The following is a 288,358-nucleotide window of genomic DNA, read 5'->3' on the forward strand; positions in this document are numbered from 1 at the left end:
CAAACCTTGTAAACCGGCATGCGTTAAACAGAGCTAAGAACGAATGACCTTGGTCTAGAATGTGAGACGTTCGTGCCCTGGTGTAAAGGAGGAGATACTACTATTAATTTATTAAACACTTACTGCGCAATTACTGTGTACCCTGACGCTTGTGCCTCCAAATGTTTTTCTTTTTCTGTGTGTGTGAGGATTCCTTTACACTCCTAAAATTATTGAAGACCCCAAAGATTTTCTGTGTATGTAGGTTATTTTCATCGGTATTCACCATATTTGAAATTAAAACAGAATTTTAAAACATTTATTAATTCACTTAATAAAGAAACCCATTCTATATTAATGTAAGTAACATTTTAAGTTATACAAAATCACTGGAAACTGGCATGGGCCTCTGAAAACAAGTGAGAGAAAAAAGGATGTAAGCATGCTTGGTCAGCAGCCGATAGTGTTTTGTACCTGGGGCTCTGAGTGGTGGGGTGTTCCCCAAGCCAGAGAGAGTCTCATGGCCTGGGAGGGTGTCATTTGATCTGGGCAACTGCTTGGACAGTGGCTGACCCCTGGCAACCATGGTACTGGCTCTGTCCGGCTCAGAAGCCCTCCGCCTCACTCTGCATTTCACGGTCTCCATTCCCCTTCTCTCGCAGCCCTGGCATCCTTCAAGCAGATCTCTTTCCCAGCAGGAGAACCAGTTCTGTAAATATAAATGGGGACTTTCAAGTCTTCTGCTAAGCCTCCTCTCCTTTCCTTAAATTTGAGCATTTCCAACCTCTGCTTCTGGTTCTTTCTCTAGCAGGGGACTGTCCCCACTTGTTTGGACCGGCAAAAGAAAGAAGCTTGTGATGCCAATGGAAACAATTGCAGGTCAGGAAGGAAAATCACCAGTCACCACTTGAAAATACTATCCCCACTAAGGGTGACTGAACATATTCCCTTACACTAAGATGAAGACTGTCATCCACTGACAGGATCCATGTTTTTGTTTTTTGGTTTGGGTTTTTTTGACCCACGCAGTATTCTTATTTAATTGAACCGACATATGAAACTTACGAAATTGCACTCAACAGTATCAGATTTTTTATTTTGCTTGAGCTTGTAAAATCAGTGTCCCTGTGACCTTGAATCTACATTCCTGCATAGCAGCCAGCTGCTGCTGGTGATAATCAGGTAAGGCCTGTTTAGCTAACAGGCCCTCTCCAGGGCCCTGGCAGATCCCCACCTGCCCCATCCTTGTGCCTAACTGTCAGACCCTCCAGGTATATGTACTTGTCACTGGTCAGGCTTCTGTTCTAGCAGATCTAAATGAGAATGTTTGTGTGTGCATCTGTTTGTTCGAAATCTGTATCATTGCAGATGCTATTGCAAAAAGGAAGATGAATTACACAAGGTGCTTCACATCAAGAAGCTTACAGTTGGCACACATATATCCCCACAAATTATAGCATGGGAGCTGCAGCCCTGGGACCAGTGCCTGAGGGGTCCTGGGGAGGAAGAGCTTAGCTGGAGTAGCCAGTGAAAACCCTGGAATTGGTGGCAGGCTGAAGGGATCAAGAAGGGCAGGTGCTGAAAAACATAGACAAAATTCCTTATCCTCATACAGCTTACATTCTAGTGATCAGAGACAGACCATATTCAAAATACAGAAATGAATTCTATAGTATGTCAGAGATGAATGTCATTACTATGTGTTATTAATAGCTATAAGAAAGGACACTTGGGGCACCTGGGTGGCTCAGTCCATTAAGCATCTGACTCCAGCTCGGGTCATGATCTCATTGTTTGTGGGTTCGAGCCCCGCATTGGGCTCTGTGCTGACAGCTCTGAGCCTGGAGACTGCTTTGCGTTCTGTGTCTTCCTCGCTCTCTGCCTCCACCCCCCCTCCCCCACCCGCTCAAGCTCTCTCTCTCAAAAATAAATAAACATTAAAAAAAAAAAAGACAGAACACTTAAAATAATAATAAAAGACTGTATAACTACCAGGATGAAAACTTCAGGAGAAAGATACAAGAAATGGTAAGTATGTTGGCTTGAAAATTGAAGGGGAAAAACCCCCACCTACCCATCTATTTGAGTTGACATGTAACCTACAATACTGTCCAGACATGTCCCAGTTTAAGATTCTGTCACAAAGCAATAATGGACTCATGTCATAGCAGAACGTGCATGAATGCCCTCCAGAACCCGCTCCATCCGCGCCAAGCTCCTGGTTCTGAGACTTAAAAAGGAAATCTTGGTGGGATTACCTGTTCACGGGGGCCTTGAGGAGTAAGGGGCAACAAGGAGCCAACCTTATTATCACGTGGTAATTTGTTCCAGGCCTGAAGGGGGCGCCCGAGGGTCGTGGTAGTGCAGCCATTCAAGGCAACCTTTGTAATGTTTTGCCAAAATACAGAACTCTTATTTTCCTAATTTTTAAGATACAGTCTATTTTTTAAATTTAGAAAAAATATATTTTAAAAGGGCATTTAAAAATCTCTGACTTGGGGCGCCTGGGTGGTTCAGTCAGTTAACTCTCCGACTTAGGCTCAGGTCATGATCTCACAGTTTGTGAGGTTGAGCCCCAACAGCTCAGCTCAGAAACTGCTTCAGATTCTGTGTCTCCCTCTCTCTGCCCCTCCTCTGCTTGTGTTCTCTCTCTCTCTCTCTGTCTCTCAAAAATAAATAAATAAACATTTTTAAAAAATAATAAATGGGAAGTCTCACATTGTCAAAACCTTCACTCAAAATCTTCACGTATGTATACCAGGCAGATGGAAGGCATAAGCCACCCACTCGCTTGTGACCATCAGCAAACCTCCCCATATGCACATATTATGGAATGTTCTTAAGCCCAAATTTTCCTCCTAAATGAAATTTTTAATAAAGTCCCTAAGTTTACTGAAGTCAAAATGCAAATTAGGAACTCTGGCTCTTACTGAAAATTTCATCGCCAAGCTGTCTGGTTAGTATTTTCCCTTCTCGCCTCCTTCCTATGCTTGTCCATGATCATCAGAACTTCTTCAGGACTCTTGACCTCGGGTGGTGCCTTTAAACCTAACTCAACATTTAATCCATTGTCTAAAGACTTCCTTGTTTCTCATCAACCTGGTCCATCTTTAAATTCTCCACTTGCTACACAATTTGGTGCTTAAAAAAAAAATGTTTATTTATTGTTGAGAGAGAGAGCAACAGAGCACATGCAGGTGAGGGGCAGAGAGAGGAGACACAGAATCCAAAGCAGGCTCCAGGCTCCGAGCTGTCAGCACAGAGCCTGACGCGGGGCTCAAACTCACGAACCGTGAGATCATGACCTGAGCCGAAGTCGGGTGCTTTCACAGCTGAGCCACCCAGGCGCCTCAATTTGGTGCTTTTCTAAGCTACCACTGCACATGCCTTACCCTTTCTCTCTCTCTGCTACTTCTTCTGAATATTCTTACTATGATGGGTAACATAAAGTAGTGTGAATTTGTATACGGCTCAACAATTTCGTAAATGATTTCCCACGACCCCCGATGAAATTCTTCTCTGTCTTCCCATTGCACTTAGGGTGTAATTTAGATTTATTACCAAGGCCTAGCCTCTATCTCAGACATTATTTTTTATACCATCTTTCCCCTCAATATCCTCCATCTTCTTGGGTCTCCTTTTGGGAATGATACCTGCTCCCTTCTACCTCAGGGCCTTTTCACCTGCTTATCTTGCTACTCAAGAGGCCCTTCTGTTTTTCACTTGGCTGAATTCTGCCCATCCTCAACACTCAGCCTCTGTGTTGCTCCATCAAGAAATCTTTCTCAAACATATCCACCACCCAGAAAGAGCAACATCCCCCTTGCAAACACTGTTACAAGCCTCTCTCGCACGTTTTCTTTTGAAATACGTCTCCCCTGGTTTACTCGCAGCACCCAGTAGTACGTAATTCAGTAGTATGTAATTAATTAGGGTTAGGGTTAAGGCCCAAAGTAATGGGATTAATACAGTAGTATGCAAAACAATATAGCCGTTGATAAATTCATTCAGCAATACGGTACAAGAGTCCATGGCTTATCTCCACTCGCTTTTTGTGTGTGTGCGCGCGCTGGATATGGTACCAGGTGCCTCGCCCAAATAGCGATCACGTGATCATGTGGCTCCATTGCCTGCGCAATCCTTCCCTTCTTCACCAGGTGGCGCTGTGACTCCAGGACATTTTATTTCTGACATTTTTATTTCTTCAACTCCTTAGGAACTGTCCGCGTTCTCGGCTACACTGTGCCAAGCAGGAATACACAAAATCAAGGAAACCTCTCTTTGAGACAAAATGTACTCATCTCTCACTGGTTTGAATTCTTACCTTAATTTTTACCTGGCAAAAAGCAAAGCATTTTCCAGAACCCTCAAATGTATGCATTGGGTTTAGGCCTTTATGAGATAGACCATTAACTAGCCTGTTTATTTCAAGGGTACATGCCTGTAGCAATTTTCATATTAAGCAAGGAGTCAGTCATCGGGGCACCTGGGTGGCTCAGTCGGTTGAGCGTCCGACTTCCGCTGGGGTCATGATCTCACAGTTCGTGAGTTCAAGCCCCGCGTCGGGCTCTGTGCTGACAGCTCAGATCCTGGAGCCTGCTTTGGATTCTGTGTCTCCCTCTCTCTCTGCCCCTCCCCCGCTCATGCTCTGTCTCTCTCTATCAAAAATAAATAAACATTAAAAAAATTAAAAAAAAAAAGAAATGAGTCAGAACTTGTTATAAGTACCAGTCACTACATATCTTCAAATTAAAATATAAATTTGATTCATTCAACAAGAACCTCGTATTGAGCCAGGTAGCCTCTTCGCATAGATGCTATTCATAAAAAGAATCTGTTTTGTGCTGGAGTGGGCATCTGTTGTCTTTTGAATACTTTTCTCCATATTTAACATTTCCAGGTGATGAATGTCGCCCCTCCATTCTGGAAGTCGGGACTCAATTTCCTAGCATCCTTGAAGCTCGGTTGCAGCCCTGTGATCAGAGTCCAGCCAATCAGATTCACCAGTGACAGGCCAGTGACCAATGAGGGGAGAGCAATGGAGGCAGGTGCCAGGTGCCCAGGAGATTCCACTCCAGACAGCCAGAGCAGCCTGGCAAGGTCATCTCAATGGCATCCCTGGCTCTTTTGTGTCCACTGTGGATCCCTGGCCACCTCACAAAGGGTCTGTCCACATTTCAACGTCCTTTTTGAAGTTCTTGTGCTATATCTATCTATAGGGAGTTCTGGTGTTTGACACAAAGAACCCCGAAGAGATGTGACTTTTAAAAGAAAGTTACTCTTTAGCCATGGTGAATTCAGCTGAGATGATCAGCAGATGGAAAGAAAAATGTTGCAGGATCCCTGTGCTCAGCACAGACAGCTGTGCGGGTGAAACTACCTGAAGAAAAAAAAATCCACTTGCTACATGGCCACAGCACACGCAACGCCAACATAAGGACGCTGAGCTGATTTTCAATGCTTTTTATTTTGTAAAGCACATTTAATGAAGAGCCATCAGCTGAAGCCAGCACCAGAACCATCACAAACCACAGCCACAGAATGCTAGTCACCTGGGAGGGCCCCACATGGAAACAGAAACTGATGGAGGAAGAGAGAAGGGACACTGGTGAGAAGTGGCCACTGCCTGGGACTGGGAGAGCCTCAGAGGCATCAGGCTGAGTCTTGGCAAGAAACCTGACTCCGTTTTGCTGACGAGCAAAGGACAAGATTGAAGACGTCATGGGAATCAGTGTTGTCAACTCCTAAGCTTCTGGGGTCTCTCCTTGAGCAAAATACTTGGCGGGCACTGAGGCCAAAGAGGGGGAATAAAAAGCAGCCTCTGCCCCACGCTCACTCACTGCCACTAGGAGAGAAGTGAATGCTGAGACATGTGTAGAGAGCAGTTAAATAAAATGAAACGCCATTTTTATTGTTTAGGAATAATTCTACTTCTGGCCACCTATTCTGAGAACATAGGTCTAAAAGCAGAAATAGACTATTCCAAGAGTGCGTAGGAAAGCGGTGCTTATAAAAATGAAGCATTTCAACTGCTCTGAAGGGTTTGGCAAAAGAGACCAGTTTAAGTGGCCCATAGGATACTCACCGCAATATGCACGTGTCACAACGCCCATCCTAAAAAGTAACAGCAGAGGGAAACGTGGAAAAACAGGTCAGATGCAAAATTACAATTCCAATTTTGTTTTTAAAAATCATTTCTATGAGACAGACACTTAGAAACGTATAGGAATGAAATATGTAAAAATGTCAATATGTAACAGTGATTTTATATAGGAGGTATCAGGAATTAAATAGAACTTTTTACTTCCATCTTTATACTTTTCTGTATTTTCTAAATTTTAGAAAGTGAATATGGATTCATGTTTAGTCAGGTAGAAATTAGTATTAAGCTAACCAATATGTAGAAATGCAAGATGTAGTGAAACCTGATGCAAGCTATAAGGTGAACACATTGTGATTCCAACTAGAACCACAGACAGAATATATAGAAAGAAATACACAACTATTCTGAGCAGTTGTCACTGGGTGGTGACATGAAATCCAATGTTTTCTTTTTTGTACTTTCTTAAATTTCTTTTAATGATTATATGTTACTTTAATAATATTTGGGATGTAGCAGGATTCTTGCACAGAGTCGTGACCCCCAAGGCTTTCCTTTCCAGGAAGCAACTTTATTCGTGTCGGCACAGCTCAGTTGGGTTCATACGTGACGAACTGAGCCCCAAACGCCACATGCATTGTTTTTCATGCATTTTTTACTTCTTTGTCTCCCATATATGATAACACACAAACATGTAGCCTGGTTAAGTGGTCTCATGTTACAGGGTCGTGAGAGATGTCATGTACGCGTATAGCCAGGTTACCTTGAGGTTTTTTATTGTGGTTTGGTTGGTTGGTTTTTTTTTTTTTCTTTTCCTTAGAGAGGGGACCCTATCACAGGGAAACTTCTTTTCCTTTTTTTAAAAAAAATTTTAATGTTTATTTATTTTTGAGAGAGAGAGAGAGAGAGAGAGAGACAAAGCACAAATGGGGAGGGATGGAGAGAGAGGGAGAGACAGAATTTGAAGCAGGCTTCAGGCTCTGAGCTGTCAGCACAGAGCCCGACGCGGGGCTCAAACTCATGAGATCATGACCCAAGCCAAAGTCAGACACTCGACTGACTGAGCCACCCAGGTGCTCTGGGAAACTTCTTTTTCAAGACAGGACTACACTATTACCTTCTCAGTAAAGAAGGCTAGATAATTCTCACATTCTCCTAATCGCAGGATCTCAATCGTCAGAAGCAAAGGATTTATATTGAAATAAGTTCTTGACATTATTGTCCTAAGTCTCTGAGGAGGAATAAGAAGCTCCCTGAAGTATTAAATAGTTAACTACAATTTTTAAAAATTTCTATAAATTCAATCTTTAACATGATGAGCACAAATCTTATAAAACATGGTTGCTATGAGAAGTAGCATTCATTTAATCTGTAAATGTTTGTTGTAAGAAATTATTTTGCTAATTTAAACTATACCTAAATATAATTTTTTATCATTAACTCGGTATTAAACAGAGATATATAGATATATGGAGACATATACTTATATGTTTTATATATATATAGGTAGATAATTATCAAATATATATTATATTTTTATATATTATCAAATATATTTTATATTTATATATTTTATATTATCAAATATATTATATATTATATTATCAAATACACACACACACACACACACACACACACACACACACACCATTTGATTATCTGTCCAAGAGAACTACTCTTCCTAAATACATGGCATTTGCTGCCCCCACATGCATTTCCCCTTCTGGCAATGGCGCTGATTTTGGTTTAGAGATCTTCCTCTAACTCCCTCCAGTGGTCACTTTAACATGCAACTTGCAGAGACATTTGGCCAAACATTACCTTGTGTGTGTCTGTAAATGTTTTTGACTGAAATTAATATGTGAACCCTAGACAGAGTAAAGCCCTTCCTAACATGGGTTGGCCTCATCCAATCAATAGAAGATCTGAATAGAACAAAAAGATGGCATAAGAGTGAACTCCTCCTGCCTGCCTACTGAGCTGGGACACTGGTCCTTTCCAGTTTTCAGCCTTGAACTGACACATCAGCTCTCCTGGGTTTCCAGCATGCCAACTGTGGATCTTGGGATTTATCTCCATAATCACATAAACCACTTTTGGATAATTTTTTTTCTTTCTTTCTTTCTTTCTTTCTTTCTTTCTTTCTTTCTTTCTTCCTTTCTTTTAAAAAAATTTTTTTAACCTTTATTTATTTTTGAGACAGAGAGACACAGAGCATGAATGGGGGAGGGTCAGAGAGAGAGAGGGAGACACAGACTCTGAAACAGGCTCCAGGCTCTGAGCTGTCAGCACAGAGCCTGACGCGGGGCTTGAACTCACAGACTGCGAGATCACGACCTGAGCCAAAGTCGGACGCTTAACTGACTGAGCCACCCAGGTGCCCCATCTTTCTAACTTTCTATCTATCTTTCCATCCATCTTTCTATCTATCCTCTATCTATCTATTTATCTATCTATCCATCCACATTCTACTGGTTCTGTTTCTCTGGAGAACCCAGACTAATATACTCCCAATCAGTCCATGTGATCTGGATGGGCTCTAACACTGTCCTAGGAGTAGAGCATAAGAACAGGCTTCAGCCAATCAGCAAATTGTGGCCGCGTGATTGTTCAGCAATCAGCATATGACCAAATTTAGGCCAATCAGAGCCAGGGCTTCTGATGAGCATGGGCGCCGGAAGACATCTCTCCCTGCTGGCTGTGAAACTATAGGAATGTAAATTCTAGAACAGTGGCCAGCATCTTGCCTTACAAAGAGTGAGCTCCTCTGAAAAATGGAGCCAATACACAAGTGCGGCCGAGGAATGGAGAGAGATAAAATAAGGCTTGATTTCTCAAGTGTTGCCCTGGTCCCACTAAGCTCGGCTAGCTCTCCTCCTGAACTTCTCAGTGACATGAGTCAATTCTTTATGTGCCTAATGGGACTTGCCTTAATTTTCTGTGATTTATAACCAAAAGAGTATTAGCTGACATGTTCTAGCAACAGCAATGTCTGAACAGAGCCTGAGACAAAGGCTTGCCACAGGGAGTCAATATTGGGAAGTGACTCTGCAGAACTGGAACAGGGGGCAGGGAGGGGGCTGGGAAAAGTGAAAAAGGCTGGGCCAGGAAGCTGTTCCAAGGGCTGTTTACTGAGCTAGTTACCCCGTGGCCAACTGGACTTACCCTTCCTGGGAACCCTTCAGGGCACCTTGCACCACATATCATAGAATTGTTCTCACCCCAGAAATAGCACTTACCTACCCTTTCTGGTTTGGTCGAGGGTTGCCCTGGGGTGTTAACTTTCTTGCACTTTGTTCTGGTACCAGAAGGGTTGCGGAAGCTACCTGCAGCCAGCAGAAAATCCTCTAGAGGTAAGGCAGAGATGAGTAAGGGGCTCTTTGCACAGCTGTTGGTGAGGCCAATGGCCAGTGTGGAAAGATAGGTCAAGGCGGGGATATAAGACGAGGCCTTAAAGATACACAACACCATTATAGATCAGTTATCAGTAGAACAGATTTCCCCTCTAAGATTGAACTCCACCATTTTTTAATGTTTTATATATTTTTGAGAGAGAGAGAGCGCAAGCAAGGGGGAGCAGAGAGAGAGGAAGCAAGGAAAGGAAGCGGGCTCTGCACTGACAGCAGCTAGCCTGATGTGGGACTCGAACTCACGAACTGCAAGATCATGACCTGAGCCCAAGTTGGATGCTCAACTGACTGAGCCACTCAGGTGCCCCTCCACTATTTTTTTTTTTTTTAATGAACTCGGAAAAGAGCAGGGCTGATTCCTATGGAGCCCAACCAGGACTCAAATATTGATGTCTCCCATCACTCTTACTTAAGACTAAGTAATCCCCTTTGGGAGTTTCCTGAATCCAATTCTTAGGAAATCGTTCGGTTGCAGAACAGGGTCAGACCAGTTGTGTGTAGGTAGAGGAGGGCTTTCCCATGAAATGAATGAATGGCCCCCATTGTCATTTATCTATGGAAGAGATCAGTCTCGATCTGACAAATTAAAATGAGGGAGGTGAATTTTAGATCGAGTGAAGAAAAAACTTATTTTTTTTCCACCTCCATCCAGAATTTAAACAGGCGAGGAAAGAGGGACCTGCCCTTATTCACTCACTCATTCATTCATTCATTCATTCAGCATGTTATTTATCGAAGTTACCAGGAGCAGGCACATAATTTGCAGGTCGTAGCGCAAAATGAAAATGGTGGGGAGGAGGAATTGTTCGAGTATCATTAAGAATTTCTGTAGGGCAACAGCAGAGCATTAGACCAAGTGTGCGGACCTTCTGAGCAAGGGGCCCCGAATGTCATCTGTGTATCAGTCATTGTGCTAAGTTTCAGGAGTACGTTAGCAAACAAGACACATCCAGCATTTGTCCTCATGAAGAGTCTAGGCTGGGATTCCTGCTCTTCCCTCCCTCAGTCTGCCTCACAGCCTGAGCACCTGCTAGAGTGAGTTTCATTCTATACTAAAGAATTTTTCATGCGACCTCCTCCCTAAACCCCGGGAGCTCACCTGAAGAACCAGTGATATATTCCGGGGCAGAGGGGGTGGTCTGGCTACGTTGAGGGATGTCAGGTGTGTCTCCAGGAAAGACATTTGTCCCGAGGGCCAGCTTCCTGGGGATTGTCAAAAATCAGTTCAATTATTAGTCACAGTTGATTTATAATCTCGTTTAGACCCTAACTGCTAAGTGATCTACGACCCCGGTGGCCTTCCCACACTCCCTATGGCTTTCATACCTGACTGCTTAACACAGCTACCCTATCTGCACAGTCTGTGAAGCGTTTTGAGTCCGGGACTGCTGAAATCCATAGTACTCACTTGCTAATCTTTAAGGTATTCCTTGCAAATGTTTTCAGAGAACACCTCTGCAGCCTCTAAAGCTTGCCAAACACCAACATCTGCATAGGGAAAGAAAGCTGCCAGATCCAGCATAAGCCACGCGAGTTCTCCTAAGTTGGGGAATGAGGGCAGGTGCCACCATGGGAAGCATGAAGGGGGCTCAGGTGCAGTTAGGACACACTCAGGAGTTCGTGACTCAGGTGTTCTTAGTGCTCCTGGTAGGGGACTTCCAGGACGCGCCTTGCCATGGGTAATGCGGTTTACATTACAGGAATTTGTATTTCTTTTCACTGGGTTATATGAATTACTCTTATATTCTCAGCTGCAGGCACTTTCACCGTGGCTTATGTTGTGATGGGTTCAGTAAACTAAGGACTAAAAATTTTAGGAATCCTGCGAAGATCTTAATCCTGAAGGAGGCATCTCCATCTGCTGAAAATGCTATGGGGCAGTTCTATTTCAAGTGTAAGAAAAGGAAAAAAAAATGAATCTGAAGGTACATTTCATTTTAAAGATCTCTAATTCATACGCAAAAGTAGGATGCTTCATGTTCAAGTGTTCCACATTGGATACAGTCCCTGATTAAGTAATAGATACTTTTGGGGTGCCTGGGGGGCTCAGTCAGTTAAGCGTCCGACTTCAGCTCAGGTCATGATCACCGTTCGTGGGTTCGAGCCCCACGTCGGGCTCTGTGCTGACAGCTCAGAGCCTGGAGCCTAGCTTCAGATTCTGTCTCTCATGCTCTCGCTCTGTCTCTCAAAAATAAATAAACATTAAAAAAAAAAGAATCTATAAAAAAAGTAACAGATACTTTTTTTAATTTCAAAAGTGACTCCTTTTTTGTATGTATATTACAGTTCAATAAAATTTTTTAAAACATTTATTTATTATTGAGAGACAGAGACAGAGCATGAGCAAGGGTAGGGGCAGAGAGAAGAGGAGACACAGAATCTGAAGCAGGCTCCAGGCTCCGAGCTGCCAGCACAGAGCCCAAAGTGGGGCTCAAACCCAGAAACTGTGAGATCATGACCTGAGCCAAAGTCGGACACTCAACCGACTTGTCCACCTAGGGGCCCCTAAAAGTTTTCTTTCTAAAACAATTCTACTGTTTGTTTTTTCCTGGGTCATATGATTGTAGATGGTTTTTGTTGGCTTATTTTAAATTTGTTGCATTTCCTAACTGCCTGGGATGAGCTACTAACGCTTTAATTCTTTCCCTATCAATTCTGTCCTTGTCCAAAATCGATGATCACGTAATGAGCATTTGCTGATACAAACGTTATCCACCTGGTGCCCCAAGCCCAGTACTTCTCAGATCAGAAAGGAGATACACGCACACTGAGATAACGTTGTTCTCCTGAGCAAAACAATTCAGTCTCAAAAGTTTCGAGTTACCTAGAACAAAACAAGGAAGTGTTGCTGAGATCGTTTGAAAGTGAAATGCTTACTCATTTGAAACCCGCCCCATTTAATGATTTCCTCTTGCCTTGGCTCCCTAAGAAGTTCGGAGTATATTCAGAGGACGTGAAATTTGCAGCATACACCGGTACCCATCTGCAGAACACGGTTTATTCTGAATGGGAGCCAAGGTGACTTTTGTGAACAATCCTGAGTCTCAAATCCAGATGCCCGAGAGGGTCACCGGAACGTGTGATTCACCCAGCTATTTGAGCAATAAAAATGTCCAAGCACTTTGAGTCTTAAGAACCTGCAAGCGAGAATGCTGATCAAATATCCTGCTGGTGTTCCAATGATACCTGCTGAATGCCACTCCCGGTCTCCTTGTCCTGCAGCCTCGGTGCTGACAATCCTCTAGCGGTGGGCTTCTTTTGGAAACCTTTCACATCCTCACCTTGCAACACTTTGGCAAGCCTCTGTCATATGCCAGATAAATTCTCTTACTGGTTAGGATAGTCGGCACCAGTTTCTGTTGCTTATAACTGAAAGAATCTAAATTAAATTTCCACCCGCAACTCCAAAAGGTCCATCCACACCGGGCCTCAAGAAGGGCCTGCAAATGGGAACTAGTAAACCATCAGGACCCTCCCTCCTTTTCTCCGCTCGGCTCAGCTGCTACAACCTTCTTTATCTCTGAAAATTTTCTTCCTCTACTGATTCAGTGACAGAGGGGTGGGGAATAATGGGTGGTCTCTCCATAACTTCTGATCAAGAGACCAGTTCGCACTAACGAGCGTGCTGTTTCTCAAATCCCAAATCGATGAAATGCTTCAGAGTAAGATCCAAGTGGCCCATTTGAATCCATTGTCACTCTGGAAGGTATGGCCAGAATCCATTGTCATATACGATCATGGCTGCCAAGGGGCCAGGCCTGTGCGGTAAGGGAGAGAAACCATTTTTCACTCTCTCGCTTTTTTATCTTTCACATGGGCTTCCCTGAGTCATGATTCTGGGAAGGTTTGCATTGGGATCTGTGATCACTGCCTGGCACGAACCTCTCGGTGTCTTTCATGAGATTATTAGTCAGTAGAGACCATGATTTTATAAGGGTTAGTGGAAGATAGTTCCTTGAAAGTTCACGGGTGACAAAATAGTAGGAGATAGTCGCTTTAGAAACTGGGTTTGATCTTCTGTGCCTTCATTCATTGTCCTCATTAAAATATCCTGGTTGATTTTTCCTGATCAAAAAAAAAAAAAAAATTGTTCTATTTGTATCTCCTGGGCCGAAGGTATTAAGATAGCAGAGGGACACAGAAGCATACTATACTTGGGATAACAGGGAGAGTTGCTTGATCATGATATGAATAGTTCTCAATCCTTTGAATTTCACATCCCAATACATTTTTTTAAAATACAGACTGGGGAGCAGTATCATCAGAGAGGTACCACCTGTTTATTTTGCCAAGGAAGGATGTGAAACCAAGGAGGCTTACATCTAAGATCAACAACAGAAAAACAAAGACTTTACCATGGGGGGAAAAAGAAGGTGCCGGAACAGAATAAAGAACTACCTTTCCCCACAAAAAGTTGTTCTGCTAAACTTGTTCCAATTCGATAAATCCCCAGGCCACTGAAGCAACAGACTACCCGACAACCCTTGCTAGTGAACTCGCATTTGAAATCCACTCCAAGGCACAACCTACCTTTCCAGAGAGTAAGGGTAAAATGGGGCAGAGACAATACCACTTCCGTTAGAATTCTTCCCTCCTGCAACCACGGTTTTTGACAGAAGTGAGGACCTGCTCCCCCATCTGAGTGTGATGTCCTTTTGTGCCATGAAGTTCTAGCTGGAAGCAAAACAGACCCTTATACTATCTACTTGGCATGTGCTGGGCACTCCGCTAAGTGGTATCCATACAACTACCCATGAATTTGGTAACATTCTCCTTTTCACTGATGAGGAAGCAGAGGCTGGGAGAGACACTATCGCTTTCCAAAGGCTGATCAGTTCCGGGGCTGGGATTTGAGCCCAACTGCCTCTGAGGCCAAGTCCGCTCTTCCAACCACGACTCTCCTCCTTTGAGATTCAAACCAGGATTTTGACAACCAGAAGACACACACACATTTTTATTTTAGAGAAAAGTCGTTTAGGAAAGAACTCATTTTCTTTTGGGCTCCAGACTTGAGACCTCAGAAAATGTTCCTAGCTCTGTTGCCTGAGTCATGGCGGAGTCATCTTGTTGAATAACAAAATATCTGAGTCACTTGGACTTCATGTAGGAAAAAAACAAAACAAAACACACGAGCGGCTTTATTTGAGATTGCATGGTTTTGAAATCAAGTCACAGGCCGGGGCATGAGGCTAACAGACTTATTTATGTTGGTGAGATGAACTGATTGTAAGTGTTATGTAAGTAAAAGTGACACTCCCCAGGATGAAACAATGTTTCATCAATGTCACCATTGTTAACAGTGAAACTCTATGGACTCACTGATCATTAGTCTTCAGAACAGGCAGGGAGCCTTTTTGTTTCACTCTGTCAATTGCTTATTTATCTCAAGGATAAAAAACAATTCCCCTCCTTACATATGTCTTCTGATATATTTCAAAGTCTGAATTTAATTCCTGTACGTTCACTTGCAGCCTTGACCGTGTATAGGTGGAATTGTCATTGAGTTCTATGAGTGCAGACTCTTATGTCCCTGAAAATATCCCCTGAACTTCTAGAAACACCTCCAGTTCTCTTACCAGGAAATTCACAGTTAGAGAATGGGCTTCACTTGAGGATATCCCACTGAGAGAAACAAATTCAGACTGAGATCCATACACAATACCAGATTCTTTTCTGAAAGCTGGTCTTGACAGGAGAAAGGGGACAACAACAAGTGTGTATTAGATATGATGATGGGGCACCTGGGTGGCTCAGTCTGTTAAGTGTCCGACTTTGACTCAGGTCACGGTCTCACGGTTTGTGAGTTCGGGCCCCGCGTCGGGCTCTGTGCTGACACCTCGGAGCCTGGAGCCTGCTTCCGATTCTGTGTCTCCCCCTCTCTCTCATGCTCGGTCTCTCTCTGTCTCTTAAAAAATGAATAAACGTTAAAAAAAGGGGAAAAAATAGATATGATGAAAATACGTCAAGAGCTAACATTTGCCTGGATTTACAAGGGGCAAGACATTATTCCAGGTGTTTGACATGAATTAACTCCTTGAATCGTTTTAACAGCGTTAGGAGATAGGTAGTCTCATAATCCATATTTTGTAGATTAAGAAACTGAGACACAGAGATGCTGAGTGATTTGCCCAAGGTTGCACAGCCAGGAAGTAGGGGAGCTGGATTGAAACTCCATTGGTCTGACTTAAATTAGTCCCTTTTACCCACTGCACTAACTAGGCCATTGAGCTGGGGCAGGAAGGGGCCGGGTGACCGCAAGAGCATGGCAGACAGTGAGCTGGACCCCAGGAACGACTCCCGGCTTCCAACCTTACTGAGGACGTCCCGCCAGCCCTGTCTGTATTCATTAAGCCTGGGAAAGAAAATGGACAATTCTCTTATTGATTCAAAAAGAAAGATGCCGATATTCCAAGAGTCTTTACGAAAAGTCTGTTTACCGCCAGGGCTTGGCAAGTCTCAGAAACGGGCAGCTGCTCAGGACCCTTGCAAGGTTGAAGGGAGGACACCCCTGCCACATTTGCAAAGCACACGGCCTCTTTTCTTCACCGTGTGGCCACAGTCGGTCAGATTTCTTGTGTTTGAGTAACAGACGTCCATGACGGCTAACCAAAGCAGAAAAGGAAGTTGTCGATGGGATATTGCGGAGCCCACGGAATGGATGGCAAAGCTGCTCAAGCAGATCCGGACAAGCGGGCAGACCTCGAGGGAGATTAAGCAGCCACGCTGTGGCCCGAATTGCAGCAAAAGGAAAGTCTGGTTGGATTCGGAGTCAGGGAGACCGCCACAGCACAGCCGGCAGAGCACATTTGATTCCCTGGGGGCCGCTCACTACCCGACCAGCAATCAGGACCGCAGGCTCTTCGTCGGAGCCCTCAGCCGGAGCATCCGATTGGCTGGGGTTAGTCACACGATCTCTACTTGTTGAGCTGGGAGGCGGGCTTTCTGTTTTTCATTCCCCCCTAATTAACATGCAGTGTCATATTAATTTCAGGTGCATGATATAGCGATTGAGCGATTCTTGTTCAACAATTCCGCGCTCATCGTGATAACTGTGTTCTTATTCCCCACCACCTGTCTCACCCATCCCCCCACCCCCTGCCCTCTGGTAACCATCAGTTTGTTCTCTATGCTTAAGAGTCTGCTTGTTGGGGGCGCCTGGGTGGCTCAGTGGGTTAAGCCTCCAACTCCTGGTTGCAGCTCAGGTCGTGATCTCACGGTGTGTGAGGTCAAGCCACACATCGGGCTCGGTGCTGACGGTGCAGAGCCTGCTTGGGATTCTCGCTCTCCCTCTCCCTCTGTCTGCCCCTCCCCCGCTTGCTCTTTCTGTCAAAAATAAATAAATAAGCTTAAAAAAAAACAAAGAGAAGACTCTGGCCTTTGTTTGATTTTTTTTTTTATTCTTTCTTCCTTTGTTTTGTTTCTTAAATTCCACACGTGAGTGAAATCGTATGGTATTTGTCTTTCTGTCACTAACTTATTTCACTTACCATTACACCCTCTAGATCTACCCCTGTTGTTGCAAATGGCAAGATCTCATTCCTTTTTATGGCTGAATAATATTCCACTGAATATATACCTACCACCTCTGTTACCTTCATTAATCTATTTATGGACACTTGAGTGGTTTCCATATTTGGCTACTATAAATAATGCTGCAATAAACGTAGGGGTGCATATATCTTTTCCAATTCATGTTTCCTTTGGGTAAATACCCAGTGGAATTACTGAATCGTATGGTAATCCTATTTTTTTTGAGGAACCCCCATACTGTTTTCCATAGTTGCTACACCAGTTTGCATTCAAGGGGGACTTTCGGGAGCCCCTTCGGCTTCTGTAGCTGGTGCAAATGTCCCCATTTTAGGATTTCTCAAAATATTCTAGGCTCCCGTGCTGGGCAGAATGGCATCTTTGCCATCCAGATTTAAAGAAAATGCAATAATCATCAAAAGTAGGGCAAGAGATTATTCTCAAGATAGAACGTGGAAGAGTACGGATGAAGACAGGCTTTGATTTTCAGCTCTCCTACAAGCTTACCCCATGACCTTGGGAAGGTCGCTCACAATTTCTGACCTTGCATTTCCTCATTTGTAAAATGATAGTCAACGTGGTATTTACCTTCAGGATTTGTGGTGATTCCCGGAGATGGTGAGAGCAGGGAAATTCACATTTACAAGGTACACCCGGACATCTTACATATGCATCTATATTTATTTTCCACTTCCCCTGGATGCAGAAGTGGCAGAAATAGGGTTCTATAGTGGGAAAGGGGCCTTAAGTTAGGGTGGACCACGAGAGATACAGGGTTGAATTATGGAGAAAACCCGGAAAATGGCCATCACTGTTAAGGTTCACAGAAAAATCCGCTCACACCTTCTTGCAGCATCCTTGAGAATGTAACACCTCAGGGACTTTTTCTCCTACAACTAACTGGATGACCATGATCCCTGGACGTTCCTTCTGGGTGTGTGTTTTTCAAGGTATCTGGCAAAAGTTTCCCTTTAGGAACCTTCTGTTTGTTCCCACATGATAGAGGCTTCGGAAGATAGGATTACACATATAAAAAATGCTCCCTGGCCCCAATATTCCACCACAGATAAACCTGCCCAAAACATCCACCAAAAGCACTACTTCTGGAACTAAGACATTCCCCTGTCTGTGGCTTCGATTAACAGTAATCTAGCTGACATTTCCTTGCCAATATTTATTGACTACTTGTCACATGCCTCATCCGCATTGTCTTATTTAATCCGCACAGCAATTCTATGAAGTAAGCCTCAAACCCAAGTTGCTCTTACTGTAACCTGAACTACCACCCTGTGGACAATGTATTTGGCGGGATGGGTGAGCAGGTGGAGTTTTTGCAGAAAATTAAGGGCTGCTGTGTTCTTTGAGGGCCCTCGTGCAGTAATTGGTTCCCTCACCCCTCTGTGGCTCAAATGGCAAGGATCGCTCATAGCTACCCTCACCTTTTCCCCACAAACATAGGTGTGTGCCAAAAATGAAAAAATTCTGAATGCTCCCTCTGGGGCTTATCAAGAAATTCCATCTCACGCATTCTTTTGACATCCCTTATGGGGTATCTACCTTCCATCAGGCCGTGTGAGGAAGTACCCTTTGGAGATAAGCCAAAGGTTGTTACGGTGATTCCCCCTAGTTGAAGCCTTCGTGGTTCAGGGAAGCTGTGCCTCTCCACACCACACTGGGAACAAGGACTTCGGGTAGAGGGCTCAGTGCCAGACCACAGGATATGCCAGGCCTTCTTCCTCTGAGTTGGGGCAGGGACTGAGGGTAGGTGTTAGGAGAATTCAAAATTCCTGTTTTGTGTTTTTCTGGAAATACAGACCCATTATCTTTTGGACTGAAGATCATACGTGATTACAAAAAGGGGCTGGGGGGGGGCACCTGGGTGGCTCAGTCGGTTAAGTGTCCGACTTCGGTTCAGGTCATGATCTCGTGGTCCATGAGTTCTAGCCCTGCATCGGGCTCTGCGCTGACAGCTCGGAGCCTGGAGCCTGCTTCGGATTCTGTGTCTCCCTCTCTCTCTGCTCCTCCCCCACTCATACTCTGTCTCTCTCTGTCTCAAAAATAAATACACATTGAAACAAATTTTAATGGGTTGGAAAATGACATCATAGACCTTCAAAACAGCAAGTGCTATTAAATCTGCAGGTGTGTGTGTGTGTATGTATGAGTGTGTGTGTGTGTGTGTGTGTGTGTGTGTGTGTGTGTAGGCAGAGGTGTGCCAGGGATAAGCACATATGCATGGGTGTAAGCCTGGGGGTTGTGTGGTTGTGCGGGGGTGGATATGGGTGTGTGTTGTGGGTGCTTGTTCACATGCTGGAAGGCGTGCTTGTGAAGAGGTTGTGCCCCCGCAGTGTGTGTGTGTAGGAGGGTGTGACTGCGGGGGCATGTACAGATCCACAGCTATAAGTGTGTGGGCAGGTGTATGTGCTGGGGGGCCGTAGCTCCACAGTGGAGACAGATTTCCGACATAAAGGGAGAAGACGGGGTTTCTAACATCATGGTAGGTCTGTGAGGTCCTGAGATTTTGAGATACAAGTTGCCACTTAAACTTGCCATATGAGACTTTTAGAGGTCCTCATGATTTTACCCGTCCGCCGAGAAGGCCACTGTATGTCTCTTCGCACAATCCTTGTGAGATGATCTCTGTTGAAATACCCACTTTCAGGGGCGCCTGGGTGGCGCAGTCGGTTGAGCGTCCGACTTCAGCCCGGGTCATGATCTCGCGGTCCATGAGTTCGAGCCCCACGTCGGGCTCTGGGCTGATGGCTCGGAGCCTGGAGCCTGCTTCCGATTCTGTGTCTCCCTCTCTCTCTGCCCCTCCCCCCTTCATGCTCTGTCTCTCTCTGTCTCCCAAAAAATAAATAAACGTTGAAAAAAAATTATTAAGAAATACCCACTTTCTCTGAAGTCTCTAGCTGGTAGGGAAGAGCTTTTCTGATGATCACTTCTTTTGTAGTAGGTTACGAAAATCAGATCCCAAAGAACTCTCGAGCGGTGTGCTGGAGTAGCCACCTAAGTGGCCTTAGATGAAGGCTGTCTGGCAGATGGTTTTCACCTTGGACTCCACTTCTGAGGGAGTGTCTGACTCGAGCTCCCCAGTGTGGATGCGGCCACCCAGCTTTCCTGCTGGCGGAGCAGAAACATAACTTCTGGAATAAGAAGCATGGGCTTTTTGTCTTTTCCTTTAATACCTTTTATTTTTTAATGTTTTTATTTATTTTTGAGAGAGAGAGAGAGAGGCACAGAAGGCGAGTGGGGGAGGGGCAGAGAGAGAGGGAGAGAAGAAATCTGAAGCAGGCTCCAGGTCTGAGCTGTCAGCACAGACCCCGATGTGGGGCTTGAACACATGAATGGTGAGATCATGACCTGAGCCGAAGTCAGATGCCCAGTTGACTGAGCCACCCAGACAACCCTCCTTTAATACTTTAAGGTAAGAAGTTGTCACACATCTAACACTGACGTTGAAAAGAACAGAAAGAGTCATTCATTAACAATGATGGAAGAATGGGGCCTGGGTGGCTCAGTTGGTTAAGCGTCCGACTTCTGCTCAGGTCATGATGTGGCTCATGGGTTTGAGCCCCACGTCGGGCTCTGTGCCGACAGCTCAGAGCCTGGAGCCTGTTTCAGATTCTGTGTCTCCCTCTCTCTGCCCCCTCCCTGCTCAGGCTCTGTCTCTCTCTGTCTCTCAAAAATGAACAAACATTAAAAAAAACTTTAAGAAAAAGCAATAATGGAAGAATAGAAAGAAAGGGAAAACGAAAAGAGAAAGAAAAGGAAAAGTGCCTGCATGGAAGCACTCACACCCATGGGGAAACACTTCTTTTTTTTAGGGACAACACACTTATTCTTGGTAAATAAAGCAGAGTAACTTTGGAGTTAGACAGGCTTTCTAACTTGGACAAAATACTTACCCTGAGTTTCATCTGTTTTCCTGTAAAATGGATAATAATATGCACGCTTCTCAAATGTAATACTCATACAAATCACCTAGAGGTCTTGGAAAAATATGGATTCTGGGGGAACCTGTGAGTGTTCATGTAAACATACAAGATCTCAAATTATTCTGTCCAAGTTGCAGTAGGATCAGACTCTGATTGACTTCCCCCTCGTTGCCGGAAGCACCACCATTTGACCTTGCACAAGAACCAGCCTGCAGGAGGTTTGCGTATGGTTCTCCGGCAGCAGAAGATCAGGTCACGGGATCCGGACCGTGAGAGCTATTTGGCATCTGCTCCTATACGAAGGCTGCTTAAGTCCTCTGCTAGCTGAATTTTATTTTCCCAATGGACAAAAGAACTCTCCCGGAGTTTTCTTGCTTCAGAATAGTTTCACTTGGCCCACTTCACGAATACTGAACAACGACCAGCTATCCATTTGCATTCGTCCTGGAGTTGACTCACCCAGACCACAGAGGTACTTTCCACCGGTTCCCCGTAGGTGCCTGTCCCCTGTGGAGGTTTGCACTGCTGGTTCCTATTAAAGCTCTGGCAAAACACAATCAGAGCTCGACGATGCTTCATGCAAGTCAACAGCCACAACAAGAAACGTCAAGGCAGGTTCTCGACTTACGGGAGCAAAAAACGAAATGGACTTTGCTTCCAAAGTAATGAGCAGTAATAATTCTATCATGGGATTTCTCCAATTTTCACCCCGATGGAATTAGCCAAGTTATATTATGAAAAAAAACCCACAAAGAAAATTAAAAAAAAAAAACATAGAATAGGTTATCAGAGTGATAATGCAATGATGATGTACTTGTATTTTGATTTGATTTTAAGTAGGCTTCACACCCAGTGTGGAGCCCAACACGGGGCTTGAACACATAGCTCTGAGATCAAGACATGTGCTGACATCAAGAGTCACACACGTGGGGCGCCTGGGTGGCTCAGTCGGTTAAGCATCCGACTTCAGCTCAGGTCACGATCTCGCGGTCCGTGAGTTCGAGCCCCGCGTCGGGCTCTGGGCTGACGGCTCAGAGCCTGGAGCCTGCTTCGGATTCTGTGTCTCCCTCTCTCTCTGCCCCTCCCCTGATCACACTCTGTCTCTCTCGCTCTCTCTCAAAAATAAAATAAAACATTAAAATTTTTTTAAAATCAAGTATAATCTTAACCTTGTTGACCTATAGGCATAGCAACCCCCAATTTTTGAATGAGGAAACTAGGTCCAGAGAGATTAAGTAACTTGCCCAAGGCCATGGCTTGTGAGTAATGGAGCCATGGTTTCAATCCAAACTGTGGAGACTGAAATTACTATTTTTGTCATACAGAATTGCTTCCTATATGACACACAAATAAAGCCCTCCAGGATTTACCAGCAAGTTCTCAGAAAACAAAAAATGCGTTGATACTGATCTTTTGCTTTCCCTAAAGAATGAGGAAAAAATCAATAATCAATTGCCTATTATTTGCTTATTGGGTGCTGGCCATGGTAAACACCACTAGATCATATACTCCAGGAGAGACAAAACCAAAGAGACAATGTCTGTAATGGCAGGGAGATTTTTTCTCTAATTAGGCAGAGGACTCTGAGACGAATATACTAGAGATTACTTATGAGCCCAATTCGTGTACTTCATCACTTTAATGATAAACATTTCAGAGCTTTAGTAGATGCCAGGAACTTCCAATGCTTTGTCAGCCTCAGAAAAACCCCACTAGGTGGGTAAGACCATTATCACCACCGTGAGAGGAGGTACTTAAGCTTACAAAGATAAGTACATTACCCCTGGTTTATCTGCCTACCGGGCTAACTGGGATTTGAACTCACCAGCATTTCTTTGCTAATATTCCTTTGGCTTAATCAATTATACAGTTACCCAAGTTGAAATTGCAATGTTAAGTTGGACACAAGGTACAATCATTGAGAGGTTATACGTTGCCCCTCTTGTATGTAGTTTGCAAAAACCAAGGCATGCAATACAGGAATGCTATGAGGTAATATCCACTAAATGCTCTCCCGTGCTGAGAACTGTGTACTCACTACTCTCACAGCGAACCCCAGATTGGCTAATATTATTATTATTGCTGTTCCCATGAAGCTTAGGCTTTACTCAGGTTGTGAGGTTGATTCTAACCCCATCTATTCTACAGATGTGGAAGGCAAGTCCTCTACAGATTTAGGGCCTACACCAAGTTTAGTAAAGACTCTGAAGCATGAAACTATATAACCACTTAATATATTTGAAAGAGTTTTGTGTTTTTCAGTAGTGAAAGCAGCTATTGTCCTTCCAAAGATTCTTCCACCGCACCCTCGCCACACAAGCTCACACACATGCACGTGCGCGCGCGCGCGCACACACACACACACACACACACACTTTGTCATCTGTGGTGGTGGCTTGGTGTGTGAGGGCTGGAGTATAATTATCCATTCAGGACTTGGTAAGATTTCCCAGAACAAAACAGAGGGCCTGGACCTGTCTCCGTAATGAGGGTGGGCATTTATGAGATGCTACAACATCTCTCATTAGTAATTCCCAGCAGGATCCCGGGCAGGATGACTCAGAGAGGCTTCGTAATAAGCTAGGGATGAGGCCCAGTCAGGAAGAGTGTTTCTGGGACTGGTCATTTTGAATTTAGCTGTGCCTTGTCAAGGAGGGATGTGTGTTTATGTCAAGCAAGTTTCCAAGAACCAATCTTCTTCTCTCTGCAATCCGGTGTACAAATTACTGGGGACTCTCTCCACTGGACACGAGAAGCCAGTTTTCCTGAAATAAGAATTCTCTTGCTCACCATCGTTGGCACTAAGGACTGCCTGCACTGCCCAAGTGTCTACTTGGAGTTTATAAAGCAACATAGTGCTAGATTCATATGAAAACCTAGAAAATATGAAATTATTTCCCTTTCTTCTTGAGTGCATCTGCAGGGAGGGGAAGCAAAGAAAATATAAGGAGGGGGGATAACTTAATATCTGACTTAACAATAAGAGTTAAGCGGTCAATAAATACATTGACCATTCTCCATGTGCCGAGCACTTGCCAGACACAAGATACACACAGTAGACTAAATTCATCTTCTATTTGGGATTCTTCTTCCTCTTCCCCTTCCCCTCCTCCTCCTTCTCCTCCTCCCTCTCCTCCACCTCCTCCCCCTCCTCCTCCTCCTTCTTCAGTTTTTCAACTACCATTAGCACATAAAGCCACATTGCATCACGTAGCCCCCCACAAACCGATCCCACCTACCCCCTTTTGGTGGTATTTCCACTTAGAGAATATTTCCAATATTCTGAGATTTTCTTGGTTTAAGAAAAGGTGATATAAGATGTAGATAGGTGTATATCGTAAGAGCCAGAATCAGAAAATTGGGGGGCTGAATCCCACACGAGCCACATGGACATCGGGCTTAACTCTGGTTTTACTTCTTCATTTATTTTTGTCATTGGACTGAACTAAATGGGGAAACTTATGTAAAATGTCTAGCTTAAGTGCCTGGTTTATCATAAGCCCTAGAAAGCTTTCATTTGTATGCTATGTAACATAAGATGTATATATTACATATAGGATATAATCTATATAGTATGTGATATATAAAATGTACTATCTAATATGTATATATAAATGGATATCTGTCAAGCAGATATGATATGTTATATTAACATCCTATAATGGTAGATATAATACATTATATTAATACAATTAAAATAATAATTAACATAACACCTTACGTTAATATAGGTATTGTTAACATTAGCAATCATTAACATCTCAGGACAAATTTGAAATGGCAGTGTTCCAGCTCAAGGTGGACCGCAAAAGTTTTCGAGAAACCTGAAAGTTTACAATAAACTCACCAGGGAAGGGGTTGCGGAACAGTCGGGTCAGAAAAGAGCCAGTCACGTGACTGGAAAGCCTGGCGAGGAAACTTCTGGCCGGCGGTAGTTGTTGGTGCCGGGTCATAATGACAGCACACGAATTACTTTAAAACACTCAACAAAAATCTTCACCTTGTCTTCCTGAATGAGTAGAACAAGTTCTACCCCTGGCAGCTAGGACGACTCCTGAAAGTGTGTGTGTGTGTGTCTTGCTTGCTTGGGGTGCACTTCGCAAGGGAGGGAAGGTGGGGCAACGCGACTTAACGCTGCCTGGGCGCATCTCTGCACAGGGCAGTCGGTGTCCAAAAAGAGACGGGGCCGATGGACTTGGGAGAGGTAACCCAGCCTGGAGGGCAAGCCACGTTTTCACCGCGTATTTCAGAACTGCCCCAAGAGGAGGTAACAAGGACTACACTGAGTACTGACTGCGGACAAGGCTCTGTTGTGTGCGCTTTACCTACTGTAATTCATTAAATCTTCAGAAGAACCGAGCAAATGGAGCAGCCAGGGAGGAGCCTGCAAACCCAGCTGGCTCTCCTCGCCCCGGCGAAGACCCGAAGGTTGAAATGCCCTCTCTGGATGCCTTTCACTAAGCCTCAAACACCCCACGCTGGGAGGCGCAGAAAGCCAACCTTCCTCCAGAGAGAGCTGGGTCCAGGCTGGCAAGCCCCGGCTCCCGGGAGGCGCGCGGACCCCGGGGCCCCCCTGAAGGCGCCGGCAGCCTCCCCGGGGCCGCCCTCGGAGACCTCGCCCGCCCGGCAGCGCGATTGTGCAAGCGCGGGGCTGCAGCCTCGGCCGCCACTGCCGGCTCCTGCCCGCCGGGTCAGGGCGGGGAGGCGCGCCGGGCGCACACCCGGTGAACTCCGGGCGGAGTCGGCCGCGCTCCCGCCCGGGGAGCAGCGTACCCGCCACCCGAGGCCCGGGCGCCCTCGCTCACCTCGCTGACTCCATCCTATTTCCACCCCCAGCCCTGCCCTCCGCCCCCTCCCCACCCCCCCGGGTCCCGCGTCCCTCCGGGCCAGGCCAGCCGGGGCCCACTGCGCCCTACCCAGCCTGCTGATTGGCCACCCGGGGCCTGCCCCGTGTCCATAAATACGTGGTCCCTGAGCATGGAGCGTGGAGAGGGACAGGAGGACAGCGCGGCGCCGCGCAGCATCCCTCTGCCCTCATTGACACCTCCACTCCGCGGCTCCGGACCTGGAAGTCAGCCTCGCAGCCCACAGGCGGACCCACATCCCTTCCTTTCCCCTTCCAAGAGACACCCGGCCCCCGGAGGCACTCCTCCAGCGGGTCCCCGCGCCCTGAGGCTGCCGCACGCGGCAGCGCCGAGCATCCTTGCCGCGGTCCTTTCTGCTCCCCTTTCCTCCGCCGCCCCCTGCGTCACACCTGCTGGCCCTCTTCGCCCTTCTCCCCCAGAATCGTCAGCCCCCCCACCAGATCCCGCTCGCGCCTCTTTAACAAAGTCGTGCTTTCCGGTCCCCGCGCGTTCCCACGCCCCAGGTGTCCCCCGCTGCCATGAGCTCCCCCATCGGCAAGAGCCGCTCCCTTGCCGCCTTCCTCCAACAGCTGCGCCACCCGGGGCAGCCCCCCAGAGCCGTGACGTCTGCGGCGTGCACGCCCCCTCGGCCGCGGGAGGTGCCCCTATGCCCGGTGATGGAACGCGGCGAGGCGCAGGACGCGGCCGCCCTGCCGGGTCCCACCAACTGGCCGCTGCTGGGCAGCCTGCCGGAGATTCTCTGGAAAGGGGGGCTCAAGAAACAGCACGACACGCTGGTAAATGCCTCGTCGGGCCCCAATTCCCTCTCCCCTCTCTGCCCCGCGCCCCAAACCCTCCGCGAGACGCGCGGCCGGGGCGCACAGGGCGCTCCGGCGTCGCGGCAGCGGCGGGGGCCCCGGGAGGAAGGAGGCGGGAGGAGGGAGACGCGCTCCCGGGACTGCTCTGGGGGGGACGCGCGCTGACCCGGCCCTGACCTCCGCTGCAGGCCGAGTACCACCGGAAATACGGCAAGATTTTCCGCATGAAGTTGGGTTCCTTCGACTCGGTGCACCTGGGCTCGCCGTGCCTGCTGGAAGCGCTGTACCGCACGGAGAGCGCGTACCCCCAGCGGCTGGAGATCAAGCCCTGGAAAGCCTATCGGGACTACCGCCGGGAGGGCTACGGGCTGCTGATCCTGTGAGTCCGGGCGGCGGCTGGAAGCTGGGAGGGGGTTCTCCGCAGGGTCCCCTTCCTACGCAGCGGGACACGAAAGCCCCCACCAGGCGCAGTCTCCAACTCCTGCCTGGATCAGAACGGGTTGCACGCAACTGTACTGCGCGCCCACCGCCTGCGTCGTCTCTGGCCACTGGGCAGGGCCATGCCTTTCCGTCCAAGAAAGCCCAAAAGGGTTCTACAAATAGCGGGGTTCAGACTTTGGGGCCGGACAAGGTCGTGAAGTCGCCGTGCCAGGCCAACCTATTCTATACAAAATTATCCCTTACAGTTCTCTGTATTCCCCTTCTCTGAGCTCAAACGCCAGAAATTGACTTCTTTGGCTTTTGACAGTTACCTTTTTTTTTTTCTGGAGGGGAATGGGGGGTTATAACCCAGGTCTAGTCAGAAAGGTGAGGTTCAGGGGCGTCAGGGTTGCACTGTAGGTAAGTAAAGGCCATAATGTGGTGAGATTCCTCAGCTTTTAATGGTTAGCACTTAACAGGTTAGCACGTTTGGGTTTGTTTTTTTTTTTTTAATCCCTAATAGTTGTATTTTGGAGGATAATATATTTACTGGAATTAAAAGCCATAGTTATGCGTGGTGCATCAGAGGCTGTGCCGTCTGCTCTGGGATGAAGGAAGAAGGTGGATGATAAGAATGATAGAGAGGGAGAGAGCATCCCAAGCAGACTCCACACCGCCAGCATGGAGCCTGATGCCGGGCTCAAACTCACAAACCATGAGATCATGACCTGAGCTGAAGTCGAGAGTGGGTCACTTAAGCGACTGAGCCACCCAGGAATGTGACTTTCAACCCGAGTCAGTGACTAGGAGAAGACAACGTTGTTCTCAAACAGATCTGGGTTGCTGGCGAAGGGAATGTTCAGGTACCTACTCTTACTGCTGAGAATTGAGGTACCTGGCCTCCCAAATCAACCCCGCAAGGGCACCTCAAAAGGCCCAAGCCCATATTATCTGGGCTTCACCTTTCTGGTGTAATCTTAGGCGGAGAGGAGAGGTGCTTTTTCACCCCGTTGTGAAACCAGCCCCCAGTGTTCCAATGTGCATATTCTTTGGATAGTTCTTAGCAGGAGTCTCAGTGCTCATTTGATTATTTAGTTCACACAATTCCAGCGCTGGAGGTGCCTTTGCTGCTCCCTTCTTTTCTTTGCAATTTGCTCTACGTATAATTTTGCTTCTCTCCCAGGGAAGGAGAAGACTGGCAGAGAGTTCGGAGTGCCTTCCAGAAGAAACTAATGAAACCAGTGGAAATTATGAAGCTGGACAACAAAATCAATGAGGTTTGCAGGCTGGGGACAGCTTCCCTGGGCCTCCTGGGGAGGGAGAGATGTCTATGGAACTTTAAGTCATAGCTACAAAGTACAGGCGGTTTGGATGGTTCAGGGGTCTCCCTTTACTCCTTGCTGTCTACTTCCTTCTCCCCCAAAACCTTACTCCTCCTTCCTTCCCTCTTGTGCAAAGTAACATCTCAGTGAGAGAACGATGACAAGCAGAGACTCTGGTATTCCGGTCTTGGATTTGAACCTCAGCCCTCCACCCTCTGGCCCTGTAAACTGACTATACCCTTAACTTCCCTAAGCTTCACTCTCCTACTCTATAAACTGGGCCTCACAGGATTAAATGAGATAATGCTTATAAAATTCCTAGGTCATGCCATTTAAGCTGGGTTTTGCAGGATGAGTAGGAGTCTTCAAGCCAGAGCAAGTGTAGAAAGGCGTTCAGGCAGAAAGAATAGCCTGCTGAAAATAGTCAGATGACATGATGTGTTCAGGAAATAGTACGTTCAGTGCAGCAGAGGTGAGGCTGTCTGTGCAATGATGCTGGACAGAGGGCAGCTCTTAACAATGTTTTTGTACCATGATAAGGCATTTAGACATTGTCCTTTAGTTAACAAGGGCCAAAGAGGGAGGGATTTAAGCATACAGTAATCTCTTTACTCCTGTTCACTTTGGGTGTTTATTTGGAACTGAACTTGGACCCAGAAAGGATCATATAGGTGCAAGAGTGCCAACCCAGGAGGTTTCAGGGACCAGGTAATGAATCTAAATGTATAAGGAAGGCCCAGCAGGGATTTTTGCAAACAGGATAGGGCATGCCCTTTCTAGGAGCGACAGCTGCCCCATTCCAGCAAATGACTGTCACGTGGGGATGCGGACCTAGTGGCTCCAGATTTTATCATTATTATTATTTTTTGGCTAAGTGGTGAAAATTCCATATGTTGATGAGAAATTTCTGGATTTTGGGGGGGAAACAAATGCAAAGTACTTTTTAATGCACTAAGTGGACAAATTCACAATGCCCGTGGGTGGGCTTTGTACTCACACATACCTTGTTCCAGGCCCCAGCATGGCCGCTTTGCAGCCACGTGTCCAAGGGCGAGTGCCTTAGCCTCACTTAAAGCCCATTCTCTTGTCTGTTCTGCGGGAAATGGAAGGAAAATCGTATTTCTTACCTCACAGAGTTGTGGGGATCCACTAACGTAGCACGCTTCAGGCACTGCTTGGTACTATACAAGCCTTGTAAAATGTGAGGCTTTAGCCATCAAAAACCCTGATTTGGGGGTGCCTGGGTGGCTCAGTCTGTTAAGTGTCCAGCTTGGGCTCAGGTCATGATCTCACGGTTCGGGAGTGCAAGCCCCACATGGAGCTCTCTGCTGTCAGTGCAGAGCCTGCTTTGGATCCTCTGTTCCCCTCTCTCTCTCTCTCTCTCTGCCCGTCTCCTTCGTGTTCTCTCTCTCTCTCTCTCTCAGAAATGAATAAATAAACACTTAAAAAAAAATCCTGATTTTGGCCACTGGCATCTAGAGCTCTTACATAACATGTCCCAGGTCACAGAGCTATTTAGCAAAGGAGCTGTGTCTAGAATTTGCAGTTTTTTCTGGTCCCAAGTTCAAAACGCTTAACATGACGCCAGCTAGTAAGGAGATATTTGCTAGCCCAGGTATGGAGGCAGCAAACCTCATAGGGCTTGGGGTGTTGTGACAACTTGGTTGATTCTGATTAGAAGAAATGTTTTCCTTTTCTTAAATTTAGATCAAGAGCTGAAACCTAAGATTTTGGGTGGTTGCGGGAAAAGCTGAGAAAATAACCCAGGACGAGGTTGTTAGGGCAGGAGGTGAGCCCCCGCAGGAGAATATGCAGTTAGTGTTGCTTCATAATGAATAACGTTATAAGCAGTGAACATACAAGGTAGCAAACCCCGAAGTCAGCGTACTGAGCTTTTAACCTTTTGTTTTCCTTTAATGACTGAAATGTGTCTTTTGTGGTTTCTTTCCTTTAAGGTCTTGGCTGATTTTATGGGTAGAATAGATGAGCTCTGTGATGAGAGAGGCCGCATTGAAGGCTTATACAGCGAACTGAACAAATGGTCATTTGAAAGTAAGTTTGTCAGGGTACCTGGGTGGCCCAGGCGGTTAGGCGGCTGACTCTTAATCTCCACTTAGTTCTTGATCTCAGGGTTGTGAGTTCAAGCCCCGCGTTGGGCTCTGCACTGGGTGCCAAGCCTACTTAAAAAACGAAAGTAAGTTGCCTTCGCCGTCTTGTTCGTTTGATTTTCCAAGGGATTTTGAGGCTAAAACGTGGCTCTGAGGATAGTTCCTCTATAGCCACGTACTGTTGCTGACAAAGAAGGGCCACCTGCACAGTCTTTTGTGCTTTCGGGCACTTAAGTTATGCTTTGCACTATAGGTTGTTCGTACAGTCATTCAACAAATATTTATTGAACACCTGCTATGTGCCCGGCACCGTGTTCGGTCCTAGAGATAGAGCAGCGAACAAAACAGGCGATGACTGGGCTCCCATGGAGCTTAGGGTCTGGTAGGGGTGACAACCAACCAGTAAACACACTTTATTATATACTTTGCCAAGAGGTAAGGTAAGGTATGCGATAAAGAACGGTAGTGCCCAGAGGAGGCAAGTCTGCTTTGGTTTAGGAGACAGTCGAGGTGACACCTAAAAGAACAAGTCACAGGGCATCTGTGGGAAGATTTTTCCAGACTGTGGAGACAGGCAGGGCACATCCCCCTGAGGAGGAAGCATGGGCGATTCGTCCGAGGCTCTGAGTGGGTGGGTGGGTGGGGGAAGGGAAGGAGGAGCCTTCCCAGAAGGGAAGGAGAACCGAGCCAGGGGCCGGAGGAGGTCTCAGCCAGCACTCGGGCTTTTAGTTCAAGTCTGATGGTGAGCCATGGAGGGTCCCAAATAGAAGCTGGGGATGATCCCTTTCTTCAGGGAACCCTCAGGGAATAGCAAGCAGGGCTCTGCCTGGCCCAGGACGCTGCCCAGGGGCGAGAGGCAAGGAAACGCTTTTTGTAGAGTGGGCAGGCACCTGACCGAGGAAGTTCAAGGCTGTGGGAGAATCCGAAGGGCTGCATCAGCTGAGGTCGGTCATGGCCCTGGTGCCGTATCAGCTAAGTCCTGGAAGATGAGTAGGAATTCACCAGGTGAAGGTGAATGAAGGAGCAAAGAAAGAACAGGAAGGCGTTCAGAATGACGGGAGCGTGTCCTGCAAGGGAGGGGCACCGCGAGGGCAGAGGATGGGAGGAAGGCAGCAGCCGACCCCTGTGAACCAGGGATGGGAATTCGGTTTTGAGCACGGGGGCACCTGGAAGTGATGTTCTACGAAGCGTTTTTAGCAGAGGGGGGCTTGGGCTGATGTGCTGGAAGGATCGCTCTGGATGCTACTGTGAGGGATCGGAGAGGGCACCCCGGGAGGCAGGCTTTTGTCCGGACCTGTCTCCCCCATCAGCCCAGCCTCACTTTAAATTTTTTTGTTTACATTTATTTATTTTTGAGAAACAGAGTGAGACAAAGCGTGAGTGGGGGAGGGGCAGAGAGAGAAGGAGACACAGAGTCCGAAACAGGCTCCAGGCTCTGAGCCGTCCGCACAGAGCCCGACGCGGGGCTCGAACCCACGAACCGTGAGATCATGACCTGAGCCGAAGTAGGATGCTCAACCGACGGAGCCACCCAGGCACCTCTGAGCCTTACTTTAAAGCTACAGCCCACCCGACTATGTTAGCACATTAGAAAACGCCATGCAAAGAAGAAACCCGCAGAAGGTGTTAAGGGGACGAGGACAGGAAAAAGTGAAGGGATGATTACAGAGGAGGAAAGGGAGTGTATATTTTGGAAACTGTCCACTGGAAATACCCAAATGAAGGAGTATCAAATGCATGTCTTTGCAAGTCAAATAAGATGTGACCATGGTGGTTTAAGAATTATTGTCTAGCGTTATGAGAAGTCTCGAGGAAGGCAGTCCACGGCCGGCACACAACTGATGTCACTGGGGACCCTTTCTATCTTTTTGTTCATCCATCCTTTTTCTTTTTTAATGTTTTTTTAATTTATTTTTGAGACAGAGAGAGACAGAGGGTGAGCAGGGGAGGGGCAGAGAGAGAGGGAGACACAGAATCGGAAGCAGGCTCCAGGCTCCGAGCTGTCAGCCCAGAGCCTGACGCAGGGCTCGAACCCACGAACCGTGAGATCATGACCTGAGACGAAGTCGGACGCTCAACCGACAGAGCCCCCCAGGCGCCCCTTGTTCATCCATCCTTATTGGCCTGTTGCAAAATGGCTACTGCCTCTCCTGGTCTCCCCTCTGCCTTCTAGGCAAAAAGAGGAAGGAAAGAGGGAAGAGTTAAGCCAAACGCACTTGCTCCTTTTATCAAGAAAGTGAAAGTATTTCCTTTAAGCCTCCTTGGCCACGCCTGTTGGCTTCTCAGGCTGCTACCGGAAGCCCAAGCCCGGGAAGTCAGGGAACGTGATTGACACCAGGGTCTAAGATCAATCCAGATTGTTTCCCGAGGACTGATATGTTGACACCCTAAATAAAATCGGGGTTCTCTTAGGAAAGAAATGGGGGAGAATGAGTACAGGTAGGCCGTGAACAATGACTACTATGCATGGTATCCGGGACAAACTCTGACAAAAGCCAGACATTGAAGGACAGATTCATTCGTGTATAAAAATGGTTACATTTTCACCGCGGCATTTCTGACCAGGAGGTTCTGCAGGGGTTGGGTCATGGGGCGTGGAGACAGCTTCTGGAAAGTGGGAAAAGTATCGTCATGCCCCTTTCTCCCAGACTTTCTACCTTTCCTCTGTTCTTTGAAAAGCCCTCACTTTTACAAAAGACGGAATCATGCCTTCAGTAGCCAGCTACTTGGAGACCCCAGTATTGTTGCAATTGTGTGACCGTTGGTTGTTTTTAAATAACAGGCATCTGCCTTGTGCTCTATGAGAAGAGATTTGGACTCCTTCAGAAGAATGCAGGAGATGAAGCTTTGAACTTCATCACGGCCATCAAAACAGTAAGCATCGCCTTGAGGAGCACAATTTTCCTGATTTGCAGAATTTCACAAACACGTCGTGTTTCCCCAGGAGTAGCACACACACGTTATTTTGTCACAGTAGTCAAGTGTTAATTTCAAGGTGTTATGTGTTTTCATGGATGGATGGGCATGGATGGTCATGAACCCGGAAGCATGCTACATCATGGTTTAGGCAAGTTTAAGTAGGTGTTTCAGTTGAAGGTCAGTTGGTGGGAGTCCTATTTCAAAAAGAGTCTGACGTTTTTCAGATGTAAAATTTTTGAATCCTTAGGTCAGAGGGGGTTATAGAGATACTGTGAAGCTGGTATAGAAATGGCTGAAGTTTGGAAATCATTGGAAATTGAAGTCAATAAGAAAGTGATGGTTTTCCTTTTTCCTTCTTGTGTAAAATATTTAGGTCATAGAATCAATTTTTTTTTAATGTTTATTTATTTTCGAGAGAGGGGCACATCCAATGGCAAATCGTCCCAAAGATTGTTTTCAATGTGCTATGGGGCCCGGGGGAGGGTTCCACCCCCAGAGTTGGTGGGAGAGGCCTGGGGGGTGGGGGGGAGTGGGGTCTTTGAGTTCCTGCCTTTTTGGAAGCAGGGGGTGCGGGGTGTGGAGAACGCTCCTCTTCCGGTGAGGCGGTTGTCTTCGAGACCAGGGGAATCCAGAATGAAAAGGCGTTGCGTTCCCCACAGATGATGAGCATGTTTGGGAGGATGATGGTGACCCCGGTTGAGCTGCACAAGAGCCTCAATACCAAGGTCTGGCAGGCCCACACGCGGGCCTGGGACACCATCTTCCGATCAGGTAATGGGGCCACACACACCCGGCATCCCTGTCTCTGGAAGGTCTGGAATGATCCCGATGGAATTTGCTCCTCCTGATTCTTAATGGGCTTTGCAGTCACGAGTTTAGAATCTTCCCGGTGTAGACAAATTCTAAGGAAAAGGCACATGGCAGCTTTCTGCAGTTTCTGGGAACTCGAAGCAGTTAAAAACAGGAGCTTTGGAGTCAGATAGGTGGATGCAAACCCGGGTCTGTCACTGGTGTAGTGGGTTGACCACATGTGCTCTCTCTCTTTCCTCCTCAGTAGTCTTGTCTCAAACGGGCTAATAGTAACAATGCCTACCTCACTGCAACTGTTTCTAGGTCTAGTGTAGATACAGTCAAGACCTGGCTTCTCATAATACCCTGTGGGTCCGAGCTGTTTCTGCTACATTATGAGGGGAATATTGATGCCGAATATTGTTCAATGAGTATCTCTGTGCTTACCAATATGTACCAGTAGGAGGTCCCGTATCCTATCATACCATGCTGTATATTTTATACACACACATAAACATACCCTCATTGAATCGTCACCAAAACCCCTATAAGGTAAGTCCTCCTATTAGCCCTGAGTGACAGAACTGAGACATAAAGGACTAACTTTCTGGCCAGGGTGTGAAGCCAGAGAGAAGGGCTCCCACAGCTCAGACTCTAACTGCTGCACCGCTTACGGCCCTTGTTACTGTTGCCAACCTCACCATTATTATTATCCTGGCTTGGCTGGCACGGTAGACTGAAGGAAGAGAGACGCGTGCCTAGAATGTTCTTTACAAATGTTAGAAGTTTCTACTACTATCGTCAGCATGCACGGGCACTGCAGTGTGTGTGTGTGTGTGTGTGTGTGTGTGTGTGTGTTTGATTACACTGGGGACGGTTCTCTCCTCCTCTATGGCCCAGATTTGGGAGCTCAAGTCCCACTACCTGCACTCGTGACCAAAGTGGCTAGGCACCTGGATCTGGGTACGAGTTCTGATTCCGAGAGTGGACCCGAGTCCCACCTCTGTCTCATGATGGTCTCTTCCACACTCTAAGCTTTTAAACTCAAACTGTGACCTGTAGGCTAACGGTTGTAGCAGCACCTGGGAGCTTGTTAGAAATGCAGATTTCCAGGCCCGCCCCAGACCCCTGATCCCCAATCTGCATTGTAAGAAGATGCCCAGGTGATTCTTGGGCATCTTAAGGTTTGACCAGCCCTGCTCACGCGGTCATCGATCAATAAGGAGGACTTACCTTATAGGGGTTTTGGTGACGATTCAATGAGGATATGTTTATGTGTGTGTATAAAATATATAGCATGGTATGATAGGATACGGGACCTCCTACTGGTACATATTGGTAAGCACAGAGATACTCATTGAACAATATTCGGCATCAATATTCCCCTCATAATGTAGCAGAAACAGCTCGGACCCACAGGGTATTATGACTTAACGATGAGTCAACATTAGCTCATTGGACACATTGTCAGTGTCCCTGCAAAGGCCCTGTAAGGTGTCATGGGGGGATTTCGGCTGGGGTTCCCTCACGCTCGATCCTAATCTTCACCTCACTTCCCTTCCCTCTTCTCTTCTCCAATAGTCAAATCTTGCATCGACAGCCGGTTGGAGCACTATTCTGAGCAGCCCAGCAAGGATTTCCTTTGTGATATTTATCTCCACAATCAGCTTTCCAGGAAAGAACTGTATGCGGCTGTCACAGAGCTCCAACTGGCTGCAGTAGAAACGGTAAGGGCTTGATTTTCCTTTGCTGAATGGTCCAGAAAATCTTCTCGTGATGCATTTTAAAGAGGCATTCAACTCTCTCATTCCACAAGGATTAACTGAGCACTAGTCTAGCAAAAGGGTGCGCGAGACCCAGTGCACAGCCTTGGTCCTTAAACTTGTGACGGGAGGTGAATTCATGTGCTCTATAGCGGAGAAAATCCGTGCGCTCTGTGACAAATACATACGCTCTCTGGGAAGTCAGAAGCAGTAAAATTCCACACCATAGAAAGATAGGTCATCTAGGTTTTTCTTTTTCTTATTCTTTGATAATCTAGATTTTTTAAAAAACTGAACGTATTCTTGAAGGTTGCGAATGTTACCCCAAAGTGCCTGATTGTGGTTGTTACTCTAAAAATATTGCAATGCTCTCTACCAGTCCAATATTTTTTCTTTTTATAAAGTTCATGTATTTATTTGGAGGGAGGGGGGCAGAAACAGTGGGACAGAAGATCCCAAGCGCCCTCCAGGCTATCAGCGCAGAGCCCGGCATGAGGGTCGAACTCATGAACCTGAGCTGAGATCATGTCCCGAGCCGAAATCAAGGGCGAGACACTTAACCGACTGAGCCACCCAGACACCCCTACTTTTTCTGATTTAAAGCTTAAAAAGAGTGAGTCAGGGGAAACTTGGTTTCACCTTGCATGAAACAGCTAATTTTAAATGCCCAAATTCTGTCCCCATGTGCTTGATAGCCGTGGGAGTACCAAATCCAGCCAGACTCCAAATGCACATACTGACAGATGTCCGGATGGGTTTGATTGTCCTTGATCCATTTTTTTGAGCTCTCACTGGCGGGATGCATATTAATATTCCTCGTGATCCAACGTTTCATGCACCTGTAATCTCTAAGAAGAATGGGTCCTGCTTCATTTCTTTTCCGTATTTCCCGTTTCTTTAGTGTCTCTTGTCCACAGAAAACGTAGGGGTTTCTACCTCAGGAGGAACAGCAAAGTTGTAATTTCTCCTCATGCCCCAGAAGGCTTTGAAAGGGGGAAATTCATTTCAGCTCACTTTCATACTGAGTCACTTACCCTAAGAGGATCCTTGGAGGGGTAGAAGTAAAGCCTCACCCTTTATCTTTTGTGTTCAACTGGAATGTGAGCTCCAAGGGCAATGACTTGGTTTTGGACCTGCTGTATTCCCAGGATGTAGAACAGCACTTAGCATATAGTAGGTGCTCAACAAATACTTGGTGAATCAATGAAAGGCCACAGAAACCAAGTGCCCGCTCTGGGCCAGGCGCTGTTCTAGGTGCTTGAAGGAACACCGTGAACCAGAGACAAAGGTCTTGGCCTTCATGGAACTTAACCACTAGCAGGGAAGACCAACCAGACACATGTAAACAAACAAATAAATATGATCATATCAGATAGTGGTAGGAGATATGGAGGAAACCATCAGAGTAAGGGGATAGAAGGGGAGGGCAGGGTACACTCTCTGGGGGAGTGATACGGAAATGGTGACAGGGAGCCGACCATGGGAGGATCTGGGGGAAGAGTCCTCCCGGTAGAGGAAATAGCATGTGCAAAGGGTCTGGAGCAGCAAAAACATTGGAGCTGGAGACCTGGCAAATGTGGTCAAGTTGACATTGCAGAAGTCCGGGGGCCGTGTTAGCCAGCAGCCTTAGTAAACCATTCAGATTTTATGACACCTGTGATGGAAACGTTGCAGGGCATTATAAGCAGGGGAGTAGCCTGATGGAATTTATGTCTTGAAAAGAGGGCTCGGGTGGGGTGGAAGGTGCACTCCGCGTAGGAAGAGTGGAAGCAGGGAAATGAGCTACGTGATGCATCTCCTCCACGGAGGTCAGGCCGGGATACTTAGGGCCTGTGAGGTCTCCCAGGGCCCTCCCCCCTCGATTCAGCCCCTGCAGTTACCCAAAAAGGCCCCGGCTGTCTTACAAGGCTTTGGCGAAAGCTACAATCATTTGTCTTCTGGAAACTCTATTTGGTACTTGCGGTAAGGGACCCGCTGATATGGTTAAATGTTTCCTTTTTAGTCCTGGCAATTCTGGAAGTCACTTTTGGAAAATCAGAGAAATTTGAAAGTGTATCTAATTTGGTGGCTACGCCCTCTTCCTGTTTTGTAAATTGGACTCTTGTAATAATGCCCGCCAGGGTTTGTTTGCATCTGAGGCCACCGGTCTTCCCATGAAGAAGGTTTGCCTTGGAGGCATCTTCTTCCCAAAATAGTAAATACCATTGGCTCCAAATCTTCTCGCACTTTGCTCATTTATGTGAGTGGCACATGCAATTGGCAGAAGATCTTCGTGTCTGCAATGACCGTTTTTACAGGAATATTTGGCTTATGTTAAGTAAGAAAATAAAAATAAAATAAAGACCTAAAAACAAATACATATGACTACCAGTGGTGAATATCATGAAGCTGAAAGCTATGCTGGCTATTTCTGCCCATATTTTTTCTCTTCTTGTTGCCTTTGGAAAGGAAGTAAAACACTCCACTTAAGGGACCATGAGCCTGTGTCAGAAACTGTGGCTGGTTCCTTGAAATACTCAACGTGATGCTGGAATTTCTTATTTTGCTATTGGCCCCCTCCTGCAAGGGTTCTGTGCATGTGGCGGAAACTCTGGGTTTCACAGATTCAATTCCAGAAATGCATTTTTTCGTGTGCATTTGCACTGTAAAGTTAAAAAGAAAAAAAGACTCATTAGCAAAGCTGCTAGGATCCCCATCCCTCTCTCGCCACTGAAGTTTTCTCTCCATTGTCTATTTTAAAAATGTTTAATTAAATGTTTTCCTTATTTTGACATAATCATAGATTCACATACAGTTCTTTTTTTAAAGTAATATTTGTTTTATTTGGGGGGGCAGAATGCAAGTGGGGGAGGGGCAGAGAGAGGGGGACAGAGGATTTGAGGTAGGCTGTGTGCTGACAGGCTCACAGCAGTGAGCCCTATGCGGGACTCAAACTCATGAACCCGCGAGATCATGACCTGAGCTGAAGTCGGATGCTCAACCAACTGAGCCACCCAGGCACCCCTCACATGCAGTTCTAAGAAAAAGTAGAGAGGAGTCCCTTGGACCCTTCACTGACTTTCCACCAGTGGTAACATCTTACAGCAATAAAACCTTATCGCAACCTGGAAATTGATGTGGATACAGAACAGTTTTTGAATCAAACTATATTTTAAGTGTCCCAATGCAGCTGATTATTTAAGGAGTCTACCTTGATTCCCCCAGCTATCCTTAATTGGCATTGTTTATAAAGCAAATCTGAATTTTCACATCCTGTATTGTTTACTGCACAGCGAATAGGGACACGTGAAAAGGCGTCATGAATGCATTTGCAAAGCAAGGTGCTAGGCATCAGCTTGTATTCAGCTCATAACGGTTTTAAGGCAGTTTATTTGCAGAAACTCAAGTTTACAAGTTTATGTCCCTTTGGCTTTCAGACGGCAAACAGCTTAATGTGGATTCTCTACAATTTATCCCGTAATCCCCGGGTGCAACAAAAGCTTCTTAAAGAAATTCAGAGTGTATTGCCTGAGAATCAGATGCCACGGGCAGAGGATTTGAGGAATATGCCATATTTAAAAGCCTGCCTGAAAGAATCCATGAGGTGAGAATACATGGGAAAGCCAAGAAGAATATTCTAGGAAGCCGTTCTCTTAAATACACAGTCAGGGTCTCCGCACCCACAGACAGCACCCACAGTTGATTCAGAAACATTTGTCAAACTGCAAAAAAAAAAGAGCCTTCAGATCATATGACCATATTCTTTTTCTATTACTCATTTCCTAAATCATTTGGGCAAATTCTACTAAAATTTGGGAAAGTCAGTGTCCTCTCCTTTAAATCAGTAATAATAATAATAATAATAATAATAATAATAATAATCTCATGAATGCTATAAGCACTAATTAAGATCAGGGAATAATTGAAGGATATGAAAAGAGGTTGAGCGAGGGAACCATATTATTATTTGATAAGACAAAGAGACATCTTTGTTTTTGAGCCTCTGGTATAAAATGTTCTGTGAAAATTATGGTTCCACCCTTTCTGGAAAACAAAACTCACAACGTGTCAGCATTAGAAACAAACAACTTTCGCTTCAGGAAGGGCAGATGGGAGAACACTAGGACAAATCAAGCTGAAGCGTGACACGTAAAAAACACACATTTGAAGTCTAGAATGAAACAGAAAACCACTTTTGACAGCTACTAAGCAGGGACTGGGGAGTTAACCAACACGATAAAAACAAGGGGTTCAAACAGGAGGTATAAATATCAGGAAGAAAGAGACTGAACTTTACGAGAGTTGTGATCACGCTCCCTTTTTGAGTACAAACTTATGCAGGAATTATTGATTTAACCAGAATCTGCATTTTCTTTGACACTTGATCTAGAAATGGGTCTGTGCTTACCTTTACACCTTTAATTTTGTTTTTTCAGGCTGACCCCAAGTGTACCATTTACAACCCGGACTCTTGACAAAGCTACGGTTCTGGGTGAATATGCTTTACCCAAAGGAGTAAGTAGCATTTGCTCTTGAAGAGCTTTGAAAGACACACTTCATCAGATCTCCATAAACACCTGTCCTGGGAGAGCATTCATTTTGGAAATATGTATATTTTAGGATGTAGTTGACCTGTTGCATCGTACGGTGTTAGATGAATGTTTCGGGGACTCAGAGACCTAGATTCAAGTATCGCCTTGAGTGAGTTACATAACCTCTGAGCCTCAGCTTTCTCATCTGTAAAATGGGGATAATAATGGAACGTACCCCCTGGGGTTGGTGAGAGTGTGATGCAACATTTTAAAGTTCTTCACCGGTTTATCGCCTGGTACATTTCTAGTACTAAACACGGCCTGCCAGTCACCATATTATAAACTTGGGGGTTGCTTTTACATTTGTAAGGTGATCACTTCTGTAAATTTTGCTCTTCAAATGTTTTCTTCTAGTGATTTTTAAGTGCTTTTGTGTTTCTGTGTGTTTTTAGACGGTGTTGATGCTCAATACCCAGGTGTTGGGATCCAATGAAGAAAATTTTAAAGATTCCAGTCAGTTTAGGCCCGAACGGTGGCTTCAGGAGAAGAAAAAGATTAATCCTTTTGCGCATCTTCCGTTTGGTGTTGGGAAGAGAATGTGCATCGGTCGCCGACTGGCTGAGCTCCAGCTCCACTTGGCTCTGTGCTGGGTAAAACTCTGGTTTCTTTCTTTCTTTCTTTCTTTCTTTCTTTCTTTCTTTCTTTCTTTCCTTCTTTCTTTTTTCTTTCCTTCCTTCCTTCTTTCTTTTTTTTCTTTCTTTCTTCCTTTGTTTCTTTCTTTCCTTCCTTCCTCCTTTCTTTTCTCTTTCTTTCTTTCTTTCTTTCTTTCTTTCTCCTTCCTTCCTTCCTTCCTTCCTTTCCTTCCTTCCTTCCTTCCTTCTTTCTTTTTTCTTTCTTTCCTCCCTTCTTTCTTTTTTCTTTCTTTCTTTTCTTTTCTTTCTTTCTTTCTTTCCTTCTTTCTTTTTTCTTTCCTTCCTTCCTTCCTTCTTTTTTTTCTTTCTTTCTTCCTTTGTTTCTTTCTTTCCTTCCTTCCTCCTTTCTTTTCTCTTTCTTTCTTTCTTTCTTTCTTTCTCCTTCCTTCCTTCCTTCCTTCCTTCCTTCCTTCCTTCTTTCTTTTTTCTTTCTTTCTTTCTTTCTTTCTTTCTTTCTTTCTTTCTTTCTTTCTTTCTTTCTTGTGTTTATTTATCTTTGAGAGGAGAGGGGCAGAGAGAGAGGGAGACACAGAACCGAAAGGAGGCTCCAGGCTCGGAGCTGTCAGTGCAGGGCCTGACGCAGGGCTCGAACTCACGAGCTGTGAGCCAAAGTCGGATGGTTAACCGACTGAAGCCCCTGCACTCTGATTTCTGCATTTGTGCTCTGTGCTACTCCACCACCCAGGAGAAGAGGGGTAGCGCTACCTTTTCTGTGCATGTGTGTTCCAGATCGTCCGCAAATACGACATCGTGGCCACGGACGACAAGCCCGTAGAGATGCTGCACCTGGGTATTCTGGTACCCAGCCGGGAGCTCCCCATAGCTTTCCGCCAGCGGTAAGAGCCTCAGGTGAGCATCCGGGGTGCTGTGGACGACCAACGAGTGAGCTGAGCTCAGAGGTCAACCACACTTGGCTTTGAATCCCTGCTCACCTCTGATTTGCTGGGTGACCTTGAGTAGTTTTCGAACCTTTCCGTGTCCATTTTCTTTTCATTTGTAAAGTGGGGACCGAAATTGTATCTCACTAGAAAGTTGATATGATACTAAATACTCAACTGAGCCGAAATCCTAGCATCAACTATGTGCTCAGTAAAGACAAGCTGCCGTTATGGGTTTCGTGTGTGAATAGCAGGGGTGGACAACCTGTTTCTGTAAAGGGCCGGGTGGCAGATATTTTAGGCTTTGCAGGCCCGAGGCCTCCCCCACGTCCCCTTAACCCTCTGCCTCGTAGCTCGGAAGCAGCCTTGCAGGACTCATCAACAAACAGGTGTGGCTGCTGTGTTCGTTTTCTATTGCTGCCGTTACAGATTACTAAAACAAATGAAATACAAATTGCTAACGCTTGTGTTAAATAATAAATGTATTCGCTGAACGGATTTGTGGGTCAGAAATCCGACCCAGCTCTTACCAGGCTAAAGTCAAGGTACTAACAGGGCTATCTAGATTCCTTTCTAGAGGTTCCAGGGGAGAGTCCATGCTCTTGCTAATTGGGGTTCTTGGCAGGTTAGTGCTGCTGGTGGAGGGCAGCTGGTCCCAGCTCCCGAGGCACCTGCGTTCCTTGGCTCATGGCCTCTTCCTCCATTTTCAGAGCTAGTCAGAGCGGCCAAGTCCCTCTCCAGGCTTCCAGTCTCTCCTCCTTCTGTCATTCAGAATAATCTCCACCCCCCCCCCCACAACCCCTCCCAGGGGCGCCTGGGTGGCTCAGTCGGTTAAGCGTAGTCGGTTAAGCGTGTCTGACTTCGGCTCAGTTCAGGATCTTGCGGTTGGTGAGTTCGAGCCCCGCGTCGGGCTCTGTGCTGACAGCTCAGAGCCTGGGGCCCGCTCCAGATTCTGTCTCCTTCTCTCTCTGCCCCTCCCCCGCCCACACTCTGTATCTCTCTGTTTCTCAAAAATGAGTAAACATCAAAAAATTAATAAAACAAAATAATCTTCCCATCTCAAGGTCCATACACATAATCTCATCTGCAAAGTTCCTTTCGCCATGCATTCACAGGTTCTGGACATGAGAGCATAGCCATTGTCCCAGGGCTATTATTCTGCCTACCGAGACTGTTCCAGTAAAACTTTATTTATAAATGCAGGTGGTATGCTTATTTGACCCCAGGGCTTTGATTTCCAGACCCTGGAATGTAAGTGTATATATTTACTACCCTGTATTAAATACAGTGTAACACTTTTTCTGCATTGTACCATTCACTGCCTTTTCCAACTGTATACGTGTTCTCTTACCACCTTCACAGCTGTGGCCATATGCACGTACCAGCTACTATTTATTTAATCAGTACTTGATTGTTTCCTTGAAATTAACACAGACCTAATAGTATACTTTAGCCTTATTTCCCAGGCAATAATTTCCTTGATGAAATGATAAGTGTTTCAGTTCAGTTATTTTTCCCGAATGCACAATAAAATGAATTTTTAACTATTAAGGGTGATACACACTGAGCTTGAAAAATCTCTACTCTCATCTTCCGGGGAAAGATGACACTTCCAGAATCAGGCTTTCTAGCATCATATGCCACTATTCAGTCTCATTCTGCCCTCTCAAAAGCCTCAACTGGGATTTACCTAGAACTGGCTGCAATTTGCTAACTGAGAGTGAAGGGGAGTTTGCTGACAGGTGGATTATTGCGGGAAATATGCATTTGCAGATGAAATTTCCCCCCATGTGTCTGGCATTAGACAATTGTCACATTCTGAGCATCCCAACAGAATGGAATCAAGTAGGATAACGAAGGAATTTTCGATTAATTTTGAAACGCCCAAGTCTTCAGCAAGGACAGCACGCACACTTATCATAAGAGAACCACACCTTCGACACGAGCCCCTGGCATTTTTGGTGTGAACACTTATTTTTTCGCTAATAATTCCTCTCGTTTAATTATAATCCTTTATTTATTTTTTTTTAATTTTTTTTTCAACGTTTATTTATTTTTGGGACAGAGAGAGACAGAGCATGAACGGGGGAGGGGCAGAGAGAGAGGGAGACACAGAATCGGAAACAGGCTCCAGGCTCCAAGCCATCAGCCCAGAGCCTGACGCGGGGCTCGAACTCCCGGACCGCGAGATCGTGACCTGGCTGAAGTCGGACGCTTAACCGACTGCGCCACCAGGCGCCCCTAATTATAATCCTAATTATAATCCTTTAATGTATAATTGGGGTTTACTTTACTTTCCAGAATTTTTTTTTTTTTTTGTACCATGACCGAGAGCAGCGATTTTTACCCTCTTGCAAGAATGGTCCTTATGGCTTCTACGTTACTGGAAAGCAAACTGCAAAAGCTAGAGCCTGCAACAGTGCACAAAGGACAGTTGGATCTAGACGCTTCTACTCATTCTTCGATACAATTGTTCCGGAAGCTGCACTATGTAGACGATGGCATTTAATAAGATTGTATCTGGCTCCGGAGAGCAGACTGAGTGTTGGGAGACAAGACACTACAGGGTATGCTGCTGGCTTACCCCGAACCTGTGTCTGCACCGGCTTGGCTTAGAGAATTGTTCAGGATCCTGTTTTCTTTTGCATCTCACCGTGACGTGACAGGGAGGCTGGGCCTTTATTTGTCAGTTAGTCTGCAGACGTCACGACATGTTTCTGTCCCCACCCTTCCAAATTCACACCGCTTGGATCTTTACTTCTCGAGAGTGAGTTTACGTTTCATGATGTTAAGCTAAATTGTCTGGGGCTTGGGGTTAATAATGACAGTCCGTCTATTGTAACTCTGCTTAACGTGATATTGGGGAAAATACTTGTTTATCACGTCAGCAAAACTAAATGTTAAGGTTACCGGGTCTCCGTGAAACTGCATTTTTCCTGTTTTGAAATTGCAGCATTCTTGGGAAATTAGAGAAGAACTCTATTTTAAGAAGTACTTTGATGAAGTCAGAACCTTATTTAAGAATGCCTTACTGACATACTGTGGCATCATTTCGTGAGAGGATTCTGAAATTCTTTATTCAGGTAATGGATTTCCTCTATGGCATTAAGAAGTGAATCAGCGGTTTTTTAAAGTGTGTATGTGTGTGTACTGTAATGGAAATTTGCTTACGTCATTTTTAAAAATATATACGGTATTTGATTTAGGATCTGTGGTTTAGAGCAGTGTTCCCCAAAGTCCAGCCACAGTTTAAAAATATTCAGTGACTTATCATGCCTTAATTTTCCCCTCCATAGAATGGAACAGTAGTAAAGTGTGTATATGTTATAGATTTGCTGTATCGACCATGTTATGCGATTTCAACTCCCTGAGACAATACAGTTTCGTAATGGAAAATGCACAGAGATTTATACAATACTTACGAAACTTTGTGAAAAAACATGTGTACGTATGGTTTATTTTTATATATATTTACTACTACGTTTCCTAAAAACATACTGTATGTTTCTGTATATTTGATAGGTTTCTCTTTTTAGGTTATATTTTTAGGATATTTCAGAAGTGTACTTTTATATCATTCCATTTGAATGATTATGTACATATCACTAAAATAGATGTATGCTTTCTCCCTACTGTGAAATTATTTTGTAGGATTCTAAACCCACATGTCATCAGATCTCATCTGTAGATCTTCATTGAACTCCCTGAAAATCAGAATAAAAGTTTCCAAATATTCCAAAAAGGTTTCCTCTTCATTGCATCTGTTGTCTTACTAGGAAATTTTCTCAGTGTGGCCATTTTACAAGCCCCGGATCACAAAATCTACTCTTACACACAGCTGGACTCGTCCAGGACAGTTTTACAGAAAGATAATCATTTGAATGGCAACATAGTTTTCCATTTTTTGCTGCTTAAATATTTTTCAAGTCCATCTAGTTCTCTTTTTTTAATGTTTATTTATTTTTGAAAGAGAGAGAGAGCACACACATGGCGAGAAGAGGGAGACACGGAATCTGAAGCAGGCTCCGGGCTCTGAGCTGTCAGCACAGAGATCGACACGAGGCTCTAACTCACAAACCGTGAGATCATGACCTGAGCTGAAATCGGACCCTCAAGCCGCTGAGCCACCCAGGCGCCCTGAGTCCATTTAGTTCTATCTGAACCACCACCTCCCTCCGGATGATTGCAGACCCTCCCAGCTGCTCTCCAGTCTTTCTTCGCCCACTGGCTGTATTAGCCTCCTCAAACCCCAAACCTGATTTTGTCTTATCCCTGCTTCTGTGGTGTTCCACTGCTTCTATGAAAGGATCCAATTTCTTAAGCCAGACGTCAGTGTCCTGGCATATTCGGCCTCTCTGAACCACAGGCCCCAGCCCACATCGCCCACACCCAGATGCCTCTGGACCCCTCCACACTGGCTTCTGCCAGTTTCTTTGATTCCTTCAACACTATCGGCCCACAGGCTTTGCACCTGCGGTCCCTCCTCTTACCATCTTCCCTCCTGGCACATTCTTTACCTGCTCTTCTCCTATGCACCAGTCAGAGATCAGCTCAAGCTTCCTAGAGGAAGTCTTCCTTGATGACTAAGATGCCCCAGAGGCTGACCCTGGCATCGGGATTCATTAAGGAAGTGATTCCAGAAGATACTGTGAGAGGCTGAGGGCAGCAGGGTAGGAAAAGGAGCCGAAGGCAGTGCAGCTTGGGGAACGTTCCAGCTTCCTGATCCTCTGGGGAGCTCTGGGCTTGTAGCTTACAGCATGGCTGGTTTGATCTGTGGGAACAACTCCCAGGCCGCACCGTGGGGCTGTCCTCTCTAGCTCTTAGTGGTGTCCACACAGAGCAGCCTCAGAAGCCCAGATTCATCCTGTTGATGGGATTCATGCCAAGTCATAAGACCTCTTCCCTGAGGCCCGGTGGTCAGTGTGGAGTATGGTGCTGGTCACAGGGCAAATGTAACTCAGATGTATTAAGATTGTCACCAGTCATGCATGCCATTCAGTGCCTGTTCTGTCTCCCTTAAGACCGGCTCAATTCTTTAGCTTGAGCAAAAGCCTAGTGGATGTTTCTAAGAAACCAGCTCATGTCACCATGGAGAAGACAGTCCACTCACTTCGTGGTGTCCAGATAATTTTCTGAGAGAGCAAGAGGGAAGAAAAGAGAGAAGGAGAAGACAGGGAGGAAGGAAGGAGAGAACTGAGAGATGGAGGGACTCCCTCGACGTTTGTGGTGGAGATTCCACACACTGGCACTGACCGCCTGACGGGCAGATCATTGATGGAGTAACTACTCATACGCAGGTGGTCGAGTGGAGTTGCATCACACGCACGCATTCGGCCCATGCAAACTCGACCACCCATGCCCAGGGTGGAGGACCGACTGAGAGCAGGTGACACAAGTGATTCCAAGAACCTCCCTCCACGAGGAGCTGGTTGGACCTGGAGACCCAGCTTCCGTCCCATTTCTCATACACATCTCAAAGTGTGAGTGTCTTCCGGGCCTGTATGCGGCCTGAGGAGTCAAGGATGTGCATTTTCACATGACCTAGACCGTAGACATGAGCGAACCACTTCACGGTGTTTCCAGCCAAGAGAGCAGAAATGTCTTCCAGCCCTGGAGGGAATGAGAGCTGTGTGGACGGATAAGAGACGATACTTTGTCTTTACAATATAACTTGGGGATGGTTTTAGGGAGGTGAAGGTACCTCCAGGCAATTTTGGCCTTGGTGCCATCTTCTACCTCTGTGACTTGGGTTATCTGCTTAACCTCCGTGGGTCTCAGCTGTTCAATGGAGGCTAACACACCTCATACAGAAGTGTTCCTCTAAGGGAAAATTTGACGTGTGCCTAGCCCAGTGCATGGCACAGAGCAGTAATGGTGTCCAAAGTCATATTTCTGGATCAAAGGAACAAAAATGAAACAGCTCCCCTTATAAGCTCTCCTTATAGAGCACGTCAAATAAAATGTTCTGGACCCAGATGGAAAAAATGGGATACAACCACAGCGTCTACAAATTCGGTCAGTTTTATCTCCTTATGGAGCAGGGCTTAGGACACTGGGAGTGCAAGGAATTAGTACTACGGGGTGTTTATTTCTGTTGAGTATTTTCACGAAACTGATGGAGAATTCTCAGAGCAATTAAAAAAAAAATACCGTTTATTCCATCAGACCAATAGTCTCTAATCATGGGAGCTTTTGTGCTAAATATTGGAAACCACATTCCATTTGGTCCAGACAGAGCTGCCAAATACTGATTATTCTAATTCCATCGATCTTGGAATAATCTACTTTTATTCATTGGTATTTTGTTAGGAAGAATTTTTCTTTTTTTTTTTTTTGTTTTAAATTTTTATTTAAATTCCAGTTAGTTAACATATAGAAGAATTTTTCTTCTTCATTTATTTATTTACATGTGTGAGCTTATGACTTTTTAAATAAAGTATAATTTTTCACTATCATTATTTATTTTGATGTTCAAATTGTCCCAGATCTGGCTGGTGGGAGCCTTTTCAGATAGGTTCCTCTGTGTGCGCAAGTGTGTGTGTGTGTGTGTGTGTGTGTGTGTGTGTGTGTGTGTAAAGAGAGAGAGAGAGAGTGGGACAAAAAAACAGAAGTAGTAAAATGCTAATACTTGAGGGATCTGGGTGAAAAGTATATGAAAATTTTTTGTATTGCTCTTTACCTTTAAAAAAATTTTTTTAATGCTTATTCATTTTTGAGAGAGAGAGAGGAAGAGACAGAGCACGAGCAGGGGAGGGGCAGAGAGAGAGAGGGAGACACAGAATCTGAAACAGGCTCCAGGCTCTGAGCTGTCAGCACAGAGCCCCATATGGGGCTTGAAGTCACAACCATGAGATCATGACCTGAGCTGAAATCAAGAGTCAGACGCTCAACCGACTGAGCCCCCCAGGCGCCTCATAGTAGGAGGTATTTTAAGATCTACTTATGTCGGACCCTTGTGAGATTTGACATATGATTTTGGATTTCTAGCTTCCATGGATCCACGGGAGGCCTGATCTTGGGCTCCTGCAATCTCACAAGGGCCATCAGCAGACAGGCTCCTCCCCCAGAGGCAGGGGTGTGCTTCAGGCCCCAGCGTACCTGCCAGCCCTCCTCTGTGTTACCTGCCACACCTCATTTCCTAACTCCATTTTGCACATCCTAGGAATCGCCTACATTTTCCCCTTGGTCTTTCAGGAATCTCCTTGGACTTCCCTGACGTATTAAAGAGCCCAAATATCCTATTAGAACAACTCACATTTACAGAGCGCGTCTGGGTCCTTTCCTGTGCCTTATTCTTCACCGGTCTTGCTGGGGAGCCGGAAATCTTCCCATTTTTTAAATAGGCTTGGAGAAGTCAAACATCTTGCTCAAGAAAAACCCAGTAGGCAGGAAACAGACTCAGCCTGATCTCCCTGACTCCATGGGCCTTACTCATTCCCTCATACTTCGTGGAGCTCAAAGAACCTGCAAATGGGTCAATCCATTAATCTATCAGCAAGTATTTCATATAAACCTGTTGAACAACTCTGGCTGAAAGCCAAGGCTCCATTTATGGTTCAACCTAATATGTTGGACTTCCCCTAATCTCCTGTATTGAACGTTGATCCAAATGACATAATCACTTATTGCTGTCCATGATTGTTCTGTCCTGCAGAACCTCCCTTTATCAGCAAAAAAAATATTTGTGGAACTCTTAATCATCAGGATGCCTTGCACCTGAGGCCATCCGAGTAGCATCAACTCCCAAACACGATGCCTTAGAATTAATGAGAAGATTTGCACCGTGGACACTTTTCCTCCAGATTTGTTTTGCTTTAATGAAAAGGAGCATGAGATACTTTCCGCACATGCTGAGCAGGAAGGTGAACCGAGGAGGAGCAAAAAAAGATCCGGAAGTCAAAAGCCAAGAGTTGGTGGCACAGCCTTGAAGGACGATGAGTGCCTCGTAATTGTTTTTCATTTACATTTGCTCTTTTTTTTTTTTAAATCAGGAGATTTCCTTCCTCAACTCATTTATTGTTAATGCTCCTTGTTTCATTCGCCCAGACTTTGTGACACCGGGCGACATCTCTCGGAGGCCAAAACCAGTAGGTCGGTGGTGGCTGCCCGAAATACAAAATTGAGAAGAATTGGAAAGTTGAGTCCAGATACAGCAGGAAGAGAATCACGATTAGCTCGCAGAATTTCACACCCTGTGTTAGAGATTTATCCATCCTATACACAATAATATTCTGGATACCAAGCCTACAGATATTTAATAAGAACACCTAACCTTTAATAAGCACTGTCTGTCTGGTTGGCACTGTATTAAGTCTATTAAATTGATTTTTCCCCCCAGTGCTTTTATTAAGGGTGCAGGTATACTCCTCACAAGTTATGTGATGAATTTTGAAGGTGGGCAGACAAATCATTTTCATTACCGATAATCTGTGTGTTTATAATTATCTTCTGGTAATACTAGTTCTCTTTTAATTTCCAGTAGTATTATTAAATTTGCTTTTTCAATGAGTCGATTTAAATTTTAAAGACAGGATGATAGTAAATGAATGACATTTCATGAGGCCTACAAATGAGGCAACAATCATGAAAATGGCACAAGGGTAGGTGGGAATTAGGGATTGCTGGAAATTAATAACCCGACGATGAAGAGATGAGTAGATTTTCCATCTTACAGTTGAGGAAGCCGAGGCCTGGAGAGTACTGATGCTCGATGGAACTGATGTGCTACAGGGCCAGGATATGACCCAGGAGATCTGACTGTGGTGGTCAGAAACTCAGGTGGCCTGTGGGTCCCCACCTCGTGGTGATCACCTATTTTTGACTTGGGCATGGGTAGCCCTGTAACTTGCTTCTAACCAATGGTTTTGATGAGTAAGCAGCTATGTTGGAAAGCCTGGCAAGGAACCAAGGGTGCTCTCCTATTAAAAAGGGACGTCCAAAAAGGAACTTAATAAGTCCTAACAGAACCAGCATCATGCACTCATTTATCCAACGAATACCTATTAAACCCTTATCTATTAAACTGCATACCTGTTAAGGGTAAAGGAATTCTGTTCTATGACAAGAGTCGTTCCTTATGGCCACCTTGAAATTCTGTTCTCCACACTGTAATTCACTAGGGGACAAGCTCATCCCGCCTTTCAAGCCTGACTTCATTGGTTCTTTTTTACATACCTGCATTGCAGGAAATTGTCAGAGATCATTGCTCTCAAATAATTTCCAGGTAGGAAAGCCCCACATGGGAGCTATCTCACCTCTCCTTGGAAACGAATCCATGAACACAAGAAAGAAAACATGAGCAAGAAGAGACATCACTGAAGTGGACTCTGGTTTTCATTAAATAACAGAAGCAGATTATTCATTAAAACAAGCAATTAACATCACAAGGCCACAAAGACTCCTTCAGGGCTGCCTTCTGGAGTTATGGTGGTAGTTACATCAGAGCTGTAGAAAAAAACAAATATGTTGCCGTTTTGTTTTTAATGAGATTCCTGAAACTAAGTCCATTTTTTTTTTCTCTTTAGAGTTTCCGGAGTAAGGTGCTGAGTCAGACTTTGGACGACCATTAAGTAAACTTGCCAAATCCTTCCAAGGTTCACTAGCAAGTGACCTGGAAAAAAATTCATATTAAGGCTTTAAAAGTCTGCAAGTGCCGGAAGAGCTTAAAATAGTTAACTCATCAACTGGCCCAGCATGAACTTGGGATAAGCTTGTCTTGCATGTTCCTTGTTGGGACGAGAAAACAAAAAATCAGAAAACAACTTCATCGGAGGAAAGGACGATTCCATTGTATAGGTCAAAATCAAACGCTTTAGGTAATGAATGACTGACTACGTAGTTATTCATGTTCTGGCAGAGCTGATGAAATCACATTTTCTCCCTTAATTTCTAAGTGACTGATCAGGAGATCTTGGAAGTTCATGAAATTACACTACTCTTCTAAAATGAACTGCGTAAGTTGCCTTCTTTCCCCTTTTTTCAGAAAAGTTTTGTATTGTCAGTACCTTAAAAGTTACCTGTAAAACTCACCTATGAAACCATATAGACGTGGACAGGATAGGCTACATACATTGTAGGGTCCAATATGCAAGGAAAATGAGGAGTTCCTTGTTAAAAAAACAAACAATTAATAATTTCAAGATAGTGGCTTGCAAAGCATTAAACCAAGAACAGGGCCCTTGTAAGCATGAGACCCCATGCACCTGCCCAACAAAGGTCCCATACGCATAGACTTGATGGAGACCTTTGACTATGACATTAATTCCTTTAATGGTTACTGCTTTATTCAGTTTTTTTTTCTTCGTGGGTCAGCTTAAGCAATTCAAACATTTTTTTTTGAGAAAAATATCAATGTCATTTTAATTTATAGACAACTTGGCCTATAATTGCTCAGTATATTCCCTTCCAGTTTAAAAAATATCTACCATAGGGGTGTGCCTAGCAGGCTCAGTTGGAGAGCATGTGACTCTTGATCTTGGGGTTATGAGTTTGAGCCCCACGTTGGGTGTATAGATTACTCAGAAATAAAATCTTTAAAAATGTTTTAATTAAAAAAATAAAAAATATTGACCATAATTGTAGGATCTTTGAAACTCTTACCATTATTTATTTGTATCCTCTCTGTACCTCAATAAAAACCTATGTCCAGTCTTTACAAAGAACAAAACTTTTTTTTCCCATTTCATTAACTGATGTTTTCATTCCTATTATTTATTAACTTCTCGTTTCTTCCTCTTCATTCTGATTTTCCCTCTGACTTTTATAGCCACAGATATGGAAAAAAAATAGGGCTTGGACTCTTTCCCTTCAATAATCACTAGTTTTAAAAATCTATTTTTAGTTCCAAAAGTTTTGGATCAAACTTTGTGAATTAGGAAGAAGCAAGAGAGGGGTGCCTGGGTGGCTCAGTCAGTTCAGCATCCGACTTCAGCTCAGGTCATGACCTCACGGTCCGTGGGTTCGAGCCCCGCGTTGGGCTCTGTGCTGACGGCTCAGAGCCTGGAGCCTGCTTCGGATTCTATGTCTCCCTCTCTCTCTGCCCCTCTCCCACTTGCACTCTGTCTCTCTCTCTCAAAAATAAATATTGAAAAAAAGTGGGGGGAAGAAGCAAGAGACTAGTGAATGAGAGAACCCATGTTGGAAACCACAATGTCCATCCGGGCCACAGTTGCTTTTATTCAACTGTCCTCACCAAAGGGAACCCAGGTGCCAAACTGGTGCTGACCCCTTTCAGAGAATATATACCCGTAGTTTATAATTGCTCACACTTGCAAATGTCACGTTGGTGCAACACTTCCCCTGTAAATAAGGACAAAAAATAAATTTTAAAGAATAACCCTTTAAAAACGCTTGATGGAAGTTACGGAGTGGCGAACTTCCAATAAAACTTGATTTACAAAAACAGGTGGCCATTCTCTGGGATGTGATTTGCCAGTTTAATTTTTTTTTAATATTGCGTTGAAATATTTATCTAAACTAAGTTTTTTGGAAGCACCTTTATATTTGCAGCCAGAGGGGCGGCTAGGTGGCACAGTATTGAGCATCCAACTCTTGATCTCAGCTCGGGTCATGATCTCGAGGTTCGTGAGTTTGAGCCCTGAATCGGGCTCTGCACTAACGATGCGGAGCCTGCTTGGGATTCTGTCTCTCCTTTTCTCTGCCCCTCCCCTACTTGTGCGTGCTCTCTCTCTCTCTCTCTCTCTCTCTCTCAAAATAAGTAATAAACCTAAAAAATTAAAAAAAAATACTTGCATCCAGAATGAGAGCCTCACTTGCTTTACCCTAGCCCTGGTTCCGGTGAGTAACAAAAGTTGCACAGAAAGCATGAGGAGAAGGAAGCTAGGAAATCACCACGTGCCTTCCATCCAGCCTGCCTTGTAAATCACGACTCTAATTCCATCTTAGACTGCTACCACCGTCATCTATGTAGAGAAGCTAATAGCAATAACTATCTTTTACTAAAGGGCTTACTATGTGCCACGAATGTACTCAGCACTCTGCCTTCGTAATTTCACTTTAAACACACAGTGATAAGTCATTACCATTACCAAAGCCAGGATACAAGTGAATAAACAGGGTTGGATCAATAAACAGGTTGGAAACTTGTCTGAGGTCATCTGCCTAGAAAGGGAGAGCCCAGACGTGGACCTTGGATTTGATTAGAAAGCTCAAAGCCTTAAAAACTGTATTTTATCACTTCATTTTATATGATTTTTTTTAAAGCAGAATTATCCAGACCAACCCAAGTGGATCAGGGTTTCTCAGCCTCATCATTAGTGACATTTAGAGCTCAATAACTTCATTGTGGGGGTGCTTGCTGCCCTGTTCATTGCAGAATATTTAGTAACATGCTTGGTCTCACCTTCTGGATGCCAATACCACCTTCTCTTAGGTCAAAATGATGTCACCAGACATTGTCAAATATGGTGAAATCACTCTGGTTGAGAATTAGGGCTCTAGATCTCTCTTTCACTAGATTTTTTCTCAAGATACTATTTAAAATACACACACACACACATATATGTACACACACACATATGTGTGTGTACATATATATACATGTATATATATACTATTTTAGTGCAAAATTTCAAGAATTCAATGCAAATTCCATTCATTAAAATGACCATGCATTCATTCCACAGACATTTATTGTTTCCCTAGAGACCTGTATACACACAACTTTAAAAATACCTACATCGGCAGCTGTGAACTTTCCAAGATATGTAGGAATGAGGTATTAATTGTTGGAGATCACAATCTGCCCTATGGATTAGCAATGAAACAAAAAATTGGCTTGTCAGGCCAGATTAGGCTGACCAGTTTATGAACCCCAGGAGCAACTGAGTTCATTATAACAAAAGGTGCAATTGACAGAACGCGTTCCATTTACCCTATTCGGAAGGAATTTCACTTGCCTTTGAAACAAAGTTTAGGGAATGTATAAATTTCCATACGGTGTTGAAATTGCTTTGGGAATCTGTTCACTACTAACATATTTACCTTGCAGTACAAACAGTTCCCATGGATCCTGTATCATCATCCTTCTGAAAGTCAGTTGAGAAAAATGACTTGCATCATGATATTGCTCAAGCCACGTTGTTACAATTCGATTCTAGGCAGTGGCTTTGGGAGACACGTTTGTCTCAACAAGTTAATGCATTTCTATTATTGAATAATTAGGCTGCTAATTAGCTGGGTACCAGTGCTGTATGGGGAAAATATTAGGATTTTTTTCCTCCTGCCCACCACTAATTCTACTCGTTTGAATAGATAGCTGGTAATACTTCCAATTTCCAGTAAGTTGTAAGAACTTAAGCCATCAAACCAAATATTAAGGGCTATGCACTCAACTGGCTGTTGACTTCACCTTTGAACACTATGTGAGTTGGGGGTTTCGGACAGTCTAGTCTTGATCTGATCTGCTTTGTCAGAGCCCTGTATCTGGTATACGGTAAAGTGCTCACAACCTTAGCTGGAAAAAAAAAAAAAAAAATGGATGATCTTTAAAAGTTCCTTAGCTTCATTCCCTAGAAGACTCACCAAAAACTGTAATTCTGGAATGACTATGAAATTCTGCTTCTCATCCTCTGCCACATTCCAAATAATCTTTTAACACCTTTTGATATAAATACCTGAATTGTTAGCTCATTCTTCGACCTTGAGAGTTGATTAGATTGTTGCACTGGGGTTGAACTTAGATGCCTCCTATTGTGCTGACCCAGTACTTGACTCACAGTGGAGGATGGCAAGAGGTATCGCCAAGTTCTACCGTATCGAGGGGGAATTTTTTTTATTACAGGTCTGAGCCGCTGGCATCCTGAATATGCATTACCAGGGCACATTAAGGGCATCAAATTCACTATCCCTGCAATCTAAACGGATTGCAGGCTTGGCTTCCCAGAAGTGTTACCAAACTTTATGAAAGACTTCAAAAAGTAGCTGCATTCTGCAGTAATAAAAAAGGGAATCCGAGCCAGCGCAGTGGTAGGTAACATACACAGAGATTGTCTGTGCCGGTCATAATGGCTGTTTGCTATAAGCACTCTCTCACTTTTGTCTTCCTATTGATCGGAAGGACCTGGGATCATCTCCATGGATAAGGGGACAGAAGCTTAGAGGGGTCAAGAAATGTGCCACAGGTCACAGAGCTAATAAGTGGTAGACTTGGTTTCTAAATCGAATACTTATTTATTGTATCTTTTTTATTTTATTTCATTTCATTTCATTTCATTTCATTAGCTCTTCCATACTCCTTCACTTTTTAAAATTTAAATCCAAGTCAGTTAACATAAAGTGTAATGATTCCAGGAGTAGAATTTAGTGATTCATCACTTACATCACCAGCGTTCATCCCAACAAGTGCCTCCTTAACATCCGTCACCCATTTAGCCCAACCCCCCACCCAACATCTCTTCAACAGCCCTCAGTTTGTTCTCTGTATTTAAGAGTCTCTTGTGCTTTGTCTCCCTCTCTGTTTTTATATTATTTTCGCTTCCCTTCCCTTATGTTCATCTCTTTTTGTTTCTGAAATTCTACATATGAGTGAAATCATGTAGTGGTCTTTCTCTGACCCCCTTATTTCGCTTAGCATAATACAGTTTAGTTCCATCCGTGTGGTTGCAAACGGCAAGATTTGATTCTTTTTGATCACCTAGTAGTATTCCATAATACAATCTTCCACATCTTGTTTATCCAGTTGTCTGTCGATGGACATCTGGGCACTTTCCATACTTTGGTTGTTGTCGATAGAGCAACTACGAACATTGGGGTGCATGTGTCCCTTCGAATCAAGTGTTGGCTGACACCCTGACTGCAGTCTCATGACAAGACTCTCAGACAGAACTGACCAAGTGAGCCACCCTGGATCCTTGATCTACAAACACAACATGAGAATAAGATTTAAAAAAAAAAAATTCTTCCCGTTTTAATCCACTAATTTTTTTGTGTGAAATCGGTTATGTGGCAATAGGTAACTAATACAAAAGGGGAGAATGTTTTCAAGGGAATGATCATAATGACAAGCCATGGGACCTGGGATGGATAAGCAGGAAAGTGAAGAAATGTGGGGTGTGCAAAACCAGCTGGATGGGTACAAGTGCAACAAAACCCCAGCTCCTCCGGGCACCTGGGGACTCAGTCGGTTGAATGTCCAACTCTTGATTTTGGCTCAGGTCACGGGATCAAGCCCTGCGTCAGGCTCTGCACTGAGAGTGGAGTCTGCTTAAGATTCCCTGTGCCCCTCCCCCCACCTCTAAAAACTGAAAATTAAAAAAAAATTTTTTTAAAGTCCCAGCTCCTCCCTATGGTCAACATAACCCAGCCCCTGACGTCCTCTGATGTAATCTCTCCCCGTCACCCTCCAGCTCGCTGGCTGGTATTGCCACACACTGATTCTGCTGGTGCTATTGTTATAGCTTCTTCAGTGAACCAAGTTCATTCGTGCCTGACAACGTTCTGCAGTGACAATCCCTTTACCCAGGACACTCTTCTTCCAGATCATTACATTGCTGGCTCCTTCGTTACATCTCCACATAAAAATCGCTTATTCAGAGAGAAACACCTCATCCAATGCTGCCATTCCCTACCCCCTACTAAGCTGCTCAATAACATCACCCTGTTTTAGTTCCTTCATAATTCATAGCACTATCTAAACTTTTTACTAGTTTGCTTCTTTGTTTACTTATTTATTCCTTCAGCCAAGAATAGAAGGGAACAGGCATTTTAGCTACCTGGCTCACTGCTGTGTTCCCCGGCATCTTAAATAGTACTTTGGCCACAGTGGGATCCTAATAAACAGCTGCTGAATGGATGGATGGATAAAAAGAAACAAATGGAGAGAACATCTTAAATCCCGACTCACGCACACGGTACAAAGTGTGGACAACCAGAAAGTGTAGTTAGATGGTAACTGAAAGGAGCAATGGAGAAGCTGAACAAAGACACCTTCAGCCTCAAAGGATCCTAAACCACTATTCATGACTCACCTCTGGGAAGGAAGCCAAGCACAGTGAAACCAGATCCTGATTTCTGAGTGGACGTGGCACTTTAGCCACATGAACAAGGGTTCTGATGCGTCAGGAAGAGATGGGAAGGAATCTCCCATGTGGGGCTGGCCCCCCATCCCTACACCGTATCTAATCCTATCTTTGGAAGCTTCTGGAACACCACGAGGTCATCATGACTCTTTTGGCACTCTGACTACGGCCACATGGTGACGTAAATGTTATTTGCAAAGTCATTCCTCTAATTTCATAGAACACATTGCAGCTTCAAAGAAAATTCCACCAAAACATGAGTGATCTTGTATTCGTTCGCTACCACACATCATCTTACGTTCCATCCTAATTGGACACTCTGAACCTGATATTAACACACTATTGGCAACTAAAGCCACGGTAGCCTCACCCCAATTATGAAATTACAAGCTATTGACACATCACATGTGGGCATTTTTTAATCATTAAAGACAACCCCGGGAATAGTTTAGATTTTATGCCCATCTGCATGTTGCTCAATGTCTATAATTGGGCAACTTGAGACTTCAAAGTGTGTGAAGTCCGATTCCTTGTCTTCATGAATCACTACCCCCTGTGAGTAGATCTCAGCACATTGTAGGACTGTTGAACACATGCTTAACGTCTTAACCCAGAAAATAAATTCCTGGTTTGAAAGGGAAGTGGTTTTCTTTCATTCTGATGAAAGGCATAAGTGTGTGTTTTGAAAACTGTTACCAGAGCAATAATGAAATCATCTTTAGAGTTGGGAACTGGGGTGATTAAGAACCAATATTTCTTAATAGGAGGCTGATTTGTGTGGCACCTTTCCAGCCCACAGGCATTGTGTGGACCAACCAAAGTGGCTTCATTTCATTTAACCTGAAACACAGCTTTGGGATGCGTCCCAAGAAGCACTTGAGTGGCATAGCCAATGCTCAGCATAGAAACTGAAAACAACAAACACAAAAGTGATGGGTAAAGCAATGAGGAAATATCAATGATCTTCTGAGGAACAGATTTCCGGCGTTCATGATGTTTTTCTTTCCTTTCTTTTGGGGATTTTCTATTCTCTTGCTACACGACTCAAGTAGTACTCATTTATCTGAAATCACTCTACAGTCATCACCTGAAGGAGAATTCCTGAGCAATTTTTCTGGGGTCAAAATTAGAACCATCTTACGGAATCCTCCTGCTTCACTGGAAAAAAAAAAGATATTATAAAAGAGACTCTTGGTGGTTTTCAGTGGAAGTTTATGATCTCTGTTAGGCTGAGGGAAGCTCGAAGAATAGGAGAGATGCTGAGCAGGAGAACAGAGAGAACAGGAGACAAGGAGAAGACTAGAAAAAACAAATGGAGGAGAAAAGGAAGGGTAGGAGACGCTAAGCAGGAGAGGAGACTTGCTGGGTGAAGGCAAAACAAAGCCAAAGAAGCTCGTGTGCCAACAGGCATGAGTCCTTTGTTGGTGAGAAGCCATGTAGCTATGGCTGGGGTAAAGGCTCTTGAGTAAGAATGCCCTAAGTGGAGGGGTTTCTCTAGGGTTACATCACCCCATCCATGTGTTTGTCTCCCCACCCAGATCCATTTTTGCCCCCCTCCATTCCTGAGAGTCTGACCTCCATGGTAAGCACCACTTGGACTCTAGATCCTTTGCCGGTGGCTGCGTTTGGATTTAGCCAACGGGAGAGCGCCAAGAGCAGGATATCAGAGGATGGGAAGTGAGAGAGGTCAGAGTATCGCTTCTGTCACCGCTCTGGCCTCACGTCCAGCACTGGCTTCATCCCACTAGACGACAGCTCCTTCCAGAAGGACTCTCCTCTCCTGATCCAACTCTCGCTGGGCACCTGCAGGAAATATTTCCTCTACTTGCCCCTTCAGGCTATAGGCCTAGACCTCAGCATAAGGTTGTGCTTCAAAACGATCTCTCAAATGAATGGAAGGAATGAAAGAAACAAATGTTTGTTTCTGATAACCAGGGGAAGTACATTCTATCAAGAACTCTTCATGTAAACTCATTCCCCCGAGGGGGAAAAAAAAAAAAGAATTAATGCCCTTTTCCTACAGTGGCAGATCAATGGCATCATCATTACAGATTTGTGCTAAGCAAGCAAGCTAATTCCTTTGTTTTTAAAATAAAGACAAAGTGTTCTACTGGACAAAAGAACTTCAATCCCTAATATCATTTCTAGAAATGACCTCTAAGAAGAAAGAACTGATTTTTGATGAGGAAAATAAAAAAACACTTTGAAGAAGCTTAAGTGGAACTGTAGGTCCCTTCCCTGAACCACACAGATAGACCAAGGTGTCAATCCACTGCTCAAGCCAAGAAAAGAAGCAATCTAGAAAGAGAAACCAAAAGACTATTGAATTCCCTACTTCCTTGCCAAAGTACATAAACCAAGGGTCTTTAGGCATCCCCATGAGATATTTCCTCCTACACATTTTGGCCCATAGCCAGTCACAAATCCCCTGAGTTCAATTACGGCTCAAGAATCATCATCCCCACCAGGGATGTGATAAAATTCTTCAGTGAACTCATCAGGAACTCTGTGTACAGGGGGGAAGAAAAGGCAAAATCAGGAAAAACAATGCCCTATGGGGATGGGCCAAAATTCTTTCTTCTGAGCACTTAATCACAAAATAGATATCTTATCTACTTTCCCATCAACCACACCCTCAACTAATACTGGATTTGAACGCTGGGGTCCACGGCATCCAGATTTAGGAATAGTTTATTATCCCATGCTGGTAATTTTGAGGCAGATACATAAAAACAACCAATTAAAAAATGGTCAACTGGCCAAAAATAAGTGGTAGAGAAGACGGAGGAGAAATGTGAAGGGAATGTGTACTTTGGGAAACAATTTTGTAAAGACCAAACATGCCTCTCTGGATTGAAGACTTTTATGTGTCAGACGGAATGAACATCCAAAAGCTTGCAAAGATTCTGATTTGACAGTAATAATATTTCTCTTGAAGAAAAGACTAATGATATACTGCTACACACAGGAATCTTCCAGGCCTACTTGCCAAAACCGGTTATTATCTGCAGTAAACTGAGATTGTGGGGGTAATGTCATGGTGTCTTGTTCTATTTTTTAAACACATTGGGATAATTACAGAATATTATGTGAGTGCCCCAAAACACCTCAAGGAAGGGAGGCACTGCCCATAAAACCGGCTCCCGCAAGGAAATCCATATAAACTTATCGTGTCTGGTGCCCAGAACATCGAGATTCCTTTGCCCCTTTCTGTCTCTCTCTCCTTCAGGACACCTGGACCAGGTCTGTAATATTCGTGTGGGGAGAGGAATTCAGTCTCGACCCAGACATGACCAGTCCATAAGACAAGAACTATGATATGAACACCTCTGACTTGCTTCATTCCTCTTAGTTACTGGCTTTGTAAACAACCACAGATGAGGTAGCCCTTCCCCAAACGCGCCCAGAGCACTTACCTCCATGACCTTCTGCTAAAGGCCTTTTGGTTGGGTGCCATTTTGAAGCACTGAGTATTCTTTGACTTTCTCCTTTCTCCTCTGAGTATTCTTTGACTTTCAGACAGATACTGGCAATAATTGAAACCCATAGGTTGGTTTTCTGTGCCATAGAACCCAGAAGGTGCTGGCCTGAATTCTTGCTTCTCTTTCTTCTCCCTTCTCCATGTGTTGGAACCCTTCCAAAATCCCATGCTGCTAAAGACATTACCAAGATACATTTTTCACATTGCAAAAAGAAACTGTGAACCTGTTTCCACACATGAAGATGTGCAAGCCACAAATAGTTACAGCTTAACTTGACACAGCAGCAAAATTTTAAAAATTGTGTACACATATTCTCTTTTTCCATGGTCCAAATCACTGGACTACTTATATATGAAGAGGAAAATTACCAAAATCACCAGTAAGTACATTTTGACACTAAAAATATTGAATCTAGTGTGTTAAAACATAATTAAAAGAATTAAGTCAACAAGAAACTGGCATATAGGAAAAAGGAAGTATAAACCCTCCTGAAGTGGTTCTGTTCTTTATTCTCCATTTTACAGGTGAGGAAACCAAGGCACAGGCAGAAGTAACCTACCCAAAGATAAGGGACAGAGCTGGCCTCAAACCCCGGCAGGTCGTCAACATAAACCCTGGCCACACACATATTGACTTTGCCATAATGCCTTACTCCGGAAAAGCAGTAAATAAGAGAATGTCTTGAGAACTTACTATGTGCCCGCCATTGTACTCTGTGCAGTGGGCGTAACACAGGAAGCAAAAACAGACACATTTCCTGCCGCCATGAAGCTCCCAGTCTGGTGGGAGAGAAGGATGTTTAATCAAACATCGCCTGGGGTGCGTGGCTGGCTCTGTCAGTGGTGCCTACGACACTTGATCTCAGGGTGGTGAGTTCGAGCCTCCTGTTGGGTGTAGAGATCACTTTAATCAGACATTACTGAATCGGGGGCGGTTCATGGAGCCATAAGTGCCTTGAATGGTACCATGGTTCCAATTATGGGTGAGGGTGTTTGGTCATTGAGAACTCCTCCTATAGACGCCCTCTGATATGTTGGTCTTCCTTTGAGGATGACATTTATAAGAGCATTTGATTTGCTCAAATTCATATATTATTTAGGGCATAGACCCCTCTCAGTTCAAAATGTCCCTTTAGGGACCTCGGTGCACACACTGGACCTCCTTTTCATTTCTCCTGCCTTGTTGGGAGCAGGGGGCAGATTATTCCCTCCCTTTGCAGGTCAACAACAGCGTCGTGTCCAATCAGCCAGTCCCAGGATGGCACCACCTAGATTTATCAAGTCAGTAAAATCAAGTCTATAAACTGAAAACCTTGGGAATTGTCTTGGGAATTGCCGTAGAGGAGCCTCCGGAATATAATTATTTATTGATGAGGCCATAAAACCTATGCCCCCCTAAAGGTCATTCATCTCAGCTACGTCAGAACTGTTTGAAAGAGGATTGGGTTTCCACGGGGGCTGGGTTGGGACTTGAAATGAAAAGAAAAGAATGGTATGAACAAGAAGCATCAAAACCTCACGCAATCGACATTTAACTAAACATGCACAAAACATAAAACTATAGCGACAATCAGGTCTACTCAGATTCGTGTGTATGTGGCCACACATACATGAGGATCCAGGTATATATACAAATACGACTTAGTGTGGGTGTGGTTGACGTTAAATCTGACACGGGGTGTGGTAGAACTATCCAGATATAGGAGAAAAAGGAGTTTGGGAAAAATAGTGGGGTGGAGGCTTTCCCTGCGTTTGGGATTAGGCTTCCGAAGAACAACCCAAAGCGATCATCTTCTGTTTGCTGTTGGTCAGATTTTGAAAATATTTCTTCTAATTGTCTGAATCGAGTGGACTTCTGTCACCACACTGGCACTCTTGAATTCGCACCCCAGGAATTTACGGGGCGCCCACACTGCTGAATGACCCTCACGTTCCTCTTCAAGACTTCACCCCATCTGCACCTTCAGAAGCCCCTTTGGGTTCTGCCCTGGCACCGAGAGACGGAGACAAAATCAACAGCGTCTTCTCGCCTGACTCTGGCAAGAGACAACATGACTGCCCTTCCCAGTGAGGGTGAGGAATGTTGCCCGATGAACCTGTTCACCTCAGCTCCCTCCATCTGGTGAGTGATTCAGAGGGAGGCCGGCCCTGCTATGTCTCCTCACTGGATCTGGTGAGCCCGATAAACAGGCAGTTTGCCTTTTGATGTGTCTAGACACAGAACTGACTCAGAAAGTCCCCGTCAGGAGCTCCTACAAAAAGTGCAGAGAAACTCAGGAGACAAAAGGCTGGCTTCCTAAGCGCTGCACTGAGCAGGCCCCTGAAGGGCTAAATGCTCTGGGTTACTCCCTCTCTTCCCATGAAGGAACCAGATGATGAGTCAGCGGCTTGAAAGACCCTGTTCTTTCCTTTCCTTCTTGAAAAACAAAAATAAAACTTCCAAGTGCCAGTAAAAAGCTTCCCTCTAACAATACCTCTTTACCTATTTATGTTGCCACGATTCAGAAAAGACTGAGCTATCCTGACGAAGACTAAAGGGGTTTGCATATGTAAACACGCTTTTCCAGGCCTCTTTCAGGTGTTTTCTAGACAGGGGCTCTGAACCCGGGGGTGAGGAGGTGGGCGTCGAGATCTGTGAACCCTTGAAGAGCCATCCAAATTGGGGGTGAGGGATGCATGAGCATTTTCAGGATGGGGTCCACAGCTGGGGGCTCGAAGGTGCAGGATCTATCTGTTAGCTCTCCAAACCGACTGAACCAGTATGGCTCCTATTTCCTGAACCTGTACTCGAGGCCGGGCATGTTCTAAGTATTCATTTCCTCGTCCCAACCAAGTTATGAGTCGGCAGCCGCATCTTCCTCATCCCCATCTTACAAACCCCAATAAAAGTGGGCACAACCAGAACTCCGACCCAAGCCCTCTGGGTCGAGGCCTTGTGTCCCTAACCTCTGGCCTGGACTGCCTCTCCGAAACGAGAGGAGGCAAAGTGACTCATTCGTTCCCACTTGGGCTGCACCCGGTCGGAGCGGGAAACTGAAAATCAGGTGGCTCCAACAGAGAAACGCTGCAGCATCCGGGCGGTATTTTGATTGAAATCCCACGATATTTGGCAAGCTCTCCTCTGTGCTGCCGGCGTGGCTGGCGTAAAAGCTCGTGAGTGACAGCTACCTGCCAAGCACCTCGGACCCGTCCAGGAACTCCGTTTCCCTCCCTTCGGTCTTCAGACTCCCTGGCAGGCCATCTCACAGAGAAGACATATAGGCTTCATGGGGAGATCTACAATGAGCGCTATGGATGCTTCTAGGCACAAACACACTCGCAGCTGGTGAGATAAACATTGCCCAGCATGCTCCGCTTTTCTCTCCTGACGTGATGCGCTAAGTGAGCTCAAGTGGTGAATGCTGTCACGTCTGTCCTGCTCGAGGGCCTCGACAGGAGCATGAGTAACAGAAGCAAATAGAAGGTGAGCACGGGGACGAGAACCACACAGAGAGTGGAGCTCAGAGCCACAAAATGAGCTGATGTGACTGGTCACGCTACATAGTTGCTCACTACCTTGTGTCTTGAAAATGTGTGCGTGTGTGTGTGTGCATGTGTGTAATTTGTAACCCAAAGTTTAATAGGCAAAAACTCAGATTCCTATCCTCGATCATTTTATGATAGTTTTCTATTCTCAAGTGTTAGAAGCACAGTAACCTTTCCATCCTTCTTTGAAAGATGACGTCTGTCTAATGACTTGATTGATAAGCCAGTAAACACCTTTGCTCACTGAGTAGGAAAAATTATTTTCCTGGGGAAGCTGCCTTGCCTTAAATGAAACCAAAGTGCTCGGGTTTACGACTCGCCTCTGACTCATTTTCTGGGTTTGCACGGAAATCCAGGAGAAAGGCTTATAATTAAGCCAGGTGTTTGTGCTGCTGTTTTTTCTTATCGTTGCCCTATAGATGCTCGAGAGGCATCAAGAAATAGAATCCAGAGTTTGTGAAAAATGAGATGAACCTTCCGGTCGGTGTCTTGTTCTGAGTCAGAGCCGGAAGCCGTTCCAATGGCTGCATTAGTTCAGGGAAGGAAAAGCACTTGAGCATTAACGATTTACCAAGTTGTATTTCTGCGGTTCTATTTTTGGGCTCTGCTGATCAAAAAGCCCTGTACCTTATGAACCCGGACTCTGAACATCCTCTCCCTAGTTTACTATAAAAAGGAGATTCTTTAATAAAAAATAGAGCTAAGGTGAGAATCCAAAAGGTTCCTGAGTCCTTAGTTTTCCTTGCGGGTCCTGAACTTCTGGCTGAACAAGCACAACCTGGCAAGTGGTAGCTGTGAAGTCTTTGCTCAGAATGAAGAGTTAAGGAAATGGTCAAAACGAGGGTTCCTGACTTAAGTTAACAATGCTTCCTTGGGAGGGGGAAAAAAAAAACAACAACAAAAAACACTTGACGGGAAGTGTGGCGGGTCGTATGTTGTGAGGAAAACCAGTGGGGCTCTGGAAGATTCTCTAACCTGTGTCACAAACTAGCAGGTTTTGAGCCAAATGTGGACCTCAGCAATGCTTTGTGTGGCCTCAGTGGTGTGTTTTAAACTTTGAATTAGTTGACAACTTTTAAAAGTCAGATTTCCTCCTCAAAGTTGGGATTTGCACTTGTCTTCAAAAGTGGGAACTGTCTGCTGTGGACCAGCTGGGCACGGTCGGTAACACAGACCCCTGTGGGGAGGCCAGGCCCTCCCTGGTGCACCCCAGTTTCCATTGCCTATTGCCTCCCTCTGGGTCTATGTGACTCATTGAAATCTCTTGCCTTCCCCTCTATGCATTTGGGGTTTTAGGATGTGCTATGGGCCACGGGCAAGTCCATTATCCACTCCAGTCTCCATTTTATTTACCTCCAAAATGAAAAAAAAATAATTTTTTTTAAGTATTTAGTTCTGTTCAGCTGTAAAATTCTGCAAGAGAAGTACCTTCCTCCACTCATGAAAACTCTCATGGAAGAAGGTGGGAAGAGAGAGTCAACATTATGTTCCTGGTGATTTCTGGGCTGAGAAATTTTTCTAGAGAGCTCTGATTTGCATGTCTGTTTTATTTTTCTCTTATTTCATTCTCTTTGATTCTTTCCCCTAAAAAAAAAAAAAAAAAAAATCAGTCTGTTCTCCGGCTGCCGCTTGGCCCTTCACACAGCTCTGCCTTTTCTTCCTGGCGACAGTTTCAGGTTCCCAGATTGACACTTTCGGCAGTCATGTCAGACTCATATGACTGAAAACTCGTCTTTTGGCTGACGTGAGCCGTGTCCCCAAATTAATCTTCCAACCTAGCCCCTAAAAGCACAGGGGTTCTTGAACACATGCTACAGGGGCACCTTTACAAGCTAGGCAGGTGCCGACTGGACATTGACTTTCTATACAAAGCTGATCAGAAACTAGTCACATACATGTGCACATGTGTATGCTTGAGCATGTACACACACACACACACACACACACACACACACACACTGAGCCCTGGGCAGCTTTGCAGATGTGTTTTACTTACCCCATTTTGTATTAAAAAAAAATTGTAATCCATTGTTTACAAACAAACAAACAAACAAAGACATTTCACATGAGAAATCCAGTTATCTGGCCACTTAAAAAAATTTTTTTTAATGTTTATTTATTTTTGAGGGAGAGAAAGACACTGTGCAAGCAGGGGAGGGGCAGAGAGGGGGAGACACAGAATCCGAGGCAGGCTCCAGGCTCCGAGCTGTCAGCACAGAGCCCGACGCGGGGCTGGAACTCACAAACTGCGAGATCATGACCTGAGCCGAAGTCGGACGCTCAACTGACTGAGCCACCCAGGTACCCTCCCCGTTTTAAAAATTTTTTTAATGGCTCCTCTTTAAATAGAAGGCATGTCGAATGTGGGCCGACGTCCCCAGACGACAAGAATCGGCCAGGCTGAACAGCAGCTGCCTTGCCAGAGATGGGTCTGTGCTCTCCAGGCTGCCAAAGGCCTGTCTAGCACTTTTGTCACCACCCCCAATTTTCCAGCTCCAGACAGCATGGGAATCCGATCTACAAGTTCCTGTTTGGATCTGAAATGCCTTTGTCCTTTAAGAACAGGATGCGAATCTAGATCAGATCAAACACCCGCACCCCTGAGGCAGAAGCGTATGCTTGCATTGTTCCCATTTTACAGATGGTAAAGAGGGGCACGGAGAAATCAAGTCCACTGTCCAAGGTACGTGCCCCGTGAGTGGGCCAGCCAAGGTCTCTGATGCAAGAGTCCACTTAACCAAATTATGATAGTTTCTTTCTTTTTTCTTCCTTTTCCTTTTTTCTTTCTTTCTTCTTGTTTTTTTCTGTTTTGTTTTTGTTTTAGAGGAACTCGCTGTAGGAACAGTGAGTGTTTAGAGGAATTCACTGTAGGAACAGTGAGTTGACTTAAAAAAAAAAAATCTGGAGTTAGAGGGGCACCTGGGTGGCTCAGTCTGTTAAGCATCAGACTCTTCATTTTGAGTCAGGTCATGGTCTCGTGGTTCGTGAGTTCAAGCCCCCCCCCCCCCCCCCCCCCCCCCCCGTCAGGCTCTGTGCTGATAGCGTGGAGCCTTCTTGGGATCGTCTCTCTCTCCCTCTCTCTTTCTTCCCCTCTGTCTCTGCTCCTCCCCCACTCATGCTCCATCCCTCTCTCAAAAAATAAATAAACTTTAAAAAAAAAAAGAAAGAAACAGAGCAACAGATGTCCCCCGAGAAGGCACGTGCTTCTGCAGGCTGCTCTACCTTCCACCATGTCCTTTTTATAAGCAATTGCTCCAAAATCCCTCATGACACTGCCAGACCCCTCTGCCACCAGAGCTGACTTCTCCAATAGGCACAACGCCTGGGGATCATGATACCCTGGGTCCACAAAACTGTTTTAACTTTTTTTTTATTAGAAGAGAGGTAAATATACTAACAAACGTATGATAATGAATCCAACCTGGATTGTGTTTGTCTTCATGGCAATGCAGTCATTAGATACAATGATATTTTTTTTTAATTGGAAGAAGTGGCCATGAGAGCAAAATTGCCTGCTGCTGGCAAGAATCAGGATTGCTGAAAGACGTCAGTTTGCGACTCCTGGTTCAGCAGAGCCACAGCTGTTTTTCTGAATTTCTGTGGATGCTATAGGGTGACTACTTTTCATATGGAGATCAAGAACCCAGAGTCTGGGAGCGCCTGGGTGGCTCAGTCTGTTAAGGTTGAGCGTCCAACTTCAGCTCAGGTCATGATCTCGCGGTTCGTGGCTTTGAGCCCCGCATCAGGCTCTGAGCTGACAGCTCAGAGCCTGGAGCCTGCTTCGGATTCTGTGTCTCCCCCTCTCTCTGCCCCTCCCCTGCTTGTGCTCTGTCTCTCTCTCTCTCAAATATAAAAGAAAACATTTAAAAAAGAGAAGAAGAAGAAAAAGAACACAGAGTCTGGAGCCAAACTGTCTGGGTCTGAAGCCAGGTTCTGCAACCTACAAGTCATGCGACCCCGGACAGTTGACTTGCCCTCCTCATCTGTGAAGTGGAGATAAAATCATTGCCTCACTTTAGACTCGCTTGGGGAATGAATGAGCGCATATATATGTAAAGCACTTAGAACAGGAAATGCTGACTCTTATTCCTTGCACTGTGGATTGAATGATTGTGTCCACCCTGCTGCCCCCACGAAATTCCTAAGTTGAAGCCTAGCCCTCCAGTTGGAGGGTGTTTGGAGATGAGGCCTCCCTCGGAAGTGATTAGGTTTTAGATGAGATCACGAAGGTGAGGCCCCCATGGTGGGATGACTGGCCGTATAAGAGACAAGAGAGAAAGCTTCCCTCTCTCTCTTTCTCTCTTTCTCTCTCTCTGCTGTTAGCATTTGGTGGCGACTGTCTGACACTTCGCTCACTTGGGGCTTCTCATCCTCGACACTATTGACATCTTGGATCAGGATATTATTACAGCTGTTCTGGAGTCTCCCTGGCCTCTACCTTTCGGACGCCAGAGGCATCGAAGCATCCTCGCATCTCTGGCTGCGACAAACAAAAGCGTCTGCCGACTTCGACCCATATCTTCTGGAGGGGATCCGTTCATCTAAAAATGGTCCCAGGGGGCGTGGGTGGCTCAGCTCACTCACTCCTCCAGATACGTTCTGAAAAACCTAACTGGAGGCAGTATGGGACAGTGGTCGGGGGCTCCGCTTCCCAGGGGAAAGGGAGAACAGGCACAGAGCCTTGACCCCTGCTCTCCACCTTCTAACGGCTTCTTGAATGGGAACAGTCATAAGAGCCAAAACCAATTCAGCACGAAACGCCCTTAGCTCAGACCTTTGAACGTGGCTAATCGTGCCATCAGGGGAGCGATAATAACAGCTTATATTTACTGAGCACCGACTATGTGCTAGGCTGCTACGCTACACGCATGATGACATTTGAACCCTTACCACAGGTCGCTGCAGTGGGTGCTTTTATTCCCGTGCTTCGTTTATGAGAACCAGAAACAGATTCGCAGACGTTCAGCAATTTTCCCAGAGTCCCATAGTAATCAAGCGTTGGAACCAGAATTTGAATCTGATGTTTGCCATCCCGACCACACTGCTCCTTGCTCATTGAATGTTCGTGAAACCTTTATCAAGCGGACACTGTAAACGGCCCCATGTGACAGACGAGGAAACTGAGGCACAAGAAACTTCACTAGCTGGTCCCAAGCCACCTAAGTCAGACATGCTCATATTGGCTGCCCCGGGGGCCAGGAACCATCCAGAGTACTCCCATGTACGGTCCCATTTGATCTTTGCAAACACTACTGGAAAGAGACTGTCACCCCACCTTATAGAACAGAATACAGAGCCCCCAAAATACACTGTAAATTGGTTTTGGTTACACAGCAATTATGCAGGGTCATTGGGATTCAAATCTGGTTCTGACTGACCACAGAGGTTAAGCCCTTAATTGTCACAAGATCCAGTGGCCTCCTCCCCCTGGCCCAGTGGCCCAGATCTCATGTGGACATTTCTCTCTCCTTTCTATGTCCCTTCCCCTCATAAATCCCCAAAATTAGGATCCTGTAGATGCGGCCTGAAATTGGGACTAAACTTTAACCTCAGGAACTCACTTAAAGGTCACAGCTCCCAAACAGAGAAACTAGGGACCTGCCAATGATTGCCAGCTGAACTTGATCACCTCCACGACTCACCGCGGAGTCATTCGGTTCACATACTGCAAAACTGAGTCAGAGACACATTCTTCTATTCCTCTTAGGCAAACAAACAATTAAAAAACAGCTCTCGGGGCGCCTGGGTGGCTCAGTCGGTTGGGCGTCTGACTTCAGCCCAGGTCATGATCTCACGGTTCGTGAGTTCAAGCCCCACATTGGGCTCTGTGCTGACAGCTCGGAGCCTGGAACCTACTTCCGATTCTGTGTCTCCCTCTCTCTCTCCCCCTCCTTAGCTCACACTTGCTCTCTCTCTCTCTCTGTCAAAAATAAATAAACTTTAAAAAAAAATTTAAAAAAAAACCAGCTCTCTTGAAAGCCCAAAAAGCACCATGTTCATCGATTGGAAAGCTTTTGCTGTATATTTGGATAAGCACTGTTGTTTCCAGAATAAATGAGATTGATCAGTTATATTTATAAACTTACCTTAAAAAATTAAGAATGTTTCTCTAAACCTCATGCAAGTTCAAGAAGCCCCAAGGTTGGTAAATACTCAAAAGCAGTCTGTATCATGTTAGGGTTGATTCAGGGAAGCAGAGCCACGAGGAGTGGGACAGAAAAGGGATTTATTATGTGATTAAACCTTAAGCAATTGTGGGCGCTGAGTAAGGATTCTCAAGGGCCCTTGATTCTGGTTCTGGCACGAGGCCTGACGTCAGCAGAACTGGTGGTTGGGAAGATAGGCAGGAATTGGGGAGACCAAAGACAGTCTAGAACCTCCAAGGTACACGAGAACTTTGTCTCTTCTCTTTGCCTCTGATCCCCATGATATACGTGAGCCACAGGAGCAGCTGAACTCTTTTCACCATGGCCTTACACGCCTGCCCGGCCCAGGACGCGAAGGCCAGAAGGGGCTGACCATTGGGGCTGGTGGAGACACCACCCCAGGCCCACAGCTTGAACGGATAGATGAACGACAGCTTTGGAGGGCTGCAGAAGAGTCCTTCAGAGAGCTGAAGAAAGGGCTTCTCCTTCATTTCCCTCTTCTGAATCCCATGCAGATTTCTCTATGGACAGCTCCTTCTGGAAATATACAGGAAAGCCAATTTGGAGAAATGTCCCACCTTGGCTAAACCGACATGGCTCAAATCTGCCAGCCATCTGATGAGTTTCTTACTTGGAAATTAATAATAGAAGCAAATGTATTGTTTCTTCCACCCACCCACCCACTTATCCACCCACCCACTTATCCATTCCTCCGTCCATCCATCCGATCGTCCATCCGTCTGTCCATTCATCTGTCCATGCATCCATCCATCCATCCATCCATCGAACACTAGCATCCCTCATTAGGCACGGGAGACACAGGCCAACAAAATGAGCTCATAGTTCTCCGGGAGCACACTTCTTTCATCTGGGTACTGGTCTCCCTGCTTCCCTTGGGCACAGCCCCTCCCACCTCATTGGGTTCTCTACAAAATCGCCAAAGTGATACTTTTAAAACATGGATCACGTCGCTCCTTGCTCTCAGCCTCCCAATGGCTTTCCACTGCACTAACGATAAAATCCGAATCCTTACCATGGCCTAGAAACCCTCCCCATTCTGACGCTGGCCACCCCTCTGTTCCCATTTCCTGAGGTTGCCACCCGCACCCCCCCACTGCACCCACACGGCCTCCTGCTTTTCCTTCATCTCACCCAGCAGGGTCCCCAACCTCCCGGTCTGCGCATGCGCCGTCTGGTTGCCTGGCCCACACTCCTAGGGCCTCCGGGCACCGGCCTCGCTTCTTTTCAGCCTCCATCGGATGTCACCGCCCGAACAAGGTCATCTCTGTCCCCCATATAGATCCCTCCAGGACGTTCTCCTCTTACCAGCTCCGTATCTCCTCATGACACTCATCACCACCTGACTCACTATGAATTTGTTCATTTGCTTATCCCTGGTCTTCCTCACTGCCAACGGCACTCCGGGAAGGTAGGGACTCTTATCTGCAGTCACTTTGTCCCTGCCTCACTCTCTGTCCCATTTCCTAGTTTTATTTCCTTCACGGCACTTAGCACAATTTAAACGGACTTATTATTCACAGCATTTGTTTGCTGCCTGTCCCTTTAACACAAGACTCTGGGGACCCCGGGAGGGGGGTGGGGGGCAGGAGGTGGCCTTTTAAGTTCTAGGCAGAGGCTCGCAGACACTCAGCTCCCTTCTGTAGGATTAACAAAGGGCCCTCCTGAGGACAGCCATGCGCTACAGCAACCTTGATGTTGGGGCGGGGGCGGGGGGGGGCATCGTGGCAATAAACTTTTTCCAGTGAATTGCATCTTAAAAATGTCAGAGCCCCGCCTAACCCAACGATCACAATCCATATCAAGGGGCAGACTGATACCACACGCTTCCTGATCTGGTGCCACGATATGCACACGGCACCACTCATGGAGTGTTCCTGTCAAAACGCTCCACCGGCATCTAATCAGGAAGAAGCAATCAGAAAAACAGACCGGAACTGACACGGGTTCTGCAGAACAGCTGGCTGGCTCTCTCCCAAACTGACAGCTAAGCGTCCGACTTCGGCTCAGGTCACGATCTGGCGGTTTGTGAGTTCGAGCCCTGCATCGGGATCTGTGCTGATGGCTGGGAGCCTGGAGCCCGCTTCCGATCCTGTGTCTCCCTCTCTCTCTGCCCCTCCCCCGCTCATGCTCTGTGTCTCCCTCAAAAATAAATAAACATTAAAAAATAATAAATAAATAAATAAATGGCATTTGGGGGTGGGACACAACTGAGAGATTTGAATGTGGACCAGACTGATAATGGCATTGTATCAACACCAAATTTTCAGAATTTGCTAATTGCATATGCCTGTGTGGAGAATGCCTTTGCTCTTAGGTGATACTTGCCAAGGTTTTTAGGAGTAAAAGGGCATGATGACCGCAACAATTTGCTCTCAAATGACTTAGCAGAAAAATAATGTATGTATATACTACATTATTATGTATTGTACGTGTTACACGATACATATTATGTATCAAAAGAGAAGGAAGAAGCAAAAGGGAAGAAGCAAGGAAGAAGGAAGGGGCAAAATGCGAACAATGTCAAGAATCTGGGTGAAAGGTAAAAAAGGCATTAATGGTGCTAATTCTTCCAATGTTTCTGTGGCTTGAGATTTTCAGTCAAAAGCTGAAACATTTTTGGAAAGCACCAAATGGATGAATGGATAAAGAACCCGTGATCTATGTGAAAGATGGCATACAATGTCATGCCTGTAGATAACAATATTGCGGAATACACTTCAAGACTTGTTAATAAGGGGTAGATCTCAGTTTTCCGTGTTCTTCCCGCCCTAAAAATTTTTTTTTCTTTCTTAATCCAAACTACCGCAAACCAACCCACAGAGAATTCTTTCGTATTTCCACCTGGCTTCCTTGGAATATCAGCTCTCCAAAGGATCCAAAAGCCCTCCTGTCTTTGATGAGTCATTTCACCATGTGTCAGTTCATGGTTAGACATTTCACATTTCACGGTGGGTTGAGTTGGGAATTTATAAGCTCTTATACAGCAAGTTATTTATGTTAGACTTAATACATTTATTTTAATGGAATGCTTCACTTATTCACACACACACACACACACACACACACACACACACACACACCGAGTCACCAGGTTGGATTTGTCCCCATTGACACTGATCTCATCCAAGAACTCGATGCCTCATCTGCCTCCGTTGTCCACCTCACTTTCCCCGGGTGAAGTCACACTTTGACCGGAAAGTCAGGCCTCCTTGGCCTCTTTGAACCCTCCCTCAGGAGGTCAGTAATAACTCCACAAACAGCCAACTCCCTCAGTTGGTCTGAGCCACGCTGCTGACTGGTTGAGGCATGCAGCAGAGACGCTGAGAGAGAGAGATGCTGTGGGGACAACCTTTTGTTCCCCCCCCTCCAGCCTCGGTGGGTGCAGGGGGCGGCTCTCAGAGCAGCTCACCGGAGCTCACACACACCAAGTGGGAGCTGTACTAAATCATTAACTCAACCCCGACCCCGGCTTGCACTTACATCTTGGCATCAGAACACGGCAGGAAACAAGTCCTCACGCTTGGCCCTGAACCCCATAAACCCGAAGCCTTTTTACAGAAGGTTTGTAGCGGTAAGAAAACGCCGTTCTGAAAAATGCACATCAAACCAGAAGGCGTTAAAGATATTGGAACTATAAAACAAGGAGAAAAGGGTCCAGTTGAATTGCCCTGATTCCTTCTCAGCAAATCTAGTCTTTCTCTTCTTTGCCAGAAATAATCACTACCCGGAATTCCTGAATGTGGTGTTATTTCCAACTTGTTTTACACGATGGCTATATAGGAACATATTCATAAGAAATATGTCACGTTTGCAGGTTTCATGAAGCACATCTCTTTCTGCAGTTGGCTTTTTATCCATTAAGCTTTTGAGATCTTACCTTGCTGATACCTAGAGATCCAATTCATTGATTTAAAAAAATTTTTTTTTTACATTTATTTTTGAGAGACAGAGAGACAGAGCACAAGCAGGGGAGGGGCAGAGAGAGAGGGGGAGACGCAGAATCCGAAGAAGCCCTCAGGCTCCGAGCTGTCAGCACAAAGCCTGACACGGGGCTCGAACTCACGAACCGTGAGATCATGACCAGAGCTGAAGGAGGACACTCAACAGACTGAGCCACCCAGGCGCCCCTGGCCCGTGTGAAACTCTTAATGAACAATTTTAACACATGGGGGGGGGGGGAGGGGGAACGCCGTATACACTTACAACTTAACATAGCGTAACTTTTATCCTTTGTCCCATGTCCACACAATTGTCTTTGCATCTTATATAAAAAGCACCTGCCTCCCAGAATAACAGCCTCGTAACATGTATGTCGATCTAGTAATAATAATAATGATTTAAAAATAATAGCTAACATATACAGTGTTGGCTGTGTGTCAGGAGCTTCTTGCATTCAGTAAATGTACTTCCAAGCCATCCTCACAATCACCCTATTGTTTAGATACTATTATTATTCTAATGTTGCTGAGGAACTAATAGAGCTTAAAGCAGATACGCCACTTGAGGGGGGCCGCAGGGCTAGGAATTGGTGAACTCAGAATTTGCACTGTCCCCTTAAGAAGATGTGCGACGTTGGCAGATTGCCTTAGTTATTCTGCCTCTATTCCGCCTCACCTGTAAAAAGGCAGAAAGTACTAGGAGTTGTTATTAGAAGGACAGAACTGTTGCCTAATGCAAGTAGGCGGTACGGTGCTGAGCACGTGGTAGGCACTTAGTAATTAGTAGCGATCATGATTTTTGTGCTTAGTAGTTCTGTCATTTAAGAATATGATAAATAGGGGCGCCTGGGTGGCTCAGTCCATCGAGCGTCCAACTTTGTCTCAGGTTCGTGAGTTCAAGCCCCACGTCGGGCTGGCTGCCGTCCGCACAGAGCCTGCTTCGGATGCTCTGTCTCCCCCTCGCTCTGCCCCTCCCTCGCTTGTGCTCTCTCTCTCTCTCTCTCTCAAAGATAAATAAATGTTAAAAAATTTTATGAATAAAGGCACTATTAAAAGGAAAAGCTAGGGGTGCCAGGGTGGCTCGGTCGGTTAAACGTTGACTTTGGCTCAGGTCATGATCTCTTGGTCTGTGAGTTTGAGCCCCATGTGGAGCTCTGTGGAACCTGCTTCGGATTCTGCGTCTCCCTCGTTCTCTGCCCCTCCCCACTCGCACTCCGTCTCTCAAAAATAAACGAACGTTAAAAACATGTTAAAGGAAAAGCTAAAATGAGAGATGCTTGTTGTCACACTGTCCTGTTCTGAGGGTGAATTATTCTGACCCCTTGACATCTAGATATTTCTTAATCTGTGTGACCATTGGGGATGGCTCGTAATCATCTTCACGGCTACTCGGAATACTCTCCCCTTCTTTTTAAAAAGGTTTTTAAAAGTTTATTTTGAGAGAAAGTGTGCAAGCAGAGGAGGGGTGGAGAGAGGATCCCAAGCAGGCTCTGCACTGTCAGCTCAAAGCCCGATGCGGAGCTTGAACTCACGAACTGCAAGATCATGACCTGAGCTGAAATCGAGAGTTGACACTTAACTGACTGAGCCACCCAGACACCTCGAATTTGCCCTTGATTCTAAAGTCAGGTTCAACCCTTCACAATCCACGGGAGCAAGTGATACAACTCAAGTGTCTATCCAGCTTAAAAGAGGGGATATAACTGAATAATCGCATATGCCTCGAGAGAGAAAACGTAAAAAAGTTTTGCCTTAACAGCCTGAGTCATAACCAGAAAACTTTTGTTGCTGAACCAGCCATTGTCCATGGCCCAGGTATTAAAATCATAGAATTTCAGGCCTCAAGGAGCTTCACAGATGATAGAGTAAAACACTTCCAAAGTCTTTCAAATAAATTTGGGAAATGCTGTCTCCCACGCACCATCTTGAAGGTCACGCCGCATGTACGAGCACTTTAAAGGCACCAAGGAGTCCCATAATGATAATTTAAAAGTCTTTGTAATCTGCTTAGCACCTTGCTTCCCTAAATAATTGGGTCACAGAATGCTGTAATTATTAAGGCCACAATGCCCACGTCTGGGAATCAATACCCCGCACTCATTCAGCTCAGGGGTCATTGATCTAAGGAAACCTACTTTACACAGAGAGAATGGGGAGGCCCAGAGGCAAGCGGGCAGATGGCAGACGGGGTTCTCTGATACCCAGTTTAGTCCCTTCTCCATCATCCCACACATTCCCCTTTCTGGAAAATAAGAGCTACCTTCCTAAACTTCCCTCATCCCACTGCTCAGAGAGGACACATCACGTTTCGTGCAGAACTCAGCGTCCATGATTAGAGACAATTGCTTTCTGTCTCCTCTTCCCCTCCAATTATGACAGTATCATCAGCATCTTTTGAGAACCTACTAAGCACTGAGCTAAATGACTTAAGCCATTGAATTCTTACAACCTAGACATTATTATCCCCGTTTTATAGATGTGCTAATTGAGGTTTACTGAGAAAACTAGCAGAAAAGACATCTGCCTTTTTGAAAGCCCTGCTCCTTCTGTGTATGGCAGCAAACTAATTTAGCCTGGTCACAAGTGATGGATCGGCAGGCTTGCAACGGACTCTAGAAAAGGCGAAGGATTTTACAGCTGTTTATTAGTCATTCTGCCAAGCAAAGAGAATATCGTCTAAATTTATAAGGGAGCTCAAGGCTCAGGGAGAGTAAGTCACTTCCAAGGCTTCAGAAAAGTTCAAAAGCTTTTCACAGCTCTGATCTTGCTCAAAAGTTCTCCTCTTCCAGTTTGACGGGGAGGATCTAAGCCGTATCATTGCCATCTTCTCGGCCAGTCCTCAGCCTCACCTAGCGGAAGCAACTTGAGTTGAGAGTTAGGTCTAGACCTGCATCCTGGTATGTGTGCCTTGGGTAAGTTATGGCCCCTCTTTGAGACTCAGTTTCCTCATCTGTGAAAGGGGCGCCTCGCACAATGCTTGCACGCACTTGGCCTTCCATACATGGCAGCTGCTTCTCCTTTTACATACCTGGTGACTTTTGCCTATTTGTATCATCCGCATGTTGTGGCTTACGGTGTCCCCCGTAGGTGCCACGGTACCACCACTGCATGCGTGTGCTGACGATGGGGATGTTTTCCCATCACTGTCAACAGAGACCAGCGACAGGCTGGGGCAGTCCATCACCTATGCCCTCCGTGACTACAGTGACCTGGGGAAAAAAAAATTGCTCAAAAACTGCCAGTGACCCTGCTTGGGGATCTGCCACACGCCAGCTGGATGGCTGCCCTTATCGGGAGGTCCTAGTCACTTTCTCAGCTCTGCACCTGCGGAAGGAAGACAGGCTGTCAGCCACCATCCAAAGGTCGAAGGAGAGCTCAGCAGTTGTCAGCTGCTGATCCTGTTTCTTTGTGAGTCGCCCGCCCAGAATGTTCAAAAAATCTGCTCACTCCCATCTTTTACACTTATCCAAGGGATTAATGCCTCAATGTGTGACGAGTCCCATTTGCTGTCACTTCCCTCAGCCCGAAAGTTGGTACGAATACAACCACTTTGATTACTTCTGCATCTTTGGGTAAGGCTTCCCTCAACTTTGGGTCTTGTAATTTCCCTCGTTGTATATTCCCCAAAGTTTGCCTTGGGGCTTTGTTGTGTCTTTTGTGAGAAGGAAAATGGGATAGAGGAAAAGCGAAATATTTATTGGGAGACATCAATGGGTTTTTGTGCGAGGCTGTATTACAGCTCATTGGGGTGGGCATGATTGTCCTAATTTGCTCAGAAAAGCCAAGTAAGTACCTAAGTGCAAGTTCTTTCTCCACGTGGCACAATCAATATCAAAGAAGGTCAATTATGGATTGAGTTCCTACAATCTATGATGACGATGGTGATAATGATGAAGGAAACAATACAGTATAACCCCATGGAATCATGACCCATGGGGTTCAGTCCCAGGTAGGAGTCACCATGAAAGAAACACAATCTGCCACCAAAAAATAATTATAACTCAAGGTTTTTACATAGATTTCTCTACAACAATGAGGGAATCTACAACCAAGAGAGGAAGACAGATGTGATTTAGATTTAGTGTCGTCAATGCTACAAAGTGGGGCAGACAGGTAGAGGCAAACAGAGAGTTTGGTGAGATTGATCCCTTGTGGATGAAAGCAGGAGACACTCCGGCCAGAGCCCGCCTCATCTACCCCATCCATCCGTTCTCTACCTTGCTGACCTCACCCCTTTCTCTTGGTACTGCAGTCTTGCTCTCGGTACTCCTCATAGTCACAAGGTGGCTGCAGAAGGTCCAAGAAGTATAGCATCCCAGGCAGGCAGGAAGGGGAGGAGCTTTCTTCCTAGAGCAGTCAGGGAAGAACATCTTCCCCAGAAGCAGCCTGCAGATTTTCCCATACATCTCATGGGCCACACTGGGTTATCTGCCCATCGTTAGACCAGTGAGCTGGATGGATGTCTTCCATTTGGCCCCCAGATTATCATTCTGCTCTTCGACATCCTATATAGACCAGTAAGGACTACCTGTAAGGACATCAAGGCTCCCATCTTCCCTGACAGGTTTCAGCCAATGGGGAATCCTAGCAGATGGCTGGAGGGAGAGAATACAATGATGGGGTAAGGGGGGGAGGCAATCCCCCTGACATCTTCCTCGAGTGTGGCCTCAGGCTGTCTATGGACTTTGCTCCTCTCAAGAGAGTTCCCCCTACCTGACCCTCTCCTAAATTCTGTGATGACTTTCCTGATCCCTTTGGCCAAGGGAAGGTAAGAGCTCTGTTGCTGCTAACCTGTGGTTATTTCACTCCCCCTCGAATTGCCGTGCATGCCATGAACTGCACGCCCCGAGGACAGAAGGACCCTTTGGGCAGAAGTGTCCCTGTCCGGAAGCTTCAGAGAGAGGGTGGGAATTGAGCAACATCTAGAAACCCATAGAGACGCCATCCCCCCCCCCCCACTCTTCTTCTCTCCATCTTCTCCCTCTTTTCCTCCATCGGTTTTCACTTGTGGGCAGTGTATTCTCATGACTCCAAGTCACCAGAATGATTTAGAATCTGAGGTATGTATCAGTGGTTCTCAAAGCGGAGCCCCTGGGCCAGCAGCCTCCAGCATCTGGGAACTTGTTAGAAATATAAATGCATAGTCCCGCTCCGGATCTATTGAAGCAAAAACCGTGTTTAGCAAACTCCCTGGAAGATTCTGGTGTGCATTGTGGCTAGAGAAGCATAAGTTTGGATGGTGGCCCACACTGTCGGTCACCTGCTCGCTGCCGGACTCAGGTAGTGCTAAGCCTCGGGCAAGGAACAACGTTCTCAAGCCAGTTCTTTCAGGACAGGAGGTGGAGAGGTCTCCCCCACCCCCCCCCCCATCCTTCGGTCCTTTTCCTCCTTAGCAACCAACCCTACTGAGGTTTGCAGTCAGAACTGTTGCTGAAGAAGTGAGCACTGGGGATAGCAAGAGGGAGAGGAGGGGGGAGAAAAGAGAAAGAAAGAGATTGTACAGAATCCCTGGGACCTGGTTAAAATGCAACTTCTCCAGTACATCCGGGTGGGTCCTGAGACTGAATTTCTAACAAGCCCCGCGTGGCGGTCAAAATTTCTGGTCCCTGGACTCGCCAAATGCCCCTTCTTTACCTATTTACTTTGGAGTCAAAACTGAGAGCTGGCTGCCCTTAAGCACTGCTCCAGCGTGGGCGTTCTCGACCCCAAGCGCACGGGCGTCACCCAGGGCTCCAGAAAACACCGAGGGCTGGGCCCACCCCTAGAGGCTCTCATTCAGCCCCGAGGAGGCGGGTCTGGAGAATTTGCCATTTCCAACAGGCCCCCCAGGTGATGTCAACGATGCTGACAGTGTGAGAACCAGCGCTCTAGCGGAACTTATTCTTTGAGATTTCTTGCCTTAAGGGACATTGATAGCCTTGATTCCAGCAGCTGCTGATCCCAGGTATTGAAAATGAAAAAGACGATTTACCGTTTCACAAAGCTCCCAGCGGAGGGAGCGCCAGGCCCCGGCGGCCTAAAATGTAATCCAACCCCACCACCTGCTGGTTATCTCAGGAAGTGCATAGGTGTCTGGGGTGAAAATCGCGCTCGGGGAAATTAATCTCCGCCGATGCTATAGGACACGGGACCCTGACCACCGCCTTCCTCGCCTTTATTTCTTTAGGAAATAAATAGGATGTGTGCATTTAAAGAAAAGACAGTTCCCCCATTCCGACCTAAGTGGTGCCTGGCCCATCGTAGTAAAAGTGAGGGGTAGCATTTACTAACATTTGCAACGTGCCCAGCCAGGGTCTGCACTTCGGCAGACCCGCCCTCCTGCTTGCTGTGAAAAACTGAGGCGGAAGGCACTTAAGGACCTCACTCAAAGCCACACAGCAAAAATGGATGGAGACGGAATTCAAACCACCTGCCCCCAGAGCTCCCTGCTCCGAATCCCCATGCTGTGCTACCTCGCAAAATATTAGCTGGGAGAAGGGCCCCGTAAATATGTTCTGGACTAGTTAACGCACATCTCCCAGTTTAGCACTAGAATATGCTTGAGATGCAAACTTTCCCCTCCCCTAAGTTCTATAAAGGAAAAAAATATATAGGGCACAGGGAGGTGAAGTGATTTGCCTAAGGTCACACAGCAACTTGGTGACAGAGCAGCAAGTTCATTTGGGCTCCTTCAGCCACACCACACGTTCAGCAGCATTTACTGAGGGCAAATTGCCAGGCGTCCAGCCCCGGGCTATGCCCCATGGGAAAAAGCGGAGTTGTGACTATACCCCTGCCCTGGACAGGTAGGGGCTCTGATTATATCATCTTATGATTCTAGAAATGATAATGACGTCACTCTTTAAAGATATATAGTCAAGGGCCCACTACATTCTCTATTCCACCACTTAAAAAATTATTCTCGGGGCACCTGGGTGGCTCAGTCGGTTAAGCGGCCGACTTCGGCTCAGGTCATGATCTCGCGGTCCGTGAGTTCGAGCCCCCCGTCGGGCTCTGTGCTGACAGCTCGGAGACTGGAGCCTGTTTCAGATTCTGTGTCTCCCCCTCTCTCTGACCCTCCCCCGTTCATGCTCTGTCTCTCTCTTTCTCAAAAATAAATAAACGTTAAAAAAATTTTTTTTAAAAATTGTCTAGTTATTCCAATAAGCTATTAACATTTAAAATTTTTTTAACATTTATTCACTTTTGAGAGACAGAGCACAAGTGAAGAGGGGGAGTGAGAGGGAGACACAGAATCTGAAACAGGCTCTAGGCTCTGAGCTGGCAGCACAGAGCCCGACGCGGGGCTCGAACTCACGGACCGCGAGATCATGACCTGAGCCGGAGTTGAACGCTTAACCGACTGAGCCACCCAGGCACCCCAACTATTGACATTTTTGGCATGTAATACCTACATTACTATTTGCTCAATATTTTTCCTGTAATCCATTCATTTTGCTTTTACGTGTCCTTGTCCTAAGGAGTAATCTTGCTCAATCCTGTGAACATCACTTGACGATAAGTTTGCTGTTTTATTGATTCATTTAAAACACACAGAATCCACTTGTGTAATGCCTAAAAGCATCTTGCTATCCACCACTGACAACCCACCATGTTTTGGGGAGAAGTGACTGGGTCCTCAGTAGTCTTGGGACATGCATTCCTGCCTTGGGAATGACACCTGTAGGTCATGTAATACGGGCGTCATACTCATATGGGGCATTAACCTCACTGAACCCAGGTTTGATCACCTGAAAATCGGAGTTAATGCCATTTCCTAGCTGATATGGTTGTTATTGAAATCAGGTGTGATCATCCAAGCCAGAATTTGACGAGATGCCCACACATAGCAATTATCCAATCAATGCCAGCTATTAGAATGAACTAGTTACTCTCATGAAGCATTACGTTGTATTTTTTAAAATGAAGATCCATGGATCTCAAGGCCAGTTATACATTTGGCTCTTCCTCATTTTCTTTAAGAATGTAGGTCTCTCCAAAACAGAAGAGACTCATAAATATGGAGAACAAACTGAGGGTTACTGGAGGGGGTGTGGGAGGGCGGATGGGCTCAATGGGCCAGGGGCACTAAGGTATCTACTCCTGAAATCATTGTTGCACTATATGCTAACTAATTTGGATATAAATTTTAACAAATAAAAAATAAAATACAAAAAAAACAATAAAAAAAAGAACGTAGGTCTCTCTTTGGGAGAAGGAACTGTGTTACCCATTTAACACTTGGAAAAGGTATGAAAAAGTCGTTATTGTGAATTCCCTAAAGTTTTTGCACAACTCAGTGGGAATATGGGCTTTCTCAAGTCTTAAAATAAGTATGAGATTTTCACTCTTATTTATTTTCTAAATCTGTGGGTTGGGAGTTTATGCTGTTAAAAAGTACTTGGGGTGCCTGTGTGGCTCAGTTGGTGGGGCGTCCGAGCCTTGATTTCAACTCAGGTCATGGTCCCAGGGTCGTGGGATCGAGCCCCACGTCAGGCTCTGTGCTGAGTGTGGAGCCTGCTTAAGATGCTCTCTCTCTCTCTCTCTCTCCCTCTCTCTCTCTCTCTCCCTCTGCCCCTCTCCCTGACTCATGCTTTCTCTCTCTTTCTCTAAAATTAGAAAAAAAGTGCATGCTTTTTCAACATCAGGAAACAGACCGCAAATTCTTAATGCTTAAGGAAACGGACTCTCACTGAGGATGGGCTCCTCCGTGATTCACAAAGGACAGTTCTTCAGCTCCAAGAATAAATTGTTCACATGGAGGAACCAATTAGAATTCACAAAATCTTCGATCTGTTCAGGAGGAGAAAATTCCATTTGACTGTATTTTGGGGGCTTTTGATGCCGTAGATATGAAAATAAGGCAGGCTTCCAACTTACAGGAGGACCTTATGACCCAGGGTGTTTAAATAATTATACACGGAACAGAAAAGGCCGGCATTATTAAAGCAGACTCAGATTCAAGCTCCGAGTCCCGTTCAATGGGAGGTATTGTTCTCTTCTTGAGGGAAAGTTGAATGAAAGTGGATGGTTGCAGACAAAATCAGAGACGCATTTTTTTTCCTCCCCACGGCTGGTTCTGCGGTGGCATTACGTCCTCGCGCGCCAGCTGGGGGAAGAGAGAAACAATACTGCAGTTGAAAGAACACTGTGTTTTGCACACATGCTTGCTTTAATAACATGCGTGGTGTTTCTGCTTTGCACATATTGTTTGATCTCTGGTTATAAATGCCGCAGCCAATTAGCAAAGCTGTAATCTCTGCCCGCACCAAAACAGGAAGAGTGGAGGGCCTGACACGGCTCCCTCCTACAGGGATTGTCACCCTGGATGAATACTGACATGACCCGAGTCACCTGGAAAGAATATAAAGTACCTCCGTGCATGCCCACTCAGGACCTAGGGAAACTTAAGCCCCGGGGAGGGCGGCTCAGGTGACTCCCGTGTGCAGCCAGGAGGGAGGACCCCGGAGCCAGCCGGCAGGTGGGAGAGCCCGGACAGCTCTCCATCATGAGCACACTGGGCTCTCCTCCCCAGAAAGAGGTAGTGTGGGCGACTGCGGGGCCTCGTGGCGAATGCTCAGCCATCAGAGGAGAACTTGGTCCAATGTCAGCCTGACTCTGATTGGCCGAGTTTCTTCAGACCTGTTCTGTAACCTGCCTGAACCTCTCTGAACTTCCGTCTTGTGAACCGGGGATAAGAACTCAATCTCCTAATGTTTCACAAAATCAATATCGTGGCTCACAAGGAATATATACATATTTTTTAAAGACCAGCGTAGGATACAGTAGACTATAACTGAAATAAAATGTATCACATAGAGTAAGTATGAGCATTTTTTTTCAGGTGTGTGTGTGTGTGTGTGTACGTGCACACACACGCACAAATTTCTATGCATGCATAAATTTGTGTGTCTTAATCGTCAGTGACCATCAATAGAGTTTGAAAGCCTCTGTTCTCGCCTGTGGGGTTTGGTGAGGATTAAATGAGATAATGCTGTGGCGGATGTCAGATATGAAGTTCTATATAGATTAGGTAGGTCGATAGGTGGACAGATGGATAGACGGACAGACAGGCAATCTAAAGCACACATGCCTACTAATTCAGTGTAGAGACGGCAGAAACAGCAGGATGAAAGTGTGACCACTCCAGCTGTGGTACGGTGAGCAGAAGTGGAAGGTCAGTGTTCTTCAGGGAGCGTCATTTTCAAAGGCACTTAATTCCCTAATGTGATGAATGGGAATGTCCTCCCCCCCCATTTAGATGCAGGAAATATCACATCCCTTCTTCTTCTTCTTCTTTTTCTTTTTTCCAAATGAATCCATCTGCAAATCTTCAATCTCAGCCCTGGTTATAGTGTCTCTGCTTTTTAAAAAATAATCATACAGGGGAGCCTGGGTGGCTCAGTCAGGCAAGCTTCCGCCTCTCGATTTCAGCTCAGGTCATGATCTCGAGGTTCGTGGGATCGAGCCCCGCATGGGGCCCCATGCTGATGGTGTGGAGCCTGCTTGGGGTTCTCTCTCTCCCTGTCTCTCTCTGTCCCTCCCCCCCCAAAATAAATAAACAATAAAAAAATCACACAATATTAGAAAGTAACAATAATAATATGATAGCTACTATTTATGAACAATGCCAGGCCCTGTGCTGAGTACTTAAACATACGGTATTGTTTAACCCTACCTACTATCATCCCTAATTTTCTAGGTGGGAAACTGGGGTTCCAGTGCCCCAAGGGTTCACTATGAGGTTACTGTCTCTGTTTCTGCTGAACTACCTCCGTCCCTGACCTGCCCTTCTTCCATCTGCAGAACCCAGCTGCTTCACACGGTCTCAGAGATGCTCCTGTTGACACGTCTTTGCCCTGACCACAGGCTCAGACCTCACTGCCGTCTTTAAACCTTTCGTGATGACACAAAAGCCACATTACGGGGAAGTGTGAACGCTGAACACAGTTTGGCTCGTTTCTCGAGGGACCTCTCGTGATTTCAAAACTCCTACGTTAAAAGTAAATATGTCGATATTTGAGATACGCCGCGGTAACGAAAACCCTGCACCAGGCTCTGTTGATCCCCCCACATCTTTGCAAGCAGAACCCGGTTCATCGTTCCAGACGGCGAGGCATCCAGCCCTGGGGCGGTGGGGGGAGCCACACTTGCTTCAAGCCAACAGCAGCTCTTGGCAACCCGTTACAGTTTTCCAGTGATTTGTCTGCAGGTGGACAAGTGGCCCAATTGGCTCAGGGATGGCCAGTGAGGGAAGGGAAACTCTGTCAGAGGTTCTTGGAGACATTTTCCTCCCATCAGAGAAAACCACATAAAGAAGACGAGACTCCCCTTCCTGCTTTGGATGCTGTCATGTCAGGATATAACATTCAGATCAGTACAACCATGATATCATCACCCCAAGGACAAAAGTCAAGGTTTCGAGGACATTTCAGTGGAAAGACGGTAGGTTTTACTTTCCTTGATGACATTATGAAGTCACGGTATCACCCCGGGGCTGCAGTTCTGTGGATTTCTTAAGCTATAAGTAAACGTACTTATGGTTTAAACCACTGCTTTGGGGGCATTCTGCTTCTTGTGGCCAAGAGTATTCCCTACCGATACATGAGTCTTTCAGGCAAAGAGAGGAAATAGGTCATTAGAAAAAACCTGAACAAACTTAGGGTACCCACTTCCTTGGCCTAATAGTGTCTTGACCATTTCTGCCCTTGCTTATTTACTCATTCAGACTTGATCGTCAGCAAGCTTAGCCCCCAAAGCTCCTTTGAGTTTAAGGAGCTTGGATAAAATGTTACTACCTATAAATACAAAGTCTTTGGGTCCCTTTGTGTTTCGGACAATATTCTTCAGAAACCTTTTCAGATAATTCCATAAGCGTTTATTGGTCTCTGAGAATGTTCCAGAGCATGCTGGGCAGTGAGGGGACCAAGACGCCTGAGGCACGTTCCCAGTCCTCGTGGGCTCGCCATCTAGTGGAGAGACAGGGAAGAAGATGCCACGTGAGCAGAGAGGAGGGACGCTCTCACTCAAAACGTTCTCAGCTCCCTCAAAGAATTTTGCTACAAAGCAGAAATAGTGTGAAATGAAGGGCCTGTCCCATCCTTGGTAATGTTAAGAGGCCGGTGAAGAAATGTTTCGAGGTATCTCTGAAGCACAAGAGAGGAAGAGGCATGAGAAAAGTTTGCGGATGAATAAAAGGATGTCAGAGATTCCAGGAAACTCCCAAGGCTTCAACTGAAGTGATTTCCGCAGAAGCTTCTGCCCTTCTTGAAAAATCCCTCAAGGCAGGAATCTTTAAAGCCTGGATGTTAGTTAGAACTGGAGACAAGGGGAAAATATGTCCCTAACAAGCACAAAGTATAAATACACCTTTCTAGATTCTTATGTTGCCCCACCATCATCATCCACTGTTGCCTTGTTCATAACTGATTTGACAACTGTTTTTTTTTTTTTAAGTTGGCCTTTGCTGAGTTTTTCCCCCTCAAGGAACTTGACTGATCTTTCACTGCAGCAACAATTCCTTTTATTTTGATCCTTACAGTTTACTGAATCATTTATTATGCATTTTAAGTGTCACTAACCGGTAAGACCAGCATGAGCAGATAGGAGTGCAAACGAAACGGGGTCCCGGTGAGCATAAAACCCAACAGGGAGGAACAAAGCGGGCCCAGACCACAGCCAAAGCAACCCTCCACGCTATCGGCTGCTAGAGGCATCCTCAGAGCATTTTACAGGCTCTGTGTGTGCAAACAAAAGAATCACCTGTTGGCAGAGGAAATGGAGGAAAAGCTAATCCAGAGGTGAATCATAAGATCTATTTTACCTCAGTCAAACATTCTGTTATCTGGGCTTTACAATTTGCTTCCCTGAGAAAAATGTGGTAGTTCTTGGGTTGGAATGCAACATGATAGTCTTGTTTTCGAAGATTTGCCCAACTTTAATTGACACCTTGAGTTGCAATCTCAACGGTCCATCAAAAATGCGACTGGTCTTACAGGATCAATATCTCCAATGCCTTCACACCCGGGTGGCCCATTAGCCCCACCTCTCCGGGGACATTCCGTCTGTTTGCCCCTCCCTGCCCACCTCGGACCCCTCTCCACCTGGGCTCTGCCTCCCAAGGCCAGGCTGGCGGACTATGTCAACACACAATGGACGTAGTGTCGTGCCCTTGTACTTCGGTTGGGTTTGGCCGGTGAGGACACCAGGCAGGGAGAAAGAGAAAGAAAGGAGAGTGAGGTGATCCCAGGCTGGCTGTGTCCTTCCACGAAAAGTCACTGCTCCTAAAGCAACCGGCTTTATCCCACTCTCTTTCAGGCTACCTTGGGGTTTCTGTGCTTTGTCCTTTGCTAAGCCATGCCCACACCTCAGTAATCAGTCTCTCAGGAGATAAATCATCCTTGGATTGTTCTCATCGGAGTGTGCTGTCTGTTTCCTTTTGACCCTTACTGAGGTTCTAGTGGCTGGCTCCTTTGGATTCTAGCCACTGACTTAGGATTCCATAGTCGTAGGAGAAAACCAATAGGGGAAGACCCAGTTACTGAAATTCTTTCCTTTATCACCAAGAATACAAAGCTGCTCTTCAGAAAAGGAACTTGGTGGCAAGGGTGTGGGATTATTTGAGAAGCTCCCTTCTACCACATGTTCTGTGCACAGCTGTTCTTGGCTTTCAAACAAGGCAGTGTCCCCTTGTGGAAGTTTACACACTGTAACCGAGACGAGAAAAAATATGATTCACAGGAAATCGGTAGCCATAAATGTGTCATCATGGAATGTCATGATACGGAGAGAAAGCTGTAGTGCCCGGTTTTCAAAATGCTCTTCCGTCTCTTTGGAGTTTAGGGCAGGACTGAGAGTGGGCTAAGTCAATAGAGCACTAAAAATCGCAGTAATTGAATCATTGCACACATCGAGCAAGCGCTGACTGTGTGCAAGGCACAACGTTGCAGGCTTTCTATGTCCTGTCTCACTTGGTATTCACCCATGCTTTAGGACTAGCTACTATTTTTTAAGTTTATGTATTTATTTTGAGGTAGAGAGAGAGAGAGCACAAGCAGGGGAGAAACAGACAACAGAGAGAGAGAGAGAGAGAGAGAGAGAGGGAGAATCCCAAGCAGGCTCCGCAGTGTCAGTGCTGAGACTGGTGCAGGGCTCGAACTCACGAACCGTGAGATCATGACCTGAGCTGAAATCAAGAGGCAGACGCTTAACCAACTGAGCTGCCCAGGGGCCCGAGGAGTAGGTACTATTATTCCTATTCTACAGATGAAGAATTTGAAGTGGAAGGAAGTGAAATGACGCATGCTTGGTCACCAAGACTCTGAACCACATTTGTAAAAGAAGGCTGATACTGCCTGCGTCCCAGGACCCTTGTCAAGATGAATCAAGGTCCCCTCTGCCTCCCGCAGAGGTCCTTGTCACATAGAGGACACTCGGGGACATGCAGAAGGGCAGGAGGTTGAAATTGCAAGGTCATGGAGCTTCTTTGCTCCTGCACATCTGATTGGATAACTCTTTGTTTGGCCAACTCTGCTGGCACTTAAATTGAAGCTAATAATAACACCGCACAAAACAACCTCCGTTTATTTTATGCTGACTTGACACCAAGAGCTTTATGGGCACAAGCTCACACCAACCCCACACAGTCCCAAGAAAGAAAATATTATGCTCATTTTGGTAGTGAATAAACTGAGTACTCGCCCAGCCAAGAGGTGACAGAGCTCACAGTAGAACCCAAATCTGCCTAGCTCCTCCACCTTTGCTCTTAACCACTGCCCTATGCCCTGTGCCTACTTTTTATTGTATTTAACACACATCGATAACACATCGATAACACACATTGATCTTGTGCGCCCACGATCACACAGCCGTTTCAATGCCAAACCCCCTTTTTATTAGTTTTCAGGTGAAGTCAATGTCAGGCACCATAGTATTTTGGGAGTGATAGGTTTGAGTTGTCCAGTCAAACTCACTGTGCTATAAAATTGTCCTTTGCAAAAGAGTGAAGGAAACCTATTGGTTTTCAACTCTCAGCCTTACTTAAAATGGGTTAAACCTCCATGGGGATTCCAAGAAGATGCAAAAATCAGACCCTGTACTGGTTTAACCTCAGCTGCCTGGGAGAGGCTCCACAATATTTGTCCACAGCCAAATTAATTCTACACCAAATGTCTACCACCAGGCAGCCCTAGGCCAGGAGAAACGAGCTGGGGAGAAGCCCAGTCTCTTTTTTGACAGAGTTACAGTGGGTGTGCTGGGCTGAACACTAAAGGTTAATTGCTCTGAGTAATACTGTGGCATTTAATCCTGGTGCCAAACGACCTGAGACAATATTGACCAAGATTCAGCCAACATCAGAATGCAAACACAAATGAAAAATCCAGGTCCTTCGGCAGAGGGAGCCCAGGCAGGAATCTGAATATCCAGGAAGATCAACCCAGGGGAAGGCAGTCTCCTCAAAACCTCAAGGGCCTTATATGCCCCTGATACGCCAGCATTCTACCACTAGAAGTGCTGTGTGTGCAGGGCCTTTGCATAGGCAACTCTGTGCTAGAAACAACTTTCTCCACCCTACCAGGCTGCTGGTTCTCACCTGACCAATGCCACATTTTATTCAACTCTCATGTATAAGATGTTTCCTTCAGGAAGGCTTTCTTCCCCACCCTAGGCTGAGATAGGGTGTCTCATCCTCAGCAATAGTCCCCCTTTGCTGACCGCTATTTGAACTTTTTTTTTTTTTTCAGATTACAAGCATGTGTTTCTCCCTGTTATTCTGTGGCCCAGACAGTGATTATATTCTTTTTATCTTTGTGTCCTTTTATAGTCTCAACACTCAGAGCAGGCCCTGGCACATAAGTACTTAATAAATGTTGAAAGAAATAAGGATGGATGGATGGATGGATGGATGAATGGATGGACAGATGGAAGGGGAGATGAATGGTTGCCTAGCTAGCTGGCTGGATAGATGATGACTGGAGGGGTGGGTGGATGGATGGATGGATAAATAGATAGTTGGATGCTCGGAGGGATGGGCGGATAGGTGGGTGAATGGATGACTGAGTGGACGGTTGAATGGAAGGATGAATGAATGAGCAGATAGATGCCTCTTTGAGGCAGCTGATGAAGGAGTGACAGGAGCCCCCAACTTCTGGGATTCAAAGAACACAAGTCTTTTCAACTATGATTGGTCCATAAAGTTCTGTAAATCCATCCCTACAGAAGAAGGCACAGGCCATGCTTTCCCTTTCTCAGAATGTAAGTTGTGCCATTTTTGGACTCCTACTCTCCTTCAAGATGGTCTAGTGGCTTATTTTACCAAATTTCACCTAGATAAAAGTACAGTTCAATGTGGATCACATCTGTGATTGGTCCCAAGAGTCCAAAACCACACCTGCACTCGTTCCTAAGGAAACATAACACTTGGAGAGAGTTTCCTATCCTAGCTCTCTGGCAGGGAAGCTATCAGAACACCATTGGTTTCTCAAGTTGCGGGGATGTGGGGGTTGGAGGGGCAAAACTGTAGTGAAGTTGGTAGCTGGTCTATAGGGTAGATAACATCAACCTGCTACACGAAATATCAGATCTGCCTTTGAACTTCAACTCTATCACTTAAGAGTTGTGAAAACTTCAAGCTAAGTGTCTTAACATCTCCAAGCCTGACTTGGGTCATTCACAAAATAGGAAGTCGTAATGGTGGAAAAGTAGTATGAGAGAATATCTCAAGGCGTTGTGTCAGGATTTTCAAAAATAGCACAGTGGAGTAATCGTTCAACCCACAATAGTTGACATAGTAGCTAGGAGGTGAAGTAACTGAAGTAGTAATACAAATATTTTCAATTCAATTAATACATGATTAATAGTTGACTAGGAGAGCATTTCGCAAATTACAGAGTACGTGCCAGTGATGATAGAGAAGAGAATTTTACATGGTATATAAAGTGAGCTTTAAATAACAACAAATCACCAACGAAGAAAATGAGAACGTTATTCCTTCTGTGATTTTGTTTTTCAGTTATCAATGAGGGCTTCTAATTGTGTCAAAGAGAAAGTCTTCGTTTGATGCCAGAATTTCTTTAACATCTTTTAACCGCGTGAACGGGACTCCGCTGTGGGTCTTGGGCAGGCGGGAGAATCTAGCTAAAATGTAAGACCTTTCTTTACGGTTGTTGCGTTATTTTTAATGTTACCTTTCATTCGTGGGAAATAATACTGGCTTTCGTTTCCTTGGTGACCCGGGTAAACTAGGCAACACGTGTCCCTTTAGAAAGCACAGCCAACATTTCAGTTCTGATCAGTTATGGTAAGAGAATAATGCCAAGTGGCCTCATCCACTTTCCTTTTTAAATGCATTAAGTAAGATTTAAGTCAATTTGAAGAAAATACGTACATAACTGTTTAAGTGGCGTGGGGTTATGGTAAAAGCCATCAGTGAATAACTCACGTTTGGAAAACCCTGCACCAGGAAGAAGAAAATGCAAACCTAGCTATACTGAGAATGTTCAAATCCACCTGTGGAAAACTTACCATCTTTTTTCTAGGTTTCTGGGTTTTTTTCTTAATACTTTCTAATGTTTATTCTTGAGAGAGAGAGAGAGAGAGAGGGTGTGAATGGGGGAGGGCAGAGAGAGAGAGAGACACAGAATCAGAAGCAGGCTCCACGCTGTCAGCACAGAGCCCAACTCGGGACTTGAACTCATGAACCATAAGATCACGACCTGAGCTGAAACCAAGAGGCGATGCTTAACCGACTGAGCCACCCAGGCGTCCCCAAACTGTGAACTTTCATATGCAGTTCTCTGCTTATTGAATGTTGGCAATTAATTCTTGCTTTTAAAAAAACCATTCTTTCGGGGCACCTGGGTGGCTCAGTCAGTTGAGCGTCCGGCTTTGGCTCAGGTCATGATCTCACGGTTCGTGAGTTCGAGCCCCGCGTCGGCCTCTGGGCGGACGGCTCAGAGCCTGGATGGAGCCCGCTTCGGATTCTGTGTCTCCCTCTCTCCCCGCCCCTCCTCCGCTCATGCTCTGTCTCTTTGTCTCCTTCAAAAATAAATAAAAACATTAAAAAAAAAAAAAAAACCACTCTTTCCTCTCCAACATCGTGAGGAATTAGTCACTAAGATCATGGCCCTCATGCCCTTTATTTGTACTCTCCTTGGAAGACTAATGAAACCCAACCAGCGAGGAGCTCCAGCGCTGGCCTGAGAGAGAAGTTAGGTGTCAGGACCCCATAGTTTTTGGCAGCTGACAAAGAATAAAGACCAATGCCCAGAAGCACATGATGACATTTTCAACCTCATGTCACCAAGGGAAAAATTGATGAGACAGAATACTGGTAAAAGACCATTTTCTTTTACTAAGCAAATACAAAATAATTTAACTGCTAAGGCCCGATTTTAACCTGGACACAAAGAAACAGTCCCTCTCATACTTTGATGTATTCATTCATCCATCCCACTGTGGAAATACCAATTTGAGTGATAGAGACCCAGCTCCTGGCTCACAGAAGGTCATTTAGTTGGAGAGGAATTTGGCTGGCTGGCGATCGATTGATCGATCGATCGATCGATCTATCATCGATCTCATGCTTTTAAAACATGACTACCCTTTGATCCAACACTTTACCATCTGGGAAGTGCTTCTAAGAGAAATATCCAGAAAATGGCTGCAATCCTATGGCTGCAAGAATGTTCATCTCTGCCATGTTTATAACAGAAGAACGTGTCAAACACTTAAATGTCCAACATGGCCAGATGGTTAATTCATCTGGAACACAGCTGCTCAAAGGGATACCCGACCTTATTTAAATGACATATTTGGCATTGTATAGAATGGTAAACCAACCAACAAACAAATAAGGTGTTGGCTCTAAAACAGTAGTTCAACATTTTATTTATTTATTTATTTATTTAGACGAAGAGAGAGTGGGGGGAGGGGCAGAGGGAAAGGGAGAGAAAATCCCGAGTAGGCTGCACGCCCGGCACAATGTGGGGCTCAGTCTCAGGGCCGTAAGATCATGACCTGAGCCAAAATCAAGAGTCAGACGCTTAGCTGACTGAGCCGCCCAGGCGCCCTCTAAGTTTTGATCTTTAGAACTCTTTCACACGATTAAAAGTTCTTGAAGACCCCAACATGTTTTTATTTATTTTCGTTAGAGCTATCAATGTTAACCGTATTAGAAATTAAAACTAAAAATTTTTAAATATTATTTCATTAAAAAATAATAATAAATCCATTCCATGTTAACAAAAATAACATCTTGATGAAAAATAACTGTTTTCCAACAGTTTCAAACAAAACTATTTTGTTTGTTCCAAAACGGGGGGGGGGGGGAGAAAAGCAAAAATACGGTATGTCCTTACATTTTTTGCAAATCTCTTTAATTTCCGCTTTAATGGAAGACAGCTGGAGTCTCATACTTGTTTCTGCATTCAGTATGTTCCCATAAGCTGTTTGGGTTCAAGTACATGAAGAAAACCCAGCCCCGCCCAGTTTTGTAGATGGAAAAGAAAGAAGTTGTTTTAATAGCCTTTTCAAATCTAACGTGTGCTAGGATACTACACTTGACAAGGAATAGTTTCTTAAAGTTAGCTGCCGTGCGAAATCTGAAACCATTTCAATGAACATTTTATTCTCTCTCCACCTGTGAGGAGAGGGGAGTGGAAAAGACAAGATCGGTATTATAATGAAGATTGTATGACTTCACAGATGCGCTGAGAGGGTGGAGGACGTCCATGGGTCCCTGGACCACACTTTGAGAATCACCGTGTAAATGATACACAAACAAATGTGTTGCTCTGGGGAGGTAGCCTAGGACGGCTATGGCTCCAGCTTGTGGTTGCTGTTTGTTTGCATTTGTTAAGATGACCTTTTGAATTATTCTACTTTTCCCATGTGCATTTTAATGTCAAATATCAACTTTTCCAAAGGCCATCGTCACAGACTGGTCCTACGGGCAGCGGATTCTGAGGTGGAGATTTGCCTGTAGGGAGTCCATCCCAACATGCTGTTGGGAAGCACCAGGAGAGGGAGGGAAGGAAGCGTGTTGGGCGGCAGGAGGAGGCAGACACCGTGGTGTGGTCTCACCATGCCCTCAGTCAGATGGGGAGCTCCAGGCTGAGTCACCCCTTGAGAGATGCCCCCAGTGAAGCAAGGTGACCAGGTCTTCATATCTCTATACCAACGGGTCATTGGGGGCCGACTGCCAATGGTGTGGGGAGAGGGCAAATTCCAGAGAGAGAAAGAGCCATGCCGAGCCAACCCTTCCAGAAGCTGGGGAATGAGCAGTCGGTCCCGGAGTGGTGGTCCGGGCAGGGTACCGCAGCCACATGGCTGTCAATGCCAGAGTTGGGATTAGTTGGCCGTCTGGTTGCCTCCTGAGACTCTGTAAAGAGACCCTCTGGACACTTGCTTCATCTAGTGTAGGCTCGATGACCATCACACCGGACTGATCTCAAGTTAACAACGAGAAGAAGAAAGGATGGCGTCCACACACCCTCCAGTCCCGCGTGAATACAGCTGGCCCTCAACTCTCTGCCCCCCTCGCTAGGAGAATATGGTCCACCTGTCACGTGCAAATATGAAAATCAGGCTCATGTGCAATTCTCTCTGGGTCCCCCCGGGGTGTATTCTGGGAAAGTGGAGGACTTTTCCTGAAGGTGCCCTCCTGTCAACATGGCGGTGAAGAATGAGCTAATTGATCAGGAAGGAGAAAGGCAAAGGTAGAAACCATGCTTTGAGAAGATCATCTTGAATCCGAAGTGCTAATGTTAATAAAGTGAAACCATTGGCATAGAAATCTGCGCCCGTCATTTAAGACTTGGGGGGTGGGGGTCACAGCTACTGGGGTTACAAACGCGTCTGACACCCACAGAGCCATAGCGAACACAGTAGCTGCCTGTGTCTGGCCGGCACAGTAACCTTTGCCCTATCCTGGATGCCGCACATGAAATCTCTAACTGGCTTCTGTCTTACAGCTCATGTTTGCTCTAATATGGAGAAGAAACACCAAGGACGTTTACTGACATGGTTGCTCCAGAATGCCACCCACTTTCCTGAAGGCAGGAAGAGAAAAGCAAACGAACCCTGCCTGCCCTCGAGTGGGTATCTTCTGCCTCTTATTTCATTCCCTGCAGGAAGGAAAATCTCCTGAGTGTCCACATGATGAGGGAGAATTATTAGCACCTCACCATACCATATTTCCATCTCTATTTGCAGGAGTATTTGCAGATGCTTCTAACTGAGAACAGCTTTCTGACCAAAGTCTCTCCGCAGCAGAGCATATCGACAACCTTGCAAATATCCATATGGGTAGGTTCACCGTAATGAAGACTTGGAACAAGCTGGAAAAGGGGCAGAAAATAGATTCCTGTCCTCTTGCCACTCCCAAGGACACCATTCAGCATGGAGACCATTAATTCTAACTATCAAAAGAAAGAACCCAGGGGCGCCTGGGCGGCTCAGCCGGTTAAGCATCCGACTTCGGCTCAGGTCATGATCTCACGGCTCGTGAGTTCAAGCCCCATGTGGGGCTCTGTGCTGACAGCTCGGAGCCTGGAGCCGGCTTTGGATTCTGTGTCTCCTTCTCTGCCCCTTCCCCACTCACACACTCTCTCTCTCTCTCTCTCAAAAATCAATAAACATTAAAAAAAATTGTTTTAAAGAAAAATAAAAATAAATAAAAGAAAGAACCCAACTCCTGACACTGTGGGGGTCGAACACGGTTTAATTTCCTTGCCAGTTCATGCAGATTCATGCACTGTCTCAGTGGCCTCTCGGGGCTGTGCTGTCTCTCCCGTGGCTTTTATCTCGCTGTAGGCTTGAGCAAGCAGGGGGCGGGGAGCCCTTGAAGCTGGTGTTGGAACCCAGTCTTGCCAAATCACGTGGGTTAGATTAGGTGAACCCCCCTACCCACCCACACTCTAAATCTAGTCCCCAGGTCTACCCTAGGATCCATGAAGTCAGTGTCTCCTTTCCCATCAATGCTGTCATATAGGAGCTAACGTGGCCCCTCTCTTCCCAAACACAGACCCAAGAGTGGCAAGGATTCTATCTTCCAAGAGTGTTGGATCACATGTAAGTGGGCCGCTCTTTCAAGTTTTATTTATCTTGAGAGAGAGAGCGCGAACGTGACACACAGGGAGAGAGAGGGAGGGAGAGTGGGGGAGGGGCAGAGAGAGAGAGAGGGAAAGAGAGAATCCCAAGCAGGCTCTGCACTGTCAGTGCAGAGCACGATGTGGGGCTCGAACACGCCAACCTTGAGATCATGACCTGAGCCAAAATCAAGAGTCAGTCGCTTACCCAACTGAGCCATGCAGGTGTCCCCAAAGTGGGCCACTCTCAATAAAAATATCTACGAACATTTGTGGAGACTCTTCTCTAAGAGTCTGAAGACACTGTTGGGCTTCTGTGTCAACCAAGGGAGCATCTTCCTGTGGATTTCCTGTTCACTAAACAAGAAATGTTCTATCTAAGCCCCTGTCAGTTTCCTGCTCTTCCTGGCTAAACGCACCCTCCTTGGTCTGTGGGTCACCGTTTCCTCCCCCCCCCCCCGAGTGCTCCCTCCTCAGCAACGGCCCCAAATCACAGTTGCCGGATTTGGCAAATAAAACTACAGGGACACTCCGTTAAATTTGAACTTCAGATAAGCAACAAATAATCGTTTAGTGCAACTATGTCCAAAAGAGTGCACGGGACATATTCCCACCACATCCCTGCAACATTTGGGATATATATTTAAAGCTGTTACTCATTCGTTTTCTGGCTTTCTGGGAAAATTCAAACGGAACACGCATTCTGTATTCCCTTGTTGTGATAAAATATGTGGGACATAACGTTTACCGTTTGAACCGTTTTTAAGTGTGCAGCTCGGGGGTGTTCCACACCTGCCTATCGTCGTGCGGCCAGCCTCCCCCCAAACTGTCGTATCTTCCCCAACCCCAGTCTGTCCCCACTACCCAGTAACCGCCACCCCTCCTCCCCACGGCCTGGGAAACGCCATTCTGCCCCCTGTGTCTGTGAGCTGGCCTGTTCTGGGTTCTGGGTGCCTCATGGAAGTGGGGGTCACACAACATTTGTCCTTTCGTGCCTGATCTATGTCACTTAGCATAAAGTCGTTAGGGTTCATCCATGTTGTAGCAGGTGTTAGAATCTCATTATGTAGTCTGGCCAACGCTCCCCCGAGGTGTTTAAACACCTTCGAGGGTAAAGCCCAGACTGCAAGGAAGCAAGGTAACAATCAAACTCTCCTGATCTGGCCACGTTCACAGCCTTGTCCTTTGGTGTGAATGGTGGCGATACGAGCCCCAGTAGTAATGTCCTGCGCTCCCCCGCCGGGCGACCGCATGACCCCAGAGCCTGCTGTGTGCTTCTCTGCCCCTCACCCCTCTCTGGAATATCTATCCTGCTTCCTCCAAGGCTCTTATCCTTCTGGGTTTGCAGGTTTCGAGAGCTCACGTATACCTGCAAAGCGGTCCCCACGCTCGCCCACCCTTCTCCCCGGTGGTTCTCAGCAAGGGTGATTTTACTCCCCGGGGGTCATTTGGGAACGTCCGGGGGCACTTTGGGTTGTCACCACTGCTACTGGCACCCAGCGAGGCCCCAAATGCTGCCAAACATCCCATATGGTCCAGGACACCCCCACAATGAAGGAAAACGTCAGTGCCAAGTGTCTACGAGGGCGAGGGAGCCTGTTCCACCTCAAGTGACACAAGTGGCTTCTCCCTTTCCATAGTCCTTGTCTCATACCTCAGGGATATTGTTAATAATAATAACAGGAGCTGCCCTCCGCTGACACCCGTCACAAGTCACGGACCAGCAGCGTCCTAAACATCCGAGAGCCACCAGGCATCGCATTCCCGTGTCACATCGAGGAAACAGTCCCAGGGAGCTTAAGAAACCTGCTTCCATTCACCTGGCAGGTCTGCGGCAGAAAGAGGATCCAAACCCAAGTATGGTCTCTCCCACATTGGATTCAACATCCCATCAGCCGGTTAACAAACGAGGCAAGGTGCCGACTTTTGGCTGTCACTCCACGTACACGAGCAAGCGAGATGCTATTTTTGCAAGGAAAGAAGGTGCATGGTCCCGGGGAAGACACATTTAGTCTCTGAGTCAGTGATCGCATCGTGGTCTTAAGCATCCCCCCATTTCCGTGGGCTGGGTGATAGACGATAGCAGCAGGTTGCCCTTAGCGTGGGCCAGCGTCTGGGCTTGGGTTTCTGTCTTCGGAAACATGTGATCCTCAGGGCAGACGTTACCGCTCCCATTTTAGAGCGAGGAGGTGCACCATAGTCGGTTTCTCACAGTCTGGATGCAAGAGCCAGTATCCAAACTGGGGTCTGACGCCAGGGGCCCCGCTCGTAACCACTCTGCTGATGATCGCCAACCCTCTCTCACGGAGGCCAGTAAGTCACACGGAAGGATGGACACCACGGTTCTGGATTAGGGGAAATGGCAGACGTGGCCTTTGCAGGGGACGGCAACATAGCCCAACTCTGTCACCAGGGCCAGAGAATGAGCTGAGTCAGAAATCTGTGCTTTGAACTGAAGTGTCTCACTGACCCGTCCTTTGCAAGGTGTTCTCACACGCCAGTGGGAGTCGGAAGGTGAGACGTGGGAAGGCATCCAGCGTAGCTCCCCAAATATTGCTTGAGTTAGAAACATGATTCCGAGACAGAGATTGCACACAGATGAGCGTAATCAAGTGATCGACGTTCCCTGCGGTCCGCGCATGGGTTCTAGATCGCCTGTCGGTCTTGTTACTACTATTTTTTTCTCTCCCTTTAATGACCTGTGTGTGCCTTTTGGTGTCTTTACGCATGGATGTATATATCGTATTTCTATATATATATATCCAGCTATTGAGAGCCCAGGTGCGGAAGTTACATGCATGTGTTTAAACCCCAGCCCTACCTGTTAAGTGGCTGTGTCATTTCGTTAAGCATGCTAGGTGCCAGGCACAGTGCTGAGTAGTCCCTGCAAACTAGCTCACTTAATTCCTACAACCCCTCTGTGATTTGGATGCTGCCAATAGCCTCGTCTGATAGACGATCAAACTGAAGCACAGAGAGGGCAAGTCACCCGCCCAAGGTCACACAGCTAATCAGCTGCTGGAGCCAGGATTCTTTTTCAGACTGTTTGACTCCAGAGTCTGGGTTTCTAACCGAGACTGGGTCCCGGGTTTAGCCTTGGGAACTTGATTCCAGCATCAGTCCCTGGTTTGATTGAGGGCAAGACATTATCCTTCTCTGAGCCTGTTTTCTCCTTACCCAAATAGATGCCTGTTGTGTCAGGATTATAAGGAGCATATTGGCGAATGTATAAGCAAGGGCTCGGAAGAATGGCCAGTGATGGGTGGACACCCAAAAAACAAAGGTGTGTACTAGATTTTGTCTCGGCACACATGACCACGCTGTGACGTCTGGGTCATGCCCCACTCTGGCTCAGTGATCAAGCACACAGCTGAAATGGGCTCAGAGGGAGAGAGAATCCCGCACATAGGAGGAGGGAGCGTTGGCAAGGCTGTCCAGGAAGAGACCCAGAAAGGGTGCCGGAGAGGGTTCAGGTTTCAGATTTCCAGTGGACTCTTTTTGGACACAGTGACCGGCTGCAATACAGATTCCAGGAGAGCAGTTTGCCTGCAGGAGCTGACAACTGTATGAGTTCGTCAACATTTGAAGAGGGGGTGGAGACTGTAAAGGGCGAAGATTAAGAGGCAAACTGAGTCACAAGGTGTGACGGTGACCACTACCAAAAGTACGTATGGCCAAGAAGAGCTCTCTTCTTAGTGAACCCCCATCGGGGGGACACCAGGAAGTGAATTCTTCCACCAAAAAGTTCGTCCTTCTCAACGCTCAGGACCCCGAGTTTGGACTAATGCCCTGCAGTCACCATTTTGAAATCCTTAATAATTTCATCTCTGGACTCTCGCTGGTGGAAGTAAAATGTGACAGGACAGCCCGATCTGGCACCCCGGCCACATGATGTGCGGCCACGGATGTGGAGTGACATGTGGAGTGACAGGGCTTCTTGCTCACTGCTGGTGGGAAGGCAAGATGGTGCACACCCTTTGCAAGACAGATGGGCGAGTTCTTGTAAAACTAAACACGCTCTTACCATATGGTCCAGTGTTTGTGCTCCCTGGTATTTGCCCCAAGGAACTGGAAGCTCATGTCCTCACAGACACCTGCTCGTGGGTGATTCTAGCAGCTTTCTTCATAATCGCCAAAACTGGAAAATAACCATGACATCCTTAGCAAGTGAATACTACTCTTATTATTACAGTACTCAGCACTAAGAAGAAACAAGCTGTCAAGCCCTGAAAAGACATGGAAGAAACTTAAATGCATGTCACTAAGGCAGAGAAGCCAGTCTGAGAAGCCTACATCCTGTTTGAGCCCAGCTGCATGCCATTCTGAAACAGACAAAGCTAGAGGACATTGAAAACAGTAAGGGTTGGGGCGCCTAGGCGGCTCAGTCGGTTGAGCGTCCGACTTCGGCTCAGGTCATGATCTTGCGGTTCATGAGTTTGAGCCCCACGTTGGGCTCTGTGCTGACAGCTCAGAGCCTGGAACCTGCTTCAGACTATCTGTCTCCCTCTCTCTCCACCCCTCCCCTGCTTATGTTCTCTCTCTCTCTCTCTCTCTCTCTCTCTCTCTCAGAAATAAATAAACATTAAAAATTTGAAAAAAAAGTAATGGTTTCCAAGGGTTGGGGTAAGAAGGGATGAATAGGTAGACTACAGAGGATCTTTAGGGCAGTGACATTATTCTGTACGACACTACAATAGCAGGTGCATGTCATTACACATTTGCCTAATCCCACAGAACACATAACATCAAGAGAGAATGCTAACGCTGTGGACTTTGGGTGAGTATAGCGTGTCCGTGTAGGTCCATCAATTGTAACAAATGTACTACTCCAGTGGGGGATGTTGATAAGGGGGGATGCTCTGCATGTGAGGGGGCAGGTGTGACTGCTCTAAAAAAAAGCAAAGTATTTTTTAAAAAATCTGATGGACACTGAGGCATCTATGTGAGCAGAGAAGACACGTCAATGCACACGCCCCCTGTCCATTGCCGTCCCTTTAGCACATCATATTCGTGATGCCCCACAGGCAGATAATTCTAGAGGACCAGCAACCCTCAAAGTGAATGCAAGATGTGTGTGTGGTATCTACAGTGGAGCTTGTAGGGCCACTGACAGCCCTGAGAAGTCATGCTTTCTATTAAATTGGAAATCGCTCCCAATGCAGAAAGAAGGCAACACATTCTCGAAAACACGAACAACAAAAGAACTCTATCTTGTCCTTTCTTACTCATGTTGTCTCCTGTTACTAGCCAGTGTACTGGAAATGAAGTCACAGAAAGGGAGACAGAGAGCAATCCACAGCTTCTTTTCCTTTTAACCCTTCCTTACTCATCAATAAACTGAAGGTAGAGAGTGTTGGTAGCATGTACAAGTATCTAGAAGTGAAATAAAAACCACTGAGTACGTGGCATTTACTTTTAGTAAGAATGAAACACAGCAATCCCTATCAAAATAACACCAGCATTCTTCACAGAGCTAGGACAAGCAATCCTAAAATTTATATGGAACCAGGAAGACCCCGAATAGCCAAAGCAATCCTGAAAAAGAAAACCAAAGCAGGAGGATCACAATCCAGGACTTCAAGCTATCCTGCAAAGCTGTAATCATCAAGACAGTATGGCACTGGCACAAGAACAGACTCTCAGATCAGTGGAACCGAACAGAGAACCCAGAAATGGACCCACAGACATATGGCCAACTCATCGTTGACAAAGCAGGTGAGAATATCCAATGGAATAAAGACAGTCTGTTCAGCAAGTGGTGCTGGGAAAACTGGGCAGCGACATGCAGAAGAATGAACCTGGACCACATTCTTACACCTACACAAAAATAAACTCAAAGTGGATGAAAGACCTAAACATAAGACAGGAAGCAATCAAAATCCTAGAGGAGAGAGCAGGCAAAAACCTCTTTGACTTCGGCCACAGCAACTTCTTACTCAACACGTCTCCAGAGGCAAGGGAAACAAAAGCAAAAATAAACTACGGGACCTCATCAAAATAAAAACCTTCTGCACAGCGAAGGAAACAATCGGCAAAACTAAAAGGCAACCAACAGAATGGGAGAAGATATTTGCAAACGGCATAGCAGATAAAGGGATAGTATCCAAAATCTATAAAGAACTTAGCAAACTCAACACCCAAAAAACAAATAACCCAGTGAAGAAATGGGCAAAAAACACGAATAGACACTTCTCCAAAGAAGACATCCAGATGGGCAACCGACACATGAAAAAAAATGCTCAACATCACTTATCATTGTGGAAATACAAGTCAAAACCACAATGAGATACCACCTCCCACCTATCAGAATGCCTAACATGAACAACTCAGGCAACAACAGATATTGGCGAGGATGCGGAGAAAAAAGAGGATCTCTTTTGCACTGCTGGTGGGAATGCAAGCTGGTGCAGCCGCTCTGGAAAACAGTATGGAGGTTCCTCAAAAAACTAAAAATGGAACTACGCTACGACCCAGCAATTGCACTACTAGGCATGTATCCAAGGGATACAGATGTGCTGTCTCAAAGGGGCACGTGCACCCCCATGTTTATAGCAGCATGATCAACAGTAGCCAAAGTATGGAAAGAGCCCAAATGTCCATTGACTGCTGAATGGATAAAGAAGATGTCGTATTTGTATACAATGGAATATTACTTGAGCCTGAGTGGCTCAAATCCCTAAAGAGTAAAATCCATCCCACATGGCAGTCACTGTCACAACTGTTAAGAGTGAGCCGGTCCAATCAAGAAGTGCTTGTCGAGCGCCCACCCCGTGGCAGGAAGATGGCCATCTCGTTTTGCAGAGAGCTAGGAGTGGGGGATGCAAAGACAACCACAGCGCTGCTCACAGCCAAGGGGGGGCAGCAGAGACAGGGGGCAAAGTGGCTGCTCCCGTCACATAGCCGGTCAGTCAGTGTTGCGATCTGAACCCAAGCTCTTGAGCCCCCGGGCCAGACGGCCTCTGTGATTCCGTTGGCACAGCCTGTGTGTGCGTGACAAATGCTTAATAATTAGATTGATGACATTCCAGATTTAAAGATAGAGCGCTGAGCTAGAAGCCTGTTTCCAGCCCTCACTGTGGTGAATCCGATTGTGAATTCAGTATCTGTTTCAATAGTATGTTTGTCCCTTAAATGTTGCTTTCTGAAAGGGGCTTTCTCTGGCTCTCCCTGCTTCTCTCTCTCAGCAGCCTTGGCTTTGTTTCATGATGAGGATCACACTCTGTAATTCTATGTTTATTTGTAGGACTCTGTGTTCAATTACAGTGAGCCCAGGGAGGGCGGGGACAGCGTTTCTTTTCTTCTGCATCCTTAACCCAGGCCTATGTAGAGCCTAGTGTTCAACAAGTATTCACGATGAGTACTTAGATGAGCATGTTAATGAATAAAGCCACAATAATTACCAGTTCGCATTTCTCCTGAATGTTTTCTCAAGGACGCCGAATAGTATTTACCATGTTTCTCTTTTTGCATTGGCTGTTAGGAAGCTCAAAGCCATATCTGTGAAGCCATCGCAGCAAGTCTGTAAATCCGCGTGCATATTTATTTACCATCCTGGTTCCTCTGACGAACCCACTCTTATTTTCCTATCTTCATTTGCTCTTTTTAACTTACGCTCCCATACCGGGCTGCATATGTCCTTGTGAGAAGCTTTAATAGATATCATTGTGGAAATGAAATACATTAAGCAGGCTGTCTTAAATGTCTAACCTGCGGAGAAAAAGAAACGCCCTTTCCGATGCCACATGCTGTCTTCAGAGCCATCAGCCACCCTTAGATTACCTGCTTTCCCGTGTCCTACGCCCTCTGGGAGTGATGTTTGGGGGGCGGTGGGTGAGATGCTGTTTCCTTCCAATTAGGCTGGTGAGGTGGCGTTGCAGGTGGTGTTCTAGAAGAAATGAAGGTGAAAGGCAGACAGAATTGCAAAGCCTTACACAACGTGTTTTCCCTGCTCTGACCGTGGCCCGTGGTTACCAGGGAAGGGAGTTAGTGACCCGGGTCGACGTGAGCAGCTGCAGTGGGTGAGGGGCCCGGGCAGGATGCTTGCAGTGCCCTGCAGGCATCAGTTCGAGAGGAATCAGGTGCTGGGTTTTTATTGGCGAGGCGAGAACAGCCCCGGATCCAGGAAGAGAACCTGCTTCTCTAGGCCGATCAGATCACCGGAGAGGAGGGCCCCACCCGGACTTGTGTGTTTGCCCTGCTATGTGTATTCAGCCAGCAGGCTCCGGACCAGGAGGCGAAGGGCAGGGAGCCGGGCTCAGTTGACCGCCTGGCACCAGGCAGCACCAGCTGGAGACAAGGCGCGCTGAGCTTCTAGAAGCATCTCCAGGTGACACCAGGGGACTGAAGACACTCCCACCGGGGACTCGACAGGTAACGGCTTCCAGGTCCTTCCAGCAGGGCATGGGGCTCGTTGTTTGGGGCAGGCAGGGAAATGTAGAAGCTGGGTGTCAGAGAGGATTGAGTTTCACCCCAGCTCTGCCACTGATTCCCTGTGCAGGCTTGGGTATGCTTGAGCCTCAGTTTCACCTTCTGCGAAATGGACCCAAAGATAGCCTTACCTCAAGGGGTTCTAGAAGGATTAGATGACAATGTAGGCGGTGTCAGGTACGAAGCAATAGCTCCAATTTGCGTGGAACGATTGCAGGCCATTTCGAGTAAGACTTGGGGCGAAAAACCAGCGAACGGAGGGGTATGCTATGTGATTCAGGGACCACTGGCAGGACAAGAGTCCCGCCCCCCCCCCCACCCCGGTAAAGCTGGCTTTGAGTCTGTGCCAAGGGGCATCGTCTAAGGAAGTGGAGCAGACGGGGAGAAGGACTCCTTGTGTGAACCTGGCTCTTTACATGAATTGTGTTATTTAACATTCGGAACGGTCCTTCGAGGTAAATGCTGGATTCAAATCCCAGCTGTCGGACTCCAACAGTTGGCATTACTCTGTGCAGCTCCTTCCTGCCTCGGGTGCCCTGGGGCAGCTTACTTACCTCTCTGGGCTTCATTTCCTCATCTGTAAAATGGGCACAATCATATTACCGCGATCCAAGCGAACTTTGTGAGGGCTGAGACTGATTTCACGGACACTTACGCGCTTGCAATCAACTCCGGCTCTCGCTTCTGCTGCCACCATCGTCTTGATTTTACAATTCGGGAGACGAGGGAGGGACCTCTTCCCAGGTCTCACCGAACAGAACTGAGACCCAAGCCGTTCGGGATTTGAGTGAGGCACTCGCATGGGTGCAGAATTTAAGAGACACCAAAACTCTCAGTCATCAGGATAAATTCCGCTTTAAAGCACTATTTAAAATTGTCTTAAATTCATGCCAAAGCACCCACGGTGAACAAAACAACAGCATGTTAAGTAAAGATAGGATCAGTAATGGCATCGTTGCGGTTATTTAAACGCTGTGATGTCAGGTCCTCCTCGGGAGGAGGCTTTTTTCCCAAGATTTCTCAAACTTGGGAAGGGCTGTCTTTTTCCCAAGAAGGCATGTGCTTCTGGAAAGCAAGCATCCTGGCTGGTTTCCCACGACGGCGGGTGCTCACGGGGAGGGAGGGAAAGGGGCCCGGGAGGGCCGAGGACCCTGCTCCACGCAGGCTCATCTGTCTCGCCAGAGTGACACGTTTGCTGATCGCGGCACTGTTGGCGGCTTCTGTCACCTCTGTGCAGCAGCGCTGGGCGAGGTAAAGGACGTGAGGAGCCCGAGTCACTGGCACCAGGTTTGCCCCCAGCTCTGCCTCTTTGCAGCTCTCGGGGGGGGGGGGGGTCTCATGACTCCTCTTACGCATTTAATCACCAGCGCCAATTAAAGACGGGCAGGACAAGGAGGCACCTGCCCTCGTGGAGTTTGCATTCTAGGCGGCAGGGGACTGCATCACGGAGCCTCAGTCTCTCCATCTCTGTAATGGACGAGTGATGGGATGCTGCGAGGAAAAACAGACACAATAGAAGGAAAGGTCCTGGCCCTAGGACCAGGACTAGCGGGAAGCAAGCAAGGCACCCGGGGGCAAAATCCAGGGCGGGTGCTCATTCCCGAGTGCGGATTCTGCACGTGCCCAGACCCCCCATGCCTCCTTGCATTTGGCACCTGTGTGCCTCCCTTGCCTTACCCTAATCCTGGCCCTGCCTGGCTCCAAGTAAGCCTTCAGATGATGCTACCCGCTACGCTATTAGCTTAAAGATGTCTGCTGCAACACTAAGAAGAAGATAGTAAGCTCTAAGCCTTCCGGAACATCAACCATTTGTACAAACGTAACTGAGTGTTCTGACAGGAAGATGTCAATTGCCAAGCATTCCTGAAACCCCCAGTGCAGTTTTGATAACAAGGCACATCTCCCCCTGCGCCCACGTGGTCCCATACTGGAGAACGGGGCTTGGGGAGCACAGCGAAGGCTGACTTTCAGTCCTCACGTGCTCCCCTGTGACGTAGGCAGCCTGTACCACTGCACATGGATGCCCTCAGAGTATCTCCCCTTCCCAGCACTGTGCTGGGGACCACAGGGAGATGCAGGGTCATGGCACCTGGCCGAGCAGGTCTGGTCTCTTTACTCATATTGATCTCGCCCTCGGAGGTGGGGGCCGGAAGGCTTGTTCCGCTGGGTGTGCCAGATGGCTGTGTGGGCCCTGCCCTCGCCGGGGCAGTGAGGAGGCCCCACCTCCTTGCCTGCATTCCATGGCATTGATCAAAGGTGTTTCTGCTTACTTGGTGACTAATTCCGCCACCATTCCGCCGTCGAGGACCTGCCCTTTCCACCTGACTGTCATTTAGCTGCTCGCTGGCCGGGCGGCTTCAGAAATGCTCTCTCCGGGGCAGCTGCACTGTGTTTCGTGTTTAATCCGTTCCCCGGGGCAGGACTTGTTAACCTGTAACTAACATGAGGTGATGCGAACACCAGTCGTTGGTGTGAAAGACGAGGGAGGCGTCCAGGGGCAGCTTCCGGTGTGGCTGTTTCACGCGTGGGTCAGAACACAGAGCCAATGGGATCGTAACATTAATAAGAGAAATAAATAGAGGGCGCCGGGGTGGCTCAGTCAATTAAGCATCTGACTTCAGCTCAGGTCGTGATCTCTCAGAGCCTGGATCCTGCTTCGGGTTCCGTGTCTCCCTCTCACTCTGCCCCTGCCCTGCTCGCACTCTGTGTCTCCCTCTCTCTGCCCCTGCCCTGCTCGCACTCTGGGTGTGTGTGTCTCTATCTCTCTCAAAAGTGAATCAACAGTTAAAAATTAAAAAAAAGAGAGAGAGAGAGAGAGAAATAGTATCAGTAAGGACTAACATTTTCTCACCTGACTACTGCCAAGCCCTTGTGCTAAATCTCTGCACAAAGATACTTGATGACCCTTCAATTTTGCATTCGTCCTAAAATATGCCTTGACTTTAGAGCAGACCACATTCCTTGACCAGTTATGATTTTGATGTCTTGTCGCAAAAACAGATAGGCGATATTTCATATTCTGTGTTGTATTACGTTGCATATAAATATTTAATGAGATAAAAGCATAACTTCTAAGGCAGAGGACACAGAAGGTGAGAAATAGGCAGTTAAGAGTTTGAACAGTGGTACCAGGCTACCGAGGGGTAAAGCCTGCTTCAGCCCCTTACCAGCACGTAATCTGTATGAGTCAGCTCGTGCTGCCGTCACAAAAATGCCATTCGCACAGTTCCAGAGGCTAGAAGTCCATGATGAAGGTCCTGGCAGACTCTGGTTCTGGTGGGAACTCTCTCCTTGGCTCTCTCGCACCACCGTCCTCTCGCCGTGTCCTCGCACGGTGGAGAGAGCCCACGCTCTCTCTCGGTGTCTGCTGTTCCGAGGACACTAATCCTCTGAGTTCGGGGCCCCACCCCACTAACCTCCTCCGACCTTAATTGCTTCCTCAGAGACCCCATCTCCAAACACAGACCCAGGGGGAGTCAGGGCCTCGCCATGTGACTTTGGAGGGGGCAACAGTTCAGGCCATAGCATGATCGTGGGCAAGGAAGGTGTGCATGAAGGTTCTGCGTCCATAAAATGGGACAATGGAAACACCGGCCTGCCCACCTCAGGGGTTCTATTTCGGACGTGATACGTCAATATAGGAAAACACTCAGAGCTGTGTTCAGCGTAGACTAGGGACCGGAGAAGTATGAGGTGTCATTTTTACAAAGACACAGCACACTTTATTTGCCCCATATAATAATGGCTGATCTTCAGTCCCTAAAGGGTATACACCAGCTGCTGGGCTAAACACCATGTGGACTGAACCCTTTTTATCTTCACCTGAGAGTGAGGAGGATGAATGTGTCACGATCTTTCCTCCCCCCCTCACCCCTACAGAGCAGGAGCTAAGGCAGACAGCTGGCGTGAGTCGGGTCGTGAACGCAGGACAGAGCGTTTACCGTCTCACCATTGGGACTAAGGTCGGCAGGGACACTGGGCCACAAGCAAGAGGAGAAGGCTAAGTCCCCCCGCCAGAGCGGGATGCCTCATCCTCCACACTGGTGACATTTGGGGCCAGATCACTCTCTGCTGGGGGCCGTCCTGTGCTCCACAGGATGTTCAGCAACATCTCTGGTCTCCACCTCCTGGGCACCAGTAGCAGCCCCGCCCTCGCCGCCACCCTGAGCTGTGACCTGGAGGGCAGCACAGCCCCCCCATTCTAGAAACACTGCTCACCAGTTATTCTGAGAAACAAAGAGAAGCCTATTTCTAAAGCGAACCTTTGCATGTAACCAAGAAGTCTCAGCAGCTCCAACATACGAAATATAAACATAGAGTCCTGGGAATTAGGACCAAACACCCCAGCCCTTGGGTATGTACGTACCTCTCCCTCTCTCCCCTCGTCGGGTGCCTGCTCCGTGCCGGGCACACGTCTCCCTCATCGAAACTTCCCCGCAAAACTGGGGAGAGCAAGGGCTCCTGGGGGAAGTGCCACAGCCTCTCTGTCCTCAGTTTCTCAGCAGAAGATTGAGGGCAGAATAGCGTCCAACCCAGAGGGCTGTTGCAGGGACCCAGGGAGTCAATACACACAGATTGGGAGTGCGAGGCGCATGGAAAACTCTCCAAGCTTGGGGCGCCTGGGTGGCTCCGTCGGTGGAGCGTCCGACTTTGGCTCAGGTCATGATCTTGCGGTCTGCGAGTTCGAGCCCCGCGTCGGGCTCTGGGCTGATGGCTCAGAGCCCGAGCCTGCTTCCGATTCTGTCTCCCTCTCTCCCTGCCCCTCCCCCACTCACAGTCTGTCTGTCTCTCTCTCAAAAATAAACATTAAAAAAAATTTTTTTTTTTTATTTAAAATTTTTTTTTTCAACGTTTATTTATTTTTGGGACAGAGAGAGACAGAGCATGAACGGGGGAGGGGCAGAGAGAGAGGGAGACACAGAATCGGAAACAGGCTCCAGGCTCTGAGCCATCAGCCCAGAGCCCGACGCGGGGCTCGAACTCATGGACCGCGAGATCGTGACCTGGCTGAAGTCGGACGCTTAACCGACTGCGCCACCCAGGTGCCCCAAATTTTTTTTTTTAAAGAAAACTCTCCAAGCCTGCTGATGGTTGTTCCCACTAGGAAGGCCGTCATTTCCCACAAGGCAAATGCATTCAGAGGGCCCATGCCTTGCCCCAAACCTCGCAACTATGAGATGTATGGAGGCCTGGCTCGCGCCAGAGGGTTTCCCCTCAGGGGCAGACCGCAGTGCCCAGGTGAGCAGGGGGGAGAGATTACTGCCCGCTCAGGCCACCCTTCCCCCTCCTCCCTTGGGGCCTTGCTTCTCACTTCTCAACAGCCGCCTGGGAGGGGGAGGCTGGCCGGGGCCACCGTGCCCCGCACACCCCTTCTCGGGGAAGGACAGCTGGAGACTCCGGTTGCCCTGCATCTGCAGGCTAACAAAACACAAGACCCTCGAAGAGCACCCTGACGAGGTGGGGGAGGTTTCCAGACGCCTGGGCTGATGATGGTTTGTGGGGCCTGAAGCAGAGGGCCTTCCTCTGAGAATCCCTGTGACAGCCTCCAGTGGGGGAGGTCCCTGACCCCCCAAATATCCAAACCAGTGACCTCGGCTGCCATGGAAATCACCTGAAGATCTTCAAAAGGTACCGGTGCCCTGACCCCACTGTGGAGAGTCTGAGGGAACCGGTCCAGCTGGGGCCTGGGCCCCAGGGGTTTAAATCTGCCCCCGGTTGCCCTGTGCCCACCGGTTCTAATGTGCAACCGAGCTTGAGGTCTGGCCTCACGGACACAGCAGGATGTGGAGAAGCTAAAGGGCTTTTGCATCTGGATGACCCCCAAGCAAAGACTGACGCCGTGCTCTCAAATGCTAAGGCCTCAAGCATGAGTTCGTTTTCAAAAACAAAACGCCTTGCCACATGGCCTGGCTTGTGTTCAATGTCAGAGTAGGTCATTAAAAACAAAACAACTAACACTATTGGTTCGTGAAAGAAAGGGCGTCACCTTCAAACTTTCTTTCTTTCTTTTTTTTTTTTAATGTTTATTTATTTTTGAGAGAGACAGAGACAGAATGTGAGTGGGTTAGGGACAGAGACAGAGGGAGACACAGAATCCGAAGCAGGCTCCAGGCTCCGAGCTGTCAGCACAGAGCCCGACGCGGGGCTCGAACTCACGAGCTGTGAGATCATGACCTGAGCCGAAGTCGGACGCTCACCCAACTGAGATACCCAGGCGCCCCAAATCTGGCTCTTTCAAATGAATACAGTGTTCTTGATGAAAAACTCTTGATCTGATTGATCTTTCTCATTTGTTGGAGACCAGAGCAAACTCCATCACGGACAGGAATTATTGTCTGAACCATCGGGAGCCTCAGTGTGGCCATCCGTTAACTGGGGGTATAGAGCTCTTGCCTCACAGACTCCTTGAGTGGGGTTAGAGGGAGAGGGAGATCAGCTCAGCCTGGTTTGCCAAGGGCTTCCCTAGTTTTAGTACAAAAGTCCTGTACCCCCAAGCACCTTCTTTCCCAGGACAGCCCAGATTGACTCTCACCATCATGATATTTTTTTTCTTTTGTTTTTAAAGTTTCTTTATTTATTTTGAGAGACAGAGAGAGCGCGCATGGGAGGGGCAGAGAGAGGGAAAGAGAGAACCCCAAGCAGCCTCCACAGTCAGCGCAGAGCCCAACGTGGGGCTCGATCCCACGAACCGTGAGATCGTGACCTGAGCCAAAACCAAGTCGGATGCTTAACCAACCGAGCCAGGGGCGCCGGGTGACTCGCCTTCTTATCCTGTGTCCCAGAATACTCAGCACTGGGCAGCCACATGGCAAGCTCTCCATACACATCAGATATGACTATCATTATTGTTTTACTAGATGTACTATCTCCAGGGCATGAGAGGCAGTCTCCTGCCAACTGTCAACAGAGGATGTTAATTGCTAACTGTGATACTGTTTCCCTGGACCTCCCCAAACATTCTGACCTCGCCCTGTGGGCCGGCCGAACGCATTCATTTCTGCTGATACCGACGCTGGCCAATAGGTGGCAGGGACCTTTTGGTTTTGTCCCACGTAAATCCTGCTCTTTGCAAAATATGAAGGAAGAGCAGGAACGATTTCACGACACCTGTGTTATAACTGTGGCTGGGAAGCAATGTTACCTGAATCCAGGTAGGCCTGCAAAAGATGGGCGAATGCAGTGTGCTTCTTTTAGTCCACTCGGCCCTGAATCCGCCAAGAGGCTACTCCAAACGCGCCATTATCAGGAAAATGGAACCCCAGCTCCACGGGACGAAAATGTTCTCCTGCCCACTCACATCACACGTCTCCCAGCCCACAGGTTTTCTCGTAACCCTCGAACATGTTTTGAAAGTAGCCCCCAAACGAAGTCCGAACTGAACAACAAGAGCTTTACACGTTTGCAAACCCATTGGTGAATCGCTTTTCAATTCTGTGAAAAGCCGGATTCCGGTGGCGACGTAATCTGCAAAATCGGAATGATGTTACCACTGCCTTGCTGATTTGCTGCAGTGACTCAATGAGTTTACTACAAGTCAAGCCCTTTGAACAGTTTCTCAACACATGGTAATCACTCACCAGATCTGTTGCCGTTGTTGTTGTTGTTACTATTTTATCATCGCTATGGTTGTTAGAGTTGTCATTATGTTTATGTACAGTAGGTTCAACTCCTGGTCAGTCTTACTACCGGCAACATTTGTCTCTCAGCTGCCTCTCCCCCCTTTTTTGCAAACTAGGTATATACACTACTCAGTATATATCTCCAACAGCGGTTGATGAACTTTCCAGAAAGGGTCAGATAGTGAATATCTATCTTGAACTTTTCAGGCCATAGAGTCTCTTGCAACTGTACAACTCTGTCTTTGTAGCATGAAAGCAGCCACATGGAGACCAAACATGAATGAATGGGCGTGGCTGCCTTCCAGTAAAATTGTACTTATGGATACCAAAATTTGCATTTCATGTAATTTTCATGTATCGCAATCTGTGATTCTTCTTCCGATTTTTTTTCCAGCCACTTACGAATTTTTTTAATGTTTATTTTACTTTTGAGAGAGAGAGAGAGAAACAGAGCAGGAGCAGGAGAGGGGCAGAGAGAGAGGGAGACACAGGATCTGAAGCCGGCTCTAGACTCCGAACTGTCAACACAAAGCCTGACAGGGGGCTCGAACTCACAAACTTCAAGATCATGACCTGAGCCGAAGTTGGATGCTTAACCGACTGAGCCACCCAGGTGCCCCTTTCCAGCCACTTATAAATGTAAAGCCCGTTCTTAGCTCACTGGCCACACTAAAAACAGGCGACAGGCTGGACTGGCCCCATAGCTGTTGTCTGCCAACCCCAGTCTTGAGGATTCAATATTATAACCATTATGTCCCGTTTATAGATGGAAGTGACAGTCCATTACAAGTACGTGCATCATGGATTTTATAAACAGGAAATGTTGCAAAATAACCTAACATCCTGTAGGTTTTAGCATCACTCAGCCTTATTACCCAGTATGATTAGAAAACATAAAATCCCCGGATTCTGTTACTACCAAACTCCCCCAAGAGAGCAGGTGATCAGATCTATGGACCTTTTCTGGCCTCCGAAATTTCTAATGACTCAATGTGTCTATTCCCATGGCAGGGAACCTCATACCAGGGCCAGAAGCCCATGGGAATCCTTGGAGATGCACTGGCTGTTTTCAACCAGAAATGAAAAGTCCCGGCTTTTATTCTGAAAGCCACCAAAAGCTGATGAGGCAGCTCATCCAACATACATTATTCTGCTTGTGAAAAAGAAACTTTTAGGTAGCAAGGCAGCAGGTGTTCGGAATGTCTGAAAGAGCCCTACTTCTGAGAGCAGGCATACTCCAGGTCAGACCCTCACTTGGCCGTATTCCGGATGTCTGTCCTGGGTGAGTGGTGGAGGACTCATTCCCTCCTTTCGAAGGAGGGAGAAAATAATATGCGGAACATCCCGGTGGTTAGCAGCACGGGCGGCCTGTGTTTGAATCTTGCCCCCGCCATCATTAACTGGGTGACCTTTGGAAAGTAATGCAGTCTTCTTGTGACTCAGCCTCCTCATATCTAGAAGGAGGTGATGAGAACACCCACTTCACAGGGGTGCTGCAGGGTTCAAAAGAACCAGACAGGGAGTGCACTTGGAACACAGTGCTGGGAACTGAGAACATGCTACATAATTGTTGACCTTGTTTTTATTACTAAAACAAGGCTCAGTTAATGGTATGAGCGGCACCTGCCGGGTGAGAGGTAGCTATCAATGATTATTCCCTCCATCCAACCAGTAAGTAATAAATTAGCATCTGATCAATGCAAACACCATGGTGAAAGCAGAAGACACAACGACGGGGACGGGGGGTGGGGGTGGGGCGCCTGCGTGGCTCAGTCGGTTAAGCGTCCAACCTCGGCGTAGGTCATGATCTCGCGGTTCATGGGTTTGAGCCCCGCGTCAGGCTCCGCGCTGATAGCTCAGAGCCTGGAGCCGGCGTCCGATTCTGTGTCTCCCTCTCTCTCAGAAATAAATAAATATTAAAAACAATTTTAAAGAAGAAGATACAACAACGGCTGAAGACCTATGGTCTCTGGCCTCATGGCGCTTACAATTTGTTGGGGGAAGAGAGACAGAAGCTAAGTGTTCTGTTTTGCCCTCCCAGGCTGGACCAATTGTTACTGCATTCGAGAACCATCGTACGTAGCACGGCCACCTCCTGCCCCCCCCACCCTGGCCCCTGTTGTATTACCAGTTTACTTTTATTCAAGGCATTGAACCCCACGTGTTTGGGTTGAAGAAGCACTGAGATATTACTTACGCTGATCCAGACAGTGTTCTAAACATTTCACAAGCATTAATCGTCAAGTCCTTGTAGCAGGTCTATGAGGCACAGAGAGCCTAATTAACCCATGCAAGGACACACAGCGAGGAGAGGCAGGGAGAGGGTTCAAGGCAGGTTGTCTTGCTTCGGGCTCCTGCTCCTAACCACTGTGCCATGCTGCCTTGAGCTATCGGAAATGGCCTGGCTTATGGATTTATTGTCTTTTTATTATCTACCCACAAGACTTTAGCTCCGTGAAGTCAGGGGGCCTAGTCTGTTTAATACACAGCCCTAGCCCTCATGACTGGCACAGCGTAAGGTGTAGAGTTAGTGCTCAGTACCTACTTGTTGAATCAATGAATGAATGAAAACACAGCCAAGTAAATAATTACAAGTAGCACTAAGTGTTATGGAAAAAAAAAAAAAAAAACAAAACCCAAACACCACCAGTGCTATGAGAGGTTTTAGCAAAGGATCTAATTTCGTTTGAGGATCAGAGAATACTAAAAATTCTAAGTATTATTTTAATTATCCTCTTTCTAAAATCTCCTTGATGCAACAGCTGTGATGGGCTAAGAGGGAAGAAAATGTTATCTGGACTGAATACACTTTTCATGATGATAAACATCTCCTCTCAGCAATGAAATGCAGTTGAAAATTGGAGCTGCATTTGACTTAAATTCTGTTGAATATATAAGTCCCAAACTGCTTCTCACCCCTCAAAATAAATATAAGCAATTGACCTAACTTGGGCTTGTGTTGACACATCCAGAGTAACTTGTCAACTCTCTGCTACCTTAACTTTAGAGGTGGGAAGAAGGTTTTTGTTTGTCTTGGGTTTTAATTTCTCTCTCTCTCTTGCAGGAATAATGGGCAACCAAATGAGTGTCCCACAAAGAGTCGAAGACCAAGAGAATGAATCAGAGATAGACACTAACAAGGTAGGTAGCTATGCTCACCGGGTGATTCGCCACTAGCAGGTGGATTTGGGAACGATGGCAAAATGGCCTGTTCAGAGCTCATCACACAGACATTATTGATGAGGATGATGTGCTGATATTCCCATGGAACAGTTGTATTCAAGTGCAGTTGGAGTCAAACCTCCAGAATCCATCAAGGAGCTTGTTCAAGATGGCGGACTCCACCTAAGCCCCGCCTCCTCCCCCAGGCTTACTGAATCCAAGACTGCAAGGCCGGGAGTCTATGCAACCTGCGTCTTTAAGGACCTCCAAGGTGCATCCCATGGGGCTCATTTTGTACCTACTCGCAGGTGGTTCTCCACTGTGGGCGATTTTGCCTGCCCCTACCAGGGGACACTTGGCAATGTGTGGAGACATTTTTGATTGTTGCAACTCAGCGCTGCTGATCTAGTGGGTGGAGTCCAGAGATGCTGCTTCACGGTGCACAGGAAAGCCCGTGCAACAGAGAGCCACCTGGCCCCAAACATCACTGGTGCCTGGGATGGGGAACCCAGGAGAGGGTCGGCAGCGGGCCGGCTTGGCTGCACATGGGGATCATCTGAGGTATTAAAAGATTGTGATGCCGGAATAGCACCCTAGACCAATTGAATCAGAATCTGTGTGTGGGAGTGAGGGCAGGCAGCCACATTTTTAGAGCGTCTCAGCTGCTGCCAGTGTAGCCAAGGTGGGGAGCCGAGTTCAGGAACCCTTCCTTCAGGAGCCTGCTCTGGAGAGCTGAGGCCAGGGACTCCCAATCACTGCTCCTTGGATCTTCTACAACCCAGTCACAGAAAGCCTACATCTCCACCATCCAGTGCTTCTGAATTCGATTCCATGTAAGACTTGGAGCCCGGTTAAACATGGACACGTCTGTAGGAGGCAGATAGTACCTACGAACTAATGTTGAGAATATCGTTGGAGAATCTCTGCTCAGAAGAGGCTAGAATTGGAGAAATGGGCTAAAACTCCTGTGCCTATATACTGGGGGCCAAGCCTGCCTGTGTAGTATGTCATCTGGGAAAGTTTTGCTGTCTGGCCCCACCGACAGCAACCAAAACATAACATCTGGATTAGCCTCAGGCATCAGGAGTCTCTCAAGCTCCCAAGCGACTCCTAGTCTGGGAGCCTCTGGCCTCTAGGAGCTCAGCAGTAACAAAAGTCAGTGAAGGGGGCAGGCAGGGCCCCCGGAGGAACGGAGACCAAGGGTCTATTTGGAAATGGCTGGCTCTGGCCGACAGGTATCATCCAGATGTCCCTAGAGTCTGGTTTTTCATTCGTAGTTAGAAAACAGTGTGAAAGAAAGCTGATTTTTAAAGATTGGCAACTGATTCCCAAAGACTTGAAAACAAAAACTCTGTAGGTCAAATAAACCAAATTGACACATCCAGGATTGCCCCTGGGGGATGCCAGTTATGAGCTCGGGGCCAGACTGTCACATGGGTTAGACGTTTCCTTGTTGTGATTTTTTTTAATGTTTATTTATTTATTTGGAGAGAGAGAGATCGAGAACAAGGGGTGGGGGGAAGGGGCAGAGAAGAGGGTCACCAATGATCCGGAGCAGGCTCCGCACTGTCACCACAGAGCCCGACACAGGGATTGAACTCACGAACCGTGAGATCACGGCCTGATCTGAAGTCAGACGCTTAACCGACTGAGCCACCCAGGGGCCCCTCTTTCTTGTGATTTCTTGGGAGGGTTGATGATCTGATTCAAGACCACAGGCTTATTTTAAACGATGAGACCATTACAAACACATGAAGAAAGGGAAAAGCCTTCTGTGTCCGCCCCAGGAGGTTCCCACCTTCAGGAGCTGCCATTCAGTCTTCTGCTTTTCTTCTGTGCACTTACCAATCTATCGAATAGGCTTAGCAAAATCCCCTACCACGTGCAGAGTACTTAGCGCATAATCAATATCCAATTAATGCCAACTATTAGTGGTATAATGTAGATGGTCTTATCACTAAAATAGTGCCAAGCAACTTACCTTCTCTCTCGTAACATTTTTCTTTCTGTCCGAGTATATTCGTATGTATGCACGCACACATATATATGTAAGCATAAAAGCTTTTAAAATATTTGCAATAAATAACAAGAGGAAAAACTGTCAGGGCAGTGGCCTGAAATTGGAAAGAGGTTCCAGTGAAGACGGAGGGAGTGGGTGTGTGGAACAGAACCGAAAGCAACGGAGAACTTCCTGTATTTGACAAGTTTGTTGACTAAAGGTCCGGCTGGGGACGGCGCCGTGTGTGCAGGAAAGCGGCACGCAGTTAACCTCACAGGGTGAGGAATCGGTGTGTCAAGTTCTCATTCCCCACTGGTTGGATGAGTGGCCCCAGATAGCCTGGGCGTCCCGTTTGTACGTTGGGGTCCCTCCTGCCTGTGTCTGTGGGGCTCACCGAGATGAATGGGTTATGTAGCTTCTTGGAGGCAGGATGGGAAGCTGGGTAGTTTCTGGAAACACAGCCTTTAAATTAAGTTTAATTTGGTGATGCGCCCTGTGGCCGTGAGTTTCTTCCTTGACTTCTGATTTTCCCCCAAAGACTTGACTCCTAACGCCAGAACCAATGTTCTGTTCCAGGCGGCGTCTGAGAGTAGATGCGCGCAAAACGGGGTGCCGGTGATCATATCAACCTGCGACATTCCTTGCTATGATGAAGGTCAGTGCCATCTGGGAAGTGAGCCGCTCCCCTTGGGGTGGGGAGGGGTCTGCCCATCCTGTTTACGGTGAAAAGAAAATGCAAGGCTTGAAGCCACAGGCTGGCTTTGAAAACATTTGTATTCGTGTCCTGGGGCTGCCCTGACAGTGTCACAAACTGGGTGGCTTAAGCGACAGAAATGTGTTGTCTCACAGCACTGGAGGCCAGAAGTCTTTTCTTCCGATTGTACTCACTTTTACTAAAAAGTAAAACCACAGAAACAAAAATGAACGTACAAACAATGAGACGGGGCGGGCAGAGCTGGGGGAACCACCTAGGTAGGAGAGAACATGAACACAGTGATGGAGATCCCAGCTAGGGGACAGTCCTCCATACCGTGGACGATCCTCGTTACCACAGCATCACCACGTGGGCAGCGTGGAGCCTTCTGAGCACCAGCGAGGGACAATCTGTTCTCTGTCTCTGTCCTGCCTTCTGGCAGCCTCAGGCGTTCGGTGGCTTCTGGATGGTATTCTCTCTACGCATGCTTGTCTGCGTGTCCAGATTTCCCCTTTCATAAGGACACAGTCACATGGGATTGGTGTCCACCCTAATTGACCTCATCTTAACTTGGTCATTTGCAAAGACCCTGTTTCCAAATGGAGTCACAGGCACTGGGGGATACAGTTCAACTCTGAACAGCACCCACTCCTTCTGATATTCACAACCACTGGAAGGGGCCAAGGATCTACAGCAGATGAGATAAAAGCCAGAGTGAAAATGATAAGAGGTGGGCATTTGGGTCAGACACACCTGGTTAAAATCGTTGCCGGTAACCGACTAGCTCTGTGACCTGAAGGAGTCATCTGACTTTTTTTTTTTTAATGTTTATTTATTTGTCGGGGGGGGGGGGTGCAGAGAGAGAGGGGGACAGAGGACCCGAAGCAGGTTACGCGCTGACAGCAGAGAGCCCGACGCGGGGCTCGAACTCACAAACCTCGAGATCAGGACCTGAGCTGAAGTCGGACACTTAACCTCCTGAGCCATCCAGGCAACCCGAGTGATCTGACTTTCAAAACCCGGATTTTCTCACCTCTCCTGTGGGGATAAGAACACCTACCTCGCAAAATTCCTGAGAGCGTTAAAGGAGACCGTCCATGAAGTATTTACATATCACCCAGCACGTAGGAACTCCGCAGAAACTGGTAATGGATACAGGCCACAGAATTTTCTCTACACAAGGGAAGTTTTAAAATGGGACAGTATACTTACCTGTGTTATTTTATCCTGCAATATAAGACTATAAATTCAGTGCATCAAAAGTGGCTGGGTTCCACTACGCAGAGAATATGTACATAACTACATGAGAAGAAGTGGCAAAGGGCAAGAACTCTGGAATCAAACTGTTGGCTTTGCCACCTACCAGCCGTGTGACCTTAAGCAAGCTACTCAACTTCTCTGGACCTCAGTCTCCACGTCTCTAAAGTGGGAAAATGACAGTACCTACCACACAAGTGTCAGATTTAATAAAGCACATATTTCAGTCCTTGCCGCGTAGCAAGTGCTGTAAGTCTTAGCTGCCATCATTATTATTTTATGATGATGGTTGCGGTCATTTGCATGTAAGTTTCTGGGCTCCCGTTTCCTCTTCTGAACAATGAGGAAGTGTTTTATTACTGGTTCTGGGGGTTTTAGAATTTCCTAGGGTAAGGGGGAGAACTCCTTTCTTTATACTCTACTACTCACACCACATCTGACATCACAAGTGTGGGACTGCCCACTAAGCCGAGACAGCAGGTGGGTGTCCCTTACGTCAGCGCAGTGCTCGCTCTGTCTACCTAAAGTTCACATCAGCCTCCGTGGGCGTAAGCCTCAGTCCCACCAGATTTCCGTTGCCCGTTGCAGGCAGGGGGCCCCCAGGCTACCCACGGGCTCCCGTCCTACTTGGCTACAAGTCAGAGATTCCCATGACCCCCCTCCTCACCTCCTCAGGTTCAGTTATCTGCTAGCATGGCTCACAGAACTCAGGGAAACAATTTACTTGCTAGGTTGCCAGTTTATTATACAAGGATTCAACTCAGGAGCGGCCAGATGGAAGGAACGCAGAGGGCAGGGTAGGAGGGCTCCGAGGGAGTAGGGAGTAGGAGGGGGAAACTTCCATGCCTTGTCTGGGCACACCACCCTCCCATGCCGCCCCCGCCCCCCATGTGTTCACCAGTCCAGTTCTCCCAACCCTGTGCTTCAGGGAGGTTTGTGCATGCCTTATTACTCAGGCATGATTGATTAAGCCATTGGCCATTGGTGATTGAACTCGATAATCCAACCACTCCCCCCTCCCCAGAGAGGGGGGAAGGGGCTGAAAGTTCCAACCTTCCAATCACAAAGCTGGTTCCCATGGCAACCGGGGCCCCCATCCTTAGGGGCCTTCCAAAGTCACCTCATTAGCATAAATTCAGACGTGGTTCAAAGGGGCTGGGCTTGTGATGAATAACAAAAGACATCTCCATGGCTCTTATCTTTCATAAATTGTAGGAGTTCCGGGCCAGGAACGGGGTTGAAGACCAAATATGGATTTCTTATTCTATATTACCATATCATTCCCGAGGAGTTTCTTAAAAGCTTAGGGATGCCAGGTCTCCTCCAGTAGCCTCTGTCCACCATTAACCTAAGGCTGGGAGCTTTCGAGAGGATTCTGACACGCAGCCAGGATTGGCAACCACTGGCTGAGACAAGGTCCCAAGGTTTCCTCCTGCTTTAAACCTTGTGGGTCAAACTTACACTTTGATATACACAAAATGGATCGCACATACAGCCACGACCTCGGACGGGACTGGTATGCAAGCTGGCCACTGAGAGGCACGGGCTTTGAAGTGAGAACCGTACCGTTTACATAATTTACAAACCGTAGATGTTTGTTCTTGAGAAACTGAGAGGCGTTGAGAATATAATGTCCCCCCAGAAATCGCTTTCTCTATCATAACGATATTACCATTCTCCTGCTTTTAGTATAGGGCACAAGGTCAAGGCGTGTGTACGAAGAAGAACACAGTGTTTGGGAATTGAGGAAGTCCCCGCGCCCCCACCTTCCTCCCTTGGTCCCTCCCTCCCTCCTTGTCTACCTCTTTCCCTGCTTTCCTCCCCCGACAAATACATAGTCTTCCTACAAGGAAGAAAACAGGTAACAGAAATACAGGACAACAGTCTGGAAGAGCATATTGCTGTGACCTACACGTGACGAGGGACACAGAGAAAGAGAATGGCATTTTGGTGAGGCATGAGTTGGTTGTATTTAGCTCTATGACCCTGCAGCCTTCCTTTCAACTTATCTGGCACCCGCCGGAGAATCTGTAAAGAGTTTAGATTAATCCTCTGAGGTCAGAATTCTGCCTGTCATTCATTGACAACTTGAGCCCAGCGCAACTCGCTTTGGAGTGATTATCCCATTTAATGAGGAAGGCGGCCTGTTCCCGCCCTCTTGCTGTTTTCGCCAGGTTATTTATTTTTTTTTTTTTTTATCCTTTCGACAGAATTCTCTGACCATATCTTTTGAGACACCATCTGTTTTCATCTCTGGCGATGTGTACGTATACACATGCCCGTAAAGTCACCAGAGAAGCAGATAAATGGGATTCTGAGTGACTGTTTTCTTTCTTTTTATCTAGATTTCCCCCACTTTTTTCCTATTATGATGAAACAGTTCATCGCCATGCAGGAACGTTTCCTGTGAGGGCTTACTAAGAAGCAGGGGTGGGGGTGACTGGGCGCACAGCCTAGGAAGCCAGGGCGCTAAATTTGAATTGTGGCTCAGTTGCGTGAGCTTGGGCAAGTTTCTGAGCCTCTGTCCTTTCATCTGTAGAACTGGAACGATACTACTGGTAGAACCAAGCTTTTAAGGACCATTGTGAGGCTGAAATGGGTTGATAGGCATGAAATACTGAGCATCGCGCCTGGGATGTGGTGAACACGTGGGGAACGTGACTTGTTCTGGGTTGGACTCAATGCTGATGCTCAAAGAGGTTGTCATTACAGTTGGAAGTCAACTGGATTATCTCCAGCGTAACTTTTATACCCGGGTGGGCCCAATGTCCTCTCGAGGGTCCTTATGAGGGGGAGGCAGGAGGGTCAAAGTGAGAGAGGGTGACGAGAGGGATGGAAACAGACACAGATTCTGGAAGATTCTGCAGTGCTGGCCTCGATGTGAAGAGAGGGGCCGTGAGCCAAGGAAAGCAGGGGGCCTCTCAAAGCTGCAAAGAGCAAGGAAGCAGATTCTCCCCTAGAGCATCCAGAAGCTGACCCATTTCCGACTTCTGACCTTCAGCATTGTAAGATAATATATCCGTGTTGTTTTAAGGCACAAAAATCGTGGTGGTTTGTTACAGCAGCAATAGAAAACTAATGTGAGTGCACTCACGCCTTATTTTTTTTAAGGTTTTTATTTTTGAGAGTGAGCACCTGCACGAGTGGGGGAGGGGCAGAGAGAGAGAGAGAGAGAGACAGACAGACAGACAGAATCCAAAGCAGGCTCCAGGCTCTGAGTCGTCAAGCAGAGAGCCCCACACGGGGGCTGGAACCCACAAACCTGCAGATCATAACCTGAGCCGAAGTTGGACGTGTAACGGACTGAGCCACCCAGGCGTCCCCGCGCTCACAGTTTAGAGTCTAACAGACCTGAGCTAATGTCCTTGCTCTGCCACTCACTAGCTGTGCAACCTTGGCAAGGAATTTGCAATCTCAGAGAGTCATCTGTAAAATGGAAATAATGACAGTAACTTCGGAGAGAGCGAGAAGAACAGTGGCTGGCCCAGGGTAAATGCGAGGAAATACAGGAGACGGGAGAGGCTGATGAGCAGAGTCTATAGTCATGTGTGTGCCGTATGTCCCGCTTCACCCATCATGTCACCCGACCAGATTTCCCCACCTGTATATTTATGCCTAAAACCTCACTGATCTTTGGGGAAATAAAAATGCCTCCTTTTTCTCCTCCTTCGGATCCTTTCTATCAAATGTATCACATTAGTTCCTGCTTTAAAAAAAAAAAAAAATGGTCAGTCCTCACTGCTATTGGATGGCAGAGACAAATGCATGATTTATCGGCCAGAACACATCATTTTTCAGAAACAGGAGACTGTCTCTGTTTCTCCTGGATAAGAAGTTTTTCCAAAATATTAACACCTTCCCTTTCGGCTCCTAGTCGATTGTTCCAAAAAAGAATTGCCTAATTTTGCTTTAAAAATAAAATTAAAAAAAAAAAAAAGGTAAATCATCCCATGGGATTAGAAATTCTTACTCGAGTCCCCCTGCCGATGCGACAACATAGTGAATGAGAAGAGGCGCATCTGCCATGGGAGGCCCCAGGCCAAAACTCAGAGCTCCCCAAGAGGGGGAGAACATGGGACCCACATCACTGGTTGGGAGGGGAGCAACTACATGTGTCCTTTGAGCATCTGAGCACTATTAACCCCACAGTTGGCCTGTTTTTTAAATCTCTTCCCGACACACTCAAATAAAAGTCCCTGAGAAGGGGGCGCCAGCCTTCCCCTTGTGGTTGTAGCGAACAAATGCACGACGGCAACTAGGCCAGGGGCGGCCGAGGGGTGAGGAAAGGGGGCTGATAAGAAAGTTCCTAGACCCCGACGTGTAACGCCACAAGGTAACCCTGACTCAGGAAACACCCCTTTTAATTGTAACAGGAAGTGGGGGGAGGGGAGGTGGCTCCACAGCGTTTCAGCGCGACACCAAACAAGCGTGCCCATGAGGTCACTGCTGCTCACAGGAGGGCTGCCACCGCCCCGACACCACATCCTCACACGATGGGATCCAAAAGCAGGAAGAGAAAGGCCAAGAACAAAACAAAACGGAGCAAAAAACCCACCAACAAACCATAACAGGAAGAGAAAGGTGAAGATCGCCCGCCATTTTCCCCCCTTTCATTAGCACGGAAAGAGCGACCTTTCCCAGAAGCCCCTGCCCCCAGTAGGCATCCTCTTCATCTCATTGGCCGGAATCAGGTCACGGGGCCACGCTGGTCACGTGGCCAGGCTAGCCGCACGGAATGCTGGGAGGCCCGCATCTCTGGGCAGCAAGGGAAGAAAACGGGGCCGGCGTGGGTAGGCCGTGGGGAGGGTAAGTGCCTGCCAGCGTGGATCTGAGAGAATTATAGCAGGGCAATCGAGAGCAGCACACATCTTTTTACTCAGGCTTTGCAGAAGACGTGAAAGGGCTCTAGCTCGTCTCCCAAGCCTCCCTTTTCCCCTCTTCTCCCCACATGTGCTATAGATTTTCCCACCCAACAAGCTCTTTATCCTCGGCCGTGCACCTGAAATCCTGCTCTGCCCCCATCCACACAGGCCCTTGTGTTCTTCTTCTGCCTTGCACGGCATCGCCTCTCGGTAGACCGCAGCGACCGAACGTTCGGGAAAACTGGCTCTCCCGGGGGGGCGCCCAGCGGCTCCTTGCCCCTCTTCCCCCTTGGAAGCATGCCCTGGGAGGTCTCATCCCTGGTGCTTTTTCTCACCAAAAACTCTAGTGGAGAATTTCTGTCGGATAAAGTCATCCTGCCTGTTACACTGTGGTGGTTGACTGTCTCCAGATATGCAGATATGCACACCCCGACTTCCTCCCCTCCCTGCCCCGAATCATCCATGCCTCCCTGTTGTAGTTTTCTCGCATCGAATCTGGGCTGGCCTGGCCTGCGTAACCAATAATAGAGTGGAGAGGAGGACCCATGAACTCCAGGCCTAAGCCTTAAGAAGCCCTACAGCCTCTGCCTTTGTCTCTTGCAGCGGTAGCTCTGGGGGACGCTAGCTGCCAGGTCGGAAGTCCAAGTACTCTGAGACTGCCCTGCTGGGGTGGGGGGAGCCCAAACTGGTCCCACGAAGAAGCCGTGGGGCAAGAAAGAGAGCAAGGCCCAGCGAGTCCCCAAATGTGCATCCAGCCCAGCCCAGGGCACATCCCTGGGCTACACAAACATGTACAAATGCCTCTCATGCAACCGGTACAATGTTTAATTCATTGTTTTTTGACAGCTACAAAATGTTTGAAGGTGGGGGTATGTTATAGTTCATTCAGCCATTACCCCCATGTTGGGCATTCATTATTTTTCTTTCTCTCCACTTTGAACGCTGTTGCAGTGAGTATTCTTGTACGTGGGTTTTTTTTTATCCTTTGCATTTGAGATAGTTTCTTCAAGAGCAGGTGCTTTCTGGACAGACCGCTTGAATCTGAGGCCTCGCCCCACCTCTTAGCAGCTGTGAGCTTAAACAAGAGACTTAAGTCCTCCATCAAATGGTGTTATGAAGAGTAAATAAGATAATGCTTGTAAATCCCTTTGCTTGGTGCCTGAAACAGTAAATGATGACCATTAAAATCATGGGGTTCCCAATTTTTAACGCACATTAAAATCACCAGGGGAATTTTGAAAATCCCATTACCGGGCCCCACCTAGAAGGAGTTAAATCGGAGGCTCGGGAGGGTAGGGCCCACGCATAAATCTTTTTTCAAGTTTCCCTGCAGGCATAAGGATTTTTCTAGGGGCTGACGTTCGGCAGCATTAGAAACCGTTGGGAAGGCACTCGCACAGAAAATTCCTTAATCAAACGTTTTTCAAAAATAAAACATGGGCAGTCCTGTTTTAAAGTCTCCCGGGACTTTTTGTCCCTACCGTGGCTGACACCCTGGACACAGCTTTTTGTTCCAGGGTTCCCACGGTCTGATTTCATTAACTTCCACTAACTTCCACGCGGCCACTGCCCACTGACACACAATCTGCTCGTGGCCTCTCTGGACTGCGAAGGATCCAGAACGGCACACTGGACCCCGAACGTAGAAACAGCGACATAGTTTCAGAAGCATGAGCAACGTGAACCTGACCTCCTCTTGACGGGGAGGCCACGACAGCCAGAATGAGACCCAGAGAAAGCGTGAAAAACAGCAAAGAGAGAAACAGGATCGTCACGCGGGAGCTGAACTTCATTTCGTTTCTCTTCCCCAGGGCGCACTTGAACCAGATCGTGACGCGGAATAAATGCGTCCACCGTAGTTCTTACCCTCGAGTGGACTTTTCTAAATACCTTCCTTTCACGTCCTTTTACCACACTGGGGAGAACTGGCCAACGCTCTTCGCTGAACAAAACTTAAAAAAAAAAAAAATCAGTGAGACCAAAGAAATGCTAAGAAGCCCTAACATTTCTAGAAGTCTAACAATCAAAGCAGCATATTGGTGGGTAGGATCGGCTCTGCGCAGAGCCGACCTCAAAGACCAAATGTTTCGGAGAACAAGAGATGGGAAATGTGAACAGAGTCTGGCTGCATCTGTAGGTGCAAAAGCTGTGATGCATAACTGACTCTCAGATGCCCCGACTCGCCGCGTCCGTCACCTGGAACAGCTCAGACCAGCAGATTCTAGGGCGCCAGCCCACACCTTGTGAGTCAGAAATGCTGGCGCTCAGAGCTCCGCTCAGCTTCGGGCTTGGCTTCCCTGGGGAATCCCTCAGCAGATAATAAGATGTTTCGGTGAAAGCCCCATTTTAGGGTTTTCAAAAGAAATTGCCCAATTCAAAAAAATCTAAACACCCTGTTGGGCCAACACCGTACTAGCCGCATTAGCAGATCTGGAAGTTGGCCACTTCTGAGAATGTAAAGTTGTTCTCCCTACTTTTTGTCTCTCAACGAAAGTAACTTTTAAAAAGGTGTGGGGGGGGGGGTGGTATCTGGGTGGCTCAGAGTCAGTGTCTGACTCTTGGTTTTGGCTCAGGTCGTGATCTCCCAGTTTGTGAGTTCAAGCCCTGTGTCTGGCTCTGTGCTGACAGCATGGAGCCTGCTTGGCATTCTGTCTCTCTCCCTCCCTCTCTCTCTCTCTGTCTCTCTCTCTGCCCCTCCTTCATTTTCTCTCTCTCTCAAAATAATTAAGTAACCTTTAAGAAAAAAGTGTGGGGGTGGGGGGAGCTGGGTGACTCAGTCAGGTAAGCATCCCACTCTTGATCTCGGCTCAGGTCATGATCTCCCAGTTCGTGAGATCAAGCCCCACATCTGGCTTGGAGCGGAGTCCGCCTGGGATTCTCCACCTGTCTCTGCTCCTCGTCCACTAGTGTTCTCTTTCTGTCTCTCTCGAAATCAATCAATAAATAAACATTAAACAAAATCATCATTGGCAGCAGGCTCTCCCAGCTTGAAGCAACTAAACATTTAATAGCCAATTCTCAGTGTGCTTGCTTGGCCTCTGGGCCCACCAGGCCTCCTGTCCTTGCTAGAGCTCCTGTATATGTTGTCGCCAGGGAGGGACTGTATGGGCCGAAGGTCACCAGTGGCTCCCTCCCCTTTGAAGCTGCCTATGCACTTCATTCATGAGTCCTTTTCAAACCATCTCTATGCCAGCGTGGGGCTCGAACTTACAACCCGAGATCAAGAGTCACATGCTCTACCGACAGCCAGCCAGGCGCCCCGTGAGTCCTTTTTAAAATGACCTCTGAAGGGTACGTCAACCCCAGGTGACTTAAAAAACTCAGACTCTCTGAGTTCACAGAGTTTGTGAATTTTTAAATGTTGATCTGTCTTACTAAATTATCCTCCAAGGAGACTGCCAAAATACACGACCACCAATGATATATGCAGCTGCTTTTCTCATAGTCTCCCCCTCCCTACGCAGGTTACTAAATGTCTCCTTTTTCACTGGGTTGATCGGTGGAAAACTAAGTCTCGTTGTAATTTTATTTTGCTCATATTTAACTATTCGTGAAGGTGAGCATCTTGTTTTGTGCTTGAAAGCCAGCTGTGTGTCTTTTCTCTGAACTGTGTGCTCACGTTGGGGGTTCATTTGCCCATCCTGTTCCCCACTGTCTGATGTTGATTTATGCAGTGTCTCCTTTTTCAAAATTGAGATATAATTCATATACGACGAAATTCATCTTTTTTAAAGTATACAGTTCAGGGGCGCCTGGGTGGCTCCGTCGGTTAAGCTGCTGACTCTTGATTTCGGCTCAGGTCACGATCTCACGGTTTGTGAGATCGAGGCCCGTGTCAGGCTCTGTGCTGACAACGCGGAGCCTGTTTGGGATTCTGTCTCTCCTGCTCTCTATGCCCCACCCCTCCAAATGAATAAATAAACTTAAAAAAGAGATAAAGGATACAGTTCAGTGCTTTTGAGTATATCTACAAGGTAGAGCAACCATCCCCACTATCTAATTCCAGAACATTCTCAGCACCCCAACCAGAAACCCCGCACCCATTAGCAAGTCATTCCCCGTATCCCCTCCCCCCCCCCCACTCCTGGCAACCACTAATCTGCTTTCTGTCTCTCTGGGTTCACCTCTTTTGGATGTCGCATGTAATCAGAATCATGTAATAGGTGGTATTTTATATCTGGGTTCTCTTACTTAGCGTCGCATTTTAAGGTTCACCCACGTGGAAAGTGTGTGGTCATGCTTCATTCTTTTACATGTCTGCATGTGACTCCACTGTCCGGACAGGCCACCTCCTGTTTATCCATTCGTCAGTTGATTGAGGTTTGGGCTGTTTCCACTTTCTCCGCTATTTTGAATAGTTCTGCTGTGAACTTTTGTGTACAAGTTCTTGTGCGGACGTATGTTTTCAATCTCTTGGTTACCTACCGAGGAGCAGAATTACCAGGTCACACGGTAACTCTGTCTAACTCAAGAAGGAACTATTACACTTCTTTCCAAAACACCTGCACCGTTTTACATTCCCTCCAGCAACACATGCGGGTTCTGGTGGCTCCACGTCGTCGCCCACACTGGTTACTGTCCATCTTTCTGACTATGGCCGTCCTGGTGGGTGTGAATTGGTACCGTGTTGAGGTTTCGGTTGCCTTTCCCTAATGACTGATGCTGTGGAGCATCTTTTCATACGGGCCCTGATCGTTTCTGGAGAACACGATGTCTCCTGGATTCGTTTGCTTTTCCCGTTCTTCTTCCCTGAGCCTCTCGTCCGATACTGCCTTCTGGCTGGCTACTCTTAGTGCACCAGAGTCCCAGGCTCGTAATTGTCAATCTTCAGCAGTGTTCTTTGTGGCATGAATTCTACTCACCCCACCACCCATGTCCAAGGCTAACCTTTGGCGTTCCAACAGCTGAGGACCCTCATAGAATAATATGTGGCCTTTCCTGGTACGTCTTTTACCATTTAAAATGTGCTTTATGTTATAGATCTGATCAGTGTCCTTGCTGCTTCACATCCCTGCTACCCTTGGGCGTGGGAGAGAGACACTCTGTTACTTTGCCGCTGAAATACCCATCTCTAGAGCCTATTTATGTATTTATTTTGAGAGAGAGAAAGAACGCAAGCAGGGGAGGTTCAGAGAGAGGGACAGAGAGAATTCCAAGTGGGCTCTGTACTGTCAGCATGGAGCCTGATGAGGGGCTTCAACCCACAAACCGTGAGATCATGACCTGAGCCGAAACCAAGAGTCAGACGCTTACCCTACTGAGCCACCCAGGCGGCCCTCTAGAACCCTTGTTTAGGAAGAAATCTGACAGTGTCTATTTTTAAAACTTAAGTGCACATTGATTTGGGAGCAGCAGTTCTACATTTTATAGAAATAAGGCACTAGTGGGGCACCTGGGGGGCTCAGTCGGGTAAGCGTCCAACTTCGGCTCAGGTCATGACTCATGGTTCGTGAGTTCAAGTCCCGCGTCAGGCTCTGTGCTGACAGCTCAGAACCTGGAGCCTGCTTTGGATTCTGTGTGCCTCTCTCTGTCTGCCCCTCTCCCACTCACACTCTGTCTGTCTGTCTGTCTGTCTCTCTCTCTCTCGGAAATAAACATTAAAAATTTTTAAAAAAAGAACTAGTTTAGGATTTTTGAACATGGAGGTTTATCTCAGTGTTGTTTGTAATAGAAATGGAAATGGAAACAATGACTTGAAACCTATCAGAATGTTCATTGATTAGGGCAATGGCTTAAATATCTTTTGGTGTGTGCATAGTAAGGAATATTAGGCAGTGTTTTAAAAAATAAGACTTGGACATATGGATTCTGAGGAATGACTATGGTTGTCTCAGTTTATTTAGGCTGCTCTAAAAAAAATGCCACAGACTGGGGGCTGACACAACAACCATTTGTTTCGCGCAGTTTGGCAGGTTGGGAAGTCCAAGATCAAGATGCTGGCAGATTCCTTGTCTCGTAAGACCTTGCGTTGCAGAAGGCCATCTCTTCATTGTGTCCTCAAGCAGTGGAAGGGGCAAGGCAGCTCTCTGGGGCCTCTTTTGTAAGGTCACTGATCGCATTCATGAGGACTCCACCCTCTCGATATAATCACCCCCCAAAGGCCCTGCCTCCTAACACCACCAGAGTAGGGGTTAGGATTTCTGCCCGTGAGTTTTGCAGGGGCACACACGTTCAATCCATAACAATGATATATAAAAGCGATCAAAACCTACATCTGTTCTGACCCGATTTTTATAAAAACCAACAAGCCCCTGTCTACGTGTATCTGGAAGGCTTGTATGTATTTATACGAACATGGACAAAGCTTGATAAGCCACGCTGGGTTGCACACGCGAGTTACGTTGCCATGAGGGTGGAGGGTCTAGACAGAAAAAGAGAGTTAAGAGATAAATTGTTTTGGATAGTAAACCCACGTAGAGTGTGTCTTATTACCAAATGGAGAAAAAAAAAAGAACAAAAAACAAAATCAAACATTAAATGCGTCTTTGAGTGATGATATTGGCTCCCATTGGAACGAAGGTGGTTTTGTGCTTGAATTATCTTTGTATGTTCCAGACTTTTGAAGCATATGAATCATAAGATATCTGTGAGCAGAGAGGAGAGTAGAAATTATGATCTTCACTAGTACGGTCTTGCACCACAGTAACAGGAGGTCACAGCTGACTTTCGCGAGAGCACGGGGTGAGGAGTTACCTTTTGCCCACATGATGTTGGAACCCAACATTTCAAGCCAGCATTTACCTCACTGGATGTTCAGACATGCCGTATCACGCCAAGGGTTGGGAACCTTCAGCTCTCAGATGCCCCCTAGCCCGTTCCTCCCTTTTATTTATGCTGGAATGTCTTGGTGAGGACATCGTGGCCTTTTCATATTGAGATGCAAAGCATGAAATGTGATCATGCCGTGAAATGTTCCAATCTAACATCTTCCTCCGAGCTATAAGTATCTGCCACATGAATCCTTATTTCAAGGCCTGTAAAACAACAAATGCATTTGCACAACACAGAAAGCCACAGTCGTTTGATGTGTCGTTTGAGTCTTGCAGCGAGACCGCAGAAGGGTCATTTCGCAAAACATTTCGAGGTCTTCATCAGTTTTCCCAAGGGCCTCTCATTATCCTTTGACATTCAAGTAGAATTCTCTTTTGAAGAGCTTAGTGGGTCGTCACCTAGTTTCCCTTCTACCTTCCTGTCTTCTTGGGTGAACTCTTTGAACTCTGCCTGTTTCTCACCCAACAAAACCACGCGTGTGATCTGAGTGGTACTTTCCAACACTCCACGAACTCCTGCATCTTCTGGAAGGTGTGCAATTCCCCTTTGCAACTGGTGTGCGTCGTACTTCCCCCGTACTTGTCCCTTCTCCTGATCGATCGGGGTATTGACACATAGGACGGCATTGCCCCGGAAGGGATGCCCGAGTGGGAGATGACCTTTGTAAGTGGACACTTTGTGAGTGAAATTATGATGATGGTTTCTTCAACCCTAACAGTCGCTAGGAGGATTTGGATAATGGAGTCTTAGAGGAGGAGAGCTCTTCCTCCCCCACCGCTAGTATCACAAGGGTTGTTACTCTTGCCATGGTTATAGCCAGGTTCCCTTGGTGTTTGGTATGCCCCGGGCTCTGTGCTGCTGCCTTACCTGTTCCCTGACTAAATCCTGTTAGGTGCCAGGCACTTCTGGGGGCAGTGGAGACGCAGCTATGATCAAGACAGACCAGGTCTCTATCTACTTGCGCTTACGTTCTAATGGGGAAGAAGCAAGCAAGCGATGAACGAATGAGATCATTTCAGAGACTATGGAATGCTCTGCAGAGTCCAGAGAGGGAAGGGGGGTGAGTAGGAGGGTGACTTCAGAGACGGTGGTCAAGGAAGACCTGACCTGAGACCTGAATGATAAGCAGGTAGCCATGGGAAGAAAGATGAGAAGGGAAGCATTCCCAGGCGGAAAGACCGACTAGTGCAGAGGGCTTCAGGTGGGGACGAGGTTGGTGTGTCGAGAGGAGGAACACGGGATGAGCTGAGGGTCTAGCTGGTGTCCTCCGTGGTAGAGTTTGGGCTGGATTTCAGTGGTGCTGAGGCCCCTCTTTGGATGGTTTTATGTAGATGAATGACATGATCTAATTTTTATTTAAAACAAAACAGAATCACACAGCAATGTTTCCCAGATGTGAGAAAACACAGGCTTTTTTGTTGTTTTCGTGCATAGTGTTTTCTTGAAAATCCACTAATTCCATTAACCAAACTTTGCTTTGTTCCCTCCCTCTTTTCTGTTCTTGCTTCTGCTCCAACATGTCAGGGGGTTGAGCTTTGGAATCAGGCAAAACATGGGCTCACATCCTGCCTCCACCCTTAATACACCACTGTATTTAATATTTCAGAGTCCAACCGAGGTCCTCTGCTCCACCATCTAAGTTCTTAACAATTAAAAAGCCACTTGAAAAGTGACCTTACTTCTCAGAGCCTTGGTTTTCCCATCTGTAAAATGGGGGGGGGGGGTGATGATAGTACCTAACTTGTACCCTTCCTGTTATACATAAATAAAATGCTTCTCATTACATACAGCATTTACCATAATGGCCTGCATATGGGAAACGTCCACTAAATGTTAGAGATGGTGTTTACAGTGGCAGCGAGTGAAAATTTCAAAACTCTGGCACATGAAAAAAAAAACAACCCCAAAGATAATCCTTCCTCACAAAATCTGAAAAGAGACTGTGTGTGTGTGTGTGTGTGTGTGTGTGTGTGTGCGCGTTTAAACATACAGTAGAACTTTGAGGAAGCAGCTGTTTTGACTGAAAATACTTGCTACTTAGAAAATGATAAGCATTCCTGAAACTTCTCTGGCCCAGATTCTTAGATTTCTGAAGAGAAGTTAATTCCTATCATTACTACTTTTGAACGTCTTTCCAGAGCACTCAAGTTTGTAGGTTAAACCATTGGAATAATTTTTTTTCTTATAACCTATGTTTAGAAATATGAAATAGTGATTATAGTAATAATATATATAGAACACACACACACACACACAAAACCTAATTTTTATTGAGGATCCACCACATACCCGCAAGCAGTAAAGCACTTTGTAGGAAGTATTTCATTTAATCCTAAAAACTCTTTGAAGAAGGCACTATTATTTTCTTGCCCATTTTATAGGAAAATTGAGGCATAGAGATATAAAATAATTCACCCAGATCACAGTCAGGTCTTCCTCAACTTAAGATGGGGCTACCTCTCAGGGCGCCTGGGTGGCCCAATCAGTTAAGTGCCCAACTCTTGACTTCGGCTCAGGTCATGATCTCACAGTTTATGAGTTCAAGCTCTGCATCAGGCTCTGCGCTGACAGCATGGAGCCTGCTTGGGATTCTGGCCCCCTCTCTCTTCCCCTCGCCTGCTTGCTCTCCATCTCCCTCTCAAAATAAATGAAAATAAACCTAAAAAAAGATAAATCCATTGTACACACTGAAAATGTATTTACTATACCCAACCTACTGACCATCATAATTTAGCCTAGCCTCCCTTAAATGTGCTCAGAGCATTGCCATTATCCTGCCGTTTGGTAAAAACATCTCACACAAAGCCTATTTGGTAATAAAGTGTTGACTATGGCACGAAATATGCTGAAAACTGCAGTGGAAGGGAGAGACAGGGTGGCTCTGTGGTAGGATGGTTGTCAGCCTACGGGTTGTTGACCTTCATGATTACGTGGCTGTCGGGGAGCTGCTGCTGTCCAGCATCAGGAGAGAAGGACGCCCCGCGTGTCGCTAGCCCAGCAAAAGATCCAGGTTCAAAATTCCAAGTACAGTTTCTATTGAATGAGAATCACTTTTGCAACTCTGTAAAGTCGAAAAACACAAGTCGGATTGCTGCGAGTCGAGGACCATCTGTATTTAAATATTTTTGTAAATTTGTTTTAATGTTTATTTTTGAGAGAGAAGGAGAGACAGAGCATGAGCAAGGGAGGGGCAGAGAGAGAGGCAGACACAGAATCCAAAGCAGGCTCCAGACTCCGAGCTGTCAGCACAGAGCTCGATGCGGGGCTCGAGCTCACAGACTGTGAGATCATGACCTGAGCCGAAGTCGAACGCTCAACTGACTGAGCCGCCCAGGTGCCCCAAGGACCATCTGTATTTAATATTTTAGAGTCAAACCGAGGTCCTCTGCTCCACCATCTAAGTTCTTAACAATTATGCTGAAAAGCCACTGGAAATAAGTTTTCAATCACATGTCTGCATAAGATGGCTTTCTTCTAAAAAGCCACACACATAATACAAAATGTATTTTCTGCAGTAGAAAGATCAAAATTTTCAACCCTCCTAGATAGTTGGGGTCTGTCATGTGCGTTCTGCTTGATTCCTTTTTATCTTCCTTAAACTCTTACTCATTTTTTTCATGGAAAGTAAAATCTCTTTGGTATGTCATCCGTTTGTCTGCTTTAGGAGAAAACTTTTTATTGGAACCAGATTCGGGATGGGCTTCTCTCAAGATTTTTCATAGGAATTGAAAGCTGAGTTCCGATCATCTAGAAGGCACTGTTCAATTCTTTCCATAATAATGTGAGGACGCCATGTAAACAAAATTTATCTTTGCAACGGTATAAGACCTGTAACTCCAATGGGTTTTCTTCCTATTCATTCACAGATCGGATGTGTGTGTGTGTGCGTGTGTGTGTTGTGTGTGCATTTAAGTCGATATCCTAGGAAATATTTTCTTTCTTTTTTTTATTTTTTAAAAAACAATTTTTTAATGTTTATTTATTTTTGAGAGAGAAAGACAGAGCGTGAGCGGTGGAGGGGCAGAGAGATAGAGGGAGACACAGAATCCATGGAATTGGAAGCTGGCTCCAGGCTCTGAGCTGTCAGCACAGAGCCCAATGTGGGGCTTGACCTCACAAACTGCAAGATCATGACCTGAGTTAAAGTCAGACACCTAGCTGACTGAGCCACCCAGGCACCCCATGGAAATATTTTGTTTCTAATGTTTATTGAAGGTCTCAAGAGGTTACAATGTCTCTCCCAAAGTGGATTTTTTTCCCCTTCACTTTAAATGCAAAGACAAAGAGTTGGTGGCTCTTCTATCCAGTTCCTTGGAACTTACTTCCTTGTTTCATTCTCCTTATCCTCCTTCCTCCCAAGTAAATGCCTCCTAGACAGACTTGAAGAGCCTGGAGACAACTTCCCAAGAAGAAGATTGCTAGCCATTACTTCACAAGTGGAATAGGTACTGGCCAATTCTCTGAAATTCTCTCCAAGTCACTGAGTATATACTTAATAGAAACTGGCATAAGTGAAAAAAAAGAAAAAAAAAAGATCTGTTGGCCACGTAACGGTAAATTTCACCTTCAGGCACAGCTGGATCCAGGTGTTCAAATGTCCTCATCGGGCATTTATTCCCTGAATCTTTTGACTCTGCTTTCATCTGTGTTGGTTCTCAGGCAAGTACTTGTGAATGTGATGGCCAGGGCCACCCCTAACAGATGCACCCCCGCTGGTTTGCCAAGCCAAGCATAAAGGGTGTAACTCTGTTCTAATGGGTTCAGCAAAAGCCACAGGATTATTCTAGCTTAGATCACAGGCCCTCCTGGGAAGTAAGCATTTTAGTAAAGGAACTAGAAGCTCTGGGTGATAGACTTGCATATGCATTCACCAAGTTTGGGGGGCAGACCTTCATTATCGTGGAATGCCCCATCTAGGAAGTGCTAGTTCTTATAAGTTATAAAACATACTTTTCCCCTTCTCTAACATCAAGAGCTATATAGTTTTCATCTACCGTGATTTGTAAATGCACTGAGGTGCAGGCTAGATACCTGAAATGTAAGGAATTTATCCTATATTAAAGCAATATATTCGCACTTTTAAAAAAGTCTATCCAGGGACTACCTCAAACCTAAAAGCTTCTGCACAGCAAAGGAAACCATCAGCACAATAAAAAAGCAACCCACTGAATGGGAGAAAATATTTGTAAATCATGTATTCAATAAAGGATTAATATCCAAAATGTATAAAAAACTCAGCTCAGTGGCAAAAAAAAAAATCTGATTTAAAAATGGACAGAGAATGTAAATAGACATTTTCCAAGGAAGACATGCAGATAGCCCACCAGCACATGAAAAAGTGTTTGGCATCAATAATTATGAGGGAAATCCAAACAAAAACCACACTGAGATATCACCTCACATCTATTGGAAAGGCTACTATCAAAAGGACAAGAAATAACAAGTGTTGGTGAGGATATGGAGAGAGGGGACCCTTGTACACCATTGGTGGGGATGCACATTGGTGTAGCCACCGCGGAAAACAGCATGGGGGTTCCTCAAAAAATTAAAAATAGAACTACCATATGATCCAGAAATTCCACTTCTGGGTATTTATCCAAAGGAAATGAAAACCCGAATTCCAAAAGATACCCGCATCCCCATATTCGTTGCAGCATTATTTACAACAGCCAGGATATGGAGACAACCTAAGTGTCCATCAATAGATGAATGGGTAAAGATGTGGTATATGTGCGTGTGTGTGTGTGTGTGTGTGTACACATATATATATATATATATACACACATATATTATATACATACACATATACATATATACATATTACATATATACATATATACATACATATATACATATATACATATTATATGTATATACACTATATATATATATATATATATATATAGTGTATATATATATATAATCAATACTACTTGGCCATAAGAAAGAAGAAAATCTTGCCATTTGCAAAAACATAAATGGCCCTTGAAGATACTGTGCTAAGTGAAATAAGTCAGACAGAGAGAGACAAATGTCATAGTCACGTATATGTGGAATATAACAGACAAATGGACAAACAAAACTTGCAGATGCAGAGGACAGAGTGGTTGTGATCAGAGGGGTCGGGAGGGTTGGGAGGTGAGTGAACAGGGTGAGGGGGGGTCAACCGCGTGGCGGCAGATGGTCACCAGACTTGCTGTCATATATACGAACGGTATGTAGTATTAACACCAATATAGAGTTATCACGTTGTACGCCCGAAACTAAGATAACGATATGGGCCAATTTTTAAAAAGTCTTTCCCGGAGAAGGGTTTTCTTTTCAAAGACTTTTTCCCTGAGCGGGACACTGTCATGTACCGTTAGCTCTTTTGATTCCCGTCTGGAGAGTCCAGAAGAGAGGAAAAAAGGAAAGAGACAGGCTGATGCTCTTGGCAATTCGAAAAGCCCTCCCTTGTTTTGAATCTCAGTCTCTGCCTTTTTGTCAACTGTTTCCTCTTCCCCTGGCATGGGCCATCCCCACAATTCATTTATATTCACTGTGATGCGTCAGCTGCCCGCCTGGCTTGCTCAGCACCCTGACATCTATCACTTCCTTATTCCGGCTCTCCCTCCCGCCTTCTTGCCCTGAGTACAGTGTTTACCACGGTTACGAATTCCTAGAGCACAGGAAAGGGGTGAGGAAGAGCTGGGTGACATACCCAGTGCCCCTACAGGGTGACTTCCTTGAGGTCTGAGATTGTGAGGAATATCACAACCTAGTGCTTGTCACCGTCCTCTGTACCGTCCTTTCCGTGTTCCTCAGAGACGACCCTTCATTCTACCTAGGAATCCGGCTCTTCTCTCTCTCTCTCTCTCTCTCTCTCTCTCTCTCTCCCTCTCCTTTGTGTTTGCTCCCGACTCTAGACACTGGGAGATACCAGAGTTTGGCAAAAACAATTGCTGATAGAAGTGTGTGTGTGTGTGTGTGTGTGTGTGTGTGTGTTTCTCACGCATATTAACAAGCCGTATGAGCAGACCAAAAGATTCTCCCTTTTCTCTTTCTCTCTTCCTGCAAACAGATATTTTTTAAGTGGCTGGCTGCACCTGTATAAAGCAAACCGTAATGCTGGCAAAGGCATGGGAGAATCCTTCAAGATAATCACAGTGCCTGTCAATTATTAAGCAGTCTGTGTCCCGTAAACATCCGGGCAAATGCTGCAAGGGAGCTGTTAGCATTCCCATCTGAGGGATGAGGAAATTCAAAGGTGTTTAATGACTTGCCCAAGGTCACACAGCTTATCAGTAGAGAATCTTGATCTTTAACTTTGATTCCAAAATTTGCGGTATCTCTCCCCCCCCACCCCCGCGAATATTGCACTGCTTTAGCAGAAACAGCTGGATGCCAGGGCCCCTCCCCGGAGGGGGCGGAGCCTGCATCCACAAGCGGACCCTATGCCTCTGATTCCGGGCCACCTGAAGTCTAATTGGCCTTCTTGCGTGGACGTTTGTTTTTCCAGCCTTCTGGAAACTTTCCGAGTGCTACTTTTAAAAATCTCCCCTTAGTCTCTGCTAATATAGGCCTCATGGTAAGACAGAGCACAAACTTCAGAGTCAGGTGTCTGCCCCTGACCACACGCTGTTACTTACCAGCTCACTGGGCGGCCGTGGGGAGGTGCATCAACCTCTCTGGTGGCCAGGTTTCTCACTCGTGAATAATGACAGTGACCAACATGCATCAGGCACAGTTCTGTGGTTTTTAAGCATATTAAGTCATGTAACCTTCATAACCAAATTAGGAGGGAAGTTCTACTATTTGCCTGAATTTACCAGAAAATTGAGGCATGGGACGGTTGGGTACCTCAGGTGCAGATAGACACTTTAGCTCAGTGGTCCTCAAACGTGAGTGATTTTTGGCCCCCAGGGGACATAGGGGGGCATTTGGGGTTGTCACAGCTTGGGGGTGGCCCTGGAATCTATTGGGTAGAGGCCAGGGATGCTGCTAAGAATCCTGCAGCGTACGAGAGGAGCCCCCCTGGCAAAGAATGATCCAGCCCCCGATGTCAGAAGTCAGAAGGTTGAGAAACTTTGTTCTAGCTCCAGAGCCCAAGCTCCCGACCGCTGTGCTGCCTCCCAGCTGATATCGTGACAACACTCTTCTCTCGGGATCCCTGCAACAGGCCGACAGCGTCATTAACGTGCGTGTCACCAGTGCAGCGCCTGGTGTGGGCTTTCTGCTAACTGGCTTTTCTCCTAGCAAGGTCACAGGAGTTCTAGGTGACCAGGTTCTGCTTTGCAGCGTGACCGGACAGCCACAGAGCCCCGGCTGCATTCTGGCCTTTGTATATCAAACGTTTGGAGTCCATTATCGATCCTTGAATTTCCTCGCCGGGCTGAATAACTGCTGTTTGTCTTTGTGTTTACAGTTGATTTGGGAATAAGTGTCAAGGAGGATAATGCGGTCACTTCTTCCCCCGAGACAATGGAGATGAGCGCTGTTGCGGATGCCAACGGAAAGAATCTTGGGAACGAGGCCAAAGCCGGGGCGCCAGCTGCTAAATCTCGTTTTTTCTTGACACTCGCTCGGCCTGTACCAGGACGTGCTGGAGACCAAGCCACGGATGCATCCACTGGGTCAGTGAAGCTTGATGTCAGCTCCAATAAAGCTCTAGGGAACAAAGAACCAAGTGAGAGCGTGACTCTTCCGGGGGCAGCTGCACGGGGGCACGACCCAGATAAAACCCCGGGGCAGAGCCCAGCCGGGGACGAAGGCGTCTCTGCCACTTGGGGACCAGCGCCCGTCTCACCTGAGTCAGGGGGAGCAGCCCCCGCCAAGCCTAAGGACTCCAGCTTTTTTGACAAACTCTTCAAACTGGACAAGGGACGGGAAAAGGCACCAGTGGACAGCCAACAGGAAGCCAAGAGCGCGGAACGTCAGGACCAGGCCGAGGAAGTCCCTGGATTGTCAAGGCCTCCCGATGATGTCCCTGCAGAGAGGGTAAGTGCTGACGAGGGACGATCCCTTTTGTTAAGCTCCGGTGGGGGGGGAAGCTCTGATGGGGTAAGCGGATGGCGTCTATATTGCTCTCCAGTCGCCAAGGGGCCCCGACAAGGTACGCAGCCCTCTAGAACAAATGGCACATTGTAGTGTCCCCCATGTTCCTGTGGACAGAAACATCTGTTTGAAGAACAATAACAGCTGTGGCATCTGTTTTATGTAAAAGAAGAGAGGAGGTGAGTTACATACAGATGAATCCGTCCTTCCATTTATCAAAGGTAGAGGAAGACAGGTTGCATTTATGATCAATGGAGTCTGGAGGGAAAGGCCTTAGCGGAATAAAAACGGTTCCTAAAAGACTTAAATACCTCGCCTGGCCTCGGTAGCTTGGTTCACAACCAGCATGTTTATAGGCTTTTGTTGGAATACATTTCATTTCTTATTTTTAATAGCCTGGATTGATCTTTAACTATCTTTTGCACCAAAGCATGGGTTTAAATAAAGAGCTTTTACAGCTCTGGGCAGACCCTTTTATGTACTAATTATTTTCCCACAAGCTGGGGTCATATCTTTGTAAAAACTAGATATTTTTAAAGGAGGTATTCCACATCAGCTGCTTTCTTTCCTGCACAAAGAAACACGAGTTCTTTTGATCTGAAAAAGAGCATTTGCTTTTTATCTTGAGTTTGTTTGTGTTCGGCCGAGAAAAGAAACTCCTTCAATGAAGAAGGAAATAAAAGTTGATACACTGTGTTTCAAGGGAAGTTGCTAATAACACTGGCTGTCATGTATTGAGCACTGACAGTATACCAGGCTCTGTTCTAAGCGCTGTATGGATATATTATTCTCCATAAGGAAAATGAGTATCACCTCAGTCTGTGGTTTCAATGCACGCAGGACTGTGTCAAACATTATACTGTAAATGTCAGGCACCAGCTGTAAGTTCTGGAGAGTTAAAATTGGGGAAAAGTCATCAGGTTCGTGGGTTCGGGCTCTCACTATCAGCGTTCTTGATCTTTCTGTAAATTTCTACTGCACAAACTGATTTTCAATTTTTCTTTCAAAAGCTTAAGAACTTGTCCCGCAAATGCCCGGTTCCCCAAATGCACCAGTTCAGATGCCAATCGAATAGCTTTCTGTATAATTCAAAGTAAGTTTTCAAACGCATCCAGGCACCAAATCTTTACTGAGTGGGACGCTGCCGGGTGCAGGTGAGGCCCGGCTACAGTGGAGGCTGGGACAGAGCCCTTGTCCTCAGGGACTTTGGTCCAGGAAGAAATGCAGTACAACCCCCCCCCCCCACCACCACCACCACCATTATTATGGAAGATGCCAAGTGCTCTCACTGGGGAGGCCGTGTGTTGGGCAGGGTGCTCCGACACAAAGAGAATTGGCCACCCTGGCTCCCAGAACATTCCATCAAATGTATGAACCGGGAGTTGGAATGTTATTTGTCTTGGGGCTAGAAACTGGTCATCCATATTCATGAATATTTGAGAAACGATTTACTACCTGACTCTGAGTGGAAACTCTTGTTGAGTTCTCATTTATCCATCGTGGGCTCCTAAGGCTGTTCTGAGGTTGTGATTTTTTTGAATAATCATGTTTCATTCACTGGGGCATCCAAAGCCAACCCATCACTGGAGTCAGGAAAAGATTGAGTTACTTACGGGACAAGGATGAAGGACTGAGCTTTACCCATCTGGAGACAGGTGTCTAAGTAACTTATCCAAATCCCCACCTTAATTAAGAAAACCAGTGTAGCATGTGATACCGGACCCTTAAACATTTTTAACCATAAAGCCCCAATGTGGTCAATCCACTCCTGTTCTAAGAAAAGCACAGGGAAGTTCAGACTTGTACTTTACCAACCCAGTGTTTTGTTATTGGAGACCCTTAGGGACAGCACCTCGAATTGAGTGGAGTGAGTTCCAAAATGAGATACAATTCAGAAAATGGGGGCTTGTATGGGGAACATGGCAGGTATCTGATAGAGTCAAGCCCGTGAGTGATATTTTAAAGTTACAGTGACCTCTCAGAAGACCTTCAAACTGTCAGAAAAAAAAGCGAGTCAGCTCCCTAAGATTCACCAATGAGGTTTGCATTTGGTCTTGTTACACTACAAATTTCCATGTTTTTATTGGCAACATCACTGGAATTTAAATATCGAGTACCACCCCGAACTATATGCATGTAAAACATGGGAAAGCTAGGCTACGCCATTTATTTCTCCTTTAGTCTGCGAACTTGCGGACATTCAAATACATGCATCTGTGAAGACTGTAAACAAACCACAGCCTCCTGATTATTAAGGTTTCTCATCCGATCCCTGGCTGTACAGACTGCTTTTGGGGGAGGGGGAGGGAGGAGGAGGGATCGATTGTTCTAGGAGTGCAATGAGAGAATCCAGCCCCGGGAAAGTAACACGAATAAAACTTCTCAGCCAATGGCTTTCTTGGTGGGAGTACCACACTATGCATAAATGGCCGTCAATGTATTGATTCAGAATTCTTAGCATAAATTATGCCTTGGGTTCAGCCACATCAGCTGTCCCCTCCCCACCCACCCACACGAACCTCTCCCCCCTGTCTCACTGCATGCTTCTTCCTGGCTTGGAGTTCCAGCCGCAAACCTGCAGAGCTGTGAATTGGGGGAAGGATGCCCCCATTGCATTCTGGGAGAGGCACACAAATCTTCTGTGTTTTCGGATCGACAATCTTATTTTTGTGCCTCATAAAACTACATTCAGAGCATAGCAGAATTAAAACAAGGCCAGAATTCATGAACAAATGAAGCATTTAGTGCATAGGTCAAAGAAAAGATAAATTATATGCCTGAAAGGTTTCACTGAGCTGTGATTCACACAAACTGTGTTGGCAGGGATGAGATTTGTTTTTTCTTAATTTTTCCAGCCCCTCGACAATTGAACCAGAGCTATAAGATACACACTTAAGAGATTCATTGTCCAAAAAAAAAAAAAAACAACCATAATGAAAATTTGATCTTCATCAGTTTAAAAAAACACACTAAGTGTCTGTTGCCAACCAGTAATTCCAGAAGTGTCTTTGTGTTGGAGGGAAAAGGGAGGGGCGGGGCTTAACCTGTTACCAAGCACAGATTCAAGAGATCGGAACAAGAAGATGCCTTTCTTCTAAAGTTTTATTAAATCCTGCAACTGTTATTTAAACACCAACCTTTGCAAAGGTTTAAAAGATGAATCACAGTCTAGTCCTTCAAAGATCTAGTAAGAGACATAATTTTTTTTAAGTTTATTTATTTTGAGAGAGAGAGAGAGCATATGTTCGGGTACACAGGCATGCACATGGGGGAGGGGCAGAGAGAGGTGGGGGTGGGGAGATCTCAAGCAGGATCGTGCACTGCAGGGCTCAGTCCCACGAACTGCAAGATCATGACCTGGGCCAAAATCAAGAGTCGGACCCTTAACCAACTGAGCCACCCAGGCGCCCCTTAAGAGACAATTTTTTACGGGAAGCTGTGATAAGTACACTGATCCCCAAATTCATGCAGGCTCCAGATATTAAGAAAAATACTCAGCTTTTGCTTCCTCGTGTCCTTTTCTCTCTTGAACACACTCCATTCAGGCTTTTCTCCTCCACATAAACTGTTCTTGTCAATGTGGCCAGGATGTGGCCTCCCCCAACCCTCAACGAGGCTGCCAAGCCCCAGACGTCTCAGGCCTATCCCACTGGACTTGCCAGCCACATCAGCGACCCTTCCTTCTGGAAATATCACCCTCACTTAGTTGCCAGTTTCTCCCCCTCACTGATTAAGGAGTTCCTCAATCTCTTTTGCTGGATCTTATCTTCTAAACGTTGGAGTTCCCCAGAACTGAATTCTTAGCCATCGTCTCTGACTACAGTTATTTCCGTAGAGTCCCAAGGGTTTAGATGCAGCCCCCTGCTGACGCGCCCCAAGTTCATGTCTATAGCCTACACCTACTCCTCAAGTCCAGCCTTAAATATCCAGCTGCCTCTTGACACATATTCTTGAATTTCGACATCTCCATTCAAAGGTTCGCCCGACCTCAATGTGTGCAAAACTGAACTCCTCATTCACGCCCAACAACAAGCAACAGCATGCCTACCTGTGTGATCTACGGGCTTCCTCATTTCACGTAATGGACACTCCATCCTGCCACTGCTGTTTGGTGGTAGAAGTGGAAAGAGAGAACCAAGATTTCCAGAATCCTACATGGTGTAAAAGCAGGTATAAAGAAGCCTTGCAATCAAGCAGCTCACATTTCAACTCGGCCTCTGTCGCCTCCTGACTGTGTGACCTTGGACAAGTGACTACACCTCTCTGAGCCTCGGTTTCTTCATCTGTAAAATGGAAATAATAATAGTATTGAGCACAATTTCACATCGTTCACACTTGTGAAAATTAAATGAGATAAGCCATGTGGAGTGAACTTAGCCCAGAGATCTTGCATTTTGAGAAAAAGAAAATTCAGCTATTATTAATATCATGGCTTTCCTTCCCCCCCGCCCCGCCCCCGCCTGTGAATCAACATTTTTGTCTTTTATTCTGCCCTTCCTTAGTCCTCGGCCAAACCTCACTGAGATAGCACAGGTGAGTCTAATTTGAAAGCGAAATCACCAGGGGCAGAAGTCCAGATTTGGGTTAAAAACCAAAAAGGTGCAGGAGTTGTAAAATTATTTTAGAAACAATAGAAGTTCAATGCCCTTGCCTACAAGCTGTGGCTTCTTAGTGTCACGTTCAAGGGTCTCTACCAGCTTTCCCCTATCTTTCCAACTATATTTCCCACTATTCTCTTAAATGTACCCAGTCAGAACGGCCCATGTGTGACCTGCTTCTCTGCATTTTCTCCGCCTGGCTCTCTTTCTCTCTCTTTATCAAAAATTCATGGGGCGCCTGGGTGCCTCAGTTGGTTGAGCATCTGACTTCGGCTCAGGTCACTATCTCATAGCTCGTGAGTTCGAGCCCTGCGTCGGGCTCTGTGCTGACAGCTGGGAGCCTGGAGCCTGCTTCAGATTCTGTGTCTCCCTCTCTCTCTGCCCCTCCCCTGCTGATGCTCTGTCTCTGTGTCTCTCAAAAATAAATAAACATTAAAAAATTTTTTTCTTTTTAAAATTCACTTCACCTTCAAGTGCCAAGTTCTCCATGAGGCTGACCAGATGTCCCCACTCCTGGGTGGTTTCTGGTGACATGAATCCTCCAGTATTTCTTTTTTATATTATAGGTGAAGTCAAATTCTGTTGCGAAATCGCTTTGAAGGAATCATCTTCTTTTTTTTCATGTTTATTTATTTTTGAGAGACAGAGAGAGACAGAGCACAGGCAGGGGAGGGGCAGAGAGAGAGGGAGACACAGAATCCGAAGCTGGCTCCAGGCTCTGAGCTGTCAGCACAGAGCCCAACTCGGGGCTCGAACTCACGAATCACGAGATCATGATCTGAGCCAAAATCGGACGCTCAACCAACTGAGCCACCCGGGTGCCCCCAAGGGATCATCTTGAAACATCAGAGCTTAAGTGGGAATTTCTAGATCTTTACTATTTTCCAGATGAAGAAATCCAAGCTCTAGGGAAACCGAATCATTGACTCCAAGCTACGTAGCTAAAGAGAATTGCCTGACCCCAAAGCCCATACTTTCCACGCTCCACATTATGTTTTTACCATTTTTTTGAAACTTGTGTGATAGTGTTGTGACTCTGTGAAATTGAATATTCATCTGAGGATATTTCGATTTAACTTTTTTTAAGTGTTAGGGTGTGCAACATTGCAAATGACAAGTTAGTCTCAAATTTAAAAATTTAAAACTCACCTAATTCCACGGTTTGAGCATAAGTGAACTTTAAGCTGTGGTTTTTTATTGTCTGGCCTACCTGTCAGCCGCAAGGCCAAGCCATTCCAACAGGCAAAGAGAACTATCCACCCCAAAGACTTTGTCAGTACAGAGGGAAAATCCACCTTAAATTACATAAATTACGGAGTAAGCAGGGTTTTTAGCTCTACTAGTATAATGTTTATAAATTGCATGGATTTAGCACCACAAAACATTTGATATGAAATGTTTTCAGCAGCAGAGGTCATGTGCAAGTGTTAGGACCTTGACTGATCCGGAAAGGAGTTCAGATTCTACCACTTATTAGCTGTGAGGTGGAGTGAATAATAATCCTTTTTGCCAATCGCTTTTTAAATAATCCTTTTTAAATAATCACTTTTTAACAATTCATTATTCATAGGCTGCGTAGGAAGTATTTTGCATATTTTATCTGCTACCTGCTTTGATTCTTATAACAGTACAACAGGGTAGATGTCTAAAAAACTTTTTTAATTTTTATTTATTTATTTTTGAGAAAGACAGAGAGAGAGCAGGGGAGGGACAGAGAGAGAGAGGGAGAGAGAGAATCCCAAGCAGGCTCCGCATTGCCGGCACAGAGCCCAATGCGGGGCTCGAACGCACAGACTGCGAGATCATGACTTGAGCCAAGGTCAAGAGTTGAATGCTTAACCACTGAGCCACCCAGGTGCCACCCCAAGGTAGATATTTTTATTACCATTTAACAGATGAGGAAGCTAGAGCTCAGAGAAGTGAAGTTAGTGGCAAAACCATAATCATCCACTGGCAACCATCCGTTCCCAAAGTATGTGTCACTCAGTCATTTCAAAACCTGGTGCTTTCATTCAGAAGAGGAAGATAGTGTCTGAGGGGGTATTATAAAGGATAGAGGATGACATGGGCAGTCAGTAGCAATGACTAAATAAAACAGCATGTTTTCTAAGTCCTCAGAAAGTTAGAAATAAAGAATCACGAAATAGCTCAAATGGTCTTCCAGTATGATGGAGTTTGAGTAGTATATCATTTCAGGTACCTTTGGCTGTGAGTAAAAGAAAAGAAAAGAAAAGGAAAGGAAAGAAATAGCTCGCCCAATCACTAGTGGCATAGTTAATGAGGAGAATTTATTATTTCTTGAGCATAATAAGAATTCTGGAGGTAAGGGGTTTACGTTGGTTCGACATCTCCCTAGCCCTAGCATGAGTCAGTCTCCAGCGCCTGCCATGTATGATTGGCTCGGGACACAGATTTTGTCACTTGTGGCGTCACTTGTGGCTGCCAGAGGTCCAAGTAGTGGACACACACAGTCATAGTGTCCTATGAAAGGGAAGAGAAGTTTCCGAAGGTCGATGGTAGATCCAGTCACATATCTGTGTCAAGGTACAAGGCGGGGCTTGTCAAGTTTCTTCAGCAGTGAACAGACTCTTCAGCAGAGATGATCTGCCATCAATAGAAACCAGATAGATTTTCTGGATCCAACTTTATATCAGGAAATCATCGCATGAATGGAGCCGATAGAGACTGTTCCGGTGCCTCCTGCCCTCAGGGTAATTTACTTGAACTGCCTCATTTGACCATGACCCACAGGAAGAAATAGATTTTACACCTTGACCTGATGCACATGCTCATGAATGCAGCAAAGAATGCACAGAACAGTGCTGTCCTTACAGCGCGAAACACATGCTGACATTTTGTATTCTTTTCTTTTTTTTTTTCAATTTTTTTTTAACATTTATTTGTTTTTGAGACAGAGAGAGAGCAAGAACAGGGGAGGGTCAGAGAAAGAGGGAGACACAGAATCTGAAACAGGCTCCAGGCTCTGAGCCGTCAGCACAGAGCCCGACGCGGGGCTTGAACCCATGGACCGCGAGATCATGACCTGAGCCGAAGTCGGACGCTTAACCGACAAAGCCACCCAGGCACCCCTTATATTCTTTTCTAATGCTCTGCTGTTTGATGGTTTTAATGCTGGTCTTGACCCACTGAGCTGTTTTCCAATCCACTAATGGTCACACTATGAAGTCCGAAAGAATTTCTTCTACCATAATCACCCTTCTCATATACAGAGACGATGAACTTGAGGGACGTGACTGTGTCTTAGGCAGTTTGGTATTATTCTCAATGCCTGGCACCTGTTGGCATGCAGCAATGTTTGTGAGGTGAACCTAACAAGAATAAAGCTGGTGCACATCATGTCACCACTTTGCAAAGAATCTTGGAATATATTCTCATTATCAGCTCCGCCTGACACAACTTGAAAGAGGAAATGACTTCAAATGCATGCAGGATATAGATGCCTTCACTGAGATAAGCTATGTAGAATCGCATAACTGTATCATTTATTTGGTTTTTTTAAATCAGTCTTTAACAGGTTATGGTGTTAATAATCATGGTTGAATATCAAGTGACTGGTGTTTTGCAATGAATTTGCAAAACAGATTTTGAGTTAGCTTTCCCCTTGGTGTCATCCAGTCTGATTCGCTCCTTCCAGCGAAGGAGCAGCGAAGGCAGCAAAGCAGTCCTAGTTTAGTGAGCCTTTACTAACTCACAGAGTGATGAAATAACGTGCAGAAGAGCATCCGGGTAGAAAGGAGCGGAACTGGAATTCACCACCAGCACCCACACGTTTAGCCACTGGGCCTAGAAGTTCAAAAACAGGGAACATGGTGAACATTTTGAACCCCCTCAAAAGGGGGCTTAAAATATATTTTTAAAAATTTCTGAAGCTGATACTTTGGGACATTAGTTAGTTCTAATTCTATGCAACATCAGTCCAATGAGATGTGCCTAGAAACAGGGCTCACCACCAGAGTTTTAGAAAATCCTACTATGGTTTGCCTCCCTCTCTGAAACCGTAAGAGATTCTTAAATACAGAGAACAAACTCCGCGTTGATGGGGGGTGGAAGAGAGGGGGAAATGGGTGTGGGCAAGGAGGAGGGCACTTGTTGGGATGAGCCCTGGGTGCTGTATGGAGGTGATGAATCACAGGAATCTACTCCAAAGCCAAGAGCACACTGTGTACGCTGTATGTTGGCCAACTTGACAATAAATTATATTAAGAAAAGGAAAAAAGAAAATACTGTTTGCCTTATCTTCTCTCCTGAAGATTCCCAATGGATATCAGCTTCCTAAAGACCTGAGAAGTCCTGCAGCAAGCAGACCTGATTCAGTTTGTTTAACTGAGAGTTTCTCCAACTTAATTGTCCATAAAACTACTAGTCCTCTAACCAGCTGGCCAGAACTTTCGAGGGACTGTTCTCAGAAATGCTGAGCTAGGCATATAGACCCAAGTTGGAAAATGGCCTCCTGCTGGAGGCCGCAAACCAGAGATAGAGTCTATGTGAATCTCACAGTGTTTTGGGTAATATTTTCATTTATTGATAATACTTCGGAATTGATCAAGTTGACAACATTTTTAAATGATAAAATTTGAACACAGATCCATGTTTCGGACCTTTCTGGGAAGTGGGAAGTTTCGTCCTGTGTTCTCAGATAGAATGTGAGTTGTGGCTGCCTCTGGAGATGGGACATTTACTCTCCAGCCCATCCACTCCCCACCCTTGTTCCCACCCCTCCCTTGTTCCCAACAGTGTGGCGTGGGGGTTGTCCTTTGCTATAACACCTGCATTATTATTTTCCTGTGGTAGGGCTGAGAGTAAAGTGAAATATCTCCATCACAGACCACTTTCCTTCCTTCCTAGCACTTATCACAATTTCAAGCTACTTAGGGGGGCACCTGGATGGCTCAGTCAGTTCAGCATCTGACTTCAGCTCAGGTCATGATCTCACAGTTCCTGAGTTTGAGCCCCACGTCGGGCTCTGTGCTGACAGCTCGGAGCCTGAAGGCTGCTTCCGATTCTGTCTCCATCTCTCTGCCCCTCGCCTGCTCACGCTCTCTCTGTCTCTCTCTCTAATATAAATAAATAAATAAACATTAAAAACATTTTTTAAGTGGGGCGCCTGGGTGGCTCAGTCGGTTAAGCGGCTGGCTTCGGCTCAGGTCATGATCTCATGGTCCGTGAGTTCGAGCCCCGCGTCGGGCTCTGGGCTGACAACTCAGAGCCTGGAGCCTGTTTCAGATTCTGTGTCTCCCTCTCTCTGCCCCTCCCCCGTTCATGCTCTGTCTCTCTCTGTCTCAAAAATAAATAAAGGTTAAAAAAAACCCATTTTTTAAGTAAATAAAGCTACTTAGGTGACCATCTGGTTAATAAACTCTAAATCCAGCCCGAGAGTCAATCTGTTGGCAGGTGTTGTATAATAAAAACAGGAAGCGTGAATGCTTTCATTTATTCATTCAACAAACATCCAAGTACTTTCTTTGTGTCAGGAGTGATTTTAGGGCAGATAGAATGGTGTACCTCACGAAAGCTTTCATTCCAATGAAGAGAGCAAGAGCGAATAAGAAAATAAACAAGCAGATAGTTCCAAGGGTAGAAAAAGGGCTATGAATTAAATCGGTAGCGTTTTGAGACAGGAAGTAGATTGGAGAGGTGGCTGATGATTAAACGGGTAGAGGTAGGGCCCAGGAGTTTGGTCTAATCTAGAAATTCAGGAAAAAGGATGGGACTTTTTTTCTCTCTCTTTCTGCACAAGGCCAAACCATTCTTAGAAGGTCTACAACCTAATTTTGGCAACATGCAAAACAGTTTTCTTGTTACTGAGAAGTGTTTGTTAAGCAGATGACAAACATATTCTAGGCTGTGGGTCATTAGCTTTTAGATTTTGAAATACTTTTTTTTTTTAAGCTGGATGTTTTCCCTGTAATAAATATGAAATGCCATGATCACTCTGGAACTTGTACATGTTGAAACTGATCGTGGAACAGAAGAATCTGCCACAAATCCCTTTTGCCCGATGTGACTTGCCCTGGGAATCCCTCCCCACCCACGCTTTGCCCACAGCAAATGTATTTTTCCATTTTATATCATACACAGTGGCCTTTAAGCAGATGCCGAGTCATGCGTCCTTAAGAATATCCCCAAAGCAATGACTGCTGAGGACAAAAAGAAGGAGAAGCAGGAAAAGACCATTTCATTGCTTAATTCTCTACCCACATTTCACTTGCCATTGGAAATCAAGTTGACAAATTCACTTACCCCTCAAGTAGAGAGAAGTTCTGAGAGAGAAAATGGAAAACCCTTATTCACAGGAAGCAGGTGTGAATTGCTTTCTTTGATAGATTTCTTTCCACCCTCCGTCTCTGACCACAATACACAACCACTTTATTTAATCTTATAAATACAATATCTCTGCATCAGTCAACACGACGGATTAATGAGGCTGTACTACGTATAGGTGCTGTGTTTGGCTTTTGCTGCCGAGATACGAGATGAGTTCTTAATACCCTGAGGTTAGGTCTACAGAGTATTAAAGCAGGTGGTGATCTTACGATTTACAATAAAGAGCATCACGCTGGATAGCTGGTCCAGCCTAGCCCGATTCAATTAGTGTAAGCGGATACAATGAACAATATTGCCTCTCTTCTCCCAAAAAAGGGGTTGGAAAATGGATAAGTGGAACGTTTTTAGATCTGTGTCATGCAGCTTAAATTCTCCTCTTCAAAAACATGCTAGAAGACAAAGAAAAGACAGCTTTCACGTTTCCATACCTTTATATTATTTTATATTGCCCTCTGACATCTTCAATAATTTCTTAATCAACTCCCCGGATCATTAGGAAGCTTGTTTCAACCCCGGCACTTTAACAGTACACAGTTTTAAAGTCTCAAAGCAGCGTGCGTTTGGAATGAGCAGTTTGACATCTCGGAATGTATTGAGAAAATGGGCAAAATTTTATCCGCAAGACTTTTTTCTTTTTTTAATTCCAGCAACGTCTATAAGGGCAACGTTGGGAAGGTGGAAAAGATCCAGTGAAAGCGTTGTTCTGTTGATTATGGCACACCCTCGCACTGGACATCAAAGGCCGGCATGACATAGGGCTGGAATGGGCGACCTGTGAAGGGCAATGTTAAACGAGGAGAGCGGGTTTCAAAATAGGAAAAGACCCCCTTAGGGTAAAAAGCATGTGTGCCCGCCTGCCCACACATATTCATCCTTCCGGAACCCAAAGAGGGGTGTGGAATGAAAAAAACTGCACATTGTGAGCAGCAGTCTGTCGCTTTCGGTAACGGGATGATGGGTGCACTTTACATTTTTACTCCGCTCGTCTACATGCACTGCCTGGTAAGGTTATACAGGACCACAGTCTAGGAAATTTCCCGATCCCTCCACTAGGCTGCGCTGTGAGGCTTGAGGCCCCCCCCCCCCCCGCCACCCCCCGGGGTTGCACCACAACCGGGAGAAAGGCTGCTGGTAGTGACAGTTTGCACTAGGTTATTTTTTCTTCACGGTAATTCCGGAACTCTGCAATCCAGAGCTAGTGTGCCAATTCCTTGTTCAGAAATAACCCCGACTTATTAAATCCGCTTACAACGAGTGCGTAGTAACCTCCAGTAGGGGATGAGCAAGAGGAATTTTGCGGTATCGGATGGGCAGTCTTTGAAGCCCTTCCATGATTAGCATTCCTTAGGCGCTGTGTTCTTTCCCTATTTTTGCCAAAGCTCAAACGGTGCGAAGGCATTTCTTTACCAGCTGATGTGAATTTGGGCAGGAATAGTGGGAAAAATAAAAATTAGCTACAATGATAAACTCTCCTTAGGTGGCTTGGAGCTTCCTAGTAACACAAAGGAAATGCATATGACATAGACGTATATAATATATGCAGTATAGACGTATATAACATATGTAATATATATGTACCCCGATTGGCTTAGGAAAATTTGAAGTTCCACAAAAACGTTTTCCGTAGACTTCGGTTTTGCAGTTCCTTCCTGCTTGTTGATTCATTTGCTTTCCCTTTTAGGCAAAAGGGAAGATAAATTCTACCTTCAAGAATTAACCACATTCCATTTTTCTCCCTCCATCTGACAATGGCTCCATGCAGGTGACGGGGCTCTCAGAAGAAGACGGTCTGGAGACCATTGCTGCCTGGCACACGATGCCCTTTGTGCTGTCGGGGCATCCAAGTGGGAGAGGAAAGAGACCTTTCCCTTTTATCCTAGGCAGCATGTGGCTCAAATTTCTAACAGATGGAAAGGAACGGAGTAATGGGTTTCTGTACCATTCGGTGTTTTCCAGACAAATTTTCCTGTGTTAAACTGTGCACTAAGTGCCGATTCCAGGTACAGCATTCGAACCGAAACCAGTGACACGCCGTCAGAGGTAAAGCTAGAAGAGGGAGACATTTATCACTAACAGCTCCAGACAAGGCTTTTATGGCCTTGACCCCTCTGCCTTATGTTTTCACTTTGACGATGTAGGCCTTGCTTAAAGAGGCTGAAATCCAGTTGACAATTTACAGTTGAAGGAAGGTGCCAGAAGTTCCATATGGGTTTTATTATAGACAATCAAATTATGATAAGGCAGCATTATTTTTCAACATGACAAATTGTGATCACTTAACTAGTGTTCCTGTCTGTTTGCCCTTTGAAGGCAACAGCAAGGGGGGAACCTAGGCTTCTTCCACACGGATGAAAAACAAGCTGACAGCACGAACACCTGTTTGTATGAAAGAAGTCTCCAGATATTTCCTGAGGAACGTTTGTGCTTTGGTCTAAAATGTCTGGTGCTGAGAATGATCTGGAGGCCTGATGAGAATAGCAAAGACATATTCGTAGTTAGCAGCACAGATCATTCCACAAATAACTCAATATTTGAGGCATCATCTTCCCAACTGTGTTTAGTTTCACCCTCTGAGTGTTTGGGTTTTGTTTTTTTTTTTAATTTGGTATTAGTCGCCTATGTTTTAATTTTGGTTGTTATAGGTCAAACCCGGCTCAAAATAAGAAGTTGTAAGACGGTGTGCTTTTGTCCCAGTGCTACTCCTGTAGATAACTGCTGTGTGCATTTTTGAATGTATCCTTCCAGGGTTTCTTTGGATGTACGTAAGCAAATACAAGCGTAAATTCTTATTCCTTGTTCTTTACACAGAAAATAATATAATACACACTCTGTTCTATTCCACCCTTTTTTTTCCCCAGTCGACACTGTATCAATATCTGTACACCCTCCGCATTTCTAACACTTGTGTAGTAATCCACTGTTTGGTTGTGCGATGATCTATTTCACCAGGACGCTGGGAATGACGTTGGGCTGGTTTCCGAGCATTGGCTAATTGCCTCACTGCGGTGAATGGCCTCATGCCTCTGTGTATTCACACGTGTGTGAACTGACTTTTAGAGTCAACTCTTAGAAGTGGAATTGCTAGAGAAAAGAGTTCGTTCTTTTGAAAATTATTGGTAGGGGCTCCTGAGTGACTCAGCCGGTTGGACGTCCGACTTCGGCTCAGGTCATGATCTCATGGCTCGTGGGCTTGAGCCCCACGTTGGGCTCTGCCTGGAGCCAGCTTCGGATTCCGTGTCTCCCTCTCTCTCTGCCCCTCCCCGACTCACGCTCTGTCTCTCAAAAATGAGTAAAAATTTAAAAAAATTAAAAAACATATTGATAGATAATGCCAAATTGCCCTCAATCAGGACAGAATTAATTTATATTCCAATCATCACTTACAACAGTGCCTGCTTCCCAAACCAGCCTCCCAATGGAATGTTTTCAAACATTTGGATTTTTTTTTTAATCTCAATCTTTCCTTTTATGGCTTCTGGATTTTGAGTCATAGTTACAAAAGCCTTCTCAATGCAAAATTATAAAATATATACTTTTTTTGGTGTTTTCTTCTAGTGTTTTTATCCATTTGGATTTTGTCCTGTTATAGGATTGAGTTAGGACACCGTGTTAATTGGTTTTCAGATGACCACCTCGTTGTCCCTCTCTCTTATTGAAGAATCCTGCACTTCAAAGAGATCTGAGGTGTCATTTTTATCTTACGCTAAATTCTCACATATCTTTGGGGAAGTCATGTTGCATAGCAAGGAAAAGAAATAGACGAGAGAAACTAAAATAGGAAAACCCTTGGTAGAAAGATATTTAAGTAAACACCGGAAGAAAGGGAGTTGTTTAAGGCAATGTAGAAGAGAGCCTACATGTTTTTTGCTTCTGGAATAATTTGGGCTCCGAGTCAAACTCCAGCTCTACTCTATGACCATACACGAGTTATTTATTGTTGTCATGCATCAATTTTTTCATCAGTAAAAAAAAAAATGCGTATAGTACATACTTCATGAAATCGTAAGAACTAAATGGGGCCTTTTAAACTAGTTTCTTAGGGCTGGACACATAAAGCTTGGCCATTTTTATTATTTCCATAGGCATTTCTTTTCCTCATTATACATTCCTCAAAGAATTCATGGCTGCAAAATATTCCATCACATGGAACATATGTTAATTCCTACATGTAGAAATGTAGGCTAATGTAGCTTAGAGGTTAATCTCACATGTTAATGCCACATGCTAATTTATCGATCTATTCCAGAATTGTTGGACTTTTTATTGGTTCTTCATTCTTACTCTTCCAGAACTACCCTACAATGCTTTTTTAAAATTTTTAAATCTTGGAGCGCCTGGGTGGCTCAGTTGATTAAGCATCTGACTTTGGCTCAGGTCATGATCTCACGGTTCGTGAGTTCGAGCCCCGCGTCAGGCTCTGTGCTGACAGCTCAGAGACCGGAGCCTCCCTTGGATTCTGTGTGTCTGTCTCTCTCTGCCCCTCCCCCTCTCATACACACACACACACACTCTCTCTCTCCCTCTCTCTCTCTCTCTCTCAAAAATAAATAAACATTAAAACAATATACTTATATTTTTTAATCTTGAAATTATAGATTCATATGTAGTTGTAAGAAGTAATACAAAGAAATCCCTTCATCCAGGGTCCCTCAGTGGTAACATCTTGTGAAACTATGATACAATAACACAACCAGGATATTGACATTGATACAATCCCATGGAGAACATTCCCACCAAGACAAGGACACGTCATGTTGCCCTTTTATAGGCACATCCCCTTCCCTACCGTATCCACCCTTCCGTTAACTTCTGGCAACCACTCATCTGCTCTCTCTTTCTATAGTTAGGTCATTTCTAGAATGGTATGTGTACTCTTGGGACAGGCAGGATCCTCTGAATACTCATCAAGGTCATGGACGCCATTAATTGATACTGTTTCTCTCCTTCCTTTTTTTATTGCTGAATACCCTTCCATGCTACAGATAGACCACATTGTCTTTAACGGTTCATTCATCGAAACACATCTGGTTGTTTCCAGTTTGGGGCTATTCCAAACTAAGTTGCTATAAACTCTCCTGTGGAGGAAAGTGTGAATATATGTCTTCATATATTTTTTGTGAATATATGTCTTCATTTTACTGGTGAGAAAAAACCCAGGAGTACAGTTGTTAGGTTGTATTGTAGCTGTGTGTTGAGTAAGAAACTGCTAAACCCTCTTCCAGACAGGCTGTATCATTTTATGTGCCCACCAGCAAGCAATGTGTGTGCGATCTAGTTTTTCTGCCTCCTTGTAAGCATTTTTCTTTTTTGTTTTTTGGTTTTTTTGGAGGGGGGTGGGGTGCGGTCAGTGACTGTTGGTATTTCCAGGTTGCTGGCTCCATTTCCAGGTCTAGAATCTATAAGGCAAAAAGAAATCCCAGGGAACTCCCCACCATATGGTTCCTCCATTCTGTAGCTGGTCTACCTGCCCCTGTCCACCTGGCAGAGAGAAACTAGGGATTGGTTTTTCCATTTTGCTTACTGGGAGGATAAGGAAACATTCGTATTCTCCATCTTTCTGGAAGCAGAGTTATGTTTGTTTTAAAAGCCAGGCTAAGAAGAAAAAATTATTTGAAGAGAAGGGCTCAAGTTCAAGCCAAGGATTTCAATTTGAAAGGCCATAAAGCTGTCCCTGGGGAAGAGCCCCTGGCAGACAAACCATCTCCTCACACTGAGCAGGAGGGTCTACGGGGTCTCATCTCTCAGCTGCTGTCTAAGACTTGAGACACTGCTGCCCCCGGGGAAATCAGGGAGGCAGAGGGAAGCATCTTCAGAGATGTCTGGATAAGACGCCATGGGGCCGAGGACAAAGCTGGAGGACTCCTCCGTCCCTGGAGTTCTGTTGAGCCATGTCTCCTCCATTCAGACTGCTCTGTCCTGGGCAAGGAGGTACAAATGGCTATCTGCTGCCTTCCTCAGAGGGTAGCCATCATGGCGGGCTTTCTCTGATGACCACCTCGACCCATGAGCACCACTTGACCTTCTACCAATCCGTTTCCCCTTCATTGACTTCACTGTGTTCCGTTTTATTTCCAGGGAGTTCAGTAAGTGTTCTCTGTGTGTCTAGCCCTGGGGAAGAATCATCGCCTCTTCCTCCCTACAGGAAGAGCCCATCTGGGAGCTGGCAGACCCTTCTAGATGCAGACTCTTTCACTCACTGTGAAGAGCACTGGGAGCCCATGGGCTGTGGGGCCAGAGGGGCTCAGAGCAGCTGACCTAACCTGGAGGTCAGCACCCCCCACCCCCCGCAGAATAGATGCCTCCCCCACCCCCCCACATAACCTTCTTGGAGGATTTCACCCAGTGACTAATTCACCCTCTGTTCTTTCATCTTCTTCATGTTTTCTCTTGCAGTCTTCACTTCCTGAGTCATGAAGTTCACTTATTGGTCCCTCTGTATTTTTGTTGGGTTTTGCTTTGCCTCCCTGCTGGAATGTCAGCTGTCTGAGAACACGGCTGTGTGTGTCTCCCTCACGGCTGTATTCCCAGCGAATGTGTCCATTTGAGGCACCCGGTAGACGTTCAATAAATAGTTTCCTTCCTAACTCTTATGCTGTCATAGATCCCAAACCTTGCAGTGATTCAAAAGGCCAGTCCCATTCGGGACTCATATCCATTTTCTTTTCTGGAGCCAAGCTCTGATGCCACCTTGGACTTGTAATCTGGAAGGAACAGGATTTTCTCTCTTACTTCTCTGTCCTCAGGTGTGTGAGTTCGGGGAGGAAGGACTGAGAGAAAAGGGCTCTGGTCTTTTTGCCTTGCTGGTGCCATTGTCCTTTCTTGACTGTGCTCATTTTTTCTGGTTTAGGCAACTACAGATCTGGTGGAGTGGGGAGTGTCCAGACTGCCAGCTCCAGAGCCCATGCTAACCCTCCATGGTCTCTCTGAAGCTTGGGCACAGTCCAAGTTCCCCCATGTAGCGCATGAGTGAACGGAGATAACTCTGTCCTAGGCAGTGCCGTAAGTCAGACCCAGTGGGACACCTCTCAATTAGATTTATTCCTTGTACCACTTTCAAAATGGCTCATCGCCCAAAACACCTGTTGGATTATTGGTATAATATTCTTTGTTTCAAGTTTTATTTAAAATTTTCTCTTTATTCTTCTGCATGTCTCTGTCCAGTTGTCCCAGCACCGTTTGCTGAACAGACCATCTTTTTTTCCCATCAGATACTCTTTCCTGCTTTGCCGAAAATTAGTTGGTCGTGTATTTGTGGGTCCATTTCTGGGTTCTCTATCCTGTTCCATTGATCTATGTGTGTGTTTTTGTGCCAGTACCATCCTGTCTTGATGATTACAGCTTTGGAATACAGCTTGAAGTCTGGGATTGTGATGCCTCCTGCTTTGGTTTTCTTCGTCAACATGACTTTGGTTATTTGGGGTCTTTTCCGGTTCATACAAATTTTAGGATTGTTTGTTCTAGCTCTGTGAAGAATGCTGGTGTTATTTCGAGAGGAACTATGAATGGGTAAAGAAGATGTGGTATATATATACAATGGAGTATTACTCGGCAATCAAAAAGAATGAAATCTTGCCATTTGCAACGACGTGGATGGAGCTAGAGGGTATTACGCTAAGCAAAATTAGTCAGAGAAAGACAAATACCATATGATTTCGCTCGTCTGTGGAATTTAAGAAACACAGCGGATGCACATAACAGAAGGGAAGGAAAAATAAGATAAAAACAGTGAGGGAGGAAGACCATCAGAGACTCTCAAATACAGAGAACAAACTGGGGATTGCTGGAGGGGACGTGGGAGATGGGCTAAATGGGGGATGGGCATTAAGGAGGGTGCTTGTTGGGATGAGCACTGGGTGTTGTTTGTAAGTGACTGGATTCTACTCCTGAAACCAAGACTACACTGTATGTTAACTAACTTTTTTTTTTTTTAATCTCTTTTCACTCAGCTTCACCTAAGCAAAAATATCCACAGTACCAAAGATCTGGTGCCAGGAATAATATTTTTTTAAAGCACACCAAAACAATAACTTTCTGTGTGCACGTGCGTAGCACCTAACATGAAATCCCCGTACCTGTAGGTATCTTACCACTCATCCGCTATAAACAACATTTTCAACCATCTTTCCTATCAACTGAATAAATAATGTTGGTATCACTACATTATACCTTAGAATAAAAAAAATTCAACTCACGTGAAACCTGTTTTTTTCTTTCTTTTTTTCAAAAGAGCCTGTCTTCCAAAGCAAAACAGTTTTTGCCTGGAATTAACTAGAAAACCCAACAAGCTTGTCAAGGCCATAGCTTTTATCTGCTTTTAGTTTTACGAAGTTCCACTTCTTTATGAGACATTTCACGAGAAGCACCTCTGCATTTAGAAAGAGTGCCGGGGCTGAGCCAAACCTTGAAGGATACGTGTGTTATTATTACCTTTTAAAATATTCATCAAAATGTATTTTTGTATTTTTACAGCTGTCCCACAAAAGCCCCATTTTTAATGCAGGCTATTCTGGCCCGGCCTCTGGCATTAGGCTAATCTTACGTACATAACCTGCGTCCAAAGTGAGTGCAGAGGAAAACGGGGCACAGAAACTCAGAGAAGGAAACAGATGTCATGGCCGGCAAGACCCAGAGAGATGTCAGTGGTGGGGGGAGGGGGAGGGAAACTCGAGATCAAGCCTGAAGAATGAATGGGTTTGAAGTAACCTGGCTTAGGCTATGGTCACGGCTGTAGAGATGGGGAAAGGAGGACAGGGCTAAGGGCCTCTGGGTAGCTCAGTCGGATGAACATCCAACTCTTGATTTCAGCTCAGGTCACCATCTCATGGTTCATGAGTTCGATCCCCACATTGGGCTCTGTGCTGAATGTGCGGAGCCTGCTTGGGATTCTCTCTCCCTCTCTCCTTCTCTCTCTTTCTCTCTCTCTCTCTGACCCTCTCCCGCTCAATCTCTCTCTCTTTCAAAATAAATAAACTTTAAAAAAATAAAAAATAAAACAACGGTACTTTTAAAAAGCTGATATGATTCTTACTGTGGAGATTGTGGGAAGTCAAATGGAGGCGTCTCTGGGGCTAACGTACGGATCGTTAGACTAGGTGACCACGAAGTTGGGAAATATTGGCATCATACACAGCCTCTTTGTAGAATTGGGAGAAAAGAGGTTTTGTTCGGGGATGCAACGTGCCCTGCTGTGTTTGTTCCCCTCTGGCTCCAAACAATGTCCCTCCAACTGACTGCAAATGCTGAATATGTTAGAAAGCAGAGGAGGGGAAGGAAGAGTGATTCTCATAAGCTCCCGATTGTTCTGCATCCCCGTGGGCAGAAGAAGTATGGCTGGAATTAGGGGGTAAGGGAGAGAGGGGTGTGAAGCAAAAATATTGCTGTGAGAGTCCACATTCAACAAGTGGAAACTGTGGCGACTCTGTTTGACACCTAGGACATAGTTGACAGCAAGGGGAAGGAAGGACAAGAGATCCCAACTGTGAGGTGCTCTGTCCCCGGGGACCCAGAGGAACTGGACGTTGCAAAGGAGGACCCCCAGGCAACAGAAACAACAGAGAATCGTAATTCCATCATGAGCTTCTTTAAAACTCTGGTAAGTGTTTTCCTCCCCCTCTTTCCTCAATCCCATTGCTCAAAAGTTTGGTTAATTCTAAGAATAACACGTACTTGGATGTCATTGTATTGAATGGGGTGCCATGATGGTGCAGCTGGAACACTGGAGAATGGGGACAAGAGGTGCCTTGAAAGGGGATCATGTCACATCACGCTGTCCTCAGAGCTGAGGACCATGATATGAACGTGGGGTGCCCAAACTGTGTGACATGAGCTGTGTTGTCATGGAACTCTACAGTAGTTTCATGTCTTATGGTCATTGATCATAAACATAGTTGGAAAATAGCTCCTTGAGTTGTGGACCTATCGACGTAGTTTTGCCACCCAAATGGCAGATAAAACTATAGAAATAATTCCCTATCTTGTTACATCTAAATCTACTTTAACTGCATAGAGGCAAGGACCCGTGTCTTGTATTGCTTGCTTATCTCTGATTCCTCAAGGAAGCCACAGATAGTCACATGTCAGACATGCAAAAGAGGGCTGAATGAATGAATGAATGAATGATCAAACAGACAGCTGCAGGTGTGTTCGAGTTATTTCCAAAGTCCGAGACTAACTTCAAAAGGTAAAACAAGTCAACAGAACGTGCCACAAACACCAAAGGGTTGTGCGTTTCTTTGGATTGGTGGTAGAATTCATGGGAAATCCGTGGCCTTCCAGGAGACAGTTTTGAATGTGGTCAAGCCCTTAGTGAATGTGTAAGATCTGATACATTTCATTATAAAATATTAATTTTTTTAGCTTTTCTATACCTAGAAATTATCCAGAAGTCCGTGGTTTTCTACTGAACTTGGTAGAACTCCTTTCTACTGGAAAGGACTTCTCATTACATTCTTTACCAGCAGAGTGAATTTTACCACCACCCCCCAGAAAAAAAACAAAGACAAAAAAAATGTATCTATGAAATCAAATCACCCTACCTAATGAGCTAGCTATGATTTTTAATATTTGGTTTTCTTACATTTTAAGGTTTCACCTAACAAAGCTGAAACAAAAAAAGATCTGGAAGATACGGTAGGTAGTTTGAAGGGTGATGCTTGGGTTTGGGTGTAGAGTTGGATTTGGGTTTGCGTCTGCTGTTTCGCGTCCTGAGTTTTGTGTGTGTGCATGTGTGTGTAGGCACGTGTATACTTACCTACATATTTAGTGATTGAAAAGTGCTGTTAGACTGTCTTTAAAACATTTCATTCATGTCAATGATATTTTAATGAAAATTTTAGTGGAAAGCTTGAAATATATGCTAACTCTGGATATATAATGTCACAGTAACCAGTTTCTTATATAAAGTAAGAACTGAATACCGGTAACCATATATCATGTAGTCTTGTTAGCTGTGTATAGAGAGACCCAAGGAATATAGGAATAGGGTACAGAGTATGGAGAAGCCACTGGAAATGAGAAAGAAATGAGACCCAATTGGAAGTAGAAGTAAGCTGCCATATTTCCGGTTTCTAAAAAATACATTCTGTGTCTTTCATGTAATTTGAAAAGAATAAATCACCACAAAGGCAGTTGTTTGGTGAAATGAAATAGTCACCATTGGACACTTGCCAAAGGAAGGAATGTTTAGAGTTAAGATGCCCTAGAGAGACTGAGTTTTTTCCCGTCTTCCTAGAGATTCAACCAATTCCCCTCAAAATAAATTTTGTTTGGATCAACTACTTTCTAGAGATGTTTTCCTTTACACTTGACAGAACTGATTATCCCTAATGGAGCACATGGTTTAACTTTCACGGGAATTGGGAGGAAAGTTTAACTTGGTGACAGATAAGTGTCTTGGGTCCTCCTTTTGATAACTGCTTTGAAAGACACTGGGACCAAATAAATGGCGTGGCCAGCCCGATACATCTGTTACCAATTTTTGAAGGGGCCAGGTTGTGAAAAGGATCCTGGAATTTATCTCAAGACCTGCGTTTGAGCTCCAGTCCTGCTATGTGGTAGCTGTATGATGTGATCCTAACCTATGTGAATCCAAATTTCAACATCTGTCAAATCAGGACAACAAAAATTCCATCTCCCCCCATCCCCCAGCATTGAATGAAAATATGACAATGCCTGGTAAACCACGGAATTCTATTCAAATGTAGGTGATCACGATTTCCATAATTGCTGCAGGACGTATTGCACCACCACTATTACATTTGTATTGTATTGATTGGTCCTTCCAGAATGTTCTTCTTATGTTAGAAAAAATATATATATGTATATGAGTCATCTACATGCATTTCCTTTAAAATTAGTCGTTTGCTGCAAGTCAGCTAGGGTCAAGTTCAATGAATAGTTGCGTCCAAATGTTTCTCTTTTGATTCTGTGTCTTGCATGGTTTAAAGTCACAGAGTCAGCACAATAGGCTAAAAACAGTGGGGTATGTGGGCGAATTGCGTGGCTTCTCAAGTGACCCGATGGCCCTCATTCTCTTCCTCTGCTCATACACCAAGACTCTTCCCCCCCCAGAATGTGGTCCCAACTGCACGTACATAGCTGATAAAATCTCACTACCCTGCCCAGAGAGGTCAAGGTCACTGCTGGTAGAACCGAGTCTCAAAAGAGAGTTTTGTGAATGTAGGTTGTCTATGATACAAACAGATCCCTTTATACAAACCTGCCTTTTTAACATCCTTTCTACTGAAGTTCTTGGATCCTTGCATTTGAAACATCTACACCATTTGTCCATCTTCCCATCTGGCCCAGACGGTTTTTAGCACACTACTCGCCCCACACAAAATCCCCCGCCATTTGTAACTCGAGTCAACAATTCTGAATGGTTGTCGCTGGGTTATTTCAGTTCCAATCTCCCCCCACCCCACCCCCACTCTGGCTCTGTGGACTGGCACACAGTGGACACTTTTTTTGCCAGAGAGATCTGCTCATCTAGAAGTCAGCTGAAATTTTTATGGATGATACTGCTTCCCTGAGGTTTCTAATACTGAATAAAAGATCGTTTGGAGAAAGGAAGCCACTCAAGGCAGTGTTTGCCTTGACTCCGGATGCAAAAATAAATTGTGTGTCTTCAGGTATTTTTTTCCTTCCCATGTGACAATAGCATTTAGGTATTTAAAACTGTCAAGTAGGGGCTGTGTATCTTTTTTAAATCTGAATATTTTATATCATATAGACGGAGCTTAAATGTCCGGTCCTTGTCTTTAGCAAGTCGTGTTAATCTGGGTCATTTAAGTAGGTCGCCCTGATGAAAATTAAGGTGTGCTTGAAATGGACTGTGAATATACTGTGCAGCACATTGTCTCTGAGCGTTTCAGAAAAGAGAGTCATTTACGTGATGGGAATGTTGTGGTTTGGGGATGGGGGGTGCTGTCTCGGCAGTTAATTGTCAAAGCGTTTCAATGCACTTAAAAACAATGGGAAAAAATGGATTTTGTCTAAAAACAAAGTTCTAAGCTGTGACCGCTGTTGCCCAAAAGGCATCCAAAGCAGAAAGTGTCTGTGATGGACAAGCTGGGCAGAAGATCTGTGAGATCCAAGCTAAAGCCACCAAGAAAAAGCCCCTGCATAGCCCCAGGCTAGGATTCGCCTTTAGGAAATTCTTTAGGCATAAGGTCTGTATCTTGTTAAATGACAAAGAAAAAAAAAAAATAAAGAACCCTGGTCTTCACCACATGGTACAGGTGGCTGTGCCATGTCCTATGTCCCCTCAGCCCTGCTTCAGGGAAGACAGCCTTGTATGATTGGGATCATTAGAGGGCATTAAAGATTTTGTGAATCAAATTTCAATGATTATTTTAAATCTCCATAGTTATAAATAAACATCTGGCTCATTTCTTCCTAGTGTGGACCAGGGTTCTGGAATGATCCTTCTAACTCCGTGTTTCCCAAACGTCGAAAGTATGCATACTATCGTAATCATTTTTGTCAGATTTAGCACGGTTCAGTTGATCTTTTTCATTAAAATGGACTCAATTCCTATTTAAAGGTATCTTTAAAGAAAACTTTTATTACATCATACATGGAAAACTGGAGTCATTTTTCACAAAGAGGTAACCATTAATATGGCTAATTAAAAAATAACGACCTTCTAGCTACCTTGTTTGTGTTAAGCTCTGAATCCAATGCCTTTCTAGCTCCATTAAAATGCAATTTGCCAGCAATAGAAAAATGTTAAAGATATACTGGCACCAGACTGAGCTTTTCCCCGAATGTTCTCAGGAAGATTAAATGCGAGTTGAAAAAAGAAAAGTATTTTTGCCATTTTCATGTTATTAAGCGTTACGTCTCTGCGCAATCTAAAATTACCTGTGATGCCACCGATGGTATGCTTCCTACGCTTTGGGAAATACTCTTCTAACCTCAAGAAAATAACGTTATCTTTCTGTGGCCCGTTCCCTCCATTTTCAGTATCAACTAAGCTCATCCTGAGCCCAAATAAAAGCCCAGACAGAACGAAACAATGAATGAAGGCAGAGCAATTTCTATCTCCATGTCCTTGGAAAGTGAGGACAACATAGAATTAGTTGTGAAGATTTCACTCTCAATTTCTAGGAAGACACCAGTGTTCGTCTGAAACCACCAGTTAAGATCCCTGAATTGGGCCAGCATGCTTGGACATTGTTTATTTTATCTATCTATCTATCTATCTATCTATCTATCTATCTATTTTATTTTATTTTTTAAATATAATTTACTGTCAGATTGGTCTCCATACAACACCCAGTGCTCATCCCAACAAGTGCCCTCCTCCTTGCCCATCACCCACTTTCCCCTCTCCCCCACCCCCCATCTACCCTTAGTTTGTTCTCAGTCCTCAAGAGTCTCTTATGGTTTGCCTCCCTCCCTCTCTGTAACTTCTTTTCCCCCGTTCCCCTCCCCCATGGTCTTCTGTTACGTTTCTCAAGATCCACACAGGAGTGAAAACATACGGTCTCTGCCTTTCTCTGCCTGACTCATTTCACTCAGCATAATACCCTCCAGTCCCAGCCACGTTGCTGCCAATGGCGGGATCTCATTCTTTCTCATTGCCAAGTAGTATTCCATTGTATATATAAACCACATCTTCTTTATCCATTCGTTGGACATGTGTTTAAAACATCAACCATTCTCCACTAGGTTGAATGAACTTGTTAAAAAACCTTCCCCAGCTGGATGTTAGAGTCCCAGGATGGTGTATGCAAAGAAAGGCTCCATAGAAAGATCTCCTGGCTGCATCTATATTTGCATAAGCAAACCATGTTATGAAGATACGCTTTAATTTCCGCACAGGCTTATTTTGTTTTGTAAAGACAGAGAGGGCGGAGTGATAGAAATTACGGGGTGGGGGGCGGGGGGGGGAGGGTGGAGATTAAAAAGTGGTGCTACTCTATGTGAGAGACAATTTGGTAATCGCTGGCGAAATGTGTCATAGACCTTATGCAAAGCCATCCAGCCGAATTCCCACCCGGAGCTTCTGTGAGGAGGGGACCCTGAAAGTTTACAAAACGTATGACTTTCCGCCTCATGTCTGCATTTCATTAGGAAATTCATTTCATGCACAGCAAAGTTTCATGTCTCCAGAATCTCTTTCCTCCACACAAAGGGGACCACCCAAGTTCAGTATTCCTAAGGTTTCTCCCCCGATCATTGGTCTCACATCCTGCCACTACCTTGCATTTCGGGCAAAGATAGGATTCAGGAAATACTGGCAAGAAGAGGTGCCCCTTCCTGGGATTCTGTAATGCCAACACAAGGACTGAAAGATTTTGCCTTGAGTTACGTTCAGTCTATTTTTTGTGTAAAAGTAGGAGACAATTCTCAAATGTTCTCAATTCTCATTTTTGCAAGAGTTTGGTAGAACTTACTGGCTTCTGCCTCCTTTTTCTTCGTTTGTCATCCAAACAGAGAGAGAAACAGGGCCATTAAGACCAACCAGCCAGATTGTGGCATGATTATAGGAGCTGTGCCACTCACCCTCAATTTCATTGGAACCCAGGACAGAAAAGAGGAAATCCAAGCAAATTCAGGGATTAAACATCGTCTTCTGGTTTTGCTATTTAAAAAAAAAAATGCAGTGGTTACCAGTCGTGATCAACTCCTAGGCTCATTTCTCTGTATCTCAATTTTTCTTTCTATAAGAAGAATTTTCTTAAAAATTTTTTTTCTTGGTTTAAAAAAGTAGGGAGGCCAGGAGTTAATAAGTGAAATAAGCCTATTTTTATAAATAATAAGAGCGTCAGCTTTGCTTTGCTGAATCAGGATCTTTTTCTATCGGCTTCGTCACATGCTATGCTTCGGAATCAAACTTTTTCACATGTTCTTCTAACATTGAACATGACAACATGCACACAAAGCAAGGCATTGTTTTAGGACTTTTTTTGCCATGCCCAGGAATGCTCCTCTCCCCACTCAGGTTTTCCTGATGTCCGCCCTCTCTGCAGGGCACCTAAATTTTAGTAGCTGGCTCATTTAATTCATAAGCTCTGTCATACGGTCATTGTTTTCTACTTCAGTGTAATGTGTATATCTTACTAACCCCTCTCCTCTCCCACACCCAAATGTGAAGACATATTAGGGAAGAAGGTAAGGTCATCTGAAATGCAATCGCCAAATCTAATGTTAGAATTTCATACGTGGGGTTGCCAGATAACCTACAGATACTCCGCCAAATTCAAATTTCAGATAAACAGCAAATAATTTTTTAGTATAAAGATAAATATGTCCCGGGGACCTATGTTCCGATGCCTCAGAATTTTTCTTTGTTGATCTGAAATGCAAATGGACAGGGTATCTTATATTCTCATTACTGAGAGTGTCTGCTGTATTTGGCATATCTGAATCCATCCAGGAGATTGACTCCAAAAAACACAGAGTTTTTGTAATCTCTTCCATAATGCAGACAGAGTATTAATTCAGTTTATGCTGGCAGAACACCATCTGGGGCACTTCGTCGGGAAGTGAGGAGATGGGTGGGCAAGGAGAAAAGACTACTGGTAGCCTATGACCCCATAGCCCAGTAAGGAGGGGCAGGGTGTGTAGAAACACAACATAACAGCATCCCGTGTAGGCGTCGCTCTCCAGTCCTTTCTAGACAATTATTTAGCTATTTATTTAATGCCTATCTTATGCCAGACACTGGGCCTGATGGGAGCTAGGGATATAATGCTGACCAAAGCAATGGCTCTTACCCTCAGAGCTCACGGTCTGGCCAGGGAGGTGCCTATTCAACGAACAATTACACAAATATACTACAGTTATATTATTCTATATATAATAGAGTTATCCTCTTGCGATGTTTTTTTCAAGGGTCTCTGGGAACTTTCCCAGTGTAAAGAGAAAAGGAGTACCCATCAGTTTCCCAATGAAACTGATGGGTGTAGATGTGTTTCTCAATTTTTTTGTCATTCTCACCTTCTGGCCATGAAGCTTTTTTTTAGACATTTTCTCCCTGGCTGCATACGATAGCACAGGGAGTGGGGAGACCTTAGTTCATTAGAGGCAGGGTATTATAGGGGAGCTGGTAAGAGTTTGGGTGTGGGTATCAGACTCCCTGGATTTTGATGTCAACTCTGCCCCCTTATTAGTGTAGTCGTAGGGAAGTTTTTTTTTATAACAACCTGGGACCAACATTTCCTTCACTGTAAAATGAACATAGTAATTAGTTCCTTCCTCGTAGAGCTATTGTTAGTACATTCAATCCCTTAGAGCAGTGCCTGGCACAGGTACCTTTTCGTAAAAGTTAAGTTTTATTAAAAGCTGCAAGTTGGAGATTATGTCCCTTATACCTATACTTTCTTTATGTCCCTTATACCTCCTTTAATGTCTAATTTGGACGAGTGAAATAATATACGTTTATAATAGGAACACGGATGTATTGGAGGTGCCTCTTCAAGATGTTTTTACTGGTGGGAACATGATCAAAACCACTTGAAGGCCACTCGATAGGAACTAACGACATTCTAACAGCAAAGTGCCTCCTACGAGCACCCTGATCCCTAATGACTTACAAGAACATAATATAGTTTTTTGCAAAAGGAAAATAACTTGACTTTTTCCAAAATTTTAACAGAAATCCACATTCACATAGAATATTTGCAAGCACAGAAAATTGTGAAAAAGAAAACTAACATGCATAACCCCAGCCTGTGTTTATAAAAAAGAGCGCTTTCGCTTTTGGAATCCTGACATCACTTTAATTTTTGCTTCTTTTTTTACTCTATAGGGTGCTGAAAAGCCACCTGTCCCGTCACCTGACGTCCAGTCAGACAAAGCTAACTTTATATCCCAGGAGACCAGAGGGACGGCCAAGAATCCTACATCCTCTGAAACAGCGAAGGAAGCCCCCAAGGAAAAGGGGGCACCCACCTCTCTGCCTCTGAGCAAACTGTTCTGGAAAAAGGTAAGTTCTATTTTCAAGACTTGGGGAGACTTTGGGGCTCGGAAGACTTGAGAAACTATTTCAACTGGGCCAATTCATGTGCTCACAAAGCACGCAGTTTATTTTTCTTCTCCCAAATGACTCAATTAGCCATTGAGTTGAAGACTTGTAATTTACTCCTGGGAAGAATGAAATGCCTATCGTGTCATGTGCATATGTTTCACGGGAAAGGAAAGGAAATAAACAAGCAGATTTTTTCATTCTTGGAGTTATTCCGGCTCATGACAGACAGTTGTGGTATTTCGTGACTTCATCTTCTTACTAAAATGGCTTAGTAGTCTGGCTTCTTCCTGGATTCCTCCGAGCACTCTCACTCCAGCGAGCTGAACCACCTCTGGGCTCCCTCCCTCTTTCCCTGCAAGATATAATCTGTCATTAGGAACCACTAAGGCTCACTCTCCTTTTAGAAAACCAAGGTGTCCACCATTCTCCACCAGGGCAGGGCACACAGCGTGCTCTGTGATAGGGGCATTCACACCACCGTCCAATCTTTTTCCCTCTAGAATTAAGGTGGCGTGCAAGGGAGTGTGGTGGGTGGGGCTGAGTCAGTCTGAGAGCTATTCCTTGATCATCATTGTTGAGCAAACCCCAGCTGCCACACATGTTCAGAACTCTTGCCTCTTTTAAATGTGGCCAAAAGATGAGCAAGAAGCCGTGGGTGAGAAAGTGGAATATAATTCATAGAGCTGAAAAAAATCTAATTAGTAATTTCATCAAAACATCCACGCAAAACGTGCAAAACTTGGCACGTAATACAAGGCAGGTGATTAATACAGATGCCCCTGTGGTGTTCGTTGTATTCTTTGGTCCAGAATCCAGCTGGATTTCCGGAACTCTTCCCTGTTTGTTTTCTGTTGCACAGATATCTTTCTTCTGGGTCCTGCCCAAAACACAAACTCTAATACTTAATGAAAACTTTGGGTGATGTCATTTGGCATCCTGTTCTGGTCTCCTTCCTTCCCAACTGCCAATTACTTACTTTTAAAAAAGCTTTTATCACCAATACAAGGCAGGCAACAGTTCCCGAGTGAATCAGATGTGCAGTTTGGTGGCCAGGAAGATGACTTAGGCAACCCGTACTCAAACATTTTTATTTAAACAATTATATATATTTAAAGTGCATTAGAAAAATTGAGCCAGCACATTAAACTCAAGATTTAATATATATGTTGTTCAAGGTGAGACTGTAGATGTTTAGCTTAAGAAGCAATCCTATTAAAAAGGAACTGTTACTTGATCATAAATTTGGATCCTTCAAGGAGCGACACTGAGACAGAATTGATGTGCAGTAGATTTATTGGAGGCAAGCGGCATGAAGGATAAAGGACAGGGGATAGGAGTAGGTAGAGAGAGACTTCACACCATAGTGAGGGCCTGACACGGGAGAAGAGAGACAGGGAAGGAAGGCGGAGAAGGTCAGAAAAGCCATGGACTCAGGGTGGCTCTGAGCCAACGGGAAATCCCAGAGCAGAGCTTGCCCACGAGGAGTCGTATGTTGAGCAAGAATGGCCCAGTACCCTGCCGTGCTCAGTCATTGCCTGGGAGCGTGGCCTCAACATTAACTCGGTCGTGCATGCCGAAGAGGTGTGGGTGGGAAGCTCTCCCAGCAGGGAAACGGCACACTCCGTGGCTGCTGCAGACGGTACACGAAATGTGGCCAAGACCATGCAGGAGGCTGGCAAGTGATGGAAGTCTGAGGAACGCTGATTGGCACAGACAGATCTGACTCTGGGTCCGATGAGCCTGGATGAGCAGCCTCAGTTTCAAAATTCGTAAAATGCAAATAATAAGGGTACCTAGACGGAGAAATGAAGACTAGATAAAAAGAATGCCCGCAAACCCCCTAACACCACGCCTAGCACAAAAGTGGCCGATGACAGGGGCCTGGGTGGCTCAGTCAGTTGAGCCTCTGACTCTTGATCTCAGCTCTGGTCACAATCTCACAGTTTGTGGGATCAAGCCCTGTGTCAGGCTGTGCACTGTCAGCACAGAGCCTGCTTGGGATTCTCTCCCTCCCTCTCTCTCCGTTCTTCCCCTGCTCATGCACACGCCCTCTCTCTTTCAAAATAAATGAATAAACTTTCAAAAAAAAGTGGCCAATGAATTGTCCTTCTGACCTATGTCATTTATCTCCTGCGTGTTCAGGAGGGGACACACTTCCTCTTTCTATACCCTCCAGTTTGGAGAAGCTGCTAAGCTACTGAGCCTCAAATACTTTATTTTTCCTTATCTTTGGGGTCTCTGAGGGATATATTGGTTCCTCTTTGAAACTCGAGCTATTTCCATTGAAGAAAAAACAGGACCAGTTGACATTCATCCCCCTAATGATCAGATTTCATATAGGTCAGTGTCATTGGTTTTTTTCCTTTTCCTCGATTATCTGGCTTTATTTCTTGAGTAGATTATAAAAATTATGAAGAGACACTAAAACCCAGTCACCGGTAAATCTTGTTTTTTCTTTCTTCCACCTAATCAGGAAGACAGCTCTAGATGAACGTAAAATACAGGCGAGATTCACTCGTGCAAGAGTATTTTTAGCTTCTTTCTTTGTGCTGAGTTTTTTGTGCTAAGTGCTGGGTGCTAAGGCATTGAAAAGATAGAGCGAACAGACTGGTCCCCTTGTGCAGCTGAAAATCTCATGGGGGGATGTATGTTTTAGTAGAAAACAAAATGAAGACCTCTGTTTTCTTCAAATTAGAAAACACTTGATTATAAAATCACTGTTGTAAAAATTTTTGGAAAAGAAACAAAGAGGAATGCTAGAGAATTTTGATATTTCCGCTAACCCAAGCTCTCTTTCTTCTCCTCTTGTAACTGAGAAGCTTTTACGCAAACTGACTTTGAAGTGTGTGCGTCCACAATATGAACATCAGAAATAAAATTCTCCCCTAACACGCTGTGGATACGAGATTGTAAGTTATTTTGATTTATAGGCTTGATTGCAAAAGTCATTCTTATTATAAAACAAAAATAACAAAAATAACCTTTGAGAAAATTAAGTTCAAATGATGTCGTATTTGCCAAAAACTGTTTCGAGTCCAGTGACTGGACTACCTATGCCCTTTATTGTTCTGGGGTCTTTGGTATACCATTTGTTCTGTGACCTCCCAAAAGTTACTCAGCCTCTTTGAGTTTCTTTTTCCTCATCTGTTGAAGGAAAGGGTTGATCTTGAAAGGAAATAGATGATCTTGAAAATTTCTTGTATGTGGCAAGTCTTGCATAACAGACAGAATCAGAAAGTTTGGACAAATTGCTTGACCACCAAAAGCCTCTGTTTTCCTTTGTGTAAGTAGGGACGTGTTCATCTCACTGTGTTGTTGTGACAGTCCAATAACTGTACCCAGAGAGACCCTCGGACATAGTAAGGGCTCCACGAACAGTTTTATCATTTCTTCAGGTATGAACAGTTGCTGGTGATGATCTAAACATCCATGTGTGGCGTTTGATGCCAACAAAAGGCACAAAACAAGACTAAGGCTCATTTGTACTGCTGTCGAAACACCTAAAGTCCATTTGGGAGAACAAGGCACATACATATGCCTGCACCTGCAAGTGTGTGTGCACGTGCACCATTAATAAATGCTACATTTGAAATATCTTCAAATGGATATTTGAAGGTAGATGCAGGTATACGATCCGTGTCCACGGCGCAAGAAGACGTATTTGGGAAGGTCTATTCCTTTCTCCCCTCCTCCTGCATAGTGTAAAGGTAAAAACAAGCACAGGACTTAGAACAAAATGAACATAGGGAAGAGTTCTTAGCCCGGAAAGCAGCTTTCCCTGCTTTCCTTTGGAGGAGAGGAACAATGGTGTGGGAAAAATAATGGGAGCCCTGAAGTCAAAGAGACACATCATCAAATCTCAGCTCTGACAGTTACTGGCCTTTTGAATGTGATGGGGTGACTTGAATCCCCCACGCTTCACTTTCCTCAGCTCTGGGGACAGACCGTGGCATCTACCTTCTGTGGTTAGTGGGAGGACTGAGTCGGAGAACGAATGCAAAGTGACTGGCCCTGTTCCAAAACAATGATGTTGGAATCCGGTGTTAATGTGTGGGGTGCAGGTTACAAATGCTGTGGGTGTTTAGAAAAGGGAGCAGTCGGTGTAGGTCAAAACAGACTGAGAGGACTTTGAAAATCCTCTGGATCCTCTGAGTTATCTGCTTCAAACACAGATGCCTGCATTTGATCCCAGAACCCACGGGAATCCTGGTTAAGAGAGTCTGGCATATGGCCGGACAATTATGGAAGCACTTGAAAGGCGGGCCGAAACGTCTAAGCTTGAGGAAAGGTCTTAGGGCCACTGTGAAACCAGTGAACTCAGAACAGCTGTCACATGATCAAAATGATGCTTCCAGAAGACCTGCTAGCCACGGGATGTCTGTTGGCTTAAGTGCTACCATGTGACGGGATTTTAAAGAAACATCCTTTCACGAATGTGCTCTTCAAAGGACGGGATCCTTTGCTGTGCGAGTTTATACTGATGAGTTCAGGAGCTGTTTAGGCCCTGGTTCTCAGCAATATAAATGGCCAAGCAGGATCCTTTAGTTTCAAAGTGGGTTTTGGTTGAGATGGTGAAGGAGGCTGGACAGTCCGTAGGCTCAGCGGATAACAGCCAGATGCCCAGTTCATTGAAGGAGATGAGAAGTTTCTAGTTTGAGATTTGAATGGGAGTCCTGCGCTCCATGTGGCTCCCGATTAGCCCCACACCCTCTTGTGTTCTTCTCACCGGAGAGCTTGGGAACCCAACGAGCACCTCCCGGCCTGCAGAAATGGGACTTGCGCCGAAAGAGCCCCTCTCGTCTGCTTTGAAGTGAGCCGTTGCCTCAGCAGCACCGTTCCAGTTTTCGTTCTCGTCTTCCATCTACCACACCGGACCCCCTGGCCGTGGGAAAGAGCGAATTGCAATTCGGTGCTGCTGGTTGCTCTGCCCGTGGGCTTTCTGCTCGGTGGGAAACGTGAGGAGGAAAGGGGGACACCGCTTGAAGCCTCCAGTTGTCATTGTGTGTTGAGTCCTGGTGCAGGTACACGTTACATGTGAGATCCAGGCTCGGCTCACAGAACGGGTTCCGTAGAGCTACTGTTGATTAATGTGGCCCAAGCTGAACATGTCATCTAGAGAGAAAGCAAATCTGGGCGTGGAGAAGGAAGCTCACACAGCTACTATGAAGTGTGACTCAGACCCTTGAGGTCTGAGGGTCTTGGAACTTGGCTCTTGGAACCACTTCGACCACTCCCTAGCTGTACCACCTTGAACAAGTGACTTCGCCTCCCTGTGTCTCCATCATTTCTGTCTGCGTAAATGACGATCACCCTCCTGACCGCTTGGGGCCACTTTCAGTGCGATGGTGTGTACCAAGCCCCTGCACATACAAGGTAGATGCAGGTGTACGATCCGTGTCCACGGCACAGGGAGACGTATTTGGGAAGGTCGATTCCTTTCTCCCCGCCTCCTGCATAGTTTAAAGGTAAAAATAAGCACAGGACTTAGAACAAAATGAACGTAGGGAAGAGTTCTTAGCCTGGCATCCGGCTACGAACACCCTAAAATGATGGGCAAAATATTCGGTTCGTGTTTATTTTTCTGGAAAGAGAGTCCAGATCTGCCAAGCGGGTCTCCGAGCGGTCTGCGCACATCACCCCGCCACAACCCCTCCCTGCCAAATTTAAGAACAACTGCAAAGATCATCTCCAAAGTTGAAGCTTCGCAAACGGTCGTCATGTAATGGTGGCCTCGACCTTTGACAGCACTGTTTTTACCTGACAGCGACTGTGTCTTGTGTGATTTTCATCAACAAGCAGAAAATGTTAAGGCAGACGTGTCGCCGACCCACAGCCGAGGCTGTGGTCTGCGTTTTCTACAGCAATGCTTCTCCCCCACTCCATTCGTGTCCTGGCCGCGTCTGGGTATTTATTTTCCCTTCGTTGCATTTTCAAATACATAACTATTTATCATCTTGCTGTACCGTGTGATCCCGCGTAAGTCTCTCTCAAGCTCTCTTTGGAACCAGGTGTGCGTAAGCAATTCAGTGTCCAAGAATGGCACCAGAGGGCTGTTGGCCCAAAGAACTCTCCATTTTTTGGTAACATTCTGACTCTTACTTTTGTTTTTATCTTCCCTTTAGTCAGTTAAAGAGGATTCAGCCCCCGCGGGTGCAGAGGAGAATGTAAGTTATGCATTAAATGGCAGAACCATTTCATTCTCATCTTCCGCATGCTGGACCATTGGGCATTTCAGCTCTGGGGTCCCGTGTTCTTGCATTGCCCCAAGTGTCTCCCATCTGCCGTAGACTCTTTCAGCCTTTCATGTGATTAGGGACCCGTGGGGAATAACATCGGGTGAATATTTGCAATGCCTATGAAATCAGCACAAACGAAATCACAAAGTCAGAGCATGCGTTGTTATAATTTGTCATCATCCAGGGGCTGAAAGAGTCTATCACACTTAAGACCATCCTTCCATTTCCTTAAGGGGCAATGATGCTGCCCCCTGCGCTTCTTCTACCTTGATCGCTCTCTGTTTCCATGGCAACCCAGATTCTCTACGAACTGTGGGCGGTACCCGGGACAGATAGGTGCGTCAAGCATGAGAGCATCTTGCTGCACTTGATGCTAAGACTGTTGTTCTTGGGCGGGAGAACCGACTCCTTGGGTCTACACCTGGGAGACATAGGCTGGACCTCACTGTCCAAACCCTCCAGACTGTGCGTTCACGTCTAAAGGGGATGGCTCCATAGAGGCACCGCAAAAATGCAGTTTTCCAAAAACATCTTCCAGGGAGATGAATCAATTGTCCTCATGAGTCAGCAGCTTTCTGCTCTGAATGGAGTTCAGTCTTGGAAAATTTTACAAGTGGGGATAAGCGAGTTCACAGCTCCTTAAGATAGAACTGATCATTATCGTTTTGCCAAAGCAAAATATGTTTGGCTCTTTCTAGGTGTCTCTTGTTTGCTAGCCTTGGAGAGAGCTTGTGTTTTCATTTTTATTTAATTGCTGGCATTGAACTGATGTTGAAAATCCAAGTCTGTTCCAGAAATGTTGTCTGTGATGTGGGATGGAAATCAGAATGGTTGTTACAATTCTTGCTAGGAGAAAGGTCTTTCAAATCTGCTTTTTTGTTATTGTAATTGTTTTTCTTTCCCTCCCCCCTCCCTCTTCCTTCCTTCCTTCCTTCCTCCCTCCCTCCCTCCCTCCCTCCCCCCACCTCTCCTTTCTTCCTTCCTTTTTTTCTTCCTTCCTTCTCTTTCTTTCTTCCTTTCTTCTTTCTTTCTCTTTCTTTCTTTCTTTCTTTCTTTCTGTCTTTCTGTCTTTCTGTCTTTCTTTCTTCCCCTTCTCTTATGAGTCAAACTTACGAGCTCAGCAAAGCCCAGATCTTTCATAATTCCAAAAAATTCTCATGAATTTACCAGCTATTTTCTACGGAGCCAAAGCCTCTATTTCAGCAACCTGTGAGGAGGAACAGTGCGAGTCTTTTCCTCCATGAACTTTACATTTAAAAGCTGCAGGTTAACCCTGGGGCATCAGTTAGCATTGAGGTTCTGAGTTTTTTGGAGAGAAACTTCTTTTTGGATGTTTGTGTGCCATTACCTGTTCGAGGAACCCCGCATCATCGCAGGGTTGACCTCTGACAAAGAGGAAGTATTTCCTTTTCTAATGTGAAATTCGGAACAGAAATATAAACGTAAACTAAAGTCAAATTACTGATGCCAAAAGAGAACAGAAAAGCTGATGAAGGTATCAAAGAAAGCAAAATATTTTCTCAAGAAAATGAAGATGCATTATCAAAATGGCTTTAGGTTACTTAGCCCTCAAAAGAACATTTCTGTTTTTAAGCTCCAGCATTTCTTTGTCTGCCTGTTAGTTGGAGGGATGAGGCTAAAAGCAGTGTGTCTTGGGCCCTTTATCCCCAGACTCTGCCCCCTCTTGGACCTCAGTTTACTCATCTCTTAAATGCCCACAATGATATTACCCACCCCTTAGGGTTCTTGCAAGAATTAAGCAAACAATGCATTTAACGTGCTTGTTTCAGTGCCCAAAACACAGAAAGCATTCAGTAATTCAGGGGTCAGCAAACAGCAGCTCACAAGCCAATTCCAGCCCATCGCCGTAGGGCCCACAAGCTAAAATTGGTTTTTACATTTGGAATTTTTTGTTAACGTTTCTTTATTATTGAGAGACAGAGAGAGACCGAACAAGAGCAGGGGAGGGGCAGAGAGAGAGGGAGACACAGAATCCGAAGCAGGGTCCAGGCTCCGAGCTGTCAGCACAGAGCCCGACGCGGGGCTCGAACTCACAAACCACGAGATCATGACCTGAGCCGAAGTTGGACGCTTACCCGACTGAGCCACCCAGGCGCCCTGGTTTTTACATTTTGAATCATTGAAATAACTGAAAGAATAATATTTGTGGGGGGGTGGTGCATAAAAATTTCACCAACTTCACATTTTACTGTTTATGAATAAAGTTTTATTAGAATACAACCACACTCATTCATGTGCATATCACCTGTGGCTGCCTCCCCGCTTCAATGGCAGCGTAGAGTGAGTGCTCCCAGTGATCAGAGATTGTATTTCCTCGAGCAATTACACATCCCTAAGTGCCCACGTCGAGTGAAGGCATGCATGAAATAATTAGTTTAATTTCCTCCTCCCAAATAAGGGAGATGGCATTAATCAAAACAACGTACAGTTCAAAACAGAACTATTAAGTGTGATTAACCATACTATAAGAGTCCTATCTAGCGACGTCTGGCTAGAATATGGTTCATTTTTGTTTTGTTTTGCTTTTTTAAAAACCTGTGGAAGTTTAGCGCTTTTCCTAGAATGTGCTATCAGACATAAAATCTGCTGCAGAAACTAAAGAATCATTCCTCTGTCATCTGAGAATATTTTGGCCCTTGCTTAATTCAATTAATGTGCTAGCTAATGGGGGAAAAAATCTTTCCCTCCCAATGACCTATACCATCAAGGAAATAGGTACTTCTGTTTTTTACCTCTCTTAGGAAGTAACCTCATGGTTGCAAGTGAAAGAAAACCCAACCCAATCTGGATTTGTTTTTAAAAAGGAATTTATTGGCACTCATCACTGGGAAGCAGAATTGGTTTTAAATGAGTCTTGATTCGGGGCTTTCCTGTGGCTCAGGCTTCCTGGCCTGCCTACATTTCCACCTTCCGATGTCACGTCGCCCAGTTCTGAGCAAAGGAGAGATTGGTCGGGTACAAACTCTGCCTGTCCTCGAATCTGTTCTCCTTCATGGACCTACACGGATTCACGTGCTCTATTAATCAGCTTTGGCCAGATTTTGGTGCAAAATCGAAGCCCCATACTGCAGTGGCTTTCAATAGCAAGGATTCTTGTTTTCCTCCTTCAGGCTATGTGGCAGCTGTGGGTTCTCTGTGGCTGATCCATGTGGCTTCTTCCTGCTGAGATCTAGACTGAGAAAAACAGCCCCTTCAACAAGGGTGTGCAATTGTAGTGACCAAGGGAAGACAGTGCCGGGGGTGAACCATGCAAGGGCTCTGAGACCTTCCGCTCAGTCCGGCTTTCCATCACATCTGCTCACGGTGCATTTGCCAAAGCACGTCACACAACAATGGGCACAGATCTATAAGCGCTGTACAGGAAGCCAGAGTGAAAAATTGGGAAAATAATACATTCTGCCGCATATTCCCATCCCTAAACTCATATGGCCAATGAGCTAGACCATGTGGATTGGCTTAGATCTGCTCAAGCAACTTCGACCCAGTTATGCAGTCTTACGGTTAAGGTGTATTGTTCCCCCAAAGCAAAATGGGGGTTCCATGAAGAGAACGAAGGAGAATAGTCCCTGGGTTGAAAAATAAAATCTTCGCCCAGTCTTGGTCATCAAATAATCGTGTTATAAATTAAATCAGACAGCATCTTAAAGAGATTCTAAAGTAAAAACTGTTAATATCAATATTTTTGTATTATGGGTGAAGTTTAGGTGGAAGAAATCTGTTTTGCTGTAAATCAGTCTCCAGAACTCGCAGTTCTAGTGAAAACTGTATAATCCAAATGCCAAGAGTAAGGATGGTATAATCTTTGAGGCAAAAAGTGGAAACTTGCTGAAATGTGTATTCTCTGTCTTAAATGCACTAGCCATCTTCAGGCAAAGTATAATATCCCCTAATGAAGTCAAGCCAATCCACGCTGAAGTATAGCACACATCTGATTTTCACCGCATCCATCATGCCCAAAATTAAAATGTGCAGATGCAGTTATATATTCTAAAGAAGGAGCGACTTCTTCCAAAGCCTTGGCTGGAAGGAGATCAGAAAACTATCCGGACAAAAATCAAATTCTATGTCTGTATATGCAAATTAGCTCCTCACTCAGCTCAAATCCTTCTGGATTTCCACACTGGAAATCGGTGGATTTTCCTTGGCTGCTGAAAGCCAATTTCTTGGCCTGACTTCAAAGCTAATGGGACTCTCTAGAAGTATCGCCCACGTCAGCCTTTTTTTTTTATTTTCACCTACCGAAATAGTTATGTTTTGAAGAATGGACTGTGGCCTAGGATTTATGAGTTGACACCACTTACCATTTGTAAAGGCCCAGCAAGAAAACCATTGGCAATCGAAAGGTTGATTGATGAGGTTACCATACAGTCTGATTATTTTATTATGTAATTTTCCCTCCAGGCCCTTACATACAAAAAAAGGAACTCGCTGCTTCAGAGACAGAATAAATCTGAACCCAGATTCAATGAGTCAGACTCTGGTCATTACCGACCTCAGGGTTATTTCCCATTTCTCCACCCTTTTCCCCATGATCTCAGGCAAGGTTGGCAACTACCATACCCACAAAGTATTTGATCATTATCAGTCTAAAACAGTCCTCCCATTTTTTTTTTCAACAACAATTTGTCTAGGGGTAAGGATGTGACAACTTCTGGCCAGTGCAATGTATGCTAAGGTAGGGAATCAAAATACAGACGTTCGTTTGGAGGAAAGCTTTTGCTGGGAACTTCCTCCATTTTTTAAGACATTGGGTTGAGGATGTCATGCCTGGAACTGTGGCAGCTACTTGTATATCCATGAGGTAACAAATAAAAGGGTGAAAATCCAGCATGCCAAAGATGGGAAAGCCAAAGGATAGAAGGAACCCATGTTTTTAAAGACATTGTGGAGCCATAGAACCAATCCTAGAACTTCCTACTTTCAAACTGGTTCTGTATCATTACTGGTTAAGCCATATTAGGTATTCGGTTACTGGTCCACAACTCCATCCCCATTGAAATGGCTACTTACCTGTGCTATGACTTTGGCCAAGCCGTTCAGTCATTCACATTCTTCATCTATAGGATAGGGACAATGTTATCTTACTCTGAGCTCTTTAATAATTCAATAACCATTCACTGGGGGAATATATTAAAAATACTCTGCACGATGTCAGGCATAGTAAGAGGTGGTTATTAATATCATCTCTAAAAAATGGGCATGTGCATGGCGGGTGATTCCACATTATTCAGGCCCATGAAATAAACAGCTCTCATAATAGCTCAAGTAACAACCAGTGGTGTTAACTGAGTGCTTGTTATGTGTCAGGCACCGTTCTAAGAGCTTCACGTGCACTTCCTGGATTTAATTTTGCAGACAACTTTCTGATGTGTATACTGTCCCCGTCGAGAAGATGGAAACGCCATGGTCTCAATGTCGGGATGTTGAGTAGGGACCTCTGTTTAGAGCCTCCGTAAGGGGTGAAGTCAAGACTTCGAGCCAGGAAGGCACTGCAGGCTGATCTCGTGATCACTAGGTCAGACCGCCTGCCTTTCAGGCTCACCCCGGGACCCTTGTGGCTGAAGGTTCTTTTTCAGAAATGCAACTGAACTGAACCAGGCCCAGATATGGAAACCCATGACCATGTCTGACCACCACTCCCAGTATGTCACCTGGCTTCAATCTCATCCTGGTTTCCCAAGATGGGCCTGGGTCAGGGCAAGGCAGCCCTGCAGCAGGAGAAGCCTCTTCCCAAACATCTGCTGTTTGGCTGTCCAGTGCTTTCATTCTTCCTATGTCTTAAGATGGGACAACTTGGCTTGTGTTCACCCCAGCCCCTGCAGCTCCTTGCTCTCTTATGGTCAATCCATGCCGATCTCCCCTGCTTTGCGTCCTTCAGACTTTCGAGTTGATGACTCCCCAGATCGATTGATGACTTCCCCGTATCTTTGTCTACAGACAGAAGATGCTCGAAGTCATGCTGATGTGTTATGAAATGGAAGGCAGGGAGAGACGGCTGTGATTCAGTTGCTATATTTCAGGCTGGTCCCTCATGCTGATTGGTTAACGGGCTTCGGTTGACAGTGCAGAAATTCAGGGTCCTTCTCAGTCTGGATCACTGGGGTCATGGGCAAACCAATGGTATATTCTGGATGAACGGAAGGAAGATGATTTCTCCACAGGCATGCTGTGTCTCTAGAAATACCTAAGTTTCCTCCCCCCAACTCCCTGACAGCAAGAACAAGATTCCGAGGAAGGGGTGGCACCTGGCACCAGCAAAGACAAATGCACAGATACCTTTGGCTCTAGAGCAACTGTCTCTGAAGCAGGGGAAGGCAAGCATGTTGTGCAAAGGGCCGGGCAGTAAATATTGCAGACTTTGCAGGCCACATGTGGTCTCTGTTGCCTACTTTTTCATCTTTTAAAAAAGCATTTTACAGCCCCTTAAAAATGTAAAATCCATTTGTAGCTCGGGGCCGTACTAAAACAGTCTCTGGGCTGGATTTGGGAGTAGCTTGCCAGCCCCTGCCCGAGGAAACCAAAAAAGAAATTATGAAGCCCTCTCAGGGCCAATTAAATCTGTTGCAGGGATCAGTGCGAAAGCAGAAACTGTTCCAGATGTGACGGGCACAGCACAAATGGGGTGAGGCGATGCAAAAAACGGAATTTGGAATCAGAGTGCAGGTGAATGGGATCTTCCATCCAAACCCCGCGTTGCTGGCCATCCCTAGTCCCCCATGGACATCCAGGGGGCACTGAGCTCACTAGGTACCTCGCTGGGGGCCGTAAGGAACTTGGCCAGTTTTCTTGCCAAGTTTGGTTTTCTTCTGAAAGCATGAATTTCAGTAAAGAAACAATGGCACATGACCGGCCCTGGGGTGGGGTGGGAAGTAAGTTTAGGAGGAAGCCCAGTCTGTTCAATCCAGTGTGGCTTTCACTCTATCCTTTCCGCAGAGAGGACGAATTCTCCACAGTTGCGGGTAGATGTAGGGCACGTGATGGGAGATGTCCCGGTCACCGTCTCTGAGGGTGGACCCTTAAGGAAACGATTCACTCCTGATTTTTACACAGGCTAGGTGTAAGTCACCTTGATGGCAGACCAAAGAGGTGGGCCTCCTGGAAGGGAGGGGCGTTGAGCATGTGACGGACGGCAGTCCCCAAGAGGGGCTTTCTGTCAAAGCCTTGAACCTCAGGCAGGAGGAATCTCGCTACTCCCAAGTCAGTGGATTTGGCATTTTTTTAGAAGTTGGCTGTTCGACAGCACATTATATGGCGGCACCTGGGTGGCTCAGTACGTTAAACATCTGACTCTTGATTTCGGCTCAGGCCATGATCTGATGGATCATGAGATCGAGCCCGAGTCTGGCTCTGTGCGATCAACAAGGAGGAGCCTGCTTGATTCTCTCTCTCCTTCTCTCTCTCTCTGTCCTTCCCCTGCTGGCATTCCCTCTCTCTCTCTCTCTCTCTCTCTCTCTCTCTCTCTCTCTCAAAATAAATAAACATAAAAGAAAAAGAAAGCCCACTATATGACATGAGCATTACTTCTGGAAGATGTGCCTGCGTAGAAATGATCGTTGGCTCAAACCTGTAGCTACTCTGTGAAGAAGGGGTGACCAGGACCCCACTTTCTCAAGCCTCTTTTGGGGAATGTCTTTTTATTCACTGTCTTATTACCTGGCAAAATAATCCAGGTGGTGTGTGAATCACCAGTAGAGGTTGTAAAGTCCGAGGAAGTAGAATCAGCCTTACAAACGGTGGATCTCAACGAGGAAGGAGATACCACACCTGAACCCACAGAAGTAAAACTCAAAAGAGAAGACCCCAGACCACCAAGAGCCTCCCTGATGGCGTTCCTCAGACAAATGGTAAGCCACCTGCTTCCAGCACAGGAAACCTGAAATACCCAGATCAGCTTCCGAGAGCGAAGGACCTGCATCGTAGGTGGGGTGAGACATAACTGTGGGTGGTGTAGACGGGATATAAGTGGAATCTGAAGTGTGCAGTGAGAAAATTCCCTTTCATCCCTCTGACTCCATCACAGAGAAAGTCTCAGTTTATTGCTAATATTCCTTAATCTTTCCTTAACTCCTGCCAACTCCCTCTTTAACAAAGACAGAGCTGGCCTTGGGTCCTGAGCTGTGGTAGCCAACCGCACCTACCTGGAAGTCAGTATTATTGTTCACTTTTAATTTAATTTATTTTTAAAGTTTCCTTCTGTGTATGGCAAATGATATTATTTTTCTCATTATGGTAATGACATGCTGTTTCCTTTGAAAATCCATATATTTACATAAAGAACATAAGGCATTGTTTAGAGGACCAGGTAATAAATAGGCCAAGTTACATGTTGACGTTAGAAAAATTCTGAAAGTGACATGTGAGTCACACAAATGTGGACAAAGCCGATTTATAAATAGTTCCAGTTATAAAGTGGCAACATAATTTCTAATAGCGAGCACGTACAACTTGTTCCGTGCTTTTAGCTTGTATAAAATGGAAAGAATGTGGGCAGACGTGTTTTGGTGTCTATGAAGTGTCATGTACATGAAATAACTAAACATCCAAGAACTTAAATAATATAATGCAACAAAACCCAACTTGGTTGGAAGACAAAAAACAAAAACCCATGTAAAAGGTCATTGGTTTAATTCTCTTTTAATGAAAAACAAGAATTTCATTATAGTGTGCCGTTATTTTCAGGAGTCTTTGGGAGTTTAATCCTTTGAGAAAGCAACTCTCTGGTTTCACAGGCTCAGCCTGTTAAGAAATTCTTTCTGGTCCACAACACAACACAACACAACACAGCACCACACAGCACAACACAAAACCCATGCCAATGGGAGCTGAGGCATATTAAGGAGAACCCTGCTAGAAATTGTTGACAGGATTCATTTTCTTTTATCAGTGGATTCTCAGAGAGTAGGAAGTATACAGTAAGTAGCAATCAGCCTGTATGGCTGGGACTCCATGTACATTCCTCGTCATTTACTCTGCAATTTGGCGCTAAAAATGGGGATCAAGATCTGAGATTTTTCAACCAATTTTTATGCTATGTCAGGAAAGAAACGAACATTTGGCCTGTTTCTGGCAACCCATCTACATTACAAATGGGATCCCCAAATAGCTCATCATAACATTGAGAGCGATCCAACTTTCCCATTTCTGGATGAAGTTGAGAGATACCCTCCTCCGCCTCCCCGATAGCAAAGAGCATGATTTTCTCTTCCAAATAACCACCCTGAGACTTCTTTACTTAAAAGACAAGAAAATGCAAGAGATTCCAAATAAGGCATGAAAGACATCTAAACCACTCACTACATCCGCTCGAAACAAATCCTTAAATTCTAATGAGGTCTCACATTACTTAAATTCATCCTCCAGAGCTATCCTTTAGAGGTTTCTCGGGGATATTTTCTAGCGATACAACCTGGATACCTCTGAACTGTTAGGGGAACAAACTGGAAACAAAAGAGTCCTTTCTAATTAATTCTCCCTAGGACAGGGATAGGAGTAGAGGAAGACACATTTTTCCCCAGCAACCCTCAGTGGATTCATAGCATCAGGTCTTATAACATCCATTGTTCTTAGTATCTACCGTGCATAGAGTTATGTCTGGAAGCCTGAACATTCTTCCCTTCTATCAATGTTTGAACTCCAAACCTTCCATGATTTGGGGGATTCTTCCTAAAAATTCCAGATATCCTAATGATTTTTGTCTTGCAGTCTGCTTTGTTTTCCTTATAACAATGTGTTATCATTGTGAATAATTCAAATACACAGAAGACATGGCTTTCCAGCTTACCACATCCCCGTCACTTCCTCTTGTCACACCCCGCCCAGCTCTCTCATTTATGTCACTGTCCCTGTCCCTGGGGGTATTTGGGGTTGCATCCCCAATGTAAAGCCACTTCGTTCTTTACAGCAACTTCACTGAATCCCATCGTCTAGATTTATCGTACTCAGATTAACCATTGCTCTCTTGATGGGCATTTGATTTGTTTCCCACTTGTGGGACTTCATTTATGTATTTATTCAGCAAATAATTGTTGAGTACCCCCTACATTCTAGACACCGGGATACAACAGTGACCATAAATAGACGTGGCCCCTGTCCTCATGGAGAATAAGGCCTAATAAGGAAAACGGGTGTTTATTTTAATCCTAGGCCATGGGCAGTGAGCACACACCATGTGTCTCACACACACGATCTAGGTGCTTTGCGGACCTGTATGAACATCCTTGTACACTTACCTTTATGCCTCTGTGTTATTATCCCCACGGCATGCAATCTTGGCTGTTGGCTTCAGCAATCGTTTTCAGGAAACACTTTTAGCTAACGTTTCATGACTTCCAAACTAATCTGAAGTGCGGACTTATGCAGTAAATCCAAACCAAACCCTGCTGTAAGGACTTGAAAACAGAGACAACATCCGACTCATCACTGAGCTTTTTATTTTTTATTTTTTGAGCCAAATAAGCGAATGTGTCAAACTGATTTGCTGCCCCATGGCAATGTGACTCATGGTTGCATATTTCTTTTAAACTAAGCGCGTTGCCCAGTTCACTTCTAAGAGATGTTTTTCTTTCCGGAAATTAACCTCTCGTAAAAATAGAAATGAAGAGAATATCATTTTTCAAATAAGTATACTTCAGGGAAAATAAATAGAGTCACATAAAGTCCTTGCACTGCATTTGACACATGTAGATATATGCCACTTCACGAAAATCCAATGGGCTCCTGCAGATTTTCAAAATACTTGCAAGAAATAGCTAAGACATCTGTCGTGCCCTACATAGGACAAGATCCTTATATGTATTAACTCAACTGTACGTCAAGAGATTGGGTATTTGAAGTGACAATGTATTTTTATAAAGTGAGTGGGTGGAGAACTATATTCATGCGCCCGCAAACCACATAGGCAGATGAAACCGTAAAGGTGGTAGATAGAAATACAGAGATAGAGATTTATAATTTGTCAATATTAATAACACCCTGTCCTGGAAAAGTGCTTTTCCTCCTCCAAACCATTATCACACGCTGTTTCATTTAATCCTCCTCCTGTCTCTTTCTTTAGACCATTAGTTTTGTAAGAAGCTCTTTGTTGGAACAATGTTCTCAGGTGCAGAGAAAGACTATGAGCCTTAATATTGGGCAAATGTAAGACCGAAGGGGGAGACAGCCACGCAATAATGGTCTTTTGTGGCTTACATTCAATCTATAAATCTAGTAAAGCCTGTTGAAATGTACCCTCTGGAGGAAAAAGGGGATGGTTCGTGATGGTAATTGTAAAACAAAACAAAAACAAAAACCAAAAACAGCAGTCTCCTAGCTAAAGTTCTTGATCTCAGATTCTTCCCTGAGTATTGAACTATGAACACGGAGTTTCTCTTCAGGAAAAGGTTCTGAAAGTAGCATTTGTGTGGGCAATTCCTGTCTCCACAGCAGCTGGCATTCCTTCCTACCCTTAAAGGGGATTCTGTGGCCATTTGGCACTCTCGGTTAATAATAATAATTAATAAGAATGGCTGCTGTTTATGTATCACGTGCAGGCAGCATGGCCGGCACTATGCTAGCACATTGCTTGTGTTATCTCATTCATTGATGTAAAAACTCTGTGCAACACATCCCTGCCCCTCTGTGCTCAGAAGGGCATGAGGACTCGGAGTGTTTTAAGTGATCTGGTCAGGGTCACAGAGCCGGTAAATGGCAGAGCCAGAATTCAAACTCAGGTTTTTGTTCATTCTAAAGCTTACTCCTATACTCATGTTATTGTGGCTTCCTGTGCTCCTGGAAAATGATTTGCTGTGAGAGTAAAAGGAGGTAGAACAACCATCGCCCCGTTTTTGTGATTCTCCTAGTAGTGTTTCCTGTGGAAACGTCTTTCTGTGCTGGGCTTATCTGAAATTACAACAAGGCAAGAGAGGGAAGAATTGATACATGATTTGCATAAAGCTCGGATGTACGTTTTCTGAATATATTTGTCATTAGAATGAGAATTTACCTTGGCCGTGTGATTTTGTCTGATTGTCCAATTCCGTTTCAAGTGAGCATCTTGATAAAACACAAAGGTTGGACGCATAGCCTTTGTTGATTCTGGATATTTCTAGCCAGTGTAGTTCCTTAGATTTGTTCCAATGAGGCAGAGCTAGTAAACAATCTTGCTGATAGACTCACACTAAATTAAAATATCTGCCCAATTCTTTTTTTTTAATGTTTATTTGTTTTTTGTTTTTTTTCTTTTTGAGAGAGAGAGAGAGAGAGAGAGAGAGATTGTGAGAGAGAGATCAATCATGAATGGGGGAGGGGCAGAGAGAGAGAGGAAGACAGAGAAGCCCAAGCAGGCTCCATACTGTCAGTGAAGAGCTGATGTGGGGCTCGAACTCATGAATGGTGAGATCATGACCTGAACTGAAGTCAAGAGTCAGACGCTTAATCAACTAAGCCACTCAGGCGCCCCATCTTCCCAATTCTTTTAAATCTCAACTTCAGTGGGATCAGAGATCCATCAAAATACACTTGTGTTCCTTTCAAAAAAAATGTGAAGTGACCACCAAACATTTCCACTAGAATTTTGACTAAGTAATATATGTTGGAGATGCCTCAAATGTTCCTTAGAGTATCAAGCTATAGGAATGTGTGACACGGTGAAAGAAATAAAAATGACTTTATTACTATGCAAAGCTTGGATGTCACAACCAGATTCCATCTCAACACCGCAGGCTGGATGCCCTAAGGTGCTGTACTTTGGCTCTCATGAATAAAAATAAAGCTCTGGAAGAAAGTTGCTTGGTACTGAACTAGAAAATATCTGAAATTACTTGGTGGTCTTCAAACTGTTCTTTAAAGTATTAGATAGATAGTCCCTGAAAAAATGTGGGGTTCCTTTCAACAGTAGCTCTATTTTTGACAGCCGGAGAAAATGAGCGTCTGTGGTTATGGTCTTTGGACTACAAAGCCCAAAGTGAACTATTTGAATTGGTCTCTGAAAGAGGACTCAGCAAAGAGGAAAGAAGAGGGATAGAAAGAAAATGAAGGAAGGGAGGGAGGGAGGAAGGAAATTGTTCTTAACTGCTGTTATTGAAAGTACCTCAAATGGACCGAATAAGACCCTTAGTCTAAACTCACCGTAGGGTCACCTTTGATTAATACAGCTTTATCTGCCTCAAAATGAGAGAAAACAGAAAAACCATAGAAAAGCTTGAGGTATTCCCTTCTTTTTTTTTTTTTTTTTTAAAGAAACTGAACTTCTTTGCCACGATCTCCCTGACAGCCTGAGGGGCTGTTTTCAGGACGCTTGCCTAGACCCACCGCTGCCAAGAAAGCTTCCTGATTCAATCCAATTTCTCCTCCAAAGGTTAGCAAGGAAAGGGATGGAAAGAAAACAGATCAAAACCTTAAGCTGGCAGAGGACCTACCAGATACCAAATTGAAGCCACTGAAGAGAAGTTACGAGTCTCTCTCAGGGAGGAAAGGTGGCACCAGGGCTGTGCCTCCCAATGTCCATTCAGGTTTAGCTTAAAAAGCCACTTTGTGTGTTTGGCTGCCTGCTTTTGCCATTCAGAATTACCTGACCAACTAATGAGTTTGTGACTCCATATTTCAAAGGACGCCAGGGAACGTGTTTGGGCAGGAAGGGCTCCTAATGACGGCCTGAATTCTGGAGGCAAAGGAAATCCCAAAGCGGTAAAACCTTTGGATGGGGCGAGGAGGCTGACTGAACTGTTTATAGGGAGAGAAACTGTAAGCAAGAGACTCTATTTCTTTTTCTACATGTTCTCAAGCAAAACTGGCCCTTGTAGAGCAATGGAAAAGACTCAAGAGGAAGAAAAAAAAACCCCACTTTCCATCTACAAGGATCTAAAGTTTATGTAGAGGACAAACAAATCTTTCTTTGCCTTTGGGTTGAACACCTTGGTGAAGCCCATGAGGGAATGTCCCTAAGAAAAGTATCTGGAACTTCCAGATCCCAGGGGTTCAGGCTGAAGAAAGATCGCTTCCATTCCTAACCAATTAAAAAGCATGCATCAAGGTTCTATGCTATGCCAAGCTCTGTAAAGGTTGTTTCTGAGGTAGGAAAGGACCTGGAAATTCCCATTCTGTGTGAAACCACTGACAGTCCTAGTGGAGACTACTGAATCAGAGCAGTACCAAGTAATATTTAAAGATGAGCATGATTGACCTCTGAGGGTGGGCACGTCCCACAGACCTCCCTATTGGAGATTCGTCAACCCGCATCTTATCCAAGCTCCTACCATTTTTCTAAATTGGGGAGCTTCATAGTGGACGCTCGATACATATGGGTTCATTGAATGGTATCTCCTGCCTTATAGGGGAGGCAGTTAAGAGGGTGGAATAGAGTGATTGCCCGGAGTCACATCCCGACTCCCTAACATGCTAGTTCCGTGACCCATGCTAGTTTCTCTGAGCTTCCATTTTCTTGACTGTAAAACAAGGAAAAGAACACTATTCCTCTATCTTGAGGCTCTGCATGGTGAATAAATGAACCAGTGTGGGTTACTGCCTCACTGGAGCGCCTAACCCTTAGTAAGCACTCCAGGAAAAGTTAGCTTTCATAAATAACAATTTTTATTATCTTTACTAATAGGACTACCGTACCCCAGATGACAGAGGCATATAATATTAATCGATCAAAAAATTATTTGAGTGCCTTTGATGTTGTTAACTGTTCTCTGATGCAGGTGTTATGGATCCTTGCCATCTGCTGGCAGAACAGCGAAGATAGTAACAGTGGGATCTGAAGTCTTCCTGTTTGCCCCCCATTGCTTAACCTGTTTCCTACACCCCCTCCCTCCAGCAGGGGAGGAGGAGATGATTAGCGATGACTTAGTGGTTTAATGTGGGAATGAAACCTGAGTCAAAATTGTTGATAAGAGCGGAGCAGTTCATTACCAGATTTCTTAGGTGCTTTATCGGGCATCGGGCATCTGGCACAGAGCATCACCGAGTCCATAGTTGAATCTGCAGTCCCCAGTATTGGTCGGCGTTTGTCTATACCAGTTAGCTGAAAGCAGTGATGCTCACACTGAGACGTGTCTCACCTGAAGGGCTTGTCAAGTACAGGTGGCTCGGCCCCAGCCCTGAGAGTTTCTGACTCTGTAGATCTGGAGTGGTTCTCAAGAATTGGTACGTCTAACAAACTCCCAAGTGATGCTGAAAGCTGTGGTCCCAGGAACGTGCTTTTAGAGCCTTTCACTGAGAGTCTGTTTTAAGGAGCCAAACCTATGAATTCAGCCCGTCCAGCTCTGTCACTGATGCCACAGGCCACAGGGGTCACTAAAATGGAAAAGAGGGTGTTCCACATGCCCCATGTCTCTGCTAGAGGAAAAAACACAAGGAAACATCACCACCTATGTGTTACCAAGAAAAGCCTACCAATGGTTTAATTGTTCATTCATTCAATACATTCAGCCACCTCCTGGTTCCAACATTAGCACGCTGATCATCATTTATTTATCCCGGAATTCCCTAACCCCAGGGTTTAAGACTTATGTTGTTGTTGTGATTTGGGGAAGCCAACACTTGAATGTAATTGGACTCTGGTTGGAAGCCACGTGGAAATCACGCATCTCAGTTGGTCTAGTTGGTCTTCCAAGTGCAGTTGACTCTGCATCTCAATAATGAATGACCGAGGTCAGCCATTCCAGAACTCCCCTTGCATTGTCCATTTGCTGTGCTTGTAGTAGCTGAAAGGCCGTTGTCTGTTTGTTATTTTAGTCAGTGAAAGGGGATGAAGGGATCACCCACTCAGAAGAAATAAATGGGAAAGACTCCAGCTGTCAAGTAAGTGACCTGTCAACTCTGTTCGGTGGTGGGGTTAGCCTGCATGCTCTTACTTCTTTCTAGCCTAGTTCCCAATGCAATTCTCAACCACAAGGCGGCTCATTTACCGACTCTAGGTTGAGCGCTTGCTGTACATGAGGCACTCTCTTGGGCTCTACAGACACATGCATGAACAGGCTAGAGTTTTCAGCTATTTCTTATTTAACACTTACTTTTCCAACTCTTCTCCACAGAGCAAACCCCTTCCCATCCTTCAAGTCTTGGCCTAAATGTCCCCTCCTCAAAGAGATGTCCTATTTCCATCCATCATTGTTGTGTCTTGTTCTTTTACTTCGTGGAATTTATGACACATTGTAGTAAGTCATCTGTCTATTCGTTACCTGTCTCCTCTACCCCTTTCTTTCTGTGTCTGGAGCAAGGGAGGGGCCTCTTCTATTTTTCCATCGCACTGCATGATGCCTGGCATATAGTAGGAGCTATTTCTTTGAAAAACGAGTGAAGAAACATGGGATCATGTGGTTTTTTCCATTATTTTCTCCACTCTAGAGAAACACAGCTAAGACGTGTTTATAACTCCACATATTCATTTCTTTAAATGGGGTCATCGCATGCTCCATACCCTATTTTATAACCTGCACTCTTTCTTAACTTAAAAACACACCTCCACGAAAATCGCAACAAGTATTCTTCAACTAATTTTTGCAACACAGAGAACTGGTTAAGAGCAGAGCTGCTGGCTCAGATTGCCTGCGTTTGAACCCTGGCTTTGCTATCTTTTACCTGTGTGACTGAAAACAAATTACCAAATGTCTCTGTGCCTCAGTTTCCCCACCTATATCATGGAGCTAGGAAAAGCGCTGCCTCACGGCACTGTCATACTTAGATGAGTCAGTGCACATACAGCACCTGGAAGTCCCAGCACGGAGGACGCGATGAATGTTAGTGGCCATGCGAATCAGCACGGGCTGCCATACCAACTGTCATAGATGGAGTGGTTTAACAATGGAAATTTGTTTTCTCACAGTTTTGGAGACTGGAAAATCCAAGATCAGGATGCCAGCAATGGTTTGGTTCTTGGTGAGGAGAGCTCCTTCCTGGCTTTCTGACAGCTGCCTTCTCACTATGTCCTCACATGGTGGCTTTTATAGGGACACTAATCCTATTGATCAGGGCCCCATCCTTCTGACCCCAGTTAACCTTAATTACTTTCTTTTTTTTTTTTTTAATTTTTTTTTCAACGTTTTTATTTATTTTGGGGACAGAGAGAGACAGAGCATGAACGGGGGAGGGGCAGAGAGAGAGGGAGACACAGAATCGGAAACAGGCTCCAGGCTCCGAGCCATCAGCCCAGAGCCTGACGCGGGGCTCGAACTCCCGGACCGCGAGATCGTGACCTGGCTGAAGTCGGACACTTAACCGACTGCGCCACCCAGGCGCCCCAACCTTAATTACTTTCTTACTCCACATACTTTCACGCCGGGGGTTAGGGCTTCAGTCTAGGGAGCCATAGCAGTTGCTATTGTTTTGTTACTGTTACTTATTATGCCGCTGATAAGAAATTACCACCCTACAGTATTTGTTCTTATCACACACGCAAATGGACAGCAGTGACTACCATTCATTATTTTCCATGACCATAATACTTGGATTATCCTATATATTCCAACAGGGAATATATTGCTTTTTGCTGCATTCAAATTATTTCGGTTTTTCTTTTTCAACTTCCTGCTGTGCTTGTCCCCAAACGTGTTCTCCGGACCACTGGGAACCAAAACTCCTCGAGTTAACTATCTTGGAAACACGATACATGTACTTTATTCCATATGAAAGTTTTAAACATAATTGTACATTTTTGTCTAGAATGTGAACGTGAAACAGTTATGCCGATCGTCTTGGATGCAGACTTGAGGAGACGGATGTGTGATCGTTGAGAGAATGATAAATGCTTTGTTTAATTTGGGGGATGGGAATAGACATTCTCTGTTCCCTTCAGAATTGTCCTCTCAGAGTTACGAAAAGTCTCGGGTGATGATTCTAGGAAAAGGAGCCCAAGGCAACTCCCAGTTGAGGTGTGCCTCAGGGTCTGAATCAAACGGGATGTTCCCATGACCTTGTCCCCCAACTTCCAGCCAGTGTCACTCAGTTCTACAAGAGGATACACTCAAGATGATTCAGATGAGAATAATCTGTGTGATAAATCCTGATACAGAGTCAAATCCCAAGCAAAGATTTTAAATCATCTACATTTAATGACGAAGCAATCATTGCACAGTTTAGATTCTTAGCTTACTCTGAATGTAAGGAACCAGCCATCTGTTATTTCCAGGAGTTAGTGTCTAAGCCAGTAAAAAGAACATTTAAGCCCTAATAGCAGTGGCGTAATTATGCGGTAAATGGACCTGATCCACTGAAAGCGCCCCTCCTGAAAAAAATCAATGTCCCGTGAACGCTATTGACGTGCGGGCACTTCCCACTCCCCACCCCGCAATGACTTGCCGAGGGAAATAGTGTAGAAACATCTGGAAGGCAAGTTGCCGGCCATCCGTTCAACCCTTTTTGGTGGAGACTTACTATGTGTCAGACGAGGTGCTGGGGATAAAGCCATGAAGGACAGAAGAGTGTTGTTCTCTAGAGCTCCCCTTCCAGCAGAGGGAGGCAGACGGAATGTTCTCAAGTGAGCCAAGAAACCCCCAAGATGAATGCAAGCATGAAGGAAACACAGCCGTGTTTTGTAAGAGAGGGGTAGATTGTCTAAACAGGGGCCACCGCCCCAGGGAGGTGACATCTGAGCTGAGACTTGACGGGAAAGAAGTGGCTGTCACGTCAAGCCCCGCAAACGTCCTGAGCAGGAATTACAGCAAACGTGAGGCCCCCGTTTTGAGAATAAGCTTGTTCATGGAAGAAGAGGAGACCGTGTGGTCGGAGCAGAAGGAACAGAGGAAAAAGGGATTAGAGACGAGGTTGGGGAGGCACAGGGACACTCCATTCAACAAACATTTGCCGAGTCCCTTGTCTGCCCCGGCTCTCGGACCCACACGGAAAGAATCTGTCAGGAAGGATCACCGTGGACAACGTTGGGTTGGGATGACGGACTCTTCTCAGTCGGCCTGGGTACGCACCATGAGGTACGATGAGGCCACCATGAGGTACGATGTCTTCTGTGACTGCCCCACAGATGAGGAAGCTGAGAGACCCAACAATTCATTCCAGGTCACCCAGCAAGGGTGTGAAGGGACCCAGAGCCCACCGTGTGCTTTCGGCTGCAGACACTAAGCCCTTAGCCAATAAGTGGATCTTAAACCTTCTATACGACAAAAACTGTCAACACGGTGTGCAAGTGGCTTGTGGCCTTTCTGAAGAGCATCACGGTGGGCATTTCTGTCTCCTTGTGCAAGGGTACCTGCTCTCGGGGCTTTGTTGCCCTTGGACATCTGCGTCTTGACTTTGGCTACGACTTTGGCACATGGGGTCTGACGGAATCGCTCAGCATCTTTGGGGTGCCCTGGCAAGGAATCCTGCCCTCCACGGGGCTGCGACCTACGGAGCCTTTGGGGAGGGGGCAATCTTCTCTCTTCTTGCTTATTTCTCAGGGCTACACTTGATACTGAGGGGGAACTTTGTCTGAGAACTTTTTAACGGGGGGACAATATGTAACTTTTACAAATCATAAGTTGTGAGCGTGTATTCCGTGTGTCCCATGCGGCCCCCGGGGGTGCTGGGGCTGTGGTTTTCTGTGAGCAGGGCTTTAAAACTTCTTTTAAATAATTTATTTATTTTTAAAATTTACATCCAAGTTAGTTAGCATGTAGTGCAACAATGATTTCAGGAGTAGATTCCTTAGTGCCCCTGACCCATTTAGCCCATCCCCCCCACACCCCCTCCAGGAACCCTCTGTTGGTTCTCCATATTTCTGAGTCTCTTCTGTTTTGTCCCCCTCCCTGCTTTTATAGTATTTTTGTTTCCCTTCCCTTAGGTTCATCTGTTTTGTCTCTTGAAGTCCTCATATGAGTGAAGTCATATGATTTTTGTCTTTCTCTGACTAATTTCACTGAGCATAATACCCTCCAGTTCCATCCACATAGTTGCCAATGGCAAGATTTCCTTCTTTTTGATGGCCAAGTAATACTCCATTGTATATATATATATCCCACATCGTCTTTGTCCATTCACCCATCGATGGACATTTGGGCTCTTTCCATACTTTGGCTACTGTTGATGTTGCTGCTATAAACATGGGGGTTCATGTGTCCCTTGGAAACGGCACCCCTGTATCCCGAGGATAAATGCCTAGTAGTGCAATTGCTGGGTCGTAGGGTAGTTCTATTTTTAATTTTTTGAGGACCCCCCATTCTGTTTTCCAGAGGGGCTGCACCAGTTTGCATTCCCCTTAAAGCTTTGAAGTCAGTATTTTAAACTTGACATATTTTGCATTTAAAACAATTCCTTTTCAAGTTTCCATGTGAAAAATAGAAGATTTCACGGCACTAGGGCCACAATCCTGTAGAACATCTGGCTGGGTCGGAACAGCCATTGCCCCTTTAAACAGGGCATGTGATAAGTCGCCACAATCCCCTCCAACTCCAGTTTTCTCCCCAACATCAAAGCCGGCGTTGCTCGAACTGGTGTTTTTCTTACGCTAGAAAAATAGTTTTTATGTCGCTTTCCCAACGGGGGTGTAAAGTCTCCATGTGATTATTCTTACCCCAGGCCTCTGGCATGTTTTTATTTTATCTGTGTGGCCCCCAACTATGGGAAAAAGGCTTCTACTTCACAGATATTTTGTTATCTGTAATTTACCTAGCATTTGCTAGAATTTTGGATTTTACAGCTTCCTCCCTCGGAATTATAAGGAACCAAGCAGGATTGCAAAAATGTCTCTGTAGCATGAAAGCTGTACATTCAAAACTAAAAATAAAACACTCCTCTTCGTTCACCACTGTTTTATAAGTGAAAGCACACTGTCACACCAGAAACCACGGTAGACGTAATGAGGAAGAAAAGAATAGGCATCACCCAGAAAAGAGTTGTAAGTGGAAGAAACACTCTTAAGCTCAAAAGGGCTTCAGGAACAGCTAGATCCAGGGACATATGTGATACCATCAGCTTATAGACTCCTTCTCTCTCTCTCTCTCTCTCTCTCTCTCTCTCTCTCTCTCTCCATCTCTCAACTCTGCTTTCCTATTGGCTTCCTTTTCAAGCAGATTTTTTTCCCTAGAGATGGTGCTGGTCCTGGAAGCTACCCCTTCAAACCCAATGGAAAGAGGGCAGACCTCTCTCTTGATTGATTTAGCAAAGCTCTGAGATTGGCTCAGTTTCTAATCTGTGTTCAGCCATTCTGAACCAATCACAGCAGCCCAATCACGTGCAAGGCTCTGATATTGCCAGGCCCCAACCACAGGGGTGGAATAAGTTTGTCTGACATGAAAGAGAGGAAAGGGAATCCTGGTTCCCCAGGGAAAACGCAAGTTGTAGTCCCAGGAGAGGGAGGAAAGAATACTGGCTGGGAAAGCATAAATTAGTGAGTGAATTATTAGGTAAACAAATAAATATCCCCTACTGTGACCTTGGACCATAATGAGGATTCCCACATTTTTTCTTAATTTTTTTTCCCATCTCGTCCAGGATGCATGAAAACATAAACACCATCCAACACTTGAACATCTCTGTTTTGACACGTTTGTTCACCTGCTATGGACACTTGTCTTGCAGCTACTAAATATGCGTTTTGTTTGAACTTGCTGCAGACATCAGACTCCGCGGAAAAGGTCATCATGCCCCCGGAGCCGGAGCCAGCAGGGGCGGGCCAGAAGGGCAAGGAGGGTTCCTCCAAAGACAAGAAGGTGGCGGCTGAGGGGAACAAACAGAAGAGCAACAAGCAGGACGCCAAAGAACCCGCCCAGTGTGTGGAGCCGGCCGTGGTGGAGGTGAACTCACTGCAGAACGGGGACAAGTCCCAGAAGAGACCAGAGAAGCGGCGACAGTCCCTCGGCGGCTTCTTTAAGGGCCTGGTAGGTGGATTGTGCGACTCTTCTTTCTGGGATCTTGGGCCGGAAGTGTGGTGCCCGCCTTCAAGGAGGGACTGGCTTGGACATTGGTCCCACAAATACTGACGGAGCACCTTCTGTGTGCCAGGTGCTGTGCTAGGCACGCAGAGCGAGGTGGACACAGACATCACCCACCTGCAGGGTGTGGATCGATGGGGGCGGGGGTACTGAGTGCGGGGAGAGCCAGGAGGTGAAGGGAACCTGAGCATGAGGATGTGGCCCTGCCCTGGGGTTGAAAGGAGTGTCGGGGAAGGCTTCTCAGAAGAGGTGAGCTCTAAGGTGGGGCCTCAAATTAGCCTGTGCAGGAGGAGGCAAGGGGAGGTCTGAAGGCCCAGTGCGTTCCTGCTTATGGAACAGCAGGTGCGTGGGGGTGCTGGAGAGACAGCACGGAAGTGAAGTTCAGTCTGACTGGAAGAGAGCATAGGAGGCAGGCACGGGTGGTGATAAGGAGCACCAGGGTTGGTCTGTGGCCAAAGGGAGACCCGAAGTGTTTAAACCAGGAAACTGCTGTGAGCCCGATCTTGGGTGGTGGGGATACACAGGCGACTAAAAATTAGCTCCTTCCTTCCAGAGAGGCCTACACAGGGGTGAGCAGAGGCCAGACATTCAATAATCGATGAACCTTTGGGTTATTTGTGTCTATTCGGTTCTTCTCCGTCTCCTGCCCGAGACTGTTAGCCTTGGGAGGGCAGCGGCCATAGTGTCACGGGCAGACGTGCTGTCCTCCGCAGCGTGGTGGATAGAGCGTAGTAGACACCCCGTAAGTGTTTGTTGAACGGATGAAGGCGTAGATGAAGTGAAATACGACGCCGGTAAATGTTTTATTATATAAGTCCTGGCAAACAAGGAGAGTCTAAGGGTCGTTAATCGAACGATAAGCGCGGTAATCAAGCATCCATTCGCAGAAGCCACAAGCGGAGTCATACCTAGACCCCGCGGGAATGTGGCTGGAGCCCATAGAGGAGGGCACGGAAATAACATTGAGAGTAGCCGTGGGGCCGAGGTTCACTGGGGTAACCTTCATGTCGTGATAGAGCTGGGGGTAGGGACATGGTCTAGGACGTGCCCGAGACCAACTGATCGCTCCTGATTGCCCTGGTCCCTGAATATCTGTAGGTATTGATGACTTCCGACAGATGGAAGCTGGAGAGTCCGATGGTTCCCCTGGGCCCAGCTTTGGTCTCCAAATATCATCTGTGGGAAGCCTGTTAGAAATGCAGCGTCTCGGGCCCCAAGTTTAAAGTCTTAAGATAAATGCCATCACATTTCCATCTGGTCTCAGTGTGTGTATAGAACCTCAATGTGAGGCAATGCCCGAAGTCAAGCTCTGGGGCTGCTTGGAAAAGGGAAGCTTGGCCCAGAGTCCCTCCGTCACCCCCAAGCCTCCAGTGAAAGCTCTTCTCCAGTTCTTAAGAGGTGAAGGAGACCAACCACCAAAGGAGGGGGTGTCTGAAAGATTGATCGTGCTTTGGGTGGTTTTGCTGGAAAATTTGTCTCCATTCTCAGCTCTCGCTCCTTGGAGAGGAGTGTAAACCCTAATCGCACTTCTCTAGACATTTCCAAACCGACTATGACTTCTGCCCAAAGTTCTGGTTGAACCATTCCCTGCCAAACCACAGCGCACAGGGCGGCATAGGGCATGGGGAGGGTGCTGTTCTAGAAAGGTTCTGAGCTCACGGGCCCAGTCTTTCTTGTTGGTTTTGGTTGGTTTTTGGGGGGGGTTTCTCTTCTTTCTTTTTTCTTTGTTTTGGTCGGAGGCTCATGGGGGTGTTCTCTGCATATCCCCTTACCCATGACACCCCTGGACCTGACAGGATGGCTCTCGTCCAATGGTTCTGAATCAGCGATTTTATTTGTGGGGGACGCTGGGCAACGTCAGAGACCGATTTGCTCGTCACAACTAGGAGTCAGTGCTACTGGGATGTTGTGGACAGAGACCAGGGACCTTGCTAAATGTCCCATAGTGCGCAGAACAGCCCTCCATGACAAAGAGGTATCCAGCCCAAAGTGCCGATGGTGCCACGTAGGACAGTAGAAAGGACAGAACGGTGCCGAGGAGTCTGTGCCGTGAAGACAGGCAGCTTCACTTACTCGAGTCCTAGACCTACCACTTCCTACCTAGCTGTGTGACCTTGGGCTAATCACTTAACCCCTCAGAGCCTCCGGTGTCCCTTAAGCAAAACTGAGGTGATGATTACAGCTACCATTTGAGGGTTCCCATGAGAATCAAATGCATATATGCCCTACGGGGGGCGCCTGGGTGGCTCAGTCAGTCCCACTCTCGATCTCGGCTCAGGTCATGGTCTCACAGTTGGTGGGTTTGAGCCCCGCGTTGGGCTCTGTGCTGACTGTGGGGAGCCTGCTTGGGATCCTCTCTCTCCCTCTGTCTCTGGCCCTCCCCCGCTCGTGCACTCTGTCTCTCTCAAAAATAAATAAATAAACGTAAATACACACACAGACGCACACCCTACCAGATCCAGCACCTGGCACGAAGCAGGAGTTCTGTAGTAGACGCCCTCATCTCCCTGGCAAGTTTTATGGGACCTTCCGTGTGGACTGGAGCTCAACCCCCAGCAAAGTGGGGACATCAGCCCACATGGCTCTCACCTTAAACCCCCCACAGGGCTCCTTTCCCTGCATTCCCTTCTCCCTCCGTTCACTGCCACCTCTCTCTCTCCCTCCCCAAGACCATCCGTCCCAGTCAGTTCCCCAAGTTCACTGCCAGCCAATCCCTGCTCGCTCTGTGCCCTCCCAGCGAGGTGGTCTCTGCTCGGCGCCTTCCTTCCGCCTCCTCCAGCATGCTGCCTGAATTCTAACAGGGAGCAGCCTCCTGAGCAGTTCATGTGACGTCTGAAAAGAACTGGAAGGAAGCCTTTAGAACTCGGCAGGTGCAGCTGTTTGCAAGCATTTGGTTTTCGAGCAGAGGGACTTTGTTCACAAAGAAACTGAGAACCTTCACGCGTGTGCATGCGTGTGCATGTGGGTGTACACACACATACGTGTGGACATAGAAACACATCCACTTGACCAACACGGAGCCCCGATTGCAGGGGGAGTGGGCTCAAGAACCCCCTAGCTGGTGGCCCCCCCACCTCTCCCCCTGTGGGAGCCCCTGAGACACCTTTATGTAGCGCTAGAAGATTCTGTGCCGTCCCATCTGCACGTTTTACAGAGGAGGCGGTGGGGATTGGAAAGAAGGCAAGGCCTGTTCTTCGTTCCCCAGGGGCCCCTACCTGTCATCGTTGCCCGTCTCCACTGGGCACAGGCTGAACTGAGGCTTGTGACAATTAGCTCAGTTACTCCGCCCAGGGCTTGGAAAGAGCAGTGGTGCACGGGATGGAGCCTGGACGACAGGTGATCTGAGGTCCGGATTCCAAGTCCAGGTGGCCAGTCCACTGCTACATAAGCTGGCCCTGGCTCATCTTGGAGCCGGTTTGCACATCTGTAAGACTGGTTACTAATCACTGCCCCCCTCACCAGGCTGGTGAGAGGGACCCGGTGGCAGTGGATTTGGTTCGGCTGGTTGTAAACCGTGAAGTACCGTCCTGATACACCAGGCAGGACAAAGGTGGCCTCCAGGGGCTCTGATCGCCAAAGTCCATGCCTGAGGCGGCCAGAGGGGGAATGTATGTGAGCAAAGAGACCTGGGAGGGGTCTGTGGCAACTGGAAAAGCAGGTGCCCCATCTAAAAGGGGGCACCACCACTTGGTCCCAGTCATTTATCGCTTTGCAGGTTTGTGGGTCCAATATGGCAGGTCTTCTCGCTTTTCAAGAGAGAAAAACAAAAGTGCGGATTGTAATGTGAAACATTTCATTTTTATTTTTTTTAATGTTTTTTACTTAGTTTTTGAGCGAGAGAGAACACTAGTTGGGGAAGGGCAGAGAGGGGGTGGACAGAGGATCTGAAGTGGGCTCTGTGCTGAGAGCAGAGAGTCCGACGTGGGGCTCAGACTCACAAACCAGGAGATCATGACGTGAGCCAAAGTCAGACGGGCCACCGACCGAGCCACCCAGGTGCTCCAAGGCATTAATTTCTAAATGTCAGCATTTAACTTAAAACCTAAAAGAAGAAAATTTGTTTGTCATAACCCATTTACAAGCCAAGTTCAGCTCAAGACAGCCACTTAGTGAGCTGAGTTTGATAGACTCAGCCCATCAAGACCCTCAGCACTGGGGCGCCCGGGGGGCTCAGTTGGTTAAGCATCTGACTCTTGATTTTGGCTCCGGTCATGATCTCACAGTTCATGAGTTTGAGCCCCACACCGGGCTCTGCACTGACAGCACGGATCCCGCTTGGGATTCTCTGTCTCCCTCTCTCTCTGTCCCTCCTCTGCACGTGCTCTCTCTCTCTCTCTCAAAATAAATAAACTTAAAAAAAACTAATAAAAAAATTTAAAAAGACCCTCAGTACCTGAAGGAATAGGACCTCTGGAGGCTAAGGTTGAGTGTCGGGGGGAGGCCTGTGTGAACCAGGACAGACAGCAGCACAACGGAGGGCATGCTGGGTGACGTGGGGACAGAAGGGATCATTTTCCCCAGGGGCAGCCTAAGTCCAGCCCTCGAGAAGCTCGTCCCTGGATTTGCACCCAGCTCTACCACTCAGTGGCCGCGTGACCTTGGACAAGTCGCCTTCCTGAGTTTCAGGTGCCTTATCAACGGGCCGATTCGGTCACAGAGTTAGCCCGAATGAAACGAGATCAGATATGGCAACCTTAGAAACATCCCTGGCATGTTGTAATTTGTCAGGGGGGAACAGCGATTTTTATTCTTACGATGATTATTATGATTCTTCTTCAGTCAGCCCCTCCCTAGGCTGTAAAGATGCAGGTGAGTGAGATGCCACCAAGTGTCCAGCAACTTTGTGACTTAGGTGTTCACGGTGCAAGGCAGACGGACTGGCTGGGAGCCACCTAGAGCGCAGGACATGAGCTCAGGACTCGGGCACACGGGACACAGAGCTCGGGTCCACCACTTCCTGGTGGAAAACGAGTGACTTGAGCTCACTGAGCTCTCTCCTTTGAGTTGATGGTGACAGTGATGATGGGGTCAGCTCCAGAGGATGCTGGGAGGACCAGGGTGACCTCACGAATGAGACAACAGGCTCACAGACAAGGGATTGATCAGAGGTCAGGAACCTGAGAGGGACGGAGCCATCCTCGAGCTTTGAGTCCCAACTTTGACTACTCCGTGTTGGCCTCTCCTCTTCGTCTTCCCAGACGGACACGATGTATTGCACAGAGTAGGTGATCCATACGTGCTGTCCCGTGAATGAACGAATGCAACAAAAAGCAATCACAGTAACTCTTTTATAGCACCTACTGTGCGACCGCACTTCACATACGCTCACATCTGCTCTGCACGGCCTCCCTGCGAAGCTCCGCTGGTAAAATTGAGGTGCATGGGGTTAAGGCAACCTGACCAAAGTCAAGCAGCCAGGAAGTGGCCGATCTGGAATTCAAAACCCAGCGATCTGATTCCAGCGGTAAACTGCACTACATTGCATTCTACTCTGCAGAACATGCTTTCCACTGTACTACTCTGTATTACACTATGCAACATATGCCGCAGTACGTTGTACTGTATACGCACCATATACGCACCCTGTGTACATCCTATCTGTTGTACTATACTAAGCCATGCTATATTACTAAGCCATGCTATATTCACTATACCATTACACTATTGTCCTACACTGTGTGTTGTGCTATCTTATCCTATACTGTGTATGCTCCGCTATACTACATTATACGACATGGTACTATGTGTATTACTAGGCTATATACATATATAAATATGCTTTGTAATAGCATATTATACTATTCTACCCAATATTATACTATACTGTAGTATATATGCTATTGCATACTACACTGTGCTACATACACTATACCATACTATATTTATTGTATTATATTACCCTATATATATTATCTGTATTATATAATATATACTATACTATTTATACTATGCTATACTATAATATGCCATGCTACATTTAATACACTAGATTTCATTATATGTATACTATACAATATACATCATCCTATATTATGGCATCCTATATTACATAATACTAGCCTGTACTATGTATATATACTGTACTATATATACTTTATTATACTATATATTATACTATACTGTACAACTATATATACTTTGCTACATCACACTATCTCATATATATATATATGTATATATACACACACACACACACACTTTACTGAAATATATATATACTATCCTATATTATACTATCACTAGCCTATACTACATATACTGTAAAACAGGACCAACAATAAAATACCCCTGATATATGCAGCAACATGGATGCATCGCAAATCCATTATGCTATATGACAGAATCTGGACTCAAAGGCTATGTACTCTGATTCTGTTGACATGCTGTCCTGGAAAAGCAAAATTCTAGGGATGGAGACAGATCAGTGGTTGCCGGGGTCTGGAGGTTGGGGCAAGGGGTTGACTCCAAAGAGACTCAAAGGGGATCTGGGGAGTGGGTTGCACTACGCTATATCTTGATTTTGGTGGTGGTGACATGACTATTTGGGTTGGTCGAGGCTCACAGAACTGTACACAAAGAGGTTGATTTCATTGTATATACATTATACTGGGCAGAAAAGGTAAAATAATAATAATAGCAATAGTAATAATGATACTTGACTCAGAGTTTATTCCATTCAGGTGGAGGAGACAGATATCAGGGCATAGATGATAAGATCATTTCAGATGGTGATTATGTTTCGTAAAAAGTTAAGCAGGGCAACGTGTTTCACAAGTGATCGGACGGGGTAACTAAAGCAAGACACAACTGTGAAGCGTTCTTCACAGCGCAGGTAGTGTTCTAAGTACTTCACAGGAATGAACTCACTTTATCTTGGAGCAACCCTCTGAGACATTGTATTGTCCCCATTTTAAAGATGGAGAAGCTGAGTTTACAGAGGTAGATAAGGGGAGCCTGTCTAGCTTAGGCGGGAGAGAACACAACTCTTGATCTCGAGGTGGTGAACTCGAGCCCCACTGGGTACAGAGATTACTTAAATAACTAAGTGAAAAAAAAAGAGTTAAGTAATTTCTCCAAGATTTCGCAATGCTAGAAAGACTATAACTGGGCATTGCGCTGCAACATCTGACTGGTGGCCATTCTTTTATCCACCACTCATGAAAAAAGTGCATTTGTTTAGCTCAACACCTGGCACAGAGTAAGCGCTAAATAGACGGCAGTCGTTGCCCTTGATGGTTCAGCCTTTCATTAGGGTGCAACTTCTTTCTATTTTTCTCCAGGGACCAAAGCGGATGTTGGACGCCCAAGTGCAGACAGACCCTGTATCCATCGGACCAGCTGGTAAAACCAAGTAAACAAATTACTACAGTTCCCACCAAGTTGTCCTGCACCAAGATGTCTTCTCCCTACTCCGTTTCCTCCCCCAGCCCACTCCATGTACATAGTCTTCTTCTCGTGGCCATCAAATGAAATTCTGCCTACAAATTAAGCCTGAGCTGTTGTATATTGAGGTGTATTATTTACGTCTCGGGTCCAATCTTTTCCGGTAAATGACTGTAAAGATGGTTTAGCAGGTTAACCGGTTAGGTCAGAAGAGTTGAAGGTTGCCAAGCAGAGAGCGGAGGGGGAGGAGGAGGCGGAGGAATGCATCCTGGCGAAGTTACGAAACGTGGCAGTGGTAAGTTGCAGAGGGAATTAAGTTCTGTAGTACATGCAGGCTCCTCTTCTGAGCTCCAAGAGGAGAGACAAAAATCCGGTTAAGTTCACATTTGGAGGAGGGACAACATGGGCTCTGTGCCGGGAGGTTGCCAACTTCCTGAAATGGAATGTGTGGGGAATGGAAAAGGAATGAATACGAGTCGCTTTTCGAATAGGGTCCTTGAAAGTTATTGATGAGAGGGAAAAGATTGACCGCAGAGGGTTTGAAATGATTTGGGAAGACAGCTGCGCTCAGTGATGAGGGCAAGGATTACAACTTCAGGGGAAAAAAAAAAAAAAAAGGCACAAAATAAATGCAGTTGCAAGTTTACTTTGCGACACAAGGGGGCACCGAGGTCTCCGTTTTAATCCTGCGTCCTGTAGCCCTAACAAAGATTTGGTCTCCGCATCTTACATTATTAATGCTTCTCAGATGGCTGAGGGACTTCCTTCATCTGTTCTGTCTGACACTTATCTCAAAGTCTGTCTGTAATTTCCTAATGTTTCAGGATGTGCTCCGATAAAACCCTCCCCATAACCCCAGTTAATAAAAAATTTCCAGAAGATTATTCAAATACCCGAGGTTTTTTTTTAATACGTGTACAGAGGAGTAAATAGGACCATGAGTCTATTAAAATGTAATTCAAAGTAGCATATGATTGATCGATATCATGTATACTGTACCTTTCTTTTTCTGATTTAATAAAAAAAAATACATTTATATCTAAAGCATCTTTTACTTTTCAACTTTTAAAGCAGGTCTCTTGTCCTCTCTGAGACACCTTCATCTTCCACAGCATGAAATCAGTGTTCTTCCTCCATTTTGTTTTCCTTCGCAGATGCTCCTAGATTTTTCCCCTTGTATATGGGCACGTACACATGCAAATGTGTACACACATATATTTGCATGCACACACTCCCACTTACATAAAAGTCCTGCCTTAGGCCAGGCTGCCTGGAGTAGAGCCTGAGATAGGGATTCAGAAGCATGTGACATACCCAGGGAGGACCAGGAGGGGGGAGGGAGAGGAAGTGAACAACAGGGCAGGGGAGGGAGCTGAGCAAGGATTGGTCTCAGCTGGAGTTGAGTTCCATCCTGATCCCTCAGGGGGCTCTGGAGCCAGAATTGCACACTGCAGTTGGGTTCTATCTTGAGCCAAGGGGGCCAGCCTTTGTACCCTTGTTGATGAGTCACAGGCCACCCTGGGAAGCCGTGGGACAGGCCCGGTGCTCCCACTAAGCTGAGAGGCTGGGATCCCATAACAGCTAGAGGAGAAGGGCTGGGCAGAGTCCATTACAGATACGCACATGATATTCAGATATGTGTTCATTCCCACGTAGGGACACGTCCATACATATAAGCATGCTTTACATGCAGAAATGCACAAACGCATGCACGCATTCATACTTCTATATTACATACAGGAATAAATTCATGAACATATTCATAATCACACATACAAACAGGCGCGTGTAGCAAACACAGATTCGCACATATGCGCTGGCTTGTGCAAAGCCGTCACGCATTGATCTGAAGTAAACATTGAATATGCTCTTCTGACAAGTCTTACATTAGGAAAATAAAACCATTGTTTTGGCCAAAAAAAAAAAAAAAGGCATTTGGAAAATGCATTCAGGAAAAAAATGGTATCTCTAAAAAAGCAGATGGGGGGAGGGCGTGGCGTCAGCTGCTGCTGTGGCCAGCTAGCTGTCAGCGTGGATGCCCATTGCTAGGTTTCAAATAAAGATCAGAGGTCTTTTCCTTGCAGCTTTCCCTTTAGCCTCTTCGGATCTGCTGCTCCAACCTGGAGATCAGTGTCTGTGACTCACCCGGTTGAGAATGACCTCATGCCACCTCCTGTCTGAATGCTTAACTTGGCGCAAATCAGGAAAAAGTCCTTTGGGGAAGCCCTTACTGGCTGGGTGACTTTCCTCCACCAACAACATCATAGAACACAGGGCCAGGCAGCTGTTTATTCCTTTGTCCCCAAACACCAGGGGGGGCGCCTAGTGTGACCTTTGGTGAGCTCTGGGCCATAGTCGTCCATTGAGAAAGGTGACAGTTTCATTTGCAAGTTTCACCTCGCTGGGCACAGGGGCTTTTTGCCCTGATGAGAAATGCCCCCAGGCAGGGCTGAGTCACTAACGCAGAAGGAGCCCTCCTCCCATCCCCCCCACCTCCCTGGATTTAAAAAAAATCTTAAATGAGTTCTTTGCTGAGAACCTCTCTGCAAACCCAACTCTTTCTGTAACAGTTTCATATCGTCCTGGCCAAAAAAAAAAAAAAAAAGAGAGAGCCATCTTTTAATGAAATTGCTTTGGTTTTTTTGTTATTGTCATTTTTAAAAGGCAAGAAAACTGAAGCCAGAGTAGACTCGGAAAATGACTTGTTTGGGAGATTTGAAATCTAGTAGTAGCCTCAGAAGCGCGTTAAAATCCCATTTTTGAGTTTTGAGGGTTTGCTGTGTGTGTGTGTGTGTGTGTGTGTGTGTGGTGTATTTTGTTTTGTTTTTTAGTTGAGAGCTCATTCCTGGTGCGTTTACAGACAATACTAATTTCCGTGCCTCCCGCTGAACTCCTGTGAAAAAGAGCAGAGACTCCCCAGATGAGCTCAGGAGAAGGCTCTGGGGTCTCAAAGAGCCTTGAGGGACCCAAGTTCCTCAAACTGCGGAGCCCAGAAGGGCCACTTGGAAGGCAGAGCTGTGCACGTGGAGACACGAAACACACTCTCTGAAACTGAAAGGGAATTATGGCCTGCAGGAGGGGCCGGAGGGACCTCGTTAAAAATTTACAAACTCATTTATTTATTTACTTTTTATTTTTAGGTGCACAGGGAGGTGTGTCTTCTCCAGTGGCAAGAAGAAGTGGCCCTTCCAAGAACTGAGCTTTTGAGCCGAACTGGCCGCCACTGGGGGAAAAACAAAAACAAAAACAAAACAAAAACAAAAACAAAACCCACTCTGCTTTTCAGTTGCAGCTGATGGTGACTTTTGGACTGATACCCGTAAAAGAGTTCATTCAAAAGCGTGCTTGTTCTCAGCAGCCCATGAGGTCCCTCGTGAATTCATCATCCAGGGGAGGGGAGGCATGCCTAAAGAAATGCCAAAAACGGAGGGAAAAGAGAAAGAAAGTTAAGTTCTTCGGTTTTTGTTGCATTCCCCCTGCTCTTTTCTTGGAGCAAGCTACCCAGGATTTCAACACACACACGCACACACACACGCACACGCTTGAGCTGGACTGTCCTTGTTTGCTTGCAAACAGTCCAGAGGCAGTGGCAATGGAGCCCCATTAAATCAGACTCCAAGAGACTGGAATCTGGGTCCTGCTGGCTCCTTCTCCGACTGCCCCCCCACCCCCAGAAGGGAACAGATTTCTACAATCCGGACCTGACAAACGCCACTTCTTAGGCCAAATAGTCCCACGTGGATCTTAAGCCACAAAAAGGTAAATCAGCTAGCCTTCCTACTTTAAAGACAATTTTGGAAAGGAAGAGGATTTTAATTATTAACTCACCCAAGCCACAGACGCAGGGCATGCGCTTTGCAGAATGGTAAGAATGATAAGGGTGGGTTTTAAGCATCCTCTGCATGTCCCTTTTGAAGCCTTCTTAAAAGGGGGTCCGCACGGGGAGTAGAAATACGTCTCTGCATGCTAGACCTTCCTCATGCCATCAGTGAACACACAGTGGCCAACTGGAAATTAACAGGCTCCATTAGGGGAGGAAAAAAAAATTACTGAGCAGCAAATTCTGTAAATTTGTAATTCAGATCTCAGCGCTGGCCTGAAAACCGGTTGGGATCTAACCCTTTGCATACATTGGTGTTCTGGGGAGCTTAACCCTTTCGCCTCTGTCTCCTCTCCCCAGAGAGCTACTCATTTGGTCTTCTCTATCCCCTGGCCCTTTAACTGGCCTTGGCAGGCATAGCAATCCGGGCAATTTTGCAGAAATAAGGATAATAATAATAAGGCTTCACATTCTCACACTCCGCAGTTTATAGAATGCTTTCTGAATACATTACCTAATTTAAAGCTGTCTGCCCCTAATGGAACTTAATTGCCACCTTTGTTATAGTTTATTATGAGGACACTGGCGTGCACCTGTATGCCTTTTGTTTTGTTTTGTTTTGTTTTTCTCCAAAGGAGTACTTCTTGACAAAATGGCCCCCAGCTGCTTTTCTGCCAATGGTCGCCACTGAAGGAGCTCATTGCTTTCCCGTTGGGCTCTCACTCACGGATGCTGTTGTTTAAATCTGGCCACGTGGGGGAGTTCTAGAACATAGGGTGCTACCATCTCCAGCCAAGCTCTTTTCCCTGACTCCCTAATGAGGAGGTCGGGCCAAAACAGCCCTTAAGAATGTGTTTGTTGACGAACTTCTAGAAAGCCGTCAAGTTTAGAATAAGAGGGCCAACCTGGGCAAGTCAACTGCCTTGGGTGACTCCCAGGCCGCCAGGCAGAGATAGAGTTGGTTGGTTGGTTTTTCCATTCTTGTCAGCTTCGTCTGGAAAGAGGCTTAAGAAAGGATATTGTGATTGCAAACTATTTAGGTTGGTGTCACTGCAAAGCATATATATTACCCTCACCAGCTTTTCATGCCCCACGACACAGCCTTACCTCTCACGTCTCTACACGCAACTAGCGGGCAAGTGACTTGACTTCTCAGTTTCCTCCCTAAACAATGGGGCAGTCTTAGTGCCTGTTTTGTGGAGCTGGTGGCTGGTGCATAATAAAGAGCTAATAAAGGAGAGCTATTATGTCATAGGGAACTTCCAGCACCAAGCAGCAGAAAACTCCCATTCCCACTGGCTAATAATAATAATAGCAGTAAGGATGTTTATCATTTCATTTCTCCGATGTTGTATCATAGCCTAGCTCTGATTCTCTGGACTCTGCTCTGCCATGTTCCATGGGCTGACTTCACCCTAAGATCAATGCCAAGTGATGGCTGCAGTTCCAGACCAGGGGATTCTGGGATTAGCATAATCAATTTTTGATGTATCGTTTTGGTGAAATAGATTTTTTTAACGTTTATTTGTTTGGGGGAGACAGAGAGAGACAGAGAACGAGCAGGGGAGGAACAGAGAGAGGGGGAGACGCAGAATCCAAGGCGGGCTCCAGGCTCTGAGCTGTCAGCACAGAGCCTGACGCCGGGCTCGAACCCACGAACCGTGAGATCGTGACCCGAGCCGAAGTTAGTCGCTCAACCGACTGAGCCACCCAGGTGCCCCCGGTGAAATAGATATTTAGAGGCAACTCCAGTGATGCAATAAACAGGCACTTATTGACATCAGTATCTTTAAAGTTAGCCACTCCTCAGACCAAGGATGCCCTTCAATTCCGACTGATGGGACATGTGCATTTATGATGCCTTGCCCTCCAGAACGGGACCATTAGACGGAGCTCATCAACATCAGGGACTTTATGTCTGTCTCACTCACGGCTCCGTCGTCAATGTCTGGCATAATGCTTAGATGCAGTGGATCCTCAACAAATATTGGCTGAATGGATGTATTAATTGATAGATACCCTATGGCCACGTCCATTGGGCAGTGGGTTGCCTTATGCTCTGGTATGAGTTTATTTCAGCACGAAGTGTTCGATCACTTTAATCAGACATCCACCCTCCCCAGCTGCCTAGGCTAGTGGTTCTCAGAGTGTGGTCCCCTAACAATCAGCATCAGCAGCACGCGAGAACGAATTAGAGCTGCGAATTCTCAAGCCCTACTCCAGACCCGCTGGATCAAAAAGTCTCAGGGTGGCGCCCAGCATTGTGTGTTTTAGCAAGTCCTCCAGGTGGTTCCGACGCAGGGAAATTTGAAAAGCACGGGTCTAGGTAGAGCTACCACGCCACTGATCATCAACTTAAAAAGATTAGCCCGGAAGATGCATACCTAACATTGGACTTACTAGATGCCAGATGTCCTGTGCCACATAAATTGCCTTGCTTCCTACCCATTTTACAGATGAGGAAACTAAGGCTCAGAGAGGAGACGCAACGCTGCCCAAGGACACACATGTCAGAGTCAAGGCTGAAACCCAACCTAAGCTCCCAAAGACATGTTTTCACGTCTGTGGGAGAGACAGGCAGGCAAAAGGACAATAACAATATAATGTGTGATAAGTAAACGTAGGGTGTTGTGGAGCTCAGAGGAAGGCACTGCTACGAGACTGCAGGGGAGGGAGGTTGGCCATTTGAGGTGGTAACAGTTGAGCTGATTCGCAAAGAATGAGTAAGAGTCGGCCAGAGGCGTTCCCAGCAGAACAGGAAGTGCCGAAGCCCAGGGTCTACAGAGACAACGGCAAGTAGCTCAGTGTGGCCAGAGTGAGGCCGTGGGGAGGAAAGATAAGACAGTGGAGGCTGGAGAGGGGGCACAGACCAGATCATCAAGGTCATGAAGTAAGGAGCCCAGAGGAAGAAGTTTAAACTTCTCCTGAGAAATAGGAAGAAAATATCGGAGCTGGAGCATGGCAGAATCCAACCTGTATTTTGGCGGTAGGTAGGATCTAACATAAACTCAACCCGACTAACATTCATTGCGTGACCCGAACTCTCTACTCAGTATTACAAAATGTAATCATTTTCTTCTTAAGCCGCTTCAAAAAGCAGAAGAAATACCCATTTAGATAAAACCTCGAAATGGGGCTGGTCCCTACAAGAGTGCTTAAATACTCATTTCCAAGTGTCATAAGTGTGGGTTTGGAATTTGGCCCCTGATCCACCCAGATGATCCGCGCCTATGACCCAAGGCTGGGAGACGGTGAGCAAGTGATTGCACATATTAGAGCCTTAATTTGTTCCTCTGTAGAATGGGAATAAGAGTAGTACTTAACTCAGAAAGTTGCTGAAAAGAGTAAGTGCGACAACACTTGGATAGCTTGTAACTAGAGTGCCCAGCAAATAATAAGTGCTCAGTGAGCATTATTGATGAGGAGACAGGTGGTATCTGCCCACGGTAGAACACGTGGCTTCACTCTCATGGGCTCAAAGGCCACCCAATCTTTAGGATTAAACCGTGTGCCAGGCTCTCCCCATCGTGGCAATGCGTTGGCTGGCTGGCTCATCCAAGAAAAAAGAAAAGAAGGAGGAGAGAAGAAAAAGAAAAATACTGACTTCTCCCTGATGGCCATCCCATTCTCAAGTAAAGTAGAATTTCTGGGGAATTCTAGAAATTCCCCAGAATTTGACTTGAGTCTGCCTTTGGCTTTCCTTGACTGTATCTTCTTATAATAGTAGCTAGGTTGCCATGGTAGCAGACAGGGTGGATGGTCCGCCTCATTTCTCTTCAGCCCACTTCAGAATTCCCTCCACGATTGGCTTTTCCTTTTGGTGGCTTTCTCCAGGGGCTAGGGGAACTTGTTCAGCTCACCTGCCGGGCAATCTGGAAATGCCTAAGATTTTATGCCCCGAGGGACAGCTTTCAAGCAATGAGGGATGGGAGACAGCAGATAGATATCTCTGCTTCCCCATCTCTCCGACGGACACTTTTGATGTGTCTGCTGAATGTTCCCCCGGGATCCCCAGCAAAACTGAATCCTACCTGCTCACAGTAGTGACGCACTCATGAACATACTCTCCGTCATTTGTGCTTCCTGGGGTCACCTCCCAAATAAACTACCTGCCTCCAAGCTCTTGTCTCAGGGTCCGGTGTCTGAGGCACAAACATCTGTATCTCGCTTAGGGTCCCTGTGCCATGTGGTTCAATAGAGGGGAATTTATAGGTGCTGGCAGAGCTGAAAAAGGAAGCACGTGACAAGGAGACCACCTAGAGATTAGACACAGAAGAAGAATGCCGCCATACCATGGGGGCCAGACAGACAGAAGGAAGAGGCGATACTACCAAAGCAAGAGAATCTGGACACCCTGGGCAGGGCAGGGGGAGGGCCCGGGGCACCGCATAGGGGTGGGAGAGGCTGCCTGAGGGTAGCTGGGACCAGAGTGGGGCTCTCAGAGAGCACTGCCTTTCTGCTGACACAAGGGCAGAGGAAAAATATCTTGGAACTTAACTAGAATCCAGTTGGCAATGGAACCTGGGAAATGCAGTTCAAAGGGAAACATGGAAAGAGGCATTAACGGGCAAATGCCCAGCACGACCTCAAGCCCTGCTATGAAAGAAAAAAATAAAATGAGAAAAGCAACAGTGGTTAGGGCCCCACACCCATCCTGTATCTAAAGAAATGAACATGTCTGTGAATGGTCCCAGTAACGCCACCTCACTAAACGTGTCTAACTTCGCTTTGACATCTATCAAATAGAGATGCCAAGCGGATTTAATGATCTACTCCACGCCAAGCAGCTAGCACTGTGCCTGGCGCATACGTGTCGAATAAACGCTCATGCTCATTGGAACGTTTTGAGATCCGACTGTTCTTTGAGTATCTGGGAGCCCATTAAAAGCCCTGCTCAAACTTGTCTCTTCCCCTCTTTACCACTCAAAGCCTCAACTTCAATGTCTAGAATCTGCCTCTAGTCTCTTTTTCATTGCCTTAAAAAAAAAAAAAAATCTTTCCACTTTCACTAAAGTTCTGCCAGAGCTGACGGAGGAATAGCTCTCTCCTCCCCTCTGGACTCCCAACCCTCTCCCCGAAGCCCCCACCCCCTCCCTATCTCCGCTGGCCGCTTGTTCACCAGGAGCTTAGCAGTTCTGAGGGTACAAAAACAGGAAACTGTGCCCCAGTCCTGACTAAGGCTAAAAACTCATGTGCAAACCCTTCATCACACAGATTTCTTCAGCTCTCCAAAACTGGGGCCTTGAAAAATCAGGTCCCGGGCCAAGAGCGTTGGATTTGCTTAATCATTTCCTTTGCAAATTTATAACCTCTTTAACCATGAAGAAGTAATGGTGAGAAAGAGGGAGGTGGGAGCTGAAATATTTTAAGTCAACCACAAGACAAGACAGGAAATTCTGGAAAGGGAGGGGGGGGGTGGTAATTTTTCTTTAATCCCTCGGTGCCACAGCAGACTAAAACGGCAACTTTGGGAAAGTGACCATTCTAGGAGATTCTTTTACTGTTGACTCTGACCCAGAGTGAGATGGCATAGCTCTCTTTACTCAGGGCTAAGTAGAGAATAGAGGAGAAAAACTCGGAGATGACCCTTTACTTGACTCAGGCAGCAAACATTTACTGAGTGACCTCGTCAGCCCTTGTGCTGTGTAGAGAGAACTAAGGTGGGTTCCCAAACAAGCAAAATAATGTCCTCCCTTGCTCAGTGCCAGTAGAAAGTTAACATGCCTATTGGAGGCTGCCTACCAGAGAATCTGAAGGGTCAGCCTGCTTCAGATTCTGTGTCTCCCTCTCTCTCTGCCCCTCCCCCACTCATGCACTGTCTCTCTCTCTCTCTCTCTCTCTCTCTCTCTCTCTCTCTCAAAAATAAATAAACATTACCAAAAAGAAAAAAAATTAAGACCTGAAAGAAAATAACTACCAACGTATAATTCTACATCCAGTAAAAATATCCATCAAAATTTAAGATGAAATAAGTGTATTTTCAGACAAACAAAAACTGAGTGGCTACATTACCGGTGGACTTTAACTAAAAGAAAGACTAAGGAAAGTCCTTTAGGCAAAAAGAAAATAATCTCATAAGGACGACTAAAATTTTAGGAGAGAATGAAGAGCAACAGAAGAATAAATGTGTTGTTAAATCTAAATGAATATTGACTGCATTAAAAGATAATAATAATGTCTTGTGGGGTTTAAAATATATGTAGAAATAAAATGTATAGCAGCAGTAATGCAATAGGTAAGAGTAAAAGGGAATTAAACATGTCCTAAGTTCCTTGCATTGCCAGAGAAGTAGTAAAAGCACTAATTTCATTAGGCCATAATGAGTCTAGGATCATACTTATAATCTGTAGGATAACAAAAAATATGGAAATAACAAGCTAATAGGAGAATGACCTAAAAAAAGATGTCATTAATGTAAAAGTTCATAATAAAGGAAAGAAAATGGAACTCACAACAGGTGGAACTAATTGAAACAGCTAGTAATGTGTCAGTATTATGTTAGTAATGCATTAATTATTACATTAAATGTAAATGGACTAAATACTCAAATGAAAAGAGAGATTATCATACTAAATTTTTAAAAAAACCTACTATTTTCTGCTTGCAAGAGACAAACCTTAAATATGAGTATACAGACAGGATGAAAATAAAGGGTGAGAAAATATATTGCATACACTAATCAAAAGAAAGCTGATTAGTTACTCTAGTACCAGATGAAGTCAATTTTAAGGTAAGAAGCAATATAATAGATACAGAGAGTATTTTATAATAACAAAAAGGGTCAGTACCATTGAAAGATAGAACAATGCTAAATCTAGAAACATTTTCTAATATAGCCTCTATATGTATAAGGCAGAAACAATCAGATCTAAAAGGAGAAATAGATAAATCCACATTCATAATGGTAGGCTTTAATATTCCTCTATCAGTAAATAATGGGCAAACCAAGAGAAATAAATCAAGAGGAATAGAAAAATTTTGACCAACGTTATTTAACACACTTAACCTAACTGACATTTACTGAACAAAGCAACTGGTAACTGCAGAATATATATTCTTTTTCATGTGCACATGAAACATTTACTCAAACTGACAGAACAGGTCTCAAATTTAGAAAGTGGGTGGCAGGGCAGGGTTTGCTGATAGATTGGATGTGAGGATGACAAAGAGAGGAGTCAAGGTTGATGATGAAGGACCCAGTGCTCTGAAGTTCAGACTGACTGATTCATGCTGCACAGTTAGCATTTTGAAAAGATAAGGGTGTGTGTGTGTGTGTGTGTGTGTGTGTGTGTGTGTGTAATAGTCATAAGGTAGTCAGGAGTATTTACATGTGTGAGTCAAACTGGGAGTGAACCTGTGTCCAACTGAACATGAAGCAATTATTCAAACTTGGTTTCTGGAATATTCCCAGGGTGAAGTTATTTCCTGTTTTTATCACCGTCTTCCCAGTTTATGTGTTTGCTTGTCTTATGAGTTGAGTTGGCATCATGTGTTTCAGTTTGCAATGGTAGGCATACAGCAAAAACTCCATAAAAATCCCACAGGGTTGACAGACACTTCTGAGAAATGAAGCAGACAACCCAGTTCCTGGCCTCTCTTATCAAAGTGCAATTGGTTTATTCATCTGCTGATTGAGGATCAACTGTGAGTTTGGGTCTGGGAAAGTGATAAACAAGAAAAGCAGAGAACACTGCAAGATAGCTGAGGAGGCATCCGCTCCAAAAGCCAAGTATCAAGGAAATACTGTAGGAAATCCCACGCATAATTGTGTTATGTACCCTTGTGTGTTATGTTTGGAGTAGCAGTTGACAACGTTCTGGAACTCAGTTCTCCCTTGAACGAGCTCTAAGACATTGGGCTTGATATAAAATAATTTCTCCACTATAACATGGGAGTGATGTTATGGATAATACCATCATTACAGAGGTAAATCAGATAGTATTCAGAGTCTGCTCAAGAGCAGTGCTTGGGATGAAGTTCACAAAATTAGCATTTGCAACTTTTATCAGTATGCTGTTTCAAATATTTCTTTCCCTTTTTTTTAAATTATGAAAACATAACATTTTTTTAAATGTTTCAAATATTTCTCTCCCTTTTTTTAAATTATGAAACCATAACATTTTTTTAAATGTTAGGAGAGAATAAAAGTAAAAGAGTCTACCATAATCCTATCTCCCTGACTCAATCTTATGTGTATGTGGTACCTTTAGATATTTTTTTATATTGATTATGTCCCTGGTTTGAAAGTGCCTGGCATATAGCAGGTAATCAATATATGCATACTAATTGCCTGACTGTCCAATTCCATGCAAGCTATTTTGTTTTATGCTTTGGGTACCTAATTTCTTATATAAGTTTATGATTATAATTATGTCATATACATTCCCCTGATGTTTTTTCAGAAGCTGCATGATTATAATCTTGGATATCTCAACCCCTCAGACATGTACAAGCCCTGGATAAGCCATTTCTCTGTGCTGCTGTAGAGCAAAAGAGAAATTATTACAGGCCCCACTCTTTGGACATCACCATAGTGAACAGCTCTCTATATAGCATTTTGCCTTTTTTTGGAAAATTTTGTAAGACAATCATAAGATACCAAATTGAACATTCTAAGCTAAACCTTTAACTTAGCCAGGAAAGGAGTCCCAAAAAGATGAAGCCAAAATGGGATTCCTTCCGTAAGTTTAGCTTGTAATAAAACGAACTCCACGAGATGACAAAATCATGGGGTGAACCTATGATCGTTTGGAAGGATTGCTTTCACCCTTTCAAAAAAAAAAAAGTTGTTTTCACATCCACTATTCCCCTACCACAGATCAATAGAAGGAAGATAGGAATAGTCTGATGCATTTGTCAAATAATAGCAACCAACTCAACAACGAAGTCACCCCTGGTGGGTATACGTAAGGAAAAATCTCATCAGACCTCTGGTTAACTCAAAGGTTGGCTTTAAAGAGCTGCAGAGAAAGATTTTCAGATATGCACATGTTTCCTGAAGCAGCAACCCCAACATCTGATGGTGTGTTGGATGACAAATGTCTCCCTCCTGGTGATGGGAAAACAGGGGAAAGGTGAATCACAACACTCGATGTGAGTGAGAGGCACTTACCTAGTAAGGCAGAGACAGTCACTGGTGTTTCCCAGAGCGACGATGGGTGACTGTAAGCCTGGTGGTCCTCCATGGGTTCTCTGGGGCCAGGCAGTTATGAGGGCGCAAAGCAGCTTTGTCTCCAAAGCCCCTGGGTCCACACAGAAGGCTATCCTCTCCAGATTGGTTCTTCCCCTATTTTGGCTGCTTCCAGAGTTCACTGGAAACAGGAAGAATGAATGTGAAGGCCAAGTAGAAGGCCATTGCCATTGCTTCTGGAGAGAAGAGGTCAACTTCAATCAGTATGGTTGCTGAAGAAGGGACAAAAAGTGGCTGTTTTCAGGACTTAGGTGAATAAAACATGACAGGATTAGATAATCTATGGGACACCTAGTCACACACCTGAAAGGGGGTTTAAGCACAGTGCCTGGAAGGGAAGAGGGCTCAACAAATTTGCTCATTGGCTCCAAATGGATGCCGGCCTAGAATTTGGAGGCTTTATGCTTACAGAAAAACCTGAGGATTAAAAAGCATATCTTTCTCCCCAAACTGCCCTTTCTTTTTCCATCCCCCAAAATTATGGCCCTAAGGTGGCATGAGAAGAAAATAAAATCAGATCACCCTGAGAATAAAACCACCGACTCAACCGTCACTACATGGAGGCTCCATGCACTTTATTATTTCAGTTCTTCTTCAAAGGAACCCAGTGAAGAGGGGACTCTTCATCTCCTCTCTACACAGGAGAAAACGGAAGTGCAAAGAAGTCACAGAATTTACCAGAAGGCCCAGAGCTGTTCAGTGAGAGCAGGGATTCCATACGGGTGTGTTCGAAGGCAGAGTTCACAGGCTTAATCATGAGGCTGCGTTGCTTCCTGCCATGTTGGGGGAAAGGAGGGGCTTCAGGAGGAGGGAGAGGAGCGACCTTCTTCTCTTTATATGTCACATAACTCGTTCAGGGTCAGCCCTCTCTTGCCAGCTCATATCCCAGCCCGCTGAGTTCTGTGTTTTCTCTTTGAGGGTTAAGAACATACAACAGGCCTTTGGTTGGGAGTGGGGAGGAGTTGACATTTGTCGCCCGGCATTGGGGAAGTTGATCGTTTTAGGTTCTGTCACACTGTGTGGAAGCCTGACATTTGACATTTGGGTAAAAGGGGGGAAAAAAAAGTCTCCAAAAGGCTGCTGAGGGCCAGCCTGCCTGATTCCTTGCCAAACAGGAATCCTTCCTTGGCTGTCTTCCCTCATAAATGATTTTCAAACTACAGTTTTGAAAACAGTTCCTTTGGGGAATGGTGAAAGCAACAATGTTTTCAATAGAAAACTGTCCCATCAACAGAAATGCAGGAAAAGTAAAATCACCGACTTCTCCATCACCCAGAGCAAAGCATTGTTGACAATTGAATGCTTTCCTTCTTTTTCTCCTTATGCCTCTCCTCATTTTTGTGAGTTTAACTAGACTCAACCACACAGGAAGTTTTGCAGCATGCATTTGAAAAGTCAAACATTGTATTACTAGCATTTCACTCTGTTTTAAAATTTGAAAACCTGGAAACCCCGATTTTTAATCTGCCCCACTCCTTATTATAACATTTAATCAAGTGGAGGTTCCTCTGTGTTCTATTTTTAACAACATTGCCCCCAAATGAATATTTCATCTTCATACGGTTATTGTGGTCCTATCCCACCAATGAAACCATTTTAATTTCCCATCAAAATTCTTCTAGACTTTTCTACATCAGAAGAGTCAGGAACTAAATTATAGGTGTGAGCTTGGGTCAGAAGTAAACCCCATGCTCTACTGTAGTGGTAATGCCCTGTCAGGAGAAGTCAAAATGTCCTTTTATTGGGTTTTTCGGTCACCCCCATTAAAAGTGAACCAACAAAGGGGTGCCTGGGTGGCTCAGTCGGTTAGGCATCCGACTTCGCCTCAGGTCATGATCTCGAGGTGCGTGGGTTCGAGTTCCACGTTGGGCTCTGTGCTGATGGCTCAGAGCCTGGAGCCTGCTTCGGATTCTGTGTCTCCCTCTCCCTGTGCCCCTCCCCTCTTTCTCTCTCTCAAAAATAAATAAAAGCATCAAAAAAAATCTTTTTAAGTGAACCAACAAAGAACTTTCCCTTGCTTCTTTCCCTGACCTGAGTCTTTCTGTAGCCTTCTAGTCCTCTTTCCCTCATTCCCCCAGCTTCGGTTGCTGTCCCTTTACCTCCTGTTTACTCCTCAAGACGTTGTGATCTCCTCTCCACTCCTTCTGCTCTACAGAGACAGTCCTTGCAAAATGCCACACGCATTGTCCTGTGCTCTCAATTACCTTTTAATGGCATGACTGATACAGAAACACATTTGTCTGCTTAAAATAACGAACAGCTTAAAGGTGATGGAAGATTCCTTTTAAGCACTTATCCCCAACCTCAGAGTGTACCACGGACTATGGTTTATTTACCTGTAACTGTGCTGATGGACATTGAGGTTGCTTCTGGTTCTGTAACAAACAACAAGGAAACGAAGAACATTCCACCCTGTCTCTCTCTCCTTGCACTTGTGCAATAATTTGGGGTTCCTGTGGCAGATACAGAGAATTAGAGCCCCAGGCCATTGGGTGTGCCCCTTTCCCTTTCCGCACTACTGGGCATTGACCAATCACCAATCCAAGATGGCAGCACGCCTTTCACCAACAGCCTGTTTCAAGCCTTCTACCACAGGCTCCTCCATAACGTTGTGCATTCACATGCAGCTTCTATTTCTTGCCTTACTTCGCCTTCCCAGTGCGTCCTCACCCTTCCGGTCTATGGTTTCTAAAGCCCTTTGCAGTGTTCCCTACTCTGTCCTGAAATGTGCTTGTGGCCTGGATCACTTCGCTTCTTGCTCTGCTGGGCTGACCTTGTATATTCCTAAGGTTTGCACGACCGGCTCCCTCAGGGGTCACAGACTCAGATACTTAGAGGAGCCAGGTGGGTAAAATTAGCCCCGGGGGAGCCCACGCCGTGCCCCCCACCAGCCCCAACCCCTGCCCAGTGCCGGCTGTTGTTGCGTTATTGGAATCTATGTCTAATACTCTCAGATTTTTTTTCAAAGGGAGTCAGAAATCTAGATTTGTATGTAAATGTTCGTGTTTTTTTTTAAAGCTTATTTATTTTGAGAGAGAGAAAGAGAGTGCGAGTGGGGAAGAGGCAGAGGGAGAGACAGAGAATCCCAAGCAGGTTCTGCAGTGTTAACGCAGAGCCTGACGTGGGGCTTGATCTCACCAACTGTGGGATCATGACCTGAGCCGAAATCGAGTCGAATGCTCAGCCAACGGAGCCACCCAGGAGCCCCAAGAACTGGACATTAGTATAAAGGAAATTTTAATCCTGCTTGGCCCACAGAACATACCTCTGGGGCATATTCCTCTGCCAAAATGCCAGACTGCAACTTCTGCTTCAAACAAGATCACTCTGTTCCTCAACTCTCCCCTTTCCTCTCTGGGGCTTGTCCCTTATCCACTCAGTCACTAAATGCTCTGATGCTGGGCCTGAGAAATTGTTCCAGAATTTAGCCTACCCCTCTACCCTCACTGCCATTTGCATCGATCCCAACACTCACCAAATCGCATTCTGGCTGTGACTAGAGCATATTGTCTGACTCTCCTGCCTTCAGTGGATCCCTCCCTGCCCCTGTCTTTGTAGTACCCTCCTCTGCATTCTGGAACGTTCTCCCCATGGCTAATGGAGAGAGAGAGGAGGAGAAGTATCTGTGTTGCTTCTCTGCTCAGACAACCCTGCTGAGACCATATTGCCCCTAAAGCAAAGTTGCCCACTGTGGCCACATTCGGTCCACACTTGCCCCAGCATTATGAAATGTGACCCGACGCTATCAAATCTGATTTAATATAAACATTCAGATATTGGGCTTTTCCTGAAAGATCTAACTGGCTAGCAGTACTGGGTCTGCTGTCTCCCATGGAAGCAATTGGCCGGAGCCCAGTAGTGACTGTTACCATGGGGACAGATTTGCTCCCTTATCTTTCTCCTTCCCCTGGCCAGCCTCCCGTACCCATGGTACTGTCTGGCCCTGAAGGAGTTTACGACCCCTGAGCCACAGGCTAAAACTCGACTGTTAATGGGCACATCAGTCCCAGCACATCTGGCCCCTCTCCCCACCCCCAGCCTCACCTCTCAGCCCGATCCTTCACCCCCTTTCTTTTTCCCACCGCTAATAATGGCGGACTCACAAAGAAATTGTTTCAGACCTGAACCTAACCACCGCTTAATGCCGTGGCTGTTGGAGTTACTTAAATCAAGACAGACACACTCTGTTCAGAGAGGGCTTCCCTTTAGCTCAATAAATCTCTCTTCAAATCACTAATGAAGTTGAACTTGCCCTAGACGGTGTGTTTCAGGTTTAAGAAACTCCTACTGAAGCTCTTTAGCCAGTTCTCAGGAGTATCCTTGCTCAGCCTCGGATTCTAATAGGAGGAGACTGAGCTGCTGATGGACAAAGTGGCACCTAATTCATTTACCCCCAGGGGAAACGTGCAGGAGATCATGCGGGAAGAATGCTGCTTTGCCCTCACGGAGAACATGCCCACATACACAAACACTAATGCTTCGCTAACTCGCTTCCTTTGTTGCTATACATATTTAATAATATGCATGGCCATTATTTTACTACATGGTAATTGGTTACAAATAAAAGTCGTTTATAAAGACTATTGAGTTACTGGGGCTCCTGGGTGGCTCACTCAGTTAAGCATCCAACTCTTGCTTTCGGCTCAGGTCACGATCTCACGGTTGGTGAGTTCGAACCCTACGTGGATCTCTGAGCTGACAGCGTGGAGTCTGCTCAGGATTCTCTTCCTTCTCTCTCTCTCTCTCTGCCCCTGCCCCTACCTCTCTCTCTCTCAAAATAAATAAGTAAACTTAAAAAAAAAAAAAAAAAAAGCTATGGAGTTAGGGTTATGGGAGACACAGAACTCAAAGCAGGTTCCAGGCTCGGGGCTGTCAGCACAGAGCCTGATGCAGGCCTCGAACTCACAAACTGAGATCATGACCTGAGCCAAAGTCAGATGCTTAACCGACTGAGCCATCCAGGCGCCCCAAAAACATTTTTTTATCCGTTTTAAGATTTTTTGAAGTGATGAAGTCTACTGAAAGCCTACCCCACAGACAGTCTCCCTTCTTTGTTACTAATAGAATATCAACTTTAATGGGGGTGTTGGAAGGAGGCTTTAAAAACATCAGCTTTAAAAACTACATTTCCCAGCCTCTTTTGCACCTAGACTTGGCTGCTTAACACGGCTCTGGCCCGTGAGATGCCATAAGCCATGGGGTGGCCTTCACAGAAAACTCCTTTTTTTTTAAAGTATTTATTTTGGGGAAAGCATAAGTGAGGGTGGGGGGGGGGGGGGGATCTGAAGCAGGCTCTGCTCTGTCAGCACAGAGCCCAACGCAGGGCTTGAACTCGAACACTCACGAGCCTCAAGATCATGACCTGAGCCGAAGTCAGACATTTAACCGACTAAGCCACCCAGGCGCCCCCCAGAAAGCTCCTTAAAGGTGGTGGGGGGCGGGGGGGGCAGGTGAAGGGTGGGGGAGGTGAAGACTCACATATTCTCTTTTCTGCTGCCTGACAAGCCATGCGACCATGAAAAAAAAAAAAAACAACCCAACAAGTTTGGTCTTAAAATCCATACAACACCAACACCAGCAGCCGCCTACCTCTGGGTTGCATACTGAATGGGGAAAATAAATCTGATTTAAATCAAATAAATCTTAGTTAAGCTGCCGGTGTTAGGTTTTCTCTTACAGGCAGGTACACTGGGTTCTATGCAAAGCTATTTTGAACGAGGTGTGTGCGGGGAGGGCAATTTTCACCACTGGCTGGCCTACCGAGAATCATGGGAAGGTTCCCCTTCAGGGATAAACTTACACAAGATTGCTCTACTCATAGTATCTCAAAACTTCCAATGTGCTTTCTGTCTTCGGGCCCAAATGCAACACAACGTGAAATTTATCAAGTGTGCCTTTAATAAACGGCGACTGTGGAGAAGCAACCCATCTGAAAAACTTAAACCCCAGTCTCTATTTCCATCTTGGCTGAGAGCAAGATGCTCCTTTCGCTGGTAGGAGGCCCTCAATTTCCCACTCCAAGTCCGCATGACTCAACTTGGACGCACTCCCACTGACATTCTGGATTTTTCTGTAATCTCCTTTCCTTAATACATTCAAGATAGCTCCAGCACTCGCAAACAGCTTATAATGGTGTTACTGTTTCCAGGCTAAGTCGGGGATACAGCACTGGCCAGTAGCTGTGTCTGTGGATATCTGAATAATTGCTTCCATTCCCCACTTGTTTCTGAGTGAGTGTAGGCCCGACCCCTGGGCATGGCTGAACATTACTCAGTCAAACCGAGAGCTTCAACGCTAAATGTGACAGTGAGTGCCATATCTGTTTTGCTCTCTGGCAGATTATTCAAATACCATCAAGCTGAAGTCAAGTTCTCCCGGAGCCCATTGAATCTTTGCCCCAACGGTCCACACAGGAGCCCTTCCCTGAAGAGCTCCCTTTGCTGTGCTGGAATCTGTTTCTCAGTGAATATGTGATGATTGCATGTTTTCGGCCTGATTCTTTTCTCTTGCCTCACATCCCCTGGAGATCCCGCGGCCTCCTTATAAAAGCCACGTGTATCTTATCTTTTCCAGTGCAGTTGCTAAAACCAGAAAGCAGCTGGAAAACATTTCCCCAAACTGTACTGTTTTTCATTATTTCTTTCTGACACCTCCAGATAACTTGTTAGCATATTGTCTTTCTCTATTCAGCACGGCCCCACTGGGGGTTTGGGGACTGAATGACATCACCCAGGCATTTATAATTAGAAACCAAAATGCCTCTTTCCAAATCTATAACACCAGGAGACGATTGGAGACATTTTTTAAGTTACTGGTGAAAATCCCACATGAAAGAGGTCTTTTCTGAGCAGGCAGCAACTTTGCTGGCTTTTGAGACACTACCGGGAAGGCACTGGAAGCAAGTGACGGACAACCTTTCCAACCATGGATCCCAACGCCACCATGCAGTTTCGCAGGACAGCGGTCACTGGGCTCTCGGCTTCTCCCCAGAGAAGCTGTGTTTCTTGAAGTTCCTGGGAGACTCCAAGAAGGGGTCTGAATTTCCACCACTGTGGAGAGAGAGCGCAGTGACTTCTGATGGTTGAGTTTCCATTTGTTCAGCAAGTTCTTACTGACTCAACTTAAATACACTCCCACTGACATTCTGGATTTTTCTGTAATCTTTTTCTCCTTAAAAGAATTCAGGATAACTCCAACAATCACAAATGACTGATTATGGAGTTTTCATTTATTCAACAAGTTCTTTTTGAGGACCTCTCGCAGCAAGTCCTGAGAACCTGCTGACATCCAGGGTATCTGCCTGTGAAGAATCAGACGAGCGCTCCACCGTCTGATACGCTAGCCACTAGCCACATGCAATGATTTGCATTTAAATTTAGATGAGCAAAAATGAAGGGAAGCTGCGAATGCATCTTCTCAGTTGCACTGGCCACCTCTCTGACGCTCAATAGCCACACGTGGCTAGTGGCTACCATACCCAACAGCACAAACCTAGAGCGTTTTCGTTGTTGTGGAAAGTTCTTTTTGGACAGTGCTGGACTGATCACCTGACTTGCCTCGAACACTCCTGGATTACACCTGTTGACGCGGTATCATCATTAATAGCACCCTCTTTCAAGCCCAAAGTGTCCTGGTTGGGAAAGACAACTGAACGATGAAAATGAACTTGGCCACCATCCCTGCCAGGACTTTTGTTGAGACCCAGAACCCTTTCTCTTGATGAAAAAAGTTGCCTGCGTCAGCCCCTGCCTTTTCCTCCTGATTCTCTCCCACCTGTCCGGCCTGCCAGTATTGGTAACCGGGGACACAAATGCAGGGGAAGAGATGGTCAGAAATGTCTCCAAGTGAGGGATGTACTTGTAAGTAATTTCAGGTTTGTGTCTGATCTCCCTTGCCTGAAGGAGCTCAGATTGGCCCCCGTGCCCTGGGTCCCGAGTAGGAGGCAGGCCTCCCGCTGCTCTCCCTCAGAGCCCCCTCAGCTCTGTGCAGGGCCACCAGCCCGCCGACCCGCGCCCCTGCCCGCCTCGCCCAGCAGAGGGCATCGGCGCTTAATGTTCCGGGCTAAGAATATTTACACAATCATTAGGGATTTTTTTTTTTTCCTTCCAGTGATACTTTTTTTTGTGAGCGGCCATCCGAGGTGCCAGCTAATATAGGTCATCTTAAGGATATGTCATCAAAACAGGGAGATAAGAGCTGTTCGGGCGGGCGGCCAGCTCGTTAGGGAACCGCACGCACCAGGACACTCTGCTGGGGACGCAGTCGCCACCAGTGTCAACACGACAGACACCATTTTGCAGAACTCTTCAGAAGGGGGGTCTAAACTCTGATTCGATCTGTGCCGCCCCGCGGGACAGGCCTGGACTGCTTGCTGAGGGGCCGCCCCCCCCCCAGAGGCATCTCTGACTATGGCCTTGCTCTCTGCGGGGCTCTGGACGCTGCCTTGCATCTCAGACACCTGCCAGGCAACAAAATGGTGGTAACTGCAAAGCGGTCGCTGCAGAGACCAGAGGTGGACTGTCACACAGCTGGCTCAGCTGCCCCTCTCCAAGCCGTCAGTCAAACCCCATGTCGGTCCGTCTGTCTCACCCTTTCTCTCTCTTTCTCTCCCGCAGTCTCTGTTCCTTCTCTCTCTTTCTTTCTCTGTCTCCCTCCCCCTCTCCCTCCTCCCCTCCTCCTCCCCTTCCCCTCCTCCACCCTCCCTCCTCCTCCCCTTCCCCTCCTCCACCCTCCCCCCTCCCCTCCCTCCTCTCCTCCTCTTCCCGTCCCCCTCCTCCCGTCCCCGTCTTCCCCTCCCCCTCCTCCCGTCCCCCTCCTCCCCTCCCTCCCCTCCTCCCCCTCTCCCTTCTCCCCTCCCCCTCCTCCCCTTCCTCCTCCTCCCCCTCCCCCTCCTCCCCCTCTCCCTCCTCCCCTTCCTCCCTCCTCTCCCTCTTCCTCCCCTTCCTCTCCCTCCTCCCCTTCCTCTCCCTCCTCCCCTCCTCCTCCCTTTCCTCCCCCTCCTCCCTTTCCTCTCCCTCCTCCCCTCCTCCTCCCCTTCCTCCCCCTCCTCCCTTTCCTCTCTCCTCCCCTTTCTCCTCCTCCTCCCCCTCCTCTCCCTCTTCCTCCCCTTCCTCTCCCTCCTCCTCTCCTTCCTCTCCCTCCTCACCTCCTCCTCCCTCTCCCCCTCCTCCCCTCCGCCTCCTCCTCCCCTTCTTCCTCCTCCCCCTCCTCCCCCTCTTCCTCCTCCCCCCTTCCTCTCTTCCTCCTCCCCCCTTCCTCTCCCTCCTCCCCTTCCTCCCCCTCATCCCCCTCCTCCCCCTCCACCACAGTCCCTGCCCCTACAGAAGGGGGCCGAAGCCCCAGCTGATTCGATTCCTGCTCTCAGCTCCTCAGCGCTGCTAACTCATTCCTGAGCATAGTTGGTGATTTGTTTTTATGTATCTAAGGGGTGAGGTGCTGAGGCAAGTTGCCAGTCGGGGTTATTCCGTCTTGCCTGTTGGGGCACACTGAACACGTTCCTGAGATCCGAAAGCTCCTTTCTGAATGAGTGTCTGCTGCCCTTCTGGAGATTTTCAAAAACCTTTTTGAAGGGGTGTCCAAATGGCAAACACCTAGTATCACTCCATTATACCTTTTGGGGAAGAGACAAGTCCCCAGTATGTGTGGCACCTTCATTTCCTTTTCCGGAATAACCGCACTTTCCTTAAGGAACAAATAAGCCCATGCGTGTAGAAGGCCTGGCGAAGGCATAGGGCGTGGGTTCAGTGGGTTTTATTATTTCTTTGCAACAAGCTCGCTCCAGGAGGCCGGGAGCTCCGTTCCTACCCATGGATGCTGGCCGGAGGGAGCTTTGTCACCTGCACCGAGGGGTCCTGTGTGAGCGCTTTGGCCCCACCTCACCTGTGACCTCCTTTCTGCGATTTTGTAAGTCATCGCTTTGTGACTCAGTTTCTCTCCGACTGAATGAACTACACAAGCTTTCTTTACCACCCCTTCGGAGACCGTTGGTAAAACACGCTCGACACACCTTTCAGAGCCTTGGGGATAAGCCGAGGGCGGGGGGCAGGGGGAGGAAGACTGGGGGAGTACCCCTACCCCCACCACACATCCCGGGACGCCGAGGCATCGCCAGCGTGTGCCCAAGTGCCACCTGGGCCTCCTTTCACTTCCCGGAGTATCCTGATGGAGGATGAATAAGGTAACCACAAAAAACATAACAGACCCGGGTAAGTTCAAAGTCAGGAGTAAGAGACAAAGATAGATGGATAGTTATGATAGATGATCGATAGACAGACAGATAGACAGATAGATGATAAATGGATGGGTGGATGGATGCAGTTAGAAAGACAGAAGGTCAAGAGAATCTCCACTTCTTCAAACAGGAATCACTGAGTAGCACCTGCTTCTGGGGCTGGGGGGCAGACTAGGTGGCCGGTGTGTTAGCCGAGCTGGCTGGACAAGTCAGCTCGGGGCTTCTCACCAGGCAGCTGGTTGAGGCACTGGCAAAGAAGGGGTTCACCTCCCCAAGAAAGAAAAAAAGCGTCCGTCTCAAAAGAAAATAATCGTTGCGTGTGATTTTGTGCTCATTTCCAAAACGATCTTTCCATTTTATGGTTCGATACCGTTTTCTTTTGAACTTCACCGGGGTTGGGGAGAGGACCCACGGGCACGTGAGGGCCTCCCAGATGGCTTTGCAAATTGTAAGGGCCCAGGCTGCCATCAGCTCTTAGATTCTGCGTCACCTGATGTCCTAGTGGCACAGCAGGCCGGGCCGGTGAGGGCGAGGTTGGAGGGCGTACACCATGCGACGGGGACAAAGATGATGGAGGGCTGGCTTCTGCCTGAATTGGGGATGGGAGAGGGGTAGGGGAGACAGAGCATAGAAAACGGCCTTACCAATAAGAGCCCAAACTTCCTGCCGGTGTCCGTGCACACATGACCCAAACGAAGCAGATGTAGCAGTGGCCAAAGGAGGCGGTTTTCATTCTAGAAACGTCCACATCTCCTGCTCCTGCAACCTTCCCAAATGTCTTCTCGATTTTTACACAGGCTTCTAAAAATGGCGTCAACAACCACCCAGTGCCCAGGGCCATGGCAGGCTAGGTAGTTGAATCTGGAGGGAGCACTGCGTGGCCAGCCCCATCAACCCGGCCTCTGCCCCACTGAGGAGGAAGCTGGAGCCGTCACAATGACCGTGACATCCCGCAGTTCTGGCTTGAACTCTCCCTCTATAAGGCTTTCCTGCCTCTGATAACTCAACCTCAGGTCAAGTTGTCAGGTCTTTATGGCTGAGATTTTCTTACCTGCTTCTTAAACCTTAAACTGGCTTAAGTAAAATGGGAACTCATTGGCTCACATGACTTACAGAGCAAGGACTGATAGCTTCAGGCGTGGCTAGATCCAAGCCTGGGGTCTGAGCCATATATCCGCTGAGGTTGTTTCTTTTCCTGCTTTCTTCTACGTTGACTTTGCTCTTGGATAGGTTCTCTTTCTGGAGCGGTCCCTGGTTCACCTGGTTTACCAGCCCCACCAGAACTAAAACACCTCTTTGCCGGTAATTCCAGCAAAAGTCTTGGCTCAAGCCTTATCAGACTAACTTACACCATTGGTGAATCAATCCACTCGTCAAGCCTAAGAATCAACCGGCCATTCCTGAAGTCAAGAATCAGGGTCATCGACCACACAATCGGTAAGCAGGGATGTAGTTAGCCAGAGAAAAGCCAGGGAGCTTTTTCACCTTCACCAGTAGAAAGAAAACGGATGCCGTGGAAACCAAATCCATGAATGCCCACGATGAGCAGTAAATGCTCGATACACTTTAACCATTAACCAAAAGTTAAAGACGGGATCACAGAAGCTCTGGAATCGCACCCATAAGCTGGTGGTTCTTCACCTTGACAGGACGCTAAAGATTCCCACAGAGGTTTTAAAATTCTTCCATCCCGGGGCGCCTGGGTGGCTCAGTCGGTTAAGCGGCCGTCTTCGACTCAGGTCATGATCTCGCGGTCCGTGAGTTCGAGCCCCGCGTCAGGCTCTGTGCTGACGGCTCGTGAGCCTGGAGCCTGCTTCGGATTCTCTGTCTCCCTCTCTGTCTGCCCCTCCCCCGTTCATGCTCTGTCTCTCCCTGTCTCAAAAATAAATAAACGTTAAAAAAATTAAAAAAATAAAATTCTTCCATCCCGGTGCCCCACCCTCAGAGAGACTCCGATTCAGTTGACCCGGGGTTGGGTCCAAGCAGCAGTGGATGGTAAATGCCCCCAGAAGAATTTAATGCACTGCCAGGGCTGAAAACCACTGCTTTAAGTTAATGCATATGCTTGACTGGTACCCACAAACGTCCGAACCATAGCACCAAATCCTTTAAAGCCCAAAGAATTAGGAAGTAATAATGGTGTGAAGCCTTAATTCAGAATTTTAAAATCTCTCCAGATTATTTCTTCCAATGCTCCACGTGCTGACGCAGAACTTTGTTGGTCAGCTTAAAAAAAAAAAAAAAAAAGGTGGGGTGTCTGGGTGGCTCAGTGGGTTAAGCGTCCCACTTCGGCTCAGGTCACAATGTCACGGCTTGGGAGTTCGAGCCCCACGTCGGGCTCTGCGCTGACAGCTCGGAGCCTGGAGATTCTGTGTTTTTCTCTCTCTTTGCCCCTCCCCCGCTCACACTCTCTCAAAAATAAAGAAACATTAAAAACAACTTTTTTTAATTAAAAAAAAAAGGCAAAGTGGAACTTAGCTTAGGTCTGGGCATGCAGGTGTGTGTGTGTGTGTGTGTGTGTGTGTGAGTGTGTTCGGGTGTGTGGGCATGCAGGTGTTCACCCCTTGTGATTATACAAAACCTTGCTTCGGGTGGTTAAATCAGCAACACGATGACTCAGGAACTTAATGCTGAGTCACATGTTTCCTCGTTGTTTTTTTTTTTTCACTTTCTTCCTCTCTTTCCACTTCATGTCGTCCACAAATGTTGGACGAAAGGTTGGGGGTATTTAACATCACGAATGACAGAGAGAGAAACATCGTATGCCTCCGGAGGTGATAAACGGAGTGGAAAATGACATCCTCTGTGCCCCGCATTGAGGCCAAGAATGCATAGTCCATACCTGGTTGTGAGGGAACATTAGACAAACACAAAATGAGGACCACTTTATGATAACGGGGGTAAGGACAGAGGCAGGACCACATTCTTCAAAAATGCTAATATCACCGAAGACAAAGAAAAGCTGTGGGAATGTTCCGGGTGAAAGAAGGCTAAAATTAAATTAGATTAAATAAAAATTAAATGCAAATCCTACGTCTGGACTATACCTGTACTAGAGGGGAGAATCCCATAAACAACAGCATCGGGTTAACAGATGAAATCGGAATATGGATGATAGATTAGATCAAAGAGGTACCTCAGTATAAACGTACGAAGTTAACCTTCCCGGGGGAGGGGCGGGGTAAGAGACTGTCCTATTCTTAGCCAAAATGAACTTGGAGTCTCTCAGAGTCAAGGGCCATGATGGATATAACAACCACAAGTGGTTCAGAAAAAAATTATTGGGGTGTGTGTGTGGAGAGAGAGAAAGAGAGGGCACTCAAGACAATCAAGCAAAATGTGTTAAAAGCTGGGGACAGAGAAGGTCTATGAACAGTAAACAGAATGTTCATTTAGTTAAAATGTGGAAATATACCTTGTGACTCATCAAGACTAAGGATTCCAAACACACACACACAAACACACACGTGTGCACACACACACATGCACACACGCACACACACCGACCACATATCAAAATTCATTCCTCATTCCAATAAAAGGAAGAGTTCCTGTTGGCACCCAAGACAATTCAACAGTCACAATGTGAAGTCCATCAATCCTTGAACATTTTCATAAATTCTCCCAGATTAGGGGGTTTCCAGGAAGCTGCCAGATGGCACAGCCACACCCCAACGGGTTCCCAGGACTTACGAAATTTACGAAAAAAAAAAAAAAAGCCACCAAGTCACACTGAAGCACACACAACCTTTTAAAAACAGAAATCAGGCTTGCCACTCCCATCCCTAAAGCTTCCCAAAGGTGTCCGTGGCCCCTTAGGATGGAGTCCAAACTTTTACCCTGGCTCACAAAACCCTGCGGGCATTCGGTCTTTGTTTATCTGTTGGATTTCATCTCCAAGACTGATAGTAGTCTGCTTTCTGGTTCTTGGACACACCAAGCTCGTACTTACCTCAGGGCCTTTGTACCTGCTGTTCTCTCTCTCTTGAAAACCTCTCGTCCGGTGCTTCACATAACTGCCTGCAGCTGCTCATTTAAGTCTCAACTCAACTGCCATCCAGCTCATTCTGCTTATTTTTTTCATAGAAATGACCACTATGTGGAATTTTTTATAACTTGGATTGTTTCTGCTAAACAAATATAGTGCAGAAACCTCATCGGAATGTTTCCCTGGCTGTTCAGTCTCTGGGTACTTCTTTCCCTTCTGCACTGAGGAGCATGTGTTGTGTGGCTCAAACTCTTGCTTCTGTGGGGTGATGTCCAACTCTCGTCCTTAGAGAGCCTCTCCCTCACTGCTTCCCTCCTTTCCTTGCTTTATTTTTGTTCATGGCACTGTTTACTATCTGATCACACTCACATGCACTGTATGTGTATTTGATATGTATGAATATATATTATATATATATGAATTTGACAAATGAAATGTATATATTTCTGCTTATCATTCCAACTCCCGACCCCCCAACCCCCAATAGATTGTAAACTTCATGAGAGCAAGGAATTTATATATATTTTATCACCACTGTGCCCCCGCATGTAAATCCAAGCCTGGAACCCAGTCAATGCTCCAGAAATATTTCTTGAATGAGTCGGTGAACAAATGAATGGGACTGCATGTGGAGTTGGTGCTCCATAAATGAATGTTGGGGTAAAAAAATAAAACCAGAAGATTTCAGCTACTGGAGTTCAAGACTTCCTACAAACCACAGTAACCAAGGCAGCACCTCATTGCTGTGAGGATCAATAGAGAGAGAGATCAATGGAACATCTAGAAATATACCCACACAAATATGATCAGTTGATTTTATAAAAAGGTGCCAAGTTAATTAATGGGAAAATGGTCATCTTTTCCACAAATGATGCTAGAACAATCAGATATCCATACGCAAAAAATCATGAACCTTGGCCATTTCCTCACAGTATACAGGAAATACTAATTTGAAATGGGCCATAGAGCTAACAGACCTAGATAAACTTGTAAAACTCCTAGAAGAAGGCAGGCCAAAAATCTTTGTGACTTTGAGTCAGGCGCATATTTCTTAAGATACACAATCATTCACATAAAGGACAAAATGGATAAATTAGATCTCATAAAATTAAAAATGCGTGATTTTCAAAAGACACTGTTAAGAAGATGAACAAGCAGGGGTTCCAGGCAGGCTCAGTCCGTAGGGCATGTAAGTTTTGATCCCAGGGTCATGAGTTCAAGCTCCAAGCTGAACTCATGGAGCCAAAAGAAAGAAAGAAAGAAAGAAAGAAAGAAAGAAAGAAAGAAAGAAAGAAAGAAAGAGGGAGGGAGGGAAGGAAGGAGGAAAGGAAAGAAGGGAGGGAGGAAGGAAGAAGGAAGAAGAAAGGGAAGGAAGGAAGGAAAGAAGGAAGGAAAAAGGAAGGAAGGAAGGAAGGATGCAAGGAAGGAAGGAACAGAACAAGGAAAGAAGGAAGGAAGGAAGCAAGCAAGAAAGGAAGGAGATGAGCAAGCCAAGTCAAAAATTGGGAAAATATTTGCAAAGCGTATCTCTGATGGAAGACTCATGTCAGGAATATATAGAGAAATCTATAGGACACAATAAGAAGACAAATTTTTTTTTAAATAGGAAAAATATTTAAACAGACACTTCACAAAAGGAGATAATAAGGATATCAAATAATGGGGCACCTGGATGGCTCTGTCAGTTAAGCTTCTGACTCTTGATTTTGACTCAGGTCATAATCCCCCAGGACTCGTGGAATCGAGTCCTGGGTCAGGCTCCACGATGAGCATGGAGCCTGCTTAAGATTCTCTCTCTCTCTCTCTCTCTCTGTCTCTCTCTCTATCTTTTCTCTCTCCCCTCCCACCTCCGTCTCCCTCTGCCTCTCTCCTGCACTGGCGCACTCACTCTCTCTAAAAAGAAAAAAAGAATAACAAATAAAGACACACAGACGCTCAGTATCATCAGCTGTTAGGGAAATGCCCATTAAAACCACGATGAGGGGGGCGCCTGGGTGGCGCAGTCGGTTAAGCGTCCGACTTCAGCCAGGTCACGATCTCGCGGTCCGTGAGTTCGAGCCCCGCGTCGGGCTCTGGGCTGATGGCTCAGAGCCTGGAGCCTGTTTCCGATTCTGTGTCTCCCTCTCTCTCTGCCCCTCCCCCGTTCATGCTCTGTCTCTCTCTGTCCCAAAAATAAATAAACGTTGAAAAAAAAATTAAAAAAAAAAACAAAAAACCACGATGAGCTATTACCACAGACCCACTAGAATGGCTAAAGTTTTAAAAATTGATAATGCCAGCTGCTGGCAAGGATGTGGAGCAATTGCAACTGTTGTACAATGCTGGTGAGGATGCAACACGGCACAGCCACTTGGCCAAACAATTTAGTGTCTCTTATAAAGTGAAACATTTAGCATACGACCCAACAATCCCATTCCGAGGCGCTACCCAGGAGCAACATAAGGGAAGGAATTACTAATATGCTTCAGGAACGTGGGTGAATCCCAAAGACATGTTCAGGGAAAATAGTGCATGATTCTGTGTATATGAATTCTAGAAAAGGCAAAACTCTAGAGACAAAATGCAAATCAGTAATTGTCATCGTTGTAGTCATGGTTGCGTGGCGGTATCCGTTTGGCAGAATTCTAAAGAAGACAACCTCGGTCAGTTGTGTTGTAGGTAAATTATACCTCAATAAAATACATTGCATGGCGGATGAAAACAAAAATGCGCTTTTGTCAAAGATGGTATTTCTTCACTTTCGACCACCTAAAAAGTGCCGGCCTCGGCAACTGTGGCCTGTCTGTGCTGACATTCCTGTTGAGCTGTTGGGTCACCATAACCTCCACCAGTGTTGCCGGAGGACAAATAATGATGACTAACATTCATGCCTTGGCTTAGTGCCTTATCTCAGCCTCCTCCTCCATAAAATAGGATCATAATAGTGTCTGCCTCCTAGGATTGTCTGGAGGAGGGGGGAGGAAATAACACACAGTAAGCACGACATGGTTGACGCTCAGTAAATATTAGCCAGCACTGTGCTAATTATAGGTTAGGCATTTACTAAGTGTCTGGCTCTGTGCTAACCTTTTTTGGAGACATTATTCCATTCCATACCCCTCAAGGCAGGGCTTCTGGTCTCCCCCCCCCCCCGCCCCACCCACCGCTCGGAGATGAGGAGGGTAGGGATCACTGGTGGTGAATGGTTAGAGTCAGGATTCCAATCCACAACTGCCTGATGATGTGCTCAGAAGAGCTTACAAGAACCCAGGTCTGATGTCACTGTTCTCTCCTTCCTCTTCTCTGTTCTATTCTTGACCTGTCAGGGAGTCATTTCCTGTATCCATTGGATCCTTCAGTCGCCCTTCTGCCCACTGAGTCCTCCAATCACCTCTTTGCACATCCTTTATCAGTGTCTTGCTAAAACAGTATCACATCAGTTAATAAGCACTAATGGTCCTCTTTCCGGAGAGACCTTCCCTGACACTCTGTCTCTCCATTCAGTGCTCTGTTCTTCCGGGCACTCTCCCTGGCATTGTATCGTTGTCATTTTTGCTGACTCTCAACACACACGCATATACACACACAACTCCCACATCCCTATCCTCACCCACCACCCCAACACCACATCGTATGGAAGCTCCCTTTAAGCAGGGACTTGGATCTATGTGGGGTGGTTTTAGCTTTATTTTCCCCCCACCACTGTATGGCTAGGACCTAGACTGTTCACAGGGACCTGATATAATCATAAAGTTTTAGAAGGAACTTGCAAGGTCATCCTCCAACACTTGCATTTGTATAGATGGGGAAATCCAAGAGAGGTTGAATGACTTCCCCGAGGTCACACAGCTGGTTGGGGCAAAGCCAGAGGGCAAGCATTCAATTCCTTTGGGTCCCCATCAAGTAATGGTTCTGCTACTGTATAATGCCCTTCACTTCCAGGTCTAAGAAAGTAAGAGGCACAAGACACAATTTAATCATTTTTAAATTCATTTTAATGTCACCTAGTGGGGCTGGTAGGGAGGGGTCTGGGGGCATGTGGCCTAAGCCTCGTGTTGACTTTCTGACGCCATCTCTAAGAAGACTGCAGGCCTTCCAGGGAAGAAGTCTCCTCCATAGATCACGCTGCCTGTATTTCATTTTAAGGTAATTCGTCTTATAAATCTTATGACCCTCTGCGAAGCACTATATCATTACAGTGACCAGTAATTTGTGTGTGTTCAAGCTCTTATTTTGTTCAATGTAAACGCTGAAAAAATTCCGTAATTTTTGGTGATTCTTCACTTTTATATCTTGGGATGCCAGACGCCTCACTGATTAGGTATGACGTGGGCCTCTCCCAGCTTCTGTGTGGTCCTGGGCCCGGTCCCTGTTTAGTGTCCACATTCTGCGAGATAGATCCCCATCGTACTCACCCCCTGGGAGCACACAGCTCTCTGGGAGACTGAGAGAGGAAGACAGTCTTCTCAGGCACAAGCTCTAACAGGAGGTAATGGTTATGCAACCAGCTTACAAAACTTTCCTTTTGCATTTCTAGACAGCTCAGCTCTGTCCCTGGTTGCGTGCTGTTCTGTCGATGACTTGGCATGGAGCACTATCTCTACGAGAAAAACAAGTCAAGGGCTTATGATGGAGAAATCACCGCTCACTCAGTGGGCAGCCATGGGAAACGGGTACCTGGTTAGACCCAAGCCACAGGATTACGGGGCAGCATCCCACGTGCCAGAGCATTACCCTGAGGCTCATTAAGGACAGATATCTGGGAGTATGCATTGGTCATAAACTTAAAATATAAGTGAGTAGCCATCTCAAAGGGAGGGGGTGGGGAAGAACTAGGAAGAACTATGAGCCAACCAGTGACTCGGTGAGGGTGAGTTTGCACTTCTGTATCAAAACTATTATTTTTTTATTAGGAAATTTATTGTCAAATTGGTTTCCATACAACACCCAGTGCTCATCCCAACAGGTGCCCTCCTCAATGCCCCTCACCCACCCACTCCTCCCTCCCACCCCCCATCAACCCTCAGTTTGTTCTCAGTTTTTAGGAGTCTCTTATGTTTTGGCTCCCTCCCTCTCTAACCATTTTTTTTCCTTCCCCTCCCCCATGGTCTTCTGTTAAGTTTCTCAGGATCCACATAGGAGTGAAAACATATGGAATCTGTCCTTCTCTGTATGACTTATTTCACTTAGCATAACATTCTCCAGTTCCATCCACGTTGCTACAAAAAGCCATATTTCATTCTTTCTCATTGCCACGTAGTACTCCATTGTGTATATAAACCACAGTTTCTTTATCCATTCATCAGTTGATGGACATTTAGGCTCTTTCTGTAATTTGGCTATTGCTGCTATAAACATTGGGGTACAAGCGCCCCTATGCATCAGTACTCCTGTATCCCTCAGTCAGAACTAATTATTAAGAGCACCTGGGTGGCTTAGCTGGTTGAGTGTTGGACACCTGATTTCAGCTCAGGTCATGATCTCATGGTTTGTGAGTTCAAGCCCCGTGTCAGTGTCTATGCTGATGGTGCAGAGCCTGCTTAGGATTCTCTCTTTCTCCTTCTCTCTGCACCTCCATTCATCTCTCTCTCTCTCTCTCTCTCTCTCTCTCTCTCCCTCAAAATAAATAAAGAACCTAATTATTAAAGAAATGCTTGGAACTCATCACAGATATCAACATTCAATAGCATTGACTGATCCTAACTTAGTACATAAGTGGCTATTCAACAGCAATTAGAAAACCTTTTCACTTCCCCTTGGAAAACTCATCTGCAATTGCAGCAGACCAATTATTTAAATTAAAAGTCTAACCTTGAGCATAGATGAGAGTAAGCACTTGATTCTTGGATGAGTGGATTTTCTCTCTTGCAAAGTTTGGTCATTAACCCAGATCGGTATTTACCTATCGATTTAGAGTTCGCACCAGCAAAAGGATGATTTAATAGCCAAGACTACTCTAGTTGCAAGTGACAGCAACATAACACGATCTGGTTTTAGAATTAAAAAGGGAATTATCATCTTATGTAACTGAAGCATCCAAATTTATGGTTGACATCAGGCATAGCTGGATCCGGGTGTAAATGCAGTTAGCAGGAATACGTCATTCTCCATTTCTTGGCTCTTTTTTCCTTTATGTTGGCAATATTCTCAGGTATACTCTCTCCATGTGACTGTAGCAAAGCAGTCATCTGTAGCTTCAGGCTGAGATGATCCTCACGGATTATGAGTCCAAGGGAAACACACACACACACACGCACACACACACAGAGTTTTCCCAATAGCCCTAACGAAAGTCCCAGGTAAGAATTCCACTGACTAGTCTTGGGTACATACCCAACACAGAATACATTCTTTCTTAGTTGGCCACCTTATGTGTATTCAGTTGTTTCAACTGTTACAAACCAGGCTGCCGTGATAATTCTCCAGGTTTCCCTCAACATTCATGTTAGATCACTCTGGAATACAGAGGTGGCTATTACTTTGAATACAGGGTGCAATCGTTGGCTTACATTTAGGTGCCAAGGTTTAAGGGGGAAAAAATGAATTAGCACACCGTGTTTACCCACTAAGAAGCAAGAGGGCTCCCCCCGTCCCCCACTGCTAAGGAAAGAGCAGGCGGGCCTCCCACACACGCTCTTCCAGAGAATCCGCAAAGCACCCTCAGCACGAACCTTATTGTTTTTCTCCCTCTCCTGTTACCACCCCTGGCCGAGCTTGGGATGCAGAGTTGGAGTCCTGTAAATTCAATGTGCATAACGATCTAACTCCTGTGCATTGGTAAGAAAATATGAGAGGAGAAGGAAAAAAGAGAAAAGGCTTGAGTGAACTCTGAAGCACCCCCTGCCCCCCAGCACGGGGCCTCATTTGGTAGAAGGACCAAATCCGCGTCCTAGGCACTCCCCTCCACCCCTCCTCCCCCCACCATCCCAGCTAGTGGGAGGGGGACCCTCCCTGAGCTGTGTTGAGAGTGTGGGCAGATAGAGTCCTCAGCCAAGAACAGTGAGTCAAAAGCACCTTTCACCCTGCCCTTCTTTTTTTACAAGGAAATCTTCCCTGACACGGGTGCTCTACCTTCATAAATCACAGGCCAGGAGCTGAGGCCTTGAGAAAAATCTTAACACTGGCTAACATGACCAACAATAACAATTTTCTTGGAACCTAAAAAAGAAAAAGAAATTTATTTATGGGTTCCCATTTTTATTCCTGCTCCCCCCCCCTCCTCTTCCCCTTACATGAATTTTTGTAAACGATAACAAATAAAACTTTCAAAAAACGGAGAGGGAAGGATTTCTCGAGATCCTGCCTGGTCTTTTTTTTTTCTCTCTTTCTTTCTTTCTTTTTTAAGTCTGCAAGAGTCAGAATAGCATTTCAGTGTTAGGACAGTCATCCAAACCAAATCCCACATCTTTCCATCCTGAGTCAGATGCAGGCTGGACATCTGCCCTCACTCTGGTTATAGGCCTTCTGACCCAGCTCAAGACATGCGATTAAAAATTGCTGTGGAGGGGCGCCTGGGTGGCGCAGTCGGTTAAGCGTCCGACTTCAGCCAGGTCACGATCTCGCGGTCCGGGAGTTCGAGCCCCGCGTCAGGCTCTGGGCTGATGGCTCAGAGCCTGGAGCCTGCTTCCGATTCTGTGTCTCCCTCTCTCTCTGCCCCTCCCCCATTCATGCTCTGTCTCTCTCTGTCCCAAAAATAAATAAACGTTGAAAAAAAAATTAAAAAAAAAATTGCTGTGGAATTTGAACTCACAGACATTCGTCCTGACTCAGCCACTCTGAACTCTGCTGTGCCATAAAAACCTGGGCATTTCCTCCTCTCACTTCCCCAGAATCTGCCCGGGAGTGTCCAGGGAAAGGTTGTCACGAACGGACTTGCAATGAAAGTAATTGAATAAACGGAGAGCACGTCTATTTCTGGAATTAGGCTTGTGTGATAGTAGAGAAATCAAATGGGATAAGGGGCAGGGAGAAGCCTGGTGAATCCAATATTCCCGTGTCCACCTACTTAAATTCCACTCCTCTGGGACTCATCGTCACTAACAATGGCCCTTTTAGCTTCGGAACACGGAATGACTAACCTTTCTCTAGCCTGTCAGTGAGAACTACCACCGTAGACTGGTAAGTATTTCCGTACAAAATTCACTTGGAAAGGATATTGTTTCAAGCCTGGACAAAGCTCATATTTTCGTGTTCCAGTCCCAGTTATTTTAGGCAAGGAAGGGGGATTTCCACTGCTCCCTGTAATCAGTCGTGAGCACTCCCCTCTGAGTAACCACTTCCTTGTAATCTGTCAGAGCCCAAGATATTTAAAAGGAAAAAAAAGAAAAAACCACCCTCATATTATGCATCAGATTCCTAGCCAAGCAAGCCAGTGTGAGAACACATCAATGAGCTTATGCAGGAGCAAAGATGTGACCTCACTCCGTGGAGGGAAAGAGTTGGTTCTGAAGGGTTTCCCAAGAGTTGATTCTAAAAGGGAGGAATGAAATGGGTCAACGCAGGTTCTCCGGTGGAACGGAAAACTAGAGGCGCCTGGGTGGCTCCGTAGGTTGAGCGTTTGACTCTTGATTTCAGCTCAGGTCGTGATCTCACAGTTTGTAGGCTCGGACCCTGCGTCCGGCTCTGCATTGACAGCGCGGAGCCTGCTTGGGATTCTCTGTCTCGCTCTCTCTCTGCCCTTCCCCCCCCCCAAAATAAATAAATAAACATCAAGAAAAAAATACAAACCTAGCAGCCCCTCAATGTCAACGTCACTGGTGATGGGAGCACTTGTTTATAGCCCACCTGCCATGTGCCGGGCACTGGTTCACCTGAACCATTATTCCGCTGGTCTCATTTGCAAGTGGATAGTGCCTAAGGGTTCTTTTTTTTTTTTTTTAGAGTCAGTTAATGTACACGAAATACATAATAGTACAGGTGGCAACAGATATGGCAAAAATCCAAAGTAATACAATGGAGAGACGGTGCACCAGACAATGCCGTTTCTCAAAATAAAATAAACCCCAAACCAAAACAAACAAAAACACCACCGCAACAAAGTGAAAAAGCAAAAAAAAAATTACCATGTGTTAAACAGTAATTAGGTGCCAGGCACCGTACTAAGTTTCTTAAAAACATTAACTCGGGCCGCCTGGGTGGCTCAGTCGGTGAAGCGGCCGACTTCAGCTCAGAGCACGATCTCCCGGTCCGTGGGTTCGAGCCCCGCGTCGGGCTCTGTGCTGACAGCTCGGAGCCTGGAGCCTGCTTCGGATTCTGTGTCTCCCTCTCTCTCTGCCCCTCCCCCATCGCACTCTGTCTCTATTCTCAGTCTCAAAAAAAAAAAAAATAGATGTTAAAAAAAAAAAACATTAACTCAAATCCTCACAAAAGCCCTGTGAATTAGGAAATATTGTGATTCCCGTTTTATGCATGAGGAAACCGAGGTTTAGTAACGCTACGTAATTGGCTCAGGGTCACGTGGCTCGAGCGGCAGAGCTAGAATTTGACCCCACTCCCACCAGCTGCCAAACTCCCACTAGTTAGTTGTGACAGTAGAGCTACTGTGCCAAGCACCGTGCTGGGTCATCAGCACGACAGCACTCACTCCTCCGGGCAAAGGAAATGCCACAGGTCGCTGGGAGAGGAGCTGATTCCTGCTCCTGCAGAACGAGAACATCACCATCAAGACCTCACTATCCCCGGGTCCAACTTGTAAGCTAAACAACGTATCCTTGGAGCGACAGATGGTGGCTTAGTCACCCTGGCTCGGCCCTTCTCCCTTTTTCTATAAGCCAGCTATGTCTCGTGGGTGGCTGGGAGCATGACCTCAGAACACACAGGCTGTTACGTGACCTGCCGTAACCGGGCACTGCGTGCAAGGCCGACAGTGTCCCTCCAGATCCCCGCCGGACGGGCAGAACACCTTCTCCGGCTCTTTTGGGTCTACGGCTAACAGCTCCCAGCCAAGTTCATGCTCAGAGTTGCCCTCGGCACAGCAGGAGCCATGCGTCTCGGGGACAGCTCCTCACCCTTGATGTGGTCAGCCACGGCCAGTAACCGACTGTCCCAGGGTGAAAGGCCAGCCCCCTCTGCCTGCGGGTGAGGCCAACGCCGTGCGGTCAGGCTGAATCTGCACTTAGTTTCTTCCCTGCCCTGTTCTGCTTCCCTCACTCCCCGTCTCCTGGCTGCTTTCCCTGGCTCACCCATGGGCACCCAGTCCTCATCCCTCCTCCCGCTCTTAGAGGCCCTGCCAGACAGGACAGTGGCTATGCGCCGAGGCATAGGCACTGGGACGCGTATTAAATAGGACGAACTTCGGGAAATTGTGCTTTTGGAGGAAACATTTACACAAACCCAGATACCATGGGAGAAGAACCTCAGGAAAACCTGCCTTCTTTTCTCTCCCCTTGTTCTTACCGCTGCCATGTGCTCAGGCCTGTGCTAAACATGATACAGGCATGGTTCTATTTGATTCTGAGAACAAATTCGTAAGGTAGGCCCTCCGGTTACCCCCTTTTGGGAGTCGGTAAAAGTGATATTCAAAAAGTCAATTTGCTTGCCTGGGGTTATACTGCCCGGCGGGCGTAGACACAGCCTTTGAGCCCACATCTCCAGAACCTCCTCGTTTTGTTTTGTTTTGTTTTGTTTTGTTTACACCGCCTCTTGCCCACTGCTCTAGATCAGGGGTCAGCAAACCAAGCTTCCTGAGCACTGTCTTTGTCAATAAAGTTTTATTGAAACACAGCCACGCGTATTATTTACATATCATCTATGACTGCTTTCAGCCAACAAAGGCAGAGTAGAGCAGGTGACACAGAGCCCGGAGGGCCACACGGCCGAGAACATTTATGATCCATGCTTCTCACGGAAAAAGTTGGCTGACCCCCACTCTAAATGATGGGCTTTTTGGTGGTGCTGGTGTTTAGCCTCAGAGGAAATGTGCATTCTCTTCCCTTCAAATCACGGTTCTCCATTCAACTGTGATTTATCACAGACACTGTGTATACTCATTCACCTCCTGGGGCAGGGCCAATCTTACCCATTCTAGTAGGTTCTCATGCAACACCCTCTGGAGAAAAAAAATCCCATTATCTAATTGACCTGCGCTCCCTTACTGGCTTACCCACTTACTCTTTTAAAGGAATTCTATCATTTCCTTGACAGATTATTCTTATAAAGAACCACGGGGAAGTTTCCTCTTGAGATTTCACTCTGGAATTCTCATTGTTCAAGTAGATCCCATTACCTTTTGAACTCCTGCCCCTCTCCCAGAAGTTCCTCTCCTCGTCTTTTATTTCCTGAATTTCCATGCTTGGAAATGGTGATCACCTCCTTCCAGGGGTTTCTGCAACATGGCTTTCGGAGTTGGAGCTCTTTTCATCTTTTCCCATAAGTCAGTCACTTCTTAATTATGTTTTGCTGCCCAGTCTTTGAACTGTATCCAATCTGTTTGCATTCTGGGAGGATTAAAATGCAATGAGTACCATGGGACTGATTGAGAGGAAATACACCCCATCCATTCAGTTTCAAATGGTGAGTAGAATTTGAGCCCAACATATTGTATGCTCCTCCTTCTGAAGGCCTCTTCCAGTTATCAGAATTTTCTAGAAGTGTTACTGTGAGCTCAAACCAGCTCTGTTTGTTATTTAATACCATAAGACTCCCGATTTTTAAATGTAAACTCTTACACCAAGTAAAATGGGGACAACTTTTCTGCAAAGCACTTTCATCAGGTACATCGAGGATGATTTAAAAGCGTATACCCTTTGATTCAGTCTCCCCACCCCTAGAATGAACCTCAAGCCTTAGCATCTACTGGAATAGTCAGAGACGCAGAGGTAAGGATATTCATCATGGTATTGTTTTAAATAACAGAAAAAAAAAAAGGGAAGAATCCACTTTAATATGAAGGCATGGCTAAAAATTGTATGTCTTTCTGAAGGAATGTATTCTGGGCATAAAAATCATGTGTTTGAAGAACTTTTGATAATATTGTAAAATGTTTGTGAAGCAATGTTAAGTAACAAACTATACAGTGAATAATACCACATTTTAAGAACACATATATCTGTCTGTGTGTATATATATTACATGTATTTTACAAATCCTTACTAAACAGATTGATTTTTTATTGTTTTGTTTATTGCTATATGCCCAGAACCCAGACCAAGGTTTCCCAGTCATGGCCCTACTGACACGGGGGCTGGATCATTCTCTGTCGTGGGGGTTGTCCTGTGAATTACAGAATGTTTTGCAGCATCCCTGACCTCTACTCACTAGGTGCTGGGGGTACTCCTCTCCCCACCCAGTTATGACAACCAAAATGTCTCCAGGTAACGCCAAATGTCCCTTGGGTGACAAAATTGCCCCTGATCAAGAACCACTCGCCTGGAACATCTAATAGGTGTTTGAAAACATTGCTGAATAATTCAATGAATTAGGAGAGACACATGGAAATTTTAGCAGTTATCTCTTGTTAATATCATTATTTTCTTTTTGGTACCACACTGTGTTTTCCTAAGTTTTCTACTAAAACATGTGCAGAGTCTGTTTATAATCCCTCAGCCACAATTGCAAAATCCACAGTTTATTTGATGGCAAATCTGGACTCCTCTGAATGTATATGAGGGCTTTTAACTATCTCAGGTGATGTAAATATTCATACATTTCTCAGAAGTATTAAACTGTTGATTTGATATTCAGCATAAATAAAACACTTCTAAACTATGAAAAAAAAAAACCTGACGTGCAAAATGCCTCTGGCCCTTAGGTTCTAAGACAGGATTGTGCGCCTGTGTTACTTTTACAATCGGCAAACAAACAGAAACATACGAAAACGGTCATGATACTCCTCTACTCAACAGGATAAGATGTGTTAAGACGGTTTTTGCTTTGGGTTTTGGTTTTTTTGAGAGAAAGAAAGGGTGCAAATGAGCCAGGGACAGAGGGAGGGAGAGAGAATCCCAGGAGGGGCAGAAGGGGAGAGGGAGAGAGAGAGAGAGAGGAAGAAAGAAGAGGGGCTCGAGCTCACCTGATCCAGGGCTCGCACTCATGAACCGTGAGACCACGACCTGAGCCAAAGTCAGATGCTTGGCGATTGAGCCACCCAGGCGTCCAAGGAGGTATTATTAAGTAAACACTCACCCAAAAAATTCTCTCTGAAAACTAAATTACAGGAGAAAAAAAAAAAAAGGTATGGGTAGTCGTCATAATCTTATTTTACAGATGAGGAAATAGATGCTCGGAAGGTTTTGAACCAGAAGTCCCACAGCTGGAGCATGCTGGTGTTGGACGTAGATCTCAGGTGTTTATGACCACAGCTCACCCATCTGAGCCCCACACATGACTGCCTTCTTGTTTCTGGACTCCAGGCACAGCGCCTGGCAGGGACAGGCATCTATGATGTCACAGGGCTGAACGAATGAGCACTTTCTTGGCGTGAGGTTAATTTCATAGAAGGCCAAGGTCATCTGAATTCCATCTTAAACAGGAAAGAAAGCAAGGTGCAGCTTGGCAGGGGCTAGATAAGAGCTGAGGCCACTGATGTATGTTCAGTTGCAGCCTGGAAACCATCACAGGGGATGACGTAAACCACCGTCCGCGTACGATGCTTTACAGGTTGTGTGGACACGGGCTCCGGAGCCAGACCCCTTGGGTTCCGATCCACGTTCACCATTCATTAGTTGCAAGGTAATTAAAGGCTCTGTGCCTCAACATTCTCATTTGAGAGATGGGAACCATAATAAGACCTCCATCCCAGGTCTGCTATGAGGACCAGGCGAGTTAATACAGAAAGAGTGTTTGGAAGGGTATCTGGCCCACGCTAAATGCCCATTAAATATCCTCCCCTCCTTTCCCCAGTACATCTTTTTTTTTTTTTAATGTTTATTTCTTTTTGAGAGAGAGTGAGCGCAGGAGGGACAGAGGGAGAGAGAGACAGAGGATCCGAAGGGGCTCTGCCTTGACCAACGGAGAACCAGATTTGGGGCTGGAACCCACAAACCATGAGCTCATGACCTGAGTCGAAGCTGGGAGCTGAACCGACTGAGCCCCCCAGGTGCCCCTCCCCCCGTACATCCTAAGCATTTGCTACTTTGATAGCTCTCAGCCCCTGTGAATGGAGGATAGCACAGAGGCGGTACTGAGCCCTGGTCAAGGGTTTGCATTCAGACTGGCTGAGGCTCACATTCCCGCCCTTCCGGGCATGAGCCTTGTGACTGGGCAGAGTCCCTTCCCCTCTCTGTGCCTCGATTTCCCCATAGATACAACCTAAGTAGCAATACATCATTATGGGAATTTTGTGGGAACGGGGCGATCTGCAGGGTGCCCGCTGCTCGGCTCGGTCATTACTCAACAATGGTGACTATTTGTGTTAACCTCCCATCTCAACGATGAGAAACCAAGAAGCAGAGAGGTTAGGCATCAGGCATCTAAAGGTGCAGAAGCCTCAGCTGTTTCCATAGCAACGTGCCAACCACACGTGAGGTACAGAATAACATTAAGAGCTGTGCGGACAAATTATGTCATACTTTTAATAGCCATGTATTTATCGTGTTTCTTTCCACCTGTGGCAAGCAAGTCCACCCCCCCCTTAACAGAGTGATAATGAAGCTTCCTTTTTATATAAATGGAGTTAAGCATAAGTAGTGGATTCATGTAAAGAAAAATATAAAGTGAATACTAAACAAGCTGGGGCCAGATATGGTGCAATCGCACAGGTCATATGTGGACAGCTGTGTGGAAGAAGTGTTGGGCTAGACCACATCTGGTGACTAAAATAGCCCAGCAGAACGGTCAAGGGGATCTTCAAGGGCAGCAGGCACTGATGGTCTGCGTGATTCACCCTACGTGCTTTATTAGTGAGCTCTTCCTCTCTCTGAGTACACACTGACCTCGTCCTTTATGGATTTCCTAACCACGAATTGGAACCATGTTTCCACTGTCTCAGCATTCAATTTACAGCCCTCCCTAATTTCCCATTTTATGTCATTAACGTGTGTGTGTGTGTGTGTGTGTGTGTGTGTGTGTGTTAGAGATCCTTGTGAACATAAGTCACAATTCCTTCACTCACACTACCTGCTTCAGTAATGGACACACAGGCGTGGCTCAGTCATGATAGTTGACCATGTGTTGTGTGCATCCATGATTGCTCTGATGCTCCCAACAGCTTGATAAGGTAGGTATAATTGCGTGCCAATTTTTACAAATGGGAAACAATCTGAGGCTTACAGAGGTGATGTGGGCCCAATAGAAGCAACTAAAACTACAAGTTGAACCCAGGTAGCTGAATGTCATGCCTAACTGTTACACCACATTGTATTTACGTTAAAGCATGCCTTGGATGGATGGATGGATGGATGGATGGATGGATAGATGGATGGAAGGATGGATGGAAGGATCAGGAGAAAGCATAGAGAGACAACAAGACTATCTTTGAGCTACCTATAAAAGTTCCATGTTTGGAGTTCTCTTATGGACTAAGCATTAGACAGACATTCTCTTCAATCCTCATCTACAATCTCTGCTCAGAGAAAAGATGACTTGGAGATGTAGCAGAGGTTTGTTATTAAGACATTTGCTACTCAGAACAGGGACTCTAAAAGTCAGACAAACTAGGGTCCCCATCTTAGATCTGCCATTAAAAGCTGAGCAATCTTGTGCTGGTTATTTATAGTGCCTAGGCCTCAGTTTCCTCATCGATAATGGGGGTAATTATATCTCCTTCCCTAGGGGTCCTAGAAGGATCAAATGAGACCAGGTGACCCCCATGCCTGCTTTATATCATGTTCTCAATGTGTAGTCTGCGTCATTGCTGTTGCTGTGTGGCTATCATTAGCCTTACCACTTACAAATCTCAGAGCCAGACTATCACTCCAGGTCCATTTTAAGCGATTGAGAAGGTTGTGAGTTCACGTTGGGCTAGAACATCACAGACAGTAATTGGCCGAATAATGGCTCCCGGAGGAGGCCCGTCTCCAAACCCCAGAGCCTATGAATCTGTCACCTTGAATGGCAAGGGGAATTGTGGTCGCAGATAGAACTAAGCTTGCTCGGCAGCTGATTTTAATGTTTATTTATTTTTGAGAGCGAGACAGAAACAGAGTGTGAGCAGGGGAGGGGCAGGGAGAGAGAGGGAGACACAGAATCCGAAGCAGGCTCCAGGCTCTGAGCCGTCAGCCCAGAGCCCCACGCGGGGCTCGAACTCACGGACCACGAGATCATGATCTGAGCCAAAGTGGGATGCTCAAGCGACTGAGCCACCCAGACGCCCCGTTCGTCAGCTGAGTTTAAAGTAGAGAGATTATCCTGGATCACCCAGGTGGACCCAAGGTCATCGCAAGGGTCTTTGGAAGTGGGGGAGGGAGACAGGCTGGGGGACTGTGACTGGAAGAAAGTAGGTTGAAGACGGGGAAGGGGCCATGAGCCAAAGCACGTAGGCGGCTTCCAGCACTGGAAATGTCCAGGTGATGGACTGTCCCCTGGAACCTCCGGGAGGAACGCGGCCCTACCGACAGCCTGGTCTTAGCCGACGTGGTCTGTGTGGGACACTTGACCTCTGGACTTGTACGATAATAAATGTGTATTAATTAAGGCGCTCATTGTGAGGGAATTTGTTAACAGCAGCCCTAGGAAACTCACGCAACAAGGAAAGATTCAGACTCTGACCGCGGATGGAAGGAACCCAAGGGTCTTAACAACTTGCCTCATGGAGGAACTCTGTTTCACTTGCCCCCTTGAGAAGAAAACTAGAGGCGGCCTCGTCCTCTGCTTCTCCACCTCTCCTTCGGGTGGGAACCCGTGTGCTCACTCAGGCGGGTCTATGCAGCCTGCTGGGGGGAGCGGGCTTCTGGCCAAATGGGCTAGCGCTGGGCCCCAGCCCCCAGCGGCTTCCATGAGGAGCAGGTGGAAGCCGTTCCCAGCTGACGGGAGGGTGCAGCCAGGAAACAGCTTTCCAGACTCCCAAGTTTCAGGGCTCCGAGGAGGAGTGATAGCTGTTGTTTCCTTCACGGGACAGCTCCAGTTAAAACAGGAAATGAGTTGTTGGGTCATTTGCAGCCCACAGACTTCGGGGCACCACGGTGTCTCCTTTTCCTTTGCAAAGCCGCCGGGCTCGTCAAGGGCAGGAGAGCCTGACACCCAGAACTGATCCATCTATGAAGGGACCTTTTCCCACCTTTCAAAGCCAGGCAACGTAATCTACATCCAATACAAGGCCGAGATCTTAAGGGTTTAGTTCTGGGTTTTGGCAACTGTATTGTAATTGACATCCACCCCCAGAGAAATTATGGAATGTTTTCATTATCCCACAAAGTTCCCCCTGCCCTGTTCTAGGCAATAGGAAGCACCATCACCTTTCCACCGGCCCCCAAGGCAACTACTGATCTACTTCCTGTCCTTATAGATTCCCTTTTTTCTAGAACCTCATCCAAAGGGCACCACACAGCAGGTGTTCCTTTGCGTCTGCTTTCTTCCACGTTGTGCAGTTGTGAGATTTTTTTAAATCTGGGCTTTTTTTATAGTTCTTTTTTCTTTCTTTCTTTCTTTTTAACTTGTTTTCTTTTTTTAAATTTACATCCAAATTAGTTAGCATCTAGCGCAACAATGGTTTCAGGAATAGATTCCTCAGTGCCCCTGACCCATTTAGCCCATCCCCCCTCCCACAATCCCTCCAGTAACCCTCAGTCTGTTCTCCATATTTATGAGACTCTTCTGTTTTGTCCCCCTCCCTGTTTTTATATTATTTTTGTGTCCCTTCCCTTCTGTTCATCTGTTTTGTCTCTTAGAGTCCTCATATGAGTGAAGTCATATGATTTTTGTCTTTCTCTGACTGACTAATTTCACTTAGCATAATACCCTCCAGTTCCATCCACGTAGTTGCCAATGGCAAGATTTCCTTCTTTTTGATGGCCGAGTAATACTCCATTGTATATACACACCACATCTTCTTTACCCATTCATCTGTCGATGGACATTTGGGCTCTTTCCGCGCTTTGGCTATTGTTGATCGTGCTGCTATAAACATGGGGGTGCGTATGTCCCTTAGAAACAGCACCCCTGTATCCCGTGGATAAATGCCTAGTAGGGCAATTGCTGGGTCATAGGGAAGTTCTATTTTTAGTTTTTTGAGGAACCGCCGTACTGTTCTCCAGAGTGGCTGCACCAGCTTGCATTCCCATTAAAAATCTGTTTTGGGGTGCCTGGGTGGCTCAGTTAGTTGAACGTCCAAGTCTTCATTTCGGCTCAGGTCATGATCTCATGGTTCGTGGGTTCAAGCCAAGCATCGGGCTCTATACTGACAGCATGCAGCCTGCTTGGGATTCTCTCTCTCCCTCTCTCTCTCTGCCTCTCCTCCTACCCTCTCTCAAAATAAATAAATGAACTTTAAAAAAAGGTTTTGGAGGTGCTTGGGTGGCTCAGTCGGTTAAGCTGACTGAGAACTGACTCTTGTTCTCGGCTTAGGTCATGATCTCACAGTTCATGAGTTCAAGCCCCGTGCCAGGCTCCGCTCCTGCTTGGAATCTTCTCTCTCGGCCTCTCCCCTATTCCTACTCTCTCTCTCTCTCTCTCTCTCTCTCTCTCTCTTTTTTCTCAAAATAAATAAAACTTTTTGAAAAATCTGTTTTGGGGGCACCTAGGTGGCTCAGTTGGTTAAGCATCCAATTTCAGCTCAGATCATGATCTCACAGCTCGTGAGTTCGAGCCCCGCGTCAGGCTCTGTGCTGACAGCTCAGAGCCTGGAGCCTGCTTCCGATTCTCTGTCTCCCTCTCCCTCTGCCCCTCCCCCACTTGTGCTCTGTCTCTGTCTCTCTCTCTCTCAAAAATAAATAAAAAAATTTTTTAATCTGTTTTGTTGATGCCATTTGGGTTGTTTCTATGATGTCAAGCACCTTTTCATGTACTCATTAGCCATTTCTACATCTTCGGTGAACCGAGTCTTTCACCCGTTTTAAAAATGCGTGTATTTGTGTTTCCATTACTATCTGTGGGAGTTCTCTGTATATTCTTTATACGACTTCTTTATCACATATATGGAGAGCAACGTTTTTCTCCCAATAATCTGTGACTTGTCCATTTTCTCAATAGTATCTTAGGATGTGCAGCAATTTTAAAGGGTAATGTTTTCCAATTCACTTATTTTACGTTTAGTGCTTTGTGTGTCCTAAGAAATCTTTGTGTAACCTAAGTTTACCAGGATCTTCTTCTCGGTGTTCTAGAAGATTTCTCGTTCCAGCTTTTATGTGCAGTCCTCTGATCCATCCCAAATTTATTTTTGTGTCTGGAGTTAGTGTGGGAGAACAGACAAACAAATTCCACGGCTGGTATTGTAGAGACAACAGGATGATTGTTCCTAAACTCAGGGTCTAGTGCAGGATTTGGCAAACCTTTTCTTTACGTAGAAACAGGCCAGACGGTGAATATTTTCGGCTTTCCCAGGCTATGCAGTCCTTGATGCAACTTCTCAACTTTGCCTTTATCGTGCAAATACAACCATAGACAACGTGTAAAAGTCAAGAGCTCGGCTGTGTGCCGACGGAAGTATTCGCACACAATGCGATTTGAATTTCATGTCATTTTTACATTTCATGAAATATTATTCTTTTGGTTTTTCTTAAACCAGTTAAAAACTTGAAAACATTATGCTAAGTGAATAAGGGAGACACAAAAAAACAAATACCGTATGATTCCACTTTATATCAAGTACCTAGACTGGGACAATCCATAGAGACAGTACCACAGAGGTTACCAGAGGCCGGGAGGAGGAAGGAATGGGCAATGATTTAATGGGCATATGTGTTTGGGATGATCAAGTTTTGGAAGCTGACGGTGGAAACATATTTCCCATGCACAACATTGGAAATATACCGAATGCCACTGAATGGTACACTTAATAATCGCTCAAATGGTCAATTCTATGTGCTATATATTTTACCAAAATATATTTTTTTCAAACTTAAAAAGGAATTATAGCTAAAGGTCTTATTATGAGTCAGGCACTGTACTAAGGATATCACATGCTAATTCAATTTTTTAAATGTTTACTTATTTTTGAGAAAGGCAGAGCACACATGGGGGAGGGGCAGAGAGAGAGAGAGAGAGAGGGAGGGAGGGAGAGAGAGAATCCCAAGCAGGCTCCGTGCTGACAGCAGAGAGCCCGATGCAGGGCCGAAACGTGAGATCACGACCTGAGCCGAAGTTGGACTCTCAACCGAGTCACCCGGGTGCCCCACATACGAATTCACATGATCTTTGTAACACTACAAGGTAGGGGTCTCTTATGATCATTACACCCATTTTATGGATGAGGAAACTGAGGCACTGAGTTTTGACGACTTGCCCAAAGTCACCTTGCTAACGAGTTGCCGAACCAGCAGTCTGGCTGTGGGTCCGCATTTTGAGTCACCCTGCTTCGTCGCCTCAAAAACCAGTGACTCTCAACCTTGGCTGAACGCTAGAGTTTCCTGGGGAGCACTTTTAAATCCCTGTGTCCTGGAAGGATCTAGTTAAATCACAGCCTCTGAGGGTGGAACAAGGCATCAGTAGCTGTTAAAGTCCCCCAGCTGCTTCCAGTGTGCGGTCAGGGTAGACCTGCTTCAAAGGGCAGGCTTCTCTCAGAAGATGACATTTCAGCCAGAATGAACGAGAGTCAGCCGTGGTGGGGAGGGGCAGAGCAACAGTTCAGGCCACATTCATATTCATATCAGTCATGTATTCTTATCGAAAGGTGTTGGTCCTTTTCCCCTGTGACAATAATGCCAAACATCCTCAAAGCAATAGCAGCTCATATTTCTTGAGCAATTATGCCCCAGGCATGACCCTAAATGTTTCCCATACACCATCTCCATTCACGTTCATGATCATCTTAGGGAGTCAACCGCATCATCCCCGTTTCGCAGATGAGGCAACTGAGGGCCTGAGGCCTAAAGAGAGTTGCTTGCCCAAGGCCACACTAAGCCGCAGTGTGGGGGCGTCCAGCCACATACTGTCCGAGTTTGGTGCTCCAGACGCCTTCACAGTGAAGCTTTCCGAGGGTGTCCCAGACAGGAGCAGTGAGAAAGGACGTCCCTTGGTAAATTGAGTCAGAACCTTGGTGCTCCTCTAACATCACCATAGCCCAGAGACAGCTCCAAGAAAGAGGCTTGTTAATGCTTCTGCATAATCTCACTCTGGGGTGAAGAGGAGCCCGGGAGCCAGGAGAAGTGTGTTGGGGAAATTCAATGTATTATCAGCTGGAATCCAGCAAGTGGATGTAGAAGGCCCCTGGTCCAGGGAGAAGCCGTGTGTGTGTGCGTGCGTGTGTGTGTCCATGTCTGGATCATGTGGATTATGTCCACTACCTAGAGCAGATCCGAATGGGAGAAAGGGCCACCCACCCCAGGGAACGTAACACAGACAAGACTCCCACGACTTTTCCCCCAACTCCGGAAAGCCCGAGACCGCGTTTTGCTTATACGTCACCCCTGACTCTAGAACAGCGTCTGGCAGACAGGGTACTTGATCATCACAGTGTGTGGAACAAATAGATAACGTGCAGTGGGGTGGGGGTGGGGGTGCCCTCCACTCGAGCACTGGAACCGAGCTCCCTGCCCGAACTTGTTAAGGGGCGAAGGAAGGACTGTTCCAGGAAGAAGGAAAGAAGAATTCATGTTCCAAGTTCAAAGGAAGCTTTTCTGTTATTCTTTGTCACCCATCACTGATAAGGAAACCGAGGCTCAAAGAGGTTTAGTGAGTTTGTCACTTATCAGGCAGCTAGAAAGTACCAGAACTTCGGTTTGAACTTGGGCCTCCCGGCTCCTCTCCCAGGGCTCTTTCTACTACCCATTAGCAAACAGACAGCCAGAGGTTAACGCATAGGTCTGCTCTGCAGCACAGGAACCCTAACCATCACCGCCAATGACAAAAACCATGAGAACAGCGTTAAGCAACACGTAGTAAGAGCTTACTAAGAGCTTACTATGCGCCAGAAACCAGTCTGCATACTTAAAATGCATTATCTCAAGGGATCTTCACCAACAAATCTAGGGAATGGAATCTATTGTCATCCTTATTTTATAGTTACAGAAACAAGATCCAGAAGCATTAACAAGCCTCAGTTCACGCAACTACGAAGGGGCAGCACAAAAGTTCAAACTCAGGAGGATCAGCCCTCCCTCATGGCATAATGGCTGTTCTGCAGCCTGGTGGGCAGGTTGGTCCCAGCATCAGGCAACCGGCCTCTGGCTGTCACCGAGTGGATGATAATAGCAATTATGGCCCTTCTGGGGCTCTTAACATTTCTATTTTAAGAGAACCTCGCAGCCTTTTGACAAAATTTTCTGGTTTTCAAATCCAGGTGCTTAGATGTTATGTCTCCATGGGGAGAGAGCTCAGCTCCTAAAACTTCTGGGCTCTCTGTGCCCTTTATCCTCTCGATTCCAGGGAGGGAGGAGTGATTTATCCGGCAGGAGAATTTGGGAAGAATAGAGCTGTCCTCTCTGTTTCTTGCGTCCTCGTGGAAGAGTGGGTTGTTCTTGAAACTCACGTTCTCCTGTGCTGGGAGATCCACTGAGGTTCAGAAGCCCCAAACCTATAGATATCTGGACCAATCAACAATAAAGGTGACATTTTGGCTCCTATCTGTGCTGTGGACTGTATCCCCCCAGAACTCATCTGTTGGAACCTGGTTTCCATTTTGATAATAAAGTAATCTGGTTGCAAAGATAGAATCCCCAAGAATGGAATTAATGTCCTTAGACAAGAGACCCAGAGAGCTCCCTCGCCTCTCCCGCCTGGTGGGGACACATGGAGAAGTCAGCAACCTGGGAGGGGTCCTCCCCTGACCATGAGGGCACTTGATCTCCCACTGCCAGTCTCCAGGACCACAAGAAGGAAAGTTCTGTTGTCTATAAGCCACCCAGTCTACGGTGTTTTGTTGCAGCAGCTCCAATGGACTAGGACAACTTGCATATCCCTTGGTCTTAGTTTTCAACTGGTTAATAACTCCAGCAGGCAAGATGCCGTCTTTTGGACCTCCTCAAAAGGCCCATCACAAGGAGGCTACTTTTAGTGAGGTGCAGTGTCGCGTTTATCGGTGGGAGCAATAATTCAGCACTAGGGATGTGTTTTCTCTTTCCCGTTCGCTTATTTAACCCATATTCACTTGCGAAGCACCTCCTATGTGCCCGGCACTTGGCTAGGGACTGTTTAAGGAAGGATGAGCCATTGCAAGTGGGAGCAAAGAGCCAAATCAAGACTGAATGGAGTTCTTACTTCCAACCTTTCTCTGGGAGGTTGAGCAAGAGGAGGGGAGAGAGGGCGTCAGCTGTTTTCAAGGAGCTTGACATCCACTCCCCATTCTTTGGGTTACAGCACCCTGGTTTTCCTTTGGGGGTCACCCACTTTATTGTGAGCCGCTCCAGTGGGACTGTCAGTCAAGGCACCTGGCCCCTCCCCTGGCCAAGGGATGAGCCCATGGTCAAGACAAAGCATCAAACCCTAGATGTTGGGCTGGTGACTCTCTGCCAGAGGGACGCAGGGCAGAAAACACATTGCCGCTTCCCTGCTCCAGAAGAAAGTCCTTGAGGAGCCTCGCTCCCCAGACACATGGGACTGTTTTAGTTCTTCCCTCCCTCCTTCTCTGCTTCTCTCTTTCTTGCTTAGTTCTCAATTCCCCATCTGTGAGTTTCTCAATATCGGCCCATTAAAGTGTTTTCAGCATAAGTCAGCCAGAATCGGGTGCCTTTGCAAGAGAAAAATACCATTGCCACGGTCTGCACATGGACTGTAGGAATTAGAACTTTGTGTTCAATGCCTTGGGGAACTTGAGGTTAAGAGGAGACTTTCAAATTTAGGGTCAAGGAGACCTTGTGGCTCGCTGATTAAGAACACGGGCTCTTGAGTCAGCCCTTCCTGGATATAACACCCGGCTCTGCCATTTGTTAGTTACTGGCTGATGTGGGACACATGACCTAACTTCCCAAGCCTCAGGTCCTCTTCGGTGAATGTAGGATAATAATTGTACCTAGCTCCCAGGGCTGGCAATGCGGTGAAGTACGTAATAACCTTTGGCTGTTATTTTAGTGATTGCTCTTCAAGATTTCTTCTGAGAAGTCATACAAAACAGGAATGTAAAATGCAAAAAAGACACTGAGCAGGAAGGCACTACAGAAAGCCTTCCTCCAAAGGGGATGTTTATTTCAGAGACACACAGGGGGACGCTCAAGCAGCTGTCTTCCAGGAAATCGTCCACAACCCAGGGTGAGTTCTAAATTTTAAGTGACTAGCCAGTGTCAAAGGATTGGAAAGGGAAGAAAACACACTAGGACGATGTAAAAATCTAACCACACATTGCATAAGCTCTGAGCTCTCCCAGATTTAATGAGAATCCTGAATTTGGACGTGCTTCCCATCTCCATTAGGCAAAGAATCAACACCATCATCCATATTCTATTGGCAGCTACCTCTGCACTGAACAGTAAATATCAGAAACCAAATACCGGGGCTCCCTAGGATCTTGGAAAGAGGAAGATGTAAATGATTAATCCAAAGGCTCAGGGCCTTTGCATTGGAGGTGTTTTCTGCTGCAAGTGTTCTCCCCAGCACCCCCATCGCCCCTTTCGGTGTTCACCTCTACCTTCTTATTTCAGCTCAAAGGTCACCACCTCTGAGAAGCACTCTGGGTTCTCTCTAGTGGAACCAGCCTCTCAGAGTGTTCTCTGTGTTTCCTTCCCAGCGGTACCAAGTTTGTGATAGATGTTTCCGTGATTGTTGGATCGGTGGCTTTTCCCAAGTAGACCACGAGTTCCAGGTGGGCAAAGATCTTGTCTGTTACGCTCACTTCTGTAGATCGGGGAAGATTGGTTCCAGACCCACAAGAGAAACTCTATCCATCTTTGTTCGTTTCATGACTTTGGTAAATGTCTACTGATTAGCTTTCATTCACTCAGCAAGGGCTTAAATTCTTAGCATGTGCTGTTCAATGATGAATGCCATCATTAGTGCATTCCTTTAATTATTAATTCGTTAATAATCTATAAATGCTTACAATCTGCCAGGCACTGAGCAGTGAGGACCCAGCCGTGACAAAAAGAGGAAAAAATCCCGATCACAGAACTCACAGAACTTACACTGTAGTGGGAGGGGGTCATCAATGAATACATAAATAGACGCGTGTCCCAGGAGACATACGTGCTTAGGAGAATAATAAGTGGAGAAAAGAGATAGGAAGAACTGGGGCCGGAGCACATTGTGGGGGGAACTATTTTATTTTATTTCTAAAGTTTATTTATTTATTTTGAAAGAGACAGAGAGGGAGAATGAACAGGGCACCCGACGTGGGGCTCGAACTCACGAACTGCGAGATCATGGCCTGAGCTGATGTCGGATGCTTTACTGACTGGTGCCCACAATTTTAAAGAGAGATGCTGGAGAAGACCTCACTAAGCAGAGACCTCCACAAAGGAGGGAACACAGCATGGGGCAACCGGAGAGGGGGGAACATTCCAGAAAGGGAGCGGCAGGTGCAAAGGGCCTGCAGGGGCGTAGAGAAAGAAGAATCCAGGATGACCCTGATGTTGGTGTGAGTAGCTGGCTAGAGGCTACCATGGCTCAGGAGAGAAGGGACGGTGACAGAAGAACCCCAGTCCTCTTTGGCCACCTTGAATTTGACATTAATGAGGAAGTAGCAACAGGGAGATGCGTATTGGCTTTTATTTTCTTTTAAGATTAGTTATTTATTTCGAGAGAGAGAAAGAGAGCATGAGTGGGAGAGGGACAGAGAGAGAGAGAGAGACAGAGAGACAGAGAGAGAAAGAATCCTAAGTGGGTTCAGCACTGTCAGTGCAGAGCCTGATATGGGGCTCGAACTCATGAACCGTGAGATCACGACCTGAGCCGAAATCAAGAGTCAGATACTTAACCCGCTGAGCCAACCGGGCGCCCCCATATTGGCTTTATTTTTTTTTATTTTTTTTTAATGCTTTTACTTTATTTTTGAGAGAGAGAGGCAGAGACAGAGCACGAGCGGGGGAGGGGCAGAAAGAGAGGGAGAGACAGAATCTGAAGCAGGCTCCAGGCACTGAGCTGGACAGAGCCAGCACAGAACCTGACCTGGGGCTCGAACCCACAAACGGAGATCATGACCTGAGCCGAAGCCTGACGCTCAACTGACTGAGCCACCCAGGCGCCCCCGCATTGGCTTTATTTTTAAATGTTATTAAAATATTGCACACACACAAAATAGCAGACACAACGGAAGTATCCAGCCTCAAGGATTTCCCGAAGCGTGGTCTTGGGTAATCAGCACCGCCCCCCCAAAGGCCCTCGTGCCCATCCTGGTCCCTGTTCCCTCCCTCAGTGACCACTGTCTGGCCTGGCACGACAGATGCATTTTATTGGCATTTTTCAACCCACGATCAAGAGATAATATGGGGCACTGGCTCAGGTCATTCTCAGAAAAATACCTCATCTGCTTTTTCTTTTAGACTAAGACTTTGGATTTGTTTTGTTTTGCTTCCTTTTGTTGTTTGCAACTGGGAGCTTTGCTTATTTGTTTTATTCGCCTTCTTCTCAGGGTGAGGTGCTAATGCGGGGTGTGGGTGGGGTCGCTCGGGGCTAGCAGTCACCTCCTGTCCGAACCCCCCCCCCCCCCCCCCGTCCTGACCTCTGTAAGTGGGGAGGGGGGGGGCCAGCCACTCACCAGACCAGCTAGAGCTGCAAACCCTACTCCCTGCTTTCAGAAAGCAAGTCCCCTGCCCACACTGTCCCTGTCCCCAATCCCCCAGGGGCTTCCCCCCCCACCCTGCCTCATCCAACCCCAGCAGCTGGTTCTTCTTAAGGCATCGCTGTTAGTTTACAGTGGCTGCAAGCGTTCATTTTCATGTTTTAATGAAAACACAGCCAGCTTCATTCCATCCTGAAAATTAATGTCTTCTTTCTCTATCCGTGTCCCCCTCCCTCTCACTATATCCACCGATTGTTTCTTTTGGAATTAATTCCCCTCTCGCTTTGCCTCCGTAGAGCTCTGACTCCCGGGAGAAGGAAGAGGACGGCCCCTCGGGGCCGCACAGAATGGACAGGCCAAGCGACAGGAGGGAGGCCGCCCGCGCTCTTCCAGGGCCTTGAGGAAGGCACAGTCACACCTGCAAAACACAGCGCCCATCTTTTTCATCTGCTTTTACTTCTCAGGAGACCCCGGTCCCCAGGGATCTGTTTTCACCTCCCCGGCTCGGCACACATGTTTTCTACATGATATTAACCGGTCGCCTTTGAATCTCGTACATCCTGGTATGCTTTGGGTTCACCGACCTCATTTTTACACACACACACACACACACACACACTCCCCGGAATCTGTACTAGCTGACTGCCGGCAAAAGAAAACGTTAGTGTGGCTCTTTCTCCTTCTTTTAAACAGCTTAATTGAGATACAATGTACACGCCATAAAACTCACTTAAAGTGTGTTCTTGCCTGACTTGGCGTTTATTTACTGGGGTGTGCATTAGCTGTTTCTTCCTGAAAAATGGGGCCGCCGGGTGGACATTTTGACCCTACAGGCTCCCCCCTTTGACAGGTGACATCTAAATAGACAGCAGATTCTGTCCATGTTTCCACCCCCTTCGCCCCCCTCCAAAAGTTGTTTTACTCATTTTGCCACTTACAACCGACTTCCTGTGTTTGGAGTCTGAGCCGCCCAGGCCTTTTCCGGAGACTTGCTGCCTGGTTTCTGCACTAATAGTAAGTTTCTTTTGTGTTGGAGGGGTTTTCTGTTCGGTTTTTTGTTATTTAGAGTCTTCTGCTTGTTTCCCTTATCTGCGGGGCTGGGGAGACCCCAATGAAAGGTATCTGTGTGGCCTAACGGACTCTGCAGAAGTATTTGGTACTTAGAGCCAAATGTAAACGTTCGCAGCATTCTGACTCTGGGGGTGGTCAGAAAGGAAGATGGTTAGGAATATGAAGAGGCTTGGAGCTTTTTCCTGATATTAAAATGTTAATCTCTAGTTTCGCTCTGACTTCTGTCTCTGTTCCCTCGTTTGAAGAATAGGATTTAAAATAACTGCTTCATGGGGCGCCCGGGTGGTTCTGTCAGTGAAGCACCCGACTCCAGCTCAGGTCACGATCTCGCGGCTCGTGAGTTCGAGCCCCACGTCGGGCTCTGTGCTGACAGCTTGGAGCCCGGAGCCTGCTTCGGATTCTGTGTCCCTCTTTCTCTCCACCCCACCCCTGCTTGTGCTCTGTCTCTCTGTGTCTTTCAAAAATGAACAAACATTAAAAAAAATTTTTAAATAACTGCTTCAGCAGATTTGCCTAAGGATCGCAACGTGCAAACTCTTTAGAACACAATCAATTTCTCCAAATCTCCAAATACTCATTAAATATGAGTTTGAAGGAGCTTCACTAATGGCATAAGAATTCTGTTTCTGTCAAGGAGCATTAATAAAAACGTAGTGGCTGCAGTCAGACAGGTATGCTCCAGCTCAAGCATTCACTCAGCGAATACGTACTAAGGCCTGCTGGGTGCCAGATATTGGGGATTGCAATGGTGGACACGCAGAGAGAGTCAGGTAGAGGAGAGAAGATGTTCACCATGTAGTCAAGCAAGTAAATATCTACGTACAAACGATCTAAGTACCACAGCAAGGGCTGTGGGAGAAACTTCCACTGTGTGTGTACGTGTGTGTGTACGTGTTCAAAAAAGTTTTAAGAGGATGTATATTTTGCTAGTAAATTTATCCCTACCAGCATAGAAAAATTTTCTGGAACAATCCATGAGAAGTTGGTTACAATTGTTTCTTTTTGTGGTAGGATCCAGAAAAGTACATGGGGGAAGGTCTACTTTTTATTCTATACATGTCTTACACAGTGTGAAGTCTCTAGCCACAAGAATGTATTTTTTATTATTTATTTGCTTGTTTACCTACCAGTGGACCTTCTCTAAGCAGCAGACTGAGAGTCCACGTCGATTTTCTTCGTTAGTTTTCTCCATTCAAAACCAAAACTTGTTATTTAAAATGAATAAATGATTAACTGCTTAAAGTATTTAACTTGTCATGCCAAACCAATTAAAGAGTGCATATAAAATCGTTATACTTGAAAAGACAAAGGTCATTTACAAGAGTGCAGAAATTCATCAACCCACACCAAGGTGTTCCCAAGCCCACTCATGCCCACAGAGCTCGCCCAGACAATAACCTTTTGATTCAATAGATATTTATTGAGTGCCTACTGGGTACCAGGTGTTGTTCTGGACACTGGCAGGTAAAACAATAGCCCAATCTCCTGTTGTAGGAAACAGACAATATATCTGTTTCTTTTTTTATTTTGTTTAAAAAAAAATTGTTTTTTAACGTTTATTTATTTTTGAGACAGAGAGAGACAGAGCATGAACGGGGGAGGGTCAGAGAGAGGGAGACACAGAATCTGAAACAGGCTCCAGGCTCCGAGCGGTCAGCACAGAGCCCGACAGCGGGCTTGAACTCACGGACCTCGAGATCATGACCTGAGCCGAAGTCGGCCGCTTAACCGACTAAGCCACCCAGGCGCCCCTATCTGTTTCTGATCAAGCAAATCCAATATACATTATATATAAATCAAGCCAATCAAATATACAATATATATTTTATAGAACTATATAATAATAGAAGTATTGTGACGAAAAAGGAAAGCAGGGCTGGGTGGTGCGGGACCAAGGGATTGGGTGGCGCTTTTTGGTTATTATATAGAATAGATTTTGTGGTTGCATTCGCCATAGAGAAGGGCCAGGAGGCATGTCTGAGGAGATGGCACATCAACAAGGACCCAGTGAGGAGAAAGAGGCATGAGCCGTGGAAGAATGTTCTCTGCCCGAGAGACCGGTAAAGGCCCTGATATGGGAGCGCCAGAGACCGGTGAAGTCTAGCGGTGAGCATACACACCGGGTATGCCGTTCTGTCCTCCTGTCCTAGTGCTCCAAACATTTCAGAATCTAGACTTACGTTCTAGAAAGGAAAACTGAAACACTGATAGCTTTATTATCTTTGTGTGTATGGGGATATGCTATTCTGGGCATTGCCTCTCTTCTTGAGATGTTAAATAAAAATAGTCGCTGTGAACTATACATACCAGGGAAACAGAAATACAGTAAAACCTTGGTTTTCGAGCTTAATTCGTTCTGAAAACATGCTTGTAATCCAAAGCACCTGTACATCAAAGCGAATTTCAAAAACTATTGGCTCGGTTGTGATCGTGTGACAGCCCGCATCACGCACGACTCGTCGCGCAAGACATCACTTGGTTATCAAGCGAAAATTTATTAGACATGTTTGCTCACCTTGCGGAACGCTCGCAGAACACGTTACTCGCGTTCCCAGGTTTTACCGCAGATCTTTTTTTTAACATATCTTTATATTTCAATATATATTTTTAAACTTTGTATGGCCATATTCATCCACAGTTGCCATAATACATTTTCTTTCTATTGTCCTAACAGCATCTCATGAAACCCGTGTGTGTTTTATTACTGCGGTACATGTCCGTTTTTAGGCACTGAAATTAACTTAGCAACTATCACTCCCAGGCCATTTCGACAAGGATTCTGAGACGTGTTGTTTTCAACCGACTCTAAGTAGGAGGAGGGCTGGGACAGGCGAGTGAAACCATGTGCTACTTAAAGAAAATAACAAAACATAATAATGCCGTTGGTGCTGCTGACGACAAGCCTCTTCTGACTGAGCACCTTGGAATGCTCTTCCCGCTGAGGGACTCACCTGTCGGGAGGGGCTGGCGATTAAGTTGTCTCTGCGTCCTCTGATGTCATGTTCTCTTTCCTTTTCTCGCGAGGGTTTTCAGTGCCAGCTCTGTCATCAGTCATTGTCACTACGACCGTCTGAGTGTGAGGTTCACCTTCTCCTCTTTCTCCAAACAGGGCTTCCGTGGGTGGGTTGTTCTAGAACACTGGCTCTCAACCAGAGGTGATCCAGACCAGGAGAGGCTTGGCAGCGCTGGGAGATGCTTTTTGGCTCGTCACACTGTGCTCCTGGCATGTAGCAGGTGGAGGCTGGGGGTGCACTGCCCAGGACGGCCCCCCACTCCCCACCCCCGACACGCGAAGAACAATGCTGCCCCCAGTTTCATCAACGGTGCCGAAGCTAAGAGCCTCGGGTCTCGAGAAACTGGGAAAGATGAAGAAGGGAGACCGTGAGTGGAGGACACTGTTGCCTTATGATGCCCACGCGGTATTTCCCACCCAAGAAACACGCAGCAACTTTTGTCTTAGTTGATGCTGATTACTCTCGATTATCCATCCCCAGAGACCTGGGCGTGCGGCTGAACCCCACGTTAGGGGACAAGCACGAGGGGACAAAACTGGAGGCACATTCAAACATGTGCCGTAACTACCAGAGCGTTTTCTGCTCTGTCTTCAGATCCTTGGTTTCATTCAAGGGCCAACACAGTTGATCTGCATATGGCATTCAGCAGCAAAGTAAACTTTTTTCTCGGGTCTTTTGTTTCCAAATCAAAGGGAAACAAAGGACATCAAGCCCCATTCAGGCACTTTCAATGACTCTCAAATAAACGTGGGAGCAATACTGGAGCCGTTTATAATGCTCAGTGATGAAAAAGCATACTTATTAACCTTGTAAACATTCTATAAAAGTACAAGGGAAACTTCATAAAGAATATCCAAGTGTCCTTTTAATATAATAGCCCTTTGTACTTTGAAATGTTCATATGTGTACAAAATAGAATTAAGCAGAACAGACTGGAAGAACACAGTCTTCGAGCCTTCTAGCAATGGTGCCATTAAAACATTATTTTGCAGTTTCTTAAAACTCAGAAGATTAAGGTTTCTCACCCCGAGATCAGTTCCACTTACAAAAAGCACTTTGGACCCATATTTAACCAACCGTCAGAAGGGATTCAAAAGCAGGCTAATTGAACACGGGGGTTTTGGAAACTCTGTAATGATGACCCGGGTTTTTTTCTGGAAAACACCCACAAGGGCAGCTTGGCAGGAAGCAGGAATTAGACAGGAGAATTGATTTGAGACCTGCCCTCCACACTGGAAGGAAAACTCCCCCGTAAGAAACGGTGAGGTTTGAAATCAGTGCAGGATCTATCATTCACACGGCCTCCGGCCTTAACTCGGGGCATTTTATCGCCACCGTAATTCCCCAGGAACTGCCCTTCTCGCGTGAGACAGATCCACCTCTCGGAGGAAAGGAAACTGGCTCTATCTGTTCCACCCGTCCTCTCCCTTCTGTGTCTGAGCCATCGCCGGGTTCTCTCTGTGTTTTGCAATCCCCTCCATGGCTCCAAAGGCCGACAAAGTCTGTCTCCAGTGAGGGTACTGAGCCAAAAGCCCACACCGCCTGACCGTATTTTTCTCTTTCTTAGCCTTTTACCCGCTGACTTCACATTTCTCGGGAGCAGGCCAGCTCGGGCAGACCTCCCCCGAATATAAAGTTCTGCAGGGGCAAGCTGGAGAACCACACAGGGGAGATTTCACGAGGAGCCCCGTCTGACGTTTTCTGCCTGAATCCTTGGGCCTCGCTCCAGCCTACAAAGGCAAGTGGCAGGGAACTAACAGCCATAATCAAATGAGCTCAGCCAGCCTGGAGTCTCTTTTGCAAGGGGATCACAGGCATTCTGCCCAGCAGAACCTAGAGAGAGAGAGAGAACCTCTGTCCTGAAATCTCTGAAGTTTCCTGCCAGTGAGTCAGTACATACCTGACCAAAAAAATAAATAAAAAAAGTTGTCTAACTGGTTTGACTGTTTCAGCCAGCTATTGCTGAGAGAAGTAAACAGAACATCACCGCTTCAGTTATGTCTGACTTGGGCATTATTTTCAAGTCAATATTTGTCATCTCAGTGCTGTTCCATTGCGGCCTTTGAGACGGATAGATGGGCACCTCGTCTTGGGGAAACCCACCCAGCAGCCACCAGCCTCCACCGGCCCCCCCTCATCTCAGGACGGGGGTGGGGAGGGTTTAGTGACACTGAGTCAGGACTTCGCAGTTACCTCGTCAGGATGTAGCTGCATTGAGAAATGCTCTCACTTTGCCCTCTGGGCTCCTCCAGTCCGGGCCCCGGGTTTCTGCCGACCGCTGCACTTTTCAGTGAATTCAACACGCAGGCGTTCTCGGTGTCTTCATTCAGGAAGTGGCCAGCCTTGAGATTCTTTCTGCTCGGATGCTACAAACAAATTGCAGAGGAAGTCAAGTCAAACTTTCCCTTGCTTCTTTTGTTCTCCAACCAGCAATTCAGAAAGCAGAGCCGGTTTTTTCTTTTTGGAAGCCTTTGAAAGATTGCTCTTAACTGGCAAGGCAGAAACCCTCATGGGTTTGATTTTTGTTGTTGTTGTTGTTTTAAGCAAAGATCCTCCTAAACTCATTTTTTCAAAAAAGCAGAAATTTCCTAGAAGTTTCTTTTAAGGCTGGGTTTTGTGTGTGTGTGTGTGTGTGTGTGTGTGTGTGTGTGTGTTTTGAGCCTTTCCAACCCAATTGGTCCCTTAACGTCACACAGCTTTCTAATCATTGTTCTTCCCTTTAGATTTAGATTTCAACCAGGAGAGCAATAATGAGCTTTGCATGGACAATGGCTAAATCTGAATGAGGCTTCTGGTGCCCTAATTCAGGGCCAAGGAAAGCTAACAGTCATGATTCAATAAAGGTGCCAGTCCACGGCAGGCATCAGACAGAAAGGAGACACCTTATCTGTTGAATCTACAGATACTACTTGAAAAATCACACATAATTAATCCTCTCTCTTAGTGGAGGCTATTTGAAACTTTATCACCAGCTTGTATGTACGATTTCATCTCTGGCTTTCACTGATGGTTCCGAGAGGGGAGCATTTTCAAACCAGAGGCAGTTCATAATTTAGACATGCTTACCACCCCTGTTCTAGTTAGCTAATAAAAGAAGCTTTGCACTAAATAACTGAGGGGACACAGAATAGAGATACATAGCAAATATTTGCCAAGTGGCCCTGAAGTGGCTTCCCAGATGGCACGTTCTGGGGAATAAAGAAGATACGACAGCCCCATGGGTATCAATATGACATCTGATGGTCCTCCTGCGACCCTCTGTGTACAGGGGTGGGCAGTCAATGGGAATTCGTTTTACCATGGCAGTGCTCTTATATAGGCTAGAAAAAATATATACGCAGAAAGAGGGAGAGAGACATATCTCACGTAACCCAACCTGTGGCTCCCGTAAGGCTCTCCACTAAAGGAAGTTGTGATGATTGAAATTCATCACACCCTGTGAATTCTCCTGGGTCAGGAAACACTGGCATTGGCAGAATCTGAACTTAATAGTATTTGCAAAGTTACTCTTATGTCAGAACATGTTTGCCCAACCATGATCGTCTCCTCCCTCTTTATCTATAAACACATATACACTGTAGATATTTATAGACTAATAGGTATATGAAATCATTTATGCAAGTTGTAATTGACTGTGTAATTATTGAATAAACAGCGGATGAAAGGAAATGTGAGGTTCTGAAGCTTTAATTCACGTTTTATCTTTTATTCTTTCAACTGTTTATTTACTTGTCTACATTCTCCTCTCTGCTGATTATTTTCTGGGCATGCATTTTCCCTTGGGCAACATCAGATGAGAACATCATTTCATTTGCATCGCAGGGGAGACGGAGAGACAAACAGAAAGCAGAGAGACAAACAGAAAATCAGAGGCAGCATCCTGCTTGGACACCTCCAAGGTATGTGGGTCATCGTTAGACACTGTGGGCACCGTCACCATTCTTGAAGCTTTGATGTAGAAACATGTAAGACTTACAATGTACCTGAATCTCTATATAAAGCCAACAGACCTACCCTGTATTGAGGCGATTGCTATTTATTTACAGAATTCAACTGCCTTCAACAAATTCTATCAAATCCCTACTGTGTGCCAGGTGCTAGGATACGAGGAGGACTTGTCATCAATGCTGGATTGCCCAGTGTGCAGACGAGACCCTCACTTACAAGTCCAGAAAGCATGGCTGAGAGAGAGCAGAATGTTCTGGGCACAAAGAACAGCAGGGAGGTTGTCCTGAGGCAACACCCAGTTTGGTGCGTCTGAGGGACTGAAAAGTGCCCACTGCTTCAGTGAAGCTGAAAGGGTAAGTATGTCTCTTACTCATTTGCCATAGGACAGGGGTTAGTCAACACCTTTTTTTGTAAATATTTTGGTAACTATTTAGTAAAATATTTATTTTATTTTATTTGTTTAGTAAAATATTTAGTAAATATGTTAGGCGTTACAGGCCTTGGGGTCTCTGTCGCAATTATTCAACTATGACATTATAGTGCAAAAAAACATACACCATAAACAAATGTGTGTGGCTGCATTCCAATAAAACCATACATGCGGGCATTGAAATTGGAATTTCGTTGGGACAGTTCTACAAATAGAAAGCAGGGACCCCATCACAACCCCGCCTTGCCTGCCATTGGAGACAACCAGACAATTCAGAAAAGTCATTTTTAATTTCAGCACACACATGCTTTTACCTCTCTGAAAAGCGCAACTTTATTTTTTATGCGCGTTCGATTTATTTTAACTTCCATTTGGGTACAGGTCCTGAGACAGTGGGGATTATTATTCAGAAAATGAGCCTCCTCGACTCCTGCTTTGGGTGGAATACACTTCCCTGCACCACGGACGTTGGACTCGGCCGCGTGACTTTGTTGGCTAATGGACCGTTAGCGAGTGTGAGTCTGGCAGGCCTTGTGTGTTTGCATCTCAGCTCGTGCTCATTCGCATTTCCAACATCGCCACGAGGGGTGTATATGCCCGTGTATCCAAGGAGGATGCACACGCCCGGAGCAGACTGCATGTGCCCCACTACTGCGAGCCCAGCCTAGAGCAGTCTCAATCATCTGAACACCTACCAACTTGCAGATGTTTGTGTGAGATTAAATAATTCCTGTTTTAAGCCAATGAGCTGGGGGATGATTTGTTACATGGCATCATTATGGCAATAGTTGACTGATGTAGGCCCCGTAGTATTTCTAGGTGTTAATCCGGCCACGGCCAGACCAGTACAGTTACTAAATTGCAGGGGGTGGGGGCCGGGGAAGCATATGTAATTTTAAAAGATCCTTCAAAAACTTGTCTTCCTGCTTTGACTTTGTTATGTAAATCAAAGTCAATTATAGCCTTTCAGGCACTAAATGAAATTTGATGGCCATAAGGCTTCAATGAAGCGGCATATGGTTAAAGAATAAAAAAGGTCTAAGGTACTCATTTATTTATCCAGCACTAGATAAAGCCTTCATCCACAAAGACTTTATCCAGAAAAATGGTTCGCTCATTAAAGAGACGCTCGTGGGTTCTTTTGTACGACACCTTGTAGTTACAGTGTTGAGTCAAGGGCTTACCCTAGGCCAAGCACGGTTCCTAGTGCTTTGCCTACATCAGCTTCTTTGACCCTCAAAATTTAATGTTGTAGTCACTGTTGATTATCTCCAACTGACAGATAAGAAAAGTGAGGGACCAAGAGAATAACGACTTATCCAAGCTCCATGACTTGTAAGTGACAAAGCTGGGGTTCAAACACAGGCTTTCTGATTTCAGAGCCCACCCACCTACCCCCCCCCATGGTAAGACATATCTGGTTTTTGTTCACAGAGGACTTAATAAGAAGACAAACCAATCTTTACAAACCACGGCAGGACCGGGATGGAAAAAAACAAAAACAACAACAAAAAACACACACACACCAAATGGGGAAGTCTGGTTAAGAACAACAGAGAGGACCTGTTTTAGACAGGAGACCAGAGAAGGCTTCTCTAGTTAGGTGAAGTTGTCTGAGAGATGAAAATGATCACACACAAAAAAATGGCTGGGAGAGAGAAGAATGTTCTGGGGACAAACAACAGCAGGGAGGTTCTCCTGAGGCAGCACCCAGTTTGGTGCGTCTGAGGGACTGAAAGGTGCCCACTGCTTCAGTGAAGCTGAAAGGGTATGTCTCTTACTCATTTGCCATAGGACAGGGGTTAGTCAACACCTTTTTTTTGTAAAGCACCTAATAGTAAATATTTCAGGCGTTTTAGGCCTTGGGGTGTCTGTCGCAATGATTCAACTATGACATTATAGTGCAAAAAACCATACACCATAAACAAATGTGTGTGCTCCATTCCACTAAAACTGTATATGCGGGCATCGAAATTGGAATCTTATTGGGACAGTTCTACAAATAGTAAGCATGAGTGTGAAGACACATAGGATTTTCATATTTAGTGCATTTCCAACATATCGGGTTGGAATAATTTTGGAATACTATGGAAATATTATGATATTTGATGCATCTCGACCTTGGAACTCTGGTGAGTTCTCTGTCAAAATAGAATATAGGTCATACCGGTAAGAACAAGAGATAATTTTGACTGAAAGTAATGACAAGCTATTGGGATCTTTTGTTAGGTTTATTTAGTTACTTTAGAGAGAGAGAGACAGAGGGACAGAGACAGCACACACAAGTGGGAGATGGGCAGAGAGAGAGGCAGACACAGTATCCGAAGCAGGCTCCAGGCTCCGAGTTTCAGCACTGAGCCTGAGGTGGGGCTCGAACCCTTGAACCGAGGTATGACCTGAACCAAAGTCAGATGCTTAACCAACGGAGCCATCCAAGTGCCCCCAGCTGTTGTGTTTTTTTTAATCACTGTGTTAGGATTCTCCAGCAAAAACAGAAACAGAATATATATGTGTAGGGAGAGAGTTAGATTGTCTCACAATTTGCCGTTTGCAGGCTGGACATCTAGGAGAGCTCGGGTCATTGAGCCTGAGCTCAAAGTCCTGAGCCCCAGAAGCACTGGGCGCAGGGAAATATTGAGGTCCCAGTCATGCCATCAGACAGGAAGAGCCAAATTCTGCCTTCCTCTGCCTTTTTGTTCCATGCAGGCCTTCCACGGATTAGAAGAATAGATGATGCCCAGCCACACTGGGGAGGGCAAAGTGCTTTACGGGGTCTCAGGATTCAGATGCTAATTTCATCTGGAAAGAGCCTCCCCGACATACCCAGAAATAAAGTTTAACCAAATATCTGGGTACCCCAGGATCCAGTCAAGTTGACACAAAAAATTGACCGTTACAATCATCTAATTAACATAGAGGAGTAAATGATACCATCACCCAGAAAAAAAAAAAACAAGAAGAAGATCACGTTCTTGCTAAAGTGCCACCCTAACAGAGGTAACATAAAATGCATGTTTCTAAACTTTACAAACTGGTTAGTGGGTATCATCATTGAAGGAGTATTTAGGATTCATCACTGCCCAAGAAAACTTGAATTGCCCTGAAGTCTTCGAGAGGTCCTATGTGAAAGAAAATTGACAAATGTTTCCCCATATATGACAATAATCATCCTAAAAATTTACATCACCTAACCAGTGATGCATAGTGAAGCCGAAAGAAACTTTCCACATTGACAATAATAAAAATATTTTTTCAGCTAAAAAAGATTGCAATCTGTAGTAGTATTTTCTTCTTTCGTTCAAATTAAAGAGTAACTTCTATTATTTTTTTAAGTTTATTTATTGAGAGAGAGAGAGAGAGGGAGATGCCCAAGCAGGCTCCATGCTGACATAAGAGAGCCGGACGCAGGGCTCGAATTCATGAACCATGAGAGCCGAACTGGGATGCTTAACCAACTGAGCCACATAGGCGCCCCGTAAGTGTTAACTTTTATAACTAATTTTGTATTCTTTATTTTTATTTTTTTTAAACGTTTATTCGTTTTTGAGACAGAGACAGAGCATGAATGGGGGAAGGTCAGAGAGAGAGGGAGACACAGAATCTGAAACAGGCTCCAGGCTCTGAGCGGTCAGCACAGAGCCCGACGCGGGGCTCAAACTCATGGACCGCGAGATCGTGACCTGAGCCGAAGTCAGATGCCCAACCGACTGAGCCACCCAGGCACCCCTGTATTCTTTTTATCAAGGAAAGCTTCCAAACTTCAAGGTTGGCAAAGCTGGAAGCAGCCCTGATTAAACACCTACCATACAAGCCAAGCACAGCTCGATGCTAGAACAGAACAGACGATGCTATTGAACAGAACAGAACAGACAATGTGTTCGCAGATTCATTGACGCGCTCCTGCTCCAAAAGGCACAAGGCATTTGCTTTCCCTTGGAATGTAGGCTGGACCTGATAACTTGTTTCTGGCGAGTGGCATATTGTGCAAGTGGTGATGCTGGGTGACACTGAAGACCGGTCGGGAAATACTGCCATTTCCCCCGCGCTCCTTCCTTCTGGAAGCCGGTGGCCATGTCATCAGAACACTCCAGCAGCACATGGAAAGGAGCGGAGCCTTCCAGCCAACCGCCATGCGAGGGTGCGATCTTCGAAAGAGATCCTCCAACTTTACCCAGTCGAGCCTTCGGGATGGTGGCAGCTTCGGCCAACGTCTTGACCGCTCGTGAGAGGCCGTGGGCGAGAGCCATCCGTTCAAACTGCTCTCGGGGATTCCAGACCCCAGAAACCGCGTGCGATGAGAGATGCTTGTGATGTGAAGTTGCCACAGTTGGGGGGCAACCCGTTACCCAGCGAGCAATAAAGAATACGCTGACACAAGTCTTGGCTTTAGGACTCTCACCTTCTGACGTTTGTTTAATAGGCGTGGAATGAATGTGTTTTTGAGAAAGTGATGAAGAACAGGAAGCCAAAGAAATGTAGCAAATTATCATTAACTGTTCATTCACTTATCAGATATTTACTGAGCAGTACCATATGTTTATCTATGTTCCAGGCATCAAGCTAGAATAATAAGCGGGAAAGACATAACAGCGCCCCCCGTCATGGAGCTTCCAGTCTGGAAGAAGAAGAAAGTTTTTGTCCTGTGTCTGATGCCTACTCACCGCAGGACCCTGAAGTCAAGTTTCCCTGTCCCAGATAATATGCATTATCTCATCGAATCCTCAAGATAGCCCCCTTCCTCTCACCCACACCCACCCTGCAGCCCTCCCCAGGCTCCCTTGCAACTTGGCAACGTGACACAATTCAGACCAGCGACGCACAGGCAGGAGATCGCTGAGCAGATCCGCTGTCTTCAGAAGGACGCGCTGTCTGGAGAGGGCTGCGAGTTATCCATCCTGCGAATGTCAGGAAGGGCCGAGGGAGCAGCTGAGCTCTGACATTCTTACGCCATCGAAACACAATAGTAACTGCCTGCCTTTTAAGGGAGAGAAAAAAAATAACCTGTTCGTTGAGGTCTCTGTTGGGTTATCGTTGGCAGTTGCTACTTACGGCTAAGAGCGTTCCCGACCGACTTAATGAAGTCGGAGGAGAGAGCCAAGGTCACAAAGCCAATGAATGGAGCAAATCAGAAATCAAAACCGCATCTTCTGGACCCCCAGATCTGTATCTTAATCATGATGCTATGTTGTCCTCATGTTTCCACAAGTAAGAAGAAGAAAACAAAGCAAAACAAAAACCAGGATAGAAAACGTATTTGTCTGGTTTCCCTGATTGTATCCAAACAGCGTAACAAGCTATTTGATATGGCCTCAAACCACGGGACATTACATCTACATTCCAATTTTAACAAAGACTTAACTGCAAATTTGGGGGAGGTGGTGAAAAGGACTAAGGAATTCCTTAATGTTGATGATGTTGTTGGAAACGTGCTAACCTTGAATACATCTTTGAGAGGAGTTGAAACAGATAGACCCCATTCCTTGAGGGTCCCTGCAGCCTTATATTTACGGGGCACTTACCGTGGGCCTCATGATTTGGTTCCGCAGTCTCACCTAGTCCCTCTGTCACCCAGCAAGCTGAGCCCATGCACCCCATTTCACAGCTCAGAGAGGTTCAGTAGCTTGGGCAGGGTGATTCAGCTCGTGCTTAGGCTTAGGACTGAACTCTGGTCTGCCAGTCCAGAGCTGGACTAGAGAGGGAGTAGCAAACTGTGTCCACATGTGATGGTAGGATAAGTGATCCTGGATATGGCAGCAACTATGACAGTCTATACAGGAAGGAATAAAATTCGGGGGGCGCCTGGGTGGCTCAGTCGGTTGAGCATCCGACTTTGGCTCAGGTCATGATCTCACGGTCCGTGAGTTCGAGCCCCGCATGGGGCTCTGTGCTGATGGCTCGGAGCCTGGAGCCTGCTTCCGATTCTGTGTCTCTCTCTCTCTCTCTCTCTCTCTGCCCCTCCCCTGCTCGTGCTCTCTCAAAAATGAATAAAAACATTAAAAAAAAAAAGAAAAGACTAAGGTTTGGCAAATGTTCTGGTGGAGGATCGGAGTGGAATAAACACAGGTCGGTTCCTGCTCCTGCCCCACCTGGCTGTGACGTTAGGTGAATCTCTCCGTCTCTCAGAGCCTTTTTCTTCTGCTGCAAAATGAATGTCATACTGACACCAGCCTTGCAGTGGTTCTGAAGACTCAGGGGGGCAGAGCCACTGGACTCCAGGCAGGTGGTGCAGCCAGTCCTCAAAAAATATTAACGGTTAGCATCTTGGTTACCGTTCCACGCTTCGTCTACGGGGAAGAGAGCGCGTCTTTGTGTTGAGCTCGGTATGTCTCCGCAACAATTATGTACACTCTTCGTGCTGGAAGAAGAAACGGAGTCATCCAGAGAGCGAATAATCCCTGCGAAAGCAATGTCCCGAATTTTGGCAAAAGCAATCTGCCGGTCTTCCTTACCCGTGGCAATACTACAAACGCAAAGAGAGCACAGTCAGGGCGGTGGGGGGTGGGGGGAGGAACAGGAGGGTCTTGCTGCCCTGGCTTGCAGCCTCCTCTTGCCCCCCTCACCCTACCCCTGCCACTTCATTCTCTCTTGTCCTCATCGACCTGGGTGTCCCTTCTCAGTCTTTTTCTCCGGGTACACCAGTACTTGTTCTGTTTTAAGATAGATCCCCGACCTCTCCCCTCAAAAGCAGGTTCCTGGTTTAGAGGAGAAAGAGAAACACAAGTGGGGATTTCCCATTTTCCCAGAAAGACGCCGGAAAAAGTGGCAGGCAGTGCTCTCACGTGGCTCCCAGTGGTCCCCGCTTCCTGGTATCCATGTTCCTGGGGGGTAATGCCCTCCCCTCAAGTGAGGGCTGGCCTCCTGACTTCCTAACACATAGAATACTCAAAGATGACGGGACGTCACTTCCATGGTTGGGTCGCAAAGGACTGTGACCTCCATCTTGCCAGTAGTCTCTCTCTACTGCCTTCTCAGCTCACTTACTCCGATGAAGCAAGTTGCCATGTTGGAAAGCCTACGGGTAAGGAAATGCCCTTGGCCTTTGGCCAACAGCAAAGAAAGACCTGAAATTCTCAATGCAAGAACTCTTGAGGAACCAAATCTTACCAAGAGCCACATGAGCTTGGACGCACCAGCTGAGCCTTCAGATGAGACCCCAGCCTGGACTCACACCTTGAATGCAGACTTGCAAGAGACCCAGCTGAGCAGATTCTGACCCACAGAAACTGAGTGTCCTGTTACGAGTTGCTGTATCTTTGTGCGTGTGGATAATTCGTTACACAGTAACAGATAATTAATAAACTAATACAAACCCACTGTGTTAGTCAATAATGAATAGAGAGGAAGAAAGGAATGAGCCGGATGAGGGTGTGGCCTGTCCGGATTCTGGCCGTCTTCTGCCACCCAATACACAGGTGCTGTTAGGAAAGGCCCTTCTCTTACCTTAATTTCTTCTTCTGCCAAACCAGAGCGTGGACTTCAGGACTGTAACTTTTCTGCAGTTTTGCTCGTTAAAAATCTAATGACGTCCTGGGGCGCCTGGGGGGCTCCGTCCGTTAAGCGGCTGACTTCGGCTCAGGTCATGATCTCGCGGTCCGTGAGTTTGAGCCCCGCGTCGGGCTCGGTGCTGACAGCTGGGAACCTGGAACCTGCTTCGGATTCTGCGTCTCCTTCTCTCTCTGACCCTTGCCCGTTCATGCTGTCTCTCTCTCTGTCTCAAAAATAAGTAAACGTTAAGAGAAAAAAAAAAATCTAATGATGTTCCTCCCTGGGCTCACATTCCAACTTGGCCACAGTCAGAACGAGACAGAAGCTGTCCTCATGAAACAGGGTATGGGGTTTCAGTTCACCTCAGTCCTCACCTGAACCCCTTTACTCATTTGCATCACCTGCCAGGCATGGCGGGCGAGGGGGTGGATTCCTGAACACGCGCTCCTCTGGATTGGATCGCTTCTTTTGATGAGCAGACTAACAGATACCACGTTGGGAAAAGACATACAAGACACTTCCCGGGGCGGCGGGGGCAGCGGGGGACTCATAGGAGGGAAATACGGGGAGGAAGCCCCAGGGGGCTGGGGGAAAAGGCAGACCACATGATGGTCTAAACCCTGCAGAGGATAAAAGGAAGGGAGAAGGTAGGTGGGAAAAGTCTGAGACTGTGTGCCATTCTCAGGAAGCTGTGCCAAAGCCCCGTGTCACCTGGAAACGAGCCTGCTTGAGTGTCCCCATCCCGTGTGGTCATAGGTAAGGAACAACCTGAGGGAAATGTGGGTGTGGCACAAACAGGGATCTCAGAGCATGGCATCCGGGGCCCTCGGTCAATTACAGTCCCTGCCACGGGAGACCCGAGAGGCATGCTTTCAAGGTTCCCCAGCCCCCGAGCGTCCTTCTAGTCTAAAAATCCTACCCAAATGGGGACCCGAGGGATGAAAGTGGCCCACAGATGCATTCTGATCGGCTCGTGGCATTTAAAAAACACTAGCTGTGGAGTACTTGGGTGGCTCACTCGGTTAAGCGTCCGACTTCACGCCTCAGGGTTTGTGGGTTCGAGGCCCACGTCGGGCTCTGTGCTGACAGCTCGGAGCCTGGAGCCTGCTTCGGATTCTGCGTCTCCCTCTCTCTCTCCCCTTCCCCACTCGCGCTCTGTCTCTCTCTCGAAAATAAACATTAAAACTTCCAAAATCCAGTAGTAAGAAAACAAACCATCCAATATTTTTTTAAGTCAAGTCTACACCCAACATGGGGCCCAAACTCACCGCCCCAAGATCAACAGTTACATGCTCCAGCACTGAGCCAGCCAGGCACCCCTGGACCACCCAATAGTTTTAAATGGGGAAGATTTGAACAGACACAAATCAAGAATAGATACTCACAACAAATGAGCAAATGAGAAGATGTCCCATGTCTTCAATTTCTACAAGATACCCCCACACACCTGTTAGAAAGGCTAAAACTTTTTTTTTTAATTTTTTGTCAACGTTTATTTATTTTTGGGACAGAGAGAGACAGAGCATGAACGGGGGAGGGGCAGAGAGAGAGAGAGACACAGAATCGGAAACAGGCTCCAGGCTCTGAGCCATCAGCCCAGAGCCTGACGCGGGGCTCGAACTCACGGACCGCGAGATCGTGACCTGGCTGAAGTCGGACGCTTAACCGACTGCGCCACCCAGGCGCCCCGAAAGGCTAAAACTTTTAAAAGCTGGTGAGTATCAGGGACAAGCCTTCACAGGGTTGTGGTCAGGATTAAATATAACAATGTGTGCGGCACGGGTCACAGAATGCATCCTTAGTATGTGTATTATCAGAAATTTTAAAAGAAAATTAAGAGCCCGAGCTTTGGAAGAGGAAGCTAGAGAGAAGAGACGAGGACTAACATAAGGAGATGTCAGGGGCGCCTGGGTGGCTCAGTCGTTTAAGCGTCTGACTTCGGCTCAGGTCATGATCTCACGGTTCGTGGGTTCGAGCCCCACGTCGGGCTCTGTGCTGACAGCTCGGAGCCTGGAGCCTGCTTCTGATTCTGATTCTGTGTCTCTGTCTCTCTCTGCCCCTCTCCTGCTCATGCTGTCTCTCTCTGTTTCTCAAAAATAAATAAATGTAGAAAAAAAAATTTTTTTAAATAAAAAAAATAAAAAAATAAAAAAGGAGATGTCAGTGCACAGAAGTTCCTCTCAAAGGAATCGATTTCCCTTGCTAAAAATTCCAACCACTGCCCTGCTATCCAACCAGGAGGATGGCATGAAAATGAGCCCACAGTCACCAAACCCCTGCTATTCCTCAAGGACTCACCCAGACTCACCCCAGGTGACAGGTGCGGCTCAGCGAGGTCAGTAGCTTGCCCAAGGCCACACGGCAAATGAACGGCAGAGCCAGAATTCCCATCAGGTCTGTACTCTACCCCCCCCCCCCCCGCCCCATGCAATACAGCCTCCCAAACTGGGAAGCGGAAGAAGCAAACAGGGTGAGATTCCTTCTTCAGGGGAAATCTCCGAGTTATTTAACAGGCCTACCTCACACACAAATTCTCGACTCCCGCTACCTCCGATCTTCTGAGTCCTTCCATGTTCACCGTCTTGTGTTAGATACATACCCCTCTCCCGGGTTCCACCTACCCCCGTTTACCAGTGCTAGCCGGGTTCCTCAACATGTTTTTCACTTGCACCTCCCCTAAGGAAACTTTGCAGCTTTTTTTTCTAAGTGTCCCCCCCCTTGAGATGTTCATTTCATGGCTATACTGTATGTCTGTGTACATGCCCGTAACATCCACGTGTGCTTTATAACAAGAGTGAGATTTTTTTGTGCCTCTTTCCCCCAAGAGCCAGTTTGACCCCTTTGAAGGCAGTTCTACACCCCTTGGGAGCGTGGGGGTGGGGGTGATGACAGAATTAGTGACAGCGACACAGTGTGGGACAGGGCTCGGTTGGTGCCTGCTAGTGTCATAAGAGCTCCATAGACGTTGACTCAGCAGGTCTCCCCTCGCACGCTTGTGTATAACACCACTGGCTCCTTCTTGGAAGTGGAACACTTTCCCCCTCCTGTGTGGCTCTTCCCCAGTCCCTTTCCATCTCTGTCCGCTTCCAGGCCCGATGCAGAAGCGATTCGAGGAGAGCAAAAAGCGCGGGAGGGTGGCAAGATGAGTCTCGGTCATCCCGATTCCTTCATTTTCCCAGCCTTTTCAGCTTGGCCCGAATTGTCTCTTTAATCTCAACAGTCTTTCTTAGTCACGGTGTCCGGAGAAGCATTTAGACCTTGAAAACGTACCCGACCAGCTCTTTTCTAGAAATGACGACCGCTGAACTTCAGCAGGTGCTGAGCTGGATTCTTTTCGGGGATTATCAGTGTTTCGTTTTTGCAACAACAAGGGGAGATGATGGAGGTTCAGGGATGTCGGTTAATTCATCCCAGGTCACACGGGGGTCAGTGGAGGGCAGCCCAGGCTGTCCATCCAGGGCAGAGCGGCTCCAAATGCATGTTGCTAACCACCGTGAGAAGCCACTGCTTAATTTTAGTGCATCGCTTCCCTCAAAGTGGGAAGGAAACAGCAGATGGAAATTTTCAAAGGGAGAGGAGGCATCTTTGTGCTTTCTATATTCTCCCAGCCACTAAAGGATCCCCTGGTGCTTAGTTAGACTTGTTTTAGTGGTGCATCTAAAAACCGTTTAAGATTTGCTACCCTCCCAAAAAAGAGGGGGTGCCTGGCTGGTTCTTGAGCATGTGACTCTTGATGTCAGGGTTGTGAGTTCAAGCCCCACATTGGGTGTAGAGATTACTTTAAAAAAAAAAAAAAAAAGACTTGTTCCTCAGCCATTGACTGCTCTTAGTAAGTCTTACTTCTCTTATCTCTCAATTACTAGATTATCAAATGATTCTCCCAAGGGAGAAAACTCCCAGTGAGAACAAAGCTCCAAGGAGAAGAGCTTACCCTCTTACACTTTGCCAGATGGGCCCAGAATCTTTGGACAGATTTGAATAATGAATCACTTTTTCCCTGGTGCCCTAAGTTGCTTTCCTCGCGGTATTCTTCAGCCCCATTTGCATTGTGTTAACCTTGAATAGCTTCCTGTGTGCTTGGAGGACTAAGTGAACATCCTTTCAGTTTCTTTTCAGTTAAGGAAAGAGAAAAATATACTTCTATAACCATCTCTCACGTTTCTTCTCTATTATCTACTTATCTAGTTTCTTCTCTGTTATCTACAGAGTATGCCTTCTGCTCCGCACTTCAGAGGAGTTACCGCTAATCCCCACTTCCGGTAAATGCCCACTACCCAGTTTCTGGATAAAAAAAGGAGGCTGGTGAAGTGACTGGTCTGGACACACGACCGGGTATTGAGAAATGCAGAATTCAGTTCACCTTTTGCTGGCCCACCGGCTTTTCAGTAACACGATTTTCCCACATGTGGCCAGAACATTAGTCAAAACTTTCTCTTTCAGGCACCTTTGAGACTTCCAGCAGAAGTCTACAATTTCTACTTCGAGCCCAGTGAATGCACCCCCGCCCCAGTGCTTTTTTTGCTTGACATTTTCAGTCAATCACTTTTTTTTTTTTTTTTTTTTGGTTCTTAAAACTGTCAAGGCAGACTTTCCGTTTCTGGTCCAGCATGCACGGCGTTCAGAAGTCGCCACCACCAACAAGTAAAAAAGCTGAAAAGGTGCAAAATTAGCAGCTCCTCTTAGATCTGCAAGGGAATTGAGGTCGCTGCAAACCACGGCCTCCAACACTGGAGGGACAGGCAGGCTACTAGAGAAAATCACCACCTGCTCTAGAGTCCCCCTTGTAGGGCCCGGCACCCAGGGCGGGGTGGGGGGGGGGGCGCTGAACTGGTGAATGGCCGGAGGCTCGGTGTGGACAGACCCGGGAGTCAACACCTCCGGGGGTTCCAGGCATAAGGGACACTTTGGCAGGTTTTAACCTCTGAGAACTTGACCAGGTACTCCCAGTCAGTATCAGAGAGAAGTCCCCTTGTGCTCCCAGAAGGAGAAAGGACAGTAACTGCTCTGAAGTACCCCAGAGTATTTCGTTCCTCCCAAGAAAGTCTGTCCTCAGGGGAAACTAGTTCATCAGGGCTTGGCCTGCTGGAGTTTTATCAGAACCGATGTAGGGAGGGAACATACACAACTCCAGCCTCCTCGAGCCATCCTGTCCCAACCACTGCGTGGAGCTGACGACCTGAGAAGCAGCTGTGAAGTTCTGTGAACTGAGGCATGGGCTCCCCAGCAGGCTGAGACCTGATTCCCAGGACTCTAGGACGCTCCCCGCCCCCTCCCACCTCACCACTGCTGTCAGCGGTCCTAATTATATAACAGTTCCTTCTACCTATCACATGATGTCAGGCTATCAGCAAAAAAAAAAAAAGAAAGAAAGAAAGAAAGAAGAAAAGAAAGGAAAAAAAAAGTACAAGACATACTTGAAAGCAAAAAACACAGTTGAAAGAGGACTGGGCTTCCCGGTAGACTGGATGCAGCTGAGGACAGAACGTCTGGGCTTGAGGAGATTTCGACAGAAAGTAGGGAAACTGAAAAGCGAAGAGAACAAAGACTGAAAAAAAGCAGAACGGAATATACCCCAGGACGGCGGGACGATTACGAAAGGTGTAACATGCGCGCAGTCGGGATACCAGAGGAGAAAGAAAGGAACAGAGGGAGTGTTTGGCCATAATGACTCTGAACCCCTCCCCCCACCTCCTGCCCCAATTAATGGCAGACACCAAGCCACAGATCTAGAAAGCTCAGGTATACGAAGCAGAAATAAGTGCCCCCCAAAACCTACATCCAGCCATACCCTATTGAAGTGGCAGAAAGTCAAATACAAAGAGAAAATGCTGACAGAAGCCAGAGGGAAAACCATCCACCTACAGGGGAGCAAAGATAGCCATGAAGTCTGACTCCTCAGAAGTCAAGCGAGTGCTGCAGAGAGTGGAGTGGAATAATTAAAGTGTTGGGAGACAAAACCCACCAGCCTAGAATTCTGCTCCATATAAAGTTATCCCTCAACAGGGGAAGGAGAAATCGAGACTTTCTCAGACACACAAAAATGGAGGGGATCCGTTGCCGGTAGACAGGCCTTGCAAGAAATGCTAAAAGATGTTCTTTGCCTTTGGATGCAAGTGGTCAAAAAGTACACACTTGTGATTGTGATAAATAAGGACTAGGGATGTAATGTACAGTATGATGTCCGTAGTTAACTGCCGTGTGGTATATTTGAAAGTCGTTAAGAGAGTAGATCTGAGGGGCAGCTCGGTGGCTCAGTCAGTGGAGTGTCCAACTCTTGACTTCCAGGCAGGTCACGAGCTCATGGTTCACGGGGTTGAACCCCACGTTGGGGGTCTGTGCTGACCGCACAGAGCCGGCTTGGGATTCCCTCTCTCTCCCTCTCCTTCTGCCCCTCCCCCACTCATTCTCTCTCTCTCTCTCTCTCTCTCTCTCTCTCTCTCCTCTCTCTCTCTTTCTCTCTCCCTCTCTCCGCCCCCCCCCCCCCCACACTCTGGTCCTTTCCCGCTCATTCTCTCTCTCTCTTTCAAAATAAATAAATACACATTAAAAAAAAATTAAAGAGTCGGAAGCTTAACTGACTAAGCCACCCAGGAGCCCTTATTTTTCTTATTCTTAAGTGATCTAACAGTGTATTCAAAACAACAGTTGAAACAATGTATTCAATTATGTATTCTCCTGTGTGTATATATGTATGCTTATGGATAAGGAAAGGGGTAGCAACTATATAGAGAATAAGAGGGCTTTGTTACCACAACTGACCCTTGAACAGCATGAGGGTTAGGACCACTGACACCCCACGCAGTCGACCGTCCACGTATGACTTTGACTCCCCAAGAACTTAACTACTGATAGCCAGAGGCCTTACTGATAACATAAATAATTAACACATGTTTTGTATGTTATATGCATCGGGTACTGCTTTCTTACGGTAAAGTATGCTAGAGAAAAGCAATGTTATTAAGAAAATCATAAGGAAAATACATTTGGAGTACTGTACTGTATTTATAAAACACACACACATACACACACACACACACACACACAATGCATATAAGTGGACCCACACAGTTCGAATCTGTGCTGCTCAAGGGTCAGCTGTCACTATCTGTGAGGCGGCATGGCGTTACTTGAAAGTAGACTGTTGGGGCACCTGGGTGGCTCGGTGGGTGAAGCATCTGACTTCGGCTCAGGTCATGATCTCCCGGTTCGTGAGTTCAAGCCCTGCGTCGGGCTCTGTGCTGACTGCTTGGAGCCTGGAGCCTGCTTCAGAGTGTGTGTCTCCCTCCCTCTCTCCGCGTCTTCTGCTCGCACTTGGTGTCTGTCTCTCCCTCTTTCAAAAATAAACAGCAAAAATTTAAAAAAATAAAACACTGAAAAAATGAAAGTAGACTGTGGTCAGGTGTAAAGGTGTATGTATATGTATATAAATGCATATTGCCAATTCTAGGGCAACTACTAAAAAAAGTACCACAGCCACGCACAGCCTGGGAAAGTGCCACCCTCCTCGGACGAGAAAAAAATGGCTCTTGGACACGGACACGGGCTGGATGTGTGGGGCCACAGCTGGGCTCACTGGCTCAGGCCTCTCGGCCAGGAAGAGATACTTTTGCTTCCTTGAACGGCTGCACCCGGCACCCTGGCCTTACCTTCAGCCGCAGAGCGGGGCGTCCAGCAGCCATAACCTTGGCAGCTTCCTCACCTCCGGGATCTTTTGCGGAAGGATTGAACGATTGGCGCTCACTTACCCCTTGGCTTCTCTGCCCTCAGCATCTTAAAGCTAGATCTCAAAGATGGAGGCCACGGGTGTGTGTCTTTTCCCACCTGTCTCCTGTCCCCGTCACAGGACCCAGCTCAGTTTTACAAAATAGTAGGGAGAAGGTGCACGAAAGATGAGGGAAAGGAAAGAAGAGAGGAAGGAAGGAAGAAGGCGAGGAAGAGAGGAAGGGAGGAAGGGAGGAGGGAAAAGTTGGCCATAAAGAATAAGACAGAATAAGGACCACGGGCATCTGGGCAGCTCAGTTGGTTGAGTGTCCGACTCTTGGTTTCGACTCAGGTCATGATCTCATGGTTTGTGGGTTTCAGGCCTGCATCGGGCTTGGGATTCTCTCTTCCCCTCTCCCCCTGCTCGCTCCCTCTCTCTCTCTCTCAAAAATAAGTGAACACTTTTTTTTCAACTTTAATGAAAAATAATCAATCAATCAATCAATCAATCAGGAGCTTGGGTTTAAGTGTGGCTACAGCGCCATGGGAAAGGGCAGAGTGGGAGGTAGGGCCGTGGCCAGGGCAGATCAGGTACCGTCTATAAACTGTGGTGAGGAGTTTGAATGTGATTCCAGGTGCGGTGGGAAACCACTGGAGGGCTTCAGGAAGGAGCAATTTTGTTTTTTGTTTTTTCTTAAAGATTTTTATCCTTAAGTATGTTCACCCAACGTGGGGCTCTAACTTACAACCCTGAGGTCAAGAATCGCATGCTCTACGGACCAAGCCAGCCAGGTGCCCCAGAAGGGAGCAATTCAGAATGATGGTGGCGGCAGGCAGCACAAAGGAAAGTGAGAAAAGCATTCAATAAGGAACTCCTGGAAAATAAAAAATTTCTTGGGCTTAGAAGTCCTCATTCCCACCATCCTGGACCAAACTCCAGGATGAAGATCAGCTCACAGTTAGGGAGCCACATTCCGTCAACAATTGCTGTGCCCCCCTCCCCTGAAAGTGAGCTAATCTTAAAATCAAAAGACAACCTGTAAAAGTCCACGTTGGGGGCTTTTCTTTTCTTTTTTTAAGTTTATTTATTTGGGGGGGGGCGGGGAAGAAGCGCAAGCAGGGAAGGGTCAGAGAGAGAGGGAGAGAGAATCCCAAGCAGTCTCTGCACCGTGAGCACAGAGCCCTACACAGGGCTCGAACTCACAAACCATGAGATCATGACCTGAGCCGAAATCAAGAGCTGGACTTAACCGACCGAGCCACCGGGGTTCTTCTTTAAAAGCGGGCATCACCAAGGGCGTGGAGCCCAAGGGGGCACCTGCAGCCAGCAATGCATCAAGTCCCTCCCCGCCTTGCCCCCCCTCCCCCCCTCCCCCCCCCCGCTCAGGTGCTTTCTCCCACACCACTGCTGTCAGCCCGGTGACAACAGGGGTCCCGGTGAGAGCCAGTGTCCTCATCAGACCGTTTGTTAAGGAGCTTACTGTTGTTTTGGGTTATGTCTTTGTTTTTGACACACAGCACACTTTAGCCATAATATTAGGCTAAATCGTAGACAGTTTCCATTCTTATAGTTCGAAGACAGTGTAATACCAACAATTCATGTGGCTCACTCTGGTATGTTCTTCCAGGCCCCCAGGAGCCTTTGGACTTGTAGCCAGACTCAACATTCTTCTGTCCCTCAAACTGCCCTAAGAACTCTGGCTTCCAGGTCTTCACGCATGCTGTTCCCCCACTTAAACTCTCCATCTGGCCACCTGGGACTCATCATTGGGTTCCACCAGCGATGATGACACATCCTCCGGGAAATGTCACCTGAGCCTTGAGGGTCCAGGCTGGGGTGCCCTCTGAATTCTCCGAAAGGGCCATCTTCTCTCAACAATAATAATAATAATAATAGGGGCACCTGGGTGTCTCCATCAGTTGGGTGTCCCACTTTGGCTTAGGTAGTGATCTCGCAGTTCGAGGGTTCGAGACCCACATCGGGCTCTGTGCTGTCAGCCTGTCAGCACGGAGCCCACTTTGGATCCTCTGTCCTTCTCTCTCTCTGCCCCTCTCCTGCTCAGCTCTTTCTCTCAAATAATAAATAAATTAAGTAAGTAATAATAACAGCTAATACTATGAAGTTTCTAAGTATCAATGCCAGGCACACTTCTCCTATGTCTGATATATTAGAAATAAATGTCTCATAACCACAGCTGGCAATGACCCAAGGCCACCCCCTCGCATGGGGTGTGATGGTGCAGTGAACATACCCATCTATCCCCTCACAACAACACTGTGCCTTGCCTACTATTATTATCTCCATTTTACAGATGAGAAAACTGAGGCAGAGAGTTGTATCGTGAGCGGCTCAAGCCCATACCGTCAGTTAGTGGCAGTTGGGGATTTGAACCCCTCTGTGCATCTCCAGAGCCTGTGACTTTGCCACCACACGCTCCTGTGTCATCTCTGTAATTACCATCCGCTCGTCTTTCTCCCCCGCAGGTCTGAAAGCTCTTCAAAGGCAGGGCAGTGTCTATGCTGCCCTGAGGGATCCCTGCAGCACCCATTCAATGCCATGTGGCACGAAGATGGTGCCAGAAGCGTGTTTCGCTTCCTGGACTTGCTGGAGACCCGCATTGCCAAAACCTCAAGGGTGGTGTGATCTTTTTTAACACGTTCCGAACCATTGCTGAGTAGGCAGCTCGAGAACTGATCAAAAGGAGGGAATGTAGCATCGAGAGGGGCAACATCAAGTACACATAGGACTTTAATGAGTCCATCCTGAAGGGCATGTGTGCGGTCACCGTAGGATACGGCATTGACTTTTCCCAGCAAAACTGGTTCAGGTAGTGGAACAAATGTTCAAAGTGATCTTTCTTTGCATTTTGATATTCTTGGGGCAAGAGGGAAAGGTTAGAAAAAGAGAAAAACCAAAGGCATTGCGGCATGCTGGGAAACATCTAATATTACAGACCTTCGGGGAAATAGTGGTGGTCCTTATAATTTTAATAATAATTTGCTATTTCACTGACTATTCACTGTGTACTTAGTGGGTGCTTAGCGAATAAAACAAAGTCACCGATCAGCCTAACATTATATCCTAGAGCTACACATTCCAATATGGCAGCCACAAGTCACACGTGGCCGCTGAGCACTTGAAATGTGGCTCGTCAGGTTGAGGCGAGCTAGGAGTGTAAAATAGACACCAGATTTTGAAGACCTGGCCCAAAAAATAAATATGAAAATATCTCATTAACAGTCATTTCATAGCGATTTGACGTTCAAATGATAATGACACATGGAGTTGAATAAAACATGCTATTATAATGAAGTGCATTGGTTTCTTTTTACCTTTTTGATGGGATCCCTAAAAAGTTTTGAATTTCGTATGTGGCTTGCACTGTATCTCTATTGGGTGGTGCTGTTCTAGAAGTGACGAATGCTTTGAAGGAAAACAAAGCAGGTCAAGAAAATGGGGAGAGATGGGAGGTGGGGTCCTGGCAATATTTCACGGAGGTTGTTCATGATAGGTCTCTCTGAGGAAGTAGTATTTGATTATCCTAAGAAGTAGACAAATCTCGATTCCTAGAAAACCTGCTTAGAGCCTGCTGTTTCGTTGCATTATCAGCCAAAATATTGCCTGAAAACTCATAAGGAGCCTGTGGGGATAAGAACGGTTGAAGTGCGTTGTACTTCCTTGTGTGATCGTCTTCTAGACGTAAAAGCCAAGAATAATGGTTTTCTCCTACAAACAGTCAGCAAATGATCAGAGAACAATCTTCTTTAGGCACAAGTAATAAAGATCTTGCAGATAGATTTTCTCTTCTCTGGAGTTCTTTGCAACCACATCATCCATTTTTATTTAATTCTGATACAACTCATGTCCGATGCTACGGTGGCGGCGGGTGGGGGGGGGGGGGGTGCGGCCGGCAGGTGTTGGTGGGGGAGAGGGACTGAACAGAGCTTCATGTCCCTCGGGGCCTAGTTCAATGCCAAACAATAATTGTGTTTCCTGGATCTACGGAATAAATGTACTGTAGGGGCAATTCTGCTTAAAGTGAGCAGAGGCACTTACAAAATCTGCTGTAGTAAGAGGACTGCTGTTACTGGAACGGGGTAATTTGAGCACCTCTCAAAAGTATGGGATAAAAACTTAAGCCCAGATTAGAAAGTTCTGCCCAGGGGAAATGAAAGTAAACAAAAACTGAAGCAGTGGAACTGTTGAAACAATAAACTATGGCCGCACTTTGATCATCAGGAAGCCCTTAAAATGTCAGGAGTGCACAATCCAAGAGCTGTTATTAGGTGGTGGGTTCCATCACAGACCGTTGCCACGGGCTCACCGCCTTTTAATTGAACTTGACACTGGCCACAGGCCTGATCGCAGAACAATGAGATTTTGTACATGATTCAAGGGCTGTATTTAGTGAATTCAAACCCAATAAAATAAATCATTTCAGCGCTTTTGCTTTCATATTTAGGGAAGCCCAGGTACACCGCAGATCGTAGTGTGTTGTTGACACAAAGCCAACACACTGAAACCTTGATGTAGACCAGATCCCGAAGCTGTGGGAAGCCGGGCCGTGTCTACCACTTAGGAGAGAATTCTACTGTATTTGTCTTATTCCTAGATCTTGGCCGTACTTGAATCAAAGACTCTGTCTCTCCTCATCCCCCAAAAGAACGGGGGGGGGGGGGGGGAAGACAGGACAAAGAGTATTTCCTTTATTTTCTGAAATTATTTCCAGTTATTCCCAGTGATTCTGAAAAAAATACAAGTGTGGCCAGTGGCTTAATGGTCAGCTCCTGAGACTGACTCATACATTGGAGACATTTTTTAGGGAGGCATTATCTCAGGGAGCCCTGGGAAAGAATTTTATTCGAGTTACGAATACGTTCTGCTTTTAAAAATAAGGTGGTGGCCAAAGTTCTCAGATATCCTTGAATAAGAGGAATGATTTGGGTTATTTTTTTCTGTTGGCTGTCATGTCAGAAAGCCCAGAAGCAGTTGGAATAACCAGTTCTACACTCCACTCCGTGTGTAGACGGCTATGTGCGTTTGAGGACCTATTTGGAAAAGCAGAAGTGATGACTTCCTCCCCGCCCCCCCCCTTCCACGCACTGATCCTCAGTGTATCCCCAATGTCTGCAGAAGTCCACAGAGGATCAGCTCTCAGGTCAAAGTGACACTGCCAGTAAAGGAAACCACTCCCCCCCACCCCACTCCATCCAAGGACCCAGAAACAAACTATCAAACAAAAAGGTCCTACCTAAATTTCATTAGAAAGGAAATAGGTCCTTACAACAAAACAAAACAGAACTGGAGGCAGAGGTAGAGAGGAGGAGTGCGCTTAACTCGAAAATGATTAATCAGTTCCCTTGC

At 46.0% G+C, this 288,358-nt stretch overlaps 2 protein-coding genes and 5 long non-coding RNA genes across 20 annotated transcripts; 4 read left to right on the forward strand and 3 right to left on the reverse strand.

Moving 5' to 3' along the window:
• Nucleotides 1-25,950: 25,950 nt before the first annotated feature.
• On the forward strand, nt 25,951-45,776 carry LOC106970319 (1,25-dihydroxyvitamin D(3) 24-hydroxylase, mitochondrial). Of its 2 annotated transcripts, none has more exons than XM_027046695.2 (12): nt 25,951-26,595; nt 26,805-26,995; nt 28,220-28,313; nt 30,314-30,410; nt 33,249-33,340; nt 33,988-34,156; nt 35,756-35,901; nt 39,354-39,520; nt 40,353-40,431; nt 40,901-41,098; nt 41,870-41,989; nt 44,320-45,776. In XM_027046695.2, the coding sequence occupies exons 1-11, from the start codon at nt 26,338-26,340 to the stop codon at nt 41,978-41,980; spliced, it is 1,602 nt and encodes a 533-aa protein (XP_026902496.2). In that variant the 5' UTR covers nt 25,951-26,337; the 3' UTR covers nt 41,981-41,989; nt 44,320-45,776. The 2 variants fall into 2 exon arrangements, with proteins under 2 accessions (XP_026902496.2, XP_026902497.2); XM_027046696.2 differs by having other exon boundaries at nt 34,045-34,156; nt 44,320-45,775.
• Nucleotides 45,777-71,267: 25,491 nt separating this feature from the next.
• Nucleotides 71,268-75,610, reverse strand: LOC113595769 (uncharacterized). Its single transcript, XR_008289750.1, has 2 exons — nt 75,428-75,610; nt 71,268-71,741 (listed from the first exon to the last, which is right to left on the reverse strand). It is a non-coding gene; the product is annotated as an uncharacterized LOC113595769 (long non-coding RNA).
• A 29,761-nt stretch (nt 75,611-105,371) lies between these two features.
• On the forward strand, nt 105,372-208,735 carry BCAS1 (brain enriched myelin associated protein 1). Of its 11 annotated transcripts, XM_053199798.1 has the most exons (14): nt 105,372-105,603; nt 116,344-116,420; nt 119,017-119,095; nt 140,429-141,000; nt 161,434-161,592; nt 162,585-162,629; nt 165,035-165,169; nt 169,759-169,935; nt 176,100-176,141; nt 183,905-184,078; nt 191,949-192,014; nt 197,759-198,022; nt 205,357-205,427; nt 208,600-208,735. In XM_053199798.1, the coding sequence occupies exons 2-14, from the start codon at nt 116,349-116,351 to the stop codon at nt 208,664-208,666; spliced, it is 1,923 nt and encodes a 640-aa protein (XP_053055773.1). In that variant the 5' UTR covers nt 105,372-105,603; nt 116,344-116,348; the 3' UTR covers nt 208,667-208,735. The 11 variants fall into 11 exon arrangements, with proteins under 11 accessions (XP_053055773.1, XP_053055774.1, XP_053055775.1 ...); XM_053199799.1 differs by lacking the exon at nt 191,949-192,014; XM_053199800.1 differs by lacking the exon at nt 165,035-165,169.
• A 2-nt stretch (nt 208,736-208,737) lies between these two features.
• LOC106970336 (uncharacterized) lies at nt 208,738-218,495 on the reverse strand. The gene is made up of 3 exons (XR_008289032.1): nt 218,392-218,495; nt 209,288-209,481; nt 208,738-208,865 (listed from the first exon to the last, which is right to left on the reverse strand). It is a non-coding gene; the product is annotated as an uncharacterized LOC106970336 (long non-coding RNA).
• A 24,851-nt stretch (nt 218,496-243,346) lies between these two features.
• LOC128311086 (uncharacterized) lies at nt 243,347-246,196 on the reverse strand. Its single transcript, XR_008289033.1, has 3 exons — nt 245,677-246,196; nt 243,892-244,102; nt 243,347-243,714 (listed from the first exon to the last, which is right to left on the reverse strand). It is a non-coding gene; the product is annotated as an uncharacterized LOC128311086 (long non-coding RNA).
• On the forward strand, nt 246,079-260,860 carry LOC113595721 (uncharacterized). Its single transcript, XR_003416299.2, has 3 exons — nt 246,079-246,335; nt 256,704-256,880; nt 259,641-260,860. It is a non-coding gene; the product is annotated as an uncharacterized LOC113595721 (long non-coding RNA).
• Nucleotides 260,861-266,471: 5,611 nt separating this feature from the next.
• Nucleotides 266,472-275,337, forward strand: LOC106970325 (uncharacterized). Of its 3 annotated transcripts, none has more exons than XR_008289035.1 (5): nt 266,472-267,328; nt 267,476-267,730; nt 268,189-269,142; nt 269,242-269,575; nt 272,360-275,337. It is a non-coding gene; the product is annotated as an uncharacterized LOC106970325 (long non-coding RNA). The 3 variants fall into 3 exon arrangements; XR_008289034.1 differs by lacking the exon at nt 272,360-275,337 and adding an exon at nt 271,356-271,588; XR_003416338.2 differs by lacking the exons at nt 268,189-269,142; nt 272,360-275,337 and adding an exon at nt 271,356-271,588.
• Nucleotides 275,338-288,358: the final 13,021 nt, after the last annotated feature.

This window comes from Acinonyx jubatus, chromosome A3 (genome assembly GCF_027475565.1).
Source record: "Acinonyx jubatus isolate Ajub_Pintada_27869175 chromosome A3, VMU_Ajub_asm_v1.0, whole genome shotgun sequence".
Taxonomy (NCBI): Eukaryota; Metazoa; Chordata; class Mammalia; order Carnivora; family Felidae; genus Acinonyx; species Acinonyx jubatus.

What these genes read in the sequence shown, in the direction of transcription:
- LOC106970319 (XM_027046695.2), top strand. Translation starts at nt 26,338, where the DNA reads ATGAGCTCCCCCATCGGCAAGAGCCGCTCCCTTGCCGCCTTCCTCCAA. An exon ending in GAACAAATGGTCATTTGAAA is followed by an intron (nt 30,411 to 33,248) that starts GTAAGTTTGTCA and finishes TTTAAATAACAG; the next exon opens with GCATCTGCCTTGTGCTCTAT. An exon ending in TGCCTGAAAGAATCCATGAG is followed by an intron (nt 39,521 to 40,352) that starts GTGAGAATACAT and finishes TTGTTTTTTCAG; the next exon opens with GCTGACCCCAAGTGTACCAT.
- BCAS1 (XM_053199798.1), top strand. Translation starts at nt 116,349, where the DNA reads ATGGGCAACCAAATGAGTGTCCCACAAAGAGTCGAAGACCAAGAGAAT. An exon ending in ATGATGTCCCTGCAGAGAGG is followed by an intron (nt 141,001 to 161,433) that starts GTAAGTGCTGAC and finishes TTTGACACCTAG; the next exon opens with GACATAGTTGACAGCAAGGG. An exon ending in TGGCGTTCCTCAGACAAATG is followed by an intron (nt 184,079 to 191,948) that starts GTAAGCCACCTG and finishes TTGTTATTTTAG; the next exon opens with TCAGTGAAAGGGGATGAAGG.